Source organism: Lepidochelys kempii, chromosome 1 (assembly GCF_965140265.1).
Source record: "Lepidochelys kempii isolate rLepKem1 chromosome 1, rLepKem1.hap2, whole genome shotgun sequence".
In the NCBI taxonomy this organism is placed as follows: domain Eukaryota; kingdom Metazoa; phylum Chordata; order Testudines; family Cheloniidae; genus Lepidochelys; species Lepidochelys kempii.
The window spans coordinates 152,131,864-152,420,221 of record NC_133256.1 but is presented as its reverse complement, the minus strand read 5'-3'; the positions used below and the strand labels follow the sequence as shown (position 1 = coordinate 152,420,221).

Below are 288,358 nucleotides of genomic sequence, written 5' to 3'. Positions count from 1 at the left end.
GAGCTCTTCTTCAGGTCTGGAAAAGTTAGGGCTTGTCTACACTGGCACTTCGCAGCGCTGCGACTTTCTTGCTCAGGGGTGTGAAAAAACACCCCCCTAAGCGCTGCAAGTTTCAGCGCGGTAACGTGGCCGTGTAGACAGTGCACCAGTGTTGGAAGCTCTGCTCCCAGTGCTGGTAGCTATTCCCCTCGTGGAGGTGGGTTTTTTTATAGCACTGGGAGAGCTGGTGCCGCGACTATACAGTCACGTTAAAGTGCTGCCGCATTTTACTCAGGCTATGTCTGCACCACAAATTGATTTGGTATACCTTACATTGCTTAGGGGTGAGAATAATCCATAATAAGTTATCCCGACCAACAGGGCTGGCTCCAGTGCTTCTGGTGCCCCAAGAGGCAAAAAAAAACAAAACAAAAACCTTGCCACCGTACATGGAGGTGGAATGGTGGTGCAGCCGCCGAATTGCCGCCGGCGCTGAATTGCCGCTGAGCGCGAAATGCTCTGTGATGGAGCTGCCGCCAAATTCCTGCCGCCGCTGAGGGTGGATTGCCGCCCCCGAGGCCGACCTCCTGCTGCCCCTTTCTATTTGCCGCCCCAGGCACCTGCTTGGTTTGCTGGTGCCTGGAGCCGGCCCTGCCGACCAAAGTGCCAGTGTAGCGAGTGCTATGTTGGGGAAGCTTTCCCACCAACAAAGCTACCACTCTTGCCGAGGCATGAGTTATTAAGTCAACAGGAGAGCTCTCTCCTGGACGCTTAGGCATCGGTGCAGCTGCATGACTGTCGACGATGTAATGTAGACACAGCCTCAGGGCATATCTTCACTGGCAACGTTAAAACTCCCAGCGCCGTAGCACTGTCTATACTGGCATGTTACAGCGCTGAAACTTGTAGCGCTCAGGGGGGTGTTTTTTCACACCCCTGAGCGAGAAAGTTGCAGCGCTGTGAAGTGGCAGTGTAGACAAGGCCTCAGAGTGTCACAGTCTCACAAGGTGGAACAGATTGTTTAGCAAGAGTAATTAACACACATTTCAAGGGACTATTTAAGGTGAAGTGGCCCATTAACACCCCTCATGTCATAGGGAGGAAAAGAAATGTGGGGGTGGGAAGAGGGAAGTAGCTGGGAGGAATTGTTAGCAGGTTATAAATTGTTGTAATAAACCATAAATCCAGTGTCTTTATTCAGTCCATGATTGTTAGTGTCTAGCAAAGTTATGAATGTAAGTTCCCAGGCTTGTCTTTTGAAACGGTTGTGCAAGTGTCCTTTGAGGATAAGGGCTGATAGGTCAGATATAGAGTGATTGCTTTGTGAAAAGTATCCACACACAAGTGATGGAGATGTGGCATTTTTATCTTTTCATTTTCCTGTGAGAGTTCATTCAGGAATGTAGTGATTGTCTGGTTTCACCCACATAGTTGCTACTGGGGCAGTTAGTGCACCAGATGCGGTACCCCACATATTGTGATAGGCATGTGTAGGACCCAGGGATCTTGAAAGCTGTCTTGTGAGGGATGTTGATCATTGTAGCAGTGGCGATATGTCTGCAGATTTTGCATATGTTGTTCTGGCAGGGTCTGGCGCTCCTTTGAGTAGTTGTGTCCTAGTCTGTGGGGAGCTTGCTTCTGATTATGAGCTTGGAGAGGATGGGGGGTTGTTTGAGGGCTGGAAGTGGAGGTTCAAGAAAGATTTCTTTCAGGATGGCATTCATATCATGTATGAGTTGTAGATGTTTGGTGATACCCCATATGGGTTCCAGTGTGGGGTGGGTAGGTGGACAATTAGGGATGTGTGGTCAGAGGGGTTTTTTTTTCTCCTGTATTGAAGCAGGTTCTCTCAGGTATTTGAGTGACCTATTCCATGATAGGTTTCAGAGTAGCAGCCATGTTAGTTTGTATCCTCAAAAAGAAAAGGAGTACTTGTGGCACCTTAGAGACTAACCAATTTATTTGAGCATAAGCTTTCATGCATCCGATGAAGTGAGCTGTAGCTCACGAAAACTTATGCTCAAATAAATTGGTTAGTCTCTAAGGTGCCACAAGTACTCCTGTTCTGTTCCATGATGTGACCTACTTCTCTGGTGGAACGTCCTTGTTTGGTGAAGGAGGTTTTGAATGTGTTAAGGTATATATCCTGGATTTTCTCCTTGGAGCACATTCTGTGGTATCTGGCTCCTCATTGTAGATAACAGATTTCTTGGTGTGTTTGGGGTGGTTATTGGATCTGTGAAGTTAGGTTTGGAGATCCCTGGGTTTCTTGTATACAGTTGTCTGTAGGGTTCCATTGTTGAAGTTGATCATGGTGTCCAGGAAGTTTCAGGTAGATATTTAGTTGAAGATAAACCAGCTGTTCCCTCATTTTCTGAGAAGACAGAAGAATTCTAAATATCTGTGTATTTATTTATTTAGTTTTAATAAGCTTTACAACAAACCAACGTTAAAATCTGAGCAGTTACTAATTATTTTAATTGGTGGATATCCAGTCATCACAATGGAAGGTCAACTCCTGTTCACTGTACTCAGCTGAATAGTCCTATAGAAGTCTATGTGGCTACTGCATTGATAGGTTGAATTTGGCCCGGAAACAGTTGACTTCTTAGAATTCCTAATTAATTGCCCTTATTGCAATGAGGTTTAGAAATATATAAAAACTGTGGCTGAAGTTTTCAGGTGATTGCCATTTAGCATAAAACTAACCTCTACCCAGTGAGCTATATTCATCCCAAGTGTATCTCCATTATTTCAAATGATTAATTTGACCCAGTATGTTTTGAGCACCAGTCACTTAAACTGGGATTTTTAAAGTAGTGTAAGGGAATTAGGTGGCCAACTCCCATTCAGTTTCCCAATCTTGAAGTATTCAGGAAATATACTGCCATGCAAAAGATTTGAGATAGTTGCCAGAACAGAGTAGTAACTCTCCCCTCTCTGAGTTGGGAAACAGACATCAAGTATATCCAAGCTACTCACCTCAGGAGGATAGAGATTTACAGAATTGTTAAGAGGCCATATTATGACGACTAATCCATGCAGGGGCATCAAAGGGTACTACTCATTTGTTTTCCCAACCAGAGATGAGGTGTTGCAGCCGTTAATAAGAGAGAAAGATAGAATGGAATGAGAATGGACACAGTTGCTTTAACTTAAACCAGGATAATAGAGCTGGTTAAGTACTATGTAAGTAGTATTTGAAAACGTTCCTTATGATACCAAACAGCTGTTTGACGCAACCATGTTCAGACCCTTTCTTTACCATTCATGAACATTTGTACGATTACAAGTGTTTAGGGTATGGCTCTTCTCCACATGAATATTTGCACTGAACATACAAACAAGGGTGTTCACTATTCATCATTCACTATTCCTCATTCTCCTGTTTGAAAGGCCTTGCTCATTCGATCAGGAATCAAAAATGATTTTGTGACTTAGCTGACTAGTCAGACATCACAATAGCAAAAAGTCAAACAGTTCACAAATAACTTGTAGGCTGAAAAACGTTGGTGCAAACTGTTCTTGAATATTTACAAGCACATGCATTTTTCACAGAAACCCAGATTAATTCACAAATATTAAATTGCACTAAAAGGGCAGGTGGTTTGTTGTCATATTCCACAGTTTTTACAAACATTAAATGTTGGCATTTTTCATGGCAGGGCAAGTCTCCTGAAATTATCTGCTTTAATATCTAAAAACATTCGCTACACTGTAGAGTATCCCAATTTCATACATTTCAATAAATCAGAAAGAGGCACACTAGTTTTCTCAGCTTCACTGAATATCCATGTGTTTTCCCCATTTGTTAGGTTTCCTTAAAAGTCACCAAAGGTCATGCATAAAAGTCAAGCAGGTACCCCAATGGCAAAATTTGGCACCAAGTGTTTTTGGCAATATTAGTGCAACCTTATTACCTATCTGATTATCCCTAAATTCATTCAAGGCCAGACTAAGAATAGTTTTCTCAGATAATGGTGTTTAATGTCTTTGGAGGGAGATTATTGCTTGATAATTATGTAATCTTCCAGTTCAAGATAGAAATATGGCTCAGAAACTGAGGAATACCATCATAAAAAAGTATGGAGTTTAATTTATGACACCTTGACATCCTGTAGGTTGTGGCTATGCGAAGCAAAGATGCCACAGCAAGGATGCATTGATTCCATGAAACACTTTGCTCATCTTTCCAATGTAGGCATTGATCCAGCAACACTGTTAAAGAATTGATTTCTTCATATTCATTGCCACTATCTTGTTGATTGAAGTGATGGGAAAAGGTGAGACAGTGGCTAGTAGGGTATTCTCTGTGAGGGCCCCTGGATTATGGAATTTGCTTCCAACTTGACCCACCAGAGCTCAGCCTGCTAAATTTTCAGACACGTTGGAAAGGCCAAGAGATTTCTCTCTGAATCCCTTCTCTCTATTTTGATTAAAGGAAAATGCAGGTTTCAGCTTATCTAAGAACTGGAGCATATTAAACTTTTTACCTGGGTATACAGCTGTCTCCTGCACAGTAAGAAACACAACAGCAGCACATTTTGATGAACTCAGACAAATACAAAACTTATAGTTCCTAATGAACTCTCTCCTACTCTCGCTGCCCCCGCCCTGGGGCCAGAGGAGTTCTCTCCCCCTGCCAATTATTGGGGTGTGGTGTGCCCCTGCTTGCCCCCCCTTGTGCACACCCCGACTAGATAAAAATGAGTTTAGTTCTCCTGTACATTAATCAATCTTTTGTAAATGCAACATATTTATACAAATTCCTTGTGAATTGGAAAAATTGCATAATCTATATTTGTAACAAAATTAATGACTTCAAAAATACCTATTATACATACAATTTAGCTGCAGAACTACTGCTATTAATATGAAAACTATGTTTTACAAGTAAGAAATGAGTCACATGACCATCCTTGCAGCTTGTGCCAGAGCAACAGACATCACTTGGTCAGGCAAACCAAGAAGAGCAAAATTTGAAAGTCTCTGAGCAAAGTTCTCCTGATCCTCATGTCATTATTCAACTCTGGTATGCTGTTCTCCCTACACATGAAAGATGCTCACTGACTTCATGATCATTGTTGCCTACACAGTCACTCACTCATAAGTCAGGAAATGTGAAAATGAAGATAATTCACAATGTAAACTTTGCCCTCTGTGTATGTTTACTATAGTCTAATTATGTGATGACATAGTATACAACATCAAATAATACATACTCCATCTAAGATAACAGTAGCACATAAAGACTATATCAGGAGAAACAAAGGTCTGCAGTTTGCTTGGTAAAGAACCAAACATGGAATCAAAATGTCAGAATTCTGGAAACTGTCAGGTGCACACCCTGTAAAGCCCCAAAATAAAAATTAAATAAATTACCATAAGAAAGGAAAAGTTCCAACCTGCAGTAATCCATTCATTGTTTCTAAAATGACTACTATAGGGATGCAGGTGTTTCCTCATCTGTAATTTAAATGTCCAGCTGCAAAAATTGGAGTATGCTAGGGAAAGTTCCAATATAAAGGAAGAGAACCCCCTTCCTCCCCCCAACATAGGAGGGGGAAGGTGAATGGTTCTAAAACTACTATATAGTCAAGCTGGTTTAAAAGTAATAAAATTGTTGACCTCAAATGTAATGAGTTAAGTTTACCAAAAAATGTGAGATTAGCTTTAAAATCAAGAGTCTATGTGAAAATAAGAGATGTGATGTTCTTTTAATTTGCCTTCTGTTTCTTTAGCCTTTAGGGTGCATTGGGGTCATATTTTGAAGTTTTCTCTATAGCCATGAGGGCTCAAATTTTTCTTTAAGAATGAAGGCTGAAATCATCACATATTCACTTGACTCTAGGAGCTGGAGCTTTAAGGAAAACAATAATTATCATAAAAAGAAAAAGAGTACTTGTGGCACCTTAGAGACTAACAAATTTATTTGAGCATAAGCTTTCGTGAGCTACAGCTCACTTCAAGAATGCATCCGATGAAGTGAGCTGTAGCTCACGAAAGCTTATGTTCAAATAAATTTGTTAGTCTCTAAGTTGCCACAAGTACTCCTTTTCTTTTTGCAAATACAGACTAACATGGCTGCCACTCTGAAACCTGTCAGTAATTATCACGAGACTCATGACAAGATCATGAGAGTTGGCAACAATGAATAGGCCCAAGGTGCTACTAATGCTCTGTAAAACTTTTATTTTTAGTAGTAAAGGTAATACAGCTCAGAAAAAGAGGGATATGGCCTATGGGTGATAATCTTTAGTCTTCATTTCAGAGGTAACTTTTTTAAAGTAAAATACTAAGGTATTTTGATTCTACTGCTAGTCTTATGTAGTGGCTCTGCTGAACTACATCAGCAAATATTGATTTAGGTGTAAGCAGTGTCAGGATGAGCTCCACCCTGACATCTGGTGGTGAGGTGTGGCAAGTTGTGGAAAAGAACTTCAGGGGCCGATCTCATTTGCATAGGCACACCCACCACGCCTAGAATGAGACCATAGCTGCCCAAATGGTCACTTTGGCTGCTGTGGGATCCCCAGTGTCTCTGTTATTGGGGCAGGAAGAATAAATTGTTATTACCCTGATTATGGGAACTGTGCTTGGAACTGTACGTGGCCTTTTGTTACGATGGAGGGATTCACCATCATCTAAGTAGCACTCGCTAGGCAAGGGTCATGGGTTCCAAAACTGTGTGAATGGAGAGAGGCTGGGGACAAGTATTAATACTTGGTGGCATGGGCCCCTTGGTGAGGGCCTTACATGCTAATTGCACTTCCTCCTCTCTCCACTGTGGAATATCAGAGCTAATTTTGATTTCATTAGAAGTCTAGTTATAGGCTGCTGAGCTCACTTTGGGCTGACAGTGCACCAGCACTGGGGCTCCCCTATTATAAGCTGAATTCACCTAAGTGCTGAAATCACTGAGTGTTGTGTTAAGTAGTGGGGGAGCCTGAAGATATATTGTGGAGCAGTTTGCGGGACGGCTGGCGAAGCAGTTCGACACGGAGCAGTGTGTGGATGGCAGGAGCTGCTTGTGGGCCGTGGAGCTGAGTGAAGGAGTTCGTGGGGCGGCTGGCGGAGCGGAGCGCAGCTGAGCGAAGGAGTTCGTGGGGCGGCTGGTGGAGCGGAGTACAGCTGAGCGAAGGAGTTCGTGGGGCGGCTGGCGGAGCGGAGCGCAGCTGAGCGAAGGAGTTCATGGGGCGGCTGGCGGAGCGGAGTGCAGCTGCGCGAAGGAGTTTTGTGGGGCGGCTGGCGGAGCGGAGCGCCGCTATGGAGCTATGGGGCGGTCAGCTTCAGATCACGTAAGGTGCCTCTTACCCCCGTCCCATTTCCACCCAGGTTGGGAGGTAAAGCTCCGCCGATAAACTTTCGAACTCTGGGGCTGCCCTGACCAGGGACAGAGACTTTTGGGGCATTGGACTTTTGGGGTTGCTGGACTCAAGAACCAAAGGGAAAAGGGCATGCCCCAATTTGCCTGGGGTGGGGTTGTTTTTGCTCATGGGTTGTGTTATGAATCCGGTTGGTGGTGTTTCCCCAACATAATGCCACATTGTTTCTCTCTGTTATTAAAAGACTTTTGCTACACTCAGACTATGTGCTTGCGAGAGGGGAAGTATTGCCTCTTGGAGGCGCCCAGCGGGGGTGGAATATATTTGTCCCAGGTCACTGGGTGGGGGCTCGAGCCGGTTTGCATTGTGTTATTGGAATGGAACCCCTAGATACTGAACCTGGCCCTTGTTGCTGCCAACTCTGACGGGCAGAAGGGTTACATAGGCAATTAAGTCCCTTGCGATTAAAACAAGAAGGAGTTAAACATCTCTTATCTTCTTTGTCTAAAATAATACAAATGTGTTTTTGGGGGAAAATATTTAATGCTGCTTGTATTCAGCCTTTGAAAATGCACCTGGTGGTTGAGAAATTGAGAGGGATCCAATATACCACAACAGTTAAATAAAAGGTTTCAGAGTAACAGCCCTGTTAGTCTGTATTCACAAAAAGAAAAGGAGTACTTGTCAAAAATTATAACATTCATAAACCAGTCGGAGAACACTTCAATCTCTGGTTACGCGATTACAGACATGAAAGTTGCGATATTACAACAGAAAAACTTCAAATCCAGACTCCAGCGAGAGACTGTTGAATTGGAATTCATTTGCAAATTGGATACAATTAACTTAGGCTTGAATAGAGACTGGGAGTGGCTAAGTCATTATGCAAGGTAACTTATTTCCCCTTGTTTTTTCCTACCCCCCCCATTCTTGTTAAACCCTGGATTTGTGCTGGAAATGGCCCACCTTGATTATCATACACATTGTAAGGAGAGTGATCACTTTAGATAAGCTATTACCAGCAGGAGAGTGGGGTGGGGGGAGAGAAAACCTTTTGTAGTGGTAAACACCCATTTTTTCATGGTTTGTGTGTATAAAAAGATCTTATGTACTTTCCACAGTATGCATCCGATGAAGTGAGCTGTAGCTCACGAAAGCTTATGCTCAAATAAAGTGGCTAGTCTCTAAGGTGCCACAGTTAAATAAAAGACATTTTCACATGAGGGCAGGAAACTGTAAAATATAAAACTAATTTATGTGAGGGACTAGAACTGTGAACAGCCCCAAGATCAATCTTAAACCTAAACTGAGAGAGGATTTAAGAAAAGCTGCTGGCACATGTTGGTTAATCATGGAACAACACACACCCTACAAACTATTTCAGTAATGAGACTGGCTATGTCTCAGAAATGACCCACACAATGCATAAGAGACTATGTGGTCAATTGTGAGTTGAATTTAATGAGGGGTTATTTTAATGCCTTTAAAACAGATGATTGCCCTGGGTGGAAGGTGTCCATTAAAAGAGAGAGAATTTAATTGTGATTCTTCTTCAAGTCAGTAAATGAAAAGAGGGACAGTTTACACCTTAAAATTGACTAGCTGAGTGGCAGAACTTGTATGATGTAGCTTAAAGTATATTTATCCTCATGTAAATTAATAACCATAGCTATAAAAAAGTGGTTTGGGGTTCCAGACATTCACCTTTCTTCAGTCCTAATTTGCAGGAGTTCCTTGGGATCTGTTTTTTGTTACATTTTGTACTGTTAATACACCTAATAAATCTTTCCATTAGCTGTCTTTAGATAGTTAATCTGTAAGAGGCCAGAATCACTATCAAATAATTGAGAGAGAGAGAAGGGCTGTTAGACTACCTCTCCCTCTGGAAGGAAAGCTCCGAGTCTGCTTCTCTCAGTTTTCCAACAAAACCAAGGGAAGAGGTGGCATTTCCAAAAATTTAAAAACTGACAAACAAAACATTAAATAACATCAGGCCCTATACAAAAAAGGGAACTTTTTTCCTTTGCTGGATACCGTAATTCCAATTTTGGAGGGAAAATGTGGAAATGTTAGTCCCTGTCAGGACTGCAATTATTTTGTTTTCCTTTTTTGATTTAAAATAAGTTTGCATTTTCCAAGGCTTGCCTTTGAAGATTCCTTAGCAATCCTTGGTTTCCAGTGGAAAGGATGGTCTGGACTTGAATCACCTATGAGTAAGGAGTGAGAATTTGAAAGTGCTTTTAGAAAATCTTAGGGCAGTTCTGGTTCTCTCAATTTCTGAACATGGGTTTATAATGGAAGTGCTGACACATACTTAAGTAAAAAGTTGTCATGTTACCACAAAGCAGCTAACATTTTAAAAGTAACTTTCTAATAGTTATTTCCTGTTTATTAGTATTATTTCCTATTTCAATTATAGCAGAAAACTCTGTCTTTGTATGTTTGGGCAGCATCTGCACATGGTAGGTGTGACTGAAGTAAAAATAATCATTTCAGACACCACACTGTGGTAACCTGACAAATCCTGATTCTTCAGTTACAACCACTTAGCAGAGGTGACATCTAAATGAGGTAGCTAAAAGTCTTCCTATGCTATATTTTATGTGCTATAATGAGTGCAGAGGCTACTTAAAGGAGTTATATATTTCTTAGCAATGAATAGTGAACATCTTGGAGACAGGTATGAACTGTAGGTCCCTATTATGTACCTAGGTAGTATAGTGATGGATGCCTTTATAAATACATATGACAGCAGTGCGGTGTTGGGATTTGGCAGCCACGTCCTGGATTCTTTGCCACTAATAGTGTCAGCTTCTGAGCCTTTTTACCTGTCAGCAGAACTAGTTACTGTCCTGGAAACACAAGTTATTCACTGAAAAAGATTTCAACCATTATATTTCAATGAGGCTTGGGCTGTAAATCAAACCTTTTACCCTCAGTACAGTGAGATGATATCCAGGTTGGCACTTACCTTTCCAGGGGGATTTCACAGTCTGGTTGTCTCTCTTCCCCTGGTTCTGTTGGGTTTTTTTTTTCTTTCTTTCTTTTCTTTCACCTCTTTGCTTTCTGCCTTTGTGACACACACAGCTCTACTCAGACCCATAACCCAGCTTTCCACTAGCTTTCCCTCACTGCCTGTCTCTTCTTCCTGCCTCCTCTGTTCCCTTCCAGCTGTTCCCCACTCCTCTTAGCAGGGAGGTGGGGGGAGGGTCAAGGGAGACTCCCATGTTCTTGCTTCAGTTTTTCCCTTTTCTCTCCAATTGTCAGACTCTTTTGATTCCCGCGTTCTGTCCTTTCGCTTGGTGGAGGGACCTCATTCAAAAGTTCTGCCTGTTTGGAGTGGAGATAAAAAATCAAGCTGTGCAAATCCTGGTGAAGCACTGTAAGAGCTGTATATTCCCGTGTCTGAGGAGTTTAAACACCTCTGATGTCATGTACAAAAACACAGTTAAAAGAACATTGAGGTTGCAAAGTCAGGCAGTCATATATTTGGTCAGGCAGAATTAAAGCTCTATGCAGTGTAGTTGTAGCAGTGTCTGCCCCAGGATATTAGAGAGACCAGGTAGGTGAGGTAATCTCTTTTATTGGACCAACTTCTGTTGGTGAGAGAGACAAGCTTTTGAGTTACACAGAGGTCTTCTTCAGGGCTAAGAAAGGTACTCAGTGTCACAGATAAGCTATCTGTTTGATCTTGAATATAGCATAAGTAGCTAGCATATATTCTAAAGGACCATTCAGCCTCGTTTTTGGAAAATGGCTGATTCAATTTTTATTCATATCCAATGCAAAGACAAAGCATAGAAAACTTCAACTCAAATTATTCGTTTGCCAAAGTCCTGCCAAATTGAAAAAAGGGGTTAAAATGGGTAGTATCAGGCAATCTTAAGGTATGTATTTCTACTACTCCACATGTTGCTACAAAAGCATTCACACAGCAAAAATCAATTAATCAAATTGTGTGCTCCAGGGAGACTTACAAATATCAAATTAGCCAGTCAAATCTATCATTGGATAAACCCGTGCAATAACGGCAGACATTCTTAAACCTATAACGTAATAATAGCTGTCCCTGAAATACTAAAGTACAGTTCATACATTTTAACAGTTTACATATAATTACACAGGAACATTAAGTTTACATACCATTGCAGAGAAAAATAAACAATGCTCTGCATAGATATGTGCTCTGTTTCCTTGTTTACTGTTACTCTATCTTTAATAGTCATGCTTTTAGGCTTCCCCCCCCCCAACTTCTCTGTCCCCCACTCCCCCCCTTAGGCTTCATTAGTGAAGAGAGGTGATGATATTCAGGTTTATTTTGAATTGTGCACTTCCTAAGAAGATCTCAGTGAGCATCTGTCATCTTCTGGGGCGCAGTTCAGATGCGTAAGGGGCTGCCACCATCTGCCCTGTAACCTTGGATGCCTCCATAGGTGCAGGAACTCGGGGCGCAGGGGTTAGTGCAGCACACCAAGTTTTGGGGGTTGGGTCCCAGCTGCTGGCTCTACTCCCTGGCCACCGGCTCCGCACTGGAGCCCTGCTTCCTGACTGTTGGTCCTGTGCCTGGGGCCCTTGCCCTGGGCTCTTCTCTTGGTGTGCTGGCCCTGCTCCCTGCCGGCCCTTTGCTCCCAGGGTTCTGATCTCTGGCCCTGCAGCCAGGGCAGTCATTCTGACCCTGTGCCCACCCCCAGCATTTGCCCCCTTGCCCCTGTCTAGGTTCCTCCCTCCCAGAGATATGGCACTGCTCCAGGTCCCAGCTGAGGGCGGGCACAGACAGGGATAAGGCAGCTGGCTTTCAGCACCCCCACTACAGTAACTCCTTGCTTAATGTTGTAGTTATGTTCTGAAAAATGCTACTTTAAGCGAAACAATGTTAAGAAAATCCAATTTCCCCATAAGAATTAACGTAAATGGGGGAGGAGGGAGGTTAGGTTCCAGGGAATTTTTTTTGCCAGACAAGACTATATTTTATTTATGCACACAGTATAAGTTTTAAACAAACAATTTAATGTTGTTAGCTTGGCTTGGCTGAGGTGGTGGATTCAGAGGGTGGGATATTTCCCAGGGAATGCCTTACTGCTCAATGATGAATTAGCACTCGGCTGAGCCCTCAAGGGTTAACATATTGTTGTTAATGTGACCTCACATTCTACAAGGCAGCAGGAATGGAAGGAGGGGAAGTAGCATGGCTGAGAGAGACAGAGACATTGTGTGTGTGTGTGTGTGAGAGAGAGAGAGAGAGAGAGAGAGATTCACATTGCCCCTTTAAGTACTCTGACCCCACTCTAAGTACACTGCCTTTTTAAGTAGATCAGCAAGTTGAGACAGCAGCTGCTGCCAGCAAGCTCCCTCCATCCTGAGCCCTATCGTGTATCCCCGTTCTCTGTGGATATGGGGTAAAGGAGCAGGGGGGAGGGGGACACCATGACATTAGCCCCCCTCACACACAGCAAGCAGGAGGCTCCCGGGAGCAGCTCCAAGGCAGAGGGCGGGAGCAGCACACGGCAGTGGGGGGAGGGACACCTGAACTGCCTGGCAATTGATAGTCTGCTGGGCGGCTGCTGCACAAGGAACTTAGGGAAGCTGAAGAGGGGCTGCCGGTTCACCCTGGTTCCAAGCCCCCACCAGCTAGCTCCAACGGGCTGCCCTTTCTGCAAACAGTGGGCAAAGCAGGTGGCTGCCAAACAACATTATAAGGGAGCATTGCGCAACTGTTAATGAGCAAGTTCTCTACTTGATCAGCAATATAACAATGAAACAATGTTAACCATCATGACATTAAGTGAGGAGTTACTGTATTAAAAGGGTTCCAGCACCACTGGATGCCTCACAATGATATGCTGTTGTACTCCCAGCCTGGGCTGCTCACAAACAGCCTGCCAGCATGCAGGTTGCACCCTGAGAGTCTGTGTACAGCTGCAGCCCTGGTCCAACAACTCTGACCCCAGCAACCTGTCAGCAACATTCCAGCCATCCTCTGGCTTCCATCAGCCTTGGTTACTACTTGCAGGGTGATCCCAACACACTTCCAGTCCTGACTTTTCCCCAAAAACATGTGTTCTGCACAGCCTAGCCCTCTCCTGGACAGTTCAGATATCAAAGGGGGTCAATCTGCAAAAGGGGTCAATCTGCAAAAGTTTGCTACTTTAAACAGAACTCTGGATTAGTTTTGAATAAAATATAAAACAAGTTTATTTAACTACAAAGAGATTTTGAGTTAAGGTCAGAAATGGTTACAAGAAGAATAAACGTAAAATGTTCTTTAGTAGGTAAGACTTAAACTAGATTTGGTTTAAGCTAAAATCCTTACCATTGGTTCCCAGAAACATGGCTGACCAATTTCTCAGGTCAGGATCACCCCCAAAGTCAAAGGGTGTGTGTGTGTGATCGATCGATTGTGCAATCGATGGATCCCAGAGTGTTTTCCCCCCTCAATGTTATAGTAACCCTTTGAAATGCATTTTCTTGAGGATTACACCTAGATAAAGTTCCTTCCAGCTGTGAGGATGGAGACATGGAGTCATGTGGTGAAAGAGGGTCCATGTTGTTGTTTGCTAAAATGCAGCTCAATCTATTCCTGCCCCTCTTCCTTGCCAAAGAACATCCACTTGACAGATGATTGACAATCAACTTTGATGACACCTGGCAAGAGGCATCAGCTTGTCCTTTTTCTTTGAGAAATAGATTTACTACCTCTGCAGGCTTGTCTGGTAAACACATTTCAGTCATAATTTCAGCTTATGTTCATAACTTTACACACAACTTTGCTACACACGTTTCACCATGATATGATTGACCAGTGAGTTATTAGTTTTCAATTGATAGCTCACAAGGCATAGTTTGTACAAAGATTCTTACAATACTGGGGACGTATGAATACAGGGGTGCATTCAGTCACAGCATCTGGCATCCTATTTGGTTTTCAAATGAGGGTAGCTATGAGACCCTTGCTTCCTGCCATATCTCTTCTTACCAGTGACAAAGAAGGATGTTTTTATTTGCATGCTTTGGAATGTGGCAGAGTCAGCCTTATAGGGGAAATTAACACCTTTGCTTTTTCTATGAATGGCAAAACTATAAACAATACTTTGAAAACTGTCAGATGTGGGGAAAACTGTATTTTGGAAAATAAACCCATATTCAGTCCAGTTCTTGAGTTAACACAGACAAAAAGGGAATCATTTGCTTCTTTTGAAAGGAGTCGTGTGTTTGCTTAGAATAGGGAGGTTGTGAAAGCTCCTTCACTGGAGGTTTTCAAAGGGAGTCTGGATAGGGACTGCCATCTGTCTAGGATGGTTTAGACCAGAGGTGGGCAAACTACGGCCCATGGGACCATCCTGCCCGGCTCCTGAGCTCCCGGCCCAGGAGGCGAGCTCCCGGCCCCTCCCCTGCTGTCCTCCCTCCTCTGCACCTCAGCTCACTGCACCACCAGCGCAATGCTCTGGGGGGTGAGCTCTTGCCAGGCAGCGCAGCTGCAGAGCCACGGCCTGACCAGATGCTCTGTGCTGAGCAGTGGCGTGGCTGGCTCTAGCTAGGCAGCGCGGCTGTAGCACCACCAGGCACTAGTGCTCCAGGCAGCGCAGTAAGAGGGCAGGGAGCAGGGGGGGTTGGATAGAGGGCAGGGAAGTTCGGGGTGGTGGTCAGGGGGCGGGGGTGTGGATAGAGGTCAGAGTGGTCAGAGCACGGGGAACAGGGGGATGAATGGGAGAAGGGGGGCAGTCAGGAAGGAGGGGGGATTGGATGGGGCAGTGGGGGGCAGTCAGGGGCAGGGGTTCCGGGGGTGGTCAGGGGACAGGGAGAAGGGGTGGTTGGATGGGGCAGGGGTCCTGGAGGGGCAGTCAGTAATGAGAGGAGGGGTTGGATGGGGCAGTCAGGGGACAGGGAGGGGTGGATGGGGCAAGGGGCCCGGTGGGGGCCATCAGGGGACAGGGAACAGGGGAGGCTGGATGGGGCAGGAGTCCTGGGGCGGGGGCCGTCAGAGGGCAAGAAGCAGTGGGGGTCCAATAGGGGGCGGGGACCAGGCCACGCCTGGCTGTTTGGAGAGGCACAGCCTCCCATAACCGGCCCTCCATAAATTCTGGAAACCCGTTGTGGCCCTCAGGCCAAAAAGTTTGCCCGCCCCTGGTTTAGACTCAAAAAATCCTGCATCTTGGCAGGGGGTTAAACTAGATGACCCTTGCACTCCCTTCTAACACTATGATTCTAACATGTAGAATGAAATAGAGTAACTTATAAAATGATAATTTTATAAGCTACTGGGCTGGGTAGGTTATGTAGTAGTAATGTATAAACTGGCAGTATAATTAAAATAGACTTGCTGAGAGTCTTTTCTTTGATACAAGACTCAAAGAACATGAAATGAAATAGTTAATGTAACTGCATTATGATAAGTTTCAGTAATAGCAAGAATGAATGCAAAAAATATTTTCACACTAAATCCATGCAAAATTTACTTCGGTAGATTGCAAGCCCATCATATGTATTAGGCTTTAGCCCTGAAGAAGGCCACATTAGGGTAACCACTTTGGTTCATCACCTTAGGGAATTTACACTCTCAAAGCAGTTCTAACTGGGGTAATCTTATTGTAATCATTTTAATGTGTCATAGTTAAAGAAACTAAGGTTTGTCTACACGAGCACTTTTGTTGGCAAAACTTTGGTCCGTCAGGGGTGTGAAAAAACACCTCCCGACCGACATAAGTTTCACTGACAAAAGTGCCTGTGTGCACAGCGCTGTCAGCAGGAGAACATCTCCCACTGACATAGCTACCGCTGCTTGTTGGGGGTGGTTTAATTATGTCAGTGGGAGATCTCTCTCCTTCCGGCATAGAGCGGCTACACAGGAGACCTTACAGTGGTGCAGCTGTAAGGTCCATAATGTAGACATAGCCTAAGTCAGTACTGGGTTTCCTTTCTTTTCTGAAGGTGCATGATCGTATTTGCCAAATGCCGTAGAGATAAGATTAAGCAGTTGTTTCCATTTGAACCCCCTGTTTTCAGTCACTGTTGACTCTATTACATTTGTTCTCGTTGGTTGAAAAGTGACCCATTTGCCTCAGCCCAAGTTTACCAAACAAATTAACATTTGGGCTAAGTCATTTGGCCATTTTTGAGTTTCTGATGTGTGATGGGGGATAGGGGGAGGATTTTCAGTGGAGCAAGTGTTAAGAGTGTCGTTACTGTTTTTAAAAAATAGCACCTTACTCCTCTGTGAGTAAGTTGAGTCATATCTGCTAACTTTGACATTATATCAATTGTTTTGTTCTACTCCTGTTGTCCCTGCAAAGCTAATACAGAACTGGGAGATTGAAATGGATTCTTTTCAGAGTAGCTCATCAACAGAATTATTATATTTCAAATGCAGAATCTTTACTTTGTCTACAGGTAAAGATAAACTGTACTTTAACTACACCTGTAATACACCTCAGTTGGGTCAAGGTTACTGGTGATGTGTGAGCCATAAAGAATGCAGTTTGCCATTTGGTTTTTGTAGCTAATGAGCAAGGAAACTACACAATCCTATTTAGTCACTATCCAGTGGCTGGTCTATAGAGCTTCATTTTAAAACTTCTTTTTGCATTCCACTCAAATCTCTAGGGTGAAATTCTGGCCCCACTGAAGTCAATGAAGGTTTTGTTACTGACTTCATTATAGCTAGGGCTTCACCTCTGAAGTATAAAACTTCAAACTTGTCAGATTTGTAGTCATGAAGGAAGAATACAATCCTAGTTGAGTATAAAAAACCTCACTCGTTTTAAAGTTGCAGGCATGAGACAACATAGACCAATCAATCAAAGTTACATTGGGTGTAAGTATTATGTATGTGGAGGTAATTTAACCCAAAATATGGACATCACATGGCAGTTCTTTTCTTGGAATAAAAGTTATCTACTGCACATCTAGTAACTGCATGCAGGGCTCCAGGACTAGAGCTACAAAGTTTCCCTAGGCTTGCTGGTGGTGGTTAGGTTCAAAGACTGCCTGGCAAAAAAACAAAAAAACTCCAAAGATACCAACCAACCAACCAACTCCGGCCTTGTCTACATAAGAAAATTGTACCAATGTAATTAAATTAGTTTCAAAACAGATGTAATTAAATCTGTACAATACTCTTGCGTAGATCAGCCCAGAGTCTGTGTTTAAATGTCTCTTTCAGGTAATTAAATGTGGCAGTTGCAGTTCATCTTTCTTAATCAGGCCTTAGATCAAGCATCAGCAACCCCTGGGAAAAGTTCAAAGGCTATAACTCGAGAGTGACTGGACTGCAAACGCCACAAAGCAGAAGCGAAACAAAAGCTCTAATACATTGTGCTTATTACTTATACAGTAAGTGCCCTACCTTTCTTTATTATGGCTCCCCACACTGTCCAAAATTAGTAAAATTGCCAGACGTGACCCTTTCAGTCTGGTAATCAGGGCACACTTACTAACATTATTAAAATACACTGCTCTTTCCCCGCAGGGGGGAGAGTGTAGTAAATGATTAATATTTGCCAAAAACTAGGAACAGTCTGAGTGTGTAAGAGGTGCTCTGAATACCCACATTCAATCCTTCCTCTATTATTCAATGTAATCTTTTCTCTTAATTTCATCCCATTACATCTAGTAACACCCTCATGTACCACTCAAAATAACTGCACTGTCATTCATGTTTACACACTTCCTTAATAAACCATTGGCACATTGAAGACTGAATCCAATTGAAACCCCATTATTAGTCCTTCGATAACATTATTTAGCGAATGTGCCTTTGCCATGAACTCAACGAGTCCACTTAGTTCATAATGATAGACATTAGAAAATATCTGAGAATCATTCCATCTTGAATGGAAAAACTAATATGAAACTATTCAATTAAACAGCTATACAGTGTAATCAACGCTAATGCTGAAACAAGCAAGGAAGACACTAACTTTATTGAGTGGATTATTGAATAGATGAGTACTGATGTCACTCAAGAAAACACTGTGCTGTAGAGGAATAGTCTAGTGGTCTTTAGTGTGACACAGGAGCCCTTGGTTCAATTGCCAGTCCCAGATTCTTGTTTTCAAGGCAGGCAGAATCTGGGAGGGTGGCAGAGACAGAAGGCACAGTTCCTGAAAGGAAGGTAGTACCTCTCACTGCTCAATGGCATCCCCTCTGTCTGACTAAGATTGATTCCTCTAGCAGGAAGTGCTATAAAATTCCCAGTTGCTGGAAAATAGTGTGTTACAAGTAAAAGCTTTATGGTCTTTCTGTACTTTAAAGAAACCACTAGCCTAGATATAACTCTGCAATAAACTACTACTAAAGCTACTTGACAGTATAATCCACCCCCTACACGATGAGGGAGTGAAGTCTGAGGCCCGGCTTTATCAAGTGGTTATAGTGACATAGTAATTCTCAAAGCAAATATTCCATATGCACAGGACCTTCAGCAACAATGGCTGCAGGGCAGTAGAGTGCTGATTCCCTCCTGCTCATCAACATACAGAAAAGTGTATTAATCTTCTGGTGCCATTTCCACCAATAAAGCAAATGCTCCTTCGACTGCAAAACATTAAATGATCAAAAATGAAATGCGAATGAAAGCATGATCTACTCACATGTAGCACTGCTCCCTGAGCTCAGCAACTCCAGCACCCCTGACCTGGGCAGCAAATAGTCCCACCCATAACTGAAAAATGCTCAGGATCCTAGACCAGCACTTACACCACCAATACACCAATGAGACACTTTGGAAGAACAACGATGAACAGCAACAAGCTAAACCGTTTGAGATCCCCGCACAGAACTAGATTGCGTGAACAGACTACCTCCTCATCGTGAAATATGGAAAAGTAGGGACTAGTATACCGACAGGTTATGTATTGTTATAACTATGCCAGTTGGGGTGTGATTTTTATACTGAAACATTTATACTGGTACAACCCCTAGTGTGAATGCATTTATACCACTATAAAAGTGCCTTATACCAGTAAAACTCATTCTCCTCTTCGCATTTAGGAATAGCTATACTTGTGTAAAGCACCTTTACACGAGTATAACGGTGTATACTTGTAGGGGTTTACTGCTTAATTATACCTGTATAGTTAAAGTGGCGCAACTTTTGTGTTCAGATCACCCTAATACAGACTCCCACCAAACACTGAATAAGTAACCATAAACTAGAGGTGGAATTTGGGAAGCACCAAGCACAGTTTAAACCTAGAGACTGTGCAGTAATGAGAAGAAGGATGGTCCCGTGGTTAGAATCCTAGCTGAGGACTTGGGAGGTCCACATTAAATTCTCTGTTCTGCCACAGACTTCCTGTGTGGCCTAGGGTAAATTGCTTAGTCTCTCTGTGGCTCAGTTCCCACCTGGGAAATGGAGAACAGCACTTCCCTATCTAACTGGGGTTTTGTGATGATAAATACATTAAAGATTGTGAGGTACTATGGTGATCGGAGGGAGCCATATAAGTACCTTAGATAGACAGCTTGAGAGAGAGACGTTTTCTACTCCAATTTCTGAAAGTAAGGAAGTGTGAGAAAGATATTTCCTCAAATTATCAGTAATCATAAAAGACTTCTCATCAAAAAGTGATAATGAATATTGTACCTGACCCTGGGAGAAAGGGAAGTAATAGCAGTAAGCCTGCACTATGTAGCAACCTGTCACTGGATCAGGAATGGGTAAACAAGGGGCCTGTGAAGGAAGAAGAAAACTACCATAGATCCAGAATTGTTCTAGACTGAGATAGATAAACTACCTCTATACAGGTCGTTGATGACTAGGCAGCTGCAACTGTAAAGGTAAATCCTGATAACCCTACTGCCAGTGAAATCAAAGGAAGTTTTTTTCCCTTAGTACTTCAGGATTTGGATGATTAAAAACATGAGATTTGGCTCCTGTTAAAGTACTGGTAGTACTCAAACTCAAGTTTACTTTTGAATTTTAGGCGAGGCTAAACATCAGAAGAGGCAGTTCAAAAAGTAGCCTTATATTGTGTACTGTATAAGTTGTACTACTCTTTCTTCAATTTGTGGCTTGGCTACTGTACACTTTAATCCTTTTAGCAGGGAGTTATTTAATGTTGCTTTTGATTCACCCATTCCTTCAGGCTGAGGGGTTGATTGCCATACTCGTGGAAGTACATACATTCTTTTAAGATTTCCAAAGTATAAGTTAATCAAATAGCATTTTATACCTCTGTTGTATTAATAGCATACAACAAGCTTATGTAAATGGCATCCAACACATTCTGTGTGAACTATACTCCTAATATGTCCCAGATGCTTATCTTTCTAGGTATTTGTATATAAATGTTTAAATATATGTTCTCCTGCTCCATTCCCAAGTTCCCTTGCGTAGAAAGTGGACCTAACCTGAGCTTAGTTATGTGAGATCAGGGGCAGACCGGCACATGGCATGATGAGAGTCACCTTATGTCTGTTTTCTGATATACTACATTTTCTGTGTATTTTTGAAATGGGCTAGCCATGAAGTTTGAGGAACTTGTTGCTCCTGACAGGAGTGTGGTCCCCCCTAGTTATGTAGTGAACATATGCAAAACAAGTGTTCCATTTAGGCCACGCTGATAGTATTTGATGCTCTAGAGTTTAAAGGGTCTCATCTAATAGTTCCACTTCCTGTCTGTCAGAAACAAGACTGATATGTGAATCAACTTTCTTGTAACCCTCTCCTAGTCCAAACAAAACTCTTTCATATAGCTCATAAACATGAACTATCGTGTAGCTCTAGCACAGAGCAACTAACAATCATTTTTTGAGCTGGTCTTTTTGCCTCTTCTTTAATTGCTGCAGAAATAAACAGGAATGTTCTCCAAAATTTTGTGATCAGGTCTAGAAATGAGTCTTTATTTTCCAGAAACACTTTACGGGATCAAGAATGCTAAACAATTCCTCTGGAAGCAGGTTATTCAATGGATCGTTATGGAGTTACTTGTTGTAGAGGTATGACAGATGCATAAGTTTGCAGTTAACAATTCATTTGAATAACACTTGGCTATCTTTACACGGACTGCTTAGGAATCTATAGGTGTATGAATAATCACTTGGGATAGGTTAAGGGTGAATCTCTCTGTACAAAAAAGAAACTTTATGAAGTTTATAACTTTATAACTGTCAAATTATAGATAATCTACTATCAGAAGTAAAACTGCTATTATGTACATAATTTGGGTGGTTGTGAGGAAAACACATCATATACGAACCTCTTAATTTGAATTTAATAGAAGCTTCTGAAAGGGGGAGAAAACATGAGGGTAATGAGAGAAATCAGTTATTGGAAAAGCTCATTCCAGACAGTGAATAACAGTGCTATTGGAAAGAAGAGGCATTCAAAATATGCACTGGAGACATGCAGGAAATAGGGGGCAAAGGGGAGGGGAAGAGGGACATAGGCAAGGTGGCTGCAAAACTATAGTTTTTTGTTGTTGTTTTTTGGAAGAGAACCAAACCAAGGAAGGAGGCAGGAAATCAGGAAAAAATGAACATGAAGGGGAAAGAGACAGATGGTGAAGAGGAAATAAAGAGAGGACAGCAGAAATACATTTCTAGCATTGTTTTGCTTGTACATGGAACACTGAAAAACAATGCCCCCTCCTCCTCAGACAACTAAGGAAAATCATCGAAGAGAGACAGATACTAGGTGAAAGAAAAGCGAGCCATATAATTAAAAGAAATTATCCTGGAGAGGGCAGAATGTTGTGGAAATAGAGGATAATAAAAGAATATCAATAAATACTCTAGGAAAAATTAAGAAAAACAGACAAAATAAATAACAGTCCCCTAAAAAATGGGACCAGTGGCTAGAAGTTGTAGGTAGAAAAATTCAGACTGGAAATAAGGTGTACATTTTTAACAGTGAGGGTAATTAACCACTGGAAAAACTTACCGAGGATCCTGGTGGATTCTCCATCACTGACAGTTTTTAAATCAAGATTGGATGTTTTTCTGAAAGATACACTCCAGGACATATACTGGGGAAGTTCTGTGGCCTGTGTTGTACCGGAGGTGAGATGATCGTAATGGTCCTTTCTGGCTGTGGAATCTGTGAATCTCTACATCTACGGGATAATGGAAGTATGAGTACTGAGTACCGTTAAAGCTAGACAGTGTCTCCTAAGTGTTGTATATGATATTGATTCCGTTTGGATTTGGTCTGAGCACTGTGTCACATAGATTCAAAAGTAGCTAAAGAACTGTAAAGTAAGGGTGGTGACTGAGGGCAACGTACAGAGTTGGGGAGGGAGTTGCCCTAGGTCTAGTCTTAATATTTTCATTTTTGATCAGGAAATGGGATCAAACACTATGTTAATGAAACTTATATACCATAGTGAATTAGGAGGTTTTTGCAGCATCAGTGAGGTCAGAGAAATAATACAAAAGGAGACAGAGATTAGAAATGTGCAATAAATAAACAAATCCAATCAAATTCAGCAAAAAAATGCTAGCTAACAAATCAAGGGAAAATAATCCAAAACTAGCGCTAGTCAGAATATTCAATGTGAATAATATTTGTTATGATTTGGGCCTGCTTTTATATTTTGAATATTTGTATTTGCTGAATATCTTATCCTTAGGTGAGCAAATTTCAGCCTATTGGTTATTTTCAAACTGCTCACCACAATTATTTGCTATTTGTGTTATGATTGATTGCCTAAGTCACATAATATTGTGAATGGTCCCTGGTAGGATGACTAAAACTTTTTAAATAAAAAAAAGTCAGATAAGAAATAACACACTTCTATTTTAAATGTTGGGGTGAATAATCATTCATGATACAGTTTATGATTCACAAACATTTTCATTAGCACCCAATAGCTGGCTGAATGTTCACAAGCAATTAATATGACTCTACAAATAACAGTGAACTGAACTCACCTCTTTTATTCTAAAAAATATTTGTGAATTGCTTCTCATATTATTTGACTACTTCTCTCCAAAGCACATTATTCAATAGGAGTGGGAAACTCACAAAGCAGTAATAGAGGAAAACCCACAGGTGACAGTGGACAGTAAATTACTATAGACATGGCTTATTAATCACATTACATCAAAAAAGGTAAATCTGACTGGGTTTTTTTGGGCGGGGGGAGGTAGAAGGGGCTCTATGTGTAGACATATAGAGTCACTGATACGTAAAGTGAAAGCATGGACTAAAGCAGAAAGATGGAGACCACATCTGGGAACACTGGATTCAGTTTTGGACACTTCTGTACTAGCTAGAGAGGTACAAATTTGATGGAGTCCAGAAAGAAACAAGACTGTTATGAGCATGCCTAAGGGAGAACATAATACCATTCAAATACATTTAGATAGTTAACAAGCATGGAGATAATGGGCTTGATTCATCATCATGCTACAGTAGAACCTCAGAGTTATGAACACTTCGGGAATAGAGGTTGTTCGTAACTCTGAAATGTTCGTAACTCTGAACAAAACATTATGGTGGTTCTTTCAAAAGTTTACAGCTGACATTGACTTCATACGTCTTTGAAACTTTACTATGCAGAATCAGAATGCTGCTTTCCCTTTATTTGTTTTAGTAGTTTGCATTTAACACAGTACTGTAGTCTATTTGCTTCTGTTTGCGTTTGCTGCTGCCTGATTGTTACTTCCAGACCAGTTTTAAATGAGGTATGTGGTTGACTGGTCCGTTCATAACTCTGGTGTTCATAACTGAGGTTCTGCTGTACTATAGTTTTACACCCACTGTAGTAATTTTCATTTACTGTACTGTTCTGCTCTGCTCCCACCATATGGTCTGTTTCCCCTGTCTAACACCCCTGCAGTACAGGATTCCAGGCTGCCACCTTGACGCCCAATGTGCAAATCTCAAAGGTAGGTGGGTAATTTACTATGAAGCAGACTAGAAAAGTCTCCTCTACTTGAGCCTTGACATTTCACTAAAACCTTCTTCAGAGATGAAATGCTTGAAAGGTCTTAATTTCAAGGAAATTCTGTGAGTTTTTGTAAGCTCTTTGTAAAGGTTTTTTAAGTATTTAAGTATATGAAATAATATATATTTATTATGGTATTTATGTAGCAGCAGGAGACAATTAACCTGTGACAATGTTGTATTGATGCGCTCCCTGGAATCTGGGCAAAGCAACCTTTCAGTATATTTGTATGAAAAAATAAAAAGCTCTTCAGGAGATTCCTCTCCCAGATAGTCACTGTCAGTTTCTCCATAGCTCACATTAATATGGTTAGCTATTTTCATACTTACACTTACCTTTCTGTTCACGCCCACATGCCTTTCGGGACCAGTGACCTTATGACATCTTCTTAGGGTTCTTTGGCAGTTCATCCATCCGTTTGTCAATTAAAGGGAAGTAGTTGCCTTAGAGGGCATTTTCCTAGCTTCCATTCTGCCTCCACGTGCTCCAGACTTTACAAATGGCTCCATTGAGAATTTCAGATGAGGAAGAGGCAAGATGTACATAACTCATCTGTGGCGGCTACATAGGCCTCTCTACAGTGGAGCCTTTTTTGCAGCACCTGTGATGTGGATCCATCTGTGTACAAGACACCCAATAGGACACCACACTGATTTGCAGCACCCTCTTCAGACAGGTGGCTTACCGGGGGATGCTATTGCACAGAGGAAAATTAGGGTGGGTTCCTGACCTCCAGCCCTGTGCTCATTCTTGTAGACCATGCAGCCTCCATGAACAAGTGTTTAAACTTCATTGAAGTAATACAAGTTTGCTTTACTGCAAACAGAAAAACATTAACACCTTACTGCATGGTGATTCCATGGATGACAGGTCCCCTACCTCCTGAAGCCTCACAGCCATTGAAAAGGAGCTATAACTAAAGATCAGTGCTTCTTAACACTTAAAGAAAAGGAGGACTTGTGGCACCTTTAGAGACTAACCAATTTATTTGAGCATAAGCTTTCGCGAGCTACAGCTCACTTCATTGGATGTAGCTCACGAAAGCTTATGCTCAAATAAATTGGTTAGTCTCTAAGGTGCCACAAGTCCTCCTTTTCTTTTTGCGAACACAGACTAACATGGCTGCTACTCTGAAACCTGTCTTAACACTTAGTAAAGGTAAGAATGGAGACTTGAAAGAGTGATGATTAAAGCTGAGTATTTGGAAGACATGCAACCAAAACCTATGTAATTCTCTCTCCTACTTAATTACATCCAGTATTGCAGTGTCAAAAGATAGAGATGCCAAAGTCATGGTTGAGATGGCACTTCCACTCTAAACTCCTGTGTTCAGTTGCTTATTACCATTGGAGGTGAAATTTCTTCTGCTTTGACCTTGACTCAGAAGTGAAAATGTTTGGATTTTTGTAACCATTTCATTCTGTTCCATTTTAAATAATGTTGGCCAGGTATAAGGTGGGTGGTGTGTTTCATCTGAGAACTCTCACATGCTATTGTTTGGTGTTTTAGAACAAAATTGTTGGCTTGTACATTCTGCAGTATTGTGCTTTTGCCAGTTTTGAAACAAAAAGTTGGTTGTGGAACTGCAGAAATATTGATGCTTGAAAAAAGTGTACTTAGTGAACAGTAAATTCTGTAAAAAGAAAAGGAGTACTTGTGGCACCTTAGAGACTAACCAATTTATTTGAGCATGAGCTTTCGTGAGCTCATGCTCAAATAAATTGGTTAGTCTCTAAGGTGCCACAAGTACTCCTTTTCTTTTTGTGAATACAGACTAACACGGCTGTTACTCTGAAACCAGTAAATTCTGTCCTTCACTTCAGAAAGAAACAGCAGGCTATAATGCTCAGTGTTTGAAGCTGTGGATAGATGAGAAGACAAAATTACATGTAAATCATTTTGAAACCATAAGGGAATGTCTGACTTTATTAAAAGGGATCTTTGGAAACATCACTCAATAGTTATATACTCCAATTACTTTGGCTCTTTTATTCAAGGTGAACACTGCTCAAGCACCTTTGTTCTGCACCTGTGCAGCATTTTATAAAAATGTAAAGTTAGTGGGAAAGCAAACTCAAATAATGGTGCAGATGTATGAGTGCATCCTGAGCAGGATAAATTATGGAAGTCATGGTAAAATGTAACTGACAGGGCAGCACCTGGATATTTCAAAACCCATAGCCATCGTGGTCTGAATTGGCCTCATCTCAATAGTACTTTTAAAGCTAAGCAGTTCTGAGGTTGGTGAAAGTTTGGATGGGAGAATACCAGCTGTCCTATCTTTATTACTTCTGTGATGGTAATGCCTGTTCATTTATTACATTATAGATTTGGAGTCTTTGGCAGAAACTTTTCATTATAGCCCTCAAGTTGGGCCACTGCTAACAGAAAAACCAGGTTCTTCTGTAACAGAATAGGTAGCCCTGCTACTATCACTAGATGCAAGGGCCTGTTTTCCAGAGTCACCACTGAAACTGATTCCTTGCATAAATTGTTAGGAAAAGTGGTTCCCAAAGTGGGGTCCCTGGGTCCCTTGGGGTCTGCTGTGGGTTATGAGCCAGGGTGGAATGTGCCGGAACAGCGTTCCAGCACTTTTCCTGAATGGAGGATGCCGTTTTGTTGTCAAAAGGGCATCCTCCGCACAGTGTGGCCTTGCACACGCTATGCGTGAGAGATCACGCTGGTGTGGGGGTGTTCTGGTAGTGCCAGAAATGAAAGGGGTCCAGGACATTTTGTCAGATGCCAAAGGGGTCCTTGGTGGAAAAAAGTTTGGGAACCACTGGTTAGGAATATGCCATGCTGGAGCAGACCAGTGGTCCAACTAATTCTATAGCCTGTCTCTGGGCCCAATTTTTAACAAGGTCCTTAAACATATGCCTAATTTTAACCCCCCTGAATCGTTCCATCAAAGTCAATAAAATGACTTGTGCTTAAACTTAGGCATGTGCTTAAGGACCTTACTGAATTTGGGCTTCTGACAGTAACCACCACGAGATGTTTCAGAAGAAGTAAAAGAAAATTATGGAATAACTTACTTGTAGAGGAAATTTCTTCCTAACACCTGACATTAGTGATTGACTTATGCCCTGAAGTACGAGGATTTATGTCCTTTCCAATTTTTAAAAATGTCTGTTTTATGTAACTGTAGATATTCTGATTATCCATATATGTGTGAAATCTATTTTGAATCCTGCTCAGTTCTTGATCTCTGCTGTTTATTCCCAATTTCCTTTTTACATTCTGCACTGCCCACATCCAGTTTTACAAACTTTGTATTTTTCCTCAGAATCTATTTATGCATTAGCACTTTTTATTTACTGCTAATTGTTGAACTACTGGACACAAATGGTATGAACTGCAGATTATGATAAATAAAAACATTGAGCTCAATAGCTATAACCCACCTGTTGCAGCAATGCTTTAGTGAAGACTGTGATGTGGGTTCTATTCTACTTATTTCCCTCCACTCCCTTTACCGCCTTTCCTTTAAAAAACAAACATGTCTTTCATTGTGACTTTTTTCCCCAAGTGAAAATATCAGACCTGTTATGTCTATGAAGCGCAAGAGAGTTACTGTCAGTTTCCAACTAGGAAAGTTCTTGCTCCATGTAGGCCATTCAGTTCCCACCACGTACATGAGCCAACAATTAGTCACACTTAATGCTGGGTACATTGCCTGGTGTTTTAGAAACTTCCTTCACCATTGTCTGAAAGGAAGCATTTAGAGGAGGTCCTACAACACCAGTTGCTTGGTCAGACTTGGTAGCCCTAATACACTGGAAAATACTTTGCCAAATTACCAACAACCCCCCCCCCCCCGCAATTCTATACACTTACGTGCCTGAGTTACATACACAACCCTAACACCGTCAGCACCTGACATATAAAACTGAAATACCCGGTTGTACGACAGCATTAGAAAAGCCCATCCTCTGTTATTGTAACAGTGTCTGCTAGGCTGCGTGGCATCTTTCTTACAATTGTGCTGTCGCTTTTCTCTAGTAAAGTAGGAGGAAAGGTTTTGGCCATGAGCAATGGGTATCATAGGCTAGGGAAGGCTGTGCCTCCCAAACAGCCTGGTGTGGCCCCGCCCACGCGTATAGCCTTGTTAGTACTAGGCACCCACCGCCAGTACCAACCGTGCAAAGACTGAGGCCACGTCTATACGTACAGAGCTGCCGCGGCACAGCCGTACCGACACAGCTCTGCTGCTGCAGCTCGTCTGGAGAAGACACTCTGTGCTGCCGGGAGAGAGCTCTCCTGTTGGCATACTAAAACCACCTCTGCCAGCAGCAGAAGCTGTGTCAGCAGGAGACGCTCTCCCGCTGACATAGCGCTGTGCACCCGAGTGCTTATGTCGATGTTGGGGTAACTTACGTCACGCAGGGGAGTGGTTTTTTCATACCCCTGAGCGCCATAAGTTATGCTGACATAGGCTGTACATAGCCTGAGATGGTGGCTGCTCTGTTGAAGGGCTTTTTGTGGCCCCCCACTCGCTCGCTCATGCAGGACTAGCCATACTCTAGCCCTAAGTGCAAGTTAATACATTTCAGAGGGCTACGTGCTTTTAAACTTTCTGAGTTTGAAAAGGTTGAGGAGGCTGAGACGGTTTTGTAAAGCTCTTAGTGCTGTTGACGCCACTCATGTCTCTGGGAGAAGGGAGAGCGTTGATTGCAAGATTTAAGCAGACCAGTTGTTCAATAATAACTGCAACCTCCACTGATCGTTAGAACTAAATTACTCTGGTATGGTAACTGCTGAGCCTGAACAGCAACTGACCAGAGCAAGGGAAAAATTCCATGATGTGATGTCTTACAGAAGGGAACACAGAAGTCCTTACGCAGCCCCTTTGTCTAACCCCTAGATAACAAGCACGGCTGCCACACCAGGATGCACATGCTGCTTATTTTCAAGTAGTGGTGGGGCTGCTGCAGTGGAGTGTGCTTGGAATGTCTCTGGGGACTGGTGCTGGGGAAGTGTCTCTCTGCAACTTCCTCTTTCTCACCCTCACCTCTGTGCAAGCTCAGCTGTTGGCATTAAGTACTCTGAAAACAGAAGGGCAGATACCTAGTACCATGTATAGCCTTCCCTCTTACGGTACATCTACACTGTTTTAAAACCCCTGTGCTGTGTAGACATACCCTGAGACTCGTGGTTCCCAGCCAATGGGAGCTGCAGGGGAGGTGCTTGGGGTGGGGCAGCATGCAGAGCCCCCTGGCTGCCCTTACGCTGCTTCCAGGAGTTGCGTGGAGCAGGGCAAGCCCCAGACCTCACTCCCTGATGGGAGCTCAAGGGCCAGATTAAAACATCTGAAGGGCCGGATGTGGCCCCCGGGCTGTAGTTTGCCCATCCCTGGTCTACACAGCTGGTTTAGCGCCATAGCATGAGTCCTGCAAGTTCGAGTCTGTAGACCCAGACTCTGCGACTCACTGTTGAGGGTTTTAAAATGTAGTGTAGACGTATCCTTAGTGTTTACCTTGACACTTGTGAAACTAACACATGTGAAAGCTACAACCTGCCTTGTCTGTACTAGGATTTTATCGCATATTAGTTACCATCTATTAGCTAATAAGTGGTTAAAACTAAACTAAACCCCTTTTCCTAGTGTGGATGGACCCTCAAAGGGAAATGTTGAAAAGAGGCTGTGGCTGTAAGGCAAGATAAGACGAGTGACAAAGTGTGCATGGTCTGGGCTAAATTCTGTTCTCCTCAACTCTTGCTGTTGGCTGAAGTCGATGGGAGTGGCCCACATGTACCTGAAAGCAAACTGTAGTTGTAGATTTAGATGGCAAACATCTGACTTGCTGGTAAAGTGAAAAAGCTTAGCTCAAGTACAAGCTACTTTGTCACAGATGATGGGTATTTGACTTTGACCCTATTACACTTTTCAGGCTCACTCAGTTCTTCTGAACATTAAGCTTTGTGGTTTCTGGATGAATTGCTCCATTTTTTTTTCTAAAGGAAAATCTGTTTATACTAATACCGCGATGCAAAACAAATAAAGCTGGTGTATTAAAAATAGCAACAGTAGGAAGCTTCCTGTCCAAATAAAGATAGTATACTGCAAAACAGCTTTATTGAGAAAGTGTCTTGTAATGTTCATTCCATTCTTTTAAAAATGCTTCTTTTTAAATGAATTGTGCAAAGATTACGCATAATAGTTTGCCTCAGGGCTCTGCTGGATGTTTTTCTGAATCACTGATGTTAATATGGGGACTGTGGGTGTTTAAGAAAAAGGATCTAAATTCTGAGGAGTCCTCTCATTCAGTTGCTGGAACTTAGTTTACCACTTTCTACTAATTCGTTTTTCTGAATGCTTAGCTTCTAGGGAATACAACTCATGCAAAAATGCTCCCAATAAATCATCAGCTACATGATATTCCAAGAGGTCATTATATCTCAGGCAGTGAGAAATAACTCTTACTGTGCAGTATTATTCAAGCAATTAGAAATCATACTGTGTATAAAATATCAGATCTCTAGGCAGCAATGTTTGGTCCTTCGTTGTGCCTACCTAAGTGTGGAACAACAGCCAAAAAAGTACTATCGTCATAATATCATCATATTCTACCCATTATACTAACTAATTCAGATAAACAACAACATACAGCGAACGTAACCTAATTTCTCCTTGGTTAAATTCTCCCAGACTTTCTATCCTTGTATTAGCTCTCTGGCCTTGCATAAACCCTCCATTTGTCACAAAGAAATAGGTGCAGCTCTTTGGAGTCTGTCAGTGCAATTTCTTACTTTGGCAAGAGAAGATCTCAAGGGAGAAAAGTACAATATTCCTTCTCCTTAGGAATGAGTACCTTGCTTCCACAATTCTCCTGACCACCGCTACCCTAGCATGCTAGGGGCTTGACCCCAAACCTTTCTGTCAGTGCATTAGATTGCCATAAGAATAGGTGTAGCATTTGCAGACATTTGCCTCTGAAAAGCCACAATGGGCTGTTTTCACTAGAAAATTAGGTTGTATTAGAACATAACCGTCAAGAGTCCTATTAACCACAACTTTGTATTCAGTGTAGACAGGGACTAGTTATGTTTAACACTGTGTCACCTCATCTTGGGTAAACCCCATTGGATCCAAGCCTAGCATGTATTTACGTTCAAGTGAAGTTAAACCCAGTGACAGTATCTGATGCAATCTCCTAAGCATTGTGCATACACTAATGAACTGGCCTTACAACACCCTTGTGAGGTAAGTATTGTTGCCCTCAGTGTCAGACAAGAACACCCCCCTGCCTCAGACCCTTGTGCTTTCACCAGGCAATGCTTTCTGTAAAGAAGCAGGAAATATTTGTATTATGCAGAAAGGTCCATAGTTGAATATTAATTTCCCCTGTATGTGTGTGAGGGGTGTTGTAGGAGCAGCAGTGATCTGTATGCTCTGTATGACTATGCTATAACCTGTATGCTCAAAAGGTCTCTTATACTTTCCCCCACCCCTTTTGTCTCCTCTCCCTCTTTGAATACCTGTGAAGTGGCTGTCAAGGTTCCTCCCCCACTCTGAACTCTAGGGTACAGATGTGGGGACCTGCATGAAAAAACCTCCTAAGCTTATCTTTACCAGCTTAGGTCAAAACTTCCCCAAGGTACAAAATATTCCCCCCGTTGTCCTTGGACTGGCCGCTACCACCACCAAACTAATACTGGTTACTGGGGAAGAGCTGTTTGGACGCGTCTTTCCCCCCAAAATACTTCCCAAAACCCTGCACCCCACTTCCTGGACAAGGTTTGGTAAAAAGCCTCACCAATTTGCCTAGGTGACTACAGACCCAGACCCTTGGATCTTAAGAACAATGAACAATCCTCCCAACACTTGCACCCCCCCTTTCCTGGGAAACGTTGGATAAAAAGCCTCACCAATTTGCATAGGTGACCACAGACCCAAACCCTTGGATCTGAGAACAATGAAAAAGCATTCAGTTTTTTACAAGAAGACTTTTAATAAAAAATAGAAGTAAATAGAAATAAAGAAATCCCCCCTGTAAAATCAGGATGGTAGATATCTTACAGGGTAATTAGATTCAAAAACATAGAGAACCCCTCTAGGCAAAACCTTAAGTTACAAAAAAGATACACAGACAGAAATAGTTATTCTATTCAGCACAATTCTTTTCTCAGCCATTTAAAGAAATCATAATCTAACACATACCTAGCTAGATTACTTACTAAAAGTTCTAAGACTCCATTCCTGGTCTATCCCCGGCCAAGACTACTACAGACAGACACAGACCCTTTGTTTCTCTCCCTCCTCCCAGCTTTTGAAAGTATCTTGTCTCCTCATTGGTCATTTTGGTCAGGTGCCAGCGAGGTTACCTTTAGCTTCTTAACCCTTTACAGGTGAGAGGAGCTTTCCCCTGGCCAGGAGGGATTTCAAAGGGGTTTACCCTTCCCTTTATATTTATGACACGCCCCCCAAATCTCAGCTAGGGTGAAACACTGGCTGGGATTTCTTCCTGGAGCTCTAGGAAAAACAGAGTTAATAAGACACATGCATCTCTAAATATACTACCAAGTACATAAAGACTAACAATATTTTCCACATCTCAAGGACGATTTTAACCAGTTGATTCTGGGAAACTTTCACGGGAGAGTGCATCAGCCACTTTGTTAGAAGCTCCTGAGATGTGTTGGATGTCGAAATCAAAATCTTGGAGAGCTAAACTCCACCGAAGAAGTTTTTTGTTAGTTTCCTTGACGGTGTGAAGCCACTTCAGTGCAGCATGGTCGGTTTGCAGGTGGAAACGCCGTCCCCAAACATATGGGCGTAGCTTTTCCAGAGCGTACACAATGGCGTAACATTCTTTTTCAGTGACTGACCAGTTGCTTTCCCTCTCAGACAGTTTTTTGCTGAGAAACACTACAGGGTGGAATTCTTGATCAGGTCCTTTCTGCATTAAAACTGCTCCCACACCACGCTCGGACGCATCTGTGGTTACTAGGAACGGTTTTTCAAAGTCTGGGGCCCTTAGTACAGGGTCAGACATGAGTGTCGCTTTAAGCTTGTTAAAGGCCTTCTGACACTTTCCGGTCCACTGAACAGCATTTGGCTGTTTCTTTTTGGTTAGGTCTGTCAGTGGGGCAGCGATTTGGCTGTAGTGCGGTACAAATCGTCTGTAATAACCGGCCAAGCCTAAGAAGGATTGAACCTGTTTCTTTGACTTTGGGACAGGCCACTTTTGGATAGCATCCACTTTGGCCTGTAGGGGGCTGATAGTTCCTTGACCCACCTGGTGTCCAAGGTAAGTCACTCTGTTTAGGCCTATTTGACACTTCTTAGCCATAACAGTTAGTCCTGCCTCCCTTATGCGCTCAAGGACTTTTTGTAGATGTTCCAGGTGGTCTGCCCAGGAATCCGAAAATATGGCCACATCGTCAAGGTAGGCGACTGCATATTCTCCTAATCCCGCTAGGAGACCATCTACAAGTCTTTGGAAAGTGGCGGGTGCATTTCGCAGCCCGAAAGGGAGTACATTAAATTCATACAGCCCGAGATGTGTGATGAAGGCTGACCTTTCCTTGGCAGATTCATCTAGCGGTACCTGCCAGTACCCCTTGGTTAAGTCCAAGGTAGAGATGAACTGGGCCCGTCCCAGTTTCTCTAATAGTTCATCTGTGCGTGGCATTGGATAGTTGTCTGGGCGAGTTACAGCATTTAGCTTACGGTAGTCCACGCAAAAACGTATTTCCCCATCTGGTTTGGGAACTAGAACCACTGGAGATGCCCATGCACTTTCAGAGGGGCGGATTACACCCATCTGTAACATATCCCGGATCTCCCGTTCTATAGCAGTTTTAGCTTGAGGAGACACCCGGTAAGGTTGGACCCTAATTGGGTGAGCATTACCTGTGTCAATGGAGTGGTATGCCCGTTCAGTCAGTCCTGGGGTGGCTGAGAACGTTGGCGCGTAGCTAGTGCACAGCTCCTGGATCTGCTGTCGCTGCATACGCCCAAGGGTCATGGAGAGGTTCACCTCTTCCACACCACCAGCACATTTCCCTTCGTAGTAGACACCTTTAGGCCACTCAGCGTCGTCTCCTCCCTGGGCTGTAAACTGACAAACCTTTAATTCTCTGGAATAAAAGGGCTTTAGAGAATTAATATGGTACACCTTAGGCTTTCGGTTGGAGGTGGGGAATGCTATGAGATAATTAACAGCTCCCAGGCGCTCCTGGACCATGAATGGCCCTTCCCACGATGCTTCCATTTTATGGGCCTGGAGCGCCTTTAAGACCATGACCTGGTCTCCTACTTTGAAGGAACGCTCTCTGGCATGTTTATCATACCAGGCTTTTTGCTCTTTTTGAGCATCCTGTAAGTTTTCTCTAGCAAGGGCTAAAGAGGTTCGGAGGGTGTTTTGTAGGTTGGTTACAAAGTCCAGAATATTCGTTCCTGGAGAAGGTGTAAATCCCTCCCATTGCTGCTTCACCAACTGCAATGGCCCCTTAACCTCACGGCCATATACAAGTTCAAATGGGGAAAACCCTAAACTGGGATGTGGTACAGCTCTGTAGGCAAAGAGCAACTGCTGCAATACTAGGTCCCAATCATTGGAGTGCTCATTTACGAATTTACGTATCATGGCCCCCAAAGTTCCATTAAACTTCTCCACCATGCCATTTGTTTGATGGTGGTAAGGAGTGGCAACCAAGTGATTTACCCCATGAGCTTCCCAAAGGTTTTTCATAGTTCCTGCCAGGAAATTAGTCCCTGCATCTGTGAGGATGTCGGAGGGCCAACCTACCCTGGCAAAAATGTCTGCTAGTGCCTGGCATACACTTTTAGCCCTGGTGTTGCTTAGAGCTACTGCTTCCGGCCATCGGGTGGCAAAATCCATGAAAGTCAGTATGTACTGCTTTCCTCTGGCTGTCTTTTTCGGAAAAGGACCCAGAATATCCACAGCTACTCGCTGAAATGGAACTTCAATGATGGGGAGTGGCTGGAGAGGGGCTTTGACCTGGTCTTGGGGTTTTCCCACTCTTTGGCACACCTCACAAGACTGGACATAGGTAGAAACATCCTTGCCCATTCCCTCCCAGTGGAATGACCCCCCCAAACGGTCTTTGGTCCTGTTCACCCCAGCATGGCCACTAGGGTGATCGTGGGCTAAGCTCAAGAGCTTGGCCCGGTATTTAGTTGGAACTACCAACTGTCTCTGAGGATGCCAGTCTTCCTGGTGTCCATCAGAAAGAGTTTCCTTGTATAAAAGTCCTCTTTCTACAACAAACCTGGATCGATTAGAAGAGCTGAGAGGCGGTGGGTTGCTCCGTGCCGCCGTCCAAGCTCTCTGGAGGCTTTCATCTGCTTCCTGTTTGGTCTGGAACTGTTCCCTTGATGCTGGAGACATCAGTTCCTCATTGGATTGTGGACCTAGGCTTGGTCCCTCTGGAAGCGATATAGAGGATGGAGCTGTTTCTGTTGACTGTGAACCGCTCTCCGCTGGTGCACTATGTTGGGATTCAGGCTCTGGCTGAGCCTCTTGGGTAGGGTTATCGGCTGCTGCCAGTTCAGGTTCAGTGGGGCCCTCTGGTGTTGAGGTTGCAAGTACTGGATTCAGTGCTGGCACGGGGTCTGATGTTGGTTGTTTGGCTGGTTCCGGTTCTGGGACTGGTTCCGTCTGGGTCTCTGGGACTGGATCCACTACTGCTGTTGCAGACATTGGCCTGGGGTCCGGGTCCATCACCTCTGACTGAGTCCTGATAGAAGTTTCTGGAACAGAGCGAGGCCTCACGGCTTGTTTAGCCTGGCTGCGGGTGACCATTCCCACCCTCTTGGCCTGCTTCACATGATTGGCCAAGTCTTCCCCCAACAGCATGGGGATGGGATAATCATCATAGACTGCAAAAGTCCACATTCCTGACCAGCCCTTGTACTGGACAGGCAACTTGGCTGTAGGCAAATTGAAAGAGTTGGACTTGAAGGGTTGAATCGTCACTTGGATCTCTGGGTTGATTAAATTGGGGTCCACTAAGGAAGCATGGATAGCTGACACTTGTGCTCCGGTGTCCCTCCACGCGGTGACCTTCTTCCCGCCCACACTCACAGTTTCCCTCCGCTCCAAGGGTATCTGGGAGGTATCTGGGCCTGTGGACCTCTGGTGTGATTCCGGTGCAATGAACTGTAATCTGTTGGGGTTCTTGGGGCAGTTGGCCTTTACATGCCCCAGCTCGTTACATTTAAAACATCGTCCAGCTGACGGGTCACTGGGGCGAGGAGGGTTGCTGGAGAACGGGGTGGTGGGACGATAAGGGGTCTGGAGGGTTCTTTGGGAGGTAGGTGGGGCTTTGGGTGGCCCCCGGTAATAGGGTGTGGTCTGGGGTGGTCCCTTCTGGTCTCCGCTCCAACTGCGACCAGTTTTCTTCTTCTCTGCCACCTCCACCCATCTGGCTCCAATCTCTCCTGCCTCGATTACAGTTTTGGGTTTCCCATCTAGGATGTATCTTTCTATTTCCTCAGGAACACCCTCTAAGAATTGTTCCATTTGCATTAGGAAGGGCAAATTTACTGGAGATTCAACACTTGCTCCTGATATCCAGGCATCCCAATGTTTCACAATGTGGTAGGCATGTCGGGTAAATGACATGTCTGGTTTCCACCTTAGGGCTCTGAACCTCTGACGAGACTGCTCGGGTGTTATCCCCATTCTGACTCTCGCCTTGGATTTAAACAGTTCATACTTGTTCATGTGTTCTTTAGGCATTTCAGCTGCCACCTCAGCTAAGGGTCCACTGAGCTGCGGCCTCAGCTCTACCATGTATTGGTCAGTAGAGATGTTGTACCCCAGGCAGGCCCTTTCGAAGTTTTCTAAGAAGGCCTCAGTATCATCACCTGCCTTGTAGGTGGGGAAGTTTCTGGGATGGGAAGTGGTACCTGGAGAAGGATTGCTAGGGTTTGTTGGTATATTCTGCCGGGCCTTTATCCTCTCCACCTCCTCCACATGCTTCCTCTCTTTTTCCTTCTCCTCCTCCACATGCTTCCTTGCCTCCATTTCCCTCTTGTGTGCAGCCTCCTGTACCTCCTTCTCCAGCCGCATGAGTTCTATCTGTCTTTCATGTTCCCTTTGTTTTTCCTCAGCCTGAAATTTGGCTAATTCCAGCTGTAGTCGAGCTGAGGATTTGGTCATTCTAACCTCTCTGTTTTTAACTAACTTTACACCCGAGGTTTAGAAATAAACAAACAAAACGTGGCTGTAAAATTTTGCTGTGCTGGAATAGAATACCTATTCTCTGATAGTGACTGTCAGCCTACAGAAAAAGACAATTCCCTTGTCTCTGCTCTGGGCCCAAATTAAAGCAAAAAACCTCCAACTACTTGGAAACCTGCTTACCCAGCCCAAAGAAAAAGCAAATGGGTAGAACACACACCCCCTATTTACTTTTAGGAAGAAAAGAAAAAAAAACCTCTGGGTTGGAAGACTGTGAATTTCCCTGCAGGAGTTAAGTACCCTGCCTCCAGGCAAAGAAAACCTGCAATTCACAAGATAATCCCCTTTTGTCTCTGCTTGGCCACAAAGCAGAGAAAAAACAATCTGCTTTCAGTTTCAACTGCTTTCTGGACTTCCTTTCCAAAGGAAAAAAAAATTTCTTTTTAAAATCTGTATTTCTAGTTCAAAAAATCTCAACTGGATCTCAAAATGATTTCAGGTTAATCCCACCGCTGCCACCATGTCAAGGTTCCTCCCCCACTCTGAACTCTAGGGTACAGATGTGGGGACCTGCATGAAAAAACCTCCTAAGCTTATCTTTACCAGCTTAGGTCAAAACTTCCCCAAGGTACAAAATATTCCCCCCGTTGTCCTTGGACTGGCCGCTACCACCACCAAACTAATACTGGTTACTGGGGAAGAGCTGTTTGGACGCGTCTTTCCCCCCAAAATACTTCCCAAAACCCTGCACCCCACTTCCTGGACAAGGTTTGGTAAAAAGCCTCACCAATTTGCCTAGGTGACTACAGACCCAGACCCTTGGATCTTAAGAACAATGAACAATCCTCCCAACACTTGCACCCCCCCTTTCCTGGGAAACGTTGGATAAAAAGCCTCACCAATTTGCATAGGTGACCACAGACCCAAACCCTTGGATCTGAGAACAATGAAAAAGCATTCAGTTTTTTACAAGAAGACTTTTAATAAAAAATAGAAGTAAATAGAAATAAAGAAATCCCCCCTGTAAAATCAGGATGGTAGATATCTTACAGGGTAATTAGATTCAAAAACATAGAGAACCCCTCTAGGCAAAACCTTAAGTTACAAAAAAGATACACAGACAGAAATAGTTATTCTATTCAGCACAATTCTTTTCTCAGCCATTTAAAGAAATCATAATCTAACACATACCTAGCTAGATTACTTACTAAAAGTTCTAAGACTCCATTCCTGGTCTATCCCCGGCCAAGACTACTACAGACAGACACAGACCCTTTGTTTCTCTCCCTCCTCCCAGCTTTTGAAAGTATCTTGTCTCCTCATTGGTCATTTTGGTCAGGTGCCAGCGAGGTTACCTTTAGCTTCTTAACCCTTTACAGGTGAGAGGAGCTTTCCCCTGGCCAGGAGGGATATCAAAGGGGTTTACCCTTCCCTTTATATTTATGACAGTGGCTTTCCCCCTCCCGATCCCTCCTGGAATGCTTGTGGGATGAATGGGCTGGTTGAACAGCTGGAAGTTCAGAAGAGCTCCCAGGTAGACAAGGTGTCTGGGACTCTAATTAGGCAGCGCTCACACACCCAATGCATGGACACTGCACGGACACTGCCTGAGGTGGAGTGTGACCAACCAGACGTGGCCAAGTCATCTCTCGTAGCAGGCCATGAGGAGCAGGCCCTTAAAAGGGGAAGGGGTCATGTGCTCAGGAGCGCACTCACAAGCTTGTACCTCCCGTGAAGGCCCTTCTCCTGGATCGCCTGACCAGTGGTTCACCACATTGCATTCCATCGTGCCTCGGGAAGACTTACCTTCATACACTTACCTTGAAGAATCCTGACATCTTCAGTGCTATGCCTGTCCTGGGAGCGTGGGTATGCGAGTGTGAGTGTAACACCCCCACCCCCTTCTTTTGAGCTTAGCTATCAATATAATAAACGTGCCGCTTTCTGCCAAACTCTGGTGGGTCATTAGTCCTCCCTAAGCTTACTAGCTGGCCCAATTTCAGGTAACAAGGGGATCCTCCAAGCTCCTCTCAAAGCTCTGAGTATCCCTTCCCGCATTGCCTCCTTTTTCTCCCTCACAAGCATTGTTTCTTACCAATGATTCCCTTGAATGCAGGAGGGTTGGATGTGATTCCTTACTCTTCCCACTATTACTGCTCAATGCATCTGGCAGAAGAGATCAATGGAGTTGCTCTTCTCCATAACTCCATTGTAGGGAATGAGCCTATTCTTCATATTGCCAGCTTGGGAAGCAAGACACAAGCATACGAGCTAGAATTTGGTGACCGACCACAACAGCTATGTTTCTCTGTCTTGGGTGTTGCTGAGGTGCCTATGAAAATTGCCAACCACATTTGCAAGTGTTAGAGACAGGGCTTTCTTGTTATTGGGCCCATGATTGTAGAACTCGGTGCAAGGGTTTGATTCTCAGTGAAGTCAATGAAAAGTCTGAGCAGAATGAGAGAAAACCTCACTGATGTCAGAGCAGGGTTGGCCCACAACATTTTGGCACCTGAGGTGGGGAGCTCAAATGATGCCCCCCATGTCCCCTCGCTTGGGCCAAAACTTTGAAAGGTCTCAATTCTGCCTTCTTCCTGGTCTACTCCTCTCATGGTACTGCTCTGCTACCTACCCCAATAAAGGAGAACTAACAACTTAAAATGCCTTGTTCAAAAATTTTAAGTAACACTTAACATTCAAATGCCTGAACAGCAAATGTAACTTTTCTTGTCTGCATAGTAAATATTGGCATTTTTATCTGTTTGAATAATCAAAGTGGTGCTTTCCATGCCTTTTTGGTTGCAAAGATTTGAGCTGCTTCCTGAAGGTCCACAGTCTGGGCAGCTCGTGCTCTATTGAGATGGTTGCAAGGCCGACCAGCCTCTCCTGTGTCATTGTGGAGCGCAGATGTGTTTTTATTAACTTCAGCTTGGAGAAGCTGCATTCTCCACTGGCAACTGTTACAGGAAATGTTAGAAGTATGCGCAGAGCAACAAAAGCATTTGGAAAGAGGGTCATCTTCTTTGTGCACATATATTCCAGAACAGCCTTTGGAGTTGATCCTGCTGAAATGTATCTTGAAAGAACTTTCAGTTCATCACCTAAATCACTCGCATCAATATCGCTCATGTCATCATGTGTCAACACTGTCTCTAGTGCCCTGCATTACTGGTGTAGGTCTTCTTCAGGTATAGTGAAGAGTTTTGGAATATCCTACAACATCCCAAATATACTGCTGTGTTCCTTGAGCTGCATGAAACATTCTTCAACTGACTGATGAGGTTCAATAAGGATAAGTGCAGGGTCCTGCACTTAGGACGGAAGAATCCAATGCACCACTACAGACTAGGGGCCGAATGGCTAGGCAGCAGTTCTGCGGAAAAGGACCTAGGGGTGACAGTGGATGAGAAGCTGGATATGAGTCAGCAGTGTGCCCTTGTTGCCAAGAAGGCCAATGGCATTTTGGGATGTATAAGTAGGGGCATAGCGAGCAGATCGAGGGACGTGATCGTTCCCCTCTATTCGACATTGGTGAGGCCTCATCTGGAGTACTGTGTCCAGTTTTGGATCCCACACTACAAGAAGGATGTGGATAAATTGGAAAGAGTCCAGCGAAGGGCAACAAAAATGATTAGGGGTCTAGAACACATGACTTATGAGGAGAGGCTGAGGGAGCTGGGATTGTTTAGTCTGCAGAAGAGAAGAATGAGGGGGGATTTGATAGCTGCTTTCAACTACCTGAAAGGGAGTTCCAAAGAGGATGGCTCTAGACTGTTCTCAATGGTAACAGATGACAGAACGAGGAGTAATGGTCTCAAGTTGCAGTGGGGGAGGTTTAGATTGGATATTAGGAAAAACTTTTTCACTCTGAGGGTGGTGAAACACTGGAATGCGTTACCTAGGGAGGTGGTAGAATCTCCTTCCTTAGAGGTTTTTAAGGTCAGGCTTGACAAAGCCCTGGCTGGGATGATTTAACTGGGAATTGGTCCTGCTTCGAGCAGGGGGTTGGACTAGATGACCTTCTGGGGTCCCTTCCAACCCTGATATTCTATGACTGTATTGCACAATCTAGCACCTGGTTAAAGAATTCAACTTTGAATTGTTGTTTGGGGTCTCTTATGGGATTATCCCATACCTTGTAATCAAAATGTCTTCTTTGGTGACTCTTGTATTCTTGAATGGCTGGGAAAATAGCTTCAGTGTGAAGTTCCTCTGCCAACTTCTGTGCACTCTTCAGAATGTTTTGAAATCCCTCATCTGACCGGTAAGACTGTAGGGAAGACTTTGCTTTGTCCAGTTGTTCCATTGCTCCAGATATATCAAGGTCAAACCTTGGAGTCTCTTGCTTACAACATTTATTTCAATCAGTATGTCATGCCACAACACTAAGCCACACAGAAATTTGAAGTTATGTATGTTTCTGGTGATTCCATTTCCTTCTGCCACTGTTCTCCCATGAACAGTTCCTGTCACAGCATTATCCTCCATAATGGCAACTATGGCATCATCTATCTTCCCAATTTGGTGTTTGATAGGCTTTATCACCCCCACTCGACTTTCCCATCATGTGGCACTCGGTGGTTTCAGTGTCAGAGAGGATGTTCCCAGATGTTGCTTCAAAATTTGCCATCGATGAGTTGGTGCAGAGAAAAATACATAGATGCTTTGAATTACATTAAAAAATTCAGCAGCCTCACTAGAAGCTGATGCTGCATCACTGACCACTAAGCTCAATGAATGAGAACCGCATGGGACTAAAAAATCTTGAGGGTTTAACTCTCAGATCCGTATCTGCACTCCTCTGTTCTTTCCTCTCATGTTGGCACCATTATCGTAGCCCTGACCTCTCATGTCAGCTGTTGCAATTCCCGTATCATTCAGCTTTTTAAGAAGCACATTTGTCATACCAGCTCCTGTAGTATCATCAATGTCAATACATTCTAGAAAATGCTCTCTGACAGTCACCATTGCAGGGACATTTTCACTAGGTTCTGTTGTTGTTACAAAATGCACCATTAAAGTCATTTGTTCCGTATGGCTGATGTCAGGTGTGCAGTTCAGAATAACAGAGTAATATCTTGCTGACTTCAGATCCGCCACAATCTTTTGTTTGACTTTTGTTGCCAGTAACTGCGTGATCTCATTTTGAATTGTTTTTCCAAGGTAGTGGTGTGTGTACATTTCTTGGGTGGTGACTCTTCTTAAATGCTCGTGGAGTACAACATCAAACTCAGCCATCAGCTCTTCAATTTTAAGAAAGTTTCCATTGTTTGGCACATACAGCTGATCTGAAGTGCCACACAGTGCTAGGTTTTGGGTAGCAAGCATTGTCACAGTGGCAATGAGCTTTTTCAGAACATTTTGCCAGTGAAGAGACTCTGATGCAATCTTTTCTTGATGCTGATCATCTATGGTGGCCTTTAACCTTAGTCTCATCTCAAGCTCTTTCCACCTATGGAATGCTCTCTCGTGGTTTGCTGCCTTCTCATGGCATGCCAGATTTCTATCCAGATTTTTCCAGTCCTTTGTTCCTGTAGAACCCAATGTGTCTGGAACATTAGACTGGAAGAGTTTGCAACAAAAACAGTATGCAGCATTCTGGGTTTTTGAGTACATTGCCATGGCCTCTCCACTTTGTCACCATTGGGGATTTCACACCAGTAATGTGTTGGATGGAAATGTCTGTTTTCATTGTCTTTGGGGAACATGAAGTTTTTCACTTGCTGTGGCCATGCAGTACAAGGAAGTCCTTCAGGCTACTGCTCAAGTGGGTCCACAGTCCTGGATCATCTAGACTTAAGGAACTAACCTCAGCAGTGGCTGTTTCTTGTGCCTCTGCCACACTCTTCTCTGATCTACACTTTTTTCTTCAGGAACATGCGTGGTTACAGCCATTTGAGTTGGAGATATGGATGCTGCAGTAGCTGCCAGGTCACCTGCACTCTGACTAACTGGAAGATCAGGCATCTCCTCACCACTCACATTCTCACTGCGGCCGGAAGGCTCACCATGAACATTTGTGTCTATGTATCTCAGGAGAGTTCTTTCCTGCTTAGGTAGAAAAGCTTCCTTTGCTTTCTTTCTGTGATGGGTTGGATCACAGAAACCTCCTTGGGGCTGCCAACTGATGTGCCAAGACTACTTCTGCCCCTGCTTTTCCTGCCAGCTTGGGACTCCAGCACCCTGTCTTGCTGAGCCAGACACACCAGTCTGCTCCAAAACAGACCCAGAGTCTGAACCATGTGCCCCAAAGCTGCAGACTTAACTGAAAGCAACTTAAGAAGTGTTCCTGTCTTTGACACTCAGATGCCCAACTCCCAATGGGGTCCAAAACCCAAATAAATCCGTTTTACACTATATAAAGCTTATAGAGGGTAAACTCATAAATTGTTCGCCCTCTATAACACTGATAGAGAGATATGCACAGCTGTTTCCCCCCCCCCCAGGTATTATTATATACTCTGTGTTAATTAATAAATAAAAAGTGGTTTTATTAAGTACAGAAAGTAGGGTTTAAGTGGTTCCAAGTAGTAACAGACAGAATAAGGTGAATTATCAAGCAAAATAAAATAGAACACGCAAGTCTATGTCTAAGAAAACTGAATACAGATAAAAATCTCACCCTCAGAGATATTTCAATATGTTTCTTTCACAGACTGGATGCCTTCCTAGTCTGGGCACAATCCTTTCCCCTGGTACAGCCCTTGTTCCAGCTCATGTGGTAGCTAGGGGATTTCTCATGATGGCTGCCCTTTTTGTTCTGTAAGGGATTTCCCTACTCCCCCATGGGGGTGTTTACCCCTTCCCCCCGAATTTCCCCAACACCTCCCGCCCCCCAGTTTTGTGAACTAGTTACATGCAGTGTTGCCAATTTAGTGATTGTTTGGAAATTTGAATTGAAATTGAAACATTAATACACACTTTAAAAGCATATAGAGTGTATGATAAAATACATGTATCTGAAAAAGTATAATAGATTTGAAAAGTATGAACATAGATTAACTTCCTTGTACAGCTGTTGTTTTTATGACCAATGTCAGTGCATTCATTTCGGTGATGTTGGCCAACCTCATAATTTCAAATTATGATTTGTAAGCAAAGTCTAAATGAGCTCTCCCTGACAGCTAATGATGGGCTGGGGGAAAGGCTTCAGGACCAGATTGTATTTACATTCACACCTAATCTACCTAGGTATCCAGCAAACAGATCTGTGTTGCCCAAGTGATAGATTTTGGGTGGGGTTGGGTTACAAATCACTTGAATGTGGGGTGGGTGTGGATAATGAAATGTTGTTGTTCTTATTATATGAGTAAAGGGCAGTAGAACTGTACTTAGTCTGTGTTGATTGAGGGCATCAAGAGAGAGGGTGGGGACAGGTGTTTTGCTTGATGGTCTGCCTGAGTCACAAGTACTGTCTGACCTGCCCCTTTCCACTGTTTAAAGACAGAGCTGATTAGGCTCCGTAGATAGTCTTTTGTTGCGTTAAGTGACCACTACAGTGAAATCACTGATAATGAGGTCTAAGTGTTTAGACCTGCTGTGGAACAGTGTTTCTGTGGAAGAGACGGCCCAGTCTGCTCTAGCAGCGAGGTTCCCCCACTGAGAGCTCAGCTGAAATCACTGAGAGCTGGGTGGAACGTCAAGAGACCAACTCGCAGAGGTCATAGTGGCAGCTGGCAGCAGAAGGTGATGGCGCAGGGCCATTGGCAACAGAGCGATGGAGTGAACAGTGGCACACTGAACAACAGTGGCCAGAGCAAACAGTGAACAGCTGGAGGAATGAGCAAGGTGCCTTCTTGCCCCGCACCTGGGAGGTGAACTCATATGAAAGCACCTCTGAACTCTGAGTCTCCACTGACCAAGGACAACACTGGTGTGTGTTAATGAAGCTGTTAAGAATGCTGGAGACACAACACAGTTCATGGGAACAAACATGGCCGTGGCAACATACTTTCTATTTAAGCAAAAGATACCCCAACACTACAAACTGGAGGCCAATGTTAAGTGCATTGTCACTTGTTCATCCTGAAGTTGAACACTGGTTCCAAACAAGACCAGCAAATGCTCACTATCTTTCTGCAAGAAACTCAACTGACTGGTTAGACGCATGTGGTGCAACAGTGAAAGACTCAACAGTTGAAAAAGTGAAGAACTTCTTACCACATTCAAAAAATTTACATACATGGCTGATGAATGCACCAGTGCAAATGGTCATCAAGTATTAAGTCATTGTGTACGTTATCTTGATGTCAGTGGTAGGCCAGTAGATGTATGTCTAGATGTTCAAGTTATAGAAGACAGATTGGCTGCATCTGTGACAACCCACATTTTAGAAAAGTTAAATGCTTGTCAGTGGACCCCAAACAGATGGCTGCTTGTGCATTTGATGGAGCTGCAAACTTCTCTGGAAGACATGGTGCAGCACAAGCTTTGCTCAGAGAAAAGTGTAACCCTAGTCTCTCCTATACACACTGCAGAGGCCATCTACTCCAACTATCGCTAGTATGAGCTGCAGACTCTTCAAAAGACATTAAACAGCTATAAATTTAATGTCTTCATTATATTCTTTTTTCAGCAAGAGTCCAAAAAGACTGAATATCTTGGAAAATATAGAAGATACACAAGGACTGAAGTTCAAATTAGTCCAACCTGGGAAAACCCTCTGGTTTTCTCATGAGCGCTCTTTAGCTGTTTTCTTAAAATTACTCCAGCCATTATTACTGGCTTTGGAAAGTATCTACCAAGAGGGGATAGATCTAAGTAGTGAGACTGGTGGATTACTTTTGCTACTACATTCAGAGAAGATTATTGCCATTCTCTCTCTTGTAAGTCTACTGTGGAAACCACTTGGGTCATTAAAACAATGCCATCCAGGCATCTGCTACAACAGTAGTAGATCTTTGTCCAGCAATAGAAGCTACATTTGGATCAGAGAGCTATCCATTGAAAAAGTACTGGAAGAAGCAAAGACTTCAGTTCAGAAGTTGACTAATGAAGGCATTTATACTGAATCCTTAAGTGAAGAGGACAAGAAGTGTTTGTTAAGACAACTGAAAAAGTACACAGACTTGATTCTTAAAAATCGACAACAGCGACTTCTAGATTCTACTCAACCTCTATGTAACTTTTACAGATCCTTGTCTTATAAAACACCGACAGTTGAGTGGAGTGAGGCACTACCAGCAATGGGGCTGCCATGTGCTCAGGACAGAATAGAGAATTTGAACACAGAGTGGAATATCATACGACGAATGAATGAAGGTTTGACTTCAACTTCTTTTTTATCATCACTAGTGGCTTGACCCGATTTTTATGCTATGTTTCCTGGGCTGAAAGAAGTAGGAATTCATCTCTTGCTACTCCCAGCCACAACAGCTACAGCTGAGCATTCTTTTTCATTATTGAATAGAATTTTATGTTTTGAAAGAAGTCGCCTGCTGCCTGATGAAGTGAATGAACTAATGAGCATATCAATTGAAGGAATGGAAGTACCGGACACACGAGAAGCCACCAAAGATGAATGCATTGTATTCAAGAAGTTCATTAACAGAGTTGTGCAAAATTATAACAAGAAACCAAGAAGGATGTAGATGTAGTGCTTCATAGAAGACTTGAGTAGCCAACTTTAATTTGTGTGATCGTTTTGAAATCTAATAAAATGGTCATGAAACATTTTTCAGTTTTTACTATGGTGCCATACAGCCCACCTTCACCCTCATGGTCTCACCCCTCATCGGCCCTCACGCCCTCCCCGTCAATTTGAACACCCCGCCTAATTTCAATTCCTGGGGAAAACACTGGTTCTGTTCCACCCACTTATATATCTTTTGCATAAGGTGGGAATCTTTTGTCTCTCTGGGCCCCCACCCACAAATGGAAAAGCACCAGGTTTAAGATGGATTTCAGTACCAGGTAAACCGTCACATTTCCTGTGAGACTCCAAGCCTTCATTCCTCCCAGCCTGACTCACAGGAAGGCCTGCCTGCAAACAGAGCCATCCACAGTCCATTGTCCTGGCTGATGGGAGCCATCAAGATTCCCAAACACCATTAATGGCCCACACTTTGCATAATTTCAATAGGCCCTCAGAGTTATATTTCATATTTCTAGTTTCAGATACAAGAGTGATACATTTATACAAATAGGATGACCACACTCAGTAGATTATAAGCTTTGTAATGATACCTTACAAGAGACCTTTTACATGAAGCATATTCCAGTTACTTTATATTCATACTCATTAGCATATTTTCATAAAATCATACAGAGTGCAATGTTTCAGAGTAGCAGCCGTGTTAGTCTGTATTCGCAAAAAGAAAAGGAGGACTTGTGGCACCTTAGAGACTAACCAATTTATTTGAGCATAAAAAGCTTTCGTGAGCTACAGCTCACTTCATTGGATGCATTCAGTGGCTGAGCGTGTGGCACAAGCTGTCAGCATAGTCTGTGTGGTATGTAGATTGTAATGGATTTTTTACCTTCAGTCCTTTTGGTATGATGTCCATCTCTTTGCATGTGGAAAGGAAGATGATGTCTGTCTGTATCTGTACGAGTTTTTTCATGAAGTTGATAGTTTTCCACGCCATACGGCTAAATTCAGTGCCTTGCATAATGACAGGTTTCAGAGTAGCAGCCGTGTTAGTCTGTATTCGCAAAAAGAAAAGGAGGACTTTTGGCACCTCAGAGACTAACAAATTTATTTGAGCATAAGCTTTCGTGAGCTACAGATCACTTCATCAGATGCATTCAGAGTGCAACGTCACACTTTCTTTTTCTGAATGCTGCCCCATAGGGGGATTTTCTTCTTTCACTCATGACTGCTGTTCTGTGCCAGCTATAGTGGCTCTCACTCAGTTGAAAGGGACAAATAAGTAGGCTGCTAGCAGGGCCTGAGTAAGGGAAGATATCAGCGTCTTAAGGGTCCAACTGGCTCCTACTACTTGAGTTGACTGCCTGTTCTCCTCAAGTGGGTTCAGGGAAGCAGCAGGAAACAGGAAGCTCCCTGAGAAGCTGGTGTTAATCAGTCCAGGTTCCTGGGGGTGCTAGAGAGGTACATAATAGGCTCCTCCTCCCCTCTCTCCCTGCAGCTCCTGCTCCTTTCTGTTATTCTCTCTCACCTTTTCTCCTGCCTATGTCATGTCTCTTGTGCCCTCCTTCCTCCAGCACAGCACTCCACCATCTCTGTGCATCTAGAACAGAGAGAATACATATGCCCCAGCAGCAGACACAATTTTCTACACTATGGGTCCGCCTCAGTTCGCCTCATGGTAAGGCCAGCCCTGTTTCAGAGTGATCTGCACAACTCACTACAGTCACCTGGCTTTCTCACAGGTGGCTGGAACAATTTATAGAGTGGGGGTGCTGAGAGCCATTGAACCAAACTGTAAATCCCACATATAATGGAAACCACTTCAAGCCTGGAGGTGTGGCAGCACCCCCAGCTCCCCTAGTTCCAGCACCTCTGTAGAAGCATCTATAAAAATCTGACCACCAGGTGGAAGGGTAGAAGGAGAGAATAGCAGAACTCCTTGTGTATATAACGTCTACATTTTGTAAGGCATTCAGTTTCCATGACGATGCGTGTGGTATAAATAACCTAGATAAATCTCCCTTGTGGCAGAGTGTTATGCTGCTCCTATGCCAACCTTTGCATAGTGATTTTGGTAGGCTTTTTCCCAACTTGCTCTTGGTACAATTGTGAATAACTTTGTTCAGTATTGAAAGGAATGGGCCAGTGAGCCAAAGTATTTTTATATTCTTGCTATAAGCCACAACTCACAAAGATGAAACATATAACCTACTTTTCACATGGAGATGGAAATTTCCATCTTTATTAATTTATATACAGGTTAGCATCAAAGAGGAGGAGTTAAATTCCACTGAGGTTGGTCAGATTTGAATATAGACTCAGCACAAACTTTTCCAGCAACATTTCAATGCTGCTGAATCCTGAGTTGCACAGGAGTTTGAAAAGATTCGGATTAGCCAGTAGGAGAGAGGCATAGCCCTGAGCAGGGCTGGCACCAGCGAACCAAGCAGGTGCCTGGGGCGGCAAAGGTAAAGAGCCGGCAGTACGTCAGTCTCTGGGGCGGCAATCCGCCCTGGGAGGCAGTGGAAATTTGGCGGCCTCTCCGTCACAGCGCGTTTTGCGCTCGGCGGCAATTAAGCAGCGGGGACGCGGCTCTTCTTTGTTCGCTGGCCGCAATTCGGCGGCTGCACCATCACTCCGCCTCCGTGTTCGGCAGGCAGGATTGCGCCTCCCCGTTCGGCGGCAAGTTGTTTTTTTTTGCCGCTTGGGGCAGCAAAAACGCTGAGCCGGCCCTGGCCCTGAGCCAGGTTCAATTAATAAAAAACGGTGCCAGCGTTTCATACTGTGGGAGCCCTTCAGTTGGCTTTTCCAGGACGTGTGCAGCCTTGTATGGTGCAGAAATAGGTGGATTGAAAAAAACCAACCAAGAACATGACTCTGTGTTTAGCAGCTGGTAACACCTTTTAAAAGCCTCTCCACTACTTACTCATTTGTCAGTCATGTAAACAGCAGCAGTCACACCTGCCAGTGAATATCTCTTCCATGTTCTTTTTCTCTCTGTTTTATTATCTTCCTTTAGTTCAGAAAAGAAGCAAATAAAATCTATACACTCCCCTACTGTAGGGGCCCTGAACTGCCTGCAAAACTGTCAAAGATGGTTGAAGGCCATGACTCCACTGCGAAAAAATGTGTGTTCTTAACTCAAGCTAGCTAACTTGAGTTAATGCAAGGTACAAGCCTGGTAATGACAAGGCAATTTGTAGTTTTCACATGAGTAAGCTGGTCAAGTTACAGACTAGTTTCCTGCCACGTTCTGGGGTGCAATACAGACCCAGGAAGGGTTGTGTCATCATTTTCCCCATAACTCTGAGTGCCTTAAAATGCTCTGCTGCTGTAGTTCCCTTGGCTGGATGCTCCCAGCCAGCATATAAGCATGTACTGAGCATCTGTGTGATAAGCTGCCCTGGACTAACTCTGACTCCAGAAGCCTGCATGTTATAGCATAGTCACACTCTGGCCTCCAAAAGCCTTTTTTACCCTGGCAAGATGGGCCCAAAACCTCCCAGTCTTAAATTTCCCCCCCAAAACTGTGTGTTCTGCAATGTCTAGTCCTTTCCTGGACCATTCAGGGGAATAATAAGGTTTGTTTGCTTCTCTAAAGAGACAAAATGCATAACTTACCCCTTTAACTGGAGTTAACAATCACTTCAATTCAAACACAGCACTGAGTTAGTTTAAACCACTGCTACTCACACCAGGGCTCCCAAGCTGCAAGTGGCTCTTTAATGTGTCTCTTGTGGCTCTTTGCAGCACATGCTATGAAACCATTGTGTGATTTAATTATTAACCAGTCTAAGTTATTAACCAGTCACGATGCTTTTACTATGTTATTAACCAATTGTAGTTGATAAAATAATAATGCCTGGTCAGTCATTTTGCTGTGAAAATAATTTATATATATAGTAAATGAAACAGTGAATTCACACTACTGTGGCTCATTTGGGTAATGTTAATTGCTAATTTGGCTCCTGAACCACTGAGGTCTGAGCATCACTGGTTTAGATTAAAAGCAAAACGAGCTTATTAGCAAAAGATGATAGGATTTTAAGTGAGTTCAAGTATAAAGAATAAAGTTATAAAAAGGTTACAAGCAAATAAAAGTGAAAAACACTTTCTAGAGGCTAAGACTTAGCAAAACTACAGTCTTGGTTCAAGGTAAGATTTTTACCACACAATCTACCAGCATGATGGCTGACCACCTCTCTGGTCAGGATCTCCCACAAAAATCCAAAGTTCCTTTGTCTTCTGGTGAAACGTACCTTGGGGTTCTTTGCCCCTCCTCATAGTCTAATGAACCTTTGAAATGGAGTTTTCTGAGGTTACCCCCCGAAGTAAAGTTCATCGAAGCTGTGAGGAAGGAGATATGGAGTATATTGGTGAAAGAAATTCCATGCTGGTTTCTTCCCCCACTGGTGTTTGCTAAAAGTCAAATCAATGGCCACTTGACATGTGTGACGGGGCAGCTGCCCCTCACTAGCTGTCAAAGGGTGAATAGCAGCCCTTGGAGTGGCACCGCAGAACCCAGCCAATCAGAGGAATGCTTAGAAGCATCCAATTAGGGCCAAGGGCTGCAGGGCAGAGAAGAGCTCAGTTTCTTCCTAGAGGTGGAGGGAGAAGGACTGGCTGCCTGTAGAGAAGTACCTGGGACAGAGCAGTGCTGGGCAGGGTCAGGGGAGTAAGCGGAGCTCCAGCCTGGCTGGCTCCCAGATTGAGGCCTCAATATGGGGGCTGAGTAGGTGCTGGAGCTATGGGGAAGTGACCCAGGGAAAGCAGGTAGTGGCAGAGGGGAAGGAGAGGCAGTGAGCGGCTGCCAGCTATAGGGTACCTGGAGGGTCAGGACCCAGAGTAGCGGGCAGGCCTGGGCCCGGGCCCTCCATTTGCCCCACTGGCTGCCAAAGGAAGTGGCCAGCCAAAGGATTTCAGTTTGCCCCTGACCGAGGGGCTGGACTAGGGGCTGCAGTTTGCCACTTTGGGGAGAGGCCGGGCAAAGGACTGCCGATTCTCCTGGAAGTGGGGAGACAACAGAGTTGGGGCACAGCTGGAGGGCCATGCTCTGAAGAGGATGGCATGGTCCCTGAGCGATGCAGGTCCCCATGGACAGCAAAGACAGTGGAGAAGCAGTGATGGAGAGTGTGACAACACTAATTCCCAGAGCAACCAACAGGAGGTGCCATGGTGGTGAGCACCACCCGTTACAACATGTGATTGCTTATCTACACTGATGACACCTGGCATGAGGCCCCAACCTGTCCTTTGGCTGGGAGAAACCTGTTTACCCACTCCCCAGACTTGTCTGGTAAACACATTTTAGTTCTACATTTCCTTCATATTTGTATGGTCCCTTGGCTGTTTATCATATGTACACTATGCAAGAATATTAATGATCAGTGTGTGTTATTAGTTTTCCAATGACCCCTTACATGACACATATCAGATACAGTTTGACATTAATGAATTGGGGCACTTTGAACTGTTTAGGCCAGCTGAAACTCACTACCAAATACCAGTGAGTCCTTTGATTTGGGATGTTGTTAGGGACACAGTTCCCCCATAGGCTTTAACTTAACCTGCTAACTCATGTGAAAATTACAAGCTGCCTTGTCTTCACTAGGATTTTATTTAACATCAGTTAACTCAAGTTAACTCAACTACAGTTAAGGACACACCTTCCCACCTCCCACTACAGTGAAGACAAGAGAGTTTGTCCTGAAATAAGTCAGACATGGGATCAGTCTCTCCTCTAACCATTCCTGACTACCATGAAAATTCTGTGATGGGTGGACCCTGTGGAAATAAGGGAGGTTGAACGGGAGGGGAAGGAGTCAAAGAGCCAACGTGTGTGACGCATTGCCTTCCCTTCATCTACACCAACACAGCATCACATCTGACACTGATTCGCTGAGATTTCTCTCTGTCATGTTTTTCCCTTTTATCCTCTGAAGCCCATCAGAAGGAGTCAGAGCACAAATGATTGGGGAGAAGCCAGGAAGGGTGCATGCCCTCTTATCCGAGTGAGTGGAGCTATTCAGCAACTGTTACTGATGGTGATATTGTATTAATTCAATTGAATTTATTTCTCTAGCATAAATATAATTTCCGCTAACCTTCATTTTAAATGAAAATAATAAAAATAAGGGAGCCCCAGATGAGCTTGGGGTGGGGTGGGGGGTGCAAGGAGGGAGGGCCACTCAAGATCCATGTGGATTGTACTGAACATATCTGAAATGATGTGAATGTAGTTCTGCTGGATTTCTTTGCTGTAACTCTAATAAAATAGTGTGTAAAATAAAACTATACAAGCTAAACCTTTTCATGGGTTGCTTTTGCTATACTTGTTACCTGAAAATCCATCTAAGACATGGAAAATAGAATTTATGCATCCGATGAAGTGAGCTGTAGCTCACGAAAGCTTATGCTCAAATAAATTGGTTAGTCTCTAAGGTGCCACAAGTCCTCCTTTTCTACTCTGAAAATAGAATTAAGCTTTCCTTAGGCAAAGCACCATACTTCAAGGTGAAGTGACTCATTGTGTAACAGGAGGCTGAGAAGAAGACTACATTAATTATGTGTGTTTGTTGCATGGAATTGCACCTTCTCGTAATTGATTGCCTAACTTACCTTCATGCCAATATGCCACCCCCAGACACACCGAAAGAGAAGAACTGCAGTGTGTGAGAGAAGATCTGGCTTAGCTTTCTTCTCAACTGTGAAATGGATTATGTGTAACCCTTCTGCCTGTCAGAGTTGGCAGCAACAAGGGCCGGGTTCAGTATCTAGGGGTTCCATTCCAATAACACAATGCAAAACCGGCTCGAGCCCGCACCCAGTGACATGGGACAAATATATACCACCCCCGCTGGGCGCCTCCAAGAGGCAATACTTCCCCTCTCGCAAGCACATAGTCTGAGTGTAGCAAAAGGCCTTTTAATAACAGAGAGAAACAATGTGGCATTATGTTGGAGAAACACCACCAACAGGATTCATAACACAACCCATGAGCAAAAAACCCACCCCAAGCAAATTGGGGCATGTCCTTTCCCTTTGGTTCTTGAGTCCAGCAACCCAAAATCACCCAAAGTCCCAAAAGTCCAACGACCCAAAAGTCTCTATCCCTGGTCAGGGCAGCCCCAGAATTCAAAAGTTTATCTGCAGAGTTATACCTCCCACCTGGGTGGAGATTGGGGTGGGGGGAAGTGGGGGTTAAGGGGCACCTTACGTGGTCCAAAGCTGATGGCCCCACCTCTCCATGGGGCTCCGCTCTGCCAACCACCCCATGAGCTCTAGGCATCCAACAAACTGCTCTGCTCCACAAGCCGTTCTGCAAACTGCTCTGCTCCATAAGCCGCTCTGCTCACTGTCCCGTAAACTGCTCCACCATATATCTTCAGGCTCCCCCACTACCTAACACAACAATCGGTGATTTCAGCTCTTAGTAAGTTTAGCTCTTTCATGATTTCAGCTTGTAGTTGGGGAGCCTCAGTGCTGGTGCAATATTAGCCCAAAGTGAATTCAGCTCAGCAGCCTGTAACTAGACTCCTAATGGAATCAAAATTAGCTCTGATATTCCACAGTGGAGAGAGGAAGAAGTGCAATTAGCATATAAGGCCCTCACCAGGGGGCCCATGCCACCAAGTATTAATAACTGTCCCCAGCCTCTCTCAATTCACAGGGTTTTGGAACCCATGTCCCTTGCCTAGCGAGTGCTGCTTAGTTGATGGCGAGTCCCTCCATCATAACAAAAGGCCAAGTACAGTTCCACTGTCCTTGATTCCCATAATCAGGGTAATAACAATTTATTCTTCCTGCCCCAATAACAGAGACACTGGGGATCCGACAGCAGCCAAAGTGACCATTTGGGCAGCTATGGCCTCATTCTAGGTGGGGTGGGTGTGCCTATGCAAATGAGATCAGCTCCTAAAGTTCTTTTCCACAACTTGCCACACCTCACCACCAGATGTCAGGGTGGAGCTCATCCTGACTCTGCTTACATCTGGAAGTTGTCACAGTTCAGAACAACTTTCACCTGTATTTCCCCCTGGCAGTTCAGCAAGGGCACTCTAGGTTCCCAGCTCCTCAAATGTCACCTCTTGGGAGACACCTCTCTCCCTCTCCTGACCAGGGGTTTTCCAGTTCCCTGCCTACAGGATGAATTCGCCAGTGAGTCAGACTGCTTCAGCAGACCTGCATCTATATTTTGCTTTCTCTTCACAGGCTACAAACAGTGTAACTGCCCTCAACTATAAGTATCACACAGCTCTTTCTAAACCAACACATTTATTTTTAAGGTGAAAGTATTGCAGAGAAAACCTATCAAAAGCAATAAAAGAACCTACACACATGCTAAAAAGCTTATCAGAGATCACCTCAACTCCAACAAGGGCTCTGTCAGGTGGTCAGTCCTTCAAACCCCACCTAGAGGTTTTTCTGTAGTTTCAAGTTCAAAACTTCTTTTGTTCAGAGCAGGAATACCCCTGAATAGGTCAAGTCCTTCCAATTCTTCCCAGGAAGGATTGGGGCCTCCTTTGGATAGAAGGTCCTTTTTGTTTGTTGGATCAGAAAGCAGGCCCTGAATCAGTTTTAACTCAGGCTATTTATCCAGAAGTCCTTTCTTTGTTTGTTGGTTCTCTAGGGAATCCAGTTTGAACCAGTATATGTGAGTCACTCCAGGTGATGGTGCCTTTCTGGAGGTGTTACAACCCAAGTGAATTTGCCTACACATTCCCCCCTGTTGCTAGCTCCTGGAAGGCTTTGGTCTCCCTCCCCATGAAAATGCATACAGTACTTGGCCCACAATGATACATAAACTTAAGTAAATGAGGTTTGTCCAGGATATTGCAGGAAATTGCCATCTCTGTCTCAATACTAATTTCCAGATGGATATAATGAAATACTGAGATGTTAAGTGATTTGCCCAAGGTGTCACTGTAACTAAGTGGCAAAGCCTGACTCTTCTCTCCTACTCTAGCCACTAAGCAGCACTGCTTTTCATCATGTTGCAAAATTATAATTGGAGGAGGGAGAAAAGAATCCTTCCCAAGTCACATAATTATATGTACAGGCAAAAGAGTGTGCTTTGCCATAGTTAATTGTCAGTATGCTACCTTTTCCGGGAGGGTTATCTTAGTGTTACACACCCATGGATAATTCTCTTGCAGACTAGTTTCCCGATGTGGTGTCAGAAATGAAAACTAGTTGCAAAGGGCAGGGGAGAGGCCAAAGCATGATTTTGCCACCCCTAGGCCCAGAAATAATTGCTGCCCCGCCCCCCAGCTCACCTCTGCTCCGCCTCTGCCTCCTCCCCTGAGCATGCCGCCGGGTCCTGCTTCTCCCCGCTCCCTGCCAGTGCTTGTGCGTGAAACAGCTCCACGAAGGAGGGGGGAAGGGGGGGAATGCAGCGCGCTCAGGAGAGGAGGCGGGGCTGGGGCGGGGATTTGGGGAAGGGGACCAATAGGGGCAGGGAGGGGGCAGGGAAGGGGTGGAGTTGGGGTGGGGGCGGAGGGCACACACCGGCACCGGGGGAAGTAGCCGCCTCTGGCTGCTATTATAAATTTGCCGCCCCTGCAAATTTGCCGCCCTACGCCTAGGCCTTGTTGGCCTAGGCGTTAATACACCGCTAGGAGAGGCACATTAAAATATATATTTAAATAGAGGTGGGTAAGGATTTAAAAGGTTTATTTATCTGTAACAATCTAGAATTGCATCTACCTGTAAATTTTAAAATGTAGCTAGTATTTTCTTTTCAAAATAAATTACATAAATTAGTGGGGCAGGATTAAATTAGAATACTCCATGGACTGTTTTTAATCTCTGTGTGCATAGATATATATTATGGTGAAGTATGAGTAAGGTTGTGTTACAGAGTTCAGTTTTAGCAGGAGCTTTAAATCTTAATTTTGTAAAAACCTCACTGAAGTGGCAAAAAACCAAAACATTAATAATATATAAACTGAATATTCTTGGAATTTCTCATGGTGGTTTGATGAAGAATTAATTGATACAGAGAGAACAACAAGAATTTAAAAGTCATCCCTTTAGACAGTTGTTCACTGGTTTGTCTCACTTTTCTTCGTACTCTTTTGCAAGAAATCTAACATGCTCTGGGACCTGTCCATTGGCCTCATTGTTGCTCCTTGTGTGCTCATTCCTAGAATATCAGTTATACACCAGGGTTGTTTGATTATGGAACTTTTAATAAACATTTTAGCTATAATGTGTGTGCAAAGGTGAACCTGCTGTGGTGGGGACCAAATACTTAAGCTATTGACAATGCACTCCATAAGCACAGGTACTCTAACACAAATTCTTAACAGTGACTTCACCAGTTTTAAGGCAGAATAATTTGCCAAAAGCACGGAATGTGTAAGTCAGATATAATTGATATAAAAGCATGAAGACACTGTTAGGGTTTTGCATTAGATTGGTAGTTTGATGAGGGTACATAGTGCTTTGGTGCATCTGTTGAAGATGGAATTGAAAGCCTCAGAGAGCGCTGGTGTTTGTTACTGACAGTGATGGAGGCAATATGAAGGTGGAAAGGAATGCACAAGTCTGTCCCCTTACCTTATGTCCCTACTTTTCAGATTTTGGGTGGATGGACCATCCTGCCACAACATTAACTGTCACTAAATGTGGTTTTCCTGGGGTAATATATATTTATATACACCACTTATGAAGTGGTGATATTCATGTGATACATTGCATTTATCATGCAGGCTCACCTACAGTCTGTCCACTAGTACTGAAAAACAGTTCTCCAAAGTTTTAGTTTCTCCTGAGGAAAAACTCACTCTGGTGTTCATAGTATTTAACATCTGTAGTTTCTGTTCTAATGTTCTTTAAACAACTTCAAGTTTTTTGAACTTAGTTTACTTAATTTTCCACTTGTAGAGGAACCTGGTCAAGTTACACACAATTGACCTAATTAGGGGGTCTGTTTTTGTGTTTGTAAATCAGCATAGGTGCTCTGAAAGTATAGTGATGAACATTGTTAATACCTAGATTGTGAGAAAAAGGCTATTTCATTCTACAGAACCCACTTGAGTGCAACAACAGCTAGGGAGAGCTAGTCACTTGAATTGTGCCCATGGGCAGGTGCATAGTGGTTCAGCATACCACTCCTGCAGCCAGATAAGCACATTCAGAATATGCATTTGTGGTCTGAGAGATTCTAGCAAATGAAATTCTGGTAACACCTAGACATCTGCAGTAAACTGGGAGTTCCATGAGAGAATCAATTGGGGCAGCATTTTGCCTTATGATATTAGAGCTTTTAAGAGTAGAAGACAAATTATACCAAGATACTAAAATGCTGAAGAAAATGGAAAGTATTATTTAAACATCTTTTCACTCTTCTGTAATGGATCCATGAGAAACATACTCCAAAAACAGACCTAAATATTGGTAGTGTTATATGCTTATTGTATTGTTATTCCCTTTGACCCTATATTCTATGGGTGGCAGCATGTTTGGGCACATGGTGTATGTTTCTGCATGTGAGTCTATATGATAACTCTGGAGAATGAAAACTTATATTCTTCCTTTTTCACTGTCTGTATTATGCAATGAGACATTAAATAGTAAAGCCCTATTAGAAGATATTGATATCAACGTCCAACATCTGGGCTCACTACTGCAAGTCCTCCATCTGCTGGTCTCCCACTGACTTTAATGAGATCTGCACACAGACAGACAGCAGGATAAAGTCCCAAGGGTGATTTCAGTGCTTTGTAGTGTTCTGAGTTACTGGCGCTAATCCAGAAAAAAAGTATTGAGCCAGCTGAGGACCTGTCCTATAGTGTTCAAATTCTACATAAATTATAACAGTTTCTGTCTATTGAACTATTTCATTTTCAAATACTTAGAGAGGATAAGCAAATAACTGAAAGCCAAACACAGTTATTTGGGGAAAGAATATGGAGCAACAGCACACAATAGTATTTGCCTTACATAAGGCATCTGATACTGTCTTGCATGACCTTCTCATAAACAAACTAGAGACATACAATCTAGATGGAGCTACTATAAGGCGGGTGCATAACTGGTTTGAAAACCGTTACATGAAGGGTTAATGTCTAGCTATTCCACCTGGAAGCAGGCGGGGCACACCCTGACTGTTTCCTAGAAGCAATGCACACATTGCTCTATCCAAGGACAAGGGCTAGATATGAACCCTGAGAACTTGATTGTTTGGACAGCAACTGTGGGAGGTTTCTTTAGCCTGGGCTCAAGGCCTGAGAACCAGGATTGTAGTAGATAGAGGATGGTAACTAAGCATATGAATCAACGTCATACATTCCTTTGTGTAGCAGTGTGTAATGCTTAGGGGGAGAAATATAATAAAAGGAGAAGGTGGAAGGCAGGGGGGGCAGAACAGCCCATCTCCGCTGACCAGCCTGTTTGCTTGCATAAAGCTGTGTTCTGTCTCATCACTGAACCGCAACAACTGGCGCCCAAACGTGGGGCCCTCAGCACTCACCTCGCCCGGCAAGGGTTTCAGACGCGTCACTCATCCACTTCGTGGATCCCGGTGAGTATTTTTCATTGTGGTAAGTATGGGAAGCTCCCTCTCTGCTTTGCAAGTGCAACACCGCAATGAGCTGCAGTATTTGCTGCGTAAGGCTCAGCATGACTGCCCGGCTCGAGAACTCACTCTCCTGCTACAGGAGGTGCGTGCCAAGTGCCCGTGGTATCCTGAAGCTGGAAGCCTTAAGCTAGCGGACTGGGAGCGATTGGGCCAGACATTGCACAAAGAGCCTCGGGCACCCGTGCAGGCTTTACATGCCTGGCACCTCTGCCGCGACGTGGTACAGCGTGTCGCCTCGGACAGACCCTCCCTCGCGAGGCTGGTGCTCTCGCCGCCCCCGTCCGCCCCTGCAGCCATCCCCCCTCCTGGCGATGCGACACAGCATGTCGCCTCGGAAAGGCCCTCTCCAGCCCCAACAGAGGAGCTGCCGATCCTGCCACCCCCGTCCGCTCCTGCAGCCATCCCTCCCCCTGCTTCGCCCCCAGTGCCTCTATTACCACCGCCTCCCTGGCCTTCCCCACCGGAGCCGGTGTGTGATCACCCTCCCCCCATGGGGCCCCCCGGAGAGTCATCTGCATCTGCTCAGAAGCTTTCGCTGGTGCAACAAATGGTTCACGCAGCGAAAGCTCGATCAGATCTTACAGCAGAGGAGCTGGCTGATCTGGTCTCCGTTTGCCCGGTGACCTGGCAGAATGATGACCAGGGCAACCCCGTGGGCACCTGGACCACTCTGCCATACTCGGTGGTTAGAGAGGTAAAGAAAGCAATTCGTGAATTTGGCCTGACTAGCACCTTTGTGCGTGGTCTCATTGAAGGGATGGGTGCTGGGTACTCCCTAATCCCTGAGGATTGGAAAACGCTGCTGCGCATGATGTTGTCACCCAGTCAGTATGTTATTTGGCTTAGTGAGTATCGGCAGATGGCAGAACGCCAAGCCCAGGTATATAGAGAGCAAGGTATCATTTATGAGCATTTGGCAGGGGAGGGCCAGTTTGCTACTATTGGGATGCAGTCTCAACTCCCTCAGGCTGTCTTCCCCATTATCTCCACCTGTGCCCAGCATGCTTTCAAGAAGGTCCCGGATTCAGGCAAGCCTACCAAAAGCTTTGTCAGTATCCGTCAGGGTGCCTTAGAGTCCTTTTTGGATTTTACCAACAGATTGCAGGAGGCTATCCTCCGACAGGTGGATAACACTGAGGCAGCTCACGAGCTCCTGTTAAAATTGGCAGTTGAAAATGCAAATGAGGATTGCCGCCGTGCTCTCCAGGCAGCACAAGTCTCTGGTATTTTAGAGCTCTCAGACATGCTGCGGGTGTGCCAGAACATTGGCACACAAGCCCACAAGGCTGGAGTTCTGGCTGCCGCCCTCAGAAAAACCGGGAAGGAGGGGAAGCGTTGTTACCGCTGTGGAAAGGAGGGTCATTTTCAGCGGGAGTGCCGCTCATCTAAGGCACCAGCCCGACCCTCAAAGAAGTGCCCCAAGTGTGGGAAAGGTTATCACTGGGCTAATCAGTGTCGTAGCGGGTCGGGAAACCGCGCGACGGGTCCCCCCCGAACCCAGGGCCAAACGGGGGTGTTTCCTACTCAGGCAATCGCTCCTCTGCCTTGGAATCCGTAGACTCTATGAGGGCAGCGACTGCTGGAAGTGCAGGGCTTGATTTGATCATGCAGGAGGACACTGACTTTCGGCTGCCAGGGGAGGTCTGTGCCATACCTACACAGGTGATGGGACCTCTCCCTGCCGGCTTTGTAGGTCTTGTTCTCCCTCGCTCACATGCTGGGAAACAGGGCTTTTTTGTCATTCCAGGGGTCATTGATGCTGATTACACTGGCATTATTAAGGTTCAGGTGTGGACTCATCTTCCACAGTCGCTCCCACGTGGACGGTCAATTGCACAATTGATTTTAGTCCCCTATCAGGTGCCAGCTGCCGAGGATCGAACTTGGGGTGGAGGAGGCTTTGGATCTACGTTGTCTCACTCGCCGTCTCACAGCGTTCAGAATTGGCTGTTGTTATTTTGGCCTTTCAACTTTTTACTGATTGTCCCTTTAATTTAATTGTGGATACCCATTATGTTTATCAGGTAATTGATCATTTACCCCTTGCCCTCATTACCCCTCAGGTTGATGCAGACCTCCTTCACCTGTTTTTGTCTTTACAGCATCTTCTTGCCACTCGTCATTTCCCTTACTTTGTTGCTCATATTCGCAGTCATACCCCTCTGCCTGGGCCACTCACTGAGGGCAATGCACGCGCCGATCGCGCGTTGCGTGGTCAGGTAAATTCCCTTTTTTCTGACCCCATTGAAAGCCATGCCTTTTTTCATCAGTCTGCCTCTGTTTTGGCCCGGCAGTTTCACATTCCTGCTGATCATGCACGTTCCATTGTTCGTTCCTGCCCCCACTGTGCTGCTGCTGCTCCTACTTTTTCTTATGCCGTTAACCCCCGAGGTACCGCAGCAAATCAGCTGTGGCAAATGGATGTTACTCATGTACCACAATTCCGCCCCTATTCATTTTTACATGTTTCCGTTGATACTTATTCAGGCTTCCTTTGGGCAACCCCACAACGTGGGGAAGCCACTAACAAAGTTATTCACCATTTGCTGGCCTGCTTTTCTGTTATGGGTCGCCCTTGCCAAATTAAAACAGATAATGCCCCAGCCTACTGCTCTGCAGCCCTCTCCACCTTTTGTGCCCGCTGGGACGTCCGTCTTAAACACGGAATCCCTTATAATTCCACGGGCCAAGCCATTGTTGAACGTGCCAATCGCACACTCAAAACCTTGCTAGATAAACAATTAAAACAAGGGGAGCTGCGTCTCCGAACCTTAGGAGACATTCAACAACAAATGTATATCCTCTTGTTTACTTTAAATAATTTAACACTGAATGCAGATCAGCAGACCCCTGCGGATCGGCATTTTCACAAATCTGAGGTACTGGAAAGACCGCGTGTCTTTTACCGTCAGCTGCCCGATCCACAGTGGCTGGGCCCAGCACCTCTAATCACTTGGGGTCGGGGATATGCTGCTGTGTCTCTCCCTGCAGGACCGTTGTGGGTTCCAGCCCGGTGCGTGCGACCAGCACTTAAACAACATGGCATGGCACCAGGGGCTGTCGAATCCCATACCAGAGTTTCAGCTGACCTTGGAGGAGACCGCGTTGCCCCCCGAGTCGACAATGGCGGGACGGAAACGGAGGAGGCGTAGCGTCCCAAGCCAGCCCGTGACATGGGGAGCAGTAAAAGCATTGGTCGCCACGGCTCAACGAAAACTGGCAGCAGATCAGCAGCCAGAAACTCCTAAGACTTTTTTTGTGGCGATTCTCGCCCAAATCACTGCTAATTCTGTGATGATTGTGTGCCTTTTGTGCCTGCTATTTCCTGTAGGGGTTGGCTCGGAAGCGCCTCCCCCGTTACAAGCCCGAAGGAGAATAAGATACTGCTCTTTGCTTATGCTAATCTTTTCTCCCAGTACTCTAGCATGGCTAATTGGGACCCGGCCAACTATATTCTGCCTCGCACGGCTATATCCCTTCACACACCGTACCCGGCCGGGGCTCACAATGTCACCTGTGCGCGTGTAGTTAACTGCACTAGTACAAAGGTGCCATTGGGCTGTCAAAAAATTTCTCAATCCCTTTTAAATTGTTCCCATGCTGTTAATGTTTTATATAATTATGGCCATATCATCCTACCATCAGGATGGGTTTTTACTTGTGGTTCATGCACCTTTAATTATATTCCTGCAAATTTAAGTGATGGCACCCTTTGCTGTCTTAGTAGAATGATACTTATATTGCCTTTTGCTGGTTACAATTGTAGTAAAAGAAGTGTACCCCTTTTAGATGATTATATTGCAGATGTTAAGTTTTTGGTTATTTTGTGTTTGTAATCATTGGGCTTATTTTTTGTTGTTGCTGTGTACAATGTATTCCTTCCTTGTTAAGACTTTGTGAAATTTTGCCCTGGAAAGCTCCCCAGGTTATGTCCTTGTCTGTCTGGGAGTTAAATAGCATGTCAAAACAAATTGGCGGCTACCATGAGATGGCCAACTTCAATAAACAAAAAAGGGGAGATGAAGGGTTAATGTCTAGCTATTCCACCTGGAAGCAGGCGGGGCACACCCTGACTGTTTCCTAGAAGCAATGCACACATTGCTCTATCCAAGGACAAGGGCTAGATATGAACCCTGAGAACTTGATTGTTTGGACAGCAACTGTGGGAGGTTTCTTTAGCCTGGGCTCAAGGCCTGAGAACCAGGATTGTAGTAGATAGAGGATGGTAACTAAGCATATGAATCAACGTCATACATTCCTTTGTGTAGCAGTGTGTAATGCTTAGGGGGAGAAATATAATAAAAGGAGAAGGTGGAAGGCAGGGGGGGCAGAACAGCCCATCTCCGCTGACCAGCCTGTTTGCTTGCATAAAGCTGTGTTCTGTCTCATCACTGAACCGCAACAGTTACAGCTTGACTGTGAACCACTGATAACTACTCTCTGGGTTGGGTCATTACAAAACCTAAACCTAATTTCCCCCATACTAATTTCTCCCTACTGTTACTCACACCTTCTTGTCAACTGTTTGAAATGAGCCACTCTCATTACCACTACAAAAGTTATTTTTCCTCCCTTGGTATCCTACTGTTAATTGAATTGTTTCATCAGACTGACCTCACACTTGGTAAGGCAACTCCCATCTTTTCATGTGTTTATACCTGCTCCTGTATTTTCCACTCCATGCATCCGATGAAGTGGGTTCTAGCCCATGAAAGCTTATTCCCAAATAAATTTGTTAGTCTCTAAGGTGCCACAAGGACTCCTCATTGTTTTACTCTCTGGGAAGTGCATATCAAGGTGGTGTCCAGTTCTGTTCAATATTTTCATCAATGATTTAGATAATGGCACAGAGAGTACTCTTATAAAGTTTGTGGATGATACCAAGCTGGGAGGGGTTGCAAGTATTTTGGAGGATAGGATTAAAATTCAAAATGATCTGGACAAACTGGACAAATGAAATTCAATAGGATGAAATTCAATAAGGACAAAGGCAAAGTACTCCACTTATCAAGGAAAAATCAGTTGCACATATACAAAATGGGAAATGACTGCCTAGGAAGGAATACTGCAGAAAGGGATCTGGGGGGTCAGAGTGGATCACAAGCTAAATATGAGTCAACGTTGTAACACTGTTGCAAAAAAAGCAAACATTTTTCTGCAATGTATTATCAGGAGTGTCATAAGCAAAACACAAGAAGTAATTCTTTCGCTCTACTCCACGCTGATTAGGCCTCAACTGGAGTGTTGTGTCCAGTTCTGGATGTCACATTTCAGGAAAGATGTGGACAAATTGGAGAAAGACCAGAGAAGAGCAACAAAAATGATTAAAAGTCTAGAAAACATGACCTATGAGGGAAGATTGAAAAAATTGGGTTTGTTTAATCTGGAGTAGAGAAGACTGAGAGGGGACATGATAACAGTTTTCAAGTACATCAAAGATTGTTACAAGGAGGAGGGAGAAAAATTGTTCTTAACCTCTGAGCATAGGACAAGAAGTGACAGGCTTAAATTGCAGCAAGGGCAGTTTAGGTTGATGTAGCGAGGAGGTGTGGCCTCCTTCAGAGAGTGATGGGGAGGAACCACAACACACACCCCTGGTGGTCCGAACCAGGAAATCCATGCCTGCCCTGCCAGAAGTGGAAGGATGGGACAGGAAGTGGAAGTACAAAAGCCGGGTCCTGAAGTTCAGTTGGGCTAGAGCCACCATGGGAGACAGATGAATCCCGCCTGCTGTTGGAGCCTCCTGAGGACTGGCCAGAGCTCCCAGGGCCAGTGGCCAACTGAGACACTGACAAGCTTCTGGGGCTGCCGCTGGCCACCTACCCTGGGGAGATGGAGGACAACTACAACGTAGAGGTACCAGACCCTGGTGATGTAGGAAGTAGCTCAGATGGTCTGGTTGAGTGATGTAGACGACAGTCTGGTTGAGTGATGGCCCGATACTAGGTCAGCGTGTTGCAGGTGGATCCAGTGGCGGACCACTCTGCCACTATTAGGGCCCTGGTCAGGGACATGGTGGAGTTGGGTGGTCCTGTGTCCCCCTACCCCTGCCACGCCACCCTTGGGGTGGCAGCATGTCCATCTTAGGCCAGGAGGCCTGTGGTACCTTCCCATCCACACCTGCCTGAGCCCCTAGACTATGCTGGTGCTCACCCTTATCTGAGCCTAGGCTATATTTTGTTGGTGCTTACCCTTACCTGGGGCTCATAGACTGCTTAACCGCTCTGCCCTGATTGCAGGTCAGAGCCTACTAACTATTTGCTGCCCCATACTGATCGAGGGCTGGAGCACTACGTGTAGCTAATTGCCCCCCTTTTTGAGCTCACCTTTATAGATATGTGACAGTGAGGAGGCGTGACCTCCCTCAGAGAGTGACACAGCGGGATGGCCACGCGGCTTATAGTTGGACATTAGGAAAAACTTCCTAACTGTCAGGGTGGTTAAGCACTGGAATAAATTGCCTAGGGAGATTGTGGAATCTCCATCATTGGAGATTTATAAAATCAGGTTAGAAAAACACCTGTCAGGGATGGTCTAGATAATACTTAGTCCTGCCATGAGCACAGGGGACTAGACTAGATGACCTCCTGAGGTCCCTTCCAGTCCTATGAGTCTATATAAAGACAATCTTAGTTGGTGCTAAATCTGCCAATCTACCCGGGGAAGTAAATGCCTTAAAGGAATTAAACATAATAAGCAACAAGGAAATTTGTATGCAAATGGGTACTCAAGATATTGGATTGCAGCACGGATAAAGTGGAGCTGACGTGAATGGGAAAAGTAGAGATTAAAAGCTTCCTGCACACCATTATGTATTTTATTCCTAATTCACAATAACTGCGGCCAAGGCAGTATGTATGATTGAATACTTTTGAAAATCTGGCTGTTAGGCACTCAGGGGTCTAAGTCCCATTGACTTTAAGTGAATCTTAGGCTCCTAAATGCCTGCATCACTTTTAGCCCCACAGTGCGGGCCCTAGTCAGTTGACTCAGGCTCTGAAACTCACTGCCCTGGCTTCTTTTTCTTGCTATGTAGACGTACCCTAATTGTTTTTGCTCTTCCCTGGTGCTCCGGTGGTGATGACAGCGTATGAAATTATAGCCCCTGCTGGTATTATCAGTCTGGTCCTTTATATCATCCACCTACACACACTCACACATTCATTCTCTTACTCTTTCTCACTCATAATTTATTCATTAAATTGATTTATTTATGTAGGTCATTTTTAGTAGTGCTTGATTATTTGTAAAGCTAAGTTAGAAGGACAAATGAGTTACAAAGTTAAGGAGAGGCTTAGTGGGACTTGGATAATGTCAGAGAGAAACTCAGCCCTTCAAGTATAAGCAAAAATACACCAGTGTACTGGTTCCGATTTTAAAATGTCTCTCTCTTTCTCATGTATGCAGGGTAGTTGCAGCCATGTAGGTCCCAGGATATTAGAGAGACCAGGTAGGTGAGGTAATCTCTTTTATTGGACCAACTTCTGTTGGTGAGAGAGGCAAGCCTTTGACATATACAGCTCTTCTTCAGGTCTGGGAAAGGTACTGCACCAGTGTCACATCTACATGCCAGTGGAACAGATTGTTTAGCATAAGTAATTAGCACATATTCTAAGGGAGCCTTCCAAGTAGAATGGCCCATTAACACTCTTGCAGTCATAGGACAAAAAGAGTTGGTTAGTGGGTTATAGAATTGTAATAAGCCATAAATCCAGCGTATCTGTTCAATCCATGATTTTTCGTGTCTAGCAGAGTTATGAATTTAAGCTCCCAGGCTCATCTTTAGAAAGTATTGTGCAGGTTTCCTTTGAGGATGAGGACTGATAGGTCAGATACAGAGTTATCACTTTGTGAAAAGTGTTCACCCACAGGTGACAAGGTGTTTTTGTCTTTTATCATTTTCCTTTGTGAGTTCATTTGAGGCTGTAGTGATTGTCTGGTTTCACCTTTCAAGATCCATGATCCTGCATATGCCTATCAGAACATGTGGTGTACCTCATCCAGTGCACTAAATGCCCCAGTAACAACTATGTGGGTAAAACCAGACAATACTATGCTCTCGAATGAACTCACGCAGGACAATGATGAAAGACAAAAACACCTTGTCACCTGTGGGCAAACACTTTTCACAAAGAGCTCAGATATAGAGTGATCTATCAGTTCTCATCCTCAAAGGAAACCTGCACAACACTTTCTAAAAACGATCCTGCAAGTTTAAATTCATAACTTTGCTAGACACTAAAAATCATGGACTGAACAGAGCCACTGGATTTATGGCTTATTACAACCATCTGTAATCACTAACCCCCATTTTTGTCCTGTGACTGCAGAGGTGTTAATGGGCCCCTCTACCTTGAATGGTCCCTTAGAATCAGTGGCAGATTACTGTATGGGCCGAGGGAGCCCATGCCCAGGAACCCAGGCCAATTTGGGGGCCCTGCAGACTGGAACTCTGGCCCTGTCCCCTGCTCCTCCTCTCCCTCCCGCCCCAGGCCCTGCCGCTCTGCTCCTCCTCTTCCCCCTGCTGCCCCGCCCTCTGGCCAGGTCTGATGCCAGAGCTGTGGTAGGGTGCGCATATTCCCCGCTGCCTCCAGCGTGGGGCTGGCCGAGCCTCCTCTCCCCCACGTGGAGCTGCTCCCCCCAGCCCCTCTCCTTCCCCCTCTCCCTCCCATGCGGCGCTGTCCCCCGCAGCCCCTTCCTCCCCCACTCCACCTCCCATTGGAGCTGCCCCCCCAGTCCCTCTCTCCCCACCCATTTTACACATGGGTCTAATGAAACACACAGACATTAAGTGAATTGCCCACAGTCAAGCACAAAGTGAATCAAGTATCACTGCTAGTTAAAGAACTCAAGAGTCCTGACTCCCGGTCTCCTACACTTACCAATAGACAATGCTCTTTTAAAGAAAAAACCCTCATGTCTCAGCTATTCCAATATTTGGCACTTAGGCAGAGTTCTCTGGCATAATGTTGTATTATGTGTACAGACAGCTGCAGCTGGCCACACTCACTCACCTGAAACTACAGGTTCCAAAACTACTGTCACAAGTATCACCAGGGTTTTTAACTCAAAACCAAACAATTTATTGACAAGATCACAACTTTAAGAGAGATACATTTTTAGTGCATTGAACCATTTATTTTCATTCATATTTATTTCTATGCTTCCTATTTTATATTAGTGTTTTAAATTCTTTGACATGTAAAGAGACGAGGCTCCTGCCCTGAGCAGATCACAATCTAGTATTTTCCCAATAAATATGTAGCTTATATTTAGTGTTTTTAAACTTTGACCTGCTTTATAAAAGCTAAATAATTAATCCGCACTCCCTTCTGGGAGGTAAATAAGTAAAAGTCATTTTAGGATGTGAAATTCAAACAATGCAAAGTTATGCAACAAACAAAGATCACCGAGCAAGGAAGAGAACTCATTTTTCTGGCTCCACAGCTTGTGCTCAGACGCTCTGATTACATCAGCTTCTCAAACCACTTAAAAAGGAAAATTTACATATCATATCAAAGTTAAACAGGAATAATTGAAGTATTTGAAATCATTACATGTTTTTCTTTATTAAACCTGTTGCAATAAGATAGGCATCTCTAACTCATTTAAAACAAAGGCAGTAAAATAAAGTGCAGCAACTGTACATGATTCCTTTGTTGTCTTCAATAAATAGCTGGTTTTCCCCTATAGCTGTTTAAAAAAAAAAAAAATTTCCAGCTAGCCGAGTACATTATATATAAGCTGTCTTAGGTTTTCTCTGCTCCCCTCTCACCCTCACTTAGCTTCATTCCTTCCTTATTTGAATGGGCCTTTTAGGCAGCCAAAATTCCCCCTCTCTTTAAAAAATAAAAATAATATATATATATATATATACGCACACACTGTTCCTTTGCTCCCTGTATCTGTAAACAGATCTTGCCTTCTAGGGAACCCCCGGGTCCCTCTCTCCCCCTCCCACATATGGAGCTCTGCCCCCTGAATCCCTTTTTGGCCATTAAAAGTCCGTTCCGTGACGCTGTGGCGCTAAAGCAGGTTAGTCCCTACCTGTCCAGCTCCTAGGCTGGGGCGGGGGCAGGGCCACGGGGCTCTGCATGCTGCCTCTGCCCTGAGCACTGGCTCTGCAGACCATTGGACAGGAACCGGCCAATGGAAGCTGGGGGGCGGTGCCTGCAGGTGAGAGCGGCGAGAGGAACCTCCTGGCCCCCCCGCCTATGACCTGGACCTGCTGGCTGTTTCTGGGGCTCGGGCAGTATGGTGCCAGGACAGGCAGGCAGCCTGCCTTAAACCCCCTCCCCCCCCGCTGTGCCACTGACTGGGAGCTGCCCAAGGTAAGCCCACGCTCCAACCCCCTGCCCCAGCCCTGAGCACCCCCAGCCTGGAATTCCCTCCTGCACCCCAAACCCCTCATCCCCATCCCCACCCCCACCCCAGAGCCTTCACCCCCCAGGCCAGAGCCCTCACCTCCCCCCTGCACTCCTGCCTCAGCCCAGAGCCCCCTCCCACACCCTGAGCTTCTCATTCCTGGCCCCAGCCCAGAGCCCTCACCCCTTCCCACACCCCAACCCCCTGCCTCAACCTGAAGCCCCATCCTGCACTCTGAATCCCTTGGCCCCACTCCCTAGCCTAGTGCCCCTTCCTGCACCCCAAATCCCTCATCCCCAGCCCAGAGCCTGCACCCCCAGCCAGATCCCTCACCCCTTCCCACACCCCAACTCCCTGCCCCAGCCGCTTCCTGCAGCCTGAACCCCTTATTTCTGGCCCGACCTCAGAGCCCACATCCCCAGTTAGAGCCCTCATCCCCTCCTGCACCCCAACCCCCTGCTCCAGCCCAATGAAAATGAGTGAGGATTGGGGGAGAGCAAGCCATTGAGGGAGAGGGAATGTAATGAGTGGGGGGCAGGGCCTCAGGGAAGGGGCGGGGCAGGGGTGAGGCCTTGGGGAAGGGGTGGGGCTAGGGTGTTTGGTTTTGTGTGACTAGAAAGTTGGCAACCCTAGGCCCCAATAAATCTTAATCCGCCTCTGCTTATAATATATACTAACTGCTTACGCTAAACAACCTGTTCCACCTTGCATGTAGCTGTGACACTGGAAATACCTTTCCCAGACCTGAAGAAGAGCTCTGTGTGGCTCGAAAGCTTGTTTCTCTCACCAACAGAAGTTGGTCCAATAAACGATATTACCTCACCCACCTTGTTTCTCTTTTTCTCAGTCAGAGACTGATCAAATCATAAGTAATTTCACATTCACAAACTTCGAACAAATGATGACTTCACAAGTCTGACTTGCTATGGTTTATGAAGGTGGGTGACCATGCTCAGCTATCTGATCACATATTACCTTTGTGTTCTTATCTAATTTAAAGCTAGTCTATAAATAAAGTGCTGAGAATCTTTCACTCTCTGAACCATCATTTTAACCCATCCTTCCTATGTCTTGTCTGACAGCTATGATTACAATGTTCTTTTTCCAAATGGCAAGATGAAAGCCTTTTCTGCTCCATAATCTGAGTAACCAGCATTGTCCCTACAAGTTGGTGGGTGGGCTGAGCTCCACTGATTGAGCTCCACTGACCCAGGGAAGCAAGGGAGAACCCCTGAACACAACACTCCCGGCCTGCATTAGTAGCAGACCTAACCTAAACACTGGAATATTAAAATAAAACCAGGTCACCATTATGTCTCAAACTACTTGACACTGCCTCTGCATCTAGTTACCATTATTTTAGTGTTCTTGATCTTTCACCCTAATTGTATTTTTAAATCCTGTATACCACATATATATTCAGGTAGTCACCACTGAATCTGTATTTCCTGTTCTCTATCTATCCCAACTCACCCTGGATAAGTACCCCTGAAGTTTCAGAGAATGAGAGGAGTGCTGTATGGAACCCCTTTGGGTTATATGATCTGTAGGCCTCTAAGATCACTCTGCTCCTCAGAAACGTTACAGAAATGGGTGAAGCACTGTAAACCATTAAGGATCAAAGGCGGCATACCCCACTAGTAATTGCAGTAGCCATCCACAAATGAAATATACAGGTGTTAAAGTAAGGGGGCTCTGGACAGAATGGAAGTGGGTATAACTCCCATTCCTTTTCTAAAGCAGAGAGGAGCTCCCTTTTCTCTCCCTAGCTTAGATAAGCAGTGCTCCTCTTCTTCTTTTATTTATTTATTTTTTTGGCCGGTGCAGTTAGAACTCCTCCTCCTCCTCCTCTTTTAATGTACTTAAACCACTGGAAGTGAATGAAACTGCAGGATCCCCATTTGTTTAGAACAGTGTTTCTCAAACTTATTTGATCGGGCCCTTCTTTGTGTCTATAGTTGTTCCCCCCCAGTACATAGACAACTGGACTGCTGGCCGGGCTCCCAGCTCTGAAGGCAGCGCTGCAGCACCACAGAAGTAAGGGTGCAATGTGAACAGTACCACTTTTCACAGCAGACTTAGTGCCCGATTGCCACCCTTACTTCTGCACTGCTGCTGCTACTGTCTTTGCCGAGGAAAGAGTCTGTCTGTAAGACAGTAACTAGCTAGAGCCTCACCACCGACAGGTGTGGGATTGTGGGGGGAGGGAAGGAGACCCTGAGCCCGGGCTGCCTCCCAGTGAGGGATTGGGTCCGGGGTGGGGGGGAAGAGAGAGCCCAAGCCTGGATGGTGGGACTCTGGCTGTCCCCTTTATCTCCACCTTCTGGGTGTGAATGGCCTTTCTGCACAAGCCCCAGCCACCCAGGGCTGACAGCCAAAGCCCTTAATAATAATAAAAAAAAAGCATAGAGCTTGTGCCTCCCTTGACACATTCCTGTGCCTCCCTTGGAAGGCCCGCTCCATAGTTTGAGAACTACTGGTTTAGAAGAATAATTTTTGAACATATATACAGCACCTTAATTCCTAACCCAATGCTTTAGAAATGCTTTGTCACCTCTGCCCTTGCATGGCAGCAGAGCAACTTGGCAGTAACATAGGACCCAGTCCTATATTCCTTGGGCACCTACTGAAGCAAATAGGAGTTTTGGGCATGCATGGAATGCAGAATCAGGCCCTAGAAGAAGACTTTTGTGTTTCTTGAATTTTAATCTTCATCCTGATTTGGCCTGGGCTACACTGGCGGGGGGCGGGGGATGTCGAACTAAGATACGCAACTTCAGCTACGCTATTTGTGTAGCTGAAGTTGAAGTATCTTAGTTCGACTTATCTGGCCATCCTCACTGTGGCGAGTCGACCGCGGCAGCTCCCCGTCGACTCTGCTTACTCCTCCTGCTGAGGTGGAGTACAGGTGTTGATTCGGGGATCTATTTATCGCATCTAGACGAGACATGATAAATCAATTCCCGATAGATTGATCACTACCTGCTGATCCGATCCGATCACTACCTGCCAATCCGATCCGGTGGGTAGTGAAGACGTACAACAAATGTTTTCTCAAATCAGACTCTTGACCCCTTTGTTCTTGGGCCAAAGCAGTAATTATAGAGAACCGCATCCTTGAATTACCAAGGACCAGAAGTTCTAAACAATTGTTTCCCTAGCTGTAACCCTTTAAATTCAGATTTTTTTTAACACATTCATTTGAAAATGTAATGTCTGAATCACAAATACAAATGTTACTAGGTCTCTGGCTTTGGTGATAGATTTTATAAATTGCACCTTTTAGAAATTTCCCTTAAATCGTAATCTTCCAGAAGTTTAACTTCTAGTTTCCGAAGTAGATTTCACTCTCATTTGTCATTTTAACCTCCTGAATTATGACCAGCCATGTATTGTTTCTTCTGTCACAATTTAGATGTACTCAATATCCCATCTTGCTGCCTACAGCTTGTTCATTTCTCCAACTTTCTTCCCTTTTCCCATATGACAAGCCTGTTTTCCTATGTCAAGATTTCTTTGCCATAATCTGTAGCAATCCTTCCAAGACATGGGCCATCATAAACAGATCACACGGTTCTCTTGCTGCTTCTGAAGTAAATTAGCTCCAACATTCACTCACTTCTTGCTGTTCTACAGGTTCTTAATGTGCTACACTTACTCAAATGTCACTGTTACCCACCTAGCTGCTCTCATTCTTTCAGTTGTTCCTAACTAGTTTTCTTTCCTTATTATCTTAAATGAAACTATCTTTTTCCAGATTCTCTCCATACGTCTTCCTGCAGCAAAATGCTGCGTTAGCTGAAACTGTGAGAAATATATTTATGCCAGGCCTATGCATCTTCAGGCTCTCTATATTACTGTTGCCACATGACCCAGGGTCTTCACTCCTGCATATCCTTATACAAAAAAACTGTAGTTCAAGAGATGTGCAAAATAATATTAGCTGTTCATACATTTATCCCACACTGGAGACATATTTCCACAGTGATTGTGTATCAGTGCCATGTGTGTATACAGTGCCTAGCACAATGGGGTCCCAGTCTTGATTCAGTCCTATAGGTATTTCCATAATACAAATAATAATAAGTTGGGAGCTTCTCTGACAGACAAGTTTTGTGTGGGGGAAAATGAAGGCACAGTTCAGAGTGACATCTCAGCCCTTATTTAGAATCCCGTTACTTGTCTTGGGTTTTGTTTCAACCTTAATTTTTTTATTACTGTATTTTGGGCCTGATTCTGATATTACACAGGTGTAGATCCACACTAATTGCATTATCTGGATTTATGCTGGTGTAACAGATCAAAATCAAGGCCCTCTGTTTTCAAGTTCCTGTTGTTTTGTTTTTAATATCTATCTCAGTGGTATCAACCTCTTCAGCCTCAGGGCCAAACACATTATTTCAAAAGTCTCAAGGAACTGAAATCAATACTTTGTGGCAGATTCTCTTCCATGTTCTGCTTCCTTGGAGCAAAAACAACCTACGATCACCTGATGGAAATTCACTCAGAATACGAGGGTCCAGAGTGCAGAGACAGCGTGTCTTATTCCTATGTCTCCCGGCCTGCAGTCCCTGGCTGGTGCCAGAGGAGTGTTGAGATGGGGAGCGGCATGTCAGACACAGGGAGTGGGAGTGCCTATCCCCAGGCGGTGTGTGGTCCCTGCGAGCAGCACAAGTTAGAGCAGATCCCTCTAACTTGTGACAGAGCTGGGGCAGAGAATCAAAGAACCATAGCTGGCTGTTTGTTCTCAGCGTCTCTTCTTTTCCCCCAGGGTAGCCAGGCATAGGTGCCGACGACGTGGGTGCTCCGGGGCTGGAGCACCCACGGGGAAAAATTGGTGGGTGCTCTGCACCCACCGACAGCTAAGCTCCCCGCCCCAGCTCACCTCACCTCCTCCTCCTCCCCTGAGCGTGTCATGTCCCCGCTTCTCCTCCCAGCACTTGCCACTGCAAAACAGCTGTTTTGTGGCGTAAAAAGCTCCGGTGGGGAGGAGCAGCAACACAGCACGCTCAGGGAAGGAGATGAGGAAGAAGGGGGGATTTGGGGAAGGTGTCCAATGGGGCAAGGAGGGGGCGGAGTTGGGGCAGTGACTTTTGGGTAAGGGTTGGAATGGGGTAGGGCAGGGGTGGGATGGGATGGGACGGGGCACGGGTGGAGTCAGGGCGGAGGAGGGTTGAGCACCCACCAGCACCAGGAGAAGTTGGAGCCTATGTAGCCAGGTGTCCAGTTTTCGACCAAAAAGTCCAGAAGAAAAGGGAACCTGACTGTGTCTGATCAGTAGATCTGACAGCAAAAGTCTGGTTACTGCGGGTGGGGGACGCAGGGAGGCACTGGATCACCACCTGCGGCCAGCCCCTACTCATCCAGGGCTGACTCCTAGCTGTGTTGGGCAGCTGCAGCTCCCAGTCCTGGCTCTGCAGGCAAGTCCCTCCCGAGCCGGGTGGGGGTGGGAAGGGGAGGAAAGAGCAGCAAGCAATGGGGGGAGGGTGGAAGAGGACTGAATGGGGGCGGGGCTTTGGGGAAGAGGTAGAGCAGGGGAGGTTCCAGCACGCCTGCTGGAATATCTGTTTTTTAAATATTACAAAGTTGGCAACCCTACCCTCCTGTAGGCTGTCCCGGGGGGGAGCTGTGTGGGGGAGGGACACTATCAATTGGCAGGTGTTCCCCTAGGCTCAGGGAGAACCAGTGAAATGCCTATCCTGATTCCCTTCCTATTTTTTTCACTTGTTGTCCCCAGGAATTAGTTCATCCCTTATTTTTTTCTGGTCCTTCTGCTCTGTAGAGGGGGCTGCCCTTTTGGTTGAACAGATGGATCCCATTTGGGGATCCATCATAAACATGGGGACCAAATAGGTCTGCTCTTCTTGTATGTCTCACAGCCTGGCAGGGAAACAAGCAATGGACAGTGGTTCTCAACCTTTTTACTATTGTGGGCTGCATATGCTGCTCTCTGTGTGCTATGTGGGCTGCATCCACACTATGTACTATATGCATCCACCCTACACACTATATGCATCCACCATACAGTACCTCTGTGGCCCTGAGGATGTCACATGGGTTGCAGCTGGGTGCTGATTGGGCTGCATGTTGAGAACCACTGATCCAGAGCTAGTTTCGTCCTTCCCCTGTGATGCAGCACTTGGCCCCTGGGGGAGCTGCTGAGCAGCTGCAGCAGGGAAGGGAAAACAGCTGGTCAGAGCTCTCCTGGCTCAGGCAGAATTGCTCTTGGAGCTGGGAGGAAAGCAGTCGGAAGCAACTGGGGAGATTGAAAGCAGTCGGAAGCAACTGGGGAGATTATGTTCCCTTCCTTCTCACTGTAGTGATAGAGCTTATTCAAACACTTCATTTTAAAAATCACACAGTGCAGTTTAGGGAACATACTTTAAATTCATGATCAAATACAAATGACCAGTTATTAATCTCAACATTTGCAATATTATTGTTAAATTTAAAATTGATTCAGTGGCACAAATGACTGAATTTTAAAGAGATTTTAAGCAGATGAGTCTAGCTCTCAGCTGAAGCAGCCCAAGATAGTGTTCAGTAACCCAGGAAGCCAGATAATTTGTCTGGTTCAATTCAAAGTCTTTACTAGCTCTGAAGGCCAGGTGTGTGACATCTTTGTCATTATTGGGCCACTGTAAGTAGCCTTCTAGACTAAACCACAGCCATTAAGATGTACCTCATACAAGGCATAGAGGAAGCAGAAATAGTGTTTGGTAAAAAAATCCCTGCTTAAAGGAGAACCAATACAGATCCTGCACAAAGACAAAGCCATGCACTATGCACTAGCACAGTGGTTTTCGACCTTTTTTCATTTGCAGACCCCTAAAAAATTTCAAATGGAGGTGAGGATTCCTTTAGAAATCTTAGACATAGTCTGCGGACCCCCAGGGCTCCACAGACCACAGGCTGAAAACCACTGTTCTATGGTAACGACAACCTTTTGTGGACCTTAGACATAGTCTGCATACCTCAGGTTGAAAGCCACTGCACTAGTACAGCAGGCAGGAGGGCAGGGATCCCAAGGTGAAGAAAGAAATGGATAGGATGGAGTTGGCTGGTGTATTATTGAATCAATGAAGTGGCGGGCTTCTATGATGCCTATTATGAAAGAAAAATGACATGCCTGGGTTGAGGCTGAATGAAAAGGAGAGAAAAACATATTGCTCCCCATATGGAATATATATGCTCCAAGAGAGCAGTGATACAACATTCTCCTCACAGCTGTGGTGCTTACAGATCATTCAGTACTTAAGGAGTTTGCCAAAGCTCTGCTTTGTTCTGTGTCTGGTTTCAACTGGCTGTGCATAACTGCAAGACTTTCACAGTGCCCCACCAAGAAAGAGTCTCGGCCTGGGAAGCTCAGCTGTAAAGACACAGTCATAGATTCATAGATACTAAGGTCAGAAGGGACCATTATGATCATCTAGTCTGACCTCCTGCACAACGCAGGCCACAGAATCTCATCCACCCACTCCTGCGAAAAACCTCTCACCTATGTCTGAGCTATTGAAGGCCTCAAATCGTGGTTTAAAGACTTCAAGGAGCAGAGAATCCTCCAGCAAGTGACCCGTGCCCCATGCTACAGAGGAAGGCGAAAAACCTCCAAGGCCTCTTCCAATCTGCCCTGGAGGAAAATTCCTTCCCGACCTCAAATATGGCGATCAGCTAAACCCTGAACATATGGGCAAGATTCACCAGCCAGATACTACAGAAAATTCTTTCCCGGGTAACTCAGATCCCATCCCATCTAACATCCCATCACAGGCCATTGGGCCTATTTAACATGAATATTTAAAGATCTATTAATTGCCAAAGTCATGTTATCCCATCATACCATCTCCTCCATAAACTTATCGAGTCTAATCTTAAAGCCAGATAGATCTTTTACCCCCACTGCTTCCCTTGGAAGGCTATTCCAAAACTTCACTCCTCTGATGGTTAGAAACCTTCATCTAATTTCAAGTCTAAACTTCCCAATGGCCAGTTTATATCCATTTGTTCTTGTGTCCACATTGGTACTGAGTGTAAATAATTCCTCTTCCTCTCCAGTATTTATCCCTCTGATATATTTATAGAGAGCAGTCCCCAATTCTATGTCTTCCATTTTAAGCCAAACCTTAATAACAGTAACATTTAAAACCAACATTAATATAACACACAATTACAAATACTTTTAGCCAATATAATAACTACATGTACTTACAACGTTCAATTACTCTTTAAGGTGCCCTGCACTGTTGCATGGGCCTCCCCTGGTACTTCAACCCTACTGCTGTCAGGAGGCAGCAAGCCCACTTGTTCTGGTTGTTCCATGTTCTGGAGCTCCAATGCCTCAACCTGCTGTGGTTTGTGCTTGTTAGAGACCCTCTTGGTGAAAATGGCAGAGTCATTGCTACTTATCTCCCTCCTTTCTGGGACTTGTAAAAGGTGTCATCTCTTTGTCACCCCAAAAACCGGAGAAGCTCACATCAACGCAGGGCAATCACTGCTGTTTGTCACCACTGTTTCCCATCACATAGATGCACAGCATCATTTTCAAGAAGTGGCGGGAGTTCCTGGGATCCCAAACGATATAATTTTTGCCTAAACCATCTGCAAACCCCCGCCCCGTGACTGACATTAATTTCTAACTGCAGGCATTCTTGTTTTGAGTTTTCTATTGAACAAACTATCAGCAAGTGACAACACAGGCTTCATTGGTGGCATTCTGTAATTTAACAGTGCTAAGCACTTTATTATTTTCACACCATTTTTCACCAACTGATTGGATCGGGGACAATGGGGAGTAGCGGCTATATGTCTAAACCCATACTTCACTGCAAACTGCTTAAACTCATGCCCACTAAACTGACCCATTGTCAGGCAACTGACATACTGGACTCTTAAACTGATTTAAGGGGACCGCACAAGGGGGTTGCACTTATTTAATTTGGTTTTTAAACCAGTTTTGTTAAATTCATACAACTTTTGTGTGTAGGCAAAGCCTACAAGCTAATTATAAATAAAAATGGGAAGTAGAGCTGAGTCATCCATTACAAAAAAGTTATAGGCTGGAGTACTGCTGAATTGCATGATGATTTCTAAAAATACCAGACTGAAGTGAATTAAGTGTGAGTGAGTTCATAGGTGTTATACTGCATTCTGAAGGCTGCTTAAAATTAGCTGTGAATGCTCTGTTTGTCCTAAATATGCTGAAAAGATACCATTTTTCTGCACGTGTTTCAGTCTTGCTTTGAGCTGCTATACCTGCAGAACTAAACTGAAAGTCTAACACTGTATGCGGTAGAGTGAGGGAGATAGCTTTTCTATTGCTCTGTTTTTCAATCATGATTTCAAGCCCGAAGGAAGAAGACTCCTAAGAGATGTATGGAGAGGAAGCTCAGTCACTTCCCCATATGATATATACAGTATATGTTACAACATTGTAGTACCTATGTTTTATTTATTTTTGAGGAGACATTTGCATTATAAAACTTTATTTTCAGATGAGCATGGTTTTCTGTAACACAATCCCCCACACACAATAATTGCCCTTTGGACTAAAAATTATCTTTGTTCTCAGCCTAAAGGAAAATGTTAAAATTTAGCAAAATTCCATGTCAGGTTTTTTGCACTATCCAATGGTGAAACAGCTACATCAAATCCTCATCAGTTAGGGTTTCTTTACAGCCAGACAGGCTAGGAACATATTTCTTTTAAATGAAAGTTTAAATTCTGCAGAATCTGGTGGGCCAACAACTGGCCACATTCAGCCTACAGGCTGCAGTTTTTGCCCCACAGAATAAGAAACTCAAAACCACCAATGGGCCAGATTCTAACTACTCTTTCGTGAGTGTGCCATGGGTGGAGAAGAAGGACCAGGAAGCAATCCCTCTGGCTCCTGCACAAGGGGCAGCCAGAATCTTGGTGCAAGGAGAAAGGTCTTAGTGCCTCCAGTAGAACTAGACCAGTGGCTCTCAACCAGAGGTACGTGTACCCCGGAGGTACTCAGAGGTCTTCCAGGCGGTACATCAACTCTTCTAGATATTTGCCTAGTTTTACAACAGGCTACATAAAAGCACTAGTGAAGTCAGTACTAACTAAAATTTCATACAGACAATGACTTCTGCTCTATATACCATACACTGAAATGTAAGTACAATCCTTGTATTCCAATTGATACACTTGTGAATACAATTGTATTCACTTTTGATAGTTATCGAGCAGAACCCGTCATCAGCATGGATGCACGTCCACTGGAATGGTGGTTGCAGCATGAAGGGTCATATGAATCTTTAGCACATTTGGCACATAAATATCTTGCGACGCCAGCTACAACAATGCCATCAGTACACCTGTTCTCACTTTCCAGTAACACTGTAAGCAAGAGGCGGACAGCATTATCTCCTGCAAATTAAACAAACTTGTTTGTCTGAGTGATTGGCTGAACAAGAAGTAGGACTGAGTGGACTTGCAGACTCTAAAATTTTACATTGTTTTATTTTTGGATTCAGGTTTTTTTGTACATAATTCTACATTTGTAAGTTCAACTTTCATGATAAAGAGATTGCATTATTCTGTGTTGTAATTTAAATCAATATATTTGAAAATGTAGAAAACATCCAAAAATATTTAAATAAATGGTATTCTATTATTGCTTAACTGTGCGATTAATCGCGATTAATTTTTTTAATCGCTTGACAGCCATCATTTATTTGTGGATTTACAAAGGGTATTCAAGTAAGAGTTGGAACCAGAATTTAGTTGTCTTAGAAGAGTGGGCCTCATTGCGAGTTTGCACAATGTGGATGTATTAGCCAGCAGCAGTTAACTATGATCAAGCAGTCTATTTGTAACTTAACCAAGATCTCTGTACAGAACACTTCACAGCTGAAATCCTTCTCCCACTGGGCATGACTAATCAGGCCTACTTTCCCTAACATTTTCTCCATCTTTTGAGGAGCTTCTATAGATAAATTCATTTCTCCATAAATACTTTCATGTTAAAATATTTGCTCACATTGTATTTTCTTTCTGTATCTTTTCCCCCTCCAAATTCTGTTACTAGCACTAAGCAGTAGACAGGGAAAACCACGGTTTTAGTGATAATATTGTCAACTTCTTAAGGCAATAACTGAATGTTGCAATTCATCTCTTTACTGCCATGAGCTAGATCAAGGGTTTCGTTTTCTTTGTTAGCCTTTCCAAGATGTGGGGTCAAAAAACGATATAACTGTTTTGCTCCTATTTCAGAATTACTTGTAAAACTGCACATTGCATTGCTTCACTAATGAAAAATACAGTTTGTGTGGCTGAGACAGTAAATTTAGTTATAATTAATTGGATTGCAATAATGATGACAACCACTCTTTTGAGGATACAAAAGACTGTTAGTAACTCTAGTTCCTGTCTCCTACAGACAGACTGATTTAGAATTTACAGTGGATATCTACTTTGTTGGTAAAGTTCAGAGCAATGTGAATATGGTCAGAATCTAAAACTATGCAATTTGCAGTATTTCAAGAGAAGAGACTTTTTGTATATTCACAGATAGAAAATAGAGTCTTTTATTTTGACTTGGAGAATGTTTCTTTTCTTAAGTTGTTCAAGACATATAATTAGAACTGTAATGTACTTTACTAAACTGTACAAGTGATTCTCTGTCACAGTAACACACTGTTTTACAAGGCATCAGTGATTACCACAAAATTTTCACCTGTTACTGTAAATTCTTTTACAATTTAAAAATGTAAAAACCAAATGTTTCCCAAATCTGATCATATGAACAAAATAGAAAGAAAATAGAACCACCATTTAAAAAAAAAAGACATTTAAAGAAATAAACTTGGACTTTTAATAATCACAAAAAGTAGTACTTATAAGCAATACACAACTAATACTCTCCCCGTTGTACAAAGAATGCTCTACTGTAGGTATAAAAATCCTGCATAACTGACAAACCAATGGTCTGTGTTACAGAACACTGAATTTTCAAAGGATAAAGTAGTCACTAATAAAAACAAATGCTATAATAAACTAATAATTTGTTCCATTATATTACTTTGTGATTACAATAACATCAATAATTTTCAGTTGAACTGTATCATATCCATGTAGATGAAAGTTTGATACTGATAAGATTGTTATAATGGAAAAACCTAACATTTTGATATTGATATTTGTATAATGCATATTGATGTATGTTAGTTTATAAGTACTGTATACTTTAATTTTATTGAATGAAAGTTTGAAGCTTTATAAACTAGTGCACTTTACTTAGCATTACAGTAACGGATCTTGTATGTGAAAGGTGAACTATACAAACATTTTCTGCCTTAATTCTTAAAAGCATTAAATGTATATAAAACATATTATTTATAGAAAACTTTTATTGCACATATAATTTATATAGGCACTCAGACATTACAGTGCTAAACACTGTAGCAAGCCTGTAAATAAAACAAATGATCAATCAACAAAACCTCTGCAATGTATAATATTTTTGTGTTGTTTACATATGACTATTAGAAGAGCTCTTCAGTACCAAGTGAAGAAAGTATTTGTGTCATTAAGCAGTGCTGTGTGACACCAGAGATTGACGTTATATTTGTTGTACTTGGGAACCAAATGACCAAGCTCTAAAATATACTGTGACAGATAGTTAGAAAGTACCCATATAAAGAGTGCAGTCCATCTTTCTGGCTCAGCTAAAACGTTTAAAAGATGGCTCCAGAGGAGGACAAATATTTAACCTGCTCAAGAAAAAGAAATTTATCAAGTTGCCCTCCCCTTTGATTCTAAAACCTTGTCAGCTCTGCAGCTAAATAGAAATACGTCTGATTCACCAACATCTAAGTTCTCTATTATGAATATTTGAGTGCCAATCTAAAATATCTACAGTATGCTTTATTAGTTGTACTTTATTTAGCACTTTTCATCTGTAGCTCTCAAAGTGCTACAGAAAGGAGGTCAGGTATCATCATCCCCATTTTACATATGGGGAAACTGAGGCACAGAAATGAAGTGACTTGTTGGAGATCAAAAAGCAGGTTAGTGGGAGAGATGGAAACAGAACCCAGATCTTCTGACTCTTAATATAGTTTTCTGTCCACTGAAACATACTTTCTTCTCATTATTAATACAGATGAATTTGTAGTAAACTTTAATAGGCAGAACACTGGGAACTGCTGAACTAAGCCATCGCATGCAAATAAAAGTACAAGAGAAATTTGTTAATTTGCATTTAACTAGCCTGGAAACCCCTTACCTCCCCCAGTGGTCCACTTCCTGCTTCTTAGCAAAGATTTAATAGGAGAGTCCTATAAGAGTCAAATTACAAAACACTTCATTTACAGACAAAGTACATTTATGTTGTATTATTCTTACTTACTAAATTGCAAATTTCAGTAATTCACTATCAATGTCCCAGTTAGTTTAATTTAGTGAGGTCTATTGAATGAAAGAAGGTAAGTTAGATAATGTTTCAGTCTCACATATTCAATGTATAGAATATCCTCCATTAATACTATATGCATTTTACATGGAATTAAATTGCAGTACACTTTAAAATAAGACACAGAGCAGTGATATTTATCTTACTTAAAAAAAAAATGATGTTACATTTTATGTTGCACATGTACAGGATACCTTGGGCCTGATTTTGCATTCTTTAGTCAGGAAATATCACTTATTTATATGATGGCATAATATTTTCATTTGTTTGTTTGACTACACTTTGAGCAGAATTTTTTATTGAACTCTCCACAGTGGCATCCAGGTTTTTTTTCTCAGTGATTGTAGTTAATTTAGATGCCAAACATATGTATCAGTTCATATAATTTCTTCTGATGTGTATTATCTTGAATTTGTCAACACAGAATCTTATCTACCATTTTGCTACCTATTTACCTGCCTTTGACAGGAACTTTAGAAATACTTTGCAGTTTTCTCTAGTGTTAACTATCCTAAATAATTTTGTGTCATTTGCAAATATTTCACGTTTTTCAGATGTGAAATTAAACATATGTTAACTAGATAATCCTGGCCTAGGATGGAGCCTTTGCTACTCAGATTCTTTAAAAGTCTGTGAGGAATTGTGTCAAAGGCACTTTGGGAAAGTCCAAATAAAATTGTCAGCTGGTTCTCCATCTATTATTCTGTTGATGTATTCAAAGAATTCTATCACATTAGAGAGGCACAATCCTAAAATTAAAAATAATTACCCATCCATGTTCTGCTTTTCCAAATTATCTTTTAAAATATGTTTATTAAATTATGACAAAGGTAACATAAATATTTAATAATAATACATTTTGAAAATGAAACCAGTTACTCACTGGTTCCTTATTTTCACTAGTTTCCTTCAACACTTGAGGCAGATATTTTCCTTTCTTTTGCCTCTCGCTTGTCCGTTTGCCGCCTTAGGCTATAATCAGTGATGAGCTGCCAAAATCTTAACAACCGGTTTCCTATAAAAAGTTCTGATTTAAGGGATGAGCCCCAGTATGTATTTTTTGTACCAACAGGGTTACCATACGTCCGTATTTTTCCGGGAGGAATTTTTAACATTTAAAAATTCCTCCTGGACAGCAATTTAAGAACCAAAAAGCCTGACCTGTCCGGGAAAATACGGATGTATATTAACCCTGCCTAAAGTTCTTTTTTAAAAAGATGGGCCTGAACTAGAAATGAGCTCCTTTTCACATGTGTGCGGCAGGGGCTGGCTGCGGGCAGGGGGTGCAGGGGGCGGCTGGAGACGGGGGCTGGCTGCAGGCAGGAGGTGCGGGGGTGGCTGGAGGCAGGGGCTGGCTGGAGGTAGGCAGGGGGTGCAGGGGGTGACTGGAGGCAGGGCAGGAGGTGTGGGGGTGGCTGGAAACAGGAGCTGGCTGCAGGCAGGGGGTGCGGCAGGGCTGGCTGCGGGCAGGGGCGGCTGGAGACAGGGGCTGGCTGCGGGCAGGGGATGCTGGGGTGGCTGCAGGCAGGGCAGGGGGTGGCTGGAGATGGGGGCTGACTGCAGGCAGGGGGTGGCTGGAGACGGGGGATGGCTGCAGGCAGGGGGTGCGGTGGTGGCTGGAGACGGGGGCTGGCTGCAGGCAGGGGGTGGCTGGAGACAGGGGCTGGCTGCAGGCAGGGGGTGGCTGGAGACAGGGGCTGACTGCAGGCAGGGGGTGGCTGGAGACGGGGGCTGGCTGCAGGCAGGGGGTGCGGTGGTGGCTGGAGACGGGGGCTGGCTGCAGGCAGGGGGTGCGGTGGTGGCTGGAGACGGGGGCTGGCTGCAGGCAGGGGGTGGCTGGAGACAGGGGCTGGCTGCAGGCAGGGGGTGGCTGGAGACAGGGGCTGACTGCAGGCAGGGGGTGCAGGCTGACTGCAGGCAGGGGCTGGCTGCGGGCAGGGTGGTGGGTACCCACAAGGAGAGCAGCAGGACGCAGCCCAGGCCCAGCAGAGCAGCCGGGGACCCACCAGGCAGCATCGGGAGCCCCAGGGCCAGGGAAGCAGCAGCAGCAACAACAGGGTTTGTGCCCAGGGCCAGGCGGCAGCCCACATGGCTCCCGCAGCGCAGCGCCCCTGGTGGCCGGAGGAGGAATTACATCACTTCCGAGCCAGAGCCCATCAAAGCCTCAGCGCCCCCTGCAGGGAAGCAGGTTAACAACGGGTTCTAAAACTGCTTCAAAATTTAATAACCGGTTCCTGCGAACTGGCTCCAGCTCACCACTGGCTATAATTAAATGCAAATAAGGCATGACTAGGTCCGACTCTGTTTCAAGTGTAAGATGCAAGAACAAGGCAACATCCTGCGCAACATTCCACCTTCTCCCCATTATTAATATTTAAAAAAACAAAACCCTACATGAGGGTGTCCAACTTGCGACACCTCTCTGGAGTCTGATTTGCAGCAGGTGGCGGCTCGGTGCTGTCCGAAAACCAGACCCCCTTTAACCTGTCTCATGTTGGGCACCCAAAAACGGACGCTCCCAACCGGATTGTGCACTTCGCAAAAGCCAGGCCGCACAAAGTGCGCGGGCCCGGCCACTGAAGGCGCCGTTCCACGTGATGCCCCTGATCCGAGCCCCCCGCCCGCCGGGGACAGCCCGGCCACCCGACTAGAGCAGCGACTGCTTCCCGCCGCCTCGCGGCCACTTGCCCCACCCCCCGCCCAAGCTCCGGGCCGGGCTCCCTCCCGCGCGCGGCCCCAGCGCCAGGCCCATTCCCGGGCTGCGCTCCGCCGCCCCGCCCCCTGCTGCTTGCCCCGCCCCTTCTCACTCGAGCAGCCCCGCCCCTCCGGCTCGCTCTCGAGACCCGTCCCCACCCGGGCTCGCGCCTGCCCTAGTCTCTGTCCGCACCCGACCATCTCCCCCCCGCCCGCTCGCTCGCTCGCTCGCTCCCGCGTGCTTGGACCGTTGCGCGTTAGCCCCGCCCCCCGCGCTGCCTCGAGGGAGCCGCCGCTCAGCCGGTGGGGTTGCGGACTGGGCTCACCGGAAGGGTTTTCGTTCCGGTCCGCCGCAGCGGTTCTCTTCCGGTTCGGCATCCCCCATCATGGCGGCGGCCCCTGCGCCGAGCGGGCTCTGAGCTCCGCGGAGGCTCCTGGCGCCGCCTTCTCTCCCAGTCTCCTGCTGCTGGAGCTCGGCCGCTCGCGCCGGGTCGTGGGGAGCCGCCGCGGGGTCCCTGCGGCTGTTCCGGCCCCGGGGGGAGCCGGGGCCCCGCGCGCGCGCGCGCTTCCTGCCCGGGCTGGCGCGCTGCCGCCCCCATGGCGCCGGTACAGCTGGAGAGTAACCAGCTGGTCCCGGCCGGCGGCGGCCCCGCCTCGGCCCCGGCCCCCCCGGCTCCGGGCACCGCCGCGGCGGCGGCCAGCCCCGGCTACCGGCTCAGCACCCTCATCGACTTCCTGCTGCACCGGACCTACGCGGAGCTGACGGTGCTGGCGGACCTGTGAGTGCCGCGCTCGGCGCCCCGCTCCCTGCCCCTGAGCCCTGTCCCTGGGGAGGGTGCTGGGTGCCCGGAGCTGCCCCTGCCCGAAGCCTGCACCCCGGGGGAGTTAGACCTTGCGCGGCTTTGTACCTGCTCCAGGTTCATCCCATCCCCTGCTAAGTGCTTGTGGGGAATCCGTCAAATGGGCTAAAAGGTGGAGAGCAGAGAAAAAGCTTGGACGGAAAGCATTTAAATTTGCCTCTAAATTAATTCTAATGGTATTGGAACTTGAAAGTTTTAAAATTATCTGCATTAGTAATATGTTAAACTGAGAGATTCTTAAAGTCTCACACTTAAGTGTTTTAAAATAAAAAACATAGCTTGGACAATGAGAACAAGCTCGTCCATCTTTGTCTTGTTTCCTCCTACTGTTGGTTGCTGCAATGCTTGTGAAAACACAAACAAGGAGTGAATTTAAATCTAAAGACTTAGTTTAGACACTAAATTAAACAATCTCTCATCTGTTGAGTTATTCTGATTAACATTACAGGGTGGTGTAGGTGGGTATACAGAAAGGAGTAACTTATTGGGCCAATGAGAAAGTACCTGTAGTTCTGTGCAGAACAAGAACTACTGAATCTGATGATGCAAACTGTATATCCATGGACTTGCTTACTCTCATGACATGCCCACTTTAGAATTTCTGCTGGTTTTGGAGAGGCACATTTGTGGTGCACTGACATTTTATAAATCCTATCCACAAGTAATCTGTAAAGAAAATAAACAATCTTGGTTCAGTGTCTAGCGTGTGTTAATTTGAGTTTTAGGGTTGTCACAGTAAAATGCACTGAATGTAAGTGCTACTGACTTCTTGCATTTTCACATTCAGTTAGCTCTATGTATTATCAAAATATTTGCATGAGGCACACTGTGTACTATGGTGTGATACCAAACATTGCAACTTCATGTAATTAATACAAAATAAAAGTCAGGGTTAACAGTGCTTGAAGAATATGTTGGACAGTTGATCTACTATTGAATTATAGGCTGTCCAGGATCTCAACCAAATGTGAATGTCATGGATTTTCAATGCATGCCACATGTTCTGTGCATTTGGCTAGTAGAGGGGCTCCTTAGCGCTATAAAATATGCTTATTTTTGCATGAAGATCTCCTTTGCGTAGAATTCACTGTCCCACACAAAGTACTGACATGTCCAGATCTGTGACCAAAAATGTAGCTTCCAAGTACAGAACAAAAAACGCTTTCTGCCCGAGAAGCTTACAATCTAAGCATGACAAGACACAACAGGCTATTACAAATAGATGGGAGGAGTTCAACAGAGACAACATTAGTCAGCATGATAGGTAGTGGTCTGTGCACAATAGTGGCCTAACCATTGCAAAGCTTTTTCTAGGCATCATGACAAAGAAGAGTTTTGAGGAGGAATTTGGAGGTGGATAATGAGATAGCTTTGCGAATATTTACAGGCAGCTCTTCCCAATCCATCTCGTATCATTTGGGCCAAAAGTTATTCTTGTCTATTAAGTGACCTACATTAAATGAGTTAGTTGGTCTTTGATAACCCTCCAGAAGACAGGACAATGAGCTACAGTGATTAGGGGCCTTATAAGTACTTATTGATATCCATATTGGCTAGCTCAGCAGAGAGGCAAAAGTCTTTCATCTCAAGTTGATTCTTCTAATTCCAGTTTTAGGCAGGCTGGTAGATCATAGTGGTGGATCTCATGCTGATGCTGTCTATTGTGCACCTGTTGTATGTATAGACAACTCTTATTTCTAGGGCTATCAAACTAGCACTTTTGTTGAACAGTAAAACTTGACAAATTTAGTTGCATGAATATGGAGAAGTACTACACAACATCTTGAAACAACCTTTCCAAAGTGTGTGGTGTATTCATGTTGGAGTAGTGCTAACTCTTAAATTTAATCATTTCATAATGATAAGATCTCCTCAATGGATGCAAATGAATGTATAGCTAAATATCTAAATGTTTGAAATGTAATATAACATTAAATAATGCTTTTATGTTTTTATTAGACTACCAAGAAAGACTGACATGGAAAGGTGAGTCACAACAAGAGTGGGCTATTAATGCATGCTTAAATTTAACATTAAGGTGAGTGTGGGATCATTGAAATAAAATATTTTTTCTTAATTCAAGACTTGTCTGAATAAAAGATGATTTCTTTTAAAAATTATTTCTTTATTGGATTGTCCTTGTGTTACTGTATAGAAGTAGCATTTTTCATGATGCAATAGCAACGTTAATTTGAAACTACCTAGGATTGTTGGATTCTGTTGCTAATGTGCCTCTGAACAGTTCTTTCCCCAGCAAGAAGTGCAGTTTAGCTGAGGGCATTACCCTTCTGTGTGGGAAGAGATAAGACATTAAAACTTGGAGGATGGGAGTGCCTGACCTGATATTGAATCTAGTGGGAAAGAGAATAAGAACCTAAACAAATACAGATGTGTCGAGAAGGAAATTCTCCCAATGCAGGACTAGTAGCTGAAAAATATACATAGAATAAAGAAGCCTCTTGTTTGCCCCTCCTATATAATAGGAGATCCACCTTTTCCTTAGACAACATTTGAGGAAGCTTTGTTTTATGACTTGGGAACCTGTTTTCTTCAGAAATATATCCCTCTTTTTACTGAGGTCAAAGTACTGTACTTAATGTGCTTATTTTGGAGATTTGAGTAGCTTCTATAGAACCTGCCAGAATATGTAATGTTGGCTTCTTTGCTATCTGTGCTAACTCTTTCTTATTGATCTAGTTTATTTTGAAGATATACGGAGATCATTCAATCACAATAATTCTAATGACAATTATATGGAAAATGCTATCTCTCAAGTCAAGCATGTACTTTGCATAATACGTCATAGATTTCAATTGTACAAAATTATTTTTAACAGGATTTAATCCAGGGGTAGGCAAACTTTTTCGCCTGAAGTCCACATATGGAAATGGTATGGTGGGCCAAGAATGCCTGGTGGGGGAGGGATGCTCTATGAGGTGTAGCATGGGGGGGGGGCTCTATAAGGGATGTTACCGAGGCGGAGAGAGGGAGGGACCGATGGGGGGGGCTCTTTGGGGTGGTACCGGGGACTCCTAGGGGCCCTGCAGTGAGTGACACCAAGCACCACAGGTGGAGGCAGCCTAGCTGAGACGAGTGCGGCCCCTGGGCATTTTCGAGGCTCTCGAGGGTGGGGCCATAAGAGTTGAGGAGGGGATTGGGTGCGCTGCCGCATGGTGAGGGGGGGGTTGTTGTGGGGGGGTGGTGGTTTCCAATCCCAGAAACAGCATGGTGAAGTCGTGCCTGTGCGGTGTGGTTCTGCGTGCTGGAAGATAGTGCTCATCAAGGGAATTGTGAGTCAGGGGCAGGGGGAGTGCTGGGTAGAGCCAGGCAAGGCCCTGACCTCGCTCCCTGGTGGGAGCTTGAGGGCTGGATAAAAAGTCTGATGTGCCGGAAGCGGCCCATGGGCTGTAGTTTGCTCACCCCTGGTTTAATCTTTTCCACAACCAGATCCTGATTTTAGGGGAGTCAAAAATTGGGATGTTTTCTTGAGACTTCTTTTCTCCTCTTCTCTTGAAGACATGCTGCGTGCCCAATATTCTCTCCTCTTTTCATTTTTAATGTTCCATGTTTCTTACAATTGTTACTCCATTTGCTACAGGCAGTGGCATTCAACCTGTATCTTTAGCCCCTGGGGATGTTCAGTGGGGGGTGGAGTGGCATACGTGGCTGTTGTGTCATTTGTGAGTTTAATTGGAACTTGCTTTGTGAGGCTCACACAGTCAAGTTGGTCAATAGACTGAATCAGCTTGGGTGTCTTTCACCAGGTGGGGGAGAGGTCCTTCCTTTCTCCTACAATGCTTGTGCGTCTCTGTAACCATTTAACAATCTGTCGTGTCTGAAATAGAATTGTGATATTTGGATCAGTATGTGGTAAGCTGCAGTGTGATATTAGGATGTATTTTTGTTGTTGTCTGATGCCATTTGGTGAAGTGGTTCTCTAGCTCTCTAAGGTTGCCTACAATTGCTGTAAGGGATGTTGCTTAATTAATCAACTTACTCATTTGCTCCTGCATATGAGAGCTGCCATAGCAGCAGTAATGATACAGAGAAATTTAATAGTATCAGACTCCTGAACCACCTCTTAAAGGAATAGTGGTTGCTTGCAGGATGCTGTCTTGATGACAGGCAGTATACACCCATCAGTGATGAAGGCGTGATACTTGGCAGGCTTAAACTTAACATGGATTTTAATTAGAGCTTAAGTCCCTTTCTAGGGTTTTCTTCTTGAGGACCCCTTGATAAGCAAAGCTTGTAGGAAATTATGGATCCTGATATTTTACGATCTTTTTGAAAGATATGTAATTTTATTATATGCAATGGACACCACTAATACTAGATTCTAACTGCTCCACATAGATAAGAGTAAATTACTTTTAGTATTACATGCAATAATACAAAATAGCAGTTGGACAGGAAACTACCTTGATATATTACAGTGGTACTGAGAACTTATTTGTAATGCAGTGGGAAAACTATGGGTTTGGGTTTTGATAACAGGTAACTTGTGCATTCTCACTGTTCATAATTCCTGTTTCCTTCCTTGCTCTCTAGTGACATATAAAGTAGTGTATATTTTTGATCTAAGTGGATCAATGACTTATATGATGCATATTTTTAAATTGAACTTGCAGTACGTCAACTCTTAAGGGTCCTGCTTTCCAATGGATACAAATAGAAATTGAATTCTCATTCCTGCTTTACATCAGCAAAGAGTTCCTGCTGGGAAGTATTAAAAGAAAACTCTTGTTTATATAGCTATTCAAAGTATCTGAACAGCTATATAAACTTTCAGTTTTCCAAAATAATCTCTGTGTTTGTAGTCAGTGAATGAGGTGTTATGTCTCAACAACAGTAGATGTCATTTTAATTTGCATTAAGGGCCCTTTCTACACAGGAGGATTAAAAGAATCTACTTTTTTAATTAAAAAGCAAAACTTTTGAACTTCTTTTAACATAAGGTTTTAGTAATTAAAAATAAATATTAAGTTACAGTAATAGCTCTGAAACATTGACTGACTTTGCCTCCTAATGGCAAGAGTTATTTACTCCTACTTCACGTCTAATCTACCTTCTGGACAATTTTTTTTTATACTTGCTAAATATCCATTAATACAGAGGAGCAGGCTTTTTAGTGATCTCTCTTACGTAGTGATCAGAAAATTTGTTATGCTCTTCTTTTATACTTACATGTTTTATCCAGGCTTTACACTAGCTTTTTGAAGCGCCATCTTTATTAAACAATATGTCTCTTAATAAAGCCATATGCAAGCTCATACATCTAAGAACAAAGACTGTAGGTCACATTTACCTGATGGGGGACTATATCTTGGAATGCAGTGGCTCTATAAAAGGCTTTTAAGGATAGTGATGGATAACCAGTTGAATTTGAGCTCACTGTTCAATGCTCTAGCTAGCGGGGTCCATGATAAACTGAGGACTATATATTACTACTAGTAGTAATAGTAGCAGGAGGGTGGTATTACCTCTGTATAGGACATTAGTGAGACCTTTATTCGAATACTGTGTCCTGTTCTGGTGCTAACACTTCAAAAAGGATGTTGAAAAATTGGAGAAGGTTCAGAAAAGAGCTACAGAATGGATTTGCAGTCTGGAAAATAACACTATAATGTGATTTAAGGGGCTCCACCTTCCCTAGCATAAGCGAAATAGATTATGAGATGACTAGATCGTGACTAGAAATACCTACATGAGCCAGAGATTTCTTATAATAGAAGGCTCTTTAATCTACCAGGAAGATACAATGAGAACCTGTGGTTGGAAACTGAAGCTAGAAAATTTCAGATTAAAAACAAGATGCAAATTTTTAAATGTAACTGTTAGAACATCTTGCCTATGGATGTGGTGATTTCTCCATCACTTGAAGTCTTACAAGACAGGATATATTTCTAAAACATGCTTTAGTACCAACAATTTTTTTTTGCTTGATGCAGAAATTACTGGATGAGGTTGTGTGTCCTGTGTCTTGCAGGAGACCAGACTAGGTTATCATAATGGTGCCTTCTGGCCTTAAATTTATGTATCTTTATTGACTACAATTTTTTTTTTTTTTTTTTGTGAATTGCTTAATGTAGCTTAAACCTTGCAGTAGCATTTACAGCAAAAAAAATGTGTAAGTTCAAAGTAACCCCTTGGAAGTCAATAGGTTCTGACCAAATTATGTGAAATCAGAAGCTTCCCATACCGTAGATGGTGTCATACAGACTGGAATGAAAGCGTGAATTGAGATCCAAGCATTACTCTCTGCCTTTCTTATCTGCTATAGACAGGCTTCTGCTGTGGTGAAGAGTACAGATGGGGCTATGGATATAGGCTGTGGCCAGTATCTAATAGAGTAATTGTTAAAAATGTGGGGAGGGAGGAGCGGGGAAGGACTGGACATGTAGCATTTCTGCAAGTAAAGAGGAAAAAACAAAAGTCACAAGAAGGCATCCTGAATTTTGGCTCCTCAGCACCACGCCCTGATGTATAAAAAAATTAAAAATTTTTTCCTCTGATGTGGGGAAAAAAATTGTACAATTGAAATTGATGCTACATTATGCAAAGTATAAACTTTATGTGATGCATGACATTTTCTATGTAATTGTCTTTAGCAAACTGCACTGCAACTGAACTGCAGCTTTGTGAGATGTTTCAGTACTGACTTAACTCTTGATTTTTTTTATTTTACAGAAAAATAGAAATTGTGCAGTTTGCAAGCCGCACACGTCAACTGTTTGTTCGATTATTAGCCTTAGTAAAATGGGCTAACAATGCTGGGAAAGTGGAAAAATGTGCGGTAAGTTAGCAACTTAACTTGGTATAAAATGACCTAAAACTTGTCGGTGGGCTTTTTAGTACCTTCTGAATAGATTATAAAATGCTCACATTAAAAAAGCCAGATTCCATATGATAATGTACGTGAAATGTACATTGCTCTCCTCGTTCTGTTCAATAATTGTAAGTTATAATTTGTACAGTAGTAATGTCGCTTCTCTCTTTAAGAGACAGTTACACTGTTGCAGTAAACCCCAAAAACTCATGAATAGGGAAAGCAAAAGGCATGACTGCATATTATCTTCAATATTATTTTATCAGGAGTGAGAACATTTGGAGGTTAGGAGATGGGCTGGGGGTGAAGGGCAGGGGCATTGATCTCAGCACTAGTTCTTATTGTTACACTTGGTTGCATTATGTAGGCACTGTGAGATAGTAAAGTCCTGCTGTTGGTTAAATGAGTTCAAAGTCCAGCATGTTGCAAAAAGTCAGTTTATTGGCAGAATATAAATAAGTATGGCGGTAATCCAGTAACAGTCTGCAAATTAACTGCCACAAACGTACCATAGTATGTAGGAGTGGAAACCTCTACTGTGGAGTACAAGCTGAAACCAAATGATTCTCCTTAACATTCCATCCAAAATACTAGACACACAAGGTGGATGAGAGATCTTTTATTGGACCAATGAGTACATTTCCGAGACCTGTGTAAGCATAAAAGTTTCTCTCTCTCACCAATGGAAGTTGGTTCAATAAAAGATTTTACCTCACCCACCTTGTCTCTAAAATATACTGGGATTGACACAGGTACAGCAACACTGTCTCCAAAATACTCTTCTAATTCTGGTGATGGATATCCCACAGATGAAGCATTTGTGAAGTACTTAAAAAATAAATAAATAAAAAACGCCAAGGTCCCATTCGCATTTTCCACATGCTCTGTGAAGAGAAGTAGAGAGAGCTGCAAGCCACTAATGGAAGCTCTGTTCTCAGAGCACTTGAAATTGTAGTGCAAAGGCAGGAGCTAGGACTGTTCCAACTAAGCTCCCTGAACTTGTCTTCCTTCCCTAGGAGTTTCTTAAATTCAGACTTGAACCACCCTGTAGTAGAGGTGAAATGAGGTACTTACCTTTGATTAAAGAGTGGGAATCTGGTATTTTTATCTATAAAAGATTTGGTCATGGGAGAAATAAAATGTATAAATGTCCTTGATTAAGTATTTATTTAAAAAACTACCAAAATATTCCTTTCCCCTCACCCCAAATGTAGGCTTTTTTGAATTGCGGGGGGTGGAGGGAGAGAAAAGGGGGAAATACTATTTAGAGATACTTTGGGCAAGGGATTGACTTCAGCAGTCAGTATTTTTTTTTCTCTTTTATAGATGATATCAAGTTTTCTAGATCAACAAGCTATCCTTTTTGTGGACACTGCTGATCGTCTGGCATCACTAGCTAGAGATGCTTTGGTTCATGCTCGCCTGCCCAGTTTTGCTATCCCATATGCTATTGATGTGTTGACAACTGGGTCATATCCACGTCTCCCAACATGTATAAGGGTAAATGTCTTTACAGTATAGCTGAAAAAGATCCCTCCTAAAATATCTTATCAGGTAACAGACACAAACTAGTGAAACTAACGGTGTGAAACATCTTTCTCCTCCTGTAATTACTGCAGATAAAGTACATATTTCTCTTTAAAGTGCATGCTAATACAGAACCAATTATAAAATGTGCAAAATTCTAACTTGTTTATATTTAGAATATTTCTTATTAACAGGCTAACTTTTCCCTATCAAGGATTCTATCTTGCTAGACTACTTCTGCTCTAGGACCCAACAAAGTAACAAACCTTTTTCCTTTTTTGTCAGTCATTTATTGGTATTTGCACACACTAAACCAAAACCCCAGAAAAATATACAACTAACCTAAAATGAGATTAAAATCTGCTGCTCACACTGTCTCTGGTTGTAGCGATGATCCTCTTAATGCATGCTATTATAGTATCCCTCCAGGATTAAACAGCTGCCTTTTTTGTGTCTAGAGATCCATGGAAACACCTTCAGCTATCTTTAATGCTGCTTTGTAATTTCCTTGTTTAGCTTGCATTCTGGTTAAGCAAGCTTTTCTGAAGTCATGTAAGACCATAGAACTTTAGATTATTTTTCTTTTAAATATAAAAATCTGGCTATCAACCTTAATTTTTGTAGCAATATCATTTAAGAATACTAAGGCAACTTGATGTACAAGGTCTGCAATAGTCTAAAGTGGGCTGAGTTTAGTGATTTCTTCCTAAATATGAGGTGGTTTGTCTAGGGCACAATCCAGTTCACTGGAAGGCAAATTCAAGAGGCTATGGAATGCATGTTTTAAAACTGCCTGCTTAAATATAAATACTGCCTCCTATTCTACTTTCAGACTTCCAGTGTTAGTCTTCTCTATCATTTATGAAAGTTAATTTATTTAGTAGTGGTTTTACTTCGGTTTGAGAGATATAGACATGTTGATACTTACCTTAACAGGATAAAATAATTCCTCCTGACCCAATAACAAAAAATGAAAAGCAAACCACACTTCATCAGCTAAACCAGATTCTTCGACATCGACTGGTGACTACAGATCTTCCTCCACAGTTGGCGAACCTTACAGTTGGTAAGGACCTGAAGTTACTTTTAAAGACTCAATTGTTTGAGGCTAATTAAAATAGTGATTTTAGACTTTTAACTAAAACATGACTGGGAAAAAGTTTCTAAGCATCTAAAAAGGTTGAAACCCTGCCCCTATGGGACATTAGTGTACATACTTCCCACAGCCTGAAAGAATTGGGAGTCATATAGTCTTATTTAAACCCACCGTACAAATCTCCAAAAAGCCCTACTTTGACAACAGAAAGAAAGGTTGCTCTTCTGTTCTGACTGTAGCATTGGTCTTCATGAGCCATTGTTTCTTATATTTCTGCACAGTTTCTACTGATCAGGGGTCTGCTCTTAACTCTGTGTCCTCCTCTACTGCTGCTTGGTAGACAAAATGGCCTCTCCTTTCTGTTTCTTCTCACCCTCATTTCCTGTGGCTCATTTTCCCATTGGTGTTAACTAATAACCTGATTTTAGCAACTAGGGTTTTGCAGTTAAAATTGTCCATTAGTGCATGTAATAGTAAATATGAAGTCATTGAAACTTCAGTATTGGATCCATTTTTCTCTAGGCAGGGTAACTGACTTGGGTTTTTAATCTTTGAATTTTCTGGATTTGTCAGTTACTCTGTCTAAATGTGTAGTATTTGGTAAAAATTTCAAAAGTACTTAAGTGACTCTGTTCCTTTTGAAAATTTTACCCATTGTGGCCTTTGTAAAAGAATGGTAAGTTATATAATCATATGGCATACTTAGTCACATGATTGCAGTGGCCCTTGAGTGGAAGGATGGTCCAGTGGTTATGGTGCTAATCTGAGACTTGGGTTCAATTTCCTGTTCCACGATGGACTTCCTTTGGACCTTGGGCAAGTCAGTCTTCTGTGCCTTGGTTCCCTATCTAAAGTAGAGATAATACTGCTCACAAAGGTGTTCTTGGAATAAATATCTAAGACAGATAGATGGCCTAAATAGCCTTGCTCGTGTGTGTGTCAGAATCTCTCACACCTGCGGATGGAACTATAAAAGGTCAAACTTGGTATGAGTAGCCTTCATCAAGGTGCATTACTTGTACTAAAGTTGGGTGTTCGCAAATTTGTAAATGCTTGAACTCTCACTTGGGGGCACGCACAGGGCACTTTGTACACTTGTGTGCATTAAAGAATAAAAAGATAAGGCTAGAATTTCAGGCTTGGTCTACAATGAATGCTGTTATTGGCATAGCCATGTCAGTCTGGGTGTGAAAAAACAGTTGTTCAGACCAATGCAGACACAGCTATGTTATTCAGGGAAGCAGTGTTCCTGCACTGACAGGAAAAACTTCTTCTGTCAGTGTAGGCTGCATCTACAGTAGAGGGGTGTTCTGGTATAGTCTCCATAATTGAAGATGCATTCTTAGTGATTGGTAAAGTAGTTCATTAGCCTTTCATTTCTGGAAATGTTAAACTACCAGTTAAATATTTTTTTCATGTGATTCAGTGTCTGCAGGCTGCTCAGGAGATAATCTATACTGAACTGACAGGTGTGTTACAAGTCCTGACTAAAGTAATACTGTTTAAGGAAATTTACATGGGATTGGCCCACACTGTGCTGGCTGGTATTTCCACTTTCACAAACATTAATAGTTGACTAAATTTTTATAGAAATGCAGGTAGCAGACTAGGGATCATAAAAGATTAATTTTGTTTTATAGTGGAAGTCTTTTTGCACTTTAAAGTTTGAGGGCCTGTTTAGCATGCTGAGCATAAAAAAACTAGCTTGAACTTTCTCCTAGCTAATGGCCGTGTGAAATTTCGAGTTGAGGGGGAGTTTGAAGCTACCTTGACAGTGATGGGAGATGACCCTGACGTTCCATGGCGCCTCCTCAAACTGGAAATTCTGGTTGAGGACAAAGAGACTGGAGGTAACATCAGACGTCTTTTATTTTTACTTTCTTAATGTTGATCTGGGGAGCGCTCTGAAAATGGTGTTTTATTAATCAGCATTAAAACTAATTGTACAGCCTATGTTTGCACTCTACCAACTTGATATGGATAAATTATACATATTGTCCAGTTTTTCACCACCTTGCTCTGTGTACTTTTTACCTTTAGGGTACAGTCTCAATGGCATTTCCCCAAATATACTGAGAAAACTGTTTCTTTTCAGTAGAACCCAAGTTGCTAAATACCTTTTAACCTTTTGGAAGCTCTTCAGTGTGGTAGTCTTTTCCTAAAATGACTTAATGTCTAGATCTCTAATGTGAACTATTTTTAATTCATGGAAGATGGTCGAGCTTTGGTTCATAGTATGCAGATCAGCTTCATTCATCAGTTGGTTCAGTCTCGACTCTTTGCTGATGAGAAACCACTTCAGGACATGTACAGCTGCCTACGTATCCTTCCAAAGATGGCTTTTTAATAGAATGATGTAATAGCCTCACCCTCTAGTGATTAGAGCTCAAAAGAGAACATAAATGCTGTTAAGCTCAAGGATAATGCCCATTAGCGTAGAGGAAATGGTCTTTGGGGTTATTCTCATGGTCCAGCAGGAAAGATTCATTGCAAGAAGCAGTGTCTAATACTTACCTGGATAGTGTCATTCACTTGATTGTTCAGGTCACCAGGAGGCAAACAGGATGGGTAGCTTTGTGTACTAAACTGTTTACCCCTACAACACTTGGGTAGCTGCATGTGGCAAATGATCTAGAATAAAATGCTGACTTTCAAGGTGCAGTAGCCAACAATCTTTATTGGCTAATAGGTGCAACAAAAGTCTACAAACTGTGGATAGTAAAGTGGAAAATAATTTATGCACGAGTCGTTACACTGACTTTGTTCACACAAGGGATAAATTAATATTTGGGTAGTGTGAAATACTTTTCAATGAAACGTGATTCTATGCAAAAATAAAAATGTTCTTAAGATAAGCTTGTAGTGTAATAACAAGAATGTAAGTTTTTCTACCAGCTTCATTATGAACTGCATTTCTTGTAATATTCTCCCATCGCCAAAAGGCAGTCTGATTTCAAATATCTGAAGCAGCTAAACTTCTAGGGTACTCTTTTCTAAGACAAGATGCTGTGCAAGAAGTTAGATAAAGACAGCTTTGAAAAATACTTGACACTGTACAAAAATAAACTACCACCAAATATTTATTTACTTATTATAAATAATATACTTATTTACCAAGTATTTTGGGGAAGCAGTAAGTATGTATAAAGGACCATAGAAAAGATTTTTGATGTTCTGTTGTCTTACTGTGAATTGGTATAGCATACAGAGGGTGTTTGTATTTGCTTAACTCCATTCATTAGACTCCTTCTGCTTATCGCTTCAATTAGAAGTTTTGCATTCACAAACACTAATGCTGATTCGGGAACGTTGGGGTGACCTTGTGCAAGTGGAGCGATATCATGCAGGGAAGTGTCTCTCGCTCTCTGTTTGGAAGTAAGTTAAATAATTTTAAGGACTTCTTGCATGTCTTTCAGCATAAATAAGACTCTTAAATGTTGGTGTATTTGTAATTAATAAACTTAGCCAGAATTTTCAAACCTGAATTTTGAAAGCTAGGTCTCCTCAACTACCATATTTAATCACCTAAATATGTGGTCTGAATTTCAGAAATGCTGAGCACCTTCACATCATATTGACTTAGGTGGGGATGGTGGGTGCTGAGTGCCTCAGAAAATTGAACCACATTTATTTAGGTGCCATATGTTAGCTAGCGTAACTGTTGGTGCTGTTTTGATTCATATATCTAATATGCTTTAATCTGACATCTTACTTGATATCTTGCAAGTAGTGAGTCTTGTAAGCCAGTTTATGTGCTCAGTTTAAATATTTCATTTTATCACTGTTCTTCTAATCACTTTTAATGTAGCGCAACTGGCTTAATGTTTTCTGTGCAGTGCTTTTGTAATCAAATATTGACTACTGAAGAAACGTCTTCCTCCTCACTATGATTACACTAGCTGTAATATCACCACATGGCTTGGAGTGCTTCAGCAAGAATAACCTTTAGACTGTTTTAAAATATAAAATTATTTAATATTGCATTTTTTTAATTTTAAGCCAACAGGTGGTTGGGAGAAAAACAGGAACTGCATCTCTGCACAAGGTCACCATTAAAATTGATGAGAGTGATGTCTCAAAACCCTTGCAAATTTCCCATGAACCTCCCCTGCCAGCTTGTGACTCCAAATTAATGGAAAGAGCCATGAAGGTAAGGCTCTCCAGCTGCAGCAGGCATTTAGTTTTCTAAATCAAGCATTTTTAACTATATTGAGTTAATACATAGTCTCACTACCAGATTGTATTCAGAGAGTTCAGACTCTAGTTCAGCATCAAATTCTGTTCTCGGTTAGGTACCATTTCTTTTGTGACCTCCACAAATTGCTGATCTAGAGGATATTTCAAAGATTACTATAAAATGTCTGGTTTCAGAGTAACAGCCGTATTAGTCTGTATTCGCAAAAAGAAAAGGAGTACTTGTGGCACCTTAGCGACTAACCAATTTATTTGAGCATGAGCTTTCGTGAGCTACAGCTCACTTCATCAGATGCATACTGTGGAAACTGCAGAAGACATTATATATACACAGAGACCATGAAACAATAACTCCTCCCACCCCACTCTCCTGCTGGTAATAGCTTATCTAAAGTGATCATCAAGTTGGGCCATTTCCAGCACAAATCCAGGTTTTCTCACCCTCCCCCCCCCCCCCCCCCACACACACAAACTCACTCTCCTGCTGGTAATAGGCCATCCAAAGTGACCACTCTCTTTAAAATGTGTATGATAATCAAGGTGGGCCATTTCCAGCACAAATCCAGGTTTTCTCACCCCACTCCCCCACCCCCCTCCAAAAACCACACACACAAACTCACTCTCCTGCTGGTAATAGCTCATCCAAAGCGACCACTCTCCCTACAATGTGCATGATGATCAAGGTGGGCCATTTCCAGCACAAATCCAAGTTTAACCAGAACGTCGCGGGGGGGGGGGGGTAGAAAAAAACAAGGGGAAATAGGCTACCTTGCATAATGACTTAGCCACTCCCAGTCTCTATTTAAGCCTAAATTAATAGTATCCAATTTGCAAATGCATTCCAATTCAGCAGTTTCTCGCTGGAGTCTGGATATGAAGTTTTTTTTGTTGTAAGATAGCGACCTTCATGTCTGTGATTGCGTGACCAGAGAGATTGAAGTGTTCTCCGACTGGTTTATGAATGTTATAATTCTTGACATCTGATTTGTGTCCATTTATTCTTTTACGTAGAGATTGTCCAGTTTGACCAATGTACACAGCAGAGGGGCATTGCTGGCACATGATGGCATATATCACATTGGTGGATGTGCAGGTGAACGAGCCTCTGATAGTGTGGCTGATGTGATTAGGCCCTGTGATGGTGTTCCCTGAATAGATATGTGGGCACAGTTGGCAACGGGCTTTGTTGCAAGGATAGGTTCCTGGGTTAGTGGTTCTGTTGTGTGGTATATGGTTGTTGGTGAGTATTTGCTTCAGGTTGCGGGGCTGTCTGTAGGCAAGGACTGGCCTGTCTCCCAAGATTTGTGTGTATATATAATGTATATTATATGCATTATATATATAATGTCTTCTGCAGTTTCCACAGTATGCATCCGATGAAGTGAGCTGTAGCTCACGAAAGCTCATGCTCAAATAAATTGGTTAGTCTCTAAGGTGCCACAAGTACTTCTTTTCTTTTTATAAAATTTCTGAATGCCTCACTTACTGTATCACAAAGGGGTGGTGGAAACTATGGCAAAGAGTTTAAAAAGTAACTAGTGATTTTGTGTGGCCAGCTTGAGACATCTTGAAAGGTCTAATTTTCAGGAGTTCCCACATACTCGCCTTTGAAAATAAGCCTCTTCAGAGTGTCTCAAGTTGGCCACCCAAAACTACTAGTCATGTTTGAAAACCTTGGCCTATATTTATAAGTATTATCCTAAAAGTTTAATACATATTCAGTTTTTAGAAATGTACAACTTAATTCTGCACAGTAACTGTAGATAATCTCACTGGTCTGTTTTATTGCATCTTTAATCTACTAATGCCCCTGATCTTAAATTAACAAAATATGTGGGGATAGTCAGAGTGGTCTGAAATAAAGAACTATACCCCTCATCCCTATTTGGGTGCGATATTTACTTTGGTAACTTCCATTGACATGGTACTAGTTAAGTTTGGCGAAACAAACCTCTGTTGCCCTGAATTTTTAAGTAATTAAGTCTTTTGTAACTTCCTTGTTAAATCAGATTGTGACATGCTGATACCAGTGCTTACCATAAAAAGTAAGCAATAGAAATAGTTAACTCAGGTTAGTTATATGATTCTCAAACCATCATGAACATCCTTACAGTGGGAAATCTTTACAGCACAAAACAAACCTTAACTCTGCCCCTCTAGAAGTAACACTAGCCCCTGATCTTCCATTCTTTGTTCTCTTCATACCTAAGGCTTGATCCTGTCAACCCTTTCATTGTAAGGATGAAGGACTCTGCACCGCGCAGTCTTTTAAGAAGTTTGGACAATAGTTGACTGATAGCCACTGATGTAGTAACTGTACCATGACCTTCCTCCCACTTTCCGGCTTACTTCATAACAGATATAAGGAGTTTACAGTGTAATTATATAGGCCCCAAGTCAGAAAAGCACACGCTTAATTTTCACCATGTGTGTAAGTCCCACTGACATCAGTGGAACTCAAGCATGTGTTTGAGCACCCTTCCTAAAACAAGACTGCAGTTTATAGAGGTATGTGTGAAGCCATTTTCAGTTCATGACTTACCACACACTGGTTCATTTCATCTCACTGTTCTAACTTGGTGATCTGAGCCTAGAGACCTTGTATGCATAGTTACGCACTCCCTCTGTATTTATTGTTTGCATAATAATCTCATTGGGTAGATTGACATCATAGTAATAAGGGCCTAAACAAAACAAAAATCTTAAGACAGATGAATCTATGGAGTCTTAATGGAGAATGATGACTTGAAGTAAGCTGTTTGTCTAAGCAGGCTTGTACAATATTTGTTGTGGTTTTTGTATGGTTGTAGAAGAAACTGGAGTCATCCAATATGTGATTATGAGGAAGGAGTTCCACTGCTATTGGTCACTGAGTTGAAACCCTTTGTTATGGATGGGTAAGATTTGTTTCTGAGAGCTTGTCTTACGTGCTATAGTATTAGCAAAAGTGTGAATTTAAACCACTATAGTTATATTGATCTAACCCTGAGTAGACACACTTTTATTCTGGTATAAAGAGGGCATTTTTCAGGTTAGCTTCTGTCTTTTTGGAAATGGTTTAAGCTAAGCCAAAAAAAGCCCCTCTTACTCCAAAATAAAGTGTTTCCACATGGGCAGTTATACCAGTATAACTTTTGAATCTTTTCTCTGCAGACAAGCTGTAAGTTCTTCTAGTTGTCTCTCCCCCAATTATCCTTCAGTGTTAAGTTGCTGCACTAGGGGCAGAGCTAAGGTTATTTTGATGTTGGCCAGACATACTTTAGTTGTGGGTATAAATTTATGGTGTATTAAGTTTCACAGAGAATTGTACAGTAAACCAATCTAAAATGTTCACTTGTAAAGTTAGGAAGTGTTATTCAAATGTATTACAAGTTCCTCTCGTAGTACCTAGATTTTATTTTAAACTTGCTCTTGTAATTTTATTTCTACAGATAGACCACTTATCAATAGAAAAACTCTTAATAGACAGCGTGCATGCGAGATCTCATCAGAAACTTCAGGAGCTGAAAGCCATCCTTAAGAGCTACAATGTTAATGACAATTGTATGTGTGTTTGTTATGACTTCTACGTTTAATCTTATTTCTTTTAGTGTGTATGTAAATGGTTTTGTCATCTTTGTCCCCCTCACTTCTGAGTTCCTTGTTTCTCAGTGCTTCTTTTAGCTTAATGATAAGTTTTAAAAAAAGTAAAATGTATTCACAAGCAGCAAGATATGGTTTCAAGTCATCATACATTGATAGCTGCTTTGGAAAGTTTACGTACTTAACGTGTTCCCAGCAGATAATATCTAATTTTACATATAGCATAGAAGCTAAAGTTTGTAGTGCATTATGTTTTGGATGGAGGGGCTGAAGTCTTCTAGTCTGAAACTTGTTATATTCAAAAAGAAATAAAAGTCCTTTCAATGACTTCAGTAGCCTTTGGATTGAGCACTTATGTCTGATCCAACTCCTATTGAAACTGATAGCAGTTGGATAGGGTCTTCAATGTTCTTTATGCATCCTGTTATTAGTAGGTGTTAGGGATTTGACTGTTCTCCCTTAACTATAAATTGCTTTTCTGGCTGCTTTTCCAGCATTAACCTTGTTTCAACATAGGGGCCTTTTTTCTTGCAACTCCTTATTTGCATGAGAAATGAGGTAATGTGCAAATAGTCCTGCTGAATTTGGTAGGAGTACTTACAAGTGAGGATTACTGATATGGATTGGCAGGATTAGGATCCTAGGTTTGGTTGACTGTGATGGGCCATTGTTTAATTAAGTGGATCAGAACGTCATGTGCAATGTAGTAATTTTAATTTTTATTTAGCGTTCATTGAGACGGCTCTTCCAACTCTTGTTGTTCCAATTTTGGAGCCATGTGATCGATCAGAATGTCTTCACATTTTTGTAGATCTTCATTCTGGAATGTTCCAACTAATGCTTTATGGAATAGGTAAGTAGGTGAAATAGGTCATACTTAATACTTCATAAAGGCTCTAATCTTGCTTCCTTTATGTGAGTAAACTTCATGTGAGTGATTCCACTGACTCCATGGAACTATGTAGATGAATAAGGCTTACATGAGTGAATGTTGCAGTCTTGGTCTAAAATTAGGTATATAAATTTACAAATCCTTAATGTGACTGGATTTGCAATTAATTTAAGATATTTTGAATACTTAATCCTTTTACAATACATACTAAATAGTTAGGCTTTGTTTAAATTGCATGTTTTGTATGATTCATCATGATTGGATGGTGCTTTTATTGGATGGAGTGATTTAATGCACATTATATTTAGAGTTCTGTGTAAACAACTGGCGTGACCTAACAAGTTTTAAGATTCTGCTCTTGTATGTGTGTGTTCAGCACAGCATGGCTAACAGGTTCGGTGACTTAAGTTTCAAATTGTATGAGAAAAGTGGAAATAGGTTAGTTTTTCAGAACAGTATAACTAATTTTTTGTGCTGGGGTAGTATTTCAAAAGAGTTATTGCTCACTTTTAAGTGTGTGTGTGTGTGTGTGTGTGTATATATATATATATATATATGTGTGTATATATATATATAAAAATGTGGGTATGTGTATCAAATTAGACAGAAATACAAGAAGTTGTCTCTTACTCAGAGGTCCAAATTTCACTATTTACAAAGTAGATGTTAGACTTTTTGCTCACTTAAATATTTACATTTTTATAGACCAGCTGACACTGGATGACGTAGAGAAGTCAGTCAATGATGACATGAAACGCATTATCCCTTGGCTTCAACAGCTCAAGTGAGTGATCTTGGAATTATTCATTTAACTTGCATATTATGAATTATAACATGTAAGAATAAGTTCTTTAGCATTGTGGGGGACGTATCCTTTCCCTATCGCAAGTAAGTTAGGGTGCTGGCTATCTCCTCTCCCTCTGCTGGAGTAGACTCCGTAGCCCTTTCCTAGCCTGCCTTTATCACACTCTGTCTGAAAATCCCTCCCCACGTGAGTTTGCACAAGGAGCTCCTTTGTAGTTGGGCTTCGCAACACTGCATGGGTGAAATCTTGTCTCATCTGAAGTCCATGCCAACTCCTACTGACTTCATTAGGGTCAAAATTTCACCGTACGTGCAGACCTGCACAGTATCCCCAAATCCTATTTCCCTCCTCCCACATTCTTACCCAGTTGAATGTTACTAGTTCTGCTGCAAAAAAAATCTCTCCTTTGTATCAGCAGAGGAAGCAACAGGAGTTGCCCATTGTCTGCATAATGCATTCCACTATTTTAGCACTTCAGTTTTGATCTGTTTATACCATTCAGGTATGTTCTAACTTATAGATTTAGATGTCCTCTGAAGCCCTAAGATTGCTGCACCTAATAATTTTAAGCAAATAATATATTAACTCAATAAAATATATGCCCTTATGTCCCTAGAGCCTTCCAAGCCTGACTGTAACAAATAGTACAAATACAATTTAAAGCCATGTGAAAACAAAATCCGATCTTCTGTTCCCCCGCTGCCCTGAAGCTCCCCAAAATCCCAGCACACTACTGTAAGAGTTGTACTCTATTGGCACCCTGGGAAATTATCAACATTCCTGTGTTACAAATTGTGGCCTGTAACTGAAGGCCAAGATAGCATTGCAATCCTTGAGGTAGCTCTGCTCTATTCTAAAACAGCCATTAGGACATAGCAGGCTTACTTTTGGGCATTATTATCCTGACTTGCAGAGGTTCCAAGCACCCAAAACTCCAGCTGGAGACCACAGAAACTGGATACTCAGTACATCTGAAAATCAAACTCTATATCTCTGGCTCATTCTCAGACCTAGCTGTGACTTGTTGTCTTGCCTGTGTGATCAGAATCCAATTATATATATCTCAAATATAAAACTGAATTGGAGTCAGAATATTAGGATAAATGTGCTGTAATATCTTCTATGCAGGTCAGGCCGCCTTCATACCTGAAATTTCAGGTTCATATAATTGTGCTAGAAAATAGCAGAAACCAACAGAATAGTGCAGTATCAATGTCTGTTTAAAAAATAGTGACACAGCTTGCCAGAACACTGAAGAAAGAATAATTTTTTTTTTCAGTAAATTTTCTTTAATGGGTCATGGTAAAGTTGGAAGGGGCCACACTGTGAACTCACTAAAACCTTCAGGGTTTTCTAAGGTGTTCTCTAATTGTGTAATCCTACAGAAACGTTTCCAGCAAAGTCTTTTAAAATCTTACTGAATATAGTTCTCAAATGAAAGAACACTTCCCTGTAGTCTCTAAAATCCAAGTGTGGCAGCAGTAAGAATCTAAGCCTGAAATGAACTATAAATAAATGAAATTGAATTATCGTTACCTAAGCTGATGGAGACAAAATATAAACATAAATAGTGACAAGTAAATCTAATTTTTAAAATTCTATTGGTCTAGGGTAATTAACTTTAACCTCACTTTGTATATAACTTTTAATTTGATAGTGACCCTGTATGACTTATTGTTTTGGAGCATTCTAATACATAAAAACTCAAAGCACTAATGTTTGTTTCTTTTTTAATGGAAGGTTTTGGCTTGGACAGCAGCGATGCAAACAGTCTATAAAACATCTACCTACAGTAACCAGTGAAACATTGCAGCTAGCTAATTATGCTAGCCATCCTGTAGGAAACCTTTCCAAGCACAAACTGTTTATTAAACTCACTCGCCTTCCACAGTACTACATTGTAAGTAATTGGAAAACACTTTTCTGAACTTTGTGCTTGGAGACAAAAGCATAACCTACTGTTTTTGTTTTTTTTTAAATGTTAAATACAGCATGTTAGACTATATACCAGTGATGATTGCTTTAAATGTCTAGTCCCCATTTCTCTAGCTCCGAGTGTCTGTCTGTTAAGCAATATGGTTTGTATGAATGTAATCCGTTTTTGTTACCCCACAAGCCTTCTAGCTTTCTTTTTATTTCCTAGCAGGCTGGTCTCCCTTCTCTTCCTGAGTTCTTTTCCCTACTACAATATAATCTTTTTAGAAAGAGACAAAATAGTTTTTGGAAGAGGAAAAACACCTAATGTAGTTAATATATACTTTTTTTTTTAAATTTTTTTCAAGGTTCTTCTCAAAATGAATGTTTTGTTTTAAATATAGGTGGTAGAGATGTTTGAAGTTCCTGGCAACCCCACAGAACTGGAGTACAAGAATCATTTTCTCTCTGTGAGCTGTCCTGAGGGAGATGACAGCCCTGCTACTGCACTTTTACTACAGCAATTCAAACCAAACATAGAGGAGTTGGTACTAGACACAAAAAGTGGGAAACACGCAAAAGGCGGTGCCAAGCGCAAGGTTTGTACCTCCATATAGAAACAGACATTAAACCTGTGTTTGCCTTCAGATTGTGACTGGTGTCTGGTTGTAGGTGAATTATAAGTACCTAAAAGATTAATTTGTTCCAGTTCAAAGCTAAATGCAGCTTGTGGGGCTCGCTGCCAGCTTTACTAATGACATACTTGAAATGTTGCGTCGCTTACATCTCACAACAATTAGGGCTTGTCTACATGGGGAAATGAAGCAGAATGGCTATTGTGTAATAAGCTACTCTGCAGTAGCTATTCCAGTAAAGTTATTGCGCTTTAAATACACACCCTCCCTTATTCCATAATAAGATCCATTTGTAGATGAGACCTTAGTCAAATACCCTTTCACTGTGTATGGTCTTCCCTTGTTTTAGCAGCTATACAAACAGATTAGGGGTCTTGAGTTATTCTGACTTTACTACTACTAGTTTTGACAACCTGGGCTTACATATTTATTTTAAATAAAGTAGATGTTAGATAAAGGCAACATTTAATTTGTTATATTGGAATAGTAATAGTAACTTAATTAAACTTGGCTCTGATACTCAAATAGTTGATCTGTTTTTAATCACTAGAGTCTAGTAACCCTAAATTATGCTTTTACATGTATACAGTTTTAACTATTTACCTTTTTAAGTAGTCTTTGCCTACTCTGCCTGGGGTTATCATGGATTGAATATATGTAGAAGGTTTTTTAGGGAGATATTTTACAAGAAATGGTGAATAGATGGAAAGAACTTTGAGTTCACATGATGGAGTTATATAGTGTAAATTTTCCAGTTAAAAATGTGATGACTATATGAAAGGTAATAAAGTTAAAGGGCTCTTGTTCAGTTCAATTTCAGTTGGCAGCTTTGTGCTATCAAGATCATCTATACAATTTCTTGGTATGGAAACTTTAAAACTTTAATCCTACAATGAGATCTGCATGGCAAAGTCCTGCTGAACTCATCACTGAGACCCCTGCAAGGAGCCTGTCTGTGTTGTGCTCACTGCAGGGTCAAGATCTAGAAAATTAATTTTCAGCTCCCAGTCCTATGTGACTATGGGTATGTCTACACTGCAGTTAGACACCTGTGGTTGGCCTGTGCCAGCTGACTTTGGCTTGGGCTGTAGGGCTGTTTAATTGTGGTATAAATGTTTGGGGTGCAGCTGGAGCTCTGGGACCCTTCCACTTCAGAGTCCTAGGGCCTGGGCTCCAGCCTGAGCATCTACACTACAATTAAACAGCTGCTTAGTTTGAGCCCTGCCAGCCTGAGTCAGCTGGCATGGACCAGCTGCAGGTGTCTAACTGTAGTGTAAATACCGTAAGTGTGGAGTGTTCTTGGACCTAATGTTTAAAGATATGTAAAGTGTATGTTTTAAGTGTGACTTTGTATTTCATTTAAAAATAAACAGGATGATTGTGGTGATTCCTGGTTATTTCAGTTGTGTTTAAGTAACTCTTGTTTGTGTGGGGGGTTCTTTTTCTTTTCTTCTTAACTAGACCCTTGTCTATGCTACATAATTTTGGCAGTTCTGGAGCCTTTCTAGTTTCCGAAATATCAAATATGTTTATGCATTATAAGTATACCATCTTATATATTTTAAAGTGCTTGTTTATAGGGTTGTGTTTTACATTTTTGCTGCAGTTCCTTAGTGTCGTCTGCTGATGTTTGCACAGGGAGCTCCTTTGTTACAAACTAACTTCAGATATAATGCAATGAGGAGGCTGTGACTGGACAGTGAGAAGGGATAGGGGAAAGGATGAGGCAGCATCAATAAGATGCTGTGATTACTGAGCAAAAGCTAGTGTATTTCAAATATTTCAATGATACAGTGAATCTGTAAGAAGTGTAAGTAGGAGGTTTGTTGAAGTCTTGGGGCTTAAGTGAGTATTCAGAGGGAATTTAAAGGATTGTAAGGTAATGTAGATTGCAAGTCCCAAAACCTCTATTTTGAGGAGTTGGTCTTGTCACTATGTGGAAAGGTACTTCAGGTTGACCCATAGTATTTTGGGGGGAGTACTGTGTGTGGACACAGTAAACTAGTTTACACAAGGAAGGTTGGAAAGTGTGTTAAACACTAAATTGTTCTGTGAGAAAAAATTATAGAATGCTTTTCAATGAGCCCGATTGAGTCCTCTAACCCTTAAGAGTAACCATATGTGCCCAATGAGTATTAGCTGATCAAGGTTTTGTTCTGCATTACCACATTTTGCAGGGTGACCGTTTTTATTCCAAACAGGCTAGTACATATCATCTTTCTCTGTTTGAATTCTAGCTGTCTGGTGATCCGTGTTCTGTAGAATCTAAGAAACCAAAACGGTCTGGAGAAATGTGTGCCTTCAATAAAGTCCTAGCTCATCTTGTAGCAATGTGCGATACAAACATGCCATTTATAGGACTTCGTATGGAGGTAAGTATTATGAGATTAAAATTTTCCTGGAATTTCTTTATACAAACTGATTGATTTATCTATATTTGGGGGCATGTGCTAACATGTCTTCCGACATGCCTGCATACTGTTCTTTCTCTAGTCCTCTCTGCTTTCCATCTAAATGTCAGGAATCTGTTTGCATGGGCCAACTGAGTGCTTTAGAGCATGGTCCTCCTACTCCTGTTGCAGCTGTGGCTCCCTGCCACAACTGATGCTCTGGAGAGGGACAGGGGACAGTGAAGAGAAAAAAGGGGAGATAGTGGGATGTGAAGGGGAGATGAGATTGTAGTGTGGCCCCCTGTGTTCTCAATTTTCCATGCTCAGAATGTGAAACTGTCACTTGTAGCAAGATACACACTTTGGGAAAGTGCACACTCTCTCTCCCTCCCCTCTCCCGCATGAATTTGTTTGTTTTAACTTAATGAAATCTTCCTTTTTCTTTAGTTGTCTAATATGGAGATTCCACACCAAGGAGTACAGGTAGAAGGAGATGGCTTCAGCCATGCTATACGTTTATTAAAGTAAGATATTGTTATACACTTCATTTTATCAAGTACGTGAACAGTATTAGGAAAAAGGAGCATTTAAAGAGTTTGACACCTTGCAACACTAAACTTTGAAAAGCATTTTCGTTTTAAACAATGGCTTATTTTACACCCCCAGTCGTTTAAGGTAATGTGGCCTGTGGTGGGGAGGGGAAGAGTAGGAAAATAATATATTGCCCTTTATTGTTGGAACAGCCAGTCCTGGTGTCTGCTCATAGATGAGAATTGACCAGCTTAGGGGCATGGTCTCTGTCTCTTCCAAACATGACAAATGCACAGCAGCTATAAGTAAGGCTAAGATTCTGTTGTGTATTTTTAGTAAAAGTCATGGGCAATAAAGAAAAATTCACAGAAGCTTGTGACCTATCCCTGACTTTTATGGCAAAATGGGGAGCTGCAGGGTCCCCACACTGCCCAGGCTCAGAACTGTTGGGTTCCTCCACCTCCTGTGGCTCTCAGGTTGGGGCATCTCCGCCTCCGGCGGCGGCCCAGAGCACGTGGGCGGCGGCCCGGAGCTTGCAGTTCCCAGCCACCACGGGTGGCAGAGAGACCCTGCAGCTCCCTGGCACTGCAGGCTCAAGTCACGGAGGTCTCTAGAAGTCAAGGATTCCGTGACCTCTGTGATAAAATCGTAGCCAAGATCTGTCCGTCCTTGTTCCAGCCAAAGATGGCTTGCTAACTTAGCATCTCCTGCTACCATCCTTGGCAGGAATTGCAGTTCTACAACTAGCGTGTGGCCCAGGTTTCCTGTGTATCTCTTAGCAATCGGGAGGTTAGAACCTTGGCTTGGGACGTTTCACAGTACCTCTCTCCAGGAATGTGAATTATACTAATACATCCAGCCCATAGTTCTTAACAGCTTCCTTCTCATCCTTCTGCCAGGTGAAGGCTTTAATATAGCAGTATATGGTTTTCTTGAACTGTACTTCCTTCTTCATTTATTTTTGTAGATTTGAAGTGTGCCCTTTTTTGTATTTTGGCACACCTGAAATTAACATAATTTTAAACCTTTTTTCAATAAGTGAAAGAAAAGGGATGTTCTGTAGAAGCCAGCAATTTTTATTTCCCCACATCTCAAATCACTTGTCCTCAAGCAAAAACTTGATTGCTTTAACAAGAGTCCCTGGTATTGTGCTCTGAAGATCAACAGACTTGGGCTCTAATGGACCAGTGGAAGGAAGCTAATTCCTAACCTGAGGACTTTTCACTGAGAATACTCATCAGTAGGCCCAGATCCTAATATCTAGAGACAACTGGTTCAGGCAACTGCAGGTGACCTCTGTAGTGATAGCTCATGAGGAGAGTTCTCTGATGTAGTCATGGCTTAAGCTGGTAATGTAGGAATTGCCATGCTAGATCAGACCATTGGTGCATGTGGTTCAGTGTTCTGTCTCCCACAGTGGCCAATACGAGCTGTTTTAGAGGAATCCTGAAGAGAGAAACTGCTTGTAGAGGAAGTTTCTTCCTAAGCCCCCTCATTTATTGCCTAGCTTATACCCTGAATCAAGAGGATTTATATCCATCTTAAAAAATCCTCTTGTATAATATAATGTAACCTTTTCATACTTTGGTAATGAAAATAAGCTCTACTGATAAAGCACCTTTATACTGGTATAACTATGTCTACCCTAAAGTCGTGCTGCTTTAACTACTGATTTAGAAACAGCTATAGTTAAAGTAGTACACAACTGTGTATACAAGCCCATATTTCATGTTTCAAAGGGATATATGAAGTCTAAGCAAGTTTGAAAGAAGGACTGTAGAGGGCATGTGAACTTTTAACAACTTTTAACTTTCCAAGTGTTGGAAAGAAGATGCAAGTTACATCAACTTAAAGTCCCTCTAGGAGAGGGGTTCCCAAACTTTTTGCCAGCATGACGCCATTTTAATGAAGTCTTTTTAGCTTGGGAGCCCAAAGAGCATGGCGGACATCATTTTGAAGAGCAAAATGGTGTCCCCTTCACAGGGTGACCTTGCACGCACCATATGTGTGAGATAATGCCACGTGGAGAACGCCATTTTGTTCTATAAAATGACATTGACTGCACAGGGTGACCTAGTAGTATTGTGCATGTGAGGTTATGCTGTGCAGAGGATGCTATTTTGTAGAGCAAAATGGCATCCTCCAGGCATTGTGACCTCGCATGCACATAGGGTTGCCAACTTTCTAATTGCACAAAACTGAACACTTTAACCCCTTCCCTGAGGCCCTGCCCCTACCTTGCTCTTTCCCCAAGGTCCCTCGCCCCCACTCACTACATTCCCCCTCCCTTGGTGCCTCGCTCTCCTCCACCGTAACTCACTTTCACTGGGCTGGAGCAGGGGCTTGGGGAGCAGGGGCTTGGGGTGCAGGGGGGGGGAGGGGGAATGAGGGCTTTAACTTGGGGTGCGGGCTACGGTGTGGGGCCACAAATGAGGGGTTCAGGGTGCGGGTTGGGGCAGGGAGTTGGGGTGTGGGAGGGGGTGAGGGCTCCAGCTGGGGTGTGGGCTCTGGGGTGGGGCTGGGGATAAGGGGTTTAGGGTGCAGGAGGGGGCTCCAGGCTGGGGGGGTGGGGCCGAGGGATTTGGAATGTGGGAGGGGGTTGCAGGTTGAAGGAGGGGGTATGGACACTGGGTTGGGGTTGCGCGCTCTGGGGTGGGGCTGGGGATGAGGGGTTTGGGGTGCTGGAGGGAGCTCCAGCTGGAGGTGGGGTAGGACCGAGGCATTCAGAGTGTGGGAGGGGGTTGTGGGGTTGAGGGAGGGGGTATGGGTTCTGGGCTGGGGTTGCAGGCTTTGGGGTGGGGGTGAGGGGTTCAGGGTGTGGGAGGGGGCTCTGGGTTTGGGTAGGGGGCCTCAGGGCTAGGGCAGGGGGTTGGGGTGCAGCCTTACCTTGGGCGGCCCTTGGTCAGCGGGGCTAAGGCAGGCTCCCTGCCTGTCCTGGCTCCACACTGCACCCTGGAAGCGACCAGCAGGTCTGGCTCCTAAGCTGTGGGGGGGTCCAGGAGGCTCTGGCAGTTCCCGGCCAATGGGAGTGCAGAGCCTGTGCTGGAGGTCGTGGCAGTGTGCGGAGCCCCGTGGCCCACACCCCCCAGGAGCCAGATGTCCTGGCTGCTTCTGCGGTGCACCGTGGAGCCAAGACAGGTAGGGACTAGCCTGCTTTAGACGCACAGCACCTCTGACCGGACTTTTAACAGCCCGGTTGGCAGTGCTGACCGGAGCTGCAAGGATCCCTTTTCAACCAGGTGTTCCGGTTGAAAAGGGGACGCCAGGCAATCCTACGCGCAAAGTCGTGCTGTGAGGAGCAAAATAGCATCCTCCGCACAATAGGGATCACTGTGACCCCATCTTCTGATGATCCCATATGGGGGTTGTGACCCAAAGTTTGGGAACTACTGCTCTAGGGGTTTCTCTGAATTTGCTCATCACTATTTGGTGTATGAATATATTTTTGGGAATTAAAATATTAGCCAAGTTTGTTATATTGACTTTAGAATGAAGACTTATTTTAAAAGGGAAACTGGATCCCAATTTGTGGCCTGGGTAATAAAATATCAAAGTTGACACTAGACTCCTACAAAGACCTTGTTTAACTACTCTCTCTACAGAAGTCTCTCATCAGTAAAGTTCTACTTTAGCCAGGAGGGCAGAATTGAGCTCCTTTTAGAGGAATTATTTTGACAACAGCTTTGATTGTAGATCTATCTGAGGCTGATCTTCCCCTCATTTAACAATGTCTTGTAGCGTTTTCTTATGATTTACTTGCATTGTAAGACTGGCATTTCATAGTTCGATACAGTTCTTGAAAGGAATAAAATACCTGGCTTCGTTTCTCCAGTCCCAGTTCTCTTCCATTTGTTGTTCTGCAGAGCATCTTTTCTTTCAAGTAAAGTTATTTACATGTCTTTCTGGAAAATATTTTAACATGTATTCTATATTATGCACTCATGGAACTGTAATGTGTACAACTGTGCACTCTTTTCTTCATGGACAGAATTCCTCCATGTAAAGGTACAAGTGAGGAAACCCAGAAGGCTCTGGACCGGTCTCTCCTTGATTGCACTTTCCGATTGCAAGGTAGAAATAACCGCACATGGGTGGCTGAGCTGATATTTGCGAACTGTCCACTTAACAGCACATCTTCCAGGGAACAAGGTTAGTTTTGCAGAAATATTTTGCAGATTTAACTCCTTTCTCTTTACCATGTTCTCTGTCAAATGCTAATCATTATTGACACTGCAGGACCAACACGTCATGTCTACCTGACTTACGAAAACCAATTGTCTGAACCAGTTGGAGGTCGAAAAGTTGTTGAGATGTTCCTCAATGATTGGAACAGTATTGCTCGACTGTATGAATGTGTGCTGGAGTTTGCACGATCTTTGCCAGGTACAAAAACATTCTCCTTTCCTTTTATACTTTTGGTGCATCTTATATAAATATGTAAGCTTTCTCACTGTACCTTCTTATTTTTTCCCCTTCCTCAAAAGAAATACCCAACCACCTAAATATTTTCTCTGAGGTTCGTGTCTATAACTACCGCAAGCTTATCCTTTGTTATGGAACTACCAAGGGAAGCTCAGTAAGTAACTCTCTTAGTACACTTCTAAAGCTGCATTTGAAAACAGAAACTATACAGGTTCAGAGCTTTTGGAACTTAAGCAAAAAGCCCTCCACCTTATTAAAATAACAGTAAAAAATTCATATTAATAAAAGTAGGGAAGCTATAAGTAATAGATGCAGACCATTATTAACTTGCTGGATGCCTAGATATTTGCATAATTGGTATGTTGTTAAATACCAGGAGGACAGTTATGGATGGAATGCTGTCTCAAAAAAAAAAAGAAGTCTCTGACAAAACTTCTGAAATTTAATGTTTTTTCTACTTTTAATCTAAAAAGGAGTCATATGAAACGTTTCCCCATTTTACTGTGGACTGTTTCAATGCCACATGGACCTATCATGGCTCTCTTTAACCTGGGTTTTTAGAGCATTTTTTTGCACATGTAGAACGTGTATTGTCATGGTTAGTTACTTTCCATAAATGGCACGAATAGCCCACTGGATTTTGCATAACATTGCCATTACACATTGGCCTGACCCATCATAGCGTCTGTGTGTTGTATTGGTGAGGCTGGGTGCGTCTCAACTACATCTGTTTTGTAGATATTGAAGTATCAAGCGCTCAAGTCCAGTTCCCTTATCTCACCCCTTTTTGGTCAAATGAGGCTTCTGGTTTCTGAGTAACACACTAAGGAAATAGCCTAATTTCTTTCTATAGTTGCCTTTTCCCCCCATCTCTTGCTAATTATCCTCATGGGGATTTCCTAGATAAACTTAGCAAAAAATCCAACCCCACGCTTTTGTAGAAAGCTATACTAACTTTCTTCATGGCATTTTGACTTCAATTACTTTCATATTTATGTATGTGTAATTCTCAGTTTCTGGTTCACAACTTGCAATCTGATCTAGTTATTTTATTCAGTTTCTAAGATTTCTTGTGTTCTTGGTGTTCTAGATCAGCATTCAGTGGAATTCCATACATCAAAAATTCCACATTTCATTGGGAACAGTTGGCCCAAATTCAGGTTGCAGTAACTGTCACAATACCATCCTACACCAGCTCCAGGAGATGTTCAATAAAACACCAAATGTGGTTCAGTTATTACAGGTAACTGTATTTTATTTCTCTTTATGAAAAGATAGAATTTAGAAAAGTGTAAGATAATTAAGGCCAGATTCTGATGTTTGAGGTTTTTTCTCAAGGGTATCAGAATCTGACCCTTAATAAATTACTGATAGTTCTTGCTGATTGAGGAAGAGCAGGTAATGGGCTCATTATCCTCCATGACTTGATTTTTCTTCTGAGGCCATGTCTACACTATAAACTTGGGTCCATGCAAGTTTCACCGGCATGAAGCCATCGCAGTTGGCATATCGCTTGTGCACATGCATTCTTGGCTCCTTGCATCTGTGCTGCTTGTGTCGATGCACAGTGTGGTGTACCATGGGTAGGTATCCCAGTGTGCAACCCGCCACTGGCCAGCACACACTATTTTGGGAAGTTTTGGCAATGCATGGGGGAGTAGAAATGAGTTATGCAGGGTGATTGGAAGCAAGGGGTCAACTTCCCAGTGTGCATCTGTTTCCATCCCATAATGTCATCTATATCCCATAATTTTCACACCCTTTTAAAAAAAAATAATAAAATCCTATGAACCCATGCAGTGCTCCTCCCTGTCTGCCTTCTCTGACAGAAGCATGGACCCTGTACATCTCTGCGCTACTGCCATAAGTGTTGCAAGCCCAGGACACTCAATCTGGTAGTTGTGGAGCCACAAGAAGAACTGAATCAGCAGGGAATGTGACAATTTCTTTGACAGATTGCTGTGGGATATAGCGAGAACCAACTCAGTGTTGGTGGTGCTGTTCACAGTGCAGTTGCGAATGGTGGAGTGCTGCTTTTGGGCCTGAGAAATGAGTGTTGACTGGTGGGATCACATTGTAATACAGATTTGGGATGATGAGCAGCGGCTGCAGAACTTTCAGATGTGCAAAGCCACATTCCTGGCTGAGTGTGCCGAGCTCATCCACCCTTCCAGCGTAGGGACACCAAAATGAGAGCAGCACGGACAGTGGAGAAGGGAGTGGTGGTGATGGTATTGTGCAATGACAGATTGCTACTAGTCAGTGGGAAATCATTTTGAAGTTGGAAAATCTGTTGTGAGGGCTGTTGTCATGCAAGTGTGCAGGGCTATTAATCGTCTCCTGCTGTGCAGGACTGTGACTCTTGGCAATCTGCAGGATATAATTAATGGATTTGCAGCCACAGAGTTCCTGAACTGCAGTGGAGCAATAGACAGCGCACACACCCCTATTTTGGCACCAGACCACCTTGCCACAGAGTACATCAACAAAAGGGGCTATTTTTTTTTATGGTTATGCAAACACTGATGGATCACCGGAGGCACTTCACCAACATCAGTGTTAGCTGGTCAGGGAAGGTGCATGACGGTTGCATTTTTAAGAACCCAGGACTGTTCAGAAAGCTGCAAGCAGGGACTTTTCTTTCCCAACTGGCGGATTACTGTTGATGATGCTAAAATGCCAGTGGTGATCCTGGGAGGCCCAGCCTACCCCTTGCTCCCCTGGCTCATGAAGCCGTACATTCCCCCGGACAGTACCAAGGAAAGATTCAGCTCTGGCTCAGCTGGTGCAGAATGACAGTTGAATGCACTTTTGGTAGATTGAAGGGACAGATGCTGGTGGTGTTTCCTCACAAGGTTGGATCTCTGTGAGAAAAGCATCCTATTGGTTATAGCTGCCTGCTGTGTCCTGCATAATAACTGTGAAGCAAAGGGGGAATGTTTCTGCCCGGATGGAGTGGCTGTCTGCTGAGTTTGAACAGCCAGACACGGGCTGTTGGAGCTAAGGGCAGAGCTATACAGAGAGAGTATGAAAGTGCATTTTAACAGTGAGCCACAGTAATGTATTGTGGTATACTGTGCTCTACCTAGCCTGCTGTTTTGGGGCTTGTTAGGAATTGTGTGATGCGTCGTGCACATCTATGAATATAACACTGTCAATGCACCTATTAATTTTGCAGTGCTAGTACATTTATGATTATTACACTGTTTGACTGATCCTATGAGTTGTCACATTGTACAATAACAAGTAAGTGGGTGATTTCATAACTGCTAGGCACTCTGCAGCATAAATTGGGCACTAATAATAAAGATGAATTATTTTCCAAATAGTTTTATTCAGTAAGAAAACTAGTGCAAAAAAAATTCTGTGCAATTTAAAAGTAAATACGTTAAGAACTTAATAATGGAATAAAGCTTAACAAAGGGAAAGAACGTTCATGTCCATTTTACCTATGCATAGGGCAGCTGTGGATCTCACAGGTTACTTAATGTGTAGTTGTGGTTGTCCTTAATGTCACCTGGGATGGAGTGATTCAGGGTATGGATGCAGCCCCTGATGCCACATGAGAATGTTGAGGGGGGTGTAGGGAGGTGCTGTAATGGAGTTCTTTATGTACTGCAAAGGGAAGTGAGCATGTGACTGTGGAACCTGTAGGTCCACAAGAATCTGCAGCATCTGTGTCTGCTTCTGGAGAAGGCCCATTATGTCCTGATGCATCTCCCTCTTCTTTTTCTGCTGGGAGTCCTGGGTCTTTTGCCTGTCCACTTTTTCCTTTTCCCAGCTGTTTGTTCATGATCTGATGTAGCACTGGCTTACAGGATCTCACTGAACATGTCATCCAAAGTCCTCCTCTTTCTCCTTCTTATCTGGCTCAGGTGTTCCGTGAGTGTAGAAGGCGAACCCCTCAAGACCAGAATAGCAGCAGCTGTAATTAAAACACACTGAGGTACCATTGTCAGTATAGTCACAATGGAAAGTGAAAGTTAAGATTCAGAACTCCTTTCCCTTCTTCCCCATAAGTTGTAAACAAGACGTGCTTATTGACGCTTCTGCTGTGGGTTCTTGTGCATGGCGCCATTTACAGCACTAGGCATGGTGAGTATGGCCCACCAGGGGTGAGGGAAATGGGGAGGGAATTGTTTGGTTGCATGAAATTGAGTATAGGGCAAAGGCACTGAGTCCTAGCACCATTCTCCACAGGTGGCAGTGACTTTGGTTGACACCTGACTCCTGAGGGAAACGAGCACAGAGAGCACAGCTGCTGCTCGTGTCCTGAAGCCCCCAGGGCCTGGTTGTGCTAGCCTGTGTACTGCAGCGGTGCCCGCTGGAGTCCTTGCAGGATGGTGTGAGAGAGTGCCCTACAGTGGAGAAAGACATAAGGCTGCCATCCCTTGGGAGAGGATTGCAGAGTATCTCCATGAAAGTTTCATCAGAATCACTCAGGAACATCCCTGTGGACATAAACAAACTGCTCTGCGTGGCCCCTTTGCCTGACTCCACCGGGGAGTGAAAAGCAGATGGCACTGCCTTCTGCAGTTGTGCTGCTACCTCTTCTACTATGAGTAAATTAATGAAAAGTTGATGGCAATTCCAACTTAGCAGGAAGAGCTAAGACCATAATGGGACATATATTTACAGACTTCCCAAGTATCCTTTCCCTTCATTGGGCTCACCCATGCTTAACTGGTGGGACTGACTGGACTGTGGTGGAGTCTCAAACAGGTCTTGGCTCACGGCATAACTGACCCCCCTGGTTTCAAGACCTGCTTCCTCTTCATCCTTCATGTTCACAGCAGGGGTCTGTGTCTCGGACTCTTCAGAGGTATCCATGATGGAATATCTGCCAAGTATGGCTTTGTAAAGGCATCGGGTCTGTGGCTCAGCGCTGGATCGACGGCTGGCCTTTCTGGCCTTCTGATAGGCCTGACACAGTTCCTTCATTTTCATGTGGCCATGCTGCTGGTCCTTGTTTACCTGCATCCCCCGTGCAATCTGCTTTTAGATGTTCGTGTTTCTGCTGCTGGTCTCTAGCTGTGCCTGCACAGTCTCTTCTCCCCACAGGCCTGGGAGATCCAATATCTGCTGTTGACTCCAAGCTGGAGTGTGGCTGGAATGTGTAGCTGGCATGGTGATCTAGGCAGTTGCAGAGAACTAAAGAGTTGCCAAGATGGACAATCAGAAAAAGGCATTTAAAAAATTCTCAGGGCTTTAAGGGCGGGGCCTCTGTGATCTCTGGGCAGTGGAGTTCACAATTGTGACTAGGGTGGTCAGTGTCAGGAATTGTGGGACAGTTGCTGGAGGACTGTTAGGGTCGACATAAATAACACATTGTCTACATTTTCACTTGTGTTGATCTCGGTACATTGACTTTGAGTTGGGGAGGTGGTATTACTGTGTCGCTGTAACAGGGCAGTTATGTTGGTGGGAGACAAATTTAAGTTTGATCCAGCTGTGCATGTATCTATGCCAGGTGGCTTACAATGACCTAACTTTGTAGTGTAGACTAGTCCTGGATCCTTAAAGATAGACTCTGTGATTGATTGTGGAAGGTAATTGATCTCTCAACGTCTGTTCTCTTGCAGGTGTTGTTTGATACTCAGGCTCCATTAGTTGCCATCAACAAACTTCCAACTGTGCCAATGCTGGGTCTGACTCAACGCATCAACATTGCTTATCAGTGTTTCTCAATCTTGCCTCAGTCACCCACACACATCAGGCTGGCTTTTAGGAATATGTACTGCATTGACATCTACTGCCGGAGCCGTGGGGTGGTGGCAATACGTGATGGAGCATATAGTCTTTTTGACAATAGTAAAATAGTTGAAGGTTTTTACCCTGCACCAGGACTAAAGGTAATTGTTTTTGTGTTTTCTGGCGTCTTATGGAAGCATCACTCATGGTTTCATTGTGCAGATTGAGATGAACTTTTCATTTAAAGCCAATTTATATGTGAAGAATACACTGTATCTCCTCAAAATTACAGCACTTACTCTTTTTGAGCACAGAATTTTCTGGTTTACAAGTAAACTGGTTAATTAGTATAAATCTATTTTAACTCAAAATGTGTCCAACAAGAAACTTAGCTCTCAATGTGAGACTGTTTTTTGTTTTTGTTTTTTTTTTTGCTCCTGAATGATCTTAATAATGAAATCATGCAGACACTTCAGGCTTCTTTCATACCTAAGCCTCACTGAAATCTTGTGCCAAAGCTACGTTTAAAGACTTTTTTAGGATTAATGGTAATTTTTCCCCATTCTTCATAGTTGAACGCTTCTTCTTCAGCAGGGCCTGATGGATAATTTTCTACTTCAGAAAAGTCTATGTAAAACTGCCCTCTTTGAAAAGGCTGTAGTCTCCCGTTGTTCTCAGCAGGACTGAAGCCAGAGGCTGCTCTTAAAGATGATGGCTGGCTTGACTCTCGCTGGAAACAGTGGGAGGCAGTGGTCCTTTTGAAAAAGGGCACCTATGCTTCAGTCCTACTGAGAAATGGGAATGGCAGCCATTTTTAAAGAGGGCAGTTTCTGAATTTTCTGAAAGATTTTTATGCACCAGCCTCTGACAGAAACTTTCAGTTATGAAAATTAATGGCAAAGAATGAACACTAGTGCTAAATATTTTTCTTCAACATCTGCCCTTGCTCCAGAGCTACACAGACGGTTGGAGAGGAAGTAGGGGTCTGTAGTGGGGAAGAGGACAGGAAGGCGGGGGAAGACTGGTGTGCTTGTGTGTAGGGGAATGTAGGAGGTACAGGAGAGAGAGAGGAAAATGGGGGTGTGCAGGAGGGAAAGAGGAATTGGGGGTGTGTGCAGGGTATATTGGGAGATGCAAGGGGGAATCTGAAGTGTAAACTCCCAGTACTTTCTATTGTTCTGGCAATAAAAACAAAGCAGCTCAAAATGCAGTTTAACTGGCCAGTATGCTCTGCACTGCTCCAGAATAGCATAAAGCAGCTAGAGCAGACAAGTGAATATGGCAATTTAAAGTTTTTAATTTTAAGGCTGATGCTTCATATCATTAGAAATCTCTCATGGTACCATTCTCTTTGGATTTATTTTTATACTGATCATGTAAATTTTTTGGGGGAGGAGAAAGCTTGCCTAAGAATTTCCCTATGTTCAGATGGAATTATGGTTGAAAGTACATATCAGTAATTAGTAAAATACACCTCAAGGATTTTACCATTTTAAAATCAACCCAAACATGGTAAGATATTGAACAGTTTGCACAGAGTTAAGGTTGTGTGGGTAATATGTGGAATGGGTTGGGGGGAGAGAAAAATCTGACTGTAAAAATCAGTTTAGGATAATCCAGGACCAACAACACTAAAATACCTTAATCGTATGATTATTGCTTAGTGATACCATAGGGCAGAGTTTAAAGTTCTCTGGATGCCTGCATTTCTGTAGGTTAACAAGTTTGGATTTATTTTTGGTCAAATTAAGTAAGGTTCTGTGGGCACTCATTGATATTGTAGAGTCTTTCTTTAAAGAAGAGAAGAATCTCTTGAAATGACACACGCTGATTTGATCATAATTCCTCCAAGTAAGTTGTATCTTCCAGAAGTGTGGTGGGTTTTTGGTGGTGGTTTTGTTTAAGAAACTTCCAGGGACTAGCTGTGCTCTTACCCTTTTTTTTATTCCTGTTTTTTTATAAGCCATAGATTCTGAAATTAGTGCTGTGCATAAATGTCCTTTGGTTGCACTAGAAACTCTTTTCAGATAAATATTTGATATCCTTAATAGTCAAATTCATTGTCTTTTTTCTGTGCCAAGTGGCTAAAAAACAAAAATTTCAAAGCCTTCTAGGAAATTGGTGGTTGGTCAGGGGACACTGGGAACGCAGATTCCTTTCCAGTTTACTTGACTTTCTTCTTGAGGATACCTTCTAAGTAAAGGGTTCATTTCTAGTTGAGGAGGTGAAAAAGGGAATTGTTATAAAGATAATTTTTACACTTGCAAAATTGTAAGTACAACTACATCTCAATTGATGGTCCTATCTAAATACAGAATCTCTATAAAATTATTTTCCAGTGACTAGTATGTGATGATTCTTATACACTTACTTCTAATTATTATGTACCTTATTTTATTTCTTGGTTAATGGTTTCCTTCAAGTTTTAAACCTTCTGAGAGCTGTTTGGCTTCACAAATGTTATAGATCTTCCTGAGTTTGATTTAACCAACCTGGAGTCAATTTTTTGTATTTGAGGGCTGGAGACGTAGATTTCCATCTTTTGATAATAGTTTGGCACAAGCCAGTAGAACTTAACAGGAAGGGGGTTGTTTTTCCAAAACTTCTATGGGAATAAACTTGTACTGATCTAGAAAACCGGAGTTGCTTAAAACATTTACTACCTTTTTAATAGGAGATTGGTATGAAAGGCTACTGAATTTTGAGGGTGACCTTGCCAGAGTGGCGAACAGCAACAGTTTCTTTGTAGCCAAATTGGTCTTTGACTTCCTGATCTTGTGAATTGTATTTCAAGTAATGGAATTTATATTTTAATCTAGGGATAACCGAATAAGTTATAAATAGCACACATACACTTCTGCTATTGATGCTTAGATCAGTTATAAGTATAGAGTTGCTGTTAGAGGCATGTAATAAATTATAATAATCAAATATATCCACAGACATTCCTGAACATGTTTGTTGACAGCAATCAGGATGCACGAAGACGATCTGTAAATGAGGATGATAATCCGCCTTCCCCTATTGGGGGGGACATGATGGATTCATTGATATCACAACTTCAGCCCCAACAATCACAGCAACAGGTAAAATGTAGGCAAAATAATAAAACCACAAGTTACACTGTATCTCCATTGTTCTCCATAATTATGCCTACCTTTTTAGAAAAATGTATGTGTTGTGTCTTCCCCGAGAGGAATGGCAATAGCAGATGAGAAGCGAGTATAAACCAGGGGTCTCAAACTCAAATGACCACAAGGGCCACATGAGGACTAGTGCCTTGGCCCGAGGGCCGCATCAATGACACCCCCCCCCCTCGCTGCCCCCAGCCCAGCCCCCACTCCACCCCTTCCCCGCCCCCATTCCAACCCCTGGCCCCCGGCCCTGTGCTGCTCTGCTCCGGGAAGCAGCCGGAACCACGTCCCTACAGTCCAGGGGAGGGAGGGGACTTGAGGGCACAGGGCTCCGTGTGCTACCTTGCTGCTCCTCCAGGTACCTCCCCTGAAGCTCCCATTGGCTGTGGTTCCCTGTTCCCAGCCAATGAGAGCTGCAGGAGGCGGTGCCTGGAAGCCAGGGCAATGCAAAGAGCCCTCTGCCGCCCCACCCCGGCGCCGCAGGGACATTGTGCCGGCCGCTTCAGGGAGCAGCGCGGGGCCACAGGGGGCAATCCTGCGGGCAGGATGTGACCCACGAGCTGTAGTTTGCCCACCCCTGGCCTGGAGGTAGGCCGGGTGGGGAGGGTGCGGGCTGCTTGGTGGGCCGCAGGAAATAGCCCCGCGTGCTGCATGTTTGAGACCCCTGGTATAAACTATAGTGCTTTGAAATAGCCCTTGGAAGATTTATTCATGTTTTAAAATGTATATTTACTTTGAGATAGCATTATAGATAGCACATAGCATGTTGACTGCCAATCTGGAGAACCATTCAACATGTCTTATTTAAAACAGAAAAGGAGCATGTAATTGAGGGGAGACAATGTGGTTTTAAACTACAAGATTTTTTTGGTAACCTGAGGACCTGTATTGGATTTTTGGTCTTTGGAGGGTGGAAGTGAAGAAGAGGGTGAGATGTGTAAAGGTAGTGTTTATGTGATTTGAGGGAAGGGAGTGAAGACTTCAAAAACCGTGGAACAAAGCAACAAGCCCTGAATAAGGAGGTCTGAAGACTTGGATGCTATGGTGTTAAGCTGATTAGACAGATCTGATATCAAACTACCATCAGTTTTTTGCGGAATCTATTAACATTAGTACTTAGTAGATTCAGTGTGAAATCATTGAAGACTTCCATTTTACTGTGTTGACACTTTCAGCCATTTGCAAAACAGGCAGGAGCATCAGGAGCTTACCCTCTTACTTCACCACCCACATCCTATCACAACACAGTGACCCCATCTCCTTCCATGATGCATACACAGTCACCAGGTAAGATGGCTCTCAATTCTATATTGGCAATAGATGTTATGGAATGTACGCTTTTTATATTCTCAAGAATAGTATGATTTACGGCATACTTCTCTCATAAAGTGACTTTCTGTTACTTATGAGGCATGCACAGTGTGGTTGGTCTTAGCTACACTGCATGTGAGCTTTACATGAACTTCAGCCATGCTTCCTTAATTGGCATTTACTGTGCTTGCATAACAGGTAATTATTTTTACAGGCTCCTAAATTGATCAAATCAAACAGCTTCACTTTTAGAGGTCCTTTTCTGAAAAGGCTATTTCAACTTTCTACTCCCAGACGTTTACACTTGGGTGGAGACCAAAACTAAGTGTAAACGTCAGAAAGTTATGAGCACCTGAGAACAGAGCTTAAATTGGAAATAGTTATGCAACCTTAACTGTAGTTAGTTTGATGCGCCTGCTATAACAAGGAAAAATGTTATACCTATTGCCTAAGAATGTCATGTATTATACATGTAAAATGTACTATAGAATTTCTAGTTCACATTTGCCTTTGAAGAAGGATTGGTTACTGAATAAATTGGTATCATGGTTGCTGATTCATGTCCAAGATGCAGCTTCTGGGGGTAAAGATAACTCTGACTAGTATGACATGTCTCTAAAAAAGAGAGAGCACTTTTTTTCTGATTTTTCTTTGCTATTGGTTTACTCAAGCTTTTGAAGGAAAAGTAGGAAGAAACAATGAATTGCTGTTTGTATCTGGCTACCTTTATTAGGAAATCTGCATGCTGCAAGCTCCCCTAGTGGTGCTTTGAGAGCTCCATCACCAGCATCATTTGGTCCAACTCCTTCACCTTCCTCCCTTGGAATAACAATGGGACAAACAGCTAACTTTGCCAGCCCACATGGTGAGTTCTTGTAATAGTACACCTCTATATTGACATGAACAATAAACTTTCTTAAAATTAAGCCCTGTCTGTGCAGACTTAGAGACAAGGTAGGTGAGGTAATATCTTCTATTGGACCAACTTCTGTTAGTGGAAGAGACCAGCTTTTGAGCTACACAGAGCTCTTCTTCAGGTCTGGAAATTTACACTGTTTGGAATAATGAGTGTTTAGCAATTGAAATAGCAGTTTGTGTGGATGTGGATTTTCTTGGTAATTATAGCCATACAGATGCTTTCAACTACTTTGATGTGTTGCTAGTCTATTGAAAATTAAGTACAGTAACTCCTCGCTTAATGTTGTAGTTACGTTCTTGGAAAATGCAACTTTAAGCAAAACGATGTTAAGCAAATCCAATTTCCCCATAAGAATTTATGTAAATTGGGGGGCGGAGATGTTAGGGAAAAATTTTTTGCCTGACAACAGACATTATATACACATACAGTATACGTTTTTTAAACAAACAATTTAATACTGTACTCAGCAATGATGATTGTGAAGCTTGGTTGAGGTAGTGGAGTCAGAGGGTGGATCGTCCAGTTGATCCTCTTGCTGTTCTTTCCAAAGTGCCTGGGGGTGCTCCAGCTCCTCTCCCCGAGCATGCTGTGGCCTTTCCCCTCCCCCCCCAGCCTCCTGAATGCCACAGACCGCTCCCTCCCTGTGCCTCCCACCCACAGCAATCAGCTGTTTCGGGGCATTCAGGAGGTTCAGGGGGGCAGGGAACGCTACACACGGTGTCCTTGCTCCTTCCCCCTCTCCCCAGAGCCTCCTGAATGCTGAGAATCCGCTGATTGCTGCAGGTGGGAGGTGCGGGGAGGGAGGGCGGAGTTGCTGATCTGTGGGGCTGCCTGCTGGCAGGCGGGAGGCGCTGCGGGGGTGAAGGGGAGCTGATGGGGAGGCCACCCTGGTTCCAAGCCCCCACGGCCAAACAATGTTATAAGCAAACATTGTACAACTTTAAATGAGTATGTTCTCTAATAGATCAGCAATGTAACAACAAAACAACGTTAACTGGGATGACATTAAGTGAGCAGTTACTGTACCAATCACTCACTGCCCCTTACTAATATGTGGAAAATTGACCTAGACTATCATGCAGTATCACTAAGAGGCCATGGTTTCAGCTGAATTTAATTACTTTACCCTGTATCTTTAAATGTAAAACAACTTCTGTTAATTACCTTCACATGCAGCTTGAATGAAAAAGGGAAGTAATTGCGAACAGGCTAAAGAGATTCAGTAACTTAAAACTTGAAAATTGTTTACCAAGTCTTGTTGTTTTACAGTGCACAAAAAAGTGCAACTGATCCTTCCCCCCACTTCAGTTATTGAATTACTTGGAAAACTCTATTCAAATTACTTCTGCTATAATTACAGCACATTAGATTCTGCTCTCGATAACACCACTACTACTTAAATCACCAAAAATTAAGAGTGGATTTATTTTTCAGCATATCAGTCAAGTAACTGAGAAACAATCTGTTGTAGACATTATAATCTGATTTGTTATTAGAAGTATACACAAATGGATTTTATTATGGAACTTTACTGCAGTGAAGTGAAGTTACTGAGGCATTTTCCCGAGTAAACTACACCCTTTGTCTTTCATTATGTCCAGCTTTCATACAGCTAGTGGGAGGTAGAGATCTGCTATAGTCCAGTGGGACTCTGTATGGAAGGATCCCTTTGAAGAATCTAGTTAATAACTAATAGAATTTAAAGGCAAAGTAATAAGTATGTAAACTTGTATTTTAAATTTAATTCTTTAAAATGCTTACATCTTACAGATGGAGTGTGAGATAAAAGGATGCTGTGTCATATTGGTATTTTAAACGGAGTTTTTGAATACTTCGTTTGAAAGCATTGTGTGTGAGCCATATTTTCTGCGACTTAAGAAAAGCTTTAATTAAAAAATAACCTTGAGAATTTCACAGGTACCATAGACCCTAGTTCACCCTACACAATGATGTCGCCCAGTCAGCGTGCAGGGAATTGGCCGGGATCTCCTCAAGTGTCTGGTCCCTCACCAGCTGCACGCATGCCTGGAATGTCACCAGCCAATCCTTCTCTCCATTCTCCAGTCCCGGATGCCTCTCATTCCCCACGAGCTGGAACAAGTAAGTTATATTTAACAGTATTATAATTGTGACGCACTTAAAGTTAATATTTCTTGTTCCATCTCTTTTGTAGCATTCCTTATTTTTATCTGCTACCCTTTAGTAGTAAAATAATACTTTGCTACATATATGCATTTATTCTGACCCAGTGTGAGTCTTAAATAATTAATAAAAAATGGAAAGCAAGTCAAATCATGGTTAGCACTGGATCTGTTTTTATCTGGTTTTTTGTTTATTTACTGAGCTGTTGATATTGAATATTTGTGTTTAAGCCTTTGATACCTCAAGGTGAGGAGAAGTCCAGATGAATAGCAGCAATGTGAAGAAGATCTGAAAGTACATATGAGTACAAGAATAGTAAAATATCACATCAACACTGTAAAATGATCTTGGCAAGATTGATTTAACTATACTTCTTGATCACTTCTGCCCACTGTTTGAGTACAAAGTTGCCATCTGCTGGCTCACCCCTAACCTCTGATGCTTGGGAGAGAAAAAAGGACCAATATACTAGTTGCTAACATTACTGAGATTCTCTGCATGGGTTGAGTATAACCGCCATAACTACTTGACTTTGTTGCTATAGCTGGGCCTATGTTATATGGCAGCTAGTGCTGTAAATTCCCTTGAGGAGGAGCTAACTGGGAAGATAAAGCAAAAATTAGTCATTCAATATATGAAGTTGGCAAGATGAAACTTCCGCTTTCATGGTAATGCTATTAGTTTTGTTGTTACCTTTTCCTCCAAACCCATTCCCATTTACTTCTGGGTTTTGTCCATCAGTTCCATGCTGTCTGACACCATGTGAGCTCCCTGGGGCAAGGACTGTCATCTTTGTTACTATTTTGTACAGTATCTTCCAAAAATTTGAAAACATAACGTGCAGTCAAACTCTGTACACTTTCAATAAGGGAGAATTTTTCTATTTCCATCAGGTTCCCAAACAATGCCAACTAATATGCCTCCGCCTCGTAAACTACCTCAGCGCTCCTGGGCTGCATCTATCCCCACGATCCTCACTCACAGTGCCTTGAATATTCTACTGCTGCCCTCTCCTACTCCTGGGCTTGTACCAGGACTAGCTGGTAGCTATCTTTGCTCCCCTTTAGAGCGATTCCTTGGATCAGTTATTATGAGGCGACACCTTCAGAGGATCATCCAGCAAGAAACGGTACTTAAATGATTAATTGGTAACTCCCTAAGTATTGACTTTCAAGTGTAAATTTCTTAATAGGTGTTTGTCACATGCTTGCATTGTAGGTCTGGTTCATAAGAAATCACAGACTATTCTGTCTGAATTGTAATTGCTTTCAGCATCTGAGAAAAAGAGAAAGTAAGAGCAGATATCCAGAATGTTGCTGCTAATATATGTTTCCAACTTTCTAGTTGGAACACCATACACCTTCAGCATCCATTTTGAACAACTGTGTATAATAAATCTAGAATAAATGAAGTCCAATGATTAGAGTAGGGGTTGAAAAGTCAGGATTCCTTTGTGTTCTATTCCTGGCTCTCTCACTGACTCAAGAATGAACTTAAGAAAAAGTTCTGAATCTCCCTGCCTCAGTTCTTTTCATCAGTATGATGGGCGTAATACTTGCCTAACCCTCATATCTGGGTGGAGGGGTGTGAGGGCTTAATTAATGCTAGTAAATCTCTATATAAATATGGAGGATCTCAAACTTACATTTTAACTTTCTTGCTTATGCTATTCATGCTGTTGGCAAAGTAAAACAGTAGTGTATCAGTCTATTAATGCAGTTTAACACAGAATTAAATCCCCTTCAAAGTTAGGCTGACCGTATTCTGAAGTCTTTAACTTCAGGGAATCCCACACTTCTAGGTGTGGAGTCTCCTACTTATCTGACTACAGTAAATATCTGGTCCCTCTGTGTAGGCATTTACATGTTTCCATCACAGTAGTATCTGAGTTCTTGATAAATGACCCTTCCTAGCTGTATGCAAAATATTGTGTGATTTCTCCTCCCTTCCCTCTTGCCCTTCCCCCTACCCCCCCTCCCCCAAAAAGGAAAACCTGTGCAGCCGTATAACGTGATAGCTGTTCTTTGGAAAAAAAAATGAATAAATAAAAGATGATGATTGGGGCCCAGATCCTCTGATACCCAGTCCCCCCAGGTGCAGCAGGTTGGGGTGGAGAACCATTATGGTGTCAGATTATGGATCCCTGATCTTGGGGATGGTTTTACTCCTAAGTGGTGCATGGAGCAGGCTTGGGGCTGCTCTGAACTTTTCCAGCTGGCTGTACATTCCAAGGAGTCTCTTCTCCCCTTCCCCTTCCCCTTCCTCTTCCCTCCCCTCCTCCCCCCCCCCCCCCAACAGCTGGAAATGACCAGAACTCAGCATGCTTTAGCTATACCCTTAGCCCTAGGGATGGGGAGGAAGTGCTGAAGATTCCCTCCACGCTGAAGTAAGCAACAGCTGTGGAGAGGAGGTCAGTTTCTACTCCTTTGTGCTTCCAGACGAATGCAAAAGGAGCAGAGTTGGGGCTGGGATCTAGCACTGTATTATTCTCGAAGGTGATGTTTTTATATGGCCAAAACTTAATTGGTATTCTTATTAAAAGAAATAACCTTCAAAAATTTTTGTGGGGGTCTGAGGAGTGAGTTTGTTTTTCTCCTGCTCCAAGAAGTACTAATTAGATGTGTTGTTTCTGTTCATACAGCTACAGCTAATAAACTCCAATGAACCAGGTGTAATAATGTTTAAGACAGATGCACTGAAGTGCAGGGTTGCCCTTAATCCGAAAACCAACCAGACTTTGCAGCTAAAAGTAACACCTGAAAATGCAGGACAATGGAAGCCAGAGGAGCTACAAGTTTTGGAGAAATTCTTTGAAACAAGAGTATGTACTTAAACTACTAACATTCAATGTCTTGTTTTGAATGTCACTTTAATATTGGCCTATTTTGCAGCTCTTATTCATGAGTAATTCTCTTGATATCAGTGGAACTAGTGATGAGAATAAGGGCTGCAGGATAAGAGTAGAGATTAACAGCTATGCACAGTTGTGGTGCTATATACATAGCAAATGGACCAATTTTGATCTCGATGGACCGTACTAATTGGTATTGTATTACTGTAGGTTGCAGGACCACCATTTAAAGCAAACACGCTAATAGCCTTTACAAAACTACTAGGAGCTCCTACACATATCCTCAGGGACTGTGTACACATCATGAAACTGGAGTTGGTAAGTTACTTTTTTTAACTTTATTGACAATATTTAGACTACTGAACTCTAAGTCTGTGCTTAAAATAATAAAAATCTGTTTGTTTGTGACTGCAGAATGAGTTCCACCTTGTAGTGTAAATGAAGATACAGAATGTAATATTAAATGCATAAATTCAATAAAGATGTGTTCACTGTGCTTCTTACGAAGAGGTCAACAAAAACTTGTCCTCTCCCTAGACGCTAAGCATTTGATGAAGATAACACAACTGTGTGTGTGTATAGTATTATTTCATTGCTATCTCAGTGTAGATTCACTGAACCATTCTCGTAGCAAGAGGAGATTAGTTAACTCTTAATTATATTTATATTAAATGTGAAATCGTCTGAAAGCTTGAAGAGTCTAGCTTAAGTGTCATTTAACAGTACCAACATGCTACAGTAGTCAAACATATGTTACCTTAATGTGCCTTGCTTTATCATGTTCTCTGTGGCATGTTTTTAAAACAGTTCCCTGATCAAGCAAGCCAATTGAAATGGAATGTGCAGTTTTGTTTAACGATTCCTCCCAGTGCCCCACCAATTGCACCTCCAGGAACACCTGCTGTTGTGCTGAAATCCAAAATGTTGTTTTTCGTAAGTATAATAGCTGTCTTTATTAAAAGCTGCCGTGTGGACAGGGTCTGAAAGAAGAGCAGTGTTACTAACCAGCTAGTAGAAGGGTCAGTTCTCTAAACCTGGCTTCTGTCTGCACATAGCATGGCTACTCTTGGCTAGTAACCATGGTAGCTAAAAATGTTGCTGTTGCAAGAAGCCTAGGGTCGCATACTGGGTTTTTTTTTTCTATCACTCGTTCAGCACACTTTTTCCCTTTCTGTGGCTATGACCCCAGAACTATTCCTGCGTACCTTGTTTGTTTAGTCGTCTTCCTTCCTCTCTGGAGATGCTGTGATAAAGTATCCTAAAATTCATTTCTTCATGCACTGCTGGTGCCATTCTGTATTCGTGTCCTCTGGTCTTTCTGTTCTTTGCTGAAACACTATGGGATAGTTGCTTGCATTTTCCCAGAATGTTGCGATACAAATGTGGTGTGATGTCAGGAGAGCCACTGTGTGGACACAAACTGAACTGTGTTAATCGTCAGGCTTAGATGATGGTGCCTTCAACCAGTTACAAAATCAGTTGTACTGGCAGTGCGAATGGGTCCTTAGGAGGTTATCTCAACTATAGTGTCTTGAGACTGGATGTAGATTATTCCTAATTATTGAGCTGTTATCTGTGAAATATGAGATGTGTATAAAATATAGGCCTAGAAATGTTTAGAAGTTTTGCTGCAATGAGCGGTTCCGTTTTGGACAGTGGGCTCATATAAAACGGGAAGAATTTATTGTGTATATGCAGTAGGATGAAGACAATGTGGAAAGCTATGGCCACAATTCGTTTTACTTCAATACTTTTTCTTAGGTATAGAATCTTTATGTGAAACCTAGATTTTGTGTGTTACTGTATTGAAAGTGCTCCCCACATAGAGATAATTTAAAAGGAAATTAAATAAAAAAAGACCTGACCACAAGCTAGGGCTTGCAGTAGCAAGGCAACTATCCTAACATTATGTGTATGTCTGAAAAATACTGTTTTCATCTTAATGCACTCTTTATCGTTTTTGTTTTACCCACAGCTTCAGTTAACACAGAAAACTACAGTCCCACAGGAAGCCGTTAGCATTATTGTCCCAATAATTTATGATATGGCTTCGGGTACAACGCAACAGGCAGACATTCCCAGGCAGCAGAACTCTTCCGTTGCTGCTCCCATGTTGGTTAGCAGTATTCTAAAGAGGTTTGCAGAACTGAATTCTCCACGACCAGGTACTGTACATATCCAGTAGACAGAACTCAAGAAGTATTCAGACTTAAGAATAAGTGGGATTTAGTTTTAGTGATTTGTAATGCATGTCTGTGTGGAGAGAGGATTGATCAGCCTTTCTTGAGGTGATCTTCAGGTCCCCATAGGGTTAATTTATGTGTTGTTGAGTACTATTGAGACCATACCAGTCATTTGTGCTAGAGGGTTGTATTAATGGCACAAGCTAGTCTACTGTTTGTCTAGGAGGTAGAATGCATGTATTTTGACATGGCTTATGCTACTGCAGTCACAGCAACATAGTGTTCATGAGTGGACTCAGTGTAAATAACAATTTTAAAGCTGTGGTAAAACATCTGATTTCATGGTTTACCATAGATTAATAAACCATTTCCATAGAATAGCATAAAGATATATTAAAGCCCTGATCAAACACTGTCCGTGTATCGTGAAGAATGAAAAATGATCGGAGAGATTGTTTGCTGAATGTACGCTTTACCAGTGTTGTCATGGGTGCAGTGAAAACTTTCACTTTCTACCAAATGTGCTGTGAAGCTCTTGCATGTAAGTTGTTCCTAGGAATGAAAATTGTTTCAATTTTGCTGCAACGTTTTTATTTAACCACTAAAAAAAAGTGTTTTTTAAAACACACCAGCGATAGGGTTTAAATGGTGAACTCAAAGGCTGAATTCTGCTTCTGTTCTAAGTATTTATATATCTTAATCTAATTCACAATACTTTTGTTATACTTGATGCTTCATTTGGAGTGACAGAATTTTAGAATGTTAACATCTTAAATTGCTAGGGATGTGCCTATTTTTATGAAAATCATGCCACGGTCACATTAATATTGCATCTTCTGTTATATTAAACTTAATAGCAATGTAGATGAGTAGGGGGGAAAACAAACAAGGCTTGGGCAAGGCTTCCCAGACCTCATGGGATCCTCTACTTTAATTCTTTCTGTGGCTTGACTCTTATCCTGTGTTAGACCCTTTCTGAGAACTAGCAGGATGAGAAAGAGGGCAATTGAACTCTGAGATAACTTTGAACTTGCAATTTCATTTTTCCAAGAGCCGTGTGTGAGAGATCTCAGGCCTGCACCATCTCCCCATTTGTAGATTTAAAGATAAACAGGTTTGGGCACTTTATTACTGAGCATGATGTTACGTATAACAGGACATGTTTGTTCTACTTAACTAACCAAACATAATTGTTTAAAGTTAATAGGTAATGATCTTGATGTTTTGGAATAACATCTTACACAGTGATAAATATTTTTTTACAAGGAGTTTTACCCACAATATTTCTGTACACAATAGATTGGAATGCTCAGTTGGGTAAATAGCACTCCTTCAAAAAACAAAGTTAACTGAATGTCTCAGAAGTGCAAGTTCTCTCTTGTTGAGTACTAGTGGGGAAAAATATGGATATTTCTCCGAGCCTAACTGGAGTACCTCAGTTCCTGAAGTTATGATTAAATGAAATCCACATTAAAATATTGTTGGAATGCCACGGCATAGGGAACAATCTTCAAAGCTACTTGGAATGTCCAAAATTGAGATATCTGTTCTTTGGTAAATTGATCATGATAGGAGGGTGGAGCTCACCAGTTTTTGTAGCTGTCACTATAGATCTTGATGTAATGAGATGGGACACAGCTCATGGAACAGAATGGGGACAAGAAAAAAGTGTATCTGAAAGAAGCCCATGTCCTCAAGTAGGATCCTATCCAGTCAAGGAAATATGTGGAGTAGGGTAGGGGACATTCCTGTGTACACCAGCCCCATTTCTACCAGCATATAGTGTCTGTATTGATGTGTGTTTAAAAAAAAAAAAAAAAAGTTGGGGGTTGGGGGGGTCCCTCTGCTGGAAACTTTTGAAATGTTTGATGCAATTTGCTGCCATTTAAAAAATATAAGACCTTTGGAAAGATGTATAGCTGGGTGGAGAGTGTTCTCCTTTTGTCTGTTTGGAGGGGTAGGAGAGGTTATACCTTTCCCCAGTGAAGGAGAGGAATAGCTAGTTGGGGACAGATCTCTTTTTACAGGAGGAGTGAAGAGGGGTTTCCTAGCTGGGACATCACTTTTGACAAATGCTATTGTAGCTCCACCTACTGGTTGGAAGGATTGGGAGACCCAGAAACTTCCCAGCAAGGCACTAGCTCCTTCTGCTGTTCTCACTTTAGATTCATAGATGCTAAGGTCAGAAGGGACCACTATGATCATCTAGTCCGACCTCCTGCACAACGCAGGCCACAGAATCTCACCCACCCACTCCTGCGAAAAACCTATTCCCCAGCTTGGTGAAATTTTCACCATACCAGCCAGAGTGGAATGGGGACTCCCTATGCCAGGGCAAAGAGGAAGAGCTTCCTGCCTGGTTTTAGCCAAGGAAGGAGAATTGCACTCCCTGTATTCTAGCACCTACTTCTGATCCATTGTCAGAAAACTATAGTTTTTGCAAGACTGTATTCATAAATATGGTTTAGGAAAATGCCTCAAATTGTTTAATTTCAACAAAGACAAATACCTATTGTCTGAATGATTGTGACTATAGCTGATAAATGTTCCATCCTTGTGGTTACAAAAACATGCACACTAGGAATGTGATTTGCAGCAATAAAAATGGCAGGAAATGGCAAGACTGACTTACCTGTGTTATGCTCACAACTGAAATATTTGAGAGAGGATGGGACAAATGAGATGAACTGATTAAAAATCCATAAAGTAACACTTATGGTACTATTTACACTTATTGTATACTATAATCAGTGTTGCCTCATTTTGGCTGTATCTTTTACCTTGCTCTCTCTTTTTGTGAGAGAGTATTTTGTACTCAACTTCATTTTCCTTTTAATAAAATGCTAGTAACTGAAAAGTGACTTTTTTGGCAGAGTTTTATTTTCAGGTACCTATTGTTAAACACTGCCTAAATCTTTGTTTCCTGAAACATTAACTCCTGGTGAATACACAGTGAATCTCTTCCAGGAAAGACTTCCACCCCACCTCCCCAAAAGGAAATCAAATACCAATTGTTCAGTAAAAGATTAACCTTACATTGAAAAAAGGCAGAGAATCCCAAGAGAAACAGTATTTTGTGGACCAATGTGGTTAAGCTTGTGCCTTGGTCCTGCAAGCTGCTCTGGACCCTGTGGGGATGCCAGGGTTTGCCTATGTGGAGGAGCTTGTAGGGCCAAGGCCTTCAAACACTTCAGTTTTTTTTATTACACTTCACCTGAGCTAATCTTTTCTGAATATCTGATTTTCACTGTGGTACTGCATTTTACTTAGCCAATTTTTGCAGCTGGATGTACGGTGCAAGTCGATAATGACATGTCCAAAGTCATGCTGTGACTGTTTGGTTCAGCAGTCAGGATTAATGGCTCCCAGAGCACTTGGCTCTAATCACTTAGATCACACCATCATCCCTCGGCAGCAGAACATAACAGATCTTAATTGACACTGCTTAAGTAGCCCAAAGTTAAGTGGAGAGGAAGAATGCAGCCCAAAAAACCTGACTAGGCAAAAACATATTGTTTTAAACTCTTTTTTTTTTTTTTTTTTTTTTTTAATTGTACCATATCCTTCACTGTACATTTCCTGATGGAAAGGAATTGGAGAACTGTGTGGCCTGAGATATGGAGTCTTGCTGGAATAAAGATGAAAATTTCTTGACCTTGGCTTGTGGTGGTTTATATATTTTTATATTTTTGTCAAATTCTTCTAAAACAACTGTTGAGGTCATTGAAATTGATCTGCATAAGAGGTTTCAAATAGGGACATTTCTGGGAACTTGTTGCTGAAAATGTTGGTTTGTTGAAACTGTTCATGAGAAAGGGTTGATTTTGAAGAATTTTCCCATTTCAAAAAAAATTTGAGAAATTTTGAAATTGTCATGTCCCACTTTGACATTTTTGAAACAACAGTTTCATGTTTTGTGTTGAAATGACTTTTCACTTCAAAATTTAAGTTAACTTAAGTGGGGGGAGTTTCAGTTGATCCCATCTAAAACTTTTTTGCATTTTGACTTTGCCTTTTTATCCTGATTTTTAGGATGGGAATTTTTTTTGACATCTTAAATTCTTGTGGGATAGGAAACCATTTCCCACCCAGCACTAGTTTCAAACTTCTTGGGTTTCTTAATCAGCTACTCTATGTAAACTTCTGTCAATTTCTTGAAGTTTTTATGAAACCAAATGTGGTCAGATGCAGCACGTGTAAGCTTTTTATGAACAGGTTACAGAAGAACTAGAAATTCCTTGTATGATAAATCATCCCATGGATTCATGAGACTCAAAAGGTATTAAAGCCTTAATACTAGCTACCACTAGTTTCTGGCAGATTCATGGCTGGCCAGAGACTGTGCTGAGAAATTCAAGCTGAAATTACTTTACCTGACATATTCACAAATTCTAACTGTTGGAGTGAATGGGTTTGGAAACTTGTACCAGAGGTACAAAAACAATATTCCTGAAATGACATATTCATGCAGGCAATGTCCTTGAGGTCAGTGGAATTTGCAAGTCTTAATTAGCACTGTCTTTAAGGCTCTTTCCCTTCTAAGGCTAAAACCATAGTCTAAACAATGCTTTTATGCTGGTAATCAGCCAGTATGGGTAAATTGCAGTTGTTTAGACTATGTTAAAGTATTACACAGTATTTAAAAATCAGAAAGTACTGTGTGAGCCCCAGCGTGGAGCGAGCTTGAGTAGCATACTTTGCTTGCTTGTTACAAATTAAATTAACCCCTGATTGTTAATTCATTTTTTTTTCTCTGTCATGCTAACTTGTATTTTTTTTCCTTTTCCAGGTGAATGCACAATATTTGGAGCTGTTCGTGATTTAATGGTTAATCTTGCCCTAACCCCTGGTGGGCGCCCATAGAGACTTTTAAAACAAGGCTGAAAAACAAGAGACTCAGCAGCAAAAATCTCAATCTCTGAAGTAAAGCCTTCAATTAAAAAAAGGAGAAAAGGACATTTTGACATGTTGCGTTTTTTTTAAAGAGCTAAATATATTAAACTGGGAAACTTTCAGGGATGCACTTTCATCAAATGATCATCAACATAACTTTTATATAGTGCTCTTGTATAGTGTGTTTTAAGGGATACATTTCAGACTAGGTAATAGATTAAAGTGTCAGCTTGCCGCTAATAGATTTAATATTCTGTTTTATACTAAGATTATGAAAATGCCAAACTTGTTTGTTTTGTTTTTTTTGTTTTCTTATGTTTTGGTGTAATAGACTTGGGTTTTTTTTTAAGACAGATCTGTCATTTTGAATACTGTAAAACTGTGACAAACTTTATATTGAAACTGTATTTTAATATTACTGCTTTGAATCTTTAAACAAATTATTTGGGCTTGTTGTAAACATGACCCCAAAAAGCAATATTTAATAAACTAGATAAAAACCTTAAACTGAGATTGTATGATTTCCATGAACTTCTCTCCTTCTTTCTGTTGTATCACTTTAGGAATTGAATTGTTGTAAAATGTTTGACTAGAATTTGATATACATGTTATTGTCTTAGATGTGACACATTTTATAATTAAAAATACTATCAGGTTTTTTTCAGCCACTTCAGATCATTTGCCTTATCTCCTACATGGCTGTTTGTGTTTTTGGCCCCATCCTTTCTCTGACCCCAACCCTGTGGAAGAAATAATTTTGCTCCCCAACAATGACTTCTTCACTCTGCCAATAATTCTGATTATTTTTAAATCTTAAGGAAACTGTACGTACTTAGTGTATCAATTCTAGTTTATAAACATTATTTAAAATATAATTTTAGTTTGTTTTTATCAAAGTGAAAAGAAGCCACATATACGTAGCAAAGGCCACATGATATAGTGGGAGTAGGCATGTTTACTCAGTGCTCCTGCATTCTTGTTCTGCCTTTCATTTTAAGGACCCCCCTTCTCCCCCCACTGCTGTTACTATTTAAATCCTTAATTTTACATATAATGTTTGAATAGGGGTCAGATGGTGAAAGGAGGAGAAGTAGAAGAATTACAAAGCCATCTTTTTTCAAATTGTGTTCAGTGAAGTTGGACAAACTGATTCAGGAGAGCTGAAGTTGACTAAGAAAAGTGAAGAAATAACTTCATGTTTAACTTCTCAAGTTGGACACTACATTGGGAAACTGGAAAGTAAAAGGAAGGTATGAAAAAGTTTGTCAGTCTTAATGAAGATTCTCAAATAGTTCTATGACTACCCATTCATCTTAAGAATCAATTCCAAACTAATTTTAAAAATGCTCCGTGGATTTACTCATGCCTGCTTTATGGACTTTGTGTTTTTACTCCTTTCTCTTTAGCAGCAGCTTCCTGGGCTTTCTACATGCATCTGTTTTGGTGGAAGAGCCATCTCCTCTCAAGTTCCTGCTATCTGGAACATCCTTCACGTTGGTTACGGCTTCAAATTTCAGCTATTTTTTTTATTCCTTCTGTGTATATTGGTCCCTTTCTCTTGTATTTATCTATTATGTAAAAGATGGTTAAACTCTCTACACTTGAAACTTTTAACCTAGTTTATTCAACTCCTGCCTTCACATGTAGGTTGAAATTAGAAACTAGATGAGGGATGCACTAAAGATGTCTGCAGTAGAACAGAACTCATGGAGCTGAAAAAGCATTACATCAGATACTAGACTAGGTTACTATTCATGGTATAATAATTCCCATATTCACTAGCTGCCTGCCCTAAGGAACCAGTTTCTGGAGAAGGGGATGTGATCACTGTTTTACTAATGTTCAGGGACGGGAGTGCTGTGAGGCAGAGGGCTTTGGATGGGCCGAGCACTTTAGAAAGACACTTACACCCACTTGTCACACAGAGCATTATTGTTATGGAAAGGTTTGGCTGTCCATTTGAGTAACTGAGAATACTGCCTGGGAGCACAGCACTTTCTGCTACTTTCTGACTCTGTTTCAGACAAAGCTGCCTACTGACACAAGAATGAGATAAACAATGGAAACATAGGGGGCTGAATTAAGGTTTCACAGGCAACCTTAACTCTGGTATTTCCTAACTTCTGAGTGCTTTGCTTTGCTTTGCAACATTAAAAATGGGTTTCACAGATATTTGCTGACAGCAGAGGAATCGTGAGATTCAGGCTTCCATTCCATGTTCTGGAGCGGAATGTGCTCCAGTGGGCACAGACTCTGCTCATCCACCCTAGGCTTGACTCCTGGCCCATCATCTCCAATCTGTTTTTCTCCTCTCTGCGCCCCGCCACTCAAAGTCCCCAGTCTCTACTCTTTAGGCTTCTGATCCTAGTCCATTCTCCTTGCCAGTAAATCCTAGTCTTGCTCCTCCAAGTGCCTTGTCCCAGTCTCCTTGCCTAGCCTTTGCCAGTTCACTCTCCAATCCCCCAGTTTGTCTCTCCCTTCTCCACTCATGCTCCCTGTCCCTTCTGGCTCCCAGTCTCCTCCTCCAGCTTCCAGTCTCTCCCCCCACATCCCAGCTTGTTGTCACCTCTCTCTCCTTGCTCCATTAGTTACCAGTTGTCCTGTCAGCCTCAAGTCCCAGTCTCTATTGACCAGGCTTCTTGTCCCAATCTACCCCCCCCCCCACAACACCCTATGTCTGAATCTTGTCTGCATTTGAATCAGGAAGCTTCATCCTCCTTGATGCCTTGGTGCCAGCAGGAGGTCACTGTGAGCACAGGAGGGATGGGCTCCCTGCTCTCAGTTCTGATACCCTAACCCTAAGCAGCTGTGAAAGTGTGGCTTTGCTCCTTTAGCCTGGAGTAAGCCTAGCAGCTCTGAAGATGTTGCATGTGTAAGAGCTGTGAGGAGATGGAGCATGCTCAGTGATGATAGGATCTTCATAGAGGTTATCTGTTAAGCTCTAGCAAGTCTCCACTGAGCACATACAAACTGCTGATGTTCTTTGAGGAGGGTCCCTGTGGGCTCTCCACTTTAGGTGAATCTGCGCCCGTGCATTTGTAATTGCTACTAAAATTCTCCAGTGCCTGGTTGGGTCACACATGTGCTGTCCCTGTCTCACGCCATCTCAGGTGGTTACATAGTGCTGTGCGACCAACCCTCCCTCCGTTTCTTCGCTGCCGCCGTGGGCTTGAGATTTAACAATTGGCAGCACCTCTGAGCTAATCTTAGTCTATCTTTAATTTTAGAATACTAGTTAGTTAATCAATAGTTAATAGTTTAATTTATTACCCTATGTCTTCCCTGTTCTTATTTTTTTTTGTTTTTATTCTTAGGAATTTAAGTTTCAGTTATTAGGCTACATCTTAGTGTAGTATAGTTAGCCTCCCTCATGCCTGGCTCTCCGGGTTTTAAATGTTGCCTCACTTGCCAGTCCTCAATCCTGGGGTCTGATGGGCACTCACAATGTCTCTGCTGTCTTGGGGAGCGAGACCTACCATAGAAGTGCTCATACTGCCATACTTTCCTTGTGCCAGGAAAGCTAGAGATCTACAGCTAAAACTCCTCATGATAAAGTGTGCCTGGTGTCTGAAATCACAGACCCCTCCTGGGCACTGAGCACCAATGGTGGCATCTGGTAGAGGTTCCCCACCACCCTCTCAGAGGAACACTGCGCCAAAAGGATGACAAATAAGCGGGCTCAGACCTCCCGTCCTCAGGAATCCGCCAAAAAGAGACGTTCCCCAAACTGTCGGACCCCATCGGTACTGACCACACCAACACCGTTCATCTCTGAGGTAGCAGGAACATCCAGTACAATGGGTGCTATGTGAGGCAAAGACCCTAAGCAGGCTGGCTCGGAAAAAGGCACTAAAGGGAAACTATCACACCTACCTTGGTACTGCCAGAGTTGCTCAAACATGTGGCACCAAGCAGCTTGGCAATGCTACAGTCTGGTGCCACCTTCTGCCTCTACAGCACATAGTACATGACCCTCCTCGCTGAGGTAAAGGCATCAGTATGGCCGACAAGACCCTCCTCGGTACTGATGCTCTTGGTACCGCAGCAATTTCTTCTCCATAAAGATCTTCTAGTCTTGGCACCGGAATCTCCACTCCTCGGTTCCGACCTTACTCCAGCATGCTTGATATTGTGCCATCTTACCACACCACCCAGATCAGCTCCCCCTTCATCTAGCAATGAGGATGATGATAATGAAGAAGGGGAAATCTTCTCCTCCCATCACTCCTCGCCTATCCTCACAGCTACAAGACGAGGTCCACCAGAGCACCATAAATACCAGATCTGAAACTCAAGGATGGTACAGACACCCATGAATGCTGCCACCTATGTCATTTCTACCACAGTGGCCTTACTGGGACCCATGAGCAGCATACTGCCCACACTACCCTAAGCCTCCCAGTCCACTCAAGGAGAGGTCAAGGCATTCTCCATCACTCTCTGTACCTGGGCCCTCTGAACCTCTGGAAGAGGCAGTCGAGGAACTGGAGGAGACTTCAGATTAGGAAGTCATGCCAGATGCCAATTTTTCATCCTCCTCTCCAGATGAATCTATTGTGCTTCCACCACCCATGACGGGGATTGACTTTAAATAGTTCCAGGACAAGTCTGAGGATTGCAGATTCCCTGGAGATTCTGTTGGAAGAAGTTGCGGAGTCCCAACGTAAGTTGCTGGACCTCCTCCAGGATTGCCCTCCCAATAAATGAGGCTCTTGTGGACCCAGCTAAGACCATCTGGCAGATCCCAGCAACAATTCCGCCCGTCTGCAAAAGAGCAGATTAAAAAATACTATGTCCTTTCCAAGGGAATGGAATTTCTGTTTTTACACCCCACATCAAACTCTGTGATGGTAGAGGGCGTGAACAAGTGGGGCAGACAACACCATTCCAGATCCACCCCATATGACAGGGAGTGGAAAAGGTTGGACTTTTTTGGACGTAAAGCTTACTCTTAAGCAGTCCTACGGTTTTAGGATCGCAAATTATAAAGCACATCACAAATTATAATGGCCAAATACAGTCACTCAGATTACTCAATGTCTGACTTTATTGAACACATACTTGAGGACAAAAAGAAACAATTTAAAGCGTTTATATCCATGGATCAGCTCCTAGTTTGCACAACTTTACAAACTTTATTGGACTCTACAAACATGGCGGCACATTTCAGTGCCATGCCCATAGGAATGCAACAAGCTTCCTGGCTCCACCTTTCTGGTTTTCCCAAAGAGGTACAACCAGCTGTGTCCTGTTCAAAGGCCCCAAGTTGTTTGCAGCCAAAACACACGAGTCCCTTCACACTTTGAGGGACTCCCGAATGACTCAGATCTATGGGGACACACACACACACACTCGGAGGTATTACTTGACGATGGAAAGATCTAGATCTGCGCCTTACACACAACCTCCGAGGCAACGTGACCCGCAGAGGCAGCGACTTGCAAGATGGAGACCACTCCCTTCCCAGCCCTCAACATCCCAACAACTTCCCTCTAAACAACAATGTTAAGGGTTTGGTCAAGGACCAGAGACACCTGCCACTTTTTCTATTGCTGGACCCGTCCAACACTATCCATCCATTCGTTTCTCCACCTCTCGATTAAAGGTGGCCTTTCTCGTCACTATCACATCTGCCCGACCAGTAGGAGAACAGGGCCCTTATGCCACACCCTCTACACAATATTTTTTTAAAACTATTACCCTGAGACCAGATCCGAAGAGCGCTAGCATTTTACATTGAGAGGCCAAAGTCTTTCAAAAAGTCACTAAAGTCATTTCTTTCCATCACAAAATGATCTAAGGGGGATACCATTTCCAAACACAGGCGGTATAAATGGATCTCCAGCTGCTTTTACCTTTGCTGTCGCCATCAACAGCTAGAACGCCCACCAGGGATCCATACACACTCCACCAGAGCACACTCTGCCTTGATGGCCTTCCTCAACAATGTACCAATTATGAACATCTTCAAAGCAGCAATCTGGGCATCAGCCTATACATTCACACAGCATTATGCCAGAGAGCAGCACTTGTCATCAGATGCTTTACTGGTAACTGGTTTTATCATCTGCCATGGCTGCAACTTCGAAGCCCCTTCTTTCCATAGAGGGGCACTGCTCTACAGTCACCTAAAGTGAAGCACCCACATGTGGACGCTCCTTGAAGAAGAGAAGGTTCCTCACCTTGTGCAGGAACTGAGGTTCTTTTGAGATAGTTGTCCCTGTGAGTGCTCCACTACCCTCCTCCTTCCCCTCTCCTTTGGAATTTTTTTGCACCATAGAATGTAATAGAGAAGAAACTGAGGGAGAGTTGGTCGCATAGGGTTATGTAACCGTGTCAGATGGCACAAGATTGGGACAGCACATGTGTGACCCAACCAGGCATTGTTATTAAAAATCTCTGATTACAAGTGTGGGGGTGCAGATTCACAAAGTGAAGCACCCATGGGGACAACCATCTTGAAGAACCTCAGTTACTGCACCTCCACCCCACCCCCAAGTCTTAAAATGTGGTCAAATTTGGATGTGTTTTCACAAGGATGATAAAAGGCACATCCCTGACTCAAAGGTTCATCCCCTACCAAATTTCAAGTTCCTGCTCCAAAGCTCGGGAGCACTAGAGTTTTCAAAGAAAAGGTTGCCAGAATTTTTTTTAAATGGACAACAAATCATTACCAACCCTCCTTTTTTTGGCATTGCTGAAGTGTGTTTGGCTGAAATTTTTTATTTTTAAAAAACTGAGGCAGACACCTGGCAGGGAAAATTTCAGTCTAAATACTTATTATGTTGCTAAACTTTTAACTAACTGAAAACAGTGTCTTATAGTGGAAACTACATTGAGATCCTTCTGCTGTTGAACAAATACTAAGGAAGACCATTATGCAAAGTGTGGATATTTATTTTCAAAAGCAGATGAGTGATGCTTCTAAATGCTGTTTACTTTTATTTCCCTCATACTATGTGGGTGGTGTAGATTCCACCTGACGGATAGTAGGATATATGTAGGATATATGTATTTTGATAAAAATGTGCACGAGAATGATCTCTTAGAGAATTTTTAGTCTCTAGCATATGTAATAAGTCTGTCAGAAATAAGCTCCTCTGTCAAAGCAGAAAATGTTTAACTACACTGCATGCTGAGGGATAAACGTGGCTTCTAACAGGGTGAAGGGTTTTTGTAATATATTAGTGAATGGTCAGCCATTCAGCAATCTGAGTGGCTACCAGGAATTCCCCTGCAATTACATTTCAGTAAGATACTTTTTAATTGATCATCACAGGGCTTCCTGCATGGAACCTTTTGAGGTATACTACACTAACAGACTTCTCCCCTTGGACAAAATTAATTTGGCTGGACTTACACCAAGGTAAAGGGTTCTCTTCCTCCATAAAGGTCTAAGCCTGAGCTGTAAGAGGTACTGTTTTACTTATGCTTTTCCTAACTTCTGGCTCTGGTGACCTTAAGTGTTCAGGGTTCTGCTAAGGGTTTTTTGTCATAGGTTTGTGACATTGCAATGTTTTGGGAATATGGCACCTTATGCTTGGGCTGTATTCTTTATTGTCTTAGTCTTTCCTTCAAAGTAGCAATCTCTCATTATATCAACCTTTAACATACATGCATCATAATCTAAACTGCCCTCCTTTGCTATGCTATCAGAGCAGTAAATAAGTGGCTCATTGAGGTGGTATTCCTTCTCCTCACTTAGCAATGAGGGGTAGATTATATCAATTGAGGAAGATGGGATTTGCATTTGGATCTGAAAAAGAAGGGCCCATGACAGGCGTAATCATGACTCATGCAAGTACAGCCCCTGAAGGTTAGCTTGTCATTTCAGTAGGCGAATTGCAAGAGGAGTTTCTCTTAAACCCCCGGAAGGCGATACGGGGCCGGGCCGGGGCGGGCCATGGAGCTGGCGGAGCTGGCCGCGCGGCTGAACTGCGCCGAGTACAAGAACTGGGTGAAGGCCGGGCACTGCCTGGTGCTGCTGCGGGACGCCCTGCAGCGCTTCGCCGGGGAGCAGCTCCGCGCCTTCCACCGCCAGCTGCTCGCCCGCCTGGCGCCCCCGGGCCGCCTCTGCCGCAGCCGCTGCCTTCCCCGCGGCCGGCAGGTGAGAGCCGGGGCCCGCGCGCTCGGTGGGCGGGGATTTGCTCTGGCTGGGCTGCAGGCAGCGCGGGGGGTCCAGCGCGGGGGAAGCGGGTCCCTTACAGCCCCTCAGACCCTCCCCGCCGCTCAGGGGCGCTAGGCTCAGCCTGTGCATTTTACTCCCCCAAGGTGTAGCCGGCCTCCCGCAGCCCGGTGCGAGGGGTGGAGGTGTTCCTGGAGGCTTCCTCCCATGACACTCAGTCTTTAATTCAAGATTCATCTTTAACTCCCGGAGTCTCCGGGACGCTCCTGCGAGGTCGGCACGCCTGTGCCGCGTGGAGAGCCCCAACCTTGCGCTACCCCGAGGAAGGGAGCATGGCCCGCCCTGGTGATGTCATTGTGCCTCTGGTGATAACTGAGAGTTTTCTTAAAGCTCCGGTTTCTGCAGTGGGGTGATGATGAGAGATTCTGGACTGTCATTTGAAGTAAGTTTTTTACCTCTCTTGGTGGCAGAGAGAACCTTGAAAACATGATGCGAGAGCAGCCTGAAGGCTGGAGAACCAGCGGGCAACTAACCCCCCGCCTCCCTCCAAGCATATTGCTTTTTAAAATTCCAATGATTTTTAGAGGGCTGATTCATGAATTTTGAACACTTGGCATCAGCAGTGTTATGCGTGGCACTGCTGCTTAAATAAGCACCAACAAATATAGGAACTGGGCTGATTTGAGGAGGAGGTGTTGGAGTTTAGGAGCAGAGCACAGAGTTGTGAGCGTTATATTGTGTTAAACCAGGGGTCGGCAACCTTTCAGAAGTAGTGTGCCTAGTCTTCATTTATTCACTCTAATTTAAGGTTTTGCATGTCAATAATACATTTTAACGTGTTTTAGAAGGTCTCTCTCTATAAGTCTATATATTATATAACTAAACTATTGTGGTATGTAAACTAGGTTTTCAAAATGTTTAAGAAGCTTCATTTGAAATTAAATTAAAATGCTGATCCTACGCCACCGGCCCGCTCAGCCCATTGATGGCCTGGGGTTCCGTTCACCTAGGCCAGCAGCGGGCTGAGCAGGGCCAGGACCCCGGCTGGGAAGAGTCTGGCAGCTAGAACCCCAGATTGGCAGCGGGCTGAGCAGGGCCGGTGGCCAGGACCCCAGACTGGCAGTGGGCTGAGTGGCTCAGCCTGCTGCTGGTCTGGAGTCCCAGCCCTGTCCCCATAGAGTAGGTACCTACCTGGTTCTAGCCATTCTTTTCCTTTCTCTGCACTGAGATGAGGGTCAGAGTGTGCTGTGAACAGGGCTGGGGGTGAAGGAGCAGGCTGGGGGTTGGCGTGCCCTGATTCCACCCTCTTCCCCGAGGTCTCTGGAGCAGAGAGCGTGCTGTGGCTCCACTTTTCCCTCCCCCCCCTGTGGCAAGGGCCGTCAGCTAATCGGCCACAGGGGGGGAGAGAAGGAGGGGCAAGAACCCTGCACACTGGGGGAAGAGGCGGGGGAAGGGGGAAGCTTGCTACCCCGCAAGGAGAGAGCGGTGGGTGGAAAAGAGCGGGCCGGGCCAGGCAGGATTTTTAGTGGGTCCGGCAGACAGCAGCGTGTCATTAAAAATTGGCTCGCATGCTGTGTTTGGCACGCGCGCCATAGGTTGCCGACCCCTGTGTTAGACCATTATCCTTTTCTCCTTGTCTATTTCAGTCCTTTATTTTGAGTACCTTAGTTCTTAAAGTGTTGGGGGGGCTGCTTCTCTCTTCCAGCCCTAACTGCAACTAGACCCACATGAGACCTCGCAGTTCTACCTGTACAACTCCATTTACTTAATCGCTGACTACAGTCCCAGGAAGGCTGCAGGATTGGGCCATCCCTCCTTCCTTCACATTGGGGTTCCTGATTGTTAGCCCAGAAAAGAAGTTCTAGGTGGGATGTTAGACAAGAAATGAGGAGATGGAGAATTTCTTTGCTTTCTAATTCACAGTTTTATGGTCCATTATTCCCAGCCATTCAGTTTATGAGTCCAATATTGGCTCAGCAGAGGGTGCTATGGGACTGACTGGATCTCTACCCTGCTCCTTCTGCAGCTTACTGTGTTCTCATCTACAAGGCACTTAACTGCTAAAGCCCTGTTGACCCTTGTATTTGGTCTCAGCTAGATATCTTTTTGTTGTTGTCTGAAGATCAGCTGTGATTAGGGCTGTTGATTGATTACAGTTAATTTGCAATTAACTCAAAAAAAATAATATCTATTACAAATTTATTGCGATTAATCAGTTTTAATCTCACTGTTAAACAATAGAATATCAATTGAAATGTATTTAATATTTCTGGATGTTTTTCTACATTTTCAAATATATTGGCAAAGAGTCCTGTGGCACCTTATAGACTAACAGATGTATTGGAGCATGAGCTTTCATGGGTGAATACTCACTTCGTTGGATGCATATAGTGGAAATTTCCAGAGGCAGGTATAAATATGCAAGCAAGAATCGGGTTAGGGATAATGAGGTTAGTTCAATCAGGGAGGATGAGGCCCTCTTCTAGCAGTTGAGATGTGAACGCCAAGGGAGGAGAAACTGCTTTTGTAGTTGGCTAGCCATTCACAGTCGTTGTTTAATCCAGAGCTGATGGTGTCGAATTTGCAAATGAACTGAAGCTCAGCAGTTTCTCTTTGAAGTCTGGTCCTGAAGTTTTTTGCTGCAGGATGGCTACCTTTAAATCTGCTATTGTGTGTCCAGCGAGATTGAAGTGTTCTCCTACAGGTGTTTGTATATTGCCATTCCTAATATCTGATTTGTGTCCATTTATCCTTTTACGTAGGGACTGTCCTGTTTGGCCGATGTACATAGCAGAGGGGCATTGCTGGCACATGATGGCATATATTACATTGGTGGATGTGCAGGTGAATGAACTGGTGATGGTGCGGCTGATCTGGTTAGGTCCTGTGATGGTGTCGCTGGTGTAGATATGTGGGCAGAGTTGGCATCAAGGTTTGTTGCATGGATTGGTTCCTGAGTTAGAGTTAATATGGTGAGGTGTGTAGTTGCGGGTGAGAATAATGCTTCAGGTTGGCGGGCTGTCTGTGGGCGAGGACTGGCCTGCCTCCCAAGGCCTGTGAAAGTGAGGAATTGTTGTCCAGGATGGGTTGTAGATCAGTGATGATGCGTTGGAGAGGTTTTAGCTGAGGACTGTATGTGATGGCCAAGGGAGTTCTGTTGGTTTCTTTCTTGGGCTTGTCTTGCAGCTGGAGGCTTCTGGGTACACGTCTGGCTCTGTTGATCTGTTTCCTTGTTTCCTCATGTGGGTATCGTAGTTTTGAGAATGCTTGGTGAAGATTTTGTAGGTGTTGGTCTTTGTCTGAAGGGTTGGAGCAAATGCGGTTGTACCTCAGCGCTTGGCTGTAGACAATGGATCATGTGGTGTGTCCGGGGTGGAAGCTGGAGGCATGAAGGTAGGCATAGCGGTCAGTGGGTTTTCGGCATCAGCTGGTGTTAAAGTGACCGTCACTTATTTGCACCGTGGTGTCTAGGAAGTGGACCTCCTGTGTAGATTGGTCCAGGCTGAGGTTGATGGTGTGGTGGAAGCTGTTGAAATCGTGGTGTAATTCTTCCAGGATTTCCTTCCAATGTTGTCCAGATGATGATGTCATCAGCGTAACGTAGGTAGAGAAGGGGCATGAGCGGACGAGAGCTGAGGAAGCGTTGTTCCAGGTCAGCCATAAAAATGTTGCCATATAGTGGGGCCATGCGGGTGCCCATAGCGGTCCCTCTGTCTGGAGGTATATATGGGCACCAAATTTGAAATAATTGTGCATGAGGATAAAGTTACAGAGCTGAGCAACCAGTTGTGCTGTGGCATCAGGGATACTGTTCCTGACAGCTTGTATTCTATCTGTGTGTGGGATGTTTGTGTAGAGAGCCTCTACATCCATGGTGGCTAGGATGGTGTTTTCTGAAAGATCACCAATGCATTGTAGTTTTCTCAGGAAATCAGTGGTGTCATGGAGATAGCTGGGAGTGCTTGTGGCATAGGGTCTGAGTAGAGTGTCCAAATATCTGGACAGTCCTTCAGTGAGAGTACCAATGCTCGAGATGATGGGGCATCCAGGGTTTGCAGGTTTGTGGATCTTTGGTAGTAGATAGAATAACCCCAGTCAGGGCTCTAAGGGTATGTTGATTTGTTCCGGTGTTAGTGTAGGGAGTGTCCTGAGTAGATGGTGCAGTTTCTTAGGGTATTCCTCAGTGGGATCTGAGGAAAGTGGCCTGTAGAATTTGGTACTGGAGAGTTGTCTGGCAGCCTTCTTTTGGTAGTCAGACCTGTTCATGATGACACAGCACCTCCTTTATCAGCCTCTTTGATTATAATGTCAGGGTTGTTTCTGAGGCTGTGGATGGCATTGCGTTCTGCACGACTTAGGTTATGAGGCAAGCGATGTTGTTTTTTCACAATTTCTGCCTGTGCACGTTGGCGGAAGCATTCTATGTATAGGTCCAGACTGTCATTTCGATCCTCAAATGACAGTCTGGACCTATACATACAATGCTATCTACTACCCAAGATCCACAAATCTGGAAACCATGGACGCCCCATCATCTCGGGCATCGGTACTCTCACATCCTAGCCACCATGGATGTAGAGGCTCTCTACACAAACATCCCACACATAGGTGGAATACAAGCTGTCAGGAACAGTATCCCATCATCAGCATGGACGCATGTCCTCTGGAATGGTGGTTGAATCATGAAGGGGCATATGAATATTTAACATATCTGGCATGTAAATATCTTGTGACGCCGGCTACAAAAGTGCCATGCAAACACCCGTTCTTGCTTTCAGGTGATATTGTAAACAAGAAGTGTTATTGAGCAGCATTCTCTCCTGCAAATGTAAACAAACTTGTTTGTCTGAGCGATTGGCTAAACAAGAAGTAGGACTGAGTGGACCTGTAGATGCTAAAGTTTTACATTGTTTTATTTTTGAATGCAGTTATTTTTATACATAATTCTATATTTGTAAGTTCAACTTTCATGATAAAGCGTTTTCACTACAGTACTTGTATTAGATGAATTGAAAAATATTTTATTTTTACAGTGCAAATATTTGTAATAAAAATAAATAAAAAGTGAGCACTGTACGCTTTGTATTCTGTGTTATAATTCAAACCAATATATTTGAAAATGGAGAAAACATCCAAAAATATTTAAATAAATGTTTAACAGTGTGATTAATCACAATTAATTTTTTTAATCGCTTGACAGCCCTAGTTGTGATAAAACTTTGTTTTCAGTTTCTAGGAAGGAGAAAGAAGGGTTAATACAGTAGAACTTCAGAGTTACAAACATCAGAGTTATGAACTGACCAATCAACTACACACCTCATTTGGAAGTGGAAGTATGCAATCAGGCAGCAGCAGAGATGACCCCCTCACCCCCTCCTCCCCCAAAGTAAATACAGTACTGTTAAATGTAAACTACTAAAAAAAATTGAGAGAGGAGCATTTTCCTTCTGCATAGTAAAGTTTCAAAGCTGTATTAAGTCAACATTCAGTTGTAAACTTTTGAAAGAACAACCGTAACGTTTTGTTCAGAGTTACGGAACACGTCAGAGTTACAAACCACCTCCATTCCCGAGGTTTCATTACTCTGAGGTCCTACTGTAGTAAGTGGTAATGCACACGAAAGTGAAGGTTTAATAGGACTGGCTAGGGTTGGGCATAGTGGAAGCTTCTCACATGCCTTCTTTCGTACTCTTGTGAAGAAAATCTGATGCTTGTGCCAATCTATGTAGGGTAGTTTAATGTTGTGAAGCAAGCTTCCCCTAAGCACCATAATGAGATTCCTCAGCTCCTTTTCACTCATGTTAATTTATTGTGTTAGATATCGCTTGTGAATATTGTAATTATCTACAAAGAAGCATTATCAACCCAGGCAATTCAGAGTTATGCTTAGATATAAAAGAAGTCCAAACAAATTAAGGTATGGAAATGGAGTAAGGGCACCCAAACTAGCTTGACTGCACTATAGTAACACCATGAAGAAATTAAATAAATTAAATGTATTTTAAAAATCTGTTTAGTCTAATCTGGGACTACATTCTCAAATGCCTTAATCATGATCCTATTGTTCTTATGATGATGTCCGCATACTCCATTATTAAGCTCATAGGGCCAAAAAGGACTTAGACAGGATGAATATTATAAAGGACCTATTTCAATCAATAGAAACTAATGAATGAGTTTACTTGTACATTCTCAGAAAACTCATTCTGTGCTCAGAGTAAATTCCATAGTCTTGTGGAGGATATACTGTGTTTTTCATACGTAACAAAGAGATTGAATTTCTGTGTTAAGTTCAAAACTAAATTCAACTTCAACTGTGGAAGCATGACCTGTGACTCCATAATATCCAGTATTAATCATCACTATTATTACATACCAAAAAATGTGTATTGAGAGCTGGCAGTTCACTGATCCTCTCTGATAGAGTACATTTAAAAAACAAACAAATCCTGTAACATAATTCAAGATAACAAACATTCACTTTAGTGTTCTTCAGTGCCACCCACAATTATTTATTTGTGCAGCCCTATAAGAGTGCTGGGTGCTATATTAGACCTACAAATAAAACAAAGTTTCTGCCCTGGGGAGGTTACAGTCTAATTCACATACTCATTTAATCCATCTGCCCCACAAAGTTAATGAAAAAGATGGAGGAGTGTTTGTATGTGCGTGCACATGTCCCGATTTTATAGGGACAGTCCCGATATTTGGGGCTTTTTCTCATATAGGCTCCTATTACCTCTCACCCCCATCCCGATTTTTCACACTTGCTGTCTGGTCACCCAAGTGCAGATGGAGAAAGAACAATCAGAAAAGTTAAATCGGAATAAACTGTTATACGTTTTAGCTGTTAGAACATGCTTCCCAGTTGAAAATTCCCTAAGGATTCAACCATGTTCAGATATGGCTTTCATTAACCCTAATGTAAACTGTAAAGAAAAAAATGCATAACTTCAAATTCTGCTGCTAAAGCATTCTTCTCTTTCACCACGGGGTTTGTCATGCAAGCCTCACTTGAGACCTCTGGTTAGCATTGGCCTCAATCCCTGATAGGAGAAGCTTCAGACTCGTTTCTAGTTAAGTCCTGACTCTCATTGAACCCAGGTCTCTAGAGGTGAGAGGCTACTGCCCTAACCTACTGTATTATACCTAAATTTTCAATTACATCTCTGTGTAACAGTTCAGCATACTGCATATGAGAATTTGTGCATTTGATCAAATTTCTGACTGAACGTTCTTTGAATCCTTTTTCTAGCCTCTGCTGCAATGTAATAATAACCCAGTGCACTTTTTAAAGTGTAATTTAAAGGGTGCAAGTACTAAGGTAAATTACTTTGGATTCTTTCCTATTTTTTTTTTTTTTTTTAGTTTCAGCCTATCTGTTCACTGTGCACCGAGTGGAAAAAGGAGATTTTGAATCATCACACCAACAGGAATGGAGAAGTTCACTGGGGAAACTGCAAACCTTGGCTTTGGCCTTCTAACTCATGGGAACTTGCAAAGGTAACATAAATTAAATTAGAATCACACTTGGGGGTCAGCTCCTATTCTCACTTTCATCCGTGTGTGGTTCGATAATGAATTCAGTTTGGTTGCATAGGAGTCTGTCAGGGCAGGATTTAGACCTATGGTGCAATCCTGGCCCTGTAGAAGACAATGGCAAAACTCCCATTGTCTTCAGTGGGGGCAGGATTTCATCCATGGAGAGCAAACTGTTGCACATGTATTGTCCTTTTTTCTTGCTAATAGCAGACAAAAGGAAAGGTTTCAGGGGCTAACCTGGTGCTTTTCATTATCTGAGCATCCAAATCACTACCCTTTTGGGCTTACCCAACTTGATTTCATTTTATTTCATCCTGGATTTGAAAACGCATTGACTAGGCTTAAATCCAAGCCAGCGTATAGCAATATTTCTTTGGGCTGAACTAAGAAATACAATGAAAATGTATTAGGAAAATAGTGTTTGGTAATATTTACAGTGTTATAAAGTTCAATGGTACCATACAAAATTGTTGGCATTTCTGCTCTGCTTCGTGATTTGCTGATCATCCTCTAAAATAACCACTAACTGAAACATGGTCTGTAAAGTACTCAGTAATGTATCTAAATTCTCAGTGGAATAAATACTTGTAGTCTCACTGATCTCTTTCAAGAAATCCTTTAAAAGTGAAGCTTGTGCATCAAAAGATGAAATTCAATTTAAACTATTTAATTAAAAAAAGGAAACCCCTTAAGAGTAGCAAAATAACACACACACACTTTTATACTAAATAGGCTATTTTCATCTGTCTGAACCAATGTGTTAGTGGTGGTGGTCTGTGCGGGTAGGCGGTTAACCCAGGATAAAGTCCCCATATAATCCCGGTGCTTCATTCTAGAATATAAGAAGGGCCATACTGGGTCAGACCAAAGGTCCATCCAGCCCAGTATCCTGTCTACCAACAGTGGCCAATGCCAGGTGCCCCAGAGGGAGTGAACCTAACAGGTAATGATCTAGTGATCTCTGTCCTGCCATCCATCTCCACCCTCTGACAAACAGGCTAAGGACACCATTCCTTACCCATCCTAGTTAATAGCCATTAATGGACTTAACCTCCATGAATTTATCCAGTTCTCTTTTAAACCCTGTTATAGTCCTAGCCTTCACAACCTCCTCAGGCAAGGAGTTCCACAGGATGACTGCGCGCTGAGTGAAGAAGAACTTCCTTTTATTTATTTTAAACCTGCTGCCCATTAATTTCATTTGGTGGCCCCTAGTTCTTATATTATGGGAACATATAAATAACTTTTCCTTATCCACTTTCTCCACACCACTCATGATTTTATATATCTCTATCATATCCCCTCATAGTCTCCTCTTTTCCAAGCTGAAAAGTTCTAGCCTCTTTAATCTCTCCTCATATGGGACCCGTTCCAAACCCCTAATTATTTTAGTTGCCCTTTTCTGAACCTTTTCTAATGCCAGTATATCTTTTTGAGATGAGGGGACCACATCTGTACGCAGTATTCAGGATGTGGGCATACCATAGATTTATATAAGGGCAATAAGATATTCTCCATCTTATTCTTTATCCCTTTTTTAATGATTCCTAACATCCTGTTTGCTTTTTTGACTGCCGCTGCACACTGCATGGACATCTTCAGAGAACTATCCACGATGACTCCAAGATCTTTCTCCTGATTAGTTGTAGCTAAATTAGCCCCCATCATATTGTATGTATAGTTGCGGTTATTTTTTTCCAATGGGCATTACTTTATGTTTATCCACATTAAATTTCATTTGCCATTTTGTTGCCCAATCACTTAGTTTTGTGAGACCTTTCTGAAGTTCTTCACAGTCTGCTTTGGTCTTAACTTTCTTGAGCAGTTTAGTATCGTCTGCAAACTCTGCCACCTCACTGTTTACCCCTTTCTCCAGATCATTTATGAATAAGTTGAATAGGATTGGTTGTAGGACTGACCCTTGGGGAACACCACTTGTTACCCCTCTCCATTCTGAAAATGTACCATTTATTCCTACCCTTTGTTCCCGGTCTTTTAACCAGTTCTCAATCCATGAAAGGATCTTCCCTCTTATCCCATGACAACTTAATTTACATAAGAGCCTTTGGTGAGGGACCCTGTCAAAGGCTTTCTGGAAATATAAGTATACTATGTCCACTGGATCCCCCTTGTCCACATGTTTGTTGACCCCCTCAAAGAACTCTAATAGATTAGTAAGACATGATCTCCCTTTACAGAAACCATGTTGACTTTTGCGCAACAATTTGTTGTTCTGTGTGTCTGACAATTTTATTCTTTACTATTGTTTCAACTAATTTGCCCGGTACTGACGTTAGACTTACCAGTCTGTAATTGCCAGGATCACCTCTAGAGCTCTTCTTAAATATTGGCGTTACATTAGCTATCTTCCAGTCATTGGGCACAGTAGCTGATTTAAAGGAGAGGTTACAAACTGTAGTTAATAGTTCTGCAATTTCACATTTGAGTTCTTTCAGAAATCTTGGGTGAATACCATTTGGTCCCGGTGACTTGTTACTGTTAAGTTTCTCAATTAATTCCAAAACCTCCTCTAGTTGCACTTCAGTCTGTGACAATTCCTCAGATTTGTCACCTACAAAAGACGGCTCAGGTTTGGGAATCACCCTAACATCTGAAGACTGAAGCAAAGAATTCATTTAGTTTCTCTTCCATGACTTTATCGTCTTTGAGTGCTCCTTTTGTGTATCGATCATCCGGGGCCCCACTAGTTGTTTAGCAGGCTTCCTGCTTGTGATGTAACTTAAAAAACATTTTGTTATTACCTTTTGAGTTTTTGGCTAGCTGTTCTTCAAACTCCTTTTTGGCCTTTCTTATTACATTTTTACATTTAATTTGGCAGTGTTTATGCTCCTTTCTATTTACCTCACTAGGATTTGACATCCACCTTTTAAAAGATGCCTTTTTATCTCTCACTGCTTCTTTTACATGGTTGTTAAGCCACAGTGGCTCTTTTTTAGTTTTTTTTTTATTTGGGGTATACATTTAAGTTGAGCCTCTATTTTGGTGTCTGTCTTTCAGCTTGCAGGGATTTCACTCTACCTTTTAATTTCTATTTAACTAACCTCCTCATTTTTGCATAGTTCCCCTTTCTGAAACTAAATGCCCCAGTGTTGGGCTGTTGAGGTGTTCTTCCCACCACAGGAATGTTAAATGTTATTACATTATGGTCACTATTCCCAAGTGGTCCTGTTATAGTTACTTCTTGGACCAGATCCTACACTCCACTCAGGAATAGATCGAGAGTTGCCTCTCCCCTTGTGGGTTCCTGTACCGACTGTTCCAAGAAGCAGTCATTTAAAGTATTGAGAAATTTTGTCTCTGCATTTCATTCTGAGGTGACATGTACCCAATCAATATGGGGATAATTGAAATCCCCCACTATTATTGAGTTTTTTATTTTGATGCCTCTCTAATCTCCCTTAGCATTTAATTGTCACGATCACTGTCCTGGTCAGGTGTTCCTAATAGATCCCTACTGTTATATTCTTATTAGAGCATGGAATTACTATCCATAGAAATTCTATGGAACATGTGGATTCATTTAAGATTTTTATTTCATTTGATTCTACATTTTCTTTCACATATAGTGCCACTCCCCCACCCGCATGATCTGTTCTGTCCTTCCGATATGTTTTGTACCCCAGAATGATTGTGTCCCATTAATTGTCCTCACTCCACCAGGTTTCTGTGATGCCTATTATATCAATATCCTCCTTTAACACGAGGCACTCTAGTTCACCCATCTTATTATTTAGACTTCTAGCATTTGTGTACAAGCACTTTAAAAACTTGTCACTGTTTATTTGTCTGCCCTTTTCTGATGTCAGATTCTTTATGTGAATGTTTCTTGTCTGATCCCGCCCATACTTTATCCTCTTCCATCCTGTCCTCCTGACTAAAACCTAGAGAATCTCTATCAATAGACTCTCCTCTAAGAGAAGTCTCTGTCCGATCCACGTGCGCGTCTGCAGCAATTGGCTTTCCCCCATCGCTTAGTTTAAAAACTGCTCTGCAATCTTTTTAATGTGACGTGCCAGCAGTCTGGATCCACTTTGGTTTAGGTGGAGCCCATCCTTCCTGTATAGGCTCCCCTATCCCAAACGTTTCCCCAGTTCCTAATAAATCTAAACCCCTCTTCTCTACACCATCGTCTCATCCACGCATTGAGACTCTGAAGCTCTGCCTGCCTACCTGACCCTGCGCGTGGAACTGGAAGCATTTCTGAGAATGCCACCATAGAGGTCTTGGATTTCAGTCTCTTTCCTAGCAGCCTAAATTTGGCCTCCAGGACGTCTCTCCTACCCTTCCCTACGTCACTGGTACCTACATGTACCACGACCACCGGCTCCTCCCCAGCACTTCGCATAAGTCTGTCTAGATGCCTTGAGAGATCCGCAACCTTCGCACCAGGCAGGCAAGTCACCATACGGTTCTCCCGGTCATCACAAACCCAGCTATCATTTAGTTATTCTAATGATCGAATCTCCCATTACTAACACCTGCCTTTTCCTAATGACTGGAGTTCCCTCCCACAGAGAGAGGTAACCTCAGTGTGAGAGGATATCCCAACATCATCTGGAAGGAGGGTCCCAACTATGGGAAAGTTTCCCTCTGTTCCTGTTGACTGCTCTCCTCTGGGCCTTTCATCCTCCTTAACAGCACAGGGACTATCTGACTGGAGGTGGGACAAATCTACAGTGTCCCAGAAAGCCTCATCAACATACCTCTCTGCCTCCCTTAGCTCCTCCAGTTTCACCATCCTGGCCTCCAAAGCCAATACACGGTCTCTGAGGGCCAGGAGCTCCTTCCACCGAATGTACACATATGCCACCTGCCCACAGGGCAGGTAATCATACATGCTACACTGAATGCAATAAACAGGATAGCCCCTACTCTGCTGCTGGCTTCTGCCTGCATTTTCTCCTACAGCTACCTAGGTTAAAGATCGGGTTTTTGTTTAAATCAATAAGTTTTGATTATAGTTTAGTTTTTAAAGGTTTTAAAGAATGGCAAGTGTACCTTGCCCCCTTCCCAACTCTCTCTCGAAACTCCTGTCCCTGTTTGCAAAGCTCTCTGTTTGCTTGCTCACTGCTTTATAAAGCCCTGACCTTCTTGATAGCCCCGCCCCCATAGGGCTCAGCCAATGAACAGAGGCTTCTAGATTTCAAACCTTGTTTAGAAGCATATATAGTGTAGCTGGGTCGTGTTCAGGGAACAGGGGTGGTATGTCATGCTGGAACACGTGAACAACAAAGCATCTGAAGTGAAAAGTAATATTTCCCCCCCAAAAAAACTTCCTGGTTGTGTCTGCTATTGCAGGTATGTGTATTTAAAATATCTTTTTCCTTTCACTCACTAACCTCCCACCTGAATGGCTGAACTTGCATTGCTCTATGCTCAATTTGATGGGATACATCTGTTTGTCTGTAAGGTGATAACTTTTCAGTGCCGCATCGGATCAATTGCAAAATTTCAAAGAATGTTCTAGGCATTGGTGGGGAGAATATCAATTTTGGTGAAAATCACAAAAACAAAAGGGTGAAATGGCATCTGGTTAGCAGACCTAGCAACTTTAACCAGATCCGTTATGGTCTATTGCTGTGGTTCTCAACCTTTCCAGACTACTGTACCTCTTTCAGGAGTCTGATTTGTCTTGCATATCCCAACTTTCACCTCACTTAAAAACTACAACTTCAACCTCCATTAACGTTCTTGTACACATCTGTAAATGACATAAAATGCATGTCTAATACATTACGTATCCACACATCACGTTACCATATAATACAGTATATAGAGCAGTATAAACAAGTCATTGTATGAAATTTTAGTTTGTACAGACTTCACTAGTGCTTTCTATGTAACCTGTTGTAAAACTAGGCAGATATCTAGATCAGTGTATGTACCCCCTGGAAGATCTCTGCATACCCCCAGGAGTACACCTACCCCTGATTGAGAACCATGGATCAAAGAACTGGTTGATGGCAGCCATTAACTCCTTCCATTGTAACAATACTCCCCTGTCTCAGTTCTGCCCAGCCTCTCAATGCAGTTTAAGATGTTGACATCCTGAATGATTTGTCTCCTACTCCATGGGGGAACAGGGGGCAGGGGCAGTGGATTCTTCCTAAAAGTGGTGGGGCTATGAAGCTCTGCCCCCTCCGTGGCCCCTGGCCAAGCTGGAGCTGAATTGGGAAGACTGGGCCCCTCCATCTGCCCTGGGTGAGGGGACCCGAGATCAGTCCCTGGCGTGTGTTTTTCCGCCTCTCCACCCCCCCTCCCCCACCTGGACCCTCCATCTGCCTTTGCAGGGGACACAGGTTTGGGGCTGCTTTCGAGCCCGCCGACCCTGGACAGGTGGAGGGGTGGGTCCCCACAGCTTCCTGGGCTCCCAAGGCCAGGCTACAGCTTTCAACCTGGCCGGGGGGCAGAAGAGCAGCAGGGGTCCAGACCCGTTTTGAAAAGTGGAAGACTTTAAAAAGTTGGAGGGCCTTGGCCCGCCCTGTTCCGATGCCCCTGAAGGGGGGCACAGCACCTCACATGGGGTGTGGAATTGGGAGGTATAGATGGTGGGAGGGAACACAGAGCCCCTGGCATGAAGGAGAGAGTTGGAGGTTTGGGGTGTCCCTGAAATAGAGGGGGATAGGAGGGTTGCACAAAAGAAGCTCATGGAGGGAAGAGCTGAGCCAACACAAGCTTTAAATTGTGCAACTCCCTAATGATGTAGGAAAACCATGAGTGTGTATAACTATACAGGTTTCAGAGTAGCAGCCGTGTTAGTCTGTATTCGCAAAAAGAAAAGAAGGACTTGTGGCACCTTAGAGACTAACCAATTTATTTGAGCATAAGCTTTCGCGAGCTACAGCTCACTTCATCGGATGCATTCAGTGGAACTCGCGAAAGCTTATGCTCAAATAAATTGGTTAGTCTCTAAGGTGCCACAAGTCCTCCTTTTCCTATAACTATACAATATGTTATAGTGTTAGTTTAACATTGTGACTTCATTGCAGAATCAAATCATCAAGTAGGGAAAGATTTAAGGGTTGTGAAGGAAATAACCATTTGCTTGAACACATTGTTAATTGGCAAATGTAGCAAGTGGAGTTGTAGAGATTGTGTTCTAGTTTATTGCATTTACTTTAGGCAATATCATTTTGAAACATTAACAGCGCTTATAGGCAGATAAGGAAATCACATATTTGTGTACTTCCTGAAACCAAAAATGACATTGGTATCATGCATTTCTGTTACGTAGGCTTATATGCCTCGTGGGCAGATGGATATTTCTGGACCGGACAAGTGTGATGCAGCTGCTCTTCTAAACCTTTTCAACTTGTGTGATCACTTCAGTGGAATTGACCAGAAGAAAGTCAGAGAGGTAAAATCAACCAGACCATCTCCAAGAACTATTTTTAATTAATATATATTCTGTAAGATACTGTAAATTGTGTGCTAGGATGCTATGACCGTAATGTGGCAGTGCTGTTTTTCTTCATTCTCCTGTTTAGGTGATTAAGTGCCGCAATGAGTTAATGCATTCTTCAGAAATGAAAGTTTCTTCTTTATGGTTGGAAGAGTTTGGAAAGAAGATTCAGAATTTATTAAAGGAACTCCAGAATGTTCCAGAAGTTATGACAGCTAGTACACGGATAGAAAAGGTAAAAGAAATAATTCTGATCTGTAGTTTTTTATTATGAATTGTAGGTATAATCCAGTACATTAGAAATTTGCAAGGACTTCTAAAAGTCTGTGGAATTTCACTGGAGGTTTATATTTTTCTACTCTGTTTATTTAAATGTCCAGTTTCATTGTATGTGACCAAAAAAGTCAGATACCTTACGTCAATGGGACTATTCATCGTAGGAAGCACTACGCTCTAGTGTTTGGAGGTTCTGGGTCAATGGTAACTCACCACTGTAAATCAAATATTTGTGAGGCTGAGTGGGAACCAGCCAATTCTCAGAAAAAGCCCTTTTCTACCAGATGTTTTGACCCTGATCCTACAGTTCATCCAAGCTCTGTTTGGCACAAGACCTGGTTGGTGTGGCAGAGGTGACTATGCCACCTTTGAGCTTCCCCAGTCCCTGGGCTGCTCAGCCATTTGTTCCTCCGATGCAACCATCCATGCTCCTTTCTCCAGTTTACCCTCCCTCTATGAGGTAGTTACACTAACCTGCGTGTCTCTTCATATTCATATACAGTTCAGAGACTTACCTCTCCCTCCCCTCTATACTGAAGAGACAGCATCTTCCTAACTTGCCCTCTGAATGCAATCCTCTATCTACTACTGTAAGCAACAGACCTGAGTCTGCCCCATCCGTCTATCTTGTACCTAGTCTAGAAGTAGTTATTTATCTAATCCTCTTCCTGATGTTGGGTCAGGACCACACTATTCACATGCAGCGCAGATATCCCTCTTGACTCTGTCTTCTACGTAAATACCATCTCCGCATCCCAGAGTATCTCATTCTTCTGCACATGCTCTTGTCTTACCTGTTTATATCTAGAGAGCCTAGGGGAGTTGGCATGTCTATCCAACTTATTACTTGTTCCAATATTAAATACTACAGCTGCTTTTCAGGTGTTTAAGAGGTTATATAGACCTGTATTTACTTTTATATCTGTCTGTTGCACAATGTGGTGGGATGAGGGGATAAAACGAAAGGCTGTCTGTGCCACGCCGCCTATTTGCCAACAGATTTAAGCAGCAGTTGGGAAGGTGGTTTTAAGGGAATATTCATTTGAGGAATTGGTCTGCAGAAAAGAACTGAAATTGATCATGCTGCCTGATCAGAGGAAATGTAGGGTTTTCTGGGCTTAAGTCACTGTTAATATTGCTTGTTTTCTGTTACTAATGGACTGAATAGAGTGGTTTTATTAAAATAGGCTTTTGAGCCTGTGACCGACTGACAAATTTTCTGCAATATCCTGAATGAACTTTATAGAATTAAGCTACACCTTACTGAATTAGGCTTACTATCTTTGGGGTCCACTGTACTAAAAATTCAATTGTGTACGTGCTGTTGTGGAATTATATGCACCTGCTCTGGCAGAAGGGGAATGCTAATGAAACTCCTCCCTTATCAGACCTTTGATGCTACCCCTTGGATAGGTTGGAATATACTAGTTCAAACTGGATTCTCCAGGGACCACCAGGCAAAGAGGATTTTTTTGATAAATAGCCTGGTTTTAAACTGGCTCAGGTTCTTCTTCCTGATCCAGCAAATGGACAAGATCCCTGTCCACGGAGGGCCCCACTTCTTAGGGTAAGGCTGGAAAGACTGGGCCTACTGAGGCCACGTAAGACTGTGTGCTAGTTCTGAGCTGAGGCTGTGATGAACTTGTATCCAACACTTTGGTAAAGTGTTGAAGGACTTCTCCTGGAGCCCATGGTGCAGTTGGGGTGATCTCTGGTGAGCTTATTAGCATGCATGTAGCTCTTTTATTGTATTTAATATATTTTCTCGGTAGTACTTTTACCTTAAGAATAAAGAAGGCTTGCATAAAAAGAGCTGTGAGGTAGCATACAACCGTTGACAATTGCTCTTATCAGTCTCTGAAGAGAAAGCAAACAATTGTGCTTGGACAGCCTGTCTCTGCTGGGAATAACACAGTGAAGACAGGAAACTGTGCAGCCTAGAAATATTCCATTCTGACCAGAGTGAGAAGTCTGTCTCCGCCCAAGAAAGGCAAAGGCTGGAACTGTAAGCCTGAAATGTGGGTGCTGTTGCTGGACCACACAGGGAACTACAGGTGCAGTTACCCTCAGCTGTGACAAAGCCCATTAAACAAGCTCTTGCAGAGGCTCTAGAGAGAACAAATAACTTTTCTTTCATTCTTCCCTGTAAGGGCTATGTGTAAATTCCAAAAAACTGTCACACAGCAAGCTGATAACTTCTGACACTTGGTACGCGGTATCCGTAAATGTCCAAGAGATACAGCCCCTGTCTGTCCTGTCTTTGGGCTGAGGCTACAGACTGAGAATTGGTTCTGAGCTGTTTAATTACACAATACAGTGTAGTTATCATAGATGCTTCCTTTATACACATTATCACCAATCTCTACCACAAGACTGATTTTCGTGTTTCAAACAAACAAAAAATGGGGGGGGGGGAGGAAGGGAATGAGTGGGGTTAAAGGGCACTGTATAATGACCATCACACCAAGGGAGTTCAGCCTCTTGTATTGTGAACAACACCATGATGGACAGATTATTTCAGGGATCTCTTCCTTTCCCATTCTCCATCACATGGACCACCTCCCCGTCTTTTTTCCATTCCAAAACCAATTAAGATGGTTTTATTTAACAAAAAAAGACCCTAAGGCAACCACAGCAATTTCTTACATGAAAAGTAACAGCAGGTGTATGGAAGTACGTATTTATGTTTCTGTCTTTGGAATGATAAATGCTTTGTACTTTTCAGAAAGAGTTATTCACATTCTCTCCTTTTTGGGATGGATTCATTTAAATCAAAGCAATTTATATAATTGATTTTAGTTTTGTTTTGCATTGCATTTATACTTTAGTTATTTTCTTAAAGAAAGGTTGAGCCTTACTGGTTGGGAAGCATTAAAACATATTGATTTGCAACTAAATACAGCCTTTGTACTAAATGTGGTACATCTTTTTTGCTAATCAAGAACATATCCTATATATATACACATTTATTTAAGCTAAAGAGCTTAATATACATTTATTCAGATTCTTAACACTTACATTTTTTAATTAGAAAATGGTGAATGGTGCATTTCTTATTTACTAGATTGATTTTTTTTTTTTTTACTTCTGTTGAGCTCTATTTAGATATAAATTCAATTAAAAATGCACAAAAACAGCATTGGGGGGGTTGTTAAATAAAACCATCTTAATTGTGCTGGATACATGAGAAAAATTTAACAAAATATGTTTGCATTTAAAATTTATTTATTTATTAAACAAAGGAAGTATTATCTGTAGTTAGTGAATTGAACTGATTGTTTTTGATCACCATGTCCTTCAAGATTTTAGAACTAGTAGATCCTATCCTCTCACATCTAGCTTTTATTCATAGATTAAAAAAAGGAAAACAAGTTTTTATGCTTTTTCAACTCCCATTGTTTTCCTTACTTTGAATGAACTAATCATTGAACTGAACTAGCTGAATAAAATAAAATGAGAAGATATTCTCTCTGCACCTGCAGAAGATGCTACTGTTGTCAAAAGCTGGTTTAACACTTCAACAAAATCAGATTACAAGTGTTTAGCCAGGAACTACCACCAATTCAGTGGTTTGGCTTTCTTTAAAACGTGGCAGCAATCATGTACTGCTTAATATTTTTTTTATTTAATGTAATTAATTTTAATATAGTAAATTTAGACCCTAACACATTTCATAATTTCACATTTAATTTTAGAGGTTTATTTTTTAAAAATAAATCTGTATTTAATGTAAATTTTAAAAAATCTGATTTAAATAATCTATTTTTCTAAAATCATAGATTTTTATCCAGCCTGTTTGTTTTGCTCTTCCTTTTGTCCCCTCCACCTCACCCGTGCTGTTTCTCTCAATGGAATATGAGAGCCAGTACCATGTGATCAGCCAGCTCTGTACAGACAGCTGTTTAAGAGCACCTAAGTTTGATCGCTTATGCATGTTGGAACAAATTAGCTGAAATCCTGAAATAACCATTTTATATGTACCCCCATATATTCTAAATTATGGAGTTAGTGTTCCATATGTCAGTTTCATGTGCTTAGAGCACTAGACCTTTGTGCTGGGCACCAGGTTAATCAAGACATGACACCACAAGTGCTTGCTTTGTGGTGTTGAAGGTAAAAGTTAGCATAAAAATTCACTTTGTACAGTGATAGAAATGAGGAGCTAAAAGTATTCAGGAGCAACACTGATAAAGATTATAGAAAAGTATTTACAGATTCATTTAATCTGAATTTATTGCATAGTTTAAGTAGTTTGTTACACTACTGAAACCACAAAATGTAGGGCTGCTATATTACAGTAACATTAACTGGAGCTCTCTCTATGATACCAGAAAGAGTGCCTTTTTAAATTTAATCACTTATTTCATTTTCCTCTTGTACACCAAACAGCTTCTGTCATCGGATTGGACTGTTTATATACCAGGGGAAGAAGATCAGCCAGATGGATTGGAAGGAGAAACAGAAGTTTGCATGAGTGGGAGCCAAATAAGTGAAATAGAGATGGAATTAATAAAGGAAAGACTTAAAGAGATCTATCTTCTGGTAGAAGAGCAGGAGATGCTGTCTGAAGAGGTACTTTTAAAATTAAAAAAACATAAATGAAGGCTTAATGTATTAGTCAGATATTTAAAGGAAAGCAGTTAATGGCTCATTCTGGGTAGTGAACAGGATTCCTCTTTTGAGTTCAAACCAATATTTACTGGAAAAGGCCTAGCCAAGTGAAGGCAGGCTTACAGTTTACCATATAGTAAACTTGAAATCCCTCCAGGAGCATAAGAGATATTCCAAAAATCTCCAGCTTTAGTACTACATCTAGGCAGTTTGACGCTGGGATATCGAATGGAATGTGACTGTCCTGAGAGCACCTTTCCAGGGACTCCTAAACTTCAGCATTGAAGACTGGCTAGTTGAGATACAGAAGATGCTTGAAAATGTGAATACTGTATCATAGAATCATAGAATATCAGGGTTGGAAGGGACCCCAGAAGGTCATCTAGTCCAACCCCCTGCTCGAAGCAGGACCAATTCCCAGTTAAATCATCCCAGCCAGGGCTTTGTCAAGCCTGACCTTAAAAACCTCTAAGGAAGGAGATTCTACCACCTCCCTAGGTAACGCATTCCAGTGTTTCACCACCCTCTTAGTGAAAAAGTTTTTCCTAATATCCAATCTAAACCTCCCCCACTGCAACTTGAGACCATTACTCCTCGTTCTGTCATCTGCTACCATTGAGAACAGTTAAGAGCCATCCTCTTTGGAACCCCCTTTCAGGTAGTTGAAAGCAGCTATCAAATCCCCCCTCATTCTTCTCTTCTGCAGGCTAAACAATCCCAGCTCCCTCAGCCTCTCCTCATAACTCATGTGTTCCAGACCCCTAATCATTTTTGTTGCCCTTCGCTGGACTCTCTCCAATTTATCCACATCCTTCTTGAAGTGTGGGGTCCAAAACTGGACACAGTACTCCAGATGAGGCCTCACCAATGTCGAATAGAGGGGAACGATCACGTCCCTCGATCTGCTCGCTATGCCCCTACTTATACATCCCAAAATGCCATTGGCCTTCTTGGCAACAAGGGCACACTGCTGACTCATATCCAGCTTCTCGTCCACTGTCACCCCTAGATCCTTTTCCGCAGAACTGCTGCCTAGCCATTCGGTCCCTAGTCTGTAGCGGTGCATTGGATTCTTCCGTCCTAAGTGCAGGACCCTGCACTTATCCTTATTGAACCTCATCAGATTTCTTTTGGCCCAATCCTCCAATTTGTCTAGGTCCTTCTGTATCCTATCCCTCCCCTCCAGCGTATCTACCACTCCTCCCAGTTTAGTATCATCCGCAAATTTGCTGAGAGTGCAATCCACACCATCCTCCAGATCATTTATGAAGATATTGAACAAAAGCGGCCCCAGGACCGACCCGTGGGGCACTCCACTTGATACCGGCTGCCAACTAGACATGGAGCCATTGATCACTACCCGTTGAGTCCGACAATCTAGCCAGCTTTCTACCCACCTTATAGTGCATTCATCCAGCCCATACTTCCTTAACTTGCTGACAAGAATACTGTGGGAGACCGTGTCAAAAGCTTTGCTAAAGTCAAGAAACAATACATCCACTGCTTTCCCTTCATCCACAGAACCAGTAATCTCATCATAAAAGGCGATTAGATTAGTCAGGCATGACCTTCCCTTGGTGAATCCATGCTGGCTGTTCCTGATCACTTTCCTCTCATGCAAGTGTTTCAGGATTGATTCTTTGAGGACCTGCTCCATGATTTTTCCAGGGACTGAGGTGAGGCTGACTGGCCTGTAGTTCCCAGGATCCTCCTTCTTCCCTTTTTTAAAGATTGGCACTACATTAGCCTTTTTCCAGTCATCCGGGACTTCCCCGGTTTGCCACGAGTTTTCAAAGATAATGGCCAATGGCTCTGCAATCACAGCCGCCAATTCCTTCAGCACTCTCAGATGCAACTCGTCCGGCCCCATGGACTTGTGCACGTCCAGCTTTTCTAAATAGTCCCTAACCACCTCTATCTCCACAGAGGGCTGGCCATCTCTTCCCCATTTTGTGATGCCCAGCGCAGCAGTCTGGGAGCTGACCTTGTTAGTGAAAACAGAGGCAAAAAAAGCATTGAGTACATTAGCTTTTTCCACATCCTCTGTCACTAGGTTGCCTCCCTCATTCAGTAAGGGGCCCACACTTTCCTTGGCTTTCTTCTTGTTGCCAACATACCTGAAGAAACCCTTCTTGTTACTCTTGACATCTCTGGCTAGCTGCAGCTCCAGGTGTGATTTGGCCCTCCTGATATCATTCCTACATGCCCGAGCAATATTTTTATACTCTTCCCTGGTCATATGTCCAACCTTCCACTTCTTGTAAGCTTTTTTATGTTTAAGATCCGCTAGGATTTCACCATTAAGCCAAGCTGGTCGCCTGCCATATTTACTATTCTTTCGACTCATCGGGATGGTTTGTCCCTGTAACCTCAACAGGGATTCCTTGAAATACAGCCAGCTCTCCTGGACTCCTTTCCCCTTCAAGTTAGTCCCCCAGGGGATCCTGGCCATCCGTTCCCTGAGGGAGTCGAAGTCTGCTTTCCTGAAGTCCAGGGTCCGTATCCTGCTGCTTACCTTTCTTCCCTGCGTCAGGATCCTGAACTCAACCAACTCATAGTCACTGCCTCCCAGATTCCCATCCACTTTTGCTTCCCCCACTAATTCTTCCCGGTTTGTGAGCAGCAAGTCAAGAAAAGCGCCCCCCCTAGTTGGCTCCTCTAGCACTTGCGCCAGGAAATTGTCCCCTACGCTTTCCAAAAACTTCCTGGATTGTCTATGCACCGCTGTATTGCTCTCCCAGCAGATATCAGGAAAATTAAAGTCATCCATGAGAATCAGGGCATGCGATCTAGTAGCTTCCGTGAGCTGCCGGAAGAAAGCCTCATCTACCTCATCCCCCTGGTCCGGTGGTCTATAGCAGACTCCCACCACTACATCACTCTTGTTGCACACACTTCTAAACTTAATCCAGAGACACTCAGGTTTTTCTGCAGTTTCGTACCGGAGCTCTGATCAGTCATACTGCTCCCTTACATACAGTGCTACTCCCCCACCTTTTCTGCCCTGCCTGTCCTTCCTGTATACAACATACATTTAATTTCCCTGGTTTAACATGGCAATAATCTGTGCACAAGATCTCTGATATGCATGTGTCTATATAGTCTGCTTTTCAAGATGGTCTCGTCCTCTTTTGATATAGTTATGTAACTCCCTTCAGCATTAATAGTAGTTACATGTTTGTATCTAGAATAGAACAGTTCCCTTAAGCAAGCAAGATATCTTTGCTGAATTTTCTCCTGTACATGTTCTATATTTTCTTTAAATTTTTGTCCTAAAATTAATGGTGTTACATTTGAGTTATCAGAATTTCTAAAGGTGCATTTTAAAAAAAATAACTTTTGAAGATTTTTAGCACAAACTTCTAATTGTCTTAAAACCTGCCTCTGCATATATAGCTGAAGGAAGCACTATTGGGAATTTTAATTAACAAAAAGTTTTCTTTAAAACAACATTTTTACAAAACCTAAAATTGATTTTTTTTATTCTGATGAAAATTAGTTTTTTAAAATAGAAACATCTCCCTCCCATGTTTGCAAACAGGAGCATTGTATTCACTAACTGAAACAAAATGAAACTGACTAGTCAATTTTCCTTTTTGTACATGTGTAAAAATCAGAGAGCAAACACCACAAAAGGAGAAAAGTAAACTAGGTTCAAATTATTTTGCTTTCAATACTTTAACCTTTTGTTAGTAGCAGACGTATGGGAAGACTTTTTTTATTTAAAAAAAAAAAATCTTACCTTGACAGTATTTCTGTGAATTTTTAAATCTCTCCTCTATTTAAGTTACAAGAAAACTTTAAAAATGTAACCTTGATCTCAACGTAAGGCTTTGCACGAGCATGCTGAAAGCTGTGACAAATTCTGTAGATCCTCTCCAGGGATTGGCAGAAAGAGGGTTAACACTGACTGTAGTCAAAACTACAGGAGCTTGCTGTTATCCTAGTGATTGTCAGAGTGACCAGACTGGGCCAGTTGTTATGTATTAATTTCCCAGGATACTAATAAGAGGGAGGTACTTCCAGGTGCTGTTGAGTGCCACAGCACTTGGAGAAGAACCTTCCTCCGAGGCAAAAAGAAGAGAAACATGCTATCTAAAAAGCTCTTTCTTGTTTTAAAACAGACTGCAGCCATGACTGCACAAAGCCTTTTTGAGCTCCAAGTAAGCCTTGACTGGGGGAAAGAATGTTTACTTTTTACAAGGCTCTGAACCCAGGCTGAAAGGAAGATTTTTTTCTCTGTTTAAATTCTGTGGGAAGGTATTGAAATAAACTAGTAAAATAATTCCCAAGGCTTGGACAAACCTGGTTGAATCCATGTGATGGTCTGTGGACCTTGTGATACTGTCTCAAATTTCATCTGGCTTGTCACAATAGAAATTAAAAGCTTTAAACAGGTTTGATTAAACAGGGATAGAACCAGACTTGTTGGGTGTCTTTTTTAAAAATCTTTTCTAAGCACCTCTACATCTTTCTTGCATCTTCAAGTTACCTGGAAAGAACCTAAAGTGAAACCTTGAGCAAAAAGCTTTCTTAAAGTAAGTGAAACTTTGGCCCTGAAACCTGGATACTGTCCAATGTGTATGTAATTTCTAGCATCTTTTTTTTCAGTGTCTTCTGTGAAGAGTATGTTGTCTGGATCTCCTTTTTCTGTTGTAAGAAATAGCCCACCTTTTCAACAGTGTCAGTTGTTATTTACACAGCAATTTCTCCCCCTCATTCTGGGAAATGGTGATCAATCTGTACATGGCTCATTCTCTTCCTCCACTGTAAATTAGGAAGTAAAACAAATGCTTAACAAACTTGGCATTTCTTTATCCTCTGTCTTCCATTCTCATTGACATCTTTATTGAACAAACTCAATTTTACCTTTTGCAAGTGTTTTTGAAGAACTTTGCTAATGAAAATTTTCTCTGCAGTTGAGTATTCCTCTTGGAAAAATGCCCTCAGTTTGGCTTTCCTTTCTGTTTCAGTCAAAAAACAAAATTGTTTAGTAAAGTATGTAGCATGCATAATTCTCATATAAATTGAATGCTTCTCATCCCCAGAAGCATGCATGATATGCTTAGCATCCATAAGAAAACATTTTAAAAAGAGGGAAAGACTTTTGCCCTTTGCTGATCATTTCCACGTCCCATATTTCATATTTGTTCCCCACTTCTGCTGTGCTCCCAAAACTGAGTTGAGAATATCCCTTCAATACAACTTTTAAAATGGTGCCATATTTTAAAATTAATCTTTTTGGTCTAGGTGTTTTCCAACTCTCATTTTTCTGTCCACTTTGAGAGAGAGCCTTTCATGGTCACCTTCTTCCCCTCCTTGCCCGGTCACCAAATGTTTGATTGCACAGGTTGAAATTTTGACACTATTGGTGGTCCACAGACATAGTCTGAGAACCTTTGTCCTGGTCTACATTTTCCTCCCATCATCAAATGCTTCTAACTTTTTTAAATTTAGCTTTTTCTCTATGCCAGATGTAAAAATCCTCATCTTAACCCGATGAGAATTTTTTTAAAGAACCCCACCTTTTCAAATAAATTCTAAACAATAGTTAAATTTAAAAAAAAATCCTTCAACATTATGTCAGATATTTTAAACTTGCATGCCATGCAAAGATGTGGTCACCACAGTGGCTTCGTAATTTGGCTTCCTTGCATGTGTGTAGTATATGCTGCCTGCTGGTCTCTGGCAGAGTTGGGAATTGCTTTTCTCAGGCCCTTCTTGCTGCATGCTTGAGTTTCCCCAGAGCTGCAGTTGCTTGTACCATCTGAAAAGATCTCTTCTGGGATGAGCTGCCTCCCGTAGTCTCCATCTGTGAGCCGGGAAGACTTGATTACCAAAGACTGCAAGTGAATTTTCCTCTCACATCATCACACGATGAAGGGGGGGAACCTGCCAGAAATTGGGAATATTTTTTCAATTGAAATTGCAAATAGGCCAATATCTTACAAATAAAATTTAACTTAACTCATTTCACCCTCGCTTTTAAAAAATAGAGAGTTTAGATAGCCTTACGTCTTTGCACTGAATTCTTGCTTGTGGGGAGAGGAGAAATGAACTGGGAATATACATTCAAATACATCTAGCATATGCTAGAACACACACAGATGAGTCCAGATGAATTAAGGTTACTGTAACAACCGTAAGCTATAATTTTCTTGCTGTTTGTTAACATCGCTCCACTTTAACAGAATATTAATCTACGGGTATAGTTTCAAGTCTGAGACAATAAAATCAGAGAAGTGGAAGGGACCTTGAGAGGTCATCTAGTCCAGTCCCCCACACTCAAGGCAGGAGTATTATCTAAATGTAAAATGTACGGTGCATGTGCCATAACAGGTTTGGTAAGATGCATATTGGATTTGTTTTGCTGTGAAGCTGTTCGGACTTCATCGACAGAGGCAGCTTTACAGTCCAATCTTCCATCAGTGATCACCTGCCTTTGTCAAATTTTTATCTGCTTACATGATAAAAATCCTTCATCCACAGGGATGGTCTGAACAAGTCCTTTACGTGGACCAGTATCTTAAAGATGATGTGTCATACCTGAGTTTAAATTCTTCTCTGCTGAGGATTGTTAGGCAACCTGCCTTCAGCTTCACATGTTTCCCATATTCTCTGTCCTCGTTTTGCTGAAGCTACACTCCCACTCACCAGCTTTTGCTCTAAAAAGAGCTTAAAATAAATTAGCTCTTAAAATACATACAGAGACAAGATGGGTGAGGTAATATCTTCTGTTGGTGAGAGACACAAGCTTTCCAGCTTACACGGAGTTCTTCAGGTCAGCTCTGTATAAGCTCAAACACGTGTCTCTCTCTCACCAACAGAAGTTTGTCCAATAAAAGATATTACCTCACCCACCTTGTCTTTCTAATGTCCTTGGACTGACACAGCTACAACACTGCATACTTAAAATAAATGAGTCTAATAGCAGGACTATATATTTCTGGCCAGAAAATGCAGAAATCCTAAACAAGCCAACAAAAAAGCCTTTTTATAATTGGAGAATGTGGAAATCATATGCATATTGAGAAAGTGTGATTGTGAAGAAGGTTATATTGTAATGATTTGGCTCTGTCGATGCGTTTTTGTTTTTTTGCTGCTGCTGTAGAACTTAAATAGGATACAGATGACAAAGGACTTTTTAAAGGACAGCGGTGATCTCCAAATAAGTTTTCAGGCAGATATGCAGAGGCTAGAAGGCCTTGAAAAAGAGGTGTACGACCAAAGAAGATCTATGAAAGAGACTGGGAAAGAATATCCCCATCAGGAGGAAGATGAAGGCAAGTTTACTCATCCAGGAAATGTGCTTTTCCTCTCTCTTAAGCTGTCTTGAATGTAGGGTGACCAGATGTCCCGATTTTATAGGGACAGTCCTGATTTTTGGGTCTTTTTCTTATATAGGCTCCTATTACCCCCCCAGCCCCTGTCCCGATTTTTCACACTTGCTGTCTGGTCACCCTACTTGGATGTTACAAGGAAAAATTTGTAAAGGAGTTTGAGGAAAAGAGTACTTTCATGTAGAATAATTCTGTTTATTAGGATGTGCTTCTTTGACACACACGCTTTAGTGGGGCATCTCCCAGGGAACTAATTAGGCTATGATAATGAATGGCAGTGACTACTGCACAGTGTTAGTGAAACTTTTGTTTAATTGGGACACATTTTGTCAGGGCCATCAATTGTTGTATTTCAGCAGGTGTGGAATTGTTCAGATTCAGTCGTCTTTACAGAAATTATCAAATACAGGTTAAAAGAAGGAATAAAGAGATAATCTGGGTGAGGATTTGTTCCACAGGTTAGGAACCACCAGGTTAAAAACCATAAAAAATACTAAAGTAAGAAACAAGTGCAACACTTGATTAGAGGAGGATTCACTGTTGCGTTTTGTTTTGTTTTTTTGTTTGTTTAAATATAGGTTGTTCATTAAAGAAAATGAAGTGTATTCCCAAAGAACAACTTTTGTGAAAGTGCCAGTGACTGCATTTTGAAGAGAAGTTCCTGTAAGTGATTGACTTGTCAACTGTCCTTCACTGAATGAGGATATGCCCAACCTCTTCAGTGGCTTGGAAAACCAACTTAAAGGGTGAATTGTCATGAGATGCCTTTCTAAAATTTCAAAACTTCCTGTTGTGGTTTGATGATTTTGTTTCTTGGAAGAATGTCATGTACTTCCCCCCCCCCCCCCCCCGGCGTCCTTTTTCAATTTCAAGAACGTGGAGAAGCATAGCTAGAGCCAGGAAATAAACTGTAGGTTTGAAGGAATTGATCTTGCAAGGGTATGGAAGGCTGAGAGAAGGCAGTACTGAGCCACTGCGGCTTTGTTCTTGTTGATCCATTAAGGCAATTAAGCTGAATGGAATGGATGTTGGGCAGCAAAAATACAGTCCTTAGCATATGCCATGAGGCTTTGAGCAGCTGGCTGTAAGCGATATGGTTTCATTTCTTTCTGTGGCTGGGCCTCAAAACACCCTCTTTTCTCAGTTTACCATTGGCTCCTCAAGTCACTTTTGTGTAAAGCAGCAATACTTAAGGGTGGCAGCAAAATAGTCTTAAAATAATTAAAATGACCACTGTACAACAGATTTATACCGTTCCCTGACCATGTCCCATCTTTTCTGACAGAATGATTGTTTTTTCCCATTCATGAGCGCTCATTGCAGCATGGCCATAGAGGTTTGCTTACATGATTCAAAACTGCATACATCTCTCAGTACCACATGCAGATCGCTGCACAGTTCTTGAGAAAATGCTCATCACCAGTGCTTTAGCTATCCATGTTTCTTTCAGTGGTGCTTTGCAGGGCTAAGTCCTATGTAGTCACTTAACCCTGAGAACATTGGATTCCGGATTTCTGCTAAATTTGCAGCTGTCAGAACCTTGTAGTATCAATTTTAATGGAGCAAAGTCCTGGCTTTTTGTGCTTTTTAAAATATTTTTAAAGCGTTTTTTGCAAGTGCAATAAAACGTTCAAAAAATAAACCTTTAGTACTGGCAAAGCATAATTTTGTTAATATTTGTTGAGATTATCAATCCCAATTTTTCCCCACTTAGAGCACATGGTCAACTAAAATCAGACATTTATAATAAAATATTTAAAATCAATGTCCTTTCAGATTCCTTAAACTGATGTAATTTTTAAAAAATGGGCACTTAAACCTTTTATGTTTTGCTTTTTTCAATTTTATTTCTTTTCTCTTTAAAATAATGAAAATCAGCAAGGTCATGCAGTCCATTCAATTTTGTGCAGTCCATATTACAACACTTCAGTTTCTTAGTGCTACGTTGTTGTTTTTCTTTTCAGACACTGTTTTTACTTAAATGTTCCCTGCAACTATTTTGTTAGATTTTATTTTTTAAGGGAAACATTTCTATTAGTCTTAAGTTTTATAAAACCTCATTTTTATAAATTGTGAATGTTAAGGTACATTTTGCTTTCCAGTACCCTCTAAAGGGTTGGCAGCAACATAAATGTATTTAATCTCTTCATATCTACCATTTCTTTTTAATAAAGACTTTGCAATCAATAAAAGGAACAAAATTCATATATTATGAATGTGTAATGTTAATATTTGTGTCTCCTCTCCTCAGATTCATTGTTTTTGTTATTTTTATGTATATATTTGTCCCTTTTTCATGGCCTAAAATATTTCTTTCTTACTTACTTACTGGGGCAATTGCGTTCTGATGTTACTGGAATTTACCAGCCTGCCTGTTGTTAGAATAGTGGAACAGGTGTATGGGAAGCGAAATGAGCAGATGATACACTTTGGGGATTTTTTTTGCATTTACTCTGAAGGAGGTAGCCTAGCCTCACCTCCCTGGAGGTTCCCAGCAGCCAGTGATATTCCTTATTACTATAGTTTACACTACAATAGCTAATATTTTGAAAATCTGACACTGTGTTGAATATTGGCTACAGCAATTACTAGGGGTGTTCACTTTAGAGAGAGGCTCTGATCCTGCCCCCAATAAAGTCAATGGAAGTTTAGCTATGGAGATAAATAGGAGCTCCCAATTGCAGTTCTGAGTTTGAGTTTGAGAACAATTGGCACATTTTATTTTTTTATTGTAGCAGAGAAGAGGGATTACAGAAATTTGATTTGAGATAGGACTTGAGATAGTTGTCTGAGCAGTTTTAAGGGTTTTGAGGCTCAATGATGAAGTTCTCCGTTAGCTAGGTTTTTGATTGACGATATTCCGGGCTTACTTGCTTTCCTGTGTGATGTAGTAATTGTCTGTCAGTTCAGCAGTGGCCTAAATACTGTAATAGATTATACAAGTGTAGTAATGGACTCCTTTGTACTGTCAGTTATTCTCACAAACGATTTTGACTCCAGCATTATAAGTGAATACTAACAGGGAGGGGCTTACCACATAAATAGAAATATACTGGCACTAAGGCCTTTCAGTAGGCAGTAACCTCTTAATGAAATACAGCACTTAAATTGCTTTTTTTATGAAGCATACAACATTTACAAAATACATTTTGCCAGAGCACTAACCAAGAAATGTATTCGTTTCCAGTAACATGACATTCAGTGGAGTGAAAAAACATCCTTGTGATGAATTGTATTTTAACAAGAAGAAATCCTGATGCATCAAAATCCATTGGTGAGAATTCAAAAAGGTTCTGATTCTTTTCAGATCCAGTTTATTGCTTAAATTACCAAAAAGCCAAGGAGAGGATATTGCCCATCCCTAAACCGAGGGTCTAATGCAAAGGCATCAAATACCCACCTTTCTTTGTGGAATTATGGGGCCCATGTGGGTGTTCTGAGTTTATAGAGTCTAAGATTTCATTTAACCACAACAAGAAGATTCATATCTCTTCCTAGTTGTGATGAAAACCATCCATATGAAAATAGAGTAACCTGCTGCAGTATATTTTGTAAGTCTACAGAGAGCCTGAAATAATGACTGACGTGACCTTCCCACCCCACATTTAACTCATTGGGTGTTAACACCAAATTGATTACATTTAGATATCAGCATTCACATTTTCATGTCTGATGATCTTAGTGGATGGGCAAGAGGTGGGAACTGATGCTGCAGGGAAGGAAGTGAAGGGGGAAGAAGGGAGAGACAGACGTAGGAGGTGAAGAGGGAAAAACTGAGAAAGATGAAGAATGAAAAGTAATAAAGGACATAAACAGCACTGCTCCGGTGGGTGGGTGTATTTTCCTGCTGAGTGATGTGGATGTGACTATAAGATACTAAACAAATAACTAAGCTAAACTTGTATTTATTTAGTACATAAGGGCCATATTCTACCCTTGGTTTTGTACAAACCCCACTCACTGGATGAATTGAGTATGTTTTCATACATGTATGAACCATAATTGGACCATAATTAAAAATAAAACATGGCCCTCTGTGATTTGAGTTTGACACCCCCGTGCACTTTGACTGTGCTTATGCAGTGTTCTGGAATATTACCATGAAAATCAGCAGATTTGTAAGTGATGTGTTGAGCGTGGTGATCGTAGGTAACAGGATAGCTATGGCAAGGCTGGTTGCCGTAGAATTCATCATTGTGCCACGAATCTTGAGATTCCTAACCAGTAGGATGGTTCTCTTTATCCTTTGGTCTTGTATCTGATGATGTATGTCCATGTGTTAGGAGAGTCCTGATGTTCAGAAAGCTGTCATTAGCCAGCATTTGATCATAAATGCACCCTAGCTGCGTCATCCCCACTATTCCTCCATCTGTCCCAGAAGAGTTTTCCTAATGACTCATCTCAAATTGGTTTTAACAGATTCTTTTTCCTTAAGCTGCTTTTCCAAGCCAGATTCAGAGCCCTGTTTATCAGAGTCTAGTTAAGGCATAAGGTGGAGAGCATGCGCTGGAGAGAATCACTCCCTGGGCTGTTGTAAAAATTGATTGATCTCACCAGAGGCTGTCTATAAAAGATAAGGGGGAATGTCTGCAGGAACATTATGTGGGTCTCTTGATTCTGGTAATGAATGAGCCTACAGCAGCAGCCACTGTCTCTGCTCTTTTTATCATAACAGAGCATTGTTGCACAGAACTTCCACACCATATATCCCGTCATCTGTCATGTGAGAAGCACAACACAGAAATCTGTGTAGCCGAGGTAATTTAACAAAGGGATGCTTTGAAACCCTGTGTAGTATCATTGCCCTGTGAAGCCCCACTCATGGGCCTTTCCCCAAATCTTCAGCTGATGGATGCAAATCTGCCACTGCCACATTAGCTATATTCACTTAGAATGAAATCATCAGTGTAAGTGCCATGGAGAAATCCGACCACAGAAGTGGTGTACAGCACTGGAGCAGGTGCCCAGGGGGAGCCTGAAGGTAGTGGGTTGGCGAATGCCAGTGAGTCTTCACTTACGCAGATCCAGCGACCATAAACTTGTGCATAGGGGTTATTGCAGACTATGGTGGGTTCTTGCTGCAGGAGGAGGGATGTTGCTGAAGAAGTGAGAGCTAACTCTTGGGGTGAGTGAGCTTGTCTGTTTTGGTTTTTCTTCTGGTTTGCTTAAAGTTTACAGTGTGGTCTTTTGGGAATTGTGTGGTTGTGGGGGCCAGAGGCCTACTAGCAGCTAGCTGAGTGTGCATGAGCGAGGCTGTCACCTCCTGGCCTCTGAGCCTTGCTCACTCTTTCTCTGTGTGTTAATGAGGGGGGCAGGGCTGACTAGGAGAAAGGGGCTTTAAAGCCAGCAGCTAAATAACCAAGGAGCAGCAAACAGGGAAGTTTCAGAGGGATCTTATAGGAGGGACAGACAATAAAATCATGGTTTGGAAAGGCTACATCAGCAGTGCCCACACTGCTCCTGGCTCCTCTACCTGCACCTGTGTCCAGCCAGAGAACCCAATCATGGAAGTCTCTACCCAGGCTTTGGTGTGGATTTGCAGACACTGTGGCCTGTATTTCCCCATCATAGAAAGCCAGGCTGGGGAGACCACCCAGGGTGAGAGGAGCACACTGATAGGCACCACAGGAGGTGTGCTGCATCAGGGACCTGTATCCGATACATTACAGAAGTATTGTCAAGGGTCGTCCAGCCCTATGACTATTACCCCATACTGTTCATCCGTGTAGGCACTAATAATACTGCGAGGTAGGACGCTGAGCAGATCAGAAGTGACTATAGGACACTGGGAGTGAGGGTGAAGGAGTTAGGGAGCACGTGGTGGTCTCATCAATCCTTCTGGTCAAGGGTAGGAACCCAGGCAGAAGCAGACACATCCTGGAGTGAATGCCTGGCTGTGAGGATGGTGTCGCCAGGAGGGCTTTGGCTTCCTTGACCACGGGATGCTGTTCTGAGGAGGACTGCTGAGCAGAGATGGGGCCCACCTGTCAAGGAAAGCTTTGAATGCAGACTGGTCACCTAGTGAGGAGGGCTTTAAACTAGGTTTGACTTTGGCAGGAGACAAAAGCCCACAGGTAAGTCCAGAACATGGAGACCAGGGTGAAGGGCTGGAATTTCGGGGGAACATGGGCACTCATAGCGGGGAACAAAGGAGAGACAAGAGGGGACATAGATGTTCATTAGATTTCTCCTCTTAAATGTCTGTATTACTAATACAAGAAGTATGGGGAATAAACAGAAGACTAGAAATACTAGTGAATAATCACAATTATGACATAACTGGCATCTGAGACTTTGTGGGATAATTCACATGACGGGAATATTGGTATAAAAGAGTACAACTTATTTAGGAAGGACAGGCATGGAAAAAGGGGAGGAGGTGTTTTCTTGTATATCAAAGATGTATACACCTGTATTGAGGTCAAGATAGAAGTGGAAGGCAGACATTGAAAATCTCTGGGTAAAGATATTTGGTAAAAAACAAGGGTAATGTCATGGTAGGATCTACTATAGATCACCTAAGCAGGAAGAAGAGGTGAATGAGGCTTTTTTAAATAACAATCATCCAAAGCACAGGACTTGATGGTGATGGGGGATTTTAACTACCCAGACACCTGTTGGGAAAATAACACAGCAGGACACAGATTATCCAACGAGTTCTTGGAATGCACTGAGGACAAGTTTTTATTACAGAAGATAGAGAAAGCAAATAGTGGAGCGGCTATTCTGGATTTGATTTTGACAAATCGGGAGGAACTGGTTGAGAATTTGAAGGTGTAAGGCAGATTGGGTGACTGATCATGGAATGATAAAGTTCATGATTTTAAGAAATGGCAGGAGGGAAAACAGCAGAATAAAGACAATGGACTTCAGGAAGGGAGACTTTGCCAAATCAGAGAATTGGTAGGTAAGATCCTGTGGAAGGCAGGTGAGTTGTCAGTTTTTTAGAGACATTAAGGGGACAAGAGCAAACTATCCCTATGTGCAGGCAAGACAGGATGTATGGTAAGCGTGTTTAACCAGGAGATCTTCAGTGACCTGAAACTCTCAAAAGTTCTACAAAAAGTGGACACTAGATCAAATTACGAAGGATGAATATATATAAAAAACCAAAAAAACCCAAGAGCACATAGGGACAAAATTAGAGGCGCCATGGCACAAAACAAAATTAAACTAGGGATATAAAGTATAACAATAAAACATTTTACAAATACATGAGAAGCATGAGGAAGGCCAAGAGTGAGCCCATTACTTAATGAGGATGGAAAGACGATGACCAAAAACACAGCAATGGCTGAAGTGTTAAATGCCTTTTTTGTTTGTTTTCACCAAAAAGGTTAGCAGTGGTTGGATGGCTAACATAGTGAACATCAGTGAAATGGGGTAGGATCTGAGCCTAAAGAACAAGTTAAGAATTATTTAGACAAGTTAGATGTCTTCAAGTCAGCAGGGCCTGACAAAATACATCCTAGAATACTTAAGGAACTGGATAAAGAGATCTCTGAGGCATTAGCGATTATCTTTGAGAATTTGTGGAGGATGGGAGAGAACCCAGAGGACTAGAAAAGAGCAAATATAGCATTTATCTATAAAAGGGGGAATAAGGACAATCCAGGGAATTATAGACCAGTCAGCTTGACTTTGGTACCAGAAAGATAATGGAGCAAATCATCAATTTTTAAGCACCTGGAAGATAATGAGGTGATAAGCAACTATCAATATGGATTTGTCAAGAAAAAATCAAGTATACCAAACCAACCTAATATCCTTCTTTGATAAGGTAATGACGTGGATGGGGGGAAGCAGTAAATGTGATATATCTCAAGTTTAGTAATGTTTTTGATGCTGTCTCATGTGACCTTTTCATAAGCAAACTAGGGAAATGTAGCCTCAATGAAACTACTGTAAAGTGGGTGCCTATGGTTCACAGTCAAGCTGGAAGGGCATATTGAGTGGGGTCCCACAGGGATCTGTCCTGGGTCCAGTTCTATTCAATATCTTCATAAATGATTTAGATAATGGCATAGAGAGTATGCTGATAAAGTTTGCAGAGTATACCAAGCTGGGAGGGGTTGAGGACAGGACTAAAATTCAAAATTATCTTGACAAACTGGAGAAATGGTCTAAATTAAATAGGATGAAATTCAATAAGGACAAATGTAAAGTACTACATTTAGGAAGGACTAATCTATTGCACACATACAAAATGAGAAATGACTGCCTAGTAAGGAGAACTGCAGAAAAGGATTTGGGGATTATAGTGGATCATAAACTAAATATGAGTGAACAACGTAATACTTTTGCAAAAAAAGTGAACATCATTCTGGGATGTATTCGCATGAATGTTGTAAGCAATTCAAGAGAAGTAATTCTTCCATTCTACTTAGCATTGATAAGGTCTCATCTGGAGTAAAAATTGGGTTTGGTTAGACTGGAGAAGAGAAGATGGAGGGGGGGAGAGGAAGGGGGTTGTGGGAGAACATAACTGTCTTCAAGGTTGTTATAAAGAGAAGGGTGTTAATTGTTCTCCTATCCAGTTAGGACAGTACAAGAAGTAATGTGCTTAAATTGGAGAAGGGAGATTTAGGTTAGACATTAGGAAAAACTTCCTAACTGTCAGGGTGGTAATGTGTTCCAGTGCTTAATCTAGGGAGGTTGAGGAATCTCTGTCATTGGAGGGTTATAAGCACAGGTTAGACAAAAACCTGTCAGGGATGGTCTAGATCAATGGTTACCAACTTTTTTCCCCCAAGGACCCATTTGGCATCTTACCAAGTGTCCTGGGACCCTTTTCATTTCCAGTACTACTCGGAACACCCCTTCCAGCATGAGAGCACCTCCGCCAGTGTGACCTCTCACACACACTACATGCAAGGTCATGCTATGTGGAGGACTTCATAATGAGAATAAAATAGCATCCTCTGTGCAGCAAAAGTGCCAAAATGCTGTTCCAGAGTGTTCCGGCCTTGGCTCAAGGGACAGACCCCCCACATAATTCATGGCAGACCAGACCCCCAGAGATCTGAGGAACCTCCTTTGGGAACCATTGGTCTAGTCCTGCTTCAGTGCAGGGGACTGGACGAGATAACTTATCAAGGTCCTTTCCAGTCCTACAGTTTTTGTTCTTTCTTATTAAAACAATTTAGGAAGTTGTAACATGTTTAGAAACCCTTGCCATGCAAATATCAAAAATAAACAAAGCTAACTGCTGTAATGATTGTTTTGAAGAGATATACAGGAATATAGTCTTCAGATCTTTCTGTTTCACACAGTGTTACCGTATTTCAGAGTGAACATCATTACAATGCCTATGTCATTTTAGTGATTATATTGATTTCACTCAATTTAATAAATATACAAATATTTAACAGACCAGGTATGTGTCTCAAATGTTAATATTCAAAAAAATTGGACAGATGTGCCTTCTTGTTTTTGCAGGTGAATATAATTTGAGTACTGAATGAAAGGTATTTAATTATCTATCCTCTGTCTATTTTGCTGGATACATAATCGGTGTGTTAATTTTTCCTATCCACCACCTCCCATATTTTTTTAACCATTCCTCAATGGTTGGGCTATTTTTCTTTTTTCCAGTGAGAGGCTACCAGTAGCCAAGCAGATGCTAGCAGATGAGAGATTAATTCTTCATTTCCTTTTGTGTCAGTCCTATGCTTCTGTGATTCTATGTAGTGGCTGTGGTCGTATGTTGGTTTTATTTATTGAAGCTCTGCCATCCTCCCAAACACTCTTTGCATAGTTAGCAGCACAAAGCCCCTTTACAGGAAAATGACTTTCACGTCGTTCTGGTGGTTATAGTTTCCCATTCTCCTGGGCCTGCACAGGGACAGCTTGCACTATAGCTCTACCTGACAGGAAATAAGCCCCCAGTTTGCCCTTTCTCTTCCCATATATTTTGCTGTCTTTGACTGGGAAGCATGGCTCCCTCGCTTCAGTCCTCCTGCTCTACTCCTAATTCTTTTCTTGGGTGCACAAAGATGAGAAGGCTAACAGATCCAGCTTCCGCCCCTCCTTAGGGCCCATTGAGATGAAGATTAACCTAGGAGAGTGGAAGACCATAATCAAACCCCTGCTGAGAGCAAGAGGTCTCATTTTCAAGACATTTTCCTTAGTTATAGCATGAACCGTGTTTCCCCTGCACCTTGATGTTCTCCATGTAGTGTGTAGAGTGGGAACATGTGGAAAAAAGGTCTCAACTCCTGTCCCATGCCAAAGTGGAACTCAGTCTCTCCAGAGGATCCAAATATTACCAGTCCCTGAGGTAGGTGCAAATCTCCTCAACCAGGGGTGCCAACCCCCTGCCTTTAATTTCACTGGCAGAAGCCTTGGCTTTTCATTGGATCTGTAAAATCACAGCAGTTACTCTCGGGGTTGCTCAACGTTTTGTGTTCTGCAGGTGGACCACAGAAAAGGTCTCCTTTGTGTCCCCTCTCCTTGAACCTGTCCACAAAGCTCGTATTCTTTCAGATTCTGTCAAGGGCTCTTCCTTACTCATACCTGCAAAAGTGCCAGGATCACTTCAAGATCTATGGAGGTTGTCACTGTATGACCATGGACATGTTTAAGTTGAAGGCTGGAATGATGAGGTGAGTGCAAAGTTTAATCTAGGTTTCCGAGTAGCAGCTGTGTTAGTCTGTATCCGCAAAAAGAAAAGGAGGACTTGTGGCACCTTTGAGACTAACAAATTTATTTGAGCATAAGCTTTTGTGAGCTACAGCTCACTTCATCGGATGCATTCAGTGGAAAATAAAGTGGGGAGATTTATATACACAAATGCATGTTACCATACACACTGTAACGAGACTGATCAGGTAAGGTGAGCTATTATCAGCAGGAGAGCCGGGGAGGGGGACAGGACTTTTGTAGTGATGATCAAGGTGGAACATTTCCAGCAGTTGACAAGAGCGTCTGAGGAACAGTAGGGCAGGGAAATAAACATGGGGAAATAGCTTTACTTTGTGTAATGACTCATCCACTCCCAGTCTTGATTCAAGCCTAATGTAATGGTGTCCAGTTTGCAAATTAATTCCAATTCACACTTACCACCTATTGAAAAGTTTAGAAAAACCTGCATCACTATCTCCACTCAAGTGGCCTGTTATCTCTTGCTGGTGCTGCCCTTTGAGTGATACTTCACTGAAAGGCTCCTATTGGAGTAAGCAGATTAGGAACAAGAGCATATGGGACCGTTGAAAGTTAGAGTTGCAAGTTCTGTTTAAAAATAAATAGAATTTAGCTGTCAGCCTAGACACTTTGATTTTCAATTCCTTCTTATTGCAAAGCTGCTGCTTTCAGCCCTCCTTTGTTAAAATGACAGCTCTGTCAGTCCTTTGTTAGATTTGACAGTTTTGTGACTTACTCTTTAGGTTTAGATAATCTGTATAGAAAAGTACATTAACTAAAGTTTGTAAAGGGCCAGGATATTGGGAATTTCACTTACTGGATACTATTGCAGAAGTATTGAAATCAATATACTGGACAGCACCATCGCCTCTCCACCCCTTCCAAGACTCATCACTAGCTGAAAGAAAAATGTATAGGTGGAAAGCGGTGGCTTTTCTTTGATTAGTTGAGAACTAATAATTAGTATCACATCTTGGGGGGGGGGGGAACAATATTTCTAACAGGCTTTGACTGTATGCTCATTTCAGTTTTTCTTAGAGTACCATAAAAATAAGTTAAACATTGAACTGCTGTTTTTCCATTTAAGGGATAAGTATGTTTTTTTTTATCTGACAATAGTCTAGTTAAGTAGACGAACTATGGGAAACCAAAATAAATACCAAGGGATAGCTCAGTGGTTTGAGCATTGGCCCGCTAAACCCAGAGTTGTGAGTTCAATCCTTGAGGGGGCCATTTAGGGATCTGGGGCAAAAATTGGGGATTGGTCCTGCTTTGAGCAGGGGGTTGGACAAGATTACCTCCTGAGGTCCCTTCTAACCCTGATATTCTATGATTGCGTTAGGTCTCAAAACATCAACAGCAGGAAATGGTTCCAAAGAGTCCAACCTCCCCCCTGCAGAGACTTCTTGGTTTTTGTTTTGTAATGGGAATTCTGCTCACTTAACTGTATGGCAGAGAATGATATAACTACTTGTGGAGTGGGGAACATTACAAATATTCCTTCTCTCCTCTTAGGGATTAGTGACCACTTGTAAAAGCTTTTTACAGATTATGGTAGTCTTGCGATGTCAGAATGTGAAGTTCTCATTGCACACTTATTTCTACAACAAAAGCTAGTGTTTCATTTTGAATGAACTCTAGTTTTGCAGGCATTTGGTGACAAGATCCCTGTATGTCCTCATCTGTCCCTTCTTCCCATCCCCCAAATCTACTACTCAACTATGAGTTCCTGCTCTAATGGTTAGCCTTGGTGGTTGAAAAAGGAGTAGTCAATAAGGGCCTGACCCAATGCCCATTGAAATCAATTAGCGGTTCCATTGATCTCAATGTGTGTTTATCTCAGGCCCTTACCGACTGCTCCTTTTCCAACTACCAAGTTTTCCTTTGGGGGTGACGTATTGGTAACCTGACATACAGATAACTGAAGAGGCACAGTTTTTGTCATTTTAGATATATCTGACAGAGCTACGACGACTACCTCTCTCCGAGCAAAGGTGCTGCATTTGAGGTGGAATGCAGTGTGGTGGGTTCCTTCCACAACAGCCAAAATCAGCAGGCAGTGAAAGTTAATACCTATAATACTATTTTATAGTCAAAACTGCTTAGCACTTTGAAATGTCAACTCTATTTGGCACTACCCTACTGAAGACGAACTGGAGCTGTGGTATAACTGAGGTATAGTAATATTTAATTCCTGGTTTTATACTTAAACCATGGTAGAACACTGAATAGGTAAATATGTCTTAATCACAACTGAATTCAAGCTTGAGCAGGTAATGGTCAGTTGTTTAGATAAGGCCTATTTTAATTGTTAAAGGAGCTTTTAGTTGTTCAGAAGAACATGTACTGTATTGTCCCTTCTAGGAGACAAGTAATTATAGAGCAAGTATTTTTTACACACTTCAAGAATGTGACAGTTTACCTAGTCTGAGGAAGTGAGCTGTAGCTCACGAAAGCTTATGCTCTAATAAATTGGTTAGTCTCTAAGGTGCCACAAGTCCTCCTTTTCAGTTTACCTAGTATTAATCTAAATTCCATTACATACACTGCTGCTGACTTGTCTGATGGTAGGGCATCCAGTCTCACTAAGCTGCAGCATCTTACCCAATTAAGAATAAAGACACAGTCAAGCTTGCACAGTACATGAACATGTGACAGACTAACTGCCCCACCCACTTTCAACTTCCACAAAGATGCTGAATGTAACTTAGTTAGGCTATTTTCTATTTTGGGATGGAAAAGGCTCCACTACTGATAGTGGGAGTTAAACAAGCGAAGTGAATCAATATCCTAGCTTATAAAATGGTGAGACTACACAGCAACTGTCAGTTTCCTAGTCTTAGTACCAGTGAAATAAAACTGTAGTAAGCCATACCAGTTCCAGCTGTTTAATTGCAGTATGCTAACAGGAGCTTTCAGCACAAGCCTTTATGTAATAAGATTCCTTAAGAGTCACTCTGAAGCCTGGAATGGCTGTAGAGGCAGGGTGAGGCAACCAAAACAGCTACAAGCATGGCTCAGGGCATTTTGGTTAGAACAGCACCAGATTGAATCATCACTGGGTCTTACAGTAGGCTATTGTTCAATTTTTGAATTCTCACCCCTTTTGATTTTAAATTGTACATCCCTGCAGTACACAGCTATATTAAGGCGTATATCCATGCCATGCCAAGAGTCCAGTTACCATGCTGTCTTGATAGCTAATTCATGCAAAGGTCATTGGTTGTATGAGGGAGAGTGCACAGCTGGTGGAGTACTTGGCTCAACTCCACAGTTCTTCAAAACCACCTCATTCACCTGCACACATGAACACAGATCTTCCACATACGCACTGTGTATGTATCACTTTGAAAAACCAAGGATCTCTGACTCAGTGTGAAAGGATGGAAACAGCTATGAACATGACTGGGAGCATTTTCCTTTAGAATAACGCCAGGTTCGATCACTGGGCCCTGTGAGAGCCGGATAGAGGCCAAAGGGTCTGTGGCGGTTGGAATGCGACAGTTGATCAGAGGAGGTGGGAGTTAACAGCTATGTGGGGTGACTGAGCTGCTTGTGCCTACAGCCAGGGGGCAGCTCTGTGCACAGGCTTTGGGGACCATGTACAAACAGCAACATGGCTCACTACAGCACAGAACAAGAGCCCCAAGATACTACCTAGATATGTAGCTTTACTGCTGCTCTATATGGTTTTCTGTTCACTGGTATGTCATAACTATAAAGGGAAGGGTAAACACCTTCAAAATCCCTCCTGGCCAGAGGAAAAACCCCTTTCACTTGTAAAGGGTTAAGAAGCTAGGATACCCTCGCTGGCATCTGACCAAAATGACCAATGAGGAGACAAGATACTTTCAAAGCTGGAGGGGGGGAGAAACAAAGGTTCTGTCTGTTGTTTTTGCCAGGTACAGAAAAGGAATGGAGTCTTAGAACTTAGTAAGTAATCTAGCTAGATATGCCTTAGATTCTGTTTTGTTTAAATGGCTGAGAAAATAAGCTGTGCTGGAGGGAATGTATATTCCTGTTTTTGTGTCTTTTTGTAACTTAAGGTTTTGCCTAGAGGGATTCTCTATGTTTTGAATCTGATTACCCTGTAAGGTAGTTACCATCCTGATTTTACAGAGGTGATTCTTTTATCTTTAATTAAAATTATTCTTTTAAGAACCTGATTGATTTTTCATTGTTCTTAAGATCCGAGGGTTTGGGTCTGTGTTCACCTGTACAATTTGGTGAGGATTTTTATCAAGCCTTCCCCAGGAAAGGGGGTGTACAGTTTGGGAGGAAAGACGTTTCCAAGCAGGATCTTTCCCTGTTATATATTTGTTAAGAGGCTTGGTGGTGGCAGCAATAAAGTCCAAGGGCAAAAGGTAAAATAGTTTGTACCTTAGGGAAGTTCTAACCTAAGCTGCTAAAAATAAGCTTAGGGGGTTTTCCATGCAGGTCCCCACATCTGTACCCTAGAGTTCAGAGTTAGGAAGGAACCTTGACAGGTATATGCTGCTTTATGGTAGCATGTTTACTGGTGTGATGTTGGGAAAACAGTACACAGGCACACTGGTGTGAAGGCCTACCACAAATACTGAAGTTACCTGGTCCAAGAATTAGACAAGTGAATAGTTTCCATACATACCTATATATGGGAGCACTATTACCAGTACTGATCTAAGCTTTGACCATACCCACTGCCAGGAAAGAAAGCTACGCTCACTGGTCACAGCAACCCTAAGGAAAAATTAACCAGATACAGAGCACAGATGGTGGATTACCTGAGCCACCTGATACACCTGTACAACAGCATAGGCTTTCATCTACTAGTTATCCAAGTAAAGGTTTTGTGTAAACAATACAGAAAGCAGGGAGCAGCTTTGAATAGTTAGATCACTACTGGCTTGTGAAAGCCTTTAGGTATTAACTTTCAAAGCACTAAGATCGCTGCATGAAAAACACGCTACAAAAAGGTGGTCAGTGTCATTCCAATTTTTTACAGATGGGGAAACTGAGGGACAGTGATGGAACCAACTTACCCAAGGTCACCCAGCAGGCCAGTGGTAGAGCTAGGCATAGAAGCCACAGTTCTTGTCTGTGCAGTTTTTGGTGTTTGTTTTTTTAAGAGGGCCTAATGGATTTAGACAGATGTAGCCTTCTGCATTTGTTTGGTTTAGCTTAAGTTAACTCAGTTTTGTGCTGAGTATGACTACCCCTTAATGGAACTGTGCAGGAAAAAATAAATGAACTCCAAAACAAATAACATTTGCTCTGTTTATTGAATGGTTGAAACACATGAGTAATAAAAATGGAGTATGGTTAAGTGCCAGTTATTGGTCCACTTTTACCACCAAAAACAGGTGTTTGAACAGCTACAGCTAGTAACATACATGGAAAGAATTAGAAGCATCATAATGTAAGCTTCTACAGTATATTACTTTAAGCACCCAGACTATTTTCTATATTTGTAGTTTCCTAACTGTATAGACCAACCACACCAGTGTTCTTACCTATCATCTCTCTGCAGTCCTTTTAAATGCAGCAGTGAGCTGATAAGATCTACACCAAGCCTCATTTTGGCTATGGTTCATGGTGGTGGCTGGAATGTAAAAAAACCCAAATACTGTTTCAACCAGAATTGTTCTTGTGGAACTATTCCAATTTGAAGGCTTTACATAAATAGCGCTATAATCTGTTTTTCCCTGAACACTACATGTGCCATTACAAATATTTATATCAAACATTTACATCTGGTTCATAATATACAACACAGCTTAACAATAGTTTCTAAACCTCCAGTGTAAAAAGTTTAAATCAGAAAGTTGCTATCATTTCAGTGCATTTTTTTCACATATTTATTCACAAGGAATACAGGGTATTATTTCTAAAATTCATTTTGTGTTACCAAAATGGAATGAAGGTATATAGTTTAGTAATAATTAGGTCATGGTTTTATAGCAGGCTGTAGATTCACCTTTGTAAATCCACTCTGGTAGTACTACTCACATCTAAAGAGAGCCAAAAGGAAAACACAAGGAACCATTAGAGAAATAAAAGCACCTTTAAAGACAGTCCACATTTAACCATGCCAAAATATTATTTTAACACACTTCAGAAGTGGCCATACTCCTTTCCCCGGAATGAAGTTCAATCCATTCTTATCTTCTGATTTGTCATCCTGTAAATAATGCTGTCATAGCCAGGATCCATGTTCCAGAGGTTGTAGGAAATTACAATCACAGCTAATGCAAGGCCTATCATGAGCCACAGAACTATGTTGAAGACCACAGCATAGTTGAAGTTGTATGAATACCCTAGGTTATATGAGGTGCTCTGCAGTGAAAGAAGGAAAGTATGGTTTAAAGAAGTGAGACATCTGGAGGCCAGCAGTCACAATGCTCCTGAAGTCAGCCTTCATGCAGAACACATTTCTGATTATACTAACATTCAGACTGTCCAACCAAGAGATGGATATTTTGCACAGGCAACTCCGGAGTTACTGGCACTAAATACTAATGCACTTAAGTGACTGGCATCATAAATGGATACAAGGTCATTTCACTTACTATGTTTGTTCATCATACCTAGTGTCTAAGCCACTAAAAGTTGAAAAGGTTGCTACAGTATCAAGTCAATATTCTAGTTCTGCAAAATGGAGTGATACACACGTTCACATTTTTAATAATTAATCTGCAGAACAGGGGTTTAAAGCACATTCACTACCTGTGCAGTCTGGAGAATGGATCGACTCTTCCTCACAAGGGGAGTATCAAATGTCTTTGCAGTCACCACCTCTACCACGGCATTCCCACCATAGAGATTATACATCTCATCTGCAAACTGAAAGATCAACAACAGTTTAGTTTCAGATATATGCAATAGTTACTAAATCTGACACTCTTGTAACAGAAGATGCACCAACACAGAAGATCTGAACAATCTGGAGAAATCATGGAAGTCTCCAATGATTTGAGTCTGCGAATGAATGCCAACTGTTAGCTAGTTTAGACCATCTCTTTACAGACCACTGGTCACTTGTCCAGGATCCTAAGAGCTGCTTACTGACCTCCTCTGGATACATGTGCTCTGATATGAAAGCTGCTATATCCCATTACACATACTCTGGGTCATTTTATTTCCCCAGTTCTGTACTTAATTTAAGATTCCTACCGGAGAGCAATTCTGATCAAATGTGAACATCTGACACACACTGGACTGCTGTATATGAACGGAATATTTTACAGGAGAGATGTTTAACTTAGTGAATTAAGAATCTAGTATTTTGCCTCACTATATTTTGGCATCAGACTTTGGATACTAGCAAGATGGAGTTGTCTCAGTTCTTGATGGACATTTGTTTAGATAAAATCAACAACTGGCAGCCTGCTCAGGAAAGGAATGAAACAGCAGGTATTTGGGAAACTTGGAAATGGTAGAGCTGCTCAAGGTGGGAAAAAACACACAGCACCTGACCACACTGTACTGAGCTAGAGCTATTTCCTTCACATTTTCAGCCAGGTTAAGAAAGAAATGCCTATAAACAACGTCTCTGTTTTTAAACCAACTCATCAGGACATACTGATTTACACATTTGTTAATATCACCCTCCGACTCCTACACGAACAGCTCTGACCTGCCAAAAAGTCCCTCCAATACCTTTCTAGCCGAGGAGTGACCAAACTACAGAAGTTTGATTTGATAATTGACCGAGGGACTAGAGTTTACCCAACCAAGAGATGGTGAGGCCAACACAAAAATGGCAATTCACACCAGAATGCTGTATGACCAATGAATATTGATGTTCAGCTGTCTTGTGAATATAAAACCAGTACTGTTTAATTAGAATTGTTATTCCAACAGACTTTACAGAACAGTATTTATGGCAGATCTCCTTTTACCTTTTGCAGGGAATCAGCAAGAATCTGAGAGGCATCCTTGAATTGCTGAGAATCTTCCCCATAGCGTTTCCCAATCTCTTCCAAGCCAGCCAGTTCCAGTGAATACAGATCTGGGGAGTGATCCTTTGCCAGATGCTTATGTCTAGACAGCTTAACGGGGCGGGGGGGGGGGGGGAGGAAGTGAACCACAGGGAAAAAATGGGTTAGTTTAAATACTCAGTCCAATGAGATTTAATCACTGATTGAGACCGCTTCATTTTTGTCTGACATATTCCATGCAGACTTGGAATTTTGCCAGAACTTGCCATCTTGGATCAGAGAAGTGGCTGTAGCTGGCTCTATTGTCTTCAAAAGGGGAGGCAGGGTAGCAAGTGCCTGGGTAAACTTATGCCAGAGATTGTTTTAAAAAGAGGCACATGCAACAAGAGTTACAGTTCCACTGAAAGGGTCTCATCCATAAACTTAAGGAACGCCTACGGATTTATGTCAAAATCCTGATTCTAATATTGCTGTAGTAAGTAGAGAGTTTGCATAATAGCATGAAAAAAAATGCATAAATTCAATGGATGCCCGTGGTTTCCTGTGCTACTAAATTGACCTTTGCTGTGAATTTTATTAATATGAAGTTTATTTTTTCTGCTGTCCAGCTATATAAGCAGTATTTCTTCAAGATGTGAAATCTCAGGTATTTGACTGCCCCCCCACCACCAATCACCACAGAATCCAAGCACCTCATAATCGTTAATGAATGTACCCCCGTGACCCTTATGAGCTAGGAAAGTCCTATTATCCCCATTTTGCATCTGGGAAGTGGAGACAGACTATGTGACCTGCCCAAAGTTACACAATCTGTGGGAGAACAGGGAATTGAACCTGCCTCTATCATCACTGCATTTTTTTTAACCTCGTTTCTGGTCTTTGGTATATTGGCAAGTCCTCATACACGTTAAGGCCAAAAGGGACCATCACGATCATCTAGTCTCACCTCCTGCATATTGCAGGACATAACCTCATGCACCCATTACTACAATAGACCCCTAACCTCTGGCTGAGTTACTGAAGTGCTCAAATCATGATTTAAAGACTTCAAGTTACAGAGAATCCACCATTTACACTAGTTTAAACTGCAAGTGACCTAGGCCCCATAGTAAGGCAACCTCCCTCCCACAGTGTCTGCCAATCTGACTCAGGGGAAAATTCCTTCCCAATCCCAAATATGGTGATCAGTTAGACCCTGAGCATGTTGGGAAGACCTACCAGCCAGACTCAAGAGCCCTGTAGCAACTCAAGAGCCCTCCCCATCTAGTGTCCCATCACCAGCCACTGGAGATATCTGCTGCTAGCAGTCACAGATCGGCCAAATGCCATTGTAGGCTGTCTCATCATGCCATCCCCTCCATAAATGTATCAAGCTCAGTCTTGAACCCAGTTAGGTTTTTTGCCCCCACTGCTCTCCTTGGAAGGCTGTTCCAGAACTTCACTACTCGGATCGTTAGAAACCTTCATCTAATTTCAAGCCTAAACTTATTGATAGCCAGTTTATATCTATTTATTCTTGTGTCAACATTGGTGCTTATCTTAAATAACTCATCGGCCTCCCTGGTACTTCTCTCTCTGATGTATTTACAGAGAGCAATTGTATCTCTCCTCGGCCTTCTTTTTGTTAGGCTAAACAAGTCATGCTCTTTGAATCTCCTCTTGTAAGGTAGGTTCTCCATTCCTCTGATCATCCTAGTAGCCCTTCTATGAACCTGTTCCAGTTTGAATTAATCTTTCTTAAACAAGAGACCAGAATTGCACACAGTATTCCAGATTAGGAGTCTCACCAGTGCCTTGTACAATGGTACTAACACTTCCCTGTCTCTACTGGAAATACCTCGCCTGATGTATCCTAGGACTGTATAGCCTTTTTCACAGCTGCATCACAGTGGCAGCTCGTAGTTAGACCCAGGTGTATTGGTTGATCACAGGCTCTCTCCTTCTCTATCATTTCCAACTGATATATCCCTAGTTTCGTGAAAAAATTCTTGTTGTCTTAGTCCCTAAGCGCATGACTTTGCACTATTAGATTTCCATCCCATTTCTATTCTCCAGTTTTCAAGATCATCCAGATTTTTTGATTGATATTCCTATAACTCCTCCATATTGGCAGTACCTCCCAACTTTGTGATATCTGCAAATTTTATTAGTACACTTCCACTTTGTGTGACAAGGTTATTAATAAAAATGTTAAATACAATTAGTCTCAAGACCAATTCCTGAAGAACTCCACTAGTAACCTCCCTCTAGCCTGACAGTTCATCTTTCGGTATGACCCTTTGTAGTCTCCCCTTTAACCAGTTCCTTATCCACCTTTCAATTCTCTCATTAATCCCCATCTACTCCAATTTAACCAATAATTTCTCATGTAGAACTCTATCAAAAGCCTTACTGAGAACCAGGTAGATTAGCTCTATTGCATTTCTTTTTTAAAATGATCAGTTCTCTTCTCAAAGAAGGAGATCACGTTAGTCTGGCATGATCTACCTTTTGTAAAACCATCTTGTATTTTATTCCAGTTATTGTTCACCTCTATGTCCTTAACTAATTTCTCTTTCAAAGTTTGTTCCAAGCCCTTGCATACAATTGAGGTCAAACTAACAGGCCTGTAGTTTTCCAGATATTTTTAAGAAAGGAAAACATTAGGTATTATATTAGTAATTCTCCAATCATAGGGTATGACCCTCAAGTTTACAGATTCATTAAAAACCCTTATTATTGGACTTGCAATTTCATGTGCCACTTCCTTTAATATTCTTGGATGGAGATTATCCTGGCCCATGATTAAATCCCACTAAGCTGTTTGAGTATGACTTCCACCTCAAATATGGTCATTTCTATTTTCATATCCTCATTTCCACTAGCCAACCTCCCACTATCCCTAAGCTTCTCATCAGCTTTATTAAAAATGGAGGCAAAGTATTTGTTTAGGTGTTGAGCCATGCCTAGATTATCTTTCATCTCCATCCCATCATCAGTGTTTAGCAGTCCCACTTCTTTCCTTGTTTTCTTTATTTATATGGCTACAGAACCTTTTACTATTGGTTTTAATTCCTTTTGCAAAGTCCAACGCTGCTTGGCTTTTGACAGTTCTCACTTTATCCCTACACTTTCTGACCTCCAAGAAGTAGTTTTCCTTGCTCATCCCTCCCATCCCATGCAGGCTTGCTGCTTTCTCTTAAGTCACCTGTTTGAGAAGCTTGCTCATCCAGCTTGGTCTGAAATCCTTCCCTATAAATGTTTTCCCTTTGCCTGGGATGCTGGCTACAGATAGCTTCTGCAGCTTTGACTAGATGACCTCTCAAGGTACCTTCCAGTCCTATGATTCTATAACAACTCTGTATTGAAATTTAACCCACATAGCCAGCTATGGCTTTTGACTACTGGTTGTGGAAACATGCACTAAAGCAGCAATATCCAACCTCTTCACCTAGAGATTTCATTTCAAGAAGGTCAAGGAGCCAATATCAGGTTCATATTCTCTAACCCTGTTCTACTCCTATTGCACCATTAGGCAGCATATAAAGAAAACAGGAACCAACCACAAAATCACCTGCTGGCGATTCCCCAGAAATGTTGGAAGGGAAAGCAGCAGCTCAGAGTGCCCCAACTCACACCAGGATTTTTGCAGGGGGACAAGAAATGATGCCACCTCCCCCATTTTAGTGGCAGAGCTGATTCAAAACACTTCAGTTTAGAAACTACAAGGTACATCTCTAAATACACACTTTATTAAGTCACTTTTGAAGGCCACAGTTCAAATCCCTAAGAACTACAAATGGTTCCTGGGAATGCAATTTGGATGTCACTGCCCTAGAGATCTTCACACATAGGATGACAGACTTTAAGAAAAGCGTCTTTCAAAATTCCCTCAATCATATATATAAGACATATAGAGTGTGTTTGAAAAGTTGTGCTCACCAAGCTGGAGATATCATGCAAGACTTGTAGTTCTGACAGAAAAAGCAGGTCAACCTAGGGGAGAGAGAGACAGGTATTTTCTGAATAGAAACTGAAGATGATGCAGCCTAATTTTGTTGCACATCTCAGCAGACTGCAGCTATAAGCAGTAGCTTTTTGTTACTGGATCTAACAATGCCCAATATCAATTAATCACCATCTTCTAGTACTTAAATATTGAAACTTGGGGGGAAACTTCCCCCTTGGACAACAAAGAGATGAAAAACAAATGAGCGTATTTCTTAAACTGAACTTAGAAAAGTAGATCAGAGGCAGTTTAATTAAAGCAGTATTCATTGGCCACTGTCTTACCTCATTGTTTCTGCTGAGGGAGTTGAGGGGAAGTGAACTGAGAATGGAGTTATCCTGGAAAAGGCGGTTCCGTAGCTGTCGCAGCGTGACGGAAAGGTCTTCAAATACAGAGTTTGCCTTTCCCACCATATAAACTCTCTGTAAGAACAGTCATTATGTAAATATGAACATAGTTCAGTTTTGGATTTTTCGAATTTCACAGATTAATTCCATTACACATGCATGTGCTTTTGTAATACAAGGTGGTCATACAGCCAAGAGGTTTAAGCATATCAGTTCCCAATTGTGTGGTTTAACTCTTATTTCAAATGGTTTAGGAGATGCATCAATACTCACTTCCTCACTGGGAGCCAACTGCAAGACTACAGGGGTTTCCTCAGAGAACAAGGTATGAATAGCATTTGCAACACTGTCAAGACTGAAAGGAACAGCCTGAAAAACAATAAAGCTCTAATAAGGAATTCTGGCCAAAATGGGGTTAAAGCAACATGTCCCAAGGAATTTCCATCCTTCTCTACAAGAACTGTGACTGTTTTGTACATTGATTACATACTTATGCTCAAACAGAGACATTTATACAACAGTCAGCATGCAACCAGCCTTAATTGATAAAAGTGCAACAGATGTGTCTGTGCATTGTGGGCATGATATCAGCATTTTAATACTTTCCCCAGAAATTTAGAAAAAGGGAATAATTTTAGCCTCCTTTGTTAAATACAAAATTAACCTCATTAAATTGTATTAAAAATGAAGATGCAAAATGGAAAGGAATGCATACTATTCACCCTACAGCTAAGATATTTTCTATAAAAGAAAACGCAAGCTTCATATGCTCATGTTACATCTACAAGGGGTGCTAGGAAATTCAGAGTAAGGGTTCCCAAAGCAACCTCACTGTGATAGAGTTCAAAAGTTCAACACTAGAAAATGTGACAAAATATAAACTGGGTAATTGTGTCAAGATAAAGACATTCCTTGAGGGATGTTGGAGAGGCACACGACTTATGAAGAGATAGCTGGACTAATTTAATAAATTAGTATTAGTTTTGTTCTCAAGAACAGCTTGACTTTGCAAAGTTTTAGTCACCCATTCACTTTTGATGACTGAGTAAAATATTAACTACTTCATCATTATGATAAAGGTGAAACAGGTTTTCTACCTACAATAAAACATTTCAGGAAGATTTTGCAAAGGTTGACTGCTCTTTTAGGAGTCTGTAGGGGTATGCAGAGTTGATTCGCTTTCACCCTCAAAAGGAAACATTTTCCAAAGCTGAGGAAAAATGAGTGAAATTGATTGGGAGGAATAGTTTAGACAGAGAAATGTGAATTAAAACTGACAGTTCTTAAAGAAGAGTTTATTAGATGGCCAAAAAGACATGATTCTACAATCAAGAACGAGGACAACTTTGGCTAAAAGCCCATCCTGGTTCAGTGGCACAGTGATGGCAACAGTTAGAAATTTAAAAGCAATACATAAGTGGAAAAAGGAGGAAATAGATATAAATTAGAAGTTATATGGTATAAAAAATTTGAGGGAAGGTAAAGACATTGGGGAAAAATCTGGCTGGCGAGGTTAAGAGCAATAAGAAATTAAAGCTCATTTGGAACAAAATAAATTCTAGCAATGGAATAAGCCCATTACTAGACAGATCGTTAAATTGTTAATGATGGTATAAGTAAAATAAATATTTCTGTTCTGTATTTGAAAGAAGCAGGATGTTGTACTCTTATCACATGAGGATGATGAAGTACTTTCCAGTCCATTAGTAATTAAGGAAAATGCTAAACAATCATCTACTAAGAATAAACAATTTGTAACCACCAAACCTAGATTATATGCACCCAAGAAGCCTGAAAGAGTTCACTGAGGAGATCTGGTTTGCTAATGTTAATTTTTAATAAATCTTGGAATACTGGGGAAATTCCAGAAAATTGGAAGAGGACTAATGTTGTGCCAATATTCAAAAAGGGCAAGCGGGATGACCTGGATAACTATATGCCAGTTAGCCTGACATCAATGCTGGTGAAAAGAATGGAAAAGCCAATACAGGGTTCAATTGATAAAGAATTAAAGACTAGGAATATAATTAATGCCAGTCAACTTGATTTTTATAGAAAATACATCTCAAACAAACCTGATTTCATTGTTTATTAACTTTATCAACCAAACTTGTAATTTCAACTATACATTTGTAATATACTTTGACTTAGTACCACATGACATTCTGAGTACTGATATTGTAAAGTGTCAATTTTAAAAAGTACATGCAAAATGGATTAAGAACCAGCTAACTGATCGATCTCTAATTGTCAACGGGGAAATCATCATTGAATGGGAGTGATTGTAATTGTGGCAGGATCAATACTAGGTCCAATGCTATTCAACATTTTTGTCAATGATCTGACAGTAAACATCAAAATCATTGCTGATAAAAGATGACACAAAGATTGTTGGAGTGGTAAATAATGTGAGGATAGGGTAGTCATACAGAGCAATCCACATTGCTTTGTATGCAGGGCCTATTCAAACAAGTGGCTTTTAATACAGTCAAATGCAAAGATATACATGTAGGAATAAGGTACGTGGGCAATACCTACAGAATGGGGGACTGCATCTTGGAAAGCAGGGACTCTGAAAATGATTTAGGATTCCTAGTGGACAAGCAATTCAATATGAGCTCCCAGTGCAATTCTGTGGCAAAATACGATTCTTAAATATATAAACAGGGGATTAGTTAGTAGGAATAGGGAGGTGATTTTACTTCTGCATATAGTATCGGTGAGACTAAAACTGGACGACTGTGTCCAGTTCTGGTGTCCACATTTTAAAAAGAATTTTGAAAGATTGTAGTGGGTTCAGAAACCCACAAAAATGATTGGAGGGCTGGAGAAAATGCTTTATAGTAAAAGACTTAAAGGGAACCTGTTTAATTTATCAAAAAAGATTGAGAGGTGAGTTAATTTCACTGTATAAGTATTTTCACATGGAGAAAACACCATGTATACTAAAGGGTTCTAATCTAGCAGAGAAAAGCATAACACGAACCAATGGCTGGAAGCTGTAGGTGGGCAAATTCAAATTGGATGTGAGGCACAAATTTTTAACAGTTACAGCAATTTAACATTGGAACAAACTACCAGTAGAAGTGGTGGCTCCTTCACTTCTTGATGTCATCAAAACAAGACTAGATGCCTTTCTGGAAGATGTGCTTTAGCCAAACACAAGTTACTGGACTCAATGCAAGGGTAACTGAGTGAAGTTTACCATCCTGTGATTTCCAGGTCAGACTTGATCTAACGGTCCCTTTTGGCCTTAATTCTTTGACTCCATGAAATATAAAAAGCATAACTGGTGAAAGGTTAGCTTGTGGGATTTTTTTCAAACACCAAGCAATACTTTCAGTATTAACAGAAGTAGGAGTAACACAGACACAAATACAAAAAATTGCAGATACTTACATTCTCAACAGGGTATGAAATTCCATCTTTAGGTATCACCAGCTTATCTACTCCCTTCACAGTCACCAGTACAGTAGCTCGAGGACGATGAAATATATCACCCACTGCAAGCCCAGGCCAGGAAAGGTCCTGGTAACAAATTTAAAAGCAAAAACTTTTGCTTAGCTCGAAATCAAATCAAACTATATCAAATGATTAATGTAGAGAATTTGCAGTGATATCAATGAATCTTTATAGGAGAACCCACTGGAAACTTAGTAGGGAGTCTAAAAGCTTGAAAGGATCTACCATCCCACAAAAGTGTGTTCCCCTTCCCCCATGGAAGTTTCTTTGTTAATTCTCTTAACAGCAGGCCATCCATAACATTATTGTAAGAAAAAGTGTCATTCACATACTGTACAATGTTGGCTTATTAAATGGCCTATGTGGCTACTGAACCAAGTTTCACAGTTGAGACTGCCACATTCCACAAGATTCACTGAGAGAGTCCATTTACGATGATATTAAAAGCAACTTCCCATGATTTGAGGGAAGTAGCAAGCTTCTCTAGTATGCAGGTAGCTGGAGGAATATTTTTATTCAAATACATGCTTTTTATAGACCAATAATATTTAGCCACAATGGAAAAATACATTGCCGGGATGTTTCTGGTACAACTATAAACAATAAAGGCTCATGATTCTGACATTTAAGTAGAAGTAATTAGGCTCTAAAGCAGTGGAAAGGTTTTGCAACACAGACAGATGCTTTGGCAACTTGTTAAGTGCAAGAGCTGGGTCTATTTTGCATGTAATTGTATATCTGCAGAAATTACATGAACATTGACCAGGGTATTTTTCAACCACAAAAAAGTTACTCAATACAGGTGTCAGTTTTACAAGACCAAGATAAATACACTTTAAAATTAACCATGTTTGCTATGACCTATATATTCCTTATAGGAGAAAGAGAAATTGATTGAGATCCCCATTAACTGAAAAAAAAGATTAGTTTTATCCCCCCCCTACAGGGAGAGAACGGCAGAAGGATTTGTTTTGGAGACCCCTATTTTAACATTTCAGCCTGTTCAGCAAATGGGGAAGTTCAAATCTTTTACGTGTTTCAGATTGCCCAATAACTTAACAGTGCATTAGTACACACTGTGATCACTTTTTAAAAAAAATTAAAGTTTGAATGCCAGAGGGTCTGAAGGGAGAACCCTAAAAATCCCCTACAGCGAAGTTTCTAATCTCCTAGATTATGATTCATATCAAGACCACAAATTAAGGCTCCAATCCCGCAATGAGCTCCCCACAGCTGCAGGAGTCTGCCTGTATGGAGTTTATTATGGGATCAAAGCCTTAATCATGATACACCTCTACCCCGATATAACGTGACCCGATAAAACACAAAATTGGAAATAACGCAGTAAAGCAGCACTCTGGGGCGCAGGGCTGCACGCTCCGGTGGATCAGCGCGTCTGGCTCCGACACGCTGTTCTGAGCAGTGTGTTAAGGGTGCTGGGCCCGAGCTCAGGGGTTGGATAAGGGGCAGAGGGTCTTGGGGGGCAATCAGGGGACAGAGGGGTGGATGGTTTGGAGGTTCTAGGGGCAGGGCGGTCAGGGGCATTGGATAGGGCATGGGAGTCCCATTGGGCCTGTCAGGGGGTGTGGGTGTGGTTCGGGGCAGGGGCAGTCAGGGGACAGAGGGATTGGGGGGGTCCTCTGGATGGAGCGGTCAGGGACAAGGAGCAGGGGGGCTCAGATGGGGTGGGGTCTTGGGAGGGGGCAGTCAGGGGACAAAGAGCAGGGGGGGGTTGGATGGGTCAGAGGTTCTAAGCAGTCACTCAGGGGCAGAAAATGACTATTAATCATGGAAATGTTTGAGGCCAAAGCAAGTTCAATATAATGCAATTTCACCTATAACACGGTTAGATTTTTTGGCTCCCAAGGACTGCGTTATATCGGGTAGAGGTGTACTTGATATCTACTTTCACTTTGTGTGTTTGTTTTTCTGGGTGGAGGAATAGTTAGCTGTAACACAATTTGAAGGGTTCTCCCCTTCCCCACACTCTTCTAACATTTTGTTCTTTATGTGTATGGGGGGAGGGGGGAGCCTGCTAGATCTGGACAGTCCGAAGGGCCCGAAGTTAAGCAGGGACCACTTAGCTTAGAAGAAGGAATAGACTGCTGAACAGAATAAGTTTTCCATTTCATATCACAGATACCCCAGGAAAAGCAGCGTGGTGAAAATCATGTTGCCTAGTTGGCCAAAAAGCATTTGATTTTACCTTGTGCCTCAAGCGGATGTTCAGCGCATGTAGTACATAATCAGTCCTGCTCTATTTAATGGAGAAACTACTAAAACTATTCTTAAGAAGTTCTGCTCTTAGTTTCAAGACAGCAAGTGTAGTTACCTGTTAAAAGGTATTTTCATAGTCCAAAAGATAGCACACAAGAGGCCCTGTAGACATTTTATTATTAATCATTTATATTGTAGTTAGCCCTTTAATTACAGTTTCACTGTAGAGAAGGAAGAACACAAGTTAGATTCCCAAGGTTTCTGAATTTCCTCTTAGTGGTCTGTTTTACTAGTTCCTACTTTATTTCCAGCACATTTTATAACATCTGTGTACCACAACTACAACTGAAAGCTCTCAGAAACAACCAATCTGAATTTTACATTTTACAGCTTTTTCAAAATTAAACCTGAAACATACTTCTTCAACAGAAAAGCCCATGGATAATGCAGCTATGTCTGGGATCCGCTCCCCTGGTATTGGCCAACTTCCATCTCGGAAAATGACAGATTGGGGTGATCGTAAGACACTAAACTCATCACCGGAGACACCTAAAACAGAAACACTATTGACAGGCAAGTCTGGTAAAGCATGAGTTTTTTAAAACCCTGTGAAGCAGATGTGTATTGCAACAACCTCTTCTTGATTCTTATCCTTCCAGTGCACATATCTACCAAGTCAAGAGAGAGAGTTAAAGAGAGCCATAAATTTCAATGTATTAGGATGCAATGGAAAATTCCAGCACAGTTATGTATAGACAAACTGAGGTATTAAACTAAATCAAGGCACAAAAGCATGAAAGAGGTTCTATTAGTAAATTTTTCAATTAGTTATACCATTTTGACCTTGGGGAAAGAGGGGAATGCTCCAAAACCTGATTCTGGATCATAAATTCCAGGCAGGTGTTGACAGTAAATATAAGCCATGATATGACATTCATACCAACTGAACAAAGCATGTCTCAAGAATTTCAATTTGTTGCTCTCAAAACAATGACAGGCAGAAGAACAGAGGAACAGGTCAACCTATAGTTGTTTGCCAAAAATTCAAGCACTTTTTTATTGATGGCAGCTCATCCTGCTGAACAGCTGCAGTTTTAATAGAGTAAGGACCCTCATTTCTAAGGACTATTTTTCTGGATCAATATGGGTGGGGGCAATTTACAGACTAACAATAATAATACTGGTAGCCTGTCAGCCTTAACATGTTTTTTTACTACTTTACAGGCTACAAGACACTCACACAATTTACTCTGGACAATTTGGCTTACATATGGTATCTGATTTAGAGCTTTTTCTTTTTTAGACCCAATTTTCCTTGCTGGGTTGACAGGCACAAACAGTTAAGTTACTTGCTCAAGGTCACAGTGAGCAAAACTGCATTTAAACTCAGGAGCCAACCGTCTTTCCAGCTATGCTATAATCATTTGACCAAAAATGACTCATTGGGCTACAAGTTCCATGAAGCCTTGGAACACAATTTTGAATTACAATTCATCAAGCATATTCCTACCAAACACTGAAGGGTAACGTAATCATAAGGAAAGGAGGACTTGTGGCACCTTAGAGACTAACAAATTTATTTGAGCATAAGCTTTCGTGAGCTACAATGTTAGTCTGTAAGGTGCCACAAGTCCTCCTTTTCTGTTTGCAGATACAGACTAACACGGCTGCTACTCTGAAATGTTTCAGAGTAACAGCCGTGTTAGTCTGTATTCGCAAAAAGAAAAGGAATACAAGGTGCCACAAGTATTCCTTACTCTGAAACGTAATCATAAGGAGTCACCTTATGGGTCAGGTAGTAACTTTTTCCAAGACCAGAAAGTTCTGGCATTAACCACAACTGACACTTTGGGTCACACCCTAGGACACGGATGTCCAACTTGTGGCCTCCAAGGGCAGCTGTGTGAAAGGAGAAGGCCTGTGTTCCACAACTGTTCAACTTTTTGAACCAACCCCATTGGTCCGCCAATGAGGTAGGGGTACTGCCTCCCCCGCAGCACCTCCGAGGCGAGCAGGGCAGGCTCCCAGCAGCAGCTGCTGCAGAAACGGGTTGGGGCACCGATTCCTCGGGCGATGAAGCTGCTGAGGCTCTGGGAACTTGGGGACACCGCCAGGCTCCGGGCTGCACCGGCGCGTGGATGCGGCTACCCGGGCTCGCTCTGCGGCGCAGCCACACCCGGCAGCAGAGTCCGCCGCGGGTCACCCGCGGGGAGCGGCCCTTCGGCCGTGACAGCGACCGGGCACGCGCCCGCCTTCCCCCGGGAAGCGCCGATCTGCCCGCAACGGCCACCGCCGGCGCTGCCCAGTGACAGGGCCGCGGACCCCGAGGGGAAGTCACGGGAGCGGCCCGGGCTGATCCCCCCGGCCCCGTCCGTCAGCGGGAGCCGCGCAGCGACTCAGCGTCACCCGCCCCGCGCGGGCCGGATCCTGTCGGGCAGCGCCCGAGCCAGAGCGTCACGAGACCCAGGCAGCAAAGCGGCACGAGCCCCCCGGCTCCGCCTCGCGGCCGCCCCCGAGCTCGGGCGCCGGAGGCTGCTCACGAGGGAGCGGGCGGCTGTTGAGCCGCTCGTTAGCCTCGGTGACCGCCGCTGCCGCCGCCGCCGCCTCTCCCCGGGCCGAGCTGGGGCGAGCGCGCCCCTCGGCACCCGCGGGAGGAAGGAGCTGGGGCCCCGCGCTCTGCCAACCCCCGGCGCTTACCAGCCAGGAACGCCGCCGCCAGGGCCCAGAGCATCATCCCCGCCCGCCCCATCCCTGCACAGCCACGGCCCGACACCTCGGAGACTGGGACGGAGCGACGCCCGGGCCGCACACACTGAGTCCCACAAACCCCGCCCTCCCAAGAATGCTGACTGACAGTCCCGCTAGCCACTCACAGAGCGCCCATCTGGCAGGTCCGAGGGGCAAGGGGTGGGACTATGTTCTGAGTGACAGGGGAACTGACCACTCATCGTGTGAGGGGTCTCTTCCTCTCCCCTTCCACCCTCTCCCAGTGCGTCACTGCCCCGGAACTGACCGGCCAGTCCCTAGTCCGGGCAGGAGGCGGGGCTTTTTCTTGAGTGATACCCAGCCTGGCCGCTCACCGCGTGAGGGATCGCAGCATAGAGGCCTCGTTGCCGTCGAGGGGGGGGGAAAGGGGCGGGGTCACTCCAGCAGCAGGTGGGGTCTACTCATAAATGGCAAGTAGTGTGACCACTCACAGTGCCGGAGATCTACCCCCTCCCAACCCCCAGCCCCACTGTGCCCACTCCTATCCCACGTGACCACTTGTGCAAGAGGCGGGGCCTGGCCGGGATGTGGGCGGGGCATCTACCTGATTGACAGTTAAGTTAACCATTCACCGTGTAAGGGGTCGCTGCTCCACCCTCTTCCACACATAGATGGGGAGACAGGCCCAGCTGCCTTGGTGGTTCTGTGTGGCCAAGCTGGCTGCTCCTGGTGCAGGTGAGGGCTGCCATGTGTTTATAATTATTGTGTCAAGCCAGGGTGTGTGGTAGCACCCCTGGTCCAAGCACCACTGGCAGAGCATGGCGGCCCCTTCCCCACCTCGCTATAGAGACTGCTCTGAGAGCAGGGTCTCTCCCGCCCTGGCTGTGTGCCTCAGTGACTCCCTGCTCACCCCAGAGTGATGTGCGTGACACTTGCTTTGCTGCCGCTCTGACCCCTGCCCTGCAATGCTGCCCCTGGGGCCAGAGGGCATGGGGTAGCTGGTGTGTGGTGCACTCGGCCTGACGGCAGTGAAGGTTGGCGGGAGCCTGCCAGTGGCTCCCAGCCTTCTTCAGAGTGGTGTCAGCCTTTGCTGGTAGCCATACTGCCACCCTTGAGGCTGCTGCTGGTTCTTGTTGGTAACAGGAACATGCTGTTGGGTACTTATGCCCTGCTTCTGTGTGTTGTTCATAACAGCTGTAGCAAAAGCTCCCAAAGACCGTGGCCCTGGCAGGGATTTCCTTACCCCTCCTCAACTCCCTCATCTCCCCCTGCCCAAGTAATCAATTAGCTACATGTAGTGTTGCTAGTTTAGTTGTTTTCCAACTAGATTTAGTTGTTTTAATTTTTTTCTAGTGGGGGGGAATTCCATTTAGTTTTTTATTAGAAATTTAAATTGAAAATGAAACATTAATACTATGGTGAACATACAATCACATTTTGCCTGGGACAGTTCCTTTTTAAAGCGCTGTCCTGGCTATCCCAATTTTTTTGGCAAAAGCAGGGTGCAGAGGAACATGTGAGGGTGAGTGGTGATGGCAGCCCTGTGCAAAGGGGAGGTAGGGGCCCCAGCCTCACATAGGTGGCAGGCAGGAGTTGGGCAAGCAGCTCAGGCCAGGGTCGCTCAGGCTAGCCCCATTTGGTGTTCCATTTTCCCTTTGGGAAATATGGTCTCACTAATACACACTTTAAAGCATATATATGATAAAATACTTGTACCTGAAAAACCATAATAGGTTTGAAAGGTATGAACAATGACTTGCTTCCTTGCACAGCTGTGTTTTTTATGACAATATCAGCAAATTCATTTTGGCGATGTTGGCTGACCTAATGCTTACAAATCATCATTTGAAATTAAGGTCTGAATGAGCTCTCCCCTGATGGCTAGTGATGAGCTGGGGGGAAAAGTCTTCAGGACCAGACTGTAATTAAATGAACACACCTACTCTGCCTAGGTATCCAGCAGGCAGAGCTGTGTTGCCCAAATGATCAGTTTTGGCTGGTGTTGGGTTACAAATCACTTTTTGCTTTCCACAAGTTACACTTAGTATAACTTTTTATTAGTGATGTATCTGAATATTTGGATGCTAATATTTAAACTGTATTATTAAATTTATTAACCTTAATTTGGGATATTGCAGATTATGTACTATATGTATTTTATAACTTTTTAAACCAAACTTTGTACTTTTGAATAATTTAAGCATTATACCCAAATGAATGAAACTATTTCTTTAACCTGTGTATTAGTTAATTTTAGCATTAGCTTTAATAAATAAATTTAAATAGAATGCAGGGGTAATAAAATGTGGTTATCCTTATTGTATGAGTAAAGGGCAGCAAAACTGTATTTAGCCTGTCCTGTTTGTGGGGGTCACCCTCAATTGAACTGAACTCACTAAGCAGGGTGTTCAGATGCCAGATCCCCGTTGAGAGTGAGGATAGGTGTTTTGTCTGGTGGTGTGGGCTCTGCCTAAGGCACCACTGGTTACAGGCACCATTTGACTCCCCCTTGCTCCTGTTTAAAGATGGAGCTGATTAGACTCCATTGAGAGTCTTTTATTAGAGCTGAAATTACTGCTAACCACGTCTAAGTGCTTAGGCCTGCTCTGGGACAGGGTTTCGGTGGACCATGCTGCCTAGCCTGCACGAGCAGTGAGGTTGCCCCACTGAGAGCTGAAATCATTGGGAGCTGGGTGGAACCTCAAGAGGCCAACTCTCAGAGGTCACAGTAGAGAGGCAGGTGGCAGCGGAAGGTGGTTGTCAGGATTCTCTCCCCACTCTGGGGAACAGATGTGGGGACCTGCATGAAAGACCCCCTAAGCATAGTTCTACCAGTTTAGGTTAAAAACTTCCCCAAGGCGCACATTCTTCCTTGTCCTTGGGCGGTATCGCTGCCACCACCAAGTGAGTTAGACAAAGATTCAGAAAAAGGACAACTTGGAGTTTCTATTTCCCTGAAATATCCCCCCCTACCCCTTCACCCCCTTTCCTGGGGAGGATTGAGAATAATATACCAACCAAAAAGGTAATCAAGGTGAGGTGAGCACAGACCAGACCTTTGGGTTTTTAGGACACTGAAAACCAAGCAGATTCTCAAAAACAGAATTTTATTATAAAGAAAAAAGTAAAAGAAGCACCTCTGTAAAATCAGGATGGAAGGTAATTTTACAAGGTAATGAGATTTAAAACACAGAGAATTCCCCTCTAGGCAAAACTTTAAAGTTACAGAAAACCAGGAATAAACCTCCCCCTTAGCATAGGGAAAATTCACAAGCTAAGACAAAAGATAATCTAATGCCTTTCCTTCTTATTACTTACAATTTGTAATCTTAGATGCTTATTTCAGGTAGGATATGTGTTTTTTCCTGCCCTGGTCTCTCTTTGTTCCAGAGAGAACAACAAAAGACCCCACAAACAAAACCTCCCCCCATAGATTTGAAAGGATCTTCTTCCCTTATTGGTCCTTTTGGTCAGGTGCCAACCAGGTTATTTGAGCTTCTTAACCCCTTACAGGAAAAGGAGGTATTTTATGCTACCCTTAGCTGTATGTTTATTACAGTGGTGATGCAGGGCCTTTGGTGATGGAGCAGATGATGGAATGGTGGCATGAAGAACAACAGCAGATGGAGGAACGAGCAAGTTCCCAACCCCCCGAACCCCTCGGGGTGGGAGGTGCATTCATGTGAAAGCATCTCTATACCCTGGGTCTCCATTGACCAAGGACAACAACTGTGAGTGAGGAGGGGCACATTAAAGGAACATTTGTCTGTTGGACTATGTTTTAGTGACTTTGCTCCAGACTGCTAGACTTGTGACTGGGAAACATATAAATGTATGCTTCCTGGTAGGCCAAGTTTTTTAAAATGCATTATTTGCCAAGGTTGTTATCTCGCATCATTGCTCTCTTGAGAGGTCACTATCTTGGGGAATTTCTGTACTAAAGATTTTATTATTATATCATAATTTTTTCAAACGTCAATTTAAATTAAATACATTTTTGAAAATTTTTTTGTTTTGTTTTAGAAATCTTTTATGTGATTTGGTATAATTTGCATTATCATTATGTTAAATTTACAGTATCCTAAGAAAACATTTAATTTATTCATATCTGTTTCATAGTTGCAGGTCAAAGTGAAGATAAAAAGACCAAAAAAATTTCTTTCCACTGAAAGGCATCAGAAACGAACCAATATGAAGAACACACCAAGAATATACCAACACGTCAGCTGACTGTTCAAGTGCTGTATCTACATCTGAACAGCCCAAAGCACAAATAGTGCTATCTACTGAAGAAACAGTGTGTACACAACCTGAAGACAGTTCCCGATGTTTGTCAGTCAAAGTTTTCCCATTTATTGAAGTTACAGAAGATGGTTACTGGTGCACCTCTTGCAAAAAAGCTTATGAAGAAGAAAAGCTTCCCACTGCTACAACTGGTAAAACTGGAGGAGCTTGGTTTGCCAGACCAATCACCAAATTAATGCTGACAAACTACATGAAAAGGATACAAAATACCAAGCCTCTGGACTGCATCAACATGCAGAAAGCCCTATAAGCCAGTCTCTGTCAAAGCCAATCTTAAAAGTACTTAATGAGGCTGTTAAGAATGCTGGAGACACAACATAGTTTATGCAAACAAACATGGCTGTCAAATCATTCTTTCTGTTTAAGCAAGAGTTATGACACACTACAAACTGGAGCCAGGGCCGTCCTTACCCATACGCAAAGCACGCAGCTGCGTAGGGCACCACCAAATTTCCTAGTGCCCTGTGCAGCTGCATGCTGCTCCAGCCCCTGCTCCGGCTCTTCCCCAGACCCCAGACCCACTCCCACTCCCCTTTAGATTGCAGCCAGGCCTGACCCTGCACTCACTGCATGGTAAGTGGAGCGACCTGGCCCCAGCCTGCTCCGCTCCCCTGGCTCCCAGCCATGCTGCTGGCGACTGCCGGCGGTTACCCCCTCCCCACAAGCCTGGGAGCCAGGGGAGCAGAGCAGCCTGGGGCCCAAGGCCTCCGCGGGTGGGAGCGGGGGTTCTGGCCCCAGACCTCCGCGGGGTCACTGTGTGGGGCCCCAGGCCTCTGCGGGGCTGAACACTTCCTGCAGGAAGTGGAGTGACCCAGCCCAAGCGTGCTCCACTTCCCTGGCTCCCAGGCTTGGGGGGAGGGGGGAACCGCCCCTCAGCACTCACCGGCGGCGCAGCTGGGAGCCAGGGAAGCAGAGCAGGCTGGGGCCGGGTCACTCCACTTCCCACAGGAACTGGCCAGCCCCCGTTCCCCACGGAGGCCTGGGGCCAGCCCCCCCATGGAGGCCTGGGGTGGGGCACCACACAGCCCCCCCCCAGAAGGGGGCTGCATAGGGCATCAAAATAGCTAGGACGGCCCTGACTGGAGGCCAATGTTAAATGCATTGTCACTTGTTAATCATGAAGTTAGACACTGGTTCTGATCAAGACTGGAAAATGCTCACTATCTTTCTACAAGAAACTCAACTGACTGGTTAGAAGCACACGGTGCAACAGTGAAAGACTCAGCAGTTGAAAAAACAAAGAACTTTCTCACTGCATTCAGAAAATGTGCATACATGACTTATGAATGCACCAATGCAAATAGGCATCAAGTATCAAGTCATTGTGTACGTTATCTTGATGTCAGTGGTAGGCCAGTAGATACAGTCTAGATGTTCAGGTTATAAAAGACACATAAGCTGTATCTGTGATATATTAAAAGAGTTAAATGCTTGTAAATTGAACCCCAAAGAGATGGCTGGTTGTGCATTTGATGGACCTACAACTTCTCTGGAAGACATAGTGGAGTACAAGTTTTGCTCAGAGAAAAGTGTAACCCTAATCTTTCCTATGCACACTGCAGAGGCCATCTACTTCAGCTAGTGCTAGTACGAGCTGCAGAATATTCAAGAGACATTTAAAAAAAGCCATAAATTTAATGTCTTCGTACTCTTTCTCCCCGGTCATGTGACTGAACTAATGAGCATATCAATTGAAGGACTGGAAGTACTGTACATATGAGAAGCCACCAAAGATGAATGCACTGCATTGAGAAGTTCATTAACAGAGTTGTGCAAAATCACAACAAGAGGCCAAGAAGGATGTCGATCTAGGGCTTCATACAAGGCTTGAATAGCCAACTTTAATTTATGTGATGATTTTAAACCATGAGTGTTCTGTCAAACCTTTTTTTCCAGTTTTTTTTCCCCATACAGCCCACCTTCACCCTCACAGTTTCATCCTGGGCCCTCACCCCCCTGTAAATTCGAACAGTCTTCCCCCCCCCCCCCTTTAAATACATGGACAACACTGGACCCAGGACATGCTGGGGCTTTGACTCTGTAGTGATAGATGTGCAATAGGCTTCTGTGCCTAACTGATGCTCTAGTGACTTCAGTGAGGCACCACGCTGCCACGGGAGACATGCCCTGGGTTTGAATCAGGGTCATGTAGCCAAGGAGGCTGGTTGTCTGTAGGATTCTTGCCTCATTTGTTGCAGTAGTTGGAAGGTGTGTAGTGAGTGAGATGGGATCACAGGAAGAGAAGGAGGGTCTCATGGTTAAGGCAATTCAATACTGCCCTGGAGAACTGGATTCTATCCCTATCTGTATCACAGAGTTGCTGTGTGATGAAGGGTAAGTCACTTACACCAAACCTTTCATAGGTGGCCACTAATTGTGTGTTCCAGATCTGAAAAAGTGTTGATCGCTCTCAGCTGCAATTAAGATCTGTGGGAGCTGTGCTTTGAACATTTAAATGCTGCATAATGCTGAGTGCTCTGACAAGTCAGGCCCTCAAATCAAACACCCCAAATTATTGGACATTTGATGTTAATCTCTGTGTCTCAGAATAACAATATCACTTCACAGAGGTGCTGTGAAAATAAATTATTGATGTTCATGAAGGCCTGATACACCACAGTGATGGGCACCATAGAAATTTCTAGGAGGAAGTTAATAATTCTGTCTTCACAGCAGCATTTGAACAGTGTGCAGTAAACGTGGCCTGGGGCCACCCATTGAGCAATGAAGATAAAACAAAATATTGAATCACAGCTCGTTCAGTGAGCCCCATTCATCCTGGGCACTGAATAAGGAAGGAGTCCTGTGGAAAAAATAGTTCATGATCATGTAACTAATAATTGTATCCGATGAAGTGAGCTGTAGCTCACGAAAGCTTATGCTCAAATAAATTGGTTAGTCTCTAAGGTGCCACAAGTACTCCTTTTCTTTTTGCGAATTGTATCCTAGTACAAATGCATAAGTGGGTTGAATTAAGGTTGCCTGTGCCACCTTAATTCTGGCATGTCCTAATTTTTGAGTGCTTGACTTTGCAACTGTAGTCTTTTAATATAGGGGTGTCAGAGTATTTTACCTAGATAAGTTTCTTGCACTGAGGAGCTTGTAATCTAAAGTAGACAACCACAGGACAATGGCTCAAGAAAGGGGTGATAATGAGCATAGGGCAGGAAGGATGGCTTAATGAGCTGACTTTTGAGGAGTGCTACAAATCAGAGGGTGCTTGGGGTATGAGAATAGGTGTTCCAAGTGTAAGGGGCAACATGGAAGGAAGCACAAGGGAAAAGAAGTTTGTGATTGGGGGCAGGGGTATGTTAGAAAAAAGTAGTACTTTTGCATTTAATCTAAATCAAGAGTCCTTCGCTCCTGTTACGTGAGTGTGGTGGGGGGGGAGATGTTGTCTCAAGGATCAGAATGAGGCTGTCCTGTGACTGTTATCACTTTTGTCTTTGTCATATATCTACATAAGTTGTGTTGTCAGCTTGCAATTGTATAGGTGTCTCACAACACTTGGTGTTTTGCTTAAAGCCCCAGCTCCTGAAGTCATGTTAATACATAAAAATCTCAGCCTGAAGAACAACTCTGTGTGGTTCAAAAATTTACCTCTCTCAGCAACAGAAGTTGTCCAGTAAAAGATATTGCCTCACTCACCTTGTCTCTCTTACAGCCTGGGACCAACATGGCTACAACAACAGGGCAAACACATCTCAGCTTTCACTTATATATATATATTTTTTTAAAAAGTTTCAGGCCCTTATGGTTGCAGAGCAAATCTTGAAAATGTGAACTCTGGAGGCTCAAAACCCAGCAGGAAAATCATAGAATCATAGAATATTAGGGTTGGAAGGGACCCCAGAAGGTCATCTAGTCCAACCCCCTGCTCAAAGCAGGACCAATTCCCAGTTAAATCATCCCAGCCAGGGCTTTGTCAAGCCTGACCTTAAAAACCTCTAAGGAAGGAGATTCTACCACCTCCCTAGGTAACGCATTCCAGTGTTTCACCACCCTCTTAGTGAAAAAGTTTTTCCTAATATCCAATCTAAACCTCCCCCACTGCAACTTGAGACCATTACTCCTCGTTCTGTCATCTGCTACCATTGAGAACAGTCTAGAGCCATCCTCTTTGGAACCCCCTTTCAGGTAGTTGAAAGCAGCTATCAAATCCCCCCTCATTCTTCTCTTCTGCAGGCTAAACAATCCCAGCTCCCTCAGCCTCTCCTCATAACTCATGTGTTCCAGTCCCCTAATCATTTTCGTTGCCCTTTGCTGGACTCTCTCCAATTTATCCACATCCTTCTTGTAGTGTGGGGCCCAAAACTGGACACAGTACTCCAGATGAGGCCTCACCAATGTCGAATAGAGGGGAACGATCACGTCCCTCGATCTGCTCGCTATGCCCCTACTTATACATCCCAAAATGCCATTGGCCTTCTTGGCAACAAGGGCACACTGCTGACTCATATCCAGCTTCTCGTCCACTGTCACCCCTAGGTCCCTTTCCGCAGAACTGCTGCCTAGCCATTCGGTCCCTAGTCTGTAGCTGTGCATTGGGTTCTTCCGTCCTAAGTGCAGGACCCTGCACTTATCCTTATTGAACCTCATCAGATTCCTTTTGGCCCAATCCTCCAATTTGTCTAGGTCCTTCTGTATCCTATCCCTGCCCTCCAGCGTATCTACCACTCCTCCCAGTTTAGTATCATCTGCAAATTTGCTGAGAGTGCAATCCACACCATCCTCCAGATCATTTATGAAGATATTGAATAAAAAGAATCCCAACTTCCTGATTTTTTGGGGCCGGTTAATGATGTTTTCCCTGGTTAATGTTGGTAATTCTGTAACTTGCTATCCTACTGCTGGAAATAGGAAGGAGAACAAGGGCCCGTAGCTGGCAGTTCTTGCCTCTTTTATGTTGTTTCTTCTGTTTTGTTGTTTGGGTTTGTTTTCCTCCACAAATCCCAACAGGAATATGGTTTGTAAAAGAACTTTCTGTTCCACTCGCTGTGTCTTGCTCTTGTGTTCTGGTTCGCTCTCATCTGTTTTTCTTCCATGGAAAATATCTTAGCAGAAACTGTGCTATGAAATTGAACTTTTGCTAACCCTTTACACCAGTTTGCCCTGCCCAGTGGGAGTCTGTTTGTCAGTGAAGCCCAGTATAGGACAATAATACCGTAAATGTACAGAGGGGGAAAACTCTTAACCTTTTCTCTGGGATCTTGGTTAGGATCCAAGTTGTGCTTCTATGAGAGTGAATTTTTTCATCCTGTATTCAGTCTCTTGTGGCAAAACCTCCAAGTCTTAAAACTGTCTGATGAAACAGACTATATTGTAATTTGCTGCTTAGGGTAGGCCAAAAATGAGGTAACATGGACTTTGTCTCTATAAGGATTTGTTTTCTAAAATCTCCTGCCATTGTACTACTGTTTCAGTTCCACTAATGGTAGTAAGAGCCATAGGTGCCAACTCCATGAGTGCTCCAGGGCTGCAGGACCCATGGGAAAAATACAATGGGTGTATCCACCAGCGGGACCCACTGATCAGCTCCTCCCGCTCCCTCCCAGTGCCTCCCCCCTGCTGCGATCAGCTGTTCAGCGGTGGGCAGGAGGAGGGGGTGGAATGGGGCAGGAAGAGGTGGGGTGGGAAGAGGCGGAGCAGGGGTGGGCGCTTGGAGGAAGAGGTGGAGTGGGGGTGGAGCTGGGGGCAGAGCGGGGTTGAGCACCCCTGGGAACTCAGAAAGTCGGTGCCTCTAGTAAGTGTAGGAGAACTAGTGACCACCAGCATTTTAAGCACCATGTTCTGCAGACTTGCCCTGCGCTAGATTAGATAATGTGGTGCTTAAAATGTTGCAGCTGTCTGGAGCCCTGTCTCTACTAGCATTGTCATCAGTGAAGATAAAATGATGGTAGTGCAGTGATGGATCATAAGAAAAAGCTTAGGGCTTGTCCACACTGAAAGTGCTGCAGCAGTGTACCTCCTGGCATAGGCACTCCACCTCCCTGAGAGGCAGTAGCTAGTAAAATAGAAGCCCTCCCCTTGCCATAGCACTTGCTATACTGAGAGTTAGGTAGGTATAGCTGTATTGCTTAGGGGTGTGGCCACACCCCAGAGTGATGTATTTATACGGCTCTAAATTTGTAGTGTAGATCAGGGCTTAGTGTATGGGGCTCAGGAATTTAAGTGACTTGCTAAAAGCCACTAGCCAATTGATGACAAGCATGTTAGCAAGTGGTGCAGCTGGACTGCTACTAACTGTGCTGCAACTGTAAGTATAGAGAGGCCTAAACTGTAGTTAGCGTTATAGACTCAATCACAGTTTCTGAAATGGTGCTGAACATAGTGGGGTCCCATCTATACTTGCACTTATCTGTTTTCAGCACTGCATCAGCTTTGCCTGTTGTGAGAAGTGGATAGATTTCCTAAAGTAGACTGAAAAGGAGTCCTTGTGGCACCTTAGAGACTAACCAGTTTATTTGAGCAGAAGCTTTCGTGAGCTAGAAACCTAAAATAGACTGGGCTTTTATGAATTTTTAGCACAGCTAGTGACAGAATCCAGGGGCCTTATTCTGCTGCCACAGTGGTGAAATATTGGACCCTAGAAGGAGTCCTGACTCCTAATTCCCTGCTCTAACCACTGGACAACACTATTAACCTAACAGGTGCCAGACCCTCATTGTAAACACCAAAAGTCCATTTAATGAGAGATACTATTAGGGCTTACAGCACATAGAGAATTTATCTGGAATCTGCAGAAAGAATAAATATGGAATTTTAAAATGAAACAGTAAACACTCTGAGTGGATTTCTGTGATGCTTCCACTGTAGTTTCTGACATTTTTTGATGCACTAATAGAAAGTGTGCTTCAACCAGTGAGGGCTGACAACTCCTTTCCTACTGTGTCAAGAGACTGGGCAAGTTCCAGAGCCTTGCTCTATTATTAGCCTTCAGACTGCTGACATACAGAGAGACTCGTCAGAAGGACAATCATTTCGAGGCATGTGTGCCTGCTTTAGGGATTTACAGTATTTACAATGTGACAGACAGGTCCAGTGTGAAAAGTTGTCAGCCCTGGCATTGAACTGCCTGTGTTTCTAAGTATCCGACCCTTGTTTGCAGCTTCTTTATGTGAGCAGAAATAGTCTCATTTCTGTCTGCAAAGCTGGGCTCCTAGACTGAGCTAATCAAAGACAGCTCAAATAACTGCCAGAGGCCTCAGATAAACGTATTACTGGGCTAGCCCCAGACTACTTCAGAGCTTAGTGCTTTGGAGACCTGTGTGTTAGGTTAACTCAGGTGCTCTTCTATCTAAACAGCAGACAGATGCTTTCAGCACCTAGGGAGGGAGGTACACTGTGCTTTTACTCCTTCCCCAGCCAGCCTCTAAGTGGCTTTCGAATCTTGGAGACTACTAGCCTTCTAATCTGAACCACATTGAGAGCCATCATTCATATAGGAAAAGTCTCTAATTTTTAGGATCAGCTGCTATACACATAGACATTAATAAAGATTCTGTACATTAGTCAAATATAGCAATGGCGGGAGTATTATTTTAGCCTGACCACTGGTGCCGCATGTTTATTACCCTTCCCCCACACCAGGTTTTATTTATTTAGATTATGGTAGAATCTAGAAGCCCCAACTAACATCAGAGCCCCACTGTCTAGACACTTTACATACCTGTAGTAAGCTACAGTGCCTGTCTTGAAGAGTTTACAGAGAAGGCAGATAAACTGAGGGGAGGTGGCTCAGCAAGGGGAAGTGACTTGCCCAAGATCACACAGGAAGTCAGTGGCAGAGTCAGGACTTGAACTTTGGGATCTTGGACTCCAACCCCAGGACCCGCCCCTAGCCACCAGACCTCATGCCTCTTTTCCTCGTTAATCTCACTTGAATGATTGTCTTTGAAGTTTAGAAAAGTGTTTCAAACATTTTTCCACATTCTAATAATTTTTGGGGTATAATTCATCATTCTGGTGGTTATTAATAACAATTAAAAATAGGATTTTTTTATTATGTGTGTAAGAAATAACTCCATTTTATCTAGCTAAAGATTCACAGCTTCAAAGTCAAGCAAGTTGCAATCCAGAGTAATTACCATCTTTGAATGACAGGTTTCAGAGTGGTAGCCATGTTAATCATATCAGCAAAAACAACGAGGAGTCCTTGTGGCACCTTAGAGACAAACAGATTTATTTGGGCATAAGCTTTCATGGGCTAGAACCTGCTTCATCATCTGCATGGAGTGGAAATACAATAGCAGGTATAAATACCCAGCACATGAAAAGATGGGAGTTGCCTTACCAAGTGGGAGGTCATTCTAACAAGACAATTCAATTAACAATAGGATACCAAGGGAGGAAAAATCACTTTTGTAGTGGTAATGAGAGTGGCCCATTTCAAACAGTTGACAAGAAGGTGTGAGTAACGGTAGGGGGAAATTAGTATGGGGGAAATTAGGCTTTATAATGATCCAACCACTCCCAGTCTTTATTCAGGCCTAATTTGATGGTGTATACCTGGTACACCTGGTTTATACCCAGTTTTTGTATGAGTATAACTATGTTAGGGGTGTGATTTTATATATATATATAGGTATACCAGTACAACCCCAAGTGTGGGCAGTTATACTGGTTGTTCGCAGTTCCCACACAGGAATAAGCTCTACTGTTATAACTGTATCCACACCTGAGGAGTTGTTCTTCCTTTAACTATGCTGGTATAGTTAAAGGCATACAAGTTGCGTGTGTAGAAGGCGGTGATAATAATGAATTAAATTTAAAAAAACATACATTTTTCCTGTGTCTCTGCTGTAACGGTGATAAGAGAGGTGGTGAAATAAAAGGGAGAAACCCCCAATTACAGTAGACAGGTCTTTTTCACCGGCACCCAGGGTCTGTCACCTGTGAAGAATTTATCTGGTCCACTCCTCCCACCTATGTACGTGTATGCAGAGAAAGAAGAGGAGAGAAACAAAGCTCTTCGAAAACACAAACAGTTTATTTGGGAATAGCAACAAAGATAGAAAAGGGGAAAACTATTAACCGTAAACAGATAAGCAGTTGTGGTTGCCTCTATGGGTATTAAACCTGGGCCCCAAATACTCCTCACGTGGTAACAAGTAAAATAAAGGAAAGCAAAATACCCCAATATTCTACTCTGTCAGAGGCTTCTGGGCAGATGATGTTAAAATGCTGTTTCTTTCGTAGCTGGTGTTTGGAGGGCCTGGGACCTCAAATCGCCTGCCGACTGATTTCAGACCGAGGCAAGAGGAACACAGGATCGGACTGGATCTGGAACCAGGTAAATTAGTGACTCTGGATATACAGGATACCGGACAGATAAGTTCAATTATATGGTATAGGCCCTCCTCGACAACGCTGGTCTCTTGGTCCATCGCCGCGCAAAGACACTCGGCTGCCTCTCAGATGGACAGCAACAGCTAACAATCGTGGAATCCTTTTTACAAGCACCAGGGCGCCAGAGTTCCACAGCGGCTCCAAGTGGAACTGGATTTCACGCGAGAGTCTGTCAGCTTTTTCCGCCCTTAGCGCAAAGCGCGTGAAAATGTCCAAAAGGACATAACTTAACCCTAACATTGAACAATTGTCATAACTATTAATACAAACAGTACTCAAACATCACAGAACACACAACACACAAGTTTTTATCCAACACTGCCTGGAAAGTAATTCAGATTTCTATGTGATGCATGCTAATTTTAGCTGAATTAAAATATAATGAACAAACCATTTCAAAACATTCTTGATGAGTTAAGCAAACAAGCCCTGAGGAATAGGCAAAGCAAACGTGGCTTGTGCAGGGTGTCACAAGGCAGAGAGACAAGAAACAGTTCCCCATTCCTTGATTAGACATTTTAAATTGGTTTCGCTATATACAGAGCACTCCTCTAGCGCCATCTTATGGTCTGAAATAGAGCTGCATTCTCTGCAGATGGACATTCCCCTCTGCAGTCCCCCACCAAAGGTTAAATTAAACCAAAACAATCCAGATCAGCATTTCACTTTATTAGCTATCCTTCCCTTTCAGGTTCCAGTTCTGGCCCACTACAGCTTTTTTTATTGTGTACAGTAAACATTGGCCTAGAGCTGCCTAGGTGATGACTGAATCTGAGCCAGAGCTAAGGCAGATGGAAATTTGCAGGTACTTTTGGAGAAATCTTCAGGGTTTCCCTTCCCTCCAATCTACAGAATTTCTATGGGGAGTTATAAATTTGTTTCCTATCCTACCTGACCCAGCTCTTACATTTTAATAAGAGGTAAAAGCTTATTCCCAACAGTTTATTATTTTATTATAATCTGCCTACATTGATGCTAGACTAAATTGTATAGAAAATCTGCAAAATCTCACAAGCTGGTGCATGTTTTGAAGGTAATCACTGCAACTGCAAAGGTGAGAGACTTAGGGCTTGTCTACACTTGAAGTGCTACAGCAGTACGGCTTCAGGGCTAAGGAGCACAGCTGTAGTGCTTCAGTGTAGACACTGCCTCCGACAATGGGAGGAATTCTCCTGTCAGCGTAGGAAATCCGCTTCCCCAAGAGGCTGTAGCTAGGTAGATGGAAGAATTCTTCTGTTGACTTATCACTGTCTACCCCAAGGATTAGGTCAGTTTAACTGTATTACTCAGGAGTGTGGATTTTTCACATCCTGAGTGATGTAGCTGGGTCAACCTAACACTTAAGTGTAGACCAGGCTAAGGCCAAAATGTTTAAATTTGGGTGCTTAAAATCAGGCTCCAAATCCATATTTAGTCACTTAAATAAAAGTAGTCTGATTTTTCAAAGTTGTTGAGCATCTCCTATTCCCATGTTTTTCGATGGAATTTGTGTGTATTAAATACTTCTGTAAATCAGCCCACTTGCATTTACATTCCGCGCTGGGTCTTGCCTGTTATTGATACCTGTTGTGGGCTGGGAGAACATACTTAAGTAAAACCAAACTGGTTTGAGAAAGGCAATGTAAGAAGTCAATCTGCTTAGGTTACCAAATTTTTTTTTTTTGGGTTGTGGGGGAGAGACAATTAAAATGTGTTTCCTGTGATAAATCACAGAAAATCACCCTGGAACAGTCACCTCTTATGTGAGAAGTGCTAGAATTTGAGACTTTACAGACAGCTCTTACCCTTGCAGTTGCAGTGATTACCTTCAAATCATGAACCATACATAGGGTGACCAGATAGCAACTTGGAAAAACGGGACGGGGGGCAATAGGCGCCTATATAAGAAAAAGTCCCTAAAAAACGAGACATCTGGTCACCCTAACCATACATAAACCACCTGAAACAATAGCTCTGTATGAACTGCTCCCATGCATCTCACAAACCTTTGGAAGCGTAAACAGGAATTCAGCCGCAAGCCACTAAAAGGTCTTTCTACCATATAAGATTTCATCTTGACTTAACCAATATTCTATAACTAAGTTTTGGGGCCAGCTGAGGGCACTTTTCCTAGGGACCCACTAAATGTAGTTTTATTAGCTGGCTTTCATTTTGTGCTTTCCTTCTGTATTAGATGTGAAGATTGTTAAATTTAGGATAACTGTGTTGAGGCACTTTGAAGTGAAAGAAACTGAATTCTAATCTCGGAGGAGACTGAGTCAGAAGTGGGGGAAGAGATGAGTATCTAGTCAAGGGCATCCGGAACGAGCAATGTTTATCCCTGAACAATGCCATAAAGGCGATGACATGGGTCAGTGTGGGTATGGAATGAGCCACATGACCTTAAGTGGGGTAGACCATTCCTTAGCTATAGAAAGTTGGTGTTGTTCAGAAAAGACTGGAGGCTGCAGCATTTCATTGAAGCTACTTAGATAGCTGACAAGTGAAGTAGTAGGCTAGCATCATTTGGATATATGAACATTAGAAATGAGCCTGAACCCAAATCTTGGCTAAGAATATCTATGAACTTCAGCTCTTTGGATCCAAAGTCTGTGTGTGGTTCAGCCAGTCATTGATGAAATTAGGCTTCTTTCTTCTTGTTGTTAGCCTGGGCCCATATTCTCTGAGCAAGGGACCACAGTTCTGTAAGGCTTACATAGGTTTTTATGAGAACATTAAACGCTGAACGTTTGAACTTCCTTATGGTTTCCCTACTTTGCACCCTGTATCCATCGAAGCTTCCCCTCTCCAAAAAAAATAAATAAAAAATGCTGAGGCCTGGATCCACAAAGGGATGTAGGTGCTTAGAAAATGTCAGGAACAGCACTGTGATCCACAAAGCCTGAGTTAGACACCTAGGTTCCTTTACAGTGAATGGCCGGGGGAGCGGGAGGCGAGTGTTAGAATGAGATCCACAAAAGACAGAACTCTAGGTGGGGAGCTGCCTAAGCTAGCCAATAGAAGATGCCAATGAGATAAGTGCCTAAGTCCAGGCTGCAAGGAAGCACCTATCTCTGCTAGAGCACCACAAAGTGGTGAAAGATCGGTGTTCCTTGGCCAAACTTGCTTGCAGGGCCCAATCTGGTAGGGAAGCTCAGACACCACCTAACTCCACATAGAACAGTCAGGGGAGGGGGAATAAGGCAGTTTTCTTTTTTAGCCTGGTGGTTAGAGCACTCACCTAGGATGTGGGAGACCACTGGTTCAAGTCCCTCCTCTGTCCTATGGGAAGGGATTTGAATGGGGATCTGCCACTTCTCAGGTGAGTGCCATAGCAAGGGTGCAACCGTTGCTTCTCAGAGCATAACGGACACTGGCTCCCCTCTGAACAAAACGCGGCTCCAGCCTCTGCTCCTATTGGCATATGACAGAAGTAAAGAATTGCAGGGGTCACTTTTTTTCTTACATTGCACAAGGGGCTTTATCTGAATAAGGAAAACAGTATTATGCCTAAAACTGCTTTGTCTCTTTCCCTGATTGACTGCAGAGCTTCTGCCTGAAACAGTCCCTTATAAACAAATGCTACATTCCAATATGATGACATGGCAGTTACACCATTTCAAGCTGTACTGTGTATAGTTGTTACAGAGGGATATTGTAGTATTATAAATGACAGTACTTTTCCCAAATACCAGAACTTGGAAAAGTCTTACTTCAGAGGTTTAGGTCACTGCAGTGATTTTTAAAGATAGTTATAATTTTATTTTATCTAGAAATTATGTGTTCTGAAAGAGCTGGTTTTTGTAAAACTTTTGTAATCAGAAATAAAATAATAACATTTTAGAAAGAGGAAGAAGTATTAAAAAGCTTCCATTTCACAGAGCAGAACAATAATGTGTCAGGCAGCATCAATGCATTAAACAATAGTGTTTGCATCATTAACACCAAATGACATGGCTTAAGAAACCAATTAATGAGGAGGTTAAAACATAAAGTTATCACACAATATAGTTCTTCAAAGTACTAAAAGTTCTATCTGGTTCAAGACACAACTTCCCTGAAGCAAATAATTTTCATATACAGTTACATGAAATTTAAAGAATTTTTTTTCTATTATTTAATAAAATAACACTTCATTTTTGTATCATTTCACATGGTCAAAGCACTGAACAAATAGTAACTGATCTACACAGCGCCCCTGCCAGGAAGGTGAAGTATGTATTATTATTGCCATTTTGCAAATGAGGAAACTAAGGCAGAGAAGATTTGGCCATTGACCATGTCAGATCATGGAGTAGAAATCAGAAATTCCTGGCTCTCATCCCTGAACCCAGCACATTAGATAATTCTCTCATTAGATCATGCTCTTTCTTAATTAGAGGAATATGTTTGCATATGATACATTCCAGAAACAAGACAAGGAACAGAATGACCCCAGTATTTGTAAAATAAAGAGGCACTGTCAGCTTCAGAATCATAATCTGAAATAACTGTTTTATGTTTTACTTTATCACTAAAGAAATCAGTACAAAATTAAAATAAAATCTGTTTGCTGATTTGTCTTTCATTAGCATTATAACAGTTTTTGCTGATACTAATGAGAATTACTATTTATTTCGACAGTGTGACATATGTGCATGGGGCTGCACCGCTAAATGCAAAAACATAAGGATCCTGCCCAGGAGAGCTTGGTCTAAAGCAGTGTTTCTCAAATACAGCCACCAGGAGCTTTTCTTGTGGCCACAGCCTCTTGGCTGTGATTGGAGGAGGGAAGGCAAAGCAGCGGTCCCTCCTTCTTGCGTCTGGATGCACCACCTTGATGTTGGTTGTTGGGGCCACCAGCAGGGGTTGGCCCTGCCCTCCTTTGGAGACACCTGGGGCACAATGGTGGAGGAGCAGGCAGCTGGTGGGGTTCCCATCTTCCCAGCAACGGTGGGGTCAGGCTTTGGGCTTCAGCCCTGGATGGCAGGGAGGCAGGATCTGGCTGCAGGGCTTCAGGCTCCAGCCCTGGGCTCTGGCTGTGCAGTGGCAGGCCCCACATTCTGGCTGCAGGGCTTCAGGCTCCAATCCCCTACCCCCATCTCTCCTGGCCCCCCACTTCCTTCCCTGACCCTCCATCCAGGACTTAATTTGTCCCCAGGCTTGCCAGGGCTGAGTAAGTCTGCTGTGAACAGTGAAACTTGTATGTTGGTTAATATCACTTTTCACAACAGACTTACTAGGTAGCAATAAATAAATTATTATTTGGACATGTATATGTGCATATTTATTTGGTTTTCCTAAAGCTAATTAAGTATTTTAGGAAAAAGTGTGAGAGCGGCCACCAGCAAAAGTTGGTGGCCGCACTCTGAGGCCACCAAAAAATTTGTCTTGAGAATCCCTGGTCTAAAGTGAAACTGGTATTGTTAGTATTCTGGTCACAGCCAGTTCGTATCAACGCATATACATTGCCCTGGGAGCCATGCGATCTTCAAATGCAGAATTCTGTTACTTCTGGTTTGGAAGCTAACTTTTCTTTCCATCTCTTAAAGGAACAGTGTTTTGTGGAGGTGGGAATATGCAGAAAGAGCTCTTTAAGCATTTATATGGCAGTTATCATTGTAATACATAAGCATAAAAAGCTGCAACGAGAATGCTAGTAAATAAATCTGTTTAATGTTATATCACTATTAAATATTTTTAAATAAAAAATCCTCACATTTATACCCTGTGGGTCAAATTCAGCCTTGGTACAAGCAGTGGAGTTGCATCAGGGTTAGATTTGGTCCAGTGTTTCACTCCTACTCCCACTTAGCCTCCGAGCCCTGACTCTGCACTTGCGTGCATGCTTAACTTTTAAGCATATATTGAAATCCATGGGACCAGGCTTTAAATTAAACACATGCTTAAGTGCTTTGCTGAATCAGGGCCCCAGTCAGTAACGATTTCCTTTTCAATCCCTCCAAAATGAAAATAAACTGAAGACAAAACTCCTGTATTTTCCAATGCCCCTTTCTACTGCTTCCCTTGCATAGTTTGACCAATTGCCACCCATGCTCACTCCCTTCCCACAGCAAGCAACCATCCCTGATCAATTCCCATCTTAAGCTTTGGGGATGCTTCAAAACCATTTCCTTTGGCAGTAGCAGCAAGTGGGGAAGGGAAATTGTCCCCCAGCTGTAGCTGAAGAGGTCTTTGGTGGCGTGGCTGGCTGACCCACCCCTCCACTGAGAGGTGACTTTAGAGGAACAGATGTGGGGTTCTTTCTCTGCCACTGCAGGGTGTTCCAGTGGTTTCTTCCTCCTCTCCTGCAGAGGTCCTGGAAACAGCTGCTTCACATCACCATGGAGGGGTCCAGGCAGCATTTTCTTCTTCCCTTCATCTCACTGTGGGACATCATGGTGGCAGCTGCCCAAAGGGGCCTGCCGTCTGGTTGTTGAGCACTTGAGAGACTCAGAACTCTGTTCAGGTAGCTACTTCTGTGATGGCTGTTCCTTGCATGCTGTGTCCATATGCATGCGCACACGTGTATGTTCGTGAACACATTCCACCCTGCGGGCTTTGGGTCCTGGACACCAGTGACAAATGCTTGAAGCAAACAGAAAGGATTACAAGGAAAGTTAAAACCAATGTAGAAAGTAGAGATTTAGATTCCCCTGCTCCCCCAGTGCTGCATTTGGGGTCTTAATTAAGTTGACAGCATCCCTTTAATGTCTGTTTTCCCAAAGACACTTTTTATCATGGATACTTTTTCCGACTTTGGGCCTGATCCAAAGCTCAGTGCATTCAGTAAAACACTCCCTTTGATTGCAATGGGCTTTGATCAGGGGCTGAAAGCCCTTACAATGCTTTCCTTCCAAAAACAAAACAAATCCTTATTTTTCTCAGAAATTAAGTACAAAGCAGCAAAAACTCTAAAACATCTGGCACTCTTAGAGCCTCCCCCCACCAATGGTCTTCATTGTCCATGAATTTGAGGGTCCAGATGTTCTCAGCCCCCTTGGTGTCACCACTTTCATGTTATTTAAATGTTGTTTTGCTTTTGGGGAATGTGATTGGGCTTTGTTTTGTAAATGCTTTTGGGATCAGTGGAGCATTGCTGGACAGCCTTCAACAGCCTGGACCAGGCAAGAATTTCTTGTGTGACAGTGTGAGCATCTGGAGGGTTTCTGTGCAGATAAAGCATCTGTGTCATTGGGAAATCATTCTGGTGTTTTTGCCAAACTGAAAGGAAAACGTCTATGCCTAATTGGATGGCAGCATTTGAATCACAGACTAGAACTTTCCATGCCACAAACATGCCCACAAATCTTACAACAGAGTGAATCGCTTCAGGATTTACACAGAAAAATTATGCACCTAATTCACTAATGCAATCCAAGAGTATTAGAGGCAGCTGAAAAAAACCCATTTTTAAAGCTAACAAACTAATCACAAATGTAATTGAGGTTTTCCACAGCTCAGTATCAACCTAAGGACCATTTCAGTGCCAGGCAAAGGAGGCAGTAGATGAAGGAGAGTTGTGTTGTGTCACTTTACACAAAACAAGTAAGCCCAGTAAAGTTTTACAAGGTGCTGGTGGACGTCGCGTGTGCTAGAATGAACAGGCCTAACAAAGAGGCCCTTGAAATGTGTTGCTTCCAAAAGAATTTCTGTGTTTCTATGCTTTGGAGAAGATGATCTAAGGGAAATAGGTTGATTTCCTCTAAATAAAATCCTCTGGGTTACAGCATGAATTCAGTGATCTGAAAAAGACAGCAGGTCAGTCTAGCTGGAGAGGCTCTGTGTGCCAGCTGACATGTGCAGCTGATATAATTATAATCAGCCCATCATAATGTGATAGGGGCTTCAGTGAGATAAATGATATCTGCACACCTTCAGAAGCCTCACTGACTGTTGATTATATATCACCTGTAGTTTTCATCCCAATACTTGCTCCTCATGGGGCATAGTGAACTGTGTGGCTCAAACCATACTCAGAGTCATCCTTGGATTGAGTCGTGTGTGTGTGTGAGAATCAGCAATGGTTTGTCCATAAGCCACCTGTAGAAGCTTTTTGCAAACTTTGTTGCCCTATCCAGCTGCTATTCACAGTGTATTTTCAAGTCTGAGCCTGGTTTGTTGGGATGGGTCACATGGGGGAAATTACAGTGGGCGGCTTTAAAATATGGGTGTTTTCTGGACCGTGACATTTGCCTCTACATCTGTATTTGCAGTATGCTTTATACTTAGAATGGGCAATATTGCAACGTCAGGTCCAGGGTGGTAAAGACTCTGAGCTGAGTCTCAGCCCCAATCCATCCCCTTTGTGCCACTCAGTCTAGCAAAGAGGCATTCTCATCTGGCATAAAGACAAAAAAGCCTGCTTTTACACCAACTGCTCCCCTCTGCCTGGCATACCCAAACCTTTGTAAAAATGTGGGGATCACCGGCACCAAAACCAGGGACCAAGGGGGCCACGCCTTCCCACTTTTTAACATGGGCATAATTTGGGGAATAGGGGGTGGCGTTGCCCCCGCAAACTGCAAGCCTCTGGCAGGCGTGAAGAAATCAGCTCCCCCACTACTAAGCACAGCTTCTGCTGGCGCCAATCTGCACATGCCTGAGGCTTGCAGTTTGGGGAGGCAACGCCACCTCCTGCCCCCCCATATTATGCCTATGCCCATGTTAAAAAGTTGGGGGCCATGTCCCCCTGACCACCCCTCCCCAGTTCTGGTGCCATTGGCATAGAGGCCATGTTGGGAAGAGCTGGAAAGGGGGTGGAACTCCACCATGTCAATTCTCAACTGGTCCCTTAGGGACCATATAGCTATAAGGTTGCCAACTTTCTACTTGCACAAAACTGAACACCCTTGCCCCATCCCACCTCGGAGGCCCCATCCATGTCCTGCCCCTTCTATGAGGCCCCACCCCTGCTCACTCCATCCCCCCCTCCCTCTGTCGCTCGCTCTCCCCACCCTCACTCACTTGCTCATTTTCACTGGGCTGGCTCGGGCCTGGGGTGTGGGAGCGGGTTGGGGCTCCAGCTGGGGGTGCGGACTCTGGGGTGGGGCTGGGGATGAGCAGTTTGGGGTGCAGGAGGATGCTCCTGGCTGGGATTGAGGGGGTTCAGATAGTGGGAGGAGGATCAGGGCTGGGGCAGAGGGTTGAGGCACGGGAGGGGGTTGGGAATACAGCCTTTGGGCGGCGTTTACCTCAAGCGGCTCTCAGAAGCAGAGGCATGTCCCCCCTCTCGCTCCTACGTGGAGGTGCGGTCAGGCAGCTGTGTGTGCTGCCCTATCTGCAGGCGCCCCCGCAGCTCCCACTGGCCACAGTTCCCTGCCAATGGAGCCCTCTGCCTGCCCCTACACCTAGGAGCTGGAGGGGGGACATGCTACTGCTTCTGGGAGCCGTGTGGTGTGGAGGCTAGCCTAGCCCTTCTGTGCAGCGCCGCCAACAGGCCAGTCAATGGCCCAGTCAGCAGTGCTGACCGGAGCTGCCAGGATCCCTTTTCGACCGGGTGTTCCTGTCGAAAATTGGACGCCTGGTCACCCTGTATAGCTAGTTGTAAGATTGAAACACCCCCTAGCCTGCTCTAATTTAGCCTGCTAGGGCCAGACAGTTTAAGAATCAGCATGGGCTCTCTGATGGTCCATTCTCTCTCCTATGCTTTTGGCACAGCAGAGAATCTGGCCCTCAGTTTTTCATGGTGCAAGTCACTAGGTATTTCTTCTATGTCCTTGATTGGTTGAAAGTCTCCCATGTGAGCAGGAGGGGCAGCCTAGCTCCGTAGCAGCTATTTCCACTTGGTTTCTCAGAAAGTGGCTGCATTTCAGCTGAATTCTCTGAACCAGCTGGAAAAAGTCAGGAAAAATGTGGTCTCTTGTCCCTTGTGTCTGTCTGACTCTGGCAGCGAGTACTTTAGCACATTGTTATCTTCAGTTCCCACGGTTATTGGGCACTGTCCAATTCACAAAGCGCAGGACTCTTTGGATCAAGAGCGCAGAAGGTGCAAAAATGAAAATCAATGGAGGGAAAAGTTACCTCAATTTTTATGAACCTAAAATATTTATATTGGGTTTGGCCTGGAGGTTTGGGTCTGAACTATGTCAGCCACCTCTGCTGTTAACGCATGTTTAGTGCTCAGTTTTGCAATTGATTTCAGTGGGACTGTTCATGTGTTGATCTTCAAGCATGCATGTAAGTGCTGTGCTGGATTGGGCCAGAGTGCTTAGTGCCTTGCAGGCATGAGCCCTTAATTAAAAATACCAGGAAATTCCCTGCAATTGCAGTTTCTCAGTCTAATTATCCATCTATCATACACAAAGCACGCTAATTTCTATTTGACCTATTAGTGCAGAAAGAAGATTACCAATAGGGATAAGCAAATAGTTTGGATAAAATAAGAACCAGTCCTAAGCTAAACCCCCAAATCTGACTGTTTTGAGGTTTGGAAAGTGTGGTTAACTTTTTAAATTTAATTTTCACAGTCCTCTCTACTTCCCACTTTTGAATCATGCCAGAAGTACCCAAGTACCTCAGGTAAGACCATCATGATATTTCTAATCTGGATGAAATCAAACAGTATCAGATATCGCACACCTACACACGTGTGAATTCTTGCACAAAACACCTGTTGAATTTTCAGGACCAATTTCTAGATCAAAGAGAGTCAGATCACAACCAAACTTTAGGATACTTAGTCAAGTCAAAATGCAATTTCCACATTGAAAATGTACCCAAGTGCTAAGTCCAGATTCAAATCAAGATCAGAACTTTCCCAAAGTTATGGGGTCTTTGGGTTTGGGGTTTTGGTTCAGAGCCATGTATATACAACAAACTTTGCAAGCTGCACCAATCACTGCTTGCCAGCAGCTTTATGTGAGCATTTATAGGCTCAAAATTCCAGTTGGCCCAGCTAATGCCATCTCCTTCTTCCTTTATCATTTGGGCTACAACATGGTTCTTTAAATATAGTTAGAAGGTTTTATTTCTGTCTTCAGACAAGGAAAAATAATATTATAATATAGACAACTCAAACAGGGGCAGATAGCCACGAGCCAGCATACAGTGTAGCTTTCTCCAAATGCTTTCTTCATTTCCTGACTGCCTAGTTTGAAGCTTTTAGCACTGATGTATAGACACAAGAAGGTTCTGTTACTGACAGTTACTGCTCTACATCTCCATTCCTACCACACTCTGTGAAACGAATTGATACGCTGAATGTTCCTTTTTGTCAACTCTTACAGTTATGTTCAGTAATACATCTGCCAACGTTTATGAACACTGTTGCCTGATGTTTCTGAAAAAGAAAAATAATCTGCCACAAAAATAAAGCATATATTCTTGGGGCTAATACTTCCCTACCTCACAGAGGTGTTGTGATGATAATACATTAAGGGTTGTGAGGTACTCAGGTACTATTTGGAGTGGGGCCATATAAGTTCCTAAAATACATGCCAGTTGTGTAATAGAGTTGCTTTATGGGTGTTATTTATTTTAGGAACTTATATGGCCCCGCTTACCATAGTAGCTGCACACCTCACAAAGGTTAATGCATTATCATCTCAACACCCTTGTGAGGTAGGGAAGTGCTTTTAGCCCATTTTACAGAAGGAGAACAGAGGCACAGAAAATGGCTGGATTTTTAAAGGCATTTAGGTGCCTAACTGACACAGGAAGTCTGTGACAAAGCAGGGAATTGAAATTGAAATCCCAAGTGATAGGCAAGGGCACTAATAACTGGACCATCCTTCCTCTGTTACATACCTTTCTTCTTATCCTATCTGAACTGTTGCAGAAACACTGTGGCTAGCTGATGACCCTATTCACCTGTTTACTTTGTATAGGAGAGCAATGGGGGAAAGAAGCTGCAACAAACATATTGCAGAAAAGGTAACTGCATCCCCTCTTCACGTGCAGTTTACTGATTAGTAGACCCTTCCTGACTGAGAAACAGCAGACATAGTTCTTCCTCCCTGTACTGCAGAATATATAATAAACACACTGAACCAGGTCAGGAAACCCTGGTCTGAATCCTGGGCTTCCCATCTTTGGCATTATAGTGAAGTGTAAGCTCCAAAATTGTCTTCTATCTTAAGTAATTTGGTCTGGCAGAGCTGTAGCCTGTATTAAGTATAAGACTGGCCAAAGTTATTAACTCCCTGTCTGCCTTCCCTCAAGATACAGGAGGGCCTCTGAGCTTATGTCCAAATCACTGCCCCAGTGTCATGTTAATTTCCTAGTGGGACAGCTGCAGAGTTCTCAGCAGTGTAAAACTCGTTGGCTTGCAGTTGCATTTTCCTATTAGCTTTCTGTGAGAAAAGTGCAGATTTTGTGGGTAAGTACTGGCCAGAGGCCTGGTGCTCTGCTCCCTTTCTGCAGAAGAGATCTGGCCTACAGCCACATTCTCACATTTCTTAACCAAGGGAGAGCTACTGACCTGGGAGAAAACATTGGCTATAGCCCTGGCATCTAATCCATTTTCCACAAGAGAAGCATATTTAAGACAAGGCTGTTCCAAGTCTATGTTAAAAATAAGATCTAAAAAATAGTTTTGTTTTATTTATTTATAAATGTAAAATAGAATTCTTTGAACTTCTGTAAAACTTTTCATCTTATGATCCGAAAGTCTTTACAGGCACGGAATCAATTAATTTTCACAACACCGGTGGGATGCAGGAGAAGTAGTATCCACATTCGACAGATGAGCAAACTGAGACACAGAGAGGTTAAGGGTCTTGCCCAAGATCACTCACTGAGTCAGTTGTAGAGTCAGAAATCAAATTTGGAAGTCAAAACTTCCAGTTCCCTCCTCCATCTATTAGGTCACAATATATAATTAGAGCTGGTTGGAAAACAGGAAATTCTTTCTCTGAAAAATGTGTCCCTTATTTTTTGTGTGTGTGCATGTATATATAATAATAGCAACATTCTCAGCCAGCTTCCTGTATATTATAACTGAGATGTTTCTATAAGGCACATTATTAAGTTATTTGATATGCATGAGATTGAAGCATTAGTGATTTTAAAGGTACAGACAGATGGTCACTGTAATGAAACCAAACAAGTTAAAGATTTGTGTAGGTCCAATAAGTTTGAATAAGGCCATCAAATGTAAGCGTCATCCCAGGAAAACAACTAATGCTTATCGTCTCTCAGTAATGTCAGTTTTTCATTTGCTTATTTTACAAATGAAAAGATTTTTTTTTCTAATTACCATTCCTGCATGTTCAACCTGAGTTATGAGAATGAAACTGGGTTCTTTTTGGCTCATTCATCATCACTAGTAGTAAAAATTCTGCAGTTGGTACTTTTAATTGAGAATTCTGTTGCTGATACAAGAGCCAGAAGAGAATCCAGCTCACTTTCCCAGAATTGTGTAGCGTCTGCTGGGTTAACAGGAGTAAAACTAAGAAACATTTATGTTTGTCTCTGAGTCACACAGGGAGCAGTTATGATGAGCAAGAAGGTACCATTTGGAGGAGAGGATTATTCAAAATGACCTTGACAAACTGGAGAATTGGTCTGAAATGAACAAGATGCAATTCAGTAAAGACAAGTTCAAAGTACTGCACTTGGAAGGAAAAATCAAATGGGGAATTCCTGGCTTGATGGAAGTGCTGCTGAAAAGGACCTGTGGCAGGCAAAAGGGGGTGGCAGTGGATCACAAATTGAATATGAGTCAACAATGTGATGAAGTTGCGAAAAAGATAAGTCTCATTCTGGGGTATATTATCAGACCTGGTATATATGAAATACGGGAGGTAATTGTCCAGCTCCGCTCGACACTGGTGAGGCCTCAGCTGGTGTACTGTGTCCAGTTCTGGGCACTTTAGCAACAATGTGGACAAACTGGACAGAGCAGAGGAGAGCAACAAAAATGATAAAAGGCTTAGAAATGACCTATGAGGAAAGATTAAGATCCAGAATAGGCTTCCAAGGGAGGTTGTGGAATCCCTGTCGTAGGTTTTTAAGAACAAGTTGCACAAACACTTGGCAGGGATGGTTTGGTTTACTTGGTCATGATTCACTGCAGGGGGCTGGACCTGATGACCACTCGGGGTCCTTTCCAGGGCTATGTTTCCATGAGTCTATGATTTTTACACAGTTGCTTTTCTGACTGTATCTGTACTTGAAGTAATTCAGAAGGGCAGGGGTCTTTTCTGCTGAATCAAACACACAAATTCTAGTGTAAGTTCCTGAATGGGCATGAGGAGCACTGAAGTCAGATTTGTAACATGCGGTTCTGCATGATGTTTTCATTTCAGAAGTTAGGTTCAGCTTCCAAGGGCAAAGCATGAGATTAAACAGGGCTGTGTAAAGAATAATTTTGTTTGAATTTTTAAATATTAATGGAGCATTGACTTTAGGGAGCTTTTTCACCATGTTACTAATTAATTCATGTCCCGGCGTTAACCTGTATGTATGGAATCAAAGTGCACATCAAAAAAAAAGCTTATGAGATGATTATCTGTTCTAACAGAAAGTACTAAAGGTGCTAATTCCAGCCAAAAATACACTGCTGCCTTCCTATACTTCATTAGCCCTCTTTCTTTGATTCAGCCTAGTGTCAGAATAAAGTTAAAAGAAAAGGAGGACTTGTGGCACCTTAGAGACTAACCAATTTATTAGAGCATAAGCTTTCGTGAGCTACAGCTCACTTCCTCAGATGCATATCGTGGAAACTGCAGCAGGCTTTATATATACACAGAGAATATGAAACAATACCTATTCCCACCCCACTGTCCTGCTGGTAATAGCTTATCTAAAGTGATTTCCAGCACAAATCCAGGTTTTCTCACCCTCCACCCCCCCACACAAATTCACTCTCCTGCTGGTGATAGCCCATCCAAAGTGATAACTCTTTACACAATGTGCATGACAATCAAGCTGGGCTATTTCCTGCATAAATCCAGGTTCTGCAAATCCAGAACCTGGATTTATGCAGGAAATAGCCCAGCTTGATTGTCATGCACATTGTGTAAAGAGTTATCACTTTGGATGGGCTATCACCAGCAGGAGAGTGAATTTGTGTGGGGGGGTGGAGGGTGAGAAAACCTGGATTTGTGCTGGAAATCACTTTAGATAAGCTATTACCAGCAGGACAGTGGGGTGGGAATAGGTATTGTTTCATATTCTCTGTGTATATATAAAGCCTGCTGCAGTTTCCACGATATGCATCTGAGGAAGTGAGCTGTAGCTCACGAAAGCTTATGCTCTAATAAATTGGTTAGTCTCTAAGGTGCCACAAGTCCTCCTTTTCTTTTTGCGAATACAGACTAACACGGCTGTTACTCTGAAACCTGTCAGAATAAAGTTAGTGCATGCAAATGACATCACACCGTAGCCTGAATTTTACAACTTTGAAATGAATTTCAATCATGTATTGGAGAAAGGCTTTTAATGTCTTTTTTTACTACCGAAGTATTTCATTCATGTTCTAACCGTGTAACATAATTAGGGGAAAAAGTATAACCAGATGAACCGGATTGCTCAGGGACAGACCCAGGTTACAAGACACGGATCTGAATCCTGATGTAGAGTGCTGAAGACAGCCAGGTTCTGGTTCCCTTTCTCACCCTTTCCCTTAGATTAGGACTCTTTGTGGAGTACGGTGCTACTCAATATGACTAAAGGTATTGGAATCTGTCCCAGCGTTTGGGAGTGTTTGGATCTGAGATTTTGGTTCAACCTGTTATAAAGATTGGGGCCAGTGGCAAAATTCAGGTCTAGATTTCAAACAGCCCAAAGTTTAGAGGTGTTTGGATCTAAGGCTTTTGTTTGGAGTCCAACTGTGTGGTTCTGCTAATAGATCTCCTGTATGTATCCTCGAGGCCCTTTTGTGTTCTTGTCAAGCATGGATGAAGATGAAAGGTGGTCTGGATTGACCTAAAATTCAAGGCCACAATTCCACACGTAGGGGAAAGAAGAATGTGGAGTGCTTCCTGATGGTATTGGGGTGGATGCTCTTTTCCTACTTGAGAAGGGGGAAATGGCTTAATCACTTTGGAGGACCATCCCTTTTGGAAAATTTTGGGCTCCCCTTTGGAAGAGAGGGCACAGATCAGCTGATTTATTCAATCTACCGCTTCAATCTATTCCTTCACAACACTTCAGCTCTGACTGTGGGTGTCTGAACCTCTCCTTCTGAGTCAGTGTAAGTTTTGCCAGCTGGTAGACCAAGCAGCTGTACGCTCCAAAAATAAGTATCACTCTATAGCAAGCTGAGCCCTCATTGGGCTAGAATCAGACTGCAGGAAGTGACCACTCTGGGACTCAATGTGATATCCTTTCCTTGCACTGTGAGGCTGGGACCATTACATCTTTATCTTATTTTCAAATAATTTATCACCTCATACACAGCTCTTTTTGGAACCAAAGCTGTTCTTGACCTGTGGATTGGGAATTTGTATGACGGGAAAACAATAACGATCCAGACAGAGTCGGTGGAATTTGTACTGTACACTAAACCAAGCATATGCGCTGAATTGGATGCTACTTCTCAGTGCCCTCTATTTTCTTCTTATTCCCTAAAGATTCCGGTTTTAGTATTTCAGGATAAAGAAACTCAAACAACTGCTGAACAACCTGGATCAGACATGCTTGTTAGATGTTTATATGATCCCATTTAACAATGTGGGCTTTTGTTTGTGCTCTCACTCCTGACACTGTTCCAAGGCATCAGTTGGTAAATCCAACCATTTACCTACAGCAGACAGGGGCGGCAGGTTTGTATAATTTTTGGTGGTGCCCAGAACCTGCCCCTGCCCAAACTCCGCCCCCCACCTGCCCAAGGCTCTGGGAGGGAGTTTGGATGGGGGAGGAGGTCTGGGGTGCAGGCCCTAGGCTGGGGCAGAGGATTGGGGTGTAGGGTGCAGGCTCTGGGAGGGAGTTTGGGGATGGGAGGAGGTGCAGGGGTGAGGGCTGTGGGGTGTGGGAGGGGCTCAGGGCGAGAGTAGGGGTGTAAGGGGGTGAGGGCTCTCTCTGGGGCTGGGGGGTTTGGGGTGTTGGGAGAGGCTCAGGGCTGGGGCAGAGGGTTGGAGTGCAGGGGGATGAGGGCTCTGACTGGGACTGGGGATAAGGTGTTCGGGGTACTGGAGGGGCTCGGACAACGGGTTAGGGTGTGGGGGGATGAGGGCTCTGGCTGGGACTGGAGATGAGGGGTTTGTGGTGTTGGAGAGGTTCTGGGCTAAGGCAGGGGGTTGGAGTGCAGGGGGATGAGGGCTCTGGCTGGGACTGAAGATGAGGGTTTTGTGGTGTTGGAGAGGCTCCGGGCTAAGGCAGGGGGTTGGAGTGCAGGGGGATGAGGACTCTGGCTGGGACTGGGGATAAGGTGTTTGGGGTGTTGGAGGGGCTCAGGGCTAGGGTTGAGGGTGTGTGGGGGGGTGAAAGCTCTGGCTGGGGGTGTGGGCTCTGGGATGGGGCAGGGCTGGGGATGAGTTTCGGGTGCAGGCAGGCTGCTCCGGGACAGGGGCCAGACTGGAGGACTCCCCCCAGCCCTTTCCTTGCCGGCAGCAGCGAGCTCTGGGGGAGGAGCCCCCCTTTCCCGCCCCCCGAGCAACACACTCACCCCCACCACTGTCTCTGCATGTGCTCCTAGGGCCCCTCTCAGGTCCAGGAATCTCCCTCGCCTCCCCCGTGGTGGGTGCCGGGGGCTGCTGCGTGCGCTTCCTCCCCTCCTGCTGCCCCTCACTGTAGCCTCACTGGGGGTGAGGGATGGGGCTGCCTCCTTGCCCAGCATGGGGCAGGAGCAGTGACTGCAGGCAGGGGGGCCCCCTGTGCTGGTGGAGGGTCCCGCCGGAAAAGGGAAGGGTCTGAGGTGGAAGGGCAGGCTCAGTCAGTCTGCCCTGGCAGTCGAGATGGGGGGCACTAGGATCCGTTGCTGCAGGGAGGCAGCATGGAGCTGCTCAGAAGAGGCAGCCAGGGATGCTCTGCTCCGAGGCCCGGGGAGGTGAGTGGGGGCAGCAAGCCGGGGCCGGGGGACACTCGGGGGAGGTGTGTGGGGAGGGGGCCGACAGGTGGGCCGGGGGGGACACCCGGCCCCAAATATTGATGGAACTGGGCCCTTGGGCTCTGAATATTGCTGGTGCGAAGGCCCCACGTGGAGATATAACTCGCCGTCCCTGACAGCAGACAGGCTGGCAGGCCTAGCCATCCAGGGCATGTGGCAGCTTTTGTGCTTGGATGCCCCTGCCCTTTTCTGGAATGTCAGATTGGCTCATGCACATGTTAATTCCCAGCAGTGAAGCTGCTATCACAAGAGCTTTGTTCCTAATGGCAGCTGTTGGCAATACCACCCTGTAGTCTCCTCCCTTAGGCTCATCCCCCTTTAATTATGCCACATCAAAGACCTTTTTAAAATCTTTGCTCCACTACTGTCAATTTCCTTTACTGGATGAGCTAGAGCAGAGCTGCTCCCTGAGCAAAGGTCTGTATTCGTAGAGCCAAGGGGCCGGAGATTAAATATCCCAGTGGTGCATGTACAAATCTGGCTGACACCTGGAAATCTGGCATGGATGCAACCTTGGATTGTTACTCGTTTATACCAACTGTGTTCCAAGAGATGGTTGGCTGCCCCAGCGTACTTCGGGAGCCAGGCATTTCTTGGAGAGGATTTTCAATACAGGCACCATCATCTATTTTGATGGGAGTATTCCAGCTCATTGGGTTTTGATTTGAGAATTCAGCTGTTACTTCTGGATTTTCTGCGTTCTCTGTCTCCCTGTCCAGAAGGCAGTGAAGAAAATTCAAGGGGCTGTGGGAAGGGGACTGGTAGATAATGTTTAAAGACAAAAAGGTGGCATCTATGTTCTTCAGCTGCAAGCCTATTTTAGTAAAATACCAGCATGTTTCCACATTGCTTTGCCATTTCTATCTTATTTTGTTTCCTATGTGCAGGGGTCAATGGCAAGGCCTGACAGCAATTAGTCCATTCATATAGAGCCACCTGACAAGGTGCTGAGCACTCTCAACTCATGTTACGAGTTTATAGGTATTTTTCCACAAAAGGGGAAATTAATATAGGGACATTACTTTTTAGGTATTTTAATAGCAACCATTACAATAGTATGAGGCCCTGATAATGAAGATATTATAGGCAATGTATATAGCCATATCTGTGCTAAAGGTTGCCTGAGACTTCCTATTATAAGTTCCTATTTTCAGTTGCTTATAACTTTGTCAGACTTCAACCATTTGGGCTGAAATTTTCCATGCCTGGTGTCAGCCTCAGTTTGAAGGTATTCTGGGGAGAAATTTCGGCTAAAATGATTCAGCCATTTCTCAGATTGAGGGTAAGAGAAATTATGTTATTTTGCCTATATGATAAAATTCTTATAACATGTTTCATTGTGAGGCTTTAGCGCCTCTGTGGTTTGCAGCAGGGACTTGAAATTTGGCGGGAGAGGTTTCTCTGGTGTCAGAGAGGTGCCTTTTGATTTTCCTGTGAGAAACCTCCCATATCTGGCCAAATTATGTGCCTCTGAAAATTTCAGTTCACAAATGCTCAGTAGCAACTTCTTAGAGGTTTGCTGCTACATTCTCTTCAAATTCCATTTGCACTGAGCATGCTGGGGGTGCAGGGGGTGATCAGGACTGTCCGTGAAAAGCTCCTCTTGCCTGCTGGGGTCCATGGTGCTGGTGGGCACAGGAGCTGAGAGCAGGGAGATAAGATGTTCTCTCTTGTGCTTTCAGTGTTTCCCCGGCTGGCACCCAAGCAGTATGTTGGAGAAGGAGGAACCACCTGACTGTAATGTAAGGGGTGTGAGGATCCAGGCCTGGGGGATGGAGGAGGCAAGGGGGCAAACAGGGACAAGGACATGACAGTGAGACTGGGCCCAAAAGTCAAGGTGGGGAGGGACACAAGGCCTGGATGAGGAATCAGGGGTAGGTGGTTGATTCCCATCATCACATGAGGTATGTGTAAGGCTGTGAGTCTGTCACAAAGGTCGCGGAAGTTACGGATTCTGTGTCTTTCCATGACCTCTGTGAAATTCTGGAGCTGCAGCGGCTAGTGTGGCTGACCCCAGGGGCCAGCTATATCGGCTGCAGCTGAAGTGGCCCCCCAGCCAGCCGCACTGGCCACTGCTGGAGCGGCCCCAGGGGGCAGCCACACAAGCTGCTGCTCAGCATCCCTGGGCCGCTGGCCCCGGGGGATCGCCTGAGCAGCAGTTCCAGGGGTGGCCGGAGCAGCGGCCAGAGCGTGGCCCCGGGGGTGACTGGAGCAGCGGCCGGTTCAGCTGGCCCCACAGACCACCTGAGCAGCGGACGGCTGGCCTGGCTTGGGCTCTCCCAGGGCAATGGGGCCCAGGGCAGCTAAGATTTAGTCAGGGGTGTTTATAGTAAAAGTCACGGGCCGTGAATTTTTGTTTATTGCCCGTGACCGGTCGATAACTTTTAGTAAAAATACCCATGACTAAATCTTAGCCTTAGGTATGAGTAGTGCTCTTTTACCAATCAAGAAGGGCAGGGTTGATGACCCTGATTTCCATTAGCACTTCCATTACTACTTGTCTGGGCAGAAGTCTTGCAAAGAGGATATTGTGTATCTGGCCCTGGATTATTGTTCTTCATGGCCCATGAAGCACTGGCTTCTGAGGTTGAATGGAGGCACAAAGTTGGGTTTACAAAGTGATTTATGATCAGGAAAATTTCTTTGCAGCATGAGGAGAAGTAGGAAGGCCCTGTCTCATTGGAAGGCCCTTATCTCTGCACCCTCCTCCCTCCAGATCATAGGTTTGGTGGGAATAAGAACAGAGTATAAGATGTATTTTTTATGTCAGACTATTGATTAATCTCAGGAACAATTTAATATTTGAAATTTGGAGGTTGTCATTTTGTCTGCAGGGAAGATGTTGTAGTATTTATTAGGTCTATAAGCTTAAGGATTTATCTGTATTTTATTTATTTATTTATAATTTTTTAAATGATAGAAGATCCCCAGGTATATTAGTGGTGGGTGCTGATAAAATTTCTAAATAAATACATTGTTTATTATACATTATAATTACATAATCAAGAAGGGAGTTATTTGGAAGACTCATCACTGATCTGCCATCAAGAAGGGATCCAGCCTCTGGCACAGTGCAGCCTGTCATCTGTGACAAGTAGATGCAAGGCCCTCTTGGGGGGAAACAGCTGTGAAACCACAGAATAAAGAGTGCTCATCTACAAACAATAGCATAAACCTAGATTGCATCAGATTCACTTTCCTTCAATCTTTCTGTCCACCTAATATACACTGTCAGAAAATCCTTCATTACTTTATTATCCAGAAAGATCCTGGACAATTCAGCTACAAAGGGATTTGGGTCTGAAATTATCTTTTTTTACTTTCTTTTAGTCTGGTGAGAGATCAATTTGCTGTTTTTCTAGCTGACATTGACCACAGAACTAAGCTTCCCAAAGGAACTTCCAGACCCTTTTACATTTAAAAACTCTTTATGGCAAGGATTGCATCTTCTCTGGGTGTTTTGAAGGACAAGCACACTGCCTCTGATCAATAAATAATAACAAGCCACCTCTTAAATGGACATTTGCCATTTTTCATATGAACAGAATTCATGCATGTAAATCCAGTAGAAGACTGCTTGATGACTCAGTCTGTGTGTGCAAAATTGCTGGCACAAATATAATGGTCATCTTTAAAAAAATTGGCCCTATCCGGTTCATTGACAGATTTTTGCTTCTGCACATTTACTGTATGTATCCTCGTGTCCACAGATATCCTGGCCTAGCAAAATAATGTGGTGAACACCACTAGGGTTGCCAATTTTGGTTGGCCATATTCCTGGAGGTTTAACCACACCACATAATCTTTATCTTTAATTAAAGATTAATCTTTAATTCCTGGAGACTCTTGGACAATCCTGGAGGGTTGGCAACCCTAAACACCACCCCTAAAACGCTATTGGGTTGGATTAACCCCTGCCAGCACAGGAAAGTGCGATTTGCACCTCCTTCCATCTGAGGGTTTCACTTTGCCCCCTGACTCCAAGTAGAATCCAGCTTGCGGAAAGGAAGACTGAAAACACTACCTGTTCTTCCCACCTCCAGTGGAGGTTTTTGAGTGAGGCTAGATTTTCTTTCCTCTGAGCACTCTATAGGAACCCATCTGGCAGAAGCCACTGAGGGAAGGGATTCACTGGGGAATGGTTTGAGCAGTCAGTGTATCTGCTGGCTACCCTTGTCATGCTCTTCCCCCTCCCTGGCCAGCATTACCTACTTTTCAGGCTGCACTACTGTTTGCAAAAAGAAAAGGAGTACTTGTGGCACCTTAGAGACTAACCAATTTATTTGAGCATGAGCTTTCGTGAGCTACAGCTCACTTCATCGGATGCAGGTTTGCAGGTTCCTTGCAGACTTGGGGTTACAGCTGCTTTGTGCTGGTGGCCCCGTGCCTTGGTGTATGCTGGCAGAAGGCAGTGCAAACTCAGGTGAATTCAACATGTTCCGTACTACTCCACTTCTTGCCATGAGTGGGTACTACTCTGAAGAGTTGGAAGGGCCTGAGTTCTGTCTGAGAAAACTAGCGAACTGCAAAATCCCCATTTACCAGTGCGGGTGGGGGGCTTCAGGGTCAGATGGCTATTCTTTTTCATTGTGGGAAACAGCCACACTTCTGGCAATCAAATGCAGCCTGACATTTTCACTTCCTCTTTCACTACTTTATTTGCAAAGAGAGTTTATTATGGCCTTTGGAGCCATCAGTAAAACATCAAAGAAAGGGAGTTTCCCTGCTTTCCGCAGCCTTAAAGTTAACAAGGGGTTGTACGTTTTTTAAAATAAAATAGACTCTGGACTAAGCTGGTTCAGGCAGAAGGTAGGATTTGATTAACAGGGACACCTCCATGGGCAAAGAATGTTCCAATTAGCCACCTGTCCCTGATAGCTGATGTTGGGGGTTCACAGAGCACAGGCATCAGGAAGCATTATGAACAAAAACAATGCTACCAACAGGGTGTACATTTGTAAATGGTATTTTATGTGCATTCTATCTTCATTATTTCAGTGCTGTAAAAAATGGTTGATTCTGAATATTTCATGCATCTTAAACAATTGCCCTTTCACTTTAATGCCACCTGAATTGTTCCCCTGAACATTTTAAATGTAAAAGTAAATGCTGTGCTGTATAGAACAGTGTTAACTGAGTGTTAATGAGCTGTCACATCAGCTTCCAGCCTTCTCTAGAATCCAGCACGTGGTCTCAGAGGTGTCACAATAAAACAGAATTTAAAGGCTATTAAATAAATTTCATGGACAGGGCTCCCAACCACGTATCCCAGTGAAGTGGATGTCCTTATTATCTTGGTGTCAACTAAATGGTGCCAGCTGTATATGTACATTGGGACACAACCTATCTGTGAATGGGGGCCATTGTTTTACTGCCCACCAGTCCTCATTCAAACCAGGTCTGAAAAGGTTTAGTTCTAGAGATGGCTTCCCTTTCAAGAGCTGATGCTAACAGGGACATACACTGCTGGGTGCTCTACTGTGAAGCAAATACAAAACACAAGGATGAAGATGACTGGCACCTGATGGCGGCCCGAGTCCCCAGAACTCATCAAAATTGGTGATGCTTTTCTGGATCATCCTGACAGGTATGTTTGCTGCCTTTTCAATAAAAGTGAACCAGGGACAGCCTGGAAACTGTGTTGGCAAAATTACAATGAGGCACTACTGCACCCGCTGCAATATGGTGCTCCATGCTTGTCTGAGAAACATAGTAATGATATAGAATAATATCTAGGGAAAACTTTATTCTCCTGCACATTTTCCCTTTTCCTTTATTGTTCTATTATTAGACGAAAGGTAGGGAACTGGCCTAGGAAAAAGTAGACAGCAGTTCAAGAGGCAGTAGAGGGAAGGGACCTGTACAAGGTCCTGCACATGTCAGTGGGCATTAGGTAGCCATTAAGGTGGGCAATCAGCATTTCCCCTGGATGCCCTTGCTGTACCTTATGCCCTTTATCGCTAGCCCTCAGCAATATGGAGATGAGTGTGCTATAAGTGTCTGAATAGAACTGAATAGAAAAAGATGCTCTCTCGTTAGCAGCACAAGTTAAAAGCAGAATGAATGTAGGAATTTGTCTCCAATTTGGGGCAGTCTAGCCAAAATTGGGACACTTGGCAGCCAGATATGCAAAGTTTATTAAGTCTTGATCCTTCTGTGGTCGATGTCAGCTGAAGGAGTATTCCATCACATCGGTCGGGGTGAGATTGGGTGTGTTTTGTTTTCCAAAATTGCTGGGGGAGAATGAGGCCATTGTTGTTGAGAATGAGCTGGAAGGAGCAGGAACCAGGCTGTATTCAAGTATGAGCTGACTGTTGCTAAACCAGGCTGTGTAAGGGGAATCTCGGCTGTGCGCCTAATCTGTTTGACTCTGTGATTAGCTTCTCAGGCTCTGTGCATAATTTGCTTGGGGGGAAGCATTATTCTACACATTGTATTTTCTTCTTTACTTTATTTTATTAAAATAAACAGTGTAGAACTTGGCACTTATCACAGAGTGTATGCTTCATAAATAACAATAATAGAATATAATTCAGAAATAACATTTAGGCCCCACTTCAGCAAAGTAATTGAACATGTACATAAGTTTAAGCATCACATGCTTAAAGTTACATAGATGGTTAGTTATCTTGTTGAATAGAGCCTTACTGGATAAAATTCTTACATTTTCACAATTTTTTGTTGCAATTGAGTATTATTTATGTTTCAGAATCAAACACTGTAAGTATACTTCTGTGGAATTGGGTTAAGAGTAAATGTACAATTTCAAGTATAAAATCCTGGATAATCACAGTTGTTAGAAACCCATCTTTTCCAATGTGGATGAACAGACTGATTTACCAGCTTTGGTTTAAGAAAAGATTACACCATTGTAAAGATTTCCTGCAGAAAGGAAGAGTAATTTCCTTTCCTTTTTCTAATGAAAAATAATTCCAGCCTACAGAACCATTTTTTGTGTTATGTTGATCAGAGATTTCCTACTAAAAATGTCTATCGAATGTAAAAAAAAAAATGTGTTGTACACACATTGGCAAAATTGATATTATCTGGAGGTCAGCACAGGAAATGTATTTCCTCCTGCATTAAAGTCGTTGGGGCTATGATTTTCCCTAAACCACAAATTATATTTCTCCAGTGGTCTGAAATGTAGAAATCACTAATTGAGGATCTAATTCAGGAAAGCACTTCAGCATGTGTGTAAATTACATTGAGGTCAATTGGACTTAAGCACATGATTTTCTGAATAGGACAGAATTATGTGCTTGAGCATTGTCCTGAATCAGAGTCTGGACTCTCATTCAGAATTACAGTGGTCTTAATCTGGTTTGTTTTAAAGCTAAAATGAATGAAGGCCATTTTAATTCTAAATGAGAGTGTCCATGCAGGGGTTTAATGTGCTTTAACGAGTCTCTTTAAATTCACATCTTTAGTTAATTTGAATTAGCTTTCCTGAATATCCATGTTGTGTAGATGAGCCCTGAGTTAGGCCTCAATCCTGCTAATATTTACACAAATGTTTTATGTCAATGGGACTATTTACATGCTTAAAGCTAAGCATGTGCATAAGTGTGTGCAAGATCAGTGCCTTTGAGAAGTCATGTGCTTTAAGAGCTATATACAGCTCTACAACATGTGACATGACATGAGATAGATACAAATATACCTCATACATACATTTTCACCATGCTTTTACAATTACAGGCACAAGGTTTCCCAGTGCGTGCAGAAAAGTAATCTGACTGCTTCCTCTCTTTGCCATTTGAATAAACTATTAATTACCGTATGACAAGGAGAAGTACTTGGCACTTTATTCCAGCTAATAAAACCAGATTTTGGAAGACTGTCAGAATATCTGCTGCACTCTGATTTTATATTTCCTCCGGGTATTTATGATACTCAACACACTGTGTTTCTGCATCAATACTCAAAAAAGTTTAGTTAATAAAAACAAATAATCTATGCTTCTTTTTTTCATTCCATGTGTTTGACTATCTGTCTGATTCTACAATTGGGGTCCAATTCTGCTCCCACTAAAGTAAATGGCAAAACTTCCATTGCCAAAATGGTGCAAGATCATCCAGTGGCTCCAATCTTGCTTTGATTGAACTCAGTGGGAGTTTTGCCATTGACTTCAATGGAAGCAGAATTGGACTGTTCACTCATGCCATAGTTTGCATACTGTTTAAATTTTGTCATTAATGATTTCCTGCCTGAGAACTTAATGCTAAAATAGATTATGGGGCAGCATCATATTTCCATCCAGTGCAAAAATAGATTATAGGAAATGAGTTATTTTAAAGAGAGCTGTAGATCACGCTTTTTGATAGCTATGCTCTCCTACTCCACAGCTGAGCTAACAGGCATATTCTTTTCACTGATCTTTTATCTCTTCTCTTTCTCGTATTTTGGCATTTTTCCTGCTTCAGACTATGGTAGTGGGGCAGACTTTTGAGACAATACTTGATGTATTAGGCCTTAAGGGGTTATTTTCTTTTAGTACTCAGTACTTTTTTGGACATTAGCTGGGTGAGAATACTCAGTTACTCATAAGGAGAGCTGAAAGAATAATTCATAGTAAAATGTATTTGATGATGTTCACTTTTTTGTGTTCATAAACTGCCCCAGAACAATTTAAAATTTTTGAAAAACATCTTAATTTAACAAAATTATTTACTGATAAATTCTGCAAATAATTCTTGGTCTGTCGCTTGTTTGTGAGGAGTTGATTAAGAGTATTTGCAGTTTGGAAATTTGAGTGGTATTGGTTAGTTTTCATTTGTTAGATCACAAGTTACATTTCTGTGCCCTGCTTAGTGTAACTCTTAGAATTGGGTTTCCTGTGCAAATACTTGTGTTCACTAACTCAGAACTGTTTTTCAATGAATGTTTACCTAAAATTCACTCTTCTGATGAGGATTCCTCCTAAAAATAGATTTGTTTGCTAGAACATTATGGTGAATCTGCTGAACAGCAAATTCCATACTCAACTTTCCTGCTCCAGGGAGTGAACAAGAGGGTCACTGATCAATAGGAAGAGAGCTTGTTCTTAGGAAGGAAGGTGTGATGGGACATGCCCCCATCCCACTGGTAGAAAAGCTAACAAGAGTTCCTGTACTCAGATGGTGCCAATTTGGGGCACCTGCAGAACATGTGCCACCTGGAGAAAGGGAGCTTAAAAAGGTGAAATTGGGTTATGATGGACTATCTACCCTATACAAGGCCTAAACAGGTAAAATAGACCAATTAACTTTATAGGCTGCACCTGTAGGAGAGCCAGGGACTGATGAGGCCTAACAGCTGATGAAACCCAGCTGGCGGAGGAGTTGGGATAGGCTTATAAAGAAAGGAAGTTGGTGGTAGGAATGCTTCTAGAGACAAGTGAGCTGTATGTAAGGGGACTGTTGCCCCTCACTAATATTCAGTGTGGGTGTTTTAGTTGCTAGCTCCCAGTACTAAAAAGGGGGAAGGGTCGATGGGGAATCAGAACCCTGAGACTGACAGCCCCCAGGAACAATGGGGAGAGGCCAATGTTCCAGGTCAGCCTGAATGACAGGGTGGGCAGGCTAATCAGAGAGTCAGGAGGCCACGGAGGTCCCGTCCTCTGTGTAAGCTGGATTTGCCTGGGTCAAACAGAGTGGGGCCAAGCTGAGCTGGGGAGCAGAGCTGGGCCAGATGCAGAGAGAGCAGCCCCTGTCCTGGGAGCAGAGCTGCAGCCCCAAAGCCAGAGGCACAGCCCAGAGAGAGCAGACTTGCCCTGGGAGCAGAGCTGCAGCAACCAGAGCCAGAGGGGCTAGAAAAGCAGCCCAGGAAGCAGGTCGGTGCTGGGAGCAGAGTCACAGAAGCAGCCTGCAGAGCAGACCTGTCCTGGGAGCAGAGCTGCAGCAACCAGAGGCAGAGGGGCCAAAGAAGCAGCCCAGGGAGCTGGAGGCAGAGCAGCTGCAGCAGTGCAGAGACGGAGTGGTGGAGCTGGGGCTGGAGCAGTCCGGAGCTGGGTGCGGTGAGCAGCTGAGGAGACCGAGGGGGACCCTGGGCAGCAGGCCCAGCACAGGGAGACAGCTCAGCCAAGGGGCTTTGCAGGCCAGGCTTGGATCGTACCCCTGACAGGGCGGGGGCGACACTGGGAAGAAGGGTCCTACCACTTAGAACTTGAGAGCGTGTGGCCACCACCAGAGCAAGTGTCCAACCCACAGCGTCCCTGCAGCACAGCCAGGGCCTGAGAAGGAGGCCTGGGACTTACAAGGAACAAACTGTGAACTGCCCTGACATTGCAGAGACACTGTTCGTGATGTTCCCTGCCACGGAGCAGGTTGATGTGTTTCCTTTAATCTTTCCCATGTTTCCTTATTCTTTTTCAAATTAATTGTTGATTAAATAACTTGCATTTGCTTTAAATTGTATGTAATGATCAGTGGGTCAGAGAAGTGCCCAGTGCAGAGAGAGTACCCCGGAGTGGGGACACCCTAGCCCCTGTCCTAGGTGACCACAGCAGGGTTGGGGATTGAGCCCCCCAGGAATCCTGGACCCAGCCTTGTTGGGGTTATGAGGACTCTGCCAGACAGGAGAGTGGAAGGGGAGTCCTCAAGGGCAGGGAGGCCACTGGGTAAAGGTCATGGGAGCGAGGACTCAGGTGGGGTGGTGCAGAAGCCAGGAAAGTTCCCCACAATAGCGGGACTATTCTCCCGCTTACATGTAGTTGGACTCTGAAAAGACCCCGAAAATGAACTGAACTCCAGCTGGAAACAGTAAGATTGCCCAGGAATGGCGCTCCTGCACGGGACCCAGAGGCAAAACACATAATGAGACTACGCCCAAGCCCAGACTGAGGGCTGGCCAACTACAGAAATGAGCTCATTTTCAGCACTTGCTTGAGGAGGCTCCAGGCCTCCTTCTCTACACGTGTGCCAGGAAAGGGGAGTGCTTAGAGCTGCTTTCAGCGTGTCACTTCCCTGGCTCCCCAGCTGTCAGCTCCTGTGATGTTCTCCAGGTGATCTAGCTCAGAACCTCCTTCCCCAAAATACCTGCCGAGGAAGAGGAGAATTTGTAGCCAAGTTCAGGAACTCATGTCCCAGCTTTCCAGGCCCTGGCTGCTGGACTCAAAGCAGGACAGCTTGCTAGCTTACACTTTTGACCTCACTCCCTGGCTGCAAGCTGGACTCCAGCTCCGACTCCTGAACCCCCCGCTCTGCTTGACTGTATCAAATAGTGCAGGGCATGTACTGTAATCCAGTTAACCCCTTCTGTGGGGAAAGATGGAGACAAAGGCTAACATAAAATGCTGCACCACTGTAGGGCTTTAGTGCAGACCCTCGGTACAGCAACAGGAGGGGTTCTCGCATCACCCATAGTTAGTCCACTTTCCCAAGAGGCAATACCTAGGTCCACAGAAGAATTGTGCCATCGACCTAGTGCTGATGACAGAGAGGGTTAGGTTGGCTTAATTACATTGCTGAGGGGTGTGGATTTTTCACATATCATGGCTATGCTGCTGTAAGTTTTCAGTGTAGAGCAGCCCTAAGAGGCAGCTGGAGGAAGGTTCTGGCAGAGCAGGGAGACAAAATAAAATGTCTGGCAGTCTGTATTGCAAAATGGTGAATTCTGTGGCAAGAATTATTCTGAGGCGGTCATATGGGAAAAATGTAATGTTACTCCGCCATTGAGTCAAGGAGCCCCTAGTGAGATGAATGGGGCGGGTCACATCTTTCAGAACTGTTGTTTCAGATGCTGTGCAGCCTCAAGTGGGTGATGCTGTATCAGTTGGCACTCTGTTCCTGTTTCTGAGGTTATGTCTGCAACTATTAAGGGCTGGAAAGCGGATATGCTGGACCACAGTTCTGCAGCGAGGAATGAATTCCACAGCAGTGGAATCATAGGATACGCAGCACTCTGATTATAGTGAAACGATAGCTGCCTGTTGTCCTGACTTGGCTGAGACTGTCCTGGGTATCACAGTCCTGTCATGGCTGTCATAGGACTGTTGCAGTTGCAATTGCAATGCCAGCTACCCAGCAATAGGGGCCACTGTGCTGGGGAGCCTGGCTAGAGGCTCTGTCTCCTCTGCTTGCCTAAGCTGTTCTCTCTTCCTCTGCCCAACGTTTCAGGCCTAAAATATAAGTCTACAGAACCATGGCTCTCATGGGTGAGAAAAATCCGCATCCCTGAGCTCCACAGTTATGCCATCCGAGCCCCTGGTGTAGATGCAACTAGGTGAATGAAGGAGTGCTTCCATCAACCTAGCTACCTTTGCTCGTGGAGGTGGGATTCCTACCATGACAGAAAACTCCTTTCTGTCACTGTAGCCTAGGCTGCATCTACCGCATGGGGTTAAGCTGGCATAGCTAGGGCACTGTAGCTACGCCCCTGTAGTCTCCATGGTGTTGACATGTCCCAAGTGTAGGGCAGCTCAGCACAGCAACGGCCCTGGGGCCGGGGGAGTGAATCAGGAGGATGGGAGATAGCGAGGGGAGGTTCAAAAGAACAGAGAGGTACAGGGAGAAGGAGAAGTTATCACTATCCCTTTAGGGGCAAAGAGGAAAAATCGGTGGTACCTACTCTTGCTGCCAGTCTCCTAGTGAGAGTTCAGCTATGGCTTTCCACAGACACTCACTTGCACAGCTGCCAGCGCCTCCTGCAACTACAAGGGGCGAAGAGAGATCCCCCCCCCTCCCGTGGCGAAGGGGAGGGGGGTATTTTTGCCACGCAGGCCCTCTCCTGTTACAGTGAAACTCTACTTTAGTTAGGTATTTTCTTTCTGAGGGGGTAGGGAGAGGAAAAGGCACTTCATTATAAGATGGTCCTATTTATTGCACCACTAATAAGAATGAGTTAAGGGCATGTCTTTACTGCCTGTACCTCCTTCTGTAGCTGTTCATAACAGCTACAGAAATATGTGACCGCAGTCAGGGGTGAAAGTAACACAGAAGACTTAGGGGTGTGGGGCCCCAGCTCCAGGCCCCTGGAAGGGGCAGGTCCTCTCGCAGAAGGGGCGGGCCAGCTGCCCCAGGGCCCGGCGATTTAAAAGGGCCCAGGGCTTGCAGCTGCTACCACAGCACCGGCCGGAGCCCCGGGCCGTTTTAAATCGGCGCCGGAGCCACAGGTAGTGTGCATGGGCTGGCTGGGGGAGGCTGACCCCCAGCCCCACCCTTTCAGCCTGAGGACCCGCTCCTACCGTCCGAGGGTGGGGGCAAAAGGAGCAGTGAGGTTAACATCAGCTGCGTATGGGTGGCTACCGACGGCCACTTCTTACCGGTGCGCCGTACCAGCCCGTACTGGCCTACTTTCACCCCGACCTCAGTGCAGTTCCAAATACCTCACGTACCATGGACCTAAGAGAAGCTGCAAGAGATCCCATAATAATTTAATAGTAAGGCGTTGGCAGGAAGGGAGAGACACAGCTTATCATGAGGCGTTTCGGCTTATGCTTGCTGCCTAAAAATGGTGCTGAATCTAATAAAATGGACTTTGTGAAGCTGAAGCTGTTGTTTGAGTGTTTATGTTGGTGAATCACTCCAGCAAAGGAACTCAGCAGAAAAATGTGGAGTGGAATTCTATGTACCCATGTGATCTGTTACTTAAGGGCTTATCAGGGTATTTCTACAACTCCTCTCTTCACAACCCACTGGGCCAAATTATCCAAATTGATTTAAATAAATGCGGTTACATCAGGAATCACTTTGCCCCATTATTTTTTTTAAAATGGACTGAAGAATGTATACTTTTGTTCTGTGTGCGTGAGAAACTCTTACTGTAGTGGATTTCCAAGGCCTTTTATGATGTTGATGGTATAGAAGGACAAGGTTATTTTTCTAAAGCCAAGCTTCCTTGTATTCTTCTGATTTTGATTACTCTGTGCACCTTAAGAAACAGTTTGTGATAAGTGACTTGTTTAAATCTTTCCCCAGGGACAGTGCCTTGATGTGGTGGGAAGACATGTGCACCCTGGTGACGCTGAGAGTTAAGCTGGCAGGAGTAGAATTCCTGGTAGGGCCACCCAAGCCAGGTAGGGTCGAAGGATAGGAGCCAGACTAAAGGCTAAAGCAGAAGTGGCCAAAGTGGGACTTCATATCAGTAAACAGAAGACCAAGAACATGGAGATAGGAGAGATGGCTGTCAACAATGGCCAGATGTGTGATTGATATAGAAGGGTACAAAAGAATTGAGTATTACATCTGTCTTGGAAGTACAATATCTGCTAATGGCCAGCTCACTAAACAAGGGAAGACAAGGTTCAGCAAAACCAATGGATCAAATGTCCGGAAGAATAAGGAAATACATCAACACACTAAAATGAGATTGAACAATTCTATTGTCCTCGCAACCTACTGTACACCTCAGAAACATGGAAGTACACAACAGGAAGTCAAATGCACTCCATCAGTGTTGTTTAAGAAAAATCTTGGGAATTTTTTGGAGAGATCATATAACCAATGTGGAAGTGGTGCATTGCACGGGTCAACACGCTGTGGACTTAGTAATCAGATAGAGAAGACTACTGTGGTTTGGCCATGCCATCAGGCTACCCTGTGGCAGAAACACATGGTATGTCTTAGCTTGGATCCTACCTGGAGGGAAGGGAAAGTGTGGAGGACAAAGAATGATCGATTGCAGGACAATCAAAAGGATGTGCCATCATGGAGACAACTTACGATGGAATGAAACATCTTGCTCTGGACTGACAGCTGTGGGGGAAAATGAGTTGCCTCGTGTACCCCTAGGCAAAGGAGAGTCTAATGCTAAAAAGCTAAAGTTAAAACGACTCATTTAAATGCTACTTAGTTTAATATTTCATTTGTTGCCTTTAGATGCACATAGAAACTACCATCAACATCCTTTACTGTGTTCCTCAAGGTTGCCTTCTATCAGGGAGATTACTGATTTTTGACTTTTTGAAAGAGACTTGGCCAAAAATAATCTTCTTGACAGAATTTCTACTTGGGGCAGGAGCTGAGAAGGAGCAGTTTAACAAAAATAGGAAACACCGTTACAAATAAAATAAAACTTATTTCAGTCTTATGAAGAAATTCTGTTAATTGCACCAGCTCTAACAATAAATTATCTTGGTGGATGAAGTCTGCTTTCCAGTGTAGAGAAGTAGAAGAAATACCAGTCCTTGCTTTTTACGATGGAGTTTTCATGTCAACAAATGGACAACATTACATTCTTTAAGAATCAGAATTTCAGAGAGCTGTTGATTAAGGATTACACAGGGGAGAATTTGATTTCCATATAAAAGTGGATAACCTGATGTTTTCCATCCTAAATTACAGTAGATATCCAGATCTCGCTCATGAGAGGAGAATGGCAGTGTCAGATGTGAGCTTAAGACATCATTCTGAGTTCCTCTGCCTTTGGCCCTGTAGTGAACTGGGTAAGATAGACAGGCACCTGAAGCTTTGTCTCATAAAACCATTCTGTCCCCAGAGCATAACAAAATAAAAGTAGGTCATATGTATTTTAATGAAAAACAATGATAAGCCATTGATTATAGGTAGGGCCTAATGTAAATCACAATTTTTTTTTAAATTCACAGTAGTGTAAATTGCAAAGTACTGAATTTCATGGAGTTTGCATGGAATTAATTTCACCAGCCAATTTAGTCAGTTTCAAGGAGGGAATGAATTTCACCAGCAAACTTAATCAATGAGTGTGCTGGAGTGAAATTGACTGTTTGTTGGTAAAACTCATTCTGTCCTTGAAAGTGACTAAATTTACACACAGCAATCTATTCTTCTACATAGACATGCGCACAGCGCTCTATCTTCCACACATACCAGCTACAAAAGCACTGATTAAGCTTGAGAGGTTCCAAACATGATTTTCTCTATGTAAAGAATCTTGACAGAGCAAGAAAATCCATACAGATGGGTTTGTGATATTGCCCTGTCACATACCGGGGCACAGTCATGACTAGCGGGGTGGCTGTGTCACCCCTGTCTGCAACCTCAGGTGCCTTACGTCTTGCTGTAGTAGTTCCCCCGTGGACCACTCACAAACAGCCTTCCACCATGCATGCGCTGTGTGTAACTGCAGCTTGTCAGCTACTCCCTGGCTCTGACCAGCCTTATTTATGCTGCAGGGTGACCCCTACACACACCCCAGTCCCAGATCTTCACTTAGAAATGTATGTCCTGTACTGCCCAGCCCTCTCCTGGACAGTAAAAATATATTAAATCCATTATTCCCTTAAGGGAATGATATGCCATCTTATTACCTTAAATGTTACCCAGACACTTCAATTTAAATACACTGGATTAAATAGAACAGTAAAACAAGTTTATTAACTAAAAAGAGAGATTTTAAATGAATACAAGTAATGAAGCATAAAAGTTAGAAATGATTGCAAGAAAAATAAAGATAAAATGCATATTAGTGCCTAACTTAACAAACAATATTAGATTCAGCAAAGTTGAATCTTACCACATGCTCCAGTAGATTACTGACCAAACTTTCAGGTCAGGACCCTGCCTTCAGAGTTCAATGACTGTTTTCTTTTGTCGTCTTAGGTGTGATGCCAGAGACAGACAGGAAGAGAGAGGAGGGGTGTCTTGGTATGTTTGTCCCTCCTTTTAATAGTTTCAGATGCCCTCTTGAAAAACTTTTCCAGCTGAGACCCAGGAGAGAGAGAGCCTATGTGGAAGTATATTCCCTGCTGTCTTTTTCCCCACCTGTTTGAATTTCCTTTGTTTTCCCTTCCTGCTTGATGACTCTGTTTACTGCTTAAATGCAAATTAAGACAAGTACACATTTCTTTGTTTAGGACAGATCTGTTTGTCGACTTCGCTTGGGTGGGGCTGTGGGGTTTGGAACGTGTTAATAACATCATACAGGAAAATCTTATAACTTCACATACAATGGTGCTACATATATGTTATCAGGACAGTACTGACCAGCAAATTATTAGTTTTCAAATGACTCCTCACAAGGCATGCTTTGTACAAAGATTATTACACTAGTGTGCAGTGTGTGAACACAGGGGTGTGTTCAGCCACATGCCCTTCTCAGGAAGAGGAAGGGTCTCAGGAGTGTCCTGGGCAGTATGGAAAGGAGAATTCCCATCTAGAGCCTCTTCTGAGAGCTCCTGAGAGGCAAGATATGGGAGGCAGCAGCTTCTTTGTAGGGGAATGCGTATTAATAGGCCTGCTCAACCAGTACCATACCCCAACACAGGCTAACCCATTATAGGACCTGCTAAAACTGGTTGTCTTAGGCCTGGTCTGCACTACAAAGTTGGGTCAATGTAAGCTGGCTTCCATCAACTTAGTTGTGCATGGGTAATTAATAATTAATCTCATAAATTAATCTCCCACTGATGTAAGCTCTCCATTATGCCAACATAGTAACACCACTAGAGCCCTGTGTGGATACAAAATTTGTATCCGCGCAAACATGGTCCACGGATATCTGTAGACTTGAAGGGCTCTAGATATAAAATTTAGATCCGAATCAATCCACAAGCTGAAAACATGGTCTTCAGTTACCTGCATCCGCATCTGCATCAAGATCTTGATGAAACATTCCTGGGGGTGGTCTTCAACCCTCTGCCAAAGATTTCTATGGATGGCAGCCTTACATCTTCCTCCGCGGTAGAACGCTTTCCCACAGCAGTCAGTGATAACTTTGGCAGGTGTGTTTGCAGTACAGGCTAGCAGCATATGAGCCTAGGCGGCTTCAGAACACCTGCAGCAGCTGTGCTGTCTGTGTCTTTGTTACCCTCTGGAGTGAGATCAGCTAAAATTGTCACCGCCTGAGGGAAAAGGTGCCAGTATTCAGTGATTTTCCCTATTCTCATAGTTTAATGTAGCCGAGCAATTCCCTCCTCATTTCCCTTACTTCTGGCAGGCCATACTCACCATGGCTGGTGCTGTGAATGGTGCCATGCACAAGCACCCCAAAGTAGAAGCATCAATAAGCATGTCTTGTTTACAACTTTAGCAGTGCAAGGGAAGGAAGTTCTGATTCTAAAGTTTTGCTTTCCATTGTGACTGTACTAACAGTGGTACCTCTGTGTATTTTATCTGGAGCTGTTGCCTTTGTGGCCTTGAGGGGTTCACTCGCCACACCTGCGGAACTCCTGAGCCAGAGAAGGAAGAGAAAGAACAGGACTTGGGATGACATGTTCAATGAGATCCTGCAAGCCAGTGCTGCATCGTACCTTGAGCAAAGGGCCTGGAGGATGAATACTGCAGGCTGTGTGGAGAAGAAAAGAGCAGACAGGAGAAAGGCCCAGGAGTTGGAGATGTAGATGCACCAGGGCATAATGAGGCATTTCTGGCAGCAAATACAGATGATGCAGACTCTTGTGGGCCTACAGGTTCAACAATCCTGTGCTCACCTTCCTTTCTAATCCATGGAGATCTCCAATATAGCACACACACCCCCATGCTCACCCTCAACATTCCACATGACCTCAGGGGCTGCATCCCTAGGCTCACCATTCCACCAGGGGACATTAAGGACAACCACAACTACACATACACTAACCTATGAGAGCCATGGTTGTTGTATGCATAGCCAACATGTCAGTGAATGTTCCTTCCCCTTGTTTAAGCTCTGATCCATACGTTTATTGAGGTTTTAATGTATTTGCTTTTAACTTGCACAGAATTTTTTTTTGAAATGTTTTTATTACTCAGTAAAACAGTATTGTTTGGAAAATCATTCATTTTTATTAGTTCCCAACATATGCTGCAGAATGCCTGGCCGTAGTGAAAGCACCCATTTTATTGTTATTGTACAGCGTGACACAACTCATAGGATCAATGACAAACACAGTGTAATAATTATAAATGTACAACAAGCACCACAACATTAATAGGTCCATTGACAGAGTTATATTCATAGATGTGCACCAAGCATCACACAGTTCCTAAAAGGCCACCAAACTGCAGGGCCAGGTCGAGCACAGTACATCACAATGCATTATACAATGCATCACAAAGCATTGGGCTTGCTGTTAAAGTGCTTTTTCAAAGCCTCCCTGCGCTGAATCGCTCTGATAGCCCTTGTGTCTGGCTCTTCAAACTCAGCAGACAGCTGTTCCACATCCACCCTCCACCCGAGCAGCAATCTTTCCCCTTTGCTTCACAGTTATTATGCAGGTAGCTATGACAATTGAGATGTTTTTGTCACTGAGATCCCATCCTGTGAGTAAACAACGTCTGTGCCCCTTCAGTCAACCAAAAGCACATTCAACTATCATCATGCACCTGGTGAGCCAGTAGTTGAATCTTTCCTTAGTGTTGTCAAGGTGGCCGGTGTTTGGCGTCATGACCCAGGGGAGAAAGAACAAGGCTGTGTCCCTCAGGCTCACTATTGGTATTTCTACATGTCCAATGGTAATCTTCCAATTGGGAAAGAAAGTCCCTGCTTGCAGCTTTCTGAACAGTTGTGTGTTCTTAAAGGTGCATTCTGTGCTTTGGATCAGCCATTATTCTGCCCTCTGTGCTTTGTCCAGTCTCCTGTTTTCTATCCGTGGAGCCCTCTCTCTCTATCAATTTCCTCCTTAAATTCATTCCTTCCAGGAGTCCTTCCTTATTGTGCTCTACATCAGCAATAATCTCCCTTTCTTGACCTTTCCCCTTCATTTTGTCCTGTTTCTTGTCTGTGTTTGTCTTGTCGATCTTAGGGCAGATCTACACTACCACTTAAGTCGATCTAACATACATTGCTCAGGGATTAAAAAAGACACCCCCCTGAGCAATGCAAATTATAGTGACCTAAGTGCTGCCCACACCAGTGCTATGTCGGTGGGAGATGCTCTCCCGCCAACATAGCTTCTGCTTCTCGTTGAGGGGGATTAATTATGCTGATGGGAGAGCACTCTCCTGTCGGCATAGAGCATCTTCACCAGATGCGCTACAGTGGTTCAGCTGCGCCGATGTAATGCTTCTAGTGTTAAACCCCTAAGCAGGTTATTTCAACAGGGAGCTATGGATTTACCCCCAAACCCCCACACTACAGATTCGTCCCCCTCCCGTATCTATCACTGGGTATGATTAATACCAAAGAGGCAGGTATAAAGTACAAACATAACAAGGTTTATTAACAAGGACCCCACAAACAGAAAACATATAACAAAGCAAAAGCACTCACTTGTTAACTATAGTCTGGCCTGAAGCCAGGAACCCCAGAATAATACAGGCATAAAAATTCTTTCCCTCAAATTTCTCAAATAGAGCCTGACACTCCCTATTTTTCTTCAAAACAAATTACTATTTCAACTCTCATAGACCTCTGGATTGTTTCCCCTTAGGCTATTGCAATGCATTTATGATGGAAGAAATATTAGTTTTACTGAGGCATCAGCAGGAGCTGGGAATGCCTATTGTATAGACTGATGTGAAATTTGTTAAGTTTAGACCATTCCCTTTAATTATATTTTGCTGTAAATTTTCCTTATTTTTACAGAAGGTTTGTGTGATGACAGTACTGTCCACTGGAGGTCCATTGTTCCTAATATATTATTTGTGACAAACTACACAAATATTACTTGTCTCTTTGGCTATTTTAGAATTGCCAACCTGAAGAGATCAAAAATCATGAGTCAGTCCCCAAAATACCAGGAGACTGGCCCAAACAATCATGAGGCTTTTGAAAAGATTATATGGGGCAGGGGGGAGGCGTTGACTTTGTTTTAGGGCGGTCTATTGAGTTTTGAACTCCCCTTGCCTGGCCCCAGTGTGTGTATGAGACAGTGTTGCCCACTCTCCCAAATGTATTGGGTAAGGTGATTCTGGCCCCTGCTGAAGGAGCCCCCTTCAGTTCAGCCCTTCCAATCCCCATCTCATCAATTCAGCACCCCATTAGCCTGTCCTCATCGGTTCAGCCTGCTCCCCCAACTTCCCCTCAGCTCAACCTCTCAGCCTCACCTCTGCTCCTCCTGAGATTCTTCACTCCCCTCTCCCAGGCCTGGAGGGCTGCAGCAGGGTTCCCTCTCCCACTTCCAAGCTGTGGTGGGAGCAGTTCTGGGAGCTGTTCACCCTCCTTTGCCAGGTGGCAACACTGCTTCTTCGCATTTGATACTGTGTATAATCCTGACTGAACTGTTTGAAAATTGGGAATTTCTGACCTGTGGGAAATTCTGCTGTTTCAATATTTGTTTTCATTCTGAATTGGGACAAAAAGGTGACATATTCCAATATTTTGTGGAACAGAAAGTTCCCCCCCCAAAATTATTTGAAATGTTTCATTTTGACATTCCTGAAATGGACTGTTTGGTTTGTTAAATTGAATCAAAACATTTAATCTCAGCTCGGTTTGACATTAATCTGTCCCCTAAACTGCCACAGTGCCTCATGGGATTTGTAGTTCTAATGTCTTACACTCTCATTCTCCTGTGTGGACTGGGCTCCTGAGTCAGACTGCATTTCCCATTGATACATTATGGTCTTGTGACATGAATCAGTTCAATCAGGAGGTCGACCACAGTGCACAGTACAAGGACATGTAGTCTAGCCGTGGAGACTGGCCTAGAGGAAAGAATAAATACAGTAAGCACCTGAACTGCAATTCTCATGTGGCACTGTGGCAACTCAAGCAGACACTGATTGATATTGAACGGACCAAAACAAAAACATTTTTATTTAGGTCAACCTGACATGAAGTGAAATATTTTGTTTTGATTTTCCCAATAGAAAACTGATAATCAGCAAAATCAAAATTTTTCCACAGAAAATGTTGGTTTTGTAGAAACTGCATTTTCCATCAAAAAACATTTTGATGTAAAATTCCTGAGCAGCTGTGGGAATATTGCATTTCCAGCCTGTAGTAGGGTTTTAGGAGACAAATAAGTAAACACAAGCATGAGATGAATAGAATCTAGCTTTATTTACAACATGTACAGTTCTTGATGATTCTAGATGTGAGAACAGGTATGGATATCAATTTAGGCCTAAACTATGTTGTTTTTTCTATGTGTCCACAAATGTCATAATTTTCCTCTTCAAGACAAACTCTGTCCTCCCAGCCAGCACATTCTGACTTTCAGGTGAGAGTCTGAGTTTAACCCAAAGTTGCCAACTCTTGCAATTTTATTGAGTCTCGCAAATATGTGGTGTCTTTCTTAAACCCTAGCTCCCTGAGTCTTGTGAATACATGAGAATCTCAGCTTTATTTCTTTCTTTGCTTGGAACATCACGTAGTTCCTAAAAAGAAAAGGAGTACTTGTGGCACCTTAGAGACTAACGAATTTATTCGAGCATAAGCTTTCGTGAGCTACAGCTCACTTCATCGGATGCAGACAGTGGAAAATACAGTGGGGAGATTTTATATACACAGAGAACATGAAACAATAGGTGTTACCATACACACTGTAACAAGAGTGATCAGGAAAGGTGAGCTATTACCAGCAGGAGAGCATTAGGGGGCAGTAAAAACATGTGCATCAATACATCTTGTTACAAACCTAGTCATACTGTGGGGAGAAGATATTTTTAAAAACAAACAAGCAAATAAAACTTTAACTTTAAGCAAGTCCTAGTATTTAAGTCTCGACATAAAGCTCTACTTTTTCTTTTTCAATCTATAGGTTATCCCATGTACTAGAGAGAAAGGCTGGCCCAGTGATTAGGGCACTAGTTTTGGATCTGGGGAACCTGAGTTCGTCTTTATTCAATATTTAAGTCCCTGTTCCATCACAGACTTCCTGGGTGATCTTGAGCATATCACTTAACCTCCCTGTGCCCCAGGTCCCCACCTGGGAAATGGGGATAATAGGACTGCCCGACCTTACATGGGTGTGGAAAGGATAAATACAAATAAAACCTGTGAGATGGTCAGCTCCTAAGGTAATGGAGGCCATATAAGTAAACTTAGGTCAATAAGATAGCCATGTTAAGAGGAAATTGAATCTGACTTAATTAGTTCAGAAAATGTTTTTATCTAATTCATATACTCCAATATATCATTATAAGGAGGGGTGTGGTTTTCTGAGGAGTGGAGGGAAATTGACCTAACAATTTATAGGGTCTCATGTTCTGAGACTGTGAGATCAGTCCCTGAGTTTGCTTTCCCTCTTAATTAATTGCCAGAGATGGGGAAGGCTGGGCTGGCTTGTGAGTTTCTGAGGCACCGTGAGGCAGCAAGCAGTCCTGCTTATGCTTGAGGCTCGCCCTGGAGATGGGGGTGCGGTACGATAACTGCACTGTTGGGATGTGTTCTGAGCAGGCTTTGGTTATATTATGAAACCATTTTATATTTGTCTTTTTCTCGCCTTCAGAATGATCTTAACTGGGTTTGAATGGATCTTGACTTGACAAGTGAATTGACAATTTGTGAAGGCATAAATCAGCTCAAAAAGAAAGTGAGTTAAAAACAAAACAACTAAACAAAATCAGAACAAAACAAAAGCAACCAACAACAAGAACAAAAACCCAGACTTCTCCACACTGCATCCTAGCCACTGTCTTGCATGGAACTGGGAGCTTGGATATACAGAAGTTTCAGAAAACTGTCTGGTACTCTCAATCATTTAATTAGAGCTTTGCTTTGCTGACAACCTAGGAGGCATATTTACTCTCACTAGGTAATAGGGCATTCTCTGCCAGGCATGGAGGCATGCACAAAGTCATCTGGAACTATGATAGCATGTGTGGAAATCTAAGTATATTTACTTGAGGTACATCATCTGAGTGAGACTGTTCTCATAGGACATCATAGTAATCAGCACATGATTACATGGCTCTCCTCTGTGTTGACTGACAGCTGGGGAGCTGAGGTGGTTGTTCAAGAGCAGCAGTGGGAATTGGAGAGAAAGACTGTGCTCCGAGCACTTGCCTGTACTTTCCTGAAAGGTGGGAAGGCAGAGAAAGGGAAAAGCCTCTCCGATAAGCAGCACTAAGGAATCATCTGAGAAAAGGCAACTCTTTGCCGGAAGTTTAGACAAATATTTATTTTCAGACCAGCTATGTTTAAAATTTTTTTCTTATCCTGAGACCAGTGATGTTTCTGCTTTGATTTAAGCATTCATTTGGGCCTGTACCTAAATCGCCTCAGATTAAACTACCACACAAGTGGGGCTCTTGAAAATATCCATGGCCTTATTCACCCTCAGGCTTCAGTTGTACCACAACAGATGAGCAGGGCTGGATTTACACCTTACACGCCCCTAGGCATAGCATCTTCAGGACCCTCCCCCTCCCCCCGGCAGTTGCCTTTTGTGTTGCACACAGTTTTAGAGAGGTAAGGTGCCCCTACAATGCCGGGTGCCCCTAGGCACAGGCCTAATTGGAAATCCAACCCTGCAGATGAGGATTTAAATTTAGTGCCTGCGGGCAAGAGCGGTGCGTGGAGCCTCCTGGCCCCCCCGCCTGGGATCTGGACCTGCTGGCTGCTTCTAGGGCGCGCACAGCACCACGCCAGGACAGGCAGGCAGCCTGCCTTAGCCCCCCTGCTGTGCCACTGACCGGGAGCCACCCATGGTAAGCCCATGCCCCAACCCCCAGCCCTAAGCCCCCCCCTCAAACCCAGAGCCCCCTCCTGCACCCCAAACCCCTCATGCCCAGCCCCATCCCGGACCCTGCACCCCCAGCTAGAGCCCTCATGCCTTCCCACACTCCAACTCCCTACCCCAGCCCAGAGCCCCCTCCTGCAGCCTGAACCCCTCATTTCTGGACCTATCCCAGAGCCCGCACCCCCAGTTAGAGCCCTCACCCCCTCCCGCACCCGATCCCCCTGCTCCAGCCCAGTGAAAGTGAGTGAGGGAGAGCAAGCCACGGAGGGAGGGGGAATGTAGTGAGGGGGGGCAGGGCCTCGGGGAAGGGGTGGGGCTAGGGTATTCGGTTTTGTGTGACTAGAATGTTGGCAACCCTACGTAGGGGATAGCACCAAAGTAACTAAGTCAACTCAGAAATTAGTTAGAGTTAGATCAGTGCAATTTCTGTGTGAGGCAGTCCTTGCCTGCAGGGGTTGATGACTGGGAGGACATACTGGGGAGAATAGAGAGTGATGTTCTCTTGGAGTCAGCTCACCATAAACTGGGGGACAGAACAAAGCAAAATGTGCAGACATGGACTCTGCCATCTAACTTCACCACTGTCAGTCTTTAATCTTTGTAACATACGTTGCTTGACCTCTAGTGCTGCAGCTTCCTGTACCTATGTCTACACATGAGTAAAGTAAATACTTTGTCTGTTTCTCTCCTCTTTCCCAATATACAATATGTTGTTTAACAGTAACTATAGCTTGCATTGGTCTGTTGATCTGGAGATTTCAGCTGTTGCCTATAGATCCCTGGGCATGAAGGAACTCTTCATGAGTGGAAGAGGAATTGGTTAGGGTAATTGGTCCACAGACCAAGGACTCATGCGCTTTCTATCCCTATATGTGCCACAGACAATGGATGGAGGGGTAGGGGTTCAGGAATAAAGAGAACCCTTCTACCTTTGGGTGATGGGGTGGAGGAACTTGCTTCTGCAATATAGAATGTGTATGTTTCTTGATTATTCCATGTAATGAAACCCATATGAAACCAACTAAAATGTCTAATAGATTGTTTTCTCTAGCACATAAGTTACATGTTTGAAGAGCCATCCTTTACCTGGCTGTCAGCAAATTGGCTACGAAAACTAGTTGTATGGAATTTTTTTTTCTTTCATGCTGAGAAAACAGGAGCCTTCTGCCCAGATAAGATTAACTGTCTTATTTCTGTGTTAATCTGTATCTGGCCACATTCTGAGCATTAGACAGAGCAGTACAGAAACAAAAGAGCTTGAAACAATAATTGGAGTTCAGGATGGAGAAGTTTTGAGTGTAAGCAGCATCTATTACCGGAGTGGATCCAAGTTTTTACTAAGAGGGGCTGGACTGGAGGCAGAAAGGTGGGACTATGTACAGATTGTCTGAATCTCTGCTGCTCCAGAAACATTATGTGCTGATGGTGTGATCTGGGTACCTGGGCAATTTCATTATATGCAGTGGGGACCTGGATAATACATACCAAGCCTTGCGCTGGCCACAGCATCCTTACTGTGTGAAGGACTGGTGGGTGCTGTGACAGGTGGTACAGAAGACTGGAAAGAGAGGCTTCATCATCTTGATTCCTTCCTTCCACAATTTCCTTAGCCAAATGAAGCACATCCAGCCGGAAGGGGGAAACCTGAGTGCAGGAGAGTTCTCCCAGGTGCAGCCAATAGTAGAGTCTTGTCTAACGATGCTAGTCTGAAGCTAGAAGAGTGGTGCTGCTTCAGGGCACTCTCCCAGCGCGTGGAGAAGGCTGTTTTCAGGAAGGTATGTGCGCTTTGTTTTACTCCCTGCTGAGCTGTGGACGTGTTTGAAATGAGCAACCAAGAGCTGAAGTCCTTGTTTTAAAGTTTGCAATGCCAGCTGTCTGCAAAGAAATGAGAGGGCAGGTGTTTGTCCTACCCCTTGATGTGCTCTGCTTTTCAGACTCTTCGGAACTGGGCTCTGCTGCAGCCACAAAAACCATGGCCAGACGACACCATGCTGCTGATGCCATAGTCTGAGCAGAGAGGTGTGGCGTCTGTAAACCAGGCTGTCATTGGCCATCTCTTCTCAGCACACTTTATGAAAAGTAGATGTTTAAAAAACAAACCACATAACTTCAGTTACAGAGACAAAACTTAAACCTTTCCCGAGCAGTAGCTTATTCAAACTGGCTTCAGTTCTCCTCTGAGCTCCTGCCTGGCTAGAAGAAGATTTTCCCCTCCTTTTTGTCAAGCTTTAGCCCCACATCCAGTAGCAGCCCCCTGACCTGCCCATTCCACATCCTTTTAGCCAATAACCATTTTTTGTGCCCTTGTATGGAAAATCACCTGGAGGAGGAAAAACTGGTGACTCATCTTAGCTGCTCCCTCCCCTAACTGCTATTGGGAAACAGCTATGTTGAAAAGCCACTTTCCCCCATCTCGGAATGGCTGCCTCTTCTGGTTTTAAAGGGAAGGAAAAGCCTTGGCTGTCCAAAGAGAGGAATACGTAGCTGGAGTGTGCACTTGCCTCTTAGACGTCTAATAATCTAACCTAAACTCTCGCCACTTTTCAAGCAATCCCATGAACGTCCACCTTTCCTACCATTACGTTAGGTTTTCTTTAGTGGCCGTCCCAAGATAAGGCTGCTTCTTCCACGGCTTTGAGTCAGTTCCGAGTTTACAGTGGCTCCATGAAGCCAGGCCCATACTCAGAAGGGGCCCCGACCTGCTCTGCTTGCACTGCGCCCCGAGATGCCGCTGGCTTCCCCCACCCACCGCTTGCTCCTCTTGGCCAGTCCACCAACTGGTCGAGGGCTCCTCTCCACCCCCTGATCCCACCCCCTGTTCGTCTCAGTCCCCTGGCCGGACCCCAGTGCACCTCCAGCTCTGGGCAGTCTCTGCTTCCCATCACCTGTGGGGTCCCACCTGTCTCCCCAGAGCTGAGCAGCCTGGGATTGGTGCAGAAGTGTGGCCAGTCTCAGCCAGGTGTATGTGTTGGGAGGAAACAGTGTGGAGGGCTTGGCTGGGCCCCTCCAGGCAAATGCGTCTTGAGGGATCCTGGCTGGGGCAGGTCCTGGCCTGGCTGATCGCACCACTTCCTAGGGGCCAGAGCAATTCCCGGCCCTGGGACCAGCCCTGGCTGTGCTGCCAGCTCAGCCCGGCAGACACAGTCGCCTCCCAGCAGGGCTGGTGAGTGCGACCGGCAGGCAGGGCGTAGGGGAGTGGGTCTGTGGGGAGTATGGGGGGGGCGGTGCTGGGCTGTGAAGGGGTGGGGAAGATCTGTGTGTTGGGGCACTAGGGAGTGGAGATTCCGGGGGGTGGGTGCTGGGCAGTTGTGGTGGGGTTGTAGGCAGGGGGCTGTGCATTTGTGGGTGGGTCTGGGGGGCCTCTTGCCATTGAGAGTCAGGGGATGTTGGGCAGGGTGTGTGTGTGGTGTGGGATGGGAGCTGGCAGCACAGGACCGGGCAGACCACCATGCGTCTGGCAACGGCCGGTTTGTAAATAGTGCCCTTGCAGTGAGCTAGGGTGACCAGACAGCAAGTGTAAAAAATCAAAACGGGGGTGGGGGGTAATAGGAGCCTATATAAGAAAAAGACCCAAAAATCTGGACTGTCCCTATAAAATCGGGATATCTGGTCACACTACATTGGGCAGAGCGGGGCTTCCCCTGCCATGCCATGCCCCATTGCCTCTGGCTGGCCCCTCAGTCCGGGGACTGACCTCTCCGCACCATGCTCCATTGCCTTCATGGGGGCCCACAAATATGTTTGGCGCCGGGCCCACAAAAGGTTAATCTGGCCCTGCTTTGAGTGTGCTATGATTGCTTTGAGAGAGAGATTCCTTTTATACAACATTTCCTGGGAGGGAAAGGGGAGTTGCCACCGCTCGTCTCTAGTACACTGCAGTTTGCAGGGCCCTTCAAAAGGTATCTGAACAAACAGCACTGAGTCTTAAGGGTTTCTGTTAAGCTTATGAATATGCTGCTTGTCCTGTGACCCTTACTACCCTGCTCAGCATAACACAAGGAATAGAAAGTACCAAATTAACCCAGAAGCATACACCCGTGTGTTAGTGTCAATTGCTTCATCCTCCACCGAAATGCAGCCTGCCTCTAGGGTGAAAAGTGGCAGTAACAGCATGCAGCAACTCCACATGCCATTTTAGGACTGCCTTAAGAAGCTGAGACACCATTGTTTTAATGAATCCTGTTAATTTATGTTCGAGCAGGGGTTCTCAAACTGGGGGTCATGAGATTATTATGTGGCGGGTGGCAAGTACCTGCACGAAACAAAGGGCAACTCCTATAGAATAGATCATTTAAATCCAGTGTTTTAGAAAATGACACACACCTTTCTGTCGCAATGTATTTACTTCAAAAAGTATTGTAAACGTATAATGCAGCGATCGTTGTTGCCAAACAAAATATACATTTGTATTATCACCACTTTAAGGCAATTGGACTCTGCGGATTGTAGTATTGTGCGCGCAGGTTTGTCGTCTTCAGGTGGGACTGAGACAACATTCGAGGGCTTGACAGTTCAGCAGCTGAAGAGCTGCATTAAATCGACCAATCTGAATACTGAGATCGACTTCTTTTTAAAAGAATTTTTTATAATTCAACAGTCACACACAGGCAGGGGTGGCACTAGGGGGGGCTTTCGGGGACTACAGTCACCCCAAAATTTGCCTTAATTCCTCTTCCGCCCCCTGCCCCTGAGCCCACGCCTCCCAGCATAAAGGTCAAACGTTACACAGAAGTAAGGGTGGCATGGTATGACATTGCTATCCTTAGTTCTGCAGTTCTGTGCTGCTGCTGGCAGCAGTGTTGCCTTCAGAGCTGGGCACTTGGCCAGCAGCTGCTGCTCTCTGGCCGCACAGCTTTGAAGGCAGCGCCTGCCATCAGCAGTACAGAAGTAAGGGTGGCAATGGGGCAGGAGTAAGTCCATTGTGAAAAGTGATATTGACAATTTATTTGTACCTCCCCCAGTATTAAACAGTAACTATTTTATCATTATAAGCAGAAAAGTTATTTTTTAATTTGATAAAAATATGTTTTAGTCTTAATTTAAAAGCAGTGACAAAAGGTAAATTCATTTTAACTTGTACAGTTATAAATGTAGCATTTAAAATAATGTTAAATATAAAAAGGTGTTTTTAATTTATAAGGGGAGGAGGGTTGCACTCAGAAGCTTGCTGTCTGAAAGGGGTTGCTGATACAAAAAGTCTGAGAACCTCTGTAAAATGCAGAAAGAAAAGGAGGACTTGTGGTCTCTAAGGTGCCACAAGTCCTCCTTTTCTTTTTGCGGATACAGACTAACATGGCTGCTACTCTGAAACCTGTAAAATGCAGAGTAACTCAGCAGCATTACCCAACACTTAAAAGGGGTCCTCAGTGAAACTGACAAATACTTGTAAGCCAGAGACCCAGGTATGTCTATGCTGTGTTTCTTTATTTAAAAAAAACCCCAAACAACTCATGGAAGAATATCTTAGAGCCCAGGTTAGCTGGCATGGGATTGCACTTTGGGCCTACATATAGCAGTGTAGATGGTTGGGTTTGGGGAGGAGACTGCACTCTGAAACCCAGCAGGAATGTCTACTCTATTTTTAGCCCAAATGCACAAGCCTGAGTCAGTTGGCCTGGGCTCTGGAACTTGCTATGGTGGGACTTTTTTGGTTTTTGTTTTTTTTTCAGTGTAGACCTACCTGAGTGTGAAAATGTCACTGCAGTCTCTCTGGTAGCAGATTCTTACATTTGCATACAGGTATGTCACAGCAGAGCAATTTCCTCTCTTCCCTGTATTCTCAGTAGATTAATACAACTATCTGAAGTCTGCAAACCGACATTGGTTCCAGAGCTCGGTGTGATTAAATCTGCACTGACTTGCATTCTGTGCAGCTCCATTGACTTTACTGTGGTTGCACACAGGTGGCGAAGTAGCACAGAAAGTGCCCCCTCCCGCTCCCAAAGCAGCTAGACTTGTCTTAGAACAAACAGGAAACCTTTTCAGCCTCCAGGAAAAAATGAGCATGTTTCTGAACTTCAGTTCTCATAAAGTCCAGGGACTGTCTACGGCCCCTCTGAATGACAGGTGCTCTGTCTTTATTGTATCTTGGACCTCAAGAGTGTGGCAGTTGTAGACAAGTGCCCAAGGTGGGAAAGGGGACTGTGAGCCTTTCCTCTTGTGCAGAAACCCAGTGCTTTGTTCTGCACAAACAGATTGTGAAGGGGATCAGAGTACCCTCCCTAGCACTCTATGCCCCTAAGGGGAAGTAGCTGTATGGAGTGGGAGCATGTCTCCCTCCCTGCCGTGCAGTGTTTTAGCTGACAGTCCAAGGCCAGAGCTGGGGGAGTGTATGCTGTCAGCACCTCCAAAAGGGGCTGTAAGAAAGGCCCCTAAAGCTGCTCTCCTAGAAAGCCTCTGACCACTGCTGCTGGTGTGCTGCAACTTTGTGCTCCCCTCGTCTGCTCCCCTCGTCTGCTCCTGTACTGTGTCCTGGAAACCAACTTTTTTCTCAAAATGAGCTAAACTGTATCAAATATGAGAACTTTGCCCACACTACAGATGACCCATGTTGGATGGCAGGTGCTTGTTCAGCATAAGCATGAAGGAATATTTCCTGATTACTGGCTGCTGAAAAACAAGATAGATTATTGCAAACTCAAGCAGAGTTTGTGAGGGGTGGCTGCTTGCCAGGCCGTGACTTCCCTGCGCCTAGAAATCCCCACCTCCTGCAGCAGCACCAGTCAATGTCACTCCCCTGTGGTGATGTAGTGATGGTGCCATGGAAAAAACACCAAGAGAAAACATTTTTTTTCCTTATATAGTAACTCCTCACTTAACGTCCTCCCACTTAATGTTGTTTCAAAGTTATGTCGCTGCTCAATTAGAGGCATGCTCGTTTAAAGTTGTGCAATGCTCCCTTATAACTTCGTTTGGCTGTCTGCTCTGTCCACTGCATGTAAGATTTTGTGGAAGAGCAGCAACTTTACAAGGGAGCATTGCACAAGTTCCTCTTCTCTGCCTCCTCCCTCTCACTCCCAGCGCTTCCTGGGATTTCTCATGAGGCCATTAGGATAGACAATCCATTCTGCATCTCCTTTCACCCTTCACTTTTCCTATTCAGACAGCCTGCTCTGCAGACTGTTGTCATCTCATCCTGGGTAGCCTTAAGTACAAGGGCAGTTTTATTCGTTGATCACCAGTAGGAAGTCACTGGGCGTGCAGCAAAGAGTCTCATATTCTGGGCAGAGGGTGCGGACAGACACCATCTGTCTTGGCTGCTGAAAGGACTCAAACACAAGCAGAAAACTCTCTGAAGACAACTCAAAAGAAAGATCAGGGAATGGTGTGCTTCTCCTAACACATGTCCCCACTGCAACTGAAAAGATGATCACAAGCATAATCAAAGCCAATGAATTGTTTGTAGAATAGTAAATATATCTGTTAAGAAGATGGACATTATGCCCATATGTGTATTGGTTGGGAAGCAGAGTTTATATTTTAACACTACCTGTCATTGGTTATTTATCACATTTTTTTTGTTGCTCTTTGCAGCTGATCAGGACAACCTAGCTACAGCTCCCTTGTAAATGTCAATCCTTCTGCCTGAGATGACTTGAAGTCAAAGCCTTAAATGTGCATTGTAACACAGAGAAAAATATCCTCATTTTGGTATGCATAGATTTCTGCATGTAACTGATTTTGACATCAAATTTCATCACACTGTTATGAAAATGCCCTTATTTTGTAACAGCCACACATACCATAGCAGAGATGTGCAAAATCAAAACCTTGAATGCAAATATTTTTTTTAAATGGGGAGTGGGTTCAAATTTGATTAGCTTGATCTGAAGCTATCCCTCTTATGCCATTCCTTTGAACCCAAAAGAGCCTGGTTTCCAGCTCTGGTTTAGATAACTATAACTGCTCAGAAGATTTGGCTAAGTTAAATCGTGGTTCTCAACCAGAGGTAATTGTACTCATGGGATACTCAGAGGTCTTCCAGGGGGTATATCAGCTCATCTAGATATTTGCCTAGTTTTGCAACAGGCTACATAAAAAGCACTAGTGAAGTCAGTACAGACTAAAATTTCATACAGACAATGACTTGTTTATACTGCTCTACATACTATACACTGAAAGGTAAGTACAATATTTATATTCAAAATGATTTATTTTCTAATTATATGGTAAAAATGAGAAAGAGTGTGCTGTGACACTTTTGTGTTTTTATGTCTGATTTTGTAAGCATGTAGTTTAAGTGAGGTGAAACTTGGGGTACGCAAGACAAATTAGACTCCTGAAAGGGCTACAGTAGTCCGGGAAGGTTGAGAGCCACTGAGCTAGAACACCCACATGTGAAAGGGCAGAAAGGAAAATAGTGCAGCAGGTTGTTGATCCAATGGCATGTGAGTCTTATGAGATGTTCTGTCCTTTCTAGGTACTCATATGGCCCTCATCACCGTAGTATCTGAGAACCTCACAATCATTAATAGATTTCCTCCTTTTAATACCTTTTGAGGTAGGAAAATATTCCTATTTTATTTTGGTACAGGGTAGATTCGGTGATTTGCCCAAGGTCACACAGGAAGTTTATGGCTGACTCATGACCTGAATCCAGGTCTCCTACATCTATGTCCAATGCTCTATTTACTAGGCCATCCTTCTGATGAGAACAATCTTCTGGCTTTGATGAGCTTTGTGTGACTTCTCTGCTACAATCACATTCCAGTACATAAGGGGGAGCCATACCTCATGATTTCCTCACACTTTCACATGCTGGTTCTCTTAGACATAGAGAAGAAGAAAACTGAATTAAGAAGAACCCGGCGGTGGTGGTGGTATATGTACAGAGAGATTATTTAATTCTAATAGGAGAGATGCTGATCAAGAACAGCAATGTTTTATGCACTCTATCTAAGATTGGTTTCAGAGTAGCAGCTGTGTTAGTCTGAATCTGCAAAAAGAAAAGGAGGACTTGTGGCACCTTAGAGACTAACCAATTTATTTGAGCATAAGCTTTTGTGAGCTACAGCTCACTTCATCGGATGCATATAGCTCACGAAAGCTTATGCTCAAATAAATTTGTTAGTCTCTAAGGTGCCACAAGTCCTCCTTTTCTATCTAAGATTGTGTTAAGTATCAGTGGCTTTAGTGTAAATTATCCAGCAGCCTGCTTGGAGCCCTGCAGTCCCCTACCTGAGTCTTGGGAACAAGGCTATCAAGGTAGGTCCCATGCCAGTCTTTTTGCAATGGAAATCTATTAGTTTTTTTGTTTGTTTGTTTTTTGAGAGAGAGAGAGATTAGAAACTGTTGGAATTCCCTTATGCTCAGTTGTGAGCTCCCCTGCTTCCTTTTGATGCTAGCCACAGTGTTGGGAGCACTCACTAACAGTCCTCTGTATGTATACATTGGAGCTGAAGATGTAATTTCCAGCTTGAGCAGACATACATACCCACGCTAGCTCTGAGCTGTAATAGAAGTGTGGCTAGGGCAGTCTGAGCACTGGAGGAGCTAGCCATCATGAGTATGTGCCGAGGATTTCAGGCAGTGAAGAATGGTTAACCTTGTATGCTACTTGTAGCTTTGAAATTTATTTTTCCCTAGCTGGCAATGAGTTTTTTGTTACTTAAGTTGTTAAATAAATAACAACTCCTCCCTATCCTCGTCCTTTGGTGCTCACCCTTCTCTTTCTGTTGCTGCAGGTTTTTTCCCCTCTTGCATACCTTCCCGGCTTGCCAAGATCCTCAGGTTTTTGGAAAGGCAGAATCCTATTTGGATGTTATCCATTACAGGGCTGCATAACTTGCCAAATCTGTCTAAATCACACTGAAATCTTAGGGCTAAATTCTGATGTGACTGGGAGCAGAATTTGGCCCCTAGTTAAATGATCGTAGGTAAGAAGGATCCTGAGCCCTCTGTGGCCTGAAGAGTACAAATTCAGAGTCTTTTCCTTGGCCTATGTCTCCCGGAAGGCAGGACTGATGTCTGCACTCCCGGGTAACCTAGAATGCAAGTAAAGGAATTTAGATCTGTAATTGGCTCCCTCTTGGGGCTTGGCAGGCTCCTCTGCTGGCTGCTTGGAACAGTGAGATTGTCTGCGGAGGCTGTGTGTTAAAAGGCTAATTCTCTCCTTTTCAAACCCGTCAGTTCCTCATGAGATCAGTGCAAAAGGAGTTTCAACATTAAAAAAAGTGTCGTTTTCTCATGCCCGTTTTTCTGGATATGGAAATTTCCTCCAGTCAGCCCACATGCTAGTGAGCAAAGAACATTTTCCTGTGGTGTTTCTTTTGTGAATCAAGAATTAAATCCATGGCCCTATCTGCCAAAAAGAAAACTGGGCTCTTTAAGGATTGTATATTTTTCTTTTAACACTTACTGTTGTATTATCAAAGTGTGTGTGTCTGTATGTGTGTTTTCAAGAGGAAACTAAAACAAACTGAGGAAGAAAGGCACAAATTCACAGTAGTTTGTGTGATGTGTTATGTTTTACCTACCATCCCCTGTTTATACAGCAGGGCTTTAGTTTTCCTTTTATATCAAAACATAAGAGTACTTTAATTTCTTCATTACAGATAAATGATTATTTTAGATATCTCTAAGCTCACGGATTTTCACAAATTTCATGAAATATAATTTTCTCTGTGCATTTCTTGATCCAAAAGCTGTTTCCTACTGGACTCCTGAGCTCTAGGTCCTAAAAGAAAGCTGCATATATTGAAATCAAAAGTTCATGAGATGAACTTTGCTACAAATGCTGCATCTACAGATGCATGGTTTTCATAACCAGAGTCATATGGTTTTGCTTTCAACATTTCTACAACTATATGTTATTTAAGTATGTAGTTTCTGAGCCAGGATGGTGTAGATTTCTGAAGTTCATTAAGGTGAATTGGAAAAGCCAAACTATGTCTGGCTGAAAAGTAACCTTTTCAACCAACACCACCAAACCTGTGAATATTTCTGAATGCATCCGATGAAGTAAACTGTAGCGCACGAAAGCTTATGCTCAAATAAATTTGTTAGTCTCTAAGGTGCCACAAGTCCTCCTTTTCTTTTTAAAAAAATGTCAGTTAGGGATACAGCAGGTGAATATTGATGTTGCATTTACAGAGCTTGTGACTTGTGCTGGCTTCTCTATTGGGCATAGAACATCCTTAAAATACATGTTCTCAGATTAAACCCTCTAGAGCTTTTTTTCAAAAGATTGTCTTCAGAGTGTGTGGTTGTTTTTGTTTGTTTGTTTGATATATATATATATATATATAAAGAGAGGTGAAAGTCAAGGAGACAGATTTTGGTTTCTATTTAGTTGAGGAAAGCCACTGAATTTTTGTAATATAGAAGCTGTTTTAATTTTGTCCCTACGCATTCTCCTCCAAAACAGTGTAGCTATAGACAAAGGACCATGTTGCTTAGCAACCAGAGTGAAGCTAATCAACATAGCTGTGGATTTGACCAAAAAATAACTTATCCTGGAATTTTAAGTGGATCATTCCTCCCGCCTTCCTTTCCCCCCCCCCCCAAATATTTCAAATTAATATTACCCACTGGTACCCATGATTTAATCCTGGTAGGCCAAATCCAACTCTGGTGTTACTCCATTGTCTTCAATAAAGTTATACAAGGGATGAATTTGGCCCCTTTGCTAAATAGAATAAATACCTTTCTCAAAACCACTTTTTTCTGCTGTGATTTCAGTGATGCACTTACATATTTGAAAGTCCTCCTACTTTCAGTGACGGGTGATTCTTGTTTCTTTTAGATGATGCATCTCCTGGTCTCACCTCTTTTCCAGCTTGTATGCAGTGTTGCTGTAGCAGTGTTGGTCCCAGGATATTAGAGAGACAAGGTTGTTTACTTAATTCTCAGTCTCCTTGCCCAGATTGAAGGACCCTGCACGTTGTCACTCCAGCTGCTGTGTCCTCCTGTGAGTGGATCTCTCAGCAGGGTACAGGATGTTCTTTGAGGCCACTGAAGGGGCTCCAGTGGGGAGAGAAGAGACTGAACAAAGTAGAGTGAGCTGCCTCAGAATCCAGTTAGCCAAATAAAAGGCTCAAATGCCTCACAAAACAAAGGCGTTACCAAGTGACATTCACGGCAGTGCAGAGGGCCAACATGAGGCTTATGCACCACGTGAGTCCCACTTACACTGTATTTTGAGGGCTTTAAGTGGAACTGAAGGGGTACATAGGCCTTGTACTGGCCTTTGGCCAAGGGGTAAACTGACTTGTATCAAGAGGAAGAAATATTCAGCACCATGGAAGATATACTTGGTTGGGTTTGGCCTTTTGTTGTGCTGCTTGGCAAAAATGTTGGGGGAGGATCAAAGTATCCTTTTTTCCTCCCCACCCACTTCCATGCAAGAAGCAGGGCAGGATGTTTTGTTGGTGCACATGAGTGTGTCAGTACTATTGCAATCGTACAAACACCATGTACAGAAGGGGCTTGGTGTGAAGGAAGAGGGGAACTGTGAGGTTAAATCAGTGGGAACTAGTGGATGCTCGGCCCTTCTGAAAACAAGGCCACTTATTTAGATGCCCACATATGGATTTAGGCTCTTAAGTTTAGGCTCCCACTTTTGTTGTTGTTTTGAAATCTTGGCCATAATATATAACCCCTCTTCTGGTACACAGTGAGGCACAGGATTCTACTGTGAGCACACTACAGTGGTAAGAAGTGGGTGGAGAACTGCACTTCTGTAAGTGATTCCTTTCCATCATTTTCTGTGGCAAAATTATTTTAAAACAAGCTCTTTTAATGACTGCAACGGGTCTGCACAGACATGAACAACTCTGTAAAGAGAAGGCATTCGCATTAGAAACCTTATAAAGAGATGGCTTCGTGGATGAGCAGCGACTTTCTTAATAGCAGGCAAAAGCGACTTGCTTTAAAATCCAACAGAGTCATGACATCTGTCAGCTTTCTTTTTTTAACTGATTCCCCCTCCCTGCAGCCCAAGTTATATCTAATATAAGTTAGACCAAGGGTTCTCAAACTCTTCAATTTTATGGAGCCCATCATAATGGAGAGGTTGTCATGTGAACACCTCACACCCCCTTCTTGATTGTGTGAGCCCGTTCCCCAGCTACGCACAGTCACACAAACCATCTGCCTTGGTGTTTGTGGTCACATAACATGTCTATCTGGGGCCACTGCAGCCATTGCTGACATGGAGAAAGTAACATAAGGAACAGATTTCATGGCTTTTTCTTTGTCTTTAGAGTAATACATGATTTGTCGTTTGGAAAAAGTTAATGGCCCAACTTGATGATCACTTTAGATAAGCTATTACCAGCAGGACAGTGGGGTGGGAGGAGGTATTGTTTCATGGTCTCTGTGTGTATATAAAGTCTGCTGCAGTTTCCACGGTATGCATCCGATGAAGTGAGCTGTAGCTCACGAAAGCTCATGCTCAAATAAATTGGTTAGTCTCTAAGGTGCCACAAGTACTCCTTTTCTTTTTGTTAATCGCACTGGGACAGATCCTCAACTGGTGTAAATTGACAAAGCTCTATTGATTTCATCAACTACTTTGATTTATATCAACTGTGGGTCTGGCCTACAGTTTGTGTCTAAAGATACTCCCTCATCTAGGACCTGATCCAAACCCTTGGAAATCAATGGCATTCTTCCACTGATTTCAGTGAGCATTGGACCAAGCCCATAGTCTACATAGATATATTAAAAAAAATCACTGTGAATTGGGCCTTCTTTTGATCTCACTTTCACCAGTTTTATTCTTGTCTATCTCCATTGGTGTCAGCAGTGGTGTAAGAGGGAGAAGAATCAGGCCCACTAAGTGCATTGCAGACAGAGCAAAGCACGTCATGCAGCAATTCATGTACAAATATATGCAGGAGTATTTGAGGAGGTTGGGGGCGTGAGAAGGTGGGACCAGGTGTGAGCATGTACAAGAGCTGCAGCTACTTGGAGAGGGAACGTGAACAGTCGTGCGCATGTGTCACCCTCATCCTCTCCTAGACTTGTGCCAGTTCTCCATAGTATGGCTTCCCCTTTGCAAGTTACAGTGTCATTCAAACATGCTTTTAGTATTGTCTTCATGATGAGGCAGCTCTCATTTTGATGAGGGTGCAGGATGGCACTGGTGAAAGATAAGCATGTGTAATTGTTTTTGTCTCTCTCATTCTCTTTAGATGCCAAATTAGGAAAGCTATTACTTTTTATTGCTCCCTCTGTCTCTTTTTTGGCAAGACAAGAGCAAGGGCAGCAGCATGCTCCAATCATCTGATCACAGATTTTCCTGCACACCAGTGACAGCAGTTAGCATGTACACCAGGCATCCTTCAGTTCCCTGAGACAGGGTCTCAATATGTTAGCTGGACAGAGTGGATTGTTTTCCTTTGTAATTCTTTGAAACAAAATTTAGAGCTGGTGAAAGGTGCTGGATTAATAAACCAGGAGCCTGAAGTCCTTCCTGTCCCCCACAGAATAGGTACAGCGTGGGTAGTAGCTGTGCAAGCTTCCTCACACTGCCGGGCCAATGTGCTTCAATCCTGTTCTGGAAGAGTCACCTATACAGATGGGACGGTGAGCTCACCCACTCCTGGGCCTCGCTGCTGAGATTCCCAGTGCTGCTAGGATGTTTGGTGATGTGTACTCTCATCCACTTGGAACTGAACTTTGGCAACCAACTGATTTCACATTGGCCACCAGACAGTAACAGGTTGTGGTCACTATCTATCTAGCTGGACTTGAACGAGTGACCTACAGGAGAGTCACTGTATGCCATTACTAATTCCCTTAGTTATCCTCAGCATGTCATTAATCCTTCACCCACCCTTAGGAGTTGGAACACTTCAATATCCAGCTACTAGGAGAGTAAAAATTGCTTCATGCTGCATGCCCCTTCCCCTCTGTGGGTGAGTGTGATGGGGCATCTTCTGGTTAAAAGCAGCCCTAGGGAGGCTGCGCAGGAGGCAGCCAATCAGGGCTGGGCTGGTCCATCCAAGAAGGTCAGTAGACTGCAGGTCCCCCCAGAAGGGTGGGGCGGGAGACATAGTGTGGCACAGCCAGAGGGCAGTGTCACTGAAGAGGACGCTGTGGTCCTGGGAGTGGCACGGGTCCAGGAACAGAGATGATAGCGGGCGAGACACCACTGGAAGAGGGTGCAGCACTAATTCCCCGTACAGCCCGCAGGAGGCACCGCAGTGGTGAGTCGCAGCCTGTCACACGTGGTGGAGAATGTGGGCACACTGTCACCCCTGATATCAGTGGAGGATAGAGGACTGTGGGGGTGATTGCCTGTCTCAGAGTTGAGAGACTGTGGGACACAGAAGCTGGAGACAATGGAGTCGGGGTATGCAGAGGCCTTCTTTGCAAAGGGTTCTTGTGGCTTCCCAGACTGGACTCTAAAGTTGGTGCCCCTGCGAAAAGAGGCCGACAAGCAGCAAGAGTGGCTTCAGACCCTGCTGCTGCAGGTGCTCACAACCCAGCAGAGACAATGGGAGGCACAGGAGTACCTGCAGGCCTCAGTGACTAGCAGAGCAGCAGCTGTACCTATTCAAGTCGCTGCAAGTGTGGGGTCCATAGAGGCCATGGAGAACAAGAGAGGAAACCCAGCACCAGGGCTGGCAGCTGGGCCAAGTAAATGTTATGCCTGTGGGCAACATGGACACTGGAAGAGAGTGTGCCGCTACCGGGATGTGGGGACAGAAGCCTCTCCCAGAGACTGGGAAGGGGCAGGAGCCCAAGAGTCCTCCCTGTGAGGAGAACAGGGAGCAGATAGGCATGTTGGACTTGTGGGCAACAGGGGCACCTGAAGAGGGAGTGCCTTCTTTGTTGCAGGGATGAAGCTAGCCCAGAGGAAGGGTCTGAGCAAGGGAAGGACAACGGGAGGCCCATGGCCAAGGGGAGGCAAAGGGCTTGCTTCCGGCACCATGAAGCGGGCCATATTAAAAAGGCAATGCCCCCTTTGGAGAAGATGGGATAAAAAGGGGATGACTGAGAGCTGGGCGGGGTCTGAGACTGCCCAAAGGGATATGGCAGTGACTACTGTGGACCCGGTGTGGAGTCATCTCTCACACCTAGCAGGGGGTAATAGGAAATGGGTGGATAAGAATCCCCTGATGGGAAAGGGAACCCACACAGGAGCAGAACATGACACGATAGGGACTCAGACCCTGGAGGAGTAAGGCAGATGGTGCCTCCTGATGGAGAAACTGAGGCAGGAGAGGGATATCCTGCGGGTGAAGCTGCATGGGAAGTAGGGAAGGTAATTCTCTTTCCCCCGCACCCAGGTGGTTGGTCTTAAGGAGGAGGGTGTATGATGGGGCTCCTACCCCACACTGGCAGAAAAGGGGTTAAAAGCAGCCCTAGGGAGGCTGTGCAGGAGGCAGCCAATCACAGAAGGGCTTACAGGAATGGCCAGGCTGGCCCATATAAGAAGGGCTGCAGAAAAGAGCAGGGTCAGTCACTCCCTGGAGCTTGAGAAGGGAGGAGGACTGGCTGCCTTGCAGGCAGAGGACAGCAAGCACCCTGGACAGAGCAGTGCTGCAGGCAGAGAGCTAAAGGCAGCCCCTGGCAGGCTGCAGGGATCTGCAGACTGAGGCTCTGCAAGGGCAAAGAGGGTGCTGGAGCCACGTGGGAAGTGGCTAGACCGTGGACTGCAGTTTGCCACTGAAGGGAGTGGCTGGACAGTAGGCTGGAGGTCCCCCTGGAAGTGGGGGAAACATAGTGTGGCACAGCTGGAGGGTAGTGTCACTGAAGAGGATGCTGTGGTCCTGGGTGTGACGTGGGTCCAGGAACAGAGGTGACAGTGGGCAAGACACCACCAGAAGAGGTGCTCAGTGCTAATTTCCCATACAGCCAGAAGGAGGTGCCACAGTGGTGAGTCACACCCCGTCACTGTGTGTCTCCTCTCTTCAGCCCTCCCAGGTCCTGCTGGGGTGAAAAAACCAGTGTTCTCAACTTCACATTTCTTGAGATTCTGAAGTATCCATGCTGTGTGTGTGGTCCCAAGGAAACAATATTTAACATTTGTAAAATGCTCTTCCCCCTTTCACTTAAAAACAGACCAGTTGACTAATGAATTCTCAACATCCCTGGGAGATAATGTTTATCTCCATTCTACACATGGGGAAACTAAGGCAGAGAGGCAAAGTGACTTGCTCAAGGCCACAGAAGCATTTGGTGTCTCAGCCAAGATAAGTGACTCAGGAATTTGTCTCCTAATCCTGCATCTGGGGAATTAGACCAGGCCTCTTTCAAACAATACAGACCACAAGCTGAAATAAACAAGAACTAAATAACAGTGCCCAAGTTAATTACATTTTAAAACGTAAGGAAATGATGCAGTTTTGGTTAGCAGAGTAGACTCTCAGTTTGTGGCTGTGATGCTGGCAGACCAGGTACCAGCTCTTGCCTCAGCTGCAGGCATTAGCTAAGAACTAACAAACTCATAGCTGAAGACCAGACCAGTCCACCTGTATGTTAGCTTTGCTCAGAATAGGTATTCATTCTTATAAGAATGTATTTAGTGTTTAGACTCTATGAAATGCTTGTAAATTACTGTTTGCCATAATCTCACTTGTAATGTCTGTATTCCACGCTATAAGAAAATACAGTAACTCCTCACTTAACATTATAGTTATGTTCCTGAAAAATGCAACTTTAAGTGAAACGATCTTAAGTGAATCCAATTTCCCCATAAGAATTAATGTAAATAGCGGGGGTTAGGTTCCAGGGAAAAAATTTTTTGCCAGAAAAAAGGCATTATATACATTTTAAATCATTTTAAACAAGCAATTTAATACAGGTATAAGTTTTAAACAATTTTAAAGAAACAATTTAATACTACAATCATCACTGCTGAGTATGAAGCTTGGTTGAGGTGGTGGAGTCAGAGAATGGAAGAGGACGGATTGTCCGGCTGCTCCTCTTGCTGTTCTTGCAAGCACAGGCACTGACTTTGCCCAGGGCAGGGGCTCAACCCTCGGCCCATCCACTCCACCTCTTTCCCCAAGCCCCCACCCTTGACCCACCTCTTCTTCCCCCCTCACTTCTCCTTTACTTCACACGCTGCGTCCTCGCTCCTCCCCCTTCCCTTCTGAATGCTGCAAGCCAGCTGATTGCCGTGGGCATGAGGCAGGGAAGGTAGCGGAGAGGCATGCCAAGTCCTCACTCCCCCCTCTCCCCGCATGGGGCAATCAGCTGACTTGTGGGGCAGGAGGGAGGAGCGAGGACTTGGCACACAGGCTCCCCCTCCCTTCCCTGCCTCCTGCCAGAGGCAATCAGCTGGTTTGCATTGTTCAGGAGACAGGGAAGGAAGGGGGAGCCTGCGCGCCTAGTCATCGCTCCTCCCTCCTAAATGCCGCAAGCCAGCTAATTGCTGTGGGCAGGAGGTGGGGGGAGAGGAGGGGGAAAATGCTGATCCGCGGGGTCTGCTGGGGGGTGGGAGGCACTGTGGGGATGTGGGGGCATAGGGAGGCTGCCAGCTGTGGAGAAAGCAGGCAGCCAAACAACGTAAGAGTGGAGCATTGCACGACTTTAAATGAGCATGTTCCCTAATTGATCAGCAACGTAACAACGAAACACAACGTTAACCGAGACAACTTTAAGTGAGGAGTTACTGTATGCAAGTTTTGCTTTATAACTTTGAAAATGTTTGCTCTGAACTTGTGAACCCAGGCACAGGAATCCCCTCCCACCCAGGAGGACTATCAAAATTTAAATGGGCCATTAAAAGATGAAACCATTGTTAATTGCCCCACTCATGGAGAAATAGGTGCAGAAGGCCTCATCCCATCACTTGGAATGCTGGAAGAGGGAAATAAAAAGAGGTGACATAAAGATTTTTCATCTCTTTGCTGCTTGAACTTTCACAGGGCTAGAGAAACCAAACTAAACCCATAAATCCCCAGCGGTTACCTCCAGGGTCTGCCCTAAAAGACGCTTTGGATTGACAGATCACTACAACTCTATTACTCTTGGGATTTAGATGGCAACTCATTTGTGTGCATATGTTTACTTGCTTTAACCTGTAAATAACTCTCTCCTTTCTTTTTCTTAGTTAATAAACCTTTAGATAGTTTATTACAGGATTGGCTACAGATGTTGTCTTTGGGGTAAGATCTAGGATACCAACTGATCTGGGGTAAGTGACTGACTGGTCTCTTGGGACTGGAAGCAACCTGAATATTGTGTGATTTGTTTATTTATTTATTTATTTTTGGTGGTATGTGACCATTTATCACTAAGTCCAGTTTGTCTGGGTGGCAAGATAGACTGGAGCGTTTAAGGGTATGTCTGCACAGCAACTAGACACCCATGGCCGGCCTGCGCTAGCCAACTCACGCTTGGGCTATGGGGCTGTTTCATTCCTGTGTAGACTCCGAGCCTGGCAGTCTAGTTGCTGTGTAAACATACCCTTACAGGACTGTCTCTGACTCCATGATAAGACGGGTACAGTGATTCTGGAGTTCACATTTGTTCCTGGATTGGTGAAATCTAATTATAGAACACACCACCAGTTTGAGGTATCTGAGTGGTTTCTGACAGTCTACCCTGAGGCAGGCACTCACGGTCGTGAGCTACTCCAGACAGTGTGTCAGTGATAAGAGTTGTAGATAATTTCATCATTCTCAGAAAGGCTGCATTAAGTCAGCTACTATGAATTGTATGAGGTTATAGCGGGAGAGAGAGGTAATGCATTTCCTGCAAAAGAACAGCTGCATGGTGTGAATATACTTCATCTGCCAGCTAGGAGTGTAAGTATATCTCTGCCATGCTTTCCCCCCATTCTCCTCAGGAGGAGATGGGAGCTGCTGTTTTGTAGGGCCTGTTACACTTTTTCTGGTGCTGTGCTCATCCTATATAAACCAATTGAGTTGCAGAAATTAACCTAAACAGCTAACTTTCTTGCCACAATATTAGATAAGGAGCCAGATTCTGATTGCAGTTACACCCATGTAATCTAGAGTGATTCTGTTGACCTTGGTGGAGTTGCTCCAGATCTTTGCCATTGTAGCTGAGGAAAGAATTGGCCTCGAGAATCTATCTATAGAAAGGGAGAGGAAAATGAGAGCATCTCTGAGCCGTTCAGCAAGGATACTCTGCTGTGCTGCCCACCAGCACTATCGAAAGCGCTGCTGTAGGGAAGCCTGCAACAGTGTTTCAGTCTTACTATTAATGAGTATTCCGACCCTTACTAAGTGGAGGAGTTGGGGACTGTGGAATCAACAATGCCCCTCAAGACCCAGCCTATATTATCTAGTTGTTGGTTTTTTTAAAAAATATTGTACTGACAATTGGACAAGAGTGCCCTTAATTTTAGTTCTGTATTCAGGCATATTATTCCAACCATTTTAAGAGAAAAGGACAAGCAAGGACAGTCCTTCAGTCCAAACTACATGAGGTTTATTTAAAAATGCAAGGAAGGGGAGAGGCTTTTAATTTGAATTATGTAGGTGCCCACAAGCATGGCAATAATTAAAGGTCTGCCAGCATTTCTATTATATATTCTCTTTTTGTGCATTTTAATATTTCAGCTGCTTCAGATCGCATCAGGCTGATGCTTGACAAACATGTTTTCACTCTGGATGCAAATCAAAACCTCATAAACACAAGCCTCAACATGGTGTTTACTTGAAAGTGCAGGAACTTGTTGTCTAAATACAGGAAAGGCTAGTGCATCAACATACATTGCACAACCTTGTGTAACACTCCCAGAGACGGAGAGGGGAAAAAAGATCCCTCCTAGTCTGGTCTGGATTGAGGCATAGATCCATAGAATCTTTGTCCCCTCCCAAAATCTTCATGTGCCCTCCCGCCAGCAGGCTCGGTGTGCTCTGCATGCCGGCTGAGTCACTCCCAAGCTCCTCTGTCCCACCCCTGCTCCGACCATGTTGTGGAGTGATCTGTAGGGCTTAGGAAGCACTGTGGACTGAGGGTGCCCTTCCCCCCTCTCTGGGTCCTGTACTGGCAGCAGGTAACTGACAGGAAGCAATTGACTGTGCTTCATGCAACCCATTAACTTGTTGCTACATTGGTGCCACCACCTCGGGCCACGGGGCCAAGTTTTCTGCCTTAATCCTCTGTGCTTCTAGCACACTGTTTCTATGAGAGACCTAGGATATTTATCATCCTTCACCTCAAGACTGTAGGTTTATTTTGAGCAAGAACACAAAACAACAAAGCATGAATTTACAGTAGCCTTGTAAATATGTAAAAGAGAGTTGAATAGTAAACAATGTAATAGCTTGCAGCTGTGGCCTAATGCTTAATGCAGTGCATGAAAGCTCATGGTCTAGTTAGGAATTGGCTACAAAAAGAAGTAGATCAATCATAAAGTGAGTGATATGATGGATCAATCAATAGTATTCAGTGTAAGTGTCTCTATAGGCTTATTTATGAAGCTATATGTTGGGTGTGTGGTATCCCCTTTACCAGTATTGCCAACCCCAAATGTTCAAAAATCAGGGGATTATGTAAAAATAATAGATGTGGCATTCTTTTTATTTGCTTTCTGCTTTTTGAACCTTTAGGGTGCACTGGGGTCACACTTTGAAGCTCTCCCCATAGCCATGAGGGCTAGAAACTTATTTTCTTTAAGAATGAAGGCTGAAAGCATCACACATCCACTTGACTCCAGGAGCTGGAGCTTTAAGGAAAACAATTATCATGAGACTTATGACAAAACCATGAGAGTTGCTAACACTGCTTTACCCACTCTCTGCGCTTGATCCTGATCAGCTCAAGAATAGTTCGATTGTATGCCAATAATGAAACCTCAGTGATGAGTTCGAAGTAGAACTGAGTTCTTGGGAACCAATTGGATAAGGTCTTGAAGGCTACCCCAACAAAGATCTCCTCAAGAAATCTGTCCTGGGGCAGTGTTGGCACAGAACCAGGGTGGATGAAACCTTTGCACATCAAAATGATCTTGATAAATTAGAGAACTGGTCTGACATCAATAAGATGAAATTCAGTAAAACCCAGTGCAAAGGACTGCTCTTAAGAAGGACAAATCAAATGCACAAATACAAAGTAAGAAATAACTGGTTACACAGCGTACTGCTGAAAAGGATCTGGGGATTCTAATGGAACACAAACTGAATAGGAGTCAACACCACAGGTGAAAGTAAGTTAGAGGACTTACCGGTATGCCAGAGTCCTGAGCAGGGGGTGTGGCCTCAACCAGAAGAGGCGTGGCCTTAACAGGAAGAGGCGGGGCCTTAAATCCCTGGGCCCTTTAAATCTTGATTTAAAGGGCTAGGGCTCCAGCTGCGGTAGTGGTGGCTGGGAGCCCGGGGTCCTTTAAATCACCCCCGAGCTACCAGCTGCAGAGGCGGCTGGGAACCCCGGGGCCTGGGGGTGATTTAAAGGGCCCAGGACTCCAGCTGCCACTACCACAGCAGAGCCCCGGGCCCTTTAAATCACCGAGGAGCCCTGCTACCCCAGGTTCTGGGCTCTGGCAGAGCTTTAAAGGGCCTGGTGCTCGGCTGTGGTAGCGGCTGCCGGAGCCCCAAGCCCTTTAAATCCCTGCCTGAGCCCTGCTGCCTGAGACCTGCGGTAGCGGCGGCTGGGCTCCATCAGGGATTTAAAGGGCCCCAGGGCTCCAGCTGCCGCTACCACCCAGGCCCTTTAAATCCACTCCGGAGCCCTGCTGCTGCTACCCCAGGCCTCGGGCAGCAGGGCTCCGGAGGGGATTTAAAGGGCCCCAGGGCAGTAGCGGTGGCTGGAGCTCCAGGGCCCTTTAAATCCCCACCAGAGCACCCCCACTCCTACCCCAGGGCTCGGGCAGCAGGGCTCAGGCAGAGATTTAAAGGACTTGGGGCTCCAGCAGCCTCTACCGCCCCAGCCCTTTAAATCCCAGCCGGAGCCCCGCTGCTGCTACCCTAGGGCTCAGGCAGCAGGGCTCAGGTGGGGATTTAAAGGGCCCCGGGGTGGTAGTGGCATCTGGAGCTCCAGGGCCCTTTAAATCCTTGCCTGAATCCTGCTGCCCAAGCCCTAGGGTAGCAGCGGCGGGGATTTAAAGGGCCGGGGAAGTAGCTGAGGCTGGAGCTCTGGGGCCCTTTAAATCCCTGCCAGAGCACCGCCACCACTATCCCAGGGCTTCGGCAGCAGGGCTCAGGTGGAGATTTAAAGGGCCAGGGCGGTAGCAGCGGCTGGAGCTCTGGGGCTCTTTAGATCCCTGCCACAGCCCTGCCTCTGCTACCCTAGGGCTGTAAATTGCCCTCTGGGAAAGCCGGTCCCGGTACGGCACACCGGCTCTTACCGGTATGCTGTACCGGGGCGTACCAGCTTACTTTCACCTCTGGTCAATACTCTGATGTTGCAAAAAAGGGAAATGTAATTCTGGGATGTATTAACAGGAGTCTAATATATCTGACATGGGAGGTGATCATTGCACTCTACTCTGCATTGGTGAAGCCTTAGCTGGAGTATTGTGTCCAGTTTTGGGAACCACACTTTAAGAAAAATGTGACAAATTAGAGAGAGTCCAGAGAGAGCATAAAAATAAGAGATTTAGTAAACCACTGAGGAAAAGTTGAAAGAATTGGGCATATTTAGTCAAGAGAAGACTGAAGAGGGACACAATGACCAAATATGTAAAAGATTGTTATAAATAGGGTACTGGTGATCAATTGTTCCCCATGTCCACTGAGTAGGACAGGAAGTTACTGGCTTAGTTTGCAGTAAGAGAGATTGATTGGATATTGGGTGGGGGGGAAGTCACTAAGTATAGTTAAGCACTGGAACAGGTTACCTAGAAGGTTGTTGAATCCCTGTCACTGGAGGCGTGTAAGAACAAACCTCTGTCAGTGATAGTCTAGGTACACTTAGTCCTGTGTGTGGGGATGGACTCACTAGGTGATCTCTTGAGGCGCCTTCTAGCCCTACATTTCTGAGTCTATCACAGTTTACAACACTCAGAAAAAGAACCCAGGCACTTACTTTGTTTTTATTTTAGAAAGCAAAACAAAAAATGGGACTAAAAAGACATGTGCCTGTCATCCTGAGAACTTTGCTTGTATGTTGTATCCCATTCTCCGTCTCTTCATCCATTTTTCCTTTCAGATTGTAAGCTCTTCAAGACCGGGACTGTCTCTAACTGGGTGTTTGTACAGTGCCTATCATAATGGACCCTTGAGCCTGAATCAGGCCTTTCAGTGCTATCATAATACAGATGATGATGATGATTTAGGCTGAGTTGGTCACTGTCCTCAGACTTTGTGAATTCCAGTGCTTCTTGGAGATCATAGGTGGGATAATACATTCTGGGGCCCTGTGAGCATTGAAGAGTTCAGCACAGTAGATGGCTGGAGGCCAGCAGAGAGAGCCATATCTCAATTGTCCAAGGAAATATAAGCAAAAGTAAAGGGCTGACCATTTTAAAGGAGTTAGGGTTTAGGGGTCCTGTTGGGATCTAGGGGAGAGAGTGGAACGTCAGATGAAGGATTTGATTGGATAGATGCAAAGAGGGACTGAGAGAAAGATGATAATTGAGCCTTGAACAGATTCAGAAAAATATCTGAGGCTAGTTTCTGTACCAATTTACCCTACTTCATGCAAACCTACTGGGGATGTGTACTGTGAAAATCTGTGTAGAATCCGCTGAAGTGAGCTGTAGCTCACGAAAGCTTATGCTCAAATAAATTGGTTAGTCTATAAGGTGCCACAAGTCCTCCTTTTCTTTTTGTGTAGAATCTGACTCCCAAACTTTCAGTTGATTATTCAAACCAAACCTCCAAATCTCTTTTGGATTTTGTAATCTATATTTTCAGTCTATTTATCAAAGTGCTTGCACTTCCTGTTTAAAGGCAAGTGAAATATTCTTCATAAATATTGAGTGAATAAAGGTAATTTGTAGCCCAGAGCACAGAAGCTGATAGAAAAGAGGAATTGGAGTTGCTTGAAGAATTAACTAGGGATTGTTGAAGCACAGGGGAGTTTAGAAGAGATTGGAGCAGCACAGGGAGTTGACAGGATTGGAGTAGCCTGAGGGAGCAGAGACCATAAGATCGGAGTGACAATGTCAATTGTATGGATTCTGTAGCTGTAGGATTGTAGTCAGGGAAGGAAATTTCGGGGGTGGGGGGGAACAAATTCATGGTACTTTTCTCACAAAACAAGCCTAATATTTCCTTTCTGACACAGCCATTATTTAAGATAATATGATTTCTGTGGCCATTGATTGACTAACTCAGGGTGCTACATCAGGAAAGAAGAACAGTATGGGCATGAAAGGATTAACTATAAAAAGTACTTACAAACTTTTGAAACAACTTTATTTTAAACAGATCTGTGCTGGTCCAAAACTATTGGCTAAATTCATGCGTTAGCTAAGGCATGACTGAAGTAGCAGCTGTTTTGGCCATTGTAGAGTTTTTACTTCCTAAGGAGAGAGATTTTTGTTTTATATTCATCTCTATAACTATTTTAAATTGTGCTGCCTGTTATCAATTGCTGTGCTGTGCATTTGCCCTACTGTTTCCTGCCAACAAAGAATGGCTGATATTACACTTAGTAGGAATCCAGAGGTAAACCTTGCCAGATGCAGAGTTCAGTGGTAGCAGTTATTGAGACAGAGTAGGAGAGGAATCCGATCAAATAATGTCTTATATTTATGTAGTGTCCTTCATCCAGAGAATCCAAAACACGTTGTAAACTGTTTACTGTAATCCTCTGACCACATCACTAAAATGCAGCCATCCATCTCTGAGATAGAACACTGAATAACAATTTAGGTCTTCAAGTGAGAAAGGATAGTGTAGCTATTTGACACTATAAGGATTATTTTACATAGACAAAATACAACTATCCAGATTAGAATTTGGCCAGGATACTCTATTTACACTTACAAAGTGTCATAGTAGCTTTAATACCACAAATAGTCAGAACCCCTGGTTTTTTTTTTTTCACTTCTGCTACTTAAAAGCAGTCCAGGCCACAGGTTCTCTGCTGTTTTAGGGTGGCGTTTACTGAATCCGTAATGCCACTTCATCTCGTACCCTGGATTTTCCTTGGAGATCTCCCATCCGTGTACTGATGTGGCCTGACCAAGGTCATCGTGTGAGATTGACAAAAATATGCAGCCCAAGCCCTTGGCAAGTTTTACCAGAATGTCAGCAGCTCTTTCCACAGCATGAGGCTGGTGCAGTGGCTATGGCACCAGTCCTTCAGAAAGGAATCTACTCAAGTCTTGGGAGGATGGTTCTACTTTGCTCAATGACTGAAACAAATGGGGATGAAATTACTTAGTACAATCTTTGAAAGAGTTTGGCAAACTCTATAGCTGTATAGGTGGTACCATCAAGGAAATATGAGCCATGCATACACAAGTAACACCTGTGAGAGGTAGGAGCAAAGTATTGTTGGGTTGGTCTCAAGCAATATGGGCACATTTTGAGCCTTACACAGAGCAGTGAAATATGGCAGAAAAAGAGGGGTCCATGGATGAGGGATGTATAAGGGGGCACAAAAGAGGAATACAGAGGTGGGGAGCAGAGAGAGAAGGAAGGAACCAGGATGCTAACTATGTTGGGGTTCAGTGTGGGAGGGAAGCGGTGAGAAGGAATTGGAGCATGAGATGGAGAATATGAGGAGGGTTTAGTGCAAAAAGGAGGGGGCTGGGACTCAGAGTAGCACGCATATGAAAGAGGAAATTAGAGTGCTAGGAAGGGATCAAAGCGGCAAGAGGAACAATAATGGATACAATGTTTTGCTAAGAAATAAAAAGGTGGGAGTTTAGATTGACGTGCAGATGTCATTTACGGAAAATACAGTTTCCAGGGAATTTCCAGCAACAGTATTAATAAATAGTCCTTTTATTATAAGCTTTGCTTTACAGAACCATTCCTACTCTCACTCTGGCTGTTATCATTTTTAAAGGAACATTGTCATAAGATTCTCATGTACCAGCATTTTTTAATATGTATCCTCCACCCTATTTTTTGTG

General features: G+C 43.3%; 3 protein-coding genes and 2 long non-coding RNA genes across 11 annotated transcripts; 3 read left to right on the top strand and 2 right to left on the bottom strand.

Moving 5' to 3' along the window:
• Positions 1 to 86,458: 86,458 nt before the first annotated feature.
• MED14 (mediator complex subunit 14) lies at positions 86,459 to 139,321 on the top strand. 4 transcript variants are annotated; one of them, XM_073358557.1, is made up of 31 exons: positions 86,459 to 86,792; positions 88,833 to 88,859; positions 93,564 to 93,669; positions 95,029 to 95,202; positions 96,166 to 96,295; positions 98,047 to 98,175; positions 98,539 to 98,646; positions 99,568 to 99,700; positions 100,325 to 100,475; positions 103,951 to 104,062; positions 104,829 to 104,954; positions 105,699 to 105,777; positions 107,539 to 107,698; positions 108,117 to 108,311; positions 110,585 to 110,719; positions 111,185 to 111,261; positions 115,257 to 115,417; positions 115,505 to 115,651; positions 115,753 to 115,844; positions 116,781 to 116,933; positions 121,273 to 121,542; positions 124,324 to 124,467; positions 125,706 to 125,802; positions 126,560 to 126,691; positions 128,663 to 128,845; positions 129,781 to 130,016; positions 131,529 to 131,708; positions 131,949 to 132,056; positions 132,546 to 132,671; positions 133,714 to 133,903; positions 138,711 to 139,321. In XM_073358557.1, the coding sequence occupies exons 1-31, from the start codon at positions 86,611 to 86,613 to the stop codon at positions 138,782 to 138,784; spliced, it is 4,317 nt and encodes a 1,438-aa protein (XP_073214658.1). In that variant the 5' UTR covers positions 86,459 to 86,610; the 3' UTR covers positions 138,785 to 139,321. The 4 variants fall into 4 exon arrangements, with proteins under 4 accessions (XP_073214658.1, XP_073214647.1, XP_073214669.1 ...); XM_073358546.1 differs by having other exon boundaries at positions 125,691 to 125,802; XM_073358568.1 differs by lacking the exon at positions 98,539 to 98,646 and having other exon boundaries at positions 125,691 to 125,802.
• Positions 139,322 to 146,670: 7,349 nt separating this feature from the next.
• On the top strand, positions 146,671 to 176,351 carry C1HXorf38 (chromosome 1 CXorf38 homolog). 4 transcript variants are annotated; one of them, XM_073358531.1, is made up of 8 exons: positions 146,906 to 146,921; positions 147,330 to 147,381; positions 154,308 to 154,442; positions 161,737 to 161,859; positions 161,990 to 162,139; positions 166,570 to 166,752; positions 173,903 to 174,074; positions 174,710 to 176,351. In XM_073358531.1, the coding sequence occupies exons 2-8, from the start codon at positions 147,352 to 147,354 to the stop codon at positions 174,757 to 174,759; spliced, it is 843 nt and encodes a 280-aa protein (XP_073214632.1). In that variant the 5' UTR covers positions 146,906 to 146,921; positions 147,330 to 147,351; the 3' UTR covers positions 174,760 to 176,351. The 4 variants fall into 4 exon arrangements, with proteins under 4 accessions (XP_073214606.1, XP_073214632.1, XP_073214614.1 ...); XM_073358513.1 differs by lacking the exon at positions 146,906 to 146,921 and adding an exon at positions 152,169 to 152,325 and having other exon boundaries at positions 147,183 to 147,381; XM_073358505.1 differs by lacking the exon at positions 147,330 to 147,381 and having other exon boundaries at positions 146,671 to 146,921.
• A 13,663-nt stretch (positions 176,352 to 190,014) lies between these two features.
• On the bottom strand, positions 190,015 to 205,537 carry ATP6AP2 (ATPase H+ transporting accessory protein 2). Its single transcript, XM_073358497.1, has 9 exons — positions 205,403 to 205,537; positions 203,124 to 203,254; positions 200,426 to 200,554; positions 197,300 to 197,395; positions 196,964 to 197,101; positions 196,613 to 196,666; positions 192,653 to 192,802; positions 191,478 to 191,594; positions 190,015 to 191,087 (listed from the first exon to the last, which is right to left on the bottom strand). Exons 1-9 carry the CDS (start codon positions 205,452 to 205,454, stop codon positions 190,902 to 190,904), a joined length of 1,053 nt encoding a protein of 350 aa, XP_073214598.1. The 5' UTR covers positions 205,455 to 205,537; the 3' UTR covers positions 190,015 to 190,901.
• A 540-nt stretch (positions 205,538 to 206,077) lies between these two features.
• Positions 206,078 to 210,355, top strand: LOC140905313 (uncharacterized). Its single transcript, XR_012156820.1, has 3 exons — positions 206,078 to 206,146; positions 208,971 to 209,142; positions 209,531 to 210,355. It is a non-coding gene; the product is annotated as an uncharacterized lncRNA (long non-coding RNA).
• A 46,671-nt stretch (positions 210,356 to 257,026) lies between these two features.
• Positions 257,027 to 273,299, bottom strand: LOC140905310 (uncharacterized). The gene is made up of 3 exons (XR_012156819.1): positions 273,151 to 273,299; positions 262,945 to 263,334; positions 257,027 to 258,478 (listed from the first exon to the last, which is right to left on the bottom strand). It is a non-coding gene; the product is annotated as an uncharacterized lncRNA (long non-coding RNA).
• Between the last annotated feature and the right edge of the window lie 15,059 nt (positions 273,300 to 288,358).

Excerpts from the sequence above, each read along its gene's own strand:
- C1HXorf38 (XM_073358505.1), top strand. The coding sequence starts at position 146,718 with ATGGAGCTGGCGGAGCTGGCCGCGCGGCTGAACTGCGCCGAGTACAAG. Across the intron at positions 146,922-154,307 it reads GCCTTCCCCGCGGCCGGCAG|TTTCAGCCTATCTGTTCACT; the intron begins GTGAGAGCCGGG and ends TTTTTTTTTTAG. Across the intron at positions 174,075-174,709 it reads CCATCAGGAGGAAGATGAAG|GTTGTTCATTAAAGAAAATG; the intron begins GCAAGTTTACTC and ends GTTTAAATATAG.
- ATP6AP2 (XM_073358497.1), bottom strand. The coding sequence starts at position 205,454 with ATGGGGCGGGCGGGGATGATGCTCTGGGCCCTGGCGGCGGCGTTCCTG. Across the intron at positions 203,255-205,402 it reads GGCGGCGGCGTTCCTGGCTG|GTGTCTCCGGTGATGAGTTT; the intron begins GTAAGCGCCGGG and ends TTTCTGTTTTAG. Across the intron at positions 191,595-192,652 it reads TTGCTGATTCCCTGCAAAAG|TTTGCAGATGAGATGTATAA; the intron begins GTAAAAGGAGAT and ends TTGATCTTTCAG.
- MED14 (XM_073358546.1), top strand. The coding sequence starts at position 86,611 with ATGGCGCCGGTACAGCTGGAGAGTAACCAGCTGGTCCCGGCCGGCGGC. Across the intron at positions 98,176-98,538 it reads TGAGGACAAAGAGACTGGAG|ATGGTCGAGCTTTGGTTCAT; the intron begins GTAACATCAGAC and ends AATTCATGGAAG. Across the intron at positions 131,709-131,948 it reads AGAAATTCTTTGAAACAAGA|GTTGCAGGACCACCATTTAA; the intron begins GTATGTACTTAA and ends GTATTACTGTAG.